This window comes from Ranitomeya imitator, chromosome 2 (assembly GCF_032444005.1).
Source record: "Ranitomeya imitator isolate aRanImi1 chromosome 2, aRanImi1.pri, whole genome shotgun sequence".
NCBI lineage: Eukaryota > Metazoa > Chordata > Amphibia > Anura > Dendrobatidae > Ranitomeya > Ranitomeya imitator.
This window is the reverse complement of record NC_091283.1, coordinates 849,773,091-850,061,448: the sequence shown is the minus strand read 5'-3', so window position 1 is coordinate 850,061,448 and position 288,358 is coordinate 849,773,091. Positions and strand designations below refer to the sequence as shown.

The following is a 288,358-nucleotide window of genomic DNA, read 5'->3' as shown; positions in this document are numbered from 1 at the left end:
CTGCCTGTGGCGGTGCCGCCTGTCTCCTCTGCGGTGTAATCCTGTGCTCCGGGAATCACTCGCTGCTTCGGTCCCTTCCTCGTCTTTCCGGGTGTGACTCTGCCCCAGGATTGATTCCCATTTTTGCTCCCTTTCCCCCTTTGTATGTTGCTGCCTGTGGCGGTGCCGCCTGTCTCCTCTGCGGTGTAATCCTGTGCTCCGGGAATCGCTCGCTGCTTCGGTCCCTTCCTCTTCTTTCCGGGTGTGACTCTGCCCCAGGATTGATTCCCATTTTTGCTGTTTCCCCCTTTGTATGTTGCTGCCTGTGGCGGTGCCGCCTGTCCCCTCTGCGGTGTAATCCTGTGCTCCGGGAATCGCTCGCTGCTTCGGTCCCTTCCTCTTCTTTCCGGGTGTGACTCTGCCCCAGGATTGATTCCCATTTTTGCTCCCTTTCCCCCTTTGTATGTTGCTGCCTGTGGCGGTGCCGCCTGTCTCCTCTGCAGTGTAATCCTGTGCTCCGGGAATCGCTCGCTGCTTCGGTCCCTTCCTCTTCTTTCCGGGTGTGACTCTGCCCCAGGATTGATTCCCATTTTTGCTGTTTCCCCCTTTGTATGTTGCTGCCTGTGGCGGTGCCGCCTGTCTCCTCTGCAGTGTAATCCTGTGCTCCGGGAATCACTCGCTGCTTCGGTCCCTTCCTCGTCTTTCCAGGTGTGACTCTGCCCCAGGATTGATTCCCATTTTTGCTCCCTTTCCCCCTTTGTATGTTGCTGCCTGTGGCGGTGCCGCCTGTCTCCTCTGCAGTGTAATCCTGTGCTCCGGGAATCGCTCGCTGCTTCGGTCCCTTCCTCTTCTTTCCGGGTGTGACTCTGCCCCAGGATTGATTCCCATTTTTGCTGTTTCCCCCTTTGTATGTTGCTGCCTGTGGCGGTGCCGCCTGTCTCCTCTGCAGTGTAATCCTGTGCTCCGGGAATCGCTCGCTGCTTCGGTCCCTTCCTCGTCTTTCCGGGTGTGACTCTGCCCCAGGATTGATTCCCATTTTTGCTCCCTTTCCCCCTTTGTATGTTGCTGCCTGTGGCGGTGCCGCCTGTCTCCTCTGTGGTGTAATCCTGTGCTCCGGGAATCGCTCGCTGCTTCGGTCCCTTCCTCTTCTTTCCGGGTGTGACTCTGCCCCAGGATTGATTCCCATTTTTGCTCTCTTTGTATGTCTGTGGCGGTGCCGCCTGTCTCCTCTGCGGTGTAATCCTGTGCTCCGGGAATCGCTCGCTGCTTCGGTCCCTTCCTCTTCTTTCCGTGTGAGACTCTGCCCCAGGATTGATTCCCAATTTTGCTCTCTTTGTATGTCTGTGGCGGTGCCGCCTGTCTCCTCTGCGGTGTAATCCTGTGCTCCGGGAATCGCTCGCTGCTTCGGTCCCTTCCTCTTCTTTCCTGGTGTGACTCTGCCCCAGGATTGATTCCCATTTTTGCTCTGTTTCCCCCTTTGTATGTTGCTGCCTGTGGCGGTGCCGCCTGTCTCCTCTGCGGTATAATCCTGTGCTCCGGGAATCGCTCGCTGCTTCGGTCCCTTCCTCTTCTTTCCGGGTGTGACTCTGCCCCAGGATTGATTCCCATTTTTGCTGTTTCCCCCTTTGTATGTTGCTGCCTGTGGCGGTGCCGCCTGTCCCCTCTGCGGTGTAATCCTGTGCTCCGGGAATCGCTCGCTGCTTCGGTCCCTTCCTCGTCTTTCATACGTATTCCCTTTTCCTTCGTTCGCAGTCTGATCAGATCTCCCGCACGCTCCTTGTCTTTTTTCTCCTTTGCTTCCCCGGCACAGTTTGCTTTTTATCTTTCCCTATTTTTAATGTTTCTTTGTCATTTTTTTTGCACTTTATTTTTATCACTTTCTGCAGTTTGTATATTTTTTATGTTGTTGGTTTCCCATTTATTTTACCTTTAGATTCGTTATTTTTCATGCCGTATTATTCCTGAGCTCTATCGCAGCACATTTTGCATTCACATTTGTTTCGATGTGAATTGATTTTTTGCACAATTTGACCTTTTCGATTTATTTCACTCCCTGTCTCGCCGTTGTCGCGGTGCCATCGCCTCTTCCTCTCTCCACATGGGCGTCCTGCCTCCAGGATTTTGTCCCATTTTGGGGGCTTCTCTGGGGGCCGCTATATGAGCAGCTGATTGCGGGCTGTTGCAGCGGCGTTAGTGGCGGCTTTGGTGGCAGGGTGCTGCCGGCCGCTGGCACCGCACACAACATATTGTTCACAGGTTTCTCGGCGGTTCTTCAGCTCGCACATAAAGGAGCCTTGTCTTGTGGAGGGCGCTCAGTTCTGCGAGGAGGGGGACAGTGCGCCATTCATGGAGGGGCCACACACACATCGCTCGGCTCTTCACGTCTATTCACACTTAGAAAGAAAAGGAAAAATGTTTTAACTAATGATGTTAAATGCTTTGCCAAAGGTCCCGGCAGGTCAGTTACACAAGGGCCGTTCCTGCCTAATTAGGGCTCTTGTGTCACTTGTGACAAGTGGGGAAGTGACAGGGTGAATGGGCCGCACAGACGGGGTTGGGCCGGTCATGTTTTGTCAGCCGTCCAGGTGTTGTCTCAATGGGAATTCTCCGGTTCGGAGCTCTCTGGGATCTCACCGGCCTCCATCTCCGGCCCGTCCTGCCCGGGTCACGGGGAATTAGCCCACATTTTTCTGATGTTTTGGAGGGGGCTGGCTCACTCCCCGGATGTATAAGCGGAGCGAGTGGTCACGGATGTGCTGAGCGCGCCATCTAAGGGTGAGGAGAGGCGGCCACGACAGCACTCCGACTATACTGTGTATCCTGGGGACCCCGGTATAGAAAACACAGGGAGATGGAGGCTGCAGTCATGGCTGAAACTCTTCAAATGGTTCCAGAAAATGAAGTATTTCTCCCAGAAAATGATTGCAATGTCACACGTCTTCTTATACACAGGTTAATTTCCTTTCTGTGTACTGGAACAACACAAAAAAAACAGATAATAAAGGCAAATTGGAGATAATTTCACACAAAACCCACCAAAAATGGGCCGGATAAAATTATTGGCACTTTTCAAAAATTGTGGGTAAATAACTTTGTTTCCAGCATGTGATGCTTGTTCACATTCACCTGTGGCAAGTGACAGGTGTGGGCAATATGAAAATCAAAACTGAAAAAAATCATAGTAGATCATCTCGCCAATTAGCTTGTCGTAGTAGAAGTGCAGTACTCAGGCGCGACGCACAGATCCAGTTTGATCAGCTGCACATTGTACAAAGTGAACGAAGAAGTGATCCTGCCGGAGCTCAGGCTTTCTTTTAACAGCTAAACTTAACATTTATTGAAGTGTAAAAAAACTCCAAAGATGCAGGCGATGTAGTGTGAAATGCTGCAGGACCTTCACATTGCGACCCGTAGTCAAGGCTGCCGGATATCAGAGAACATAGAGGTCAGACATGTAATGACTGGGGCGAGGTCAGGTACGATGCGGTGTCCCCGCAGACCGGTGTCAGCAGTGCGCGTACGGAACTGGATCTTACACCACACTTGAATAAATGTGACGTTTTACTTCTTCGTTGATTTTTGTAAATATGAAAATCACCCCAGGAACCAGATATAAAGGGGAGACGTTGGCTTGATCTTTACACTGTGTGTCCGTGTGTACGACACTGAGCATGGAGAACAGAACGAGGAGAAGAGGACCGTCCGAGGACTCGAGAACCAAAATTATCAAACAACATCATCACCAGTCTCAAGGGCACAAGTCCATCTCCAGGGATCTTGAGGTTCCTCTGTCTGCGATGCACAACATAGAAGAAGTTTACAACCCCGACACTGCAGCCAATCTCCGGCAGAGAGAAAGTGATGGAAGGTCACAATGCAGGATAGTCCGGATGGTGGGTAAGCCTCGATCAAGGTCCAAAGAAATTCAAGACTTCCCGCAGACTCGGAGGCCACAGTGTCAGCACCAACTATCTGCCCACATGTGAATGAAATTAAACGCTATGGCAGGAGACCCCGGAGGACCCCACTGCTGACACAGAAACATGAAGAAGCGAGACTGCAGATTGACGCAATGTAAGTAACTCAAAATCCTTCTGGGAAAGCGTATTGTGGACAGATGAGACCAAGATGGAGCTTTTTGGTAAAGCACATCATTCTACTGTTCACCAAGAACAGAATGAGGCTACAAAGACAAGAGCACAGTACCTACAGTCAGACATGGTGGAGGGTCGCAGATGTTTTGGGGTTGTTGTGCTGCCTCTGGCACTGGGCGCCTTGATTTTGTGCAAGGAATCATGAAATCTGATGACGACCAAAGGATTCTAGTGCCCAGTGTCAGAAAGCTGGGTTTGCCCCCTGGGTCATGGGTCTTAGAGCAGAGCAATGACCCCAATCATACTTTAAGAAGCTTCCAGAAAAGGAAGGAAAAAAAGCGCTGGCGAGTTCTCAAGTGTCAGCGATGCGTCCGGATCTGAATCCCATTGATCACCTGTGGAGAGATATTGAGGGCGCCAATAATTTTATCCTGACAATTTTGGGGGATTTGTGTGAAATTATGTCCAATTTGCCTTTTTCTCTCTGCTGTTATTGTGCTGTTCCAGAAAGGAAATAAACGTGTGGAACATTAAGGGTGTGAACACGACCAACCATGGCAATAGAGGGGGGACCGACTGCAGAAACATCTACTCTCATCCTCCAGTCACCTCCAGAGCTGCACTCACTATTCTGCAGAAACATCTACTCATATCCTCCAGTCCCCTCCAGAGCTGCGGTCACTATTCTGCTGTTATATCGTGTCTTATCCTCCAGTCACCTCCAGAGCTGCACTCACTATTCTGCAGAAACATCTACTCATATCCTCCAGTCCCCTCCAGAGCTGCGGTCACTATTCTGCTGTTACATCGTGTCTTATCCTCCAGTCACCTCCAGAGCTGCACTCACTATTCTGCTGTTACATCGTGTCTTATCCTCCAGTCACCTCCAGAGCTGCACTCACTATTCTGCTGTTACATCGTGTCTTATCCTCCAGTCACCTCCAGAGCTGCACTCACTATTCTGCAGAAACATCTACTCATATCATCCAGTCCCCTCCAGAGCTGCGGTCACTATTCTGCTGTTATATCGTGTCTTATCCTCCAGTCACCTCAAGAGCTGCGGTCACTATTCTGCAGAAACATCTACTCATATCCTCCAGTCCCCTCCAGAGCTGCACTCACTATTCTGCTGTTACATCGTGTCTTATCCTCCAGTCACCTCCAGAGCTGCACTCACTATTCTGCAGAAACATCTACTCATATCCTCCAGTCCCCTCCAGAGCTGCGGTCACTATTCTGCTGTTATATCGTGTCTTATCCTCCAGTCACCTCCAGAGCTGCGGTCACTATTCTGCAGAAACATCTACTCATATCCTCCAGTCACCTCCAGAGCTGCACTCACTATTCTGCTGTTACATCGTGTCTTATCCTCCAGTCACCTCCAGAGCTGCACTCACTATTCTGCTGTTACATCGTGTCTTATCCTCCAGTCACCTCCAGAGCTGCACTCACTATTTTGCAGAAACATCTACTCATATCATCCAGTCCCCTCCAGAGCTGCGGTCACTATTCTGCTGTTACATCGTGTCTCATCCTCCAGTCACCTCCAGAGCTGCACTCACTATTCTGCAGAAACATCTACTCATATCCTCCAGTCCCCTCCAGAGCTGCGGTCACTATTCTGCTGTTATATCGTGTCTTATCCTCCAGTCACCTCCAGAGCTGCACTCACTAGTCTGCTGTTACATCGTGTCTTATCCTCCAGTCACCTCCAGAGCTGCGGTCACTATTCTGCAGAAACATCTACTCATATCATCCAGTCCCCTCCAGAGCTGCGGTCACTATTCTGCTGTTACATCGTGTCTTATCCTCCAGTCCCCTCCAGAGCTGCGGTCACTATTCTGCTGTTACATCGTGTCTCATCCTCCAGTCCCCTCCAGAGCTGCACTCACTATTCTGCTGTTACATTGTGCTACATAATCTATAGATGAACACTAATTAGCGCCCAGGTTGGCCAATATAACAGCCGGCGTCCTCCATTGTCGGGTCCCTGCCCTGATCTGCCCCCTCTCTGGCAGGAATGGACCGTGCACCGGTGGCTGATGGGAGTCGTAGTGCTCCATACAATGGATAGCCACATTCCCCAGCATTCCCCATCGTCTACGGCAGTCATGCAGATTCACTGAGGATGTGCTGCCACCTGCTGGACACAGGCAGTACAGCGGCAGCTCTCACCCAGGAACTTTCTACAGGAAAAGCTTCTTCTTTGTGGAATTTTTTGTTTCTTGATTTTTTTTCGAGGTTTTGCAGAGAAATACTGAACATGTGACAAAGTGGATAATGTAGAAATGAAGTTCAGGTTCTGGAGGAGGATTTCAGAGTGGACCCCTGAGAACTCGGTCCAAGACCTCATCCACAAAGCTGCGAGGACCAACGCGGCGCACTACAACTCCCAGCAGGACGTCTCCAGCATCATAATGAACCTTTCATGAAGATGGAGAAAGCTGGGCGGCTGCAGTAGTCACTCAGCACCATATGTCTGTAGCTGCACAGCAGTATAGGGGCCCGGTGACCCCTGATCTCAGGCAGACAGGTCCCCTCTGCGATTTCTCCGCCGCGGTCTGAACAGCGCTCACAGCTGAAGGTTTGTTACATTCAATGTTCCCTCCAGACTGTGGAAAGGAAACAGTTAATGGGGAATAAGTGGCTGCGAGTTAACCCTATCACATCCAGGGCGCACAGAGGCTACAATGTACAACCCTCCCTGACCTCTAGACTGATACATTGTAACAAAGCCTCAGCTGAGAGAAGTCAGGAATACTTCACAAGAAACAATCGACTGGAAGTAGGGCTGTGTTCACACGTGGCTGCGAGTGCCGATTACATGACGGTATGGAGCCGGACCCTGTATAGAGTAGGGTTGTGTTCACACGTGGCTGCGAGTGCCGATTACACGACGGTATGGAGCCGGACCCTGTATAGAGTAGGGCTGTGTTCACACGTGGCTGCGAGTGCCGATTACACGACGGTATGGAGCCGGACCCTGTATAGAGTAGGGCTGTGTTCACACGTGGCTGCGAGTGCCGATTACACGATGGTATGGAGCCGGACCCAGTATAGAGTAGAGCTGTGTTCACACGTGGCTGCGAGTGCCGATTACATAACGGTATGGAGCCGGACCCAGTATAGAGTAGGGCTGTGTTCACACGTGGCTGCGAGTGCCGATTACACGACGGTATGGAGCCAGACCCAGTATAGAGTAGGGCTGTGTTCACACGTGGCTGATAGCACAGATTACACGACGGTATGGAGCCGGATCCTGTATAGAGTAGGGCTGTGTTCACACGTGGCTGATACCACAGATTACACGACGGTATGGAGCCGGACCCTGTATAGAGTAGGGCTGTGTTCACACGTGGCTGCGAGTGCCGATTACACGACGGTATGGAGCCGGACCCTGTATAGAGTAGGGCTGTGTTCACACGTGGCTGATAGCACCGATTACACGACGGTATGGAGCCGGACCCTGTATAGAGTAGGGCTGTGTTCACACGTGGCTGCGAGCGCCGATTACACGACGGTATGGAGCCGGACCCAGTATAGAGTAGGGCTGTGTTCACACGTGGCTGATAGCACCGATTACACGACGGTATGGAGCCGGATCCTGTATAGAGTAGGGCTGTGTTCACACGTGGCTGAGAGTGCCGATTACACGACGGTATGGAGCCAGACCCAGTATAGAGTAGGGCTGTGTTCACACGTGGCTGATAGCACAGATTACACGACGGTATGGAGCCGGATCCTGTATAGAGTAGGGCTGTGTTCACACGTGGCTGATACCACAGATTACACGACGGTATGGAGCCGGACCCTGTATAGAGTAGGGCTGTGTTCACACGTGGCTGCGAGTGCCGATTACACGACGGTATGGAGCCGGACCCTGTATAGAGTAGGGCTGTGTTCACACGTGGCTGATAGCACCGATTACACGACGGTATGGAGCCGGACCCTGTATAGAGTAGGGCTGTGTTCACACGTGGCTGCGAGCGCCGATTACACGACGGTATGGAGCCGGACCCAGTATAGAGTAGGGCTGTGTTCACACGTGGCTGATAGCACCGATTACACGACGGTATGGAGCCGGACCCTGTATAGAGTAGGGCTGTGTTCACACGTGGCTGCGAGTGCCGATTACATGACGGTATGGAGCCGGACCCAGTATAGAGTAGGGCTGTGTTCACACGTGGCTGATACCACAGATTACATGACGGTATGGAGCCGGACCCTGTATAGAGTAGGGCTGTGTTCACACGTGGCTGATAGCACCGATTACACGACGGTATGGAGCCGGACCCTGTATAGAGTAGGGCTGTGTTCACACGTGGCTGATAGCACCGATTACACGACGGTATGGAGCCGGACCCTGTATAGAGTAGGGCTGTGTTCACACGTGGCTGCGAGCGCCGATTACACGACGGTATGGAGCCGGACACAGTATAGAGTAGGGCTGTGTTCACACGTGGCTGCGAGCGCCGATTACACGACGGTATGGAGCCGGACCCTGTATAGAGTAGGGCTGCATTCACACGTGGCTGATAGCACAGATTACACGACAGTATGGAGCCGGACCCTGTATAGAGTAGGGCTGTGTTCACACGTGGCTGATAGCACCGATTACATGACGGTATGGAGCCGGACCCTGTATAGAGTAGGGCTGTGTTCACACGTGGCTGCGAGCGCCGATTACACGACGGTATGGAGCCGGACCCTGTATAGAGTAGGGCTGCATTCACACGTGGCTGATAGCACAGATTACACGACAGTATGGAGCCGGACCCTGTATAGAGTAGGGCTGTGTTCACACGTGGCTGATAGCACCGATTACATGACGGTATGGAGCCGGACCCTGTATAGAGTAGGGCTGCGTTCACTGTTGTGAGTTCTGTTTTTGGGCTCCCTCTGGTGGTTACTGATGGTACTGGGTGACTTGTGTTCTCTGCGGTCTCTGGTGTCCACCTGTTCCATCAGGTTATGGGAGTTTCCTATTTAACCTGGGTTTTTTGTCATTTCCTCGCCGGCTATCAATGTAATCAGTGTGTCTTGTTACCTCTGCTACCTGCGTCTGTTATCTTCAGGACAAGCTAAGTTTTGATTTTCCTGTTCCACGTTTTGCTTAATTTTTGTCTTAGTCCAGCTTGCAGATATGTGATTCCTTGCTGCTGGTTGCTCTAGTGGGCTGAAATTACTCCTCATGTTCCATGAGTTGGCACATGAGTTCAAGTAATTTCAGGATGGTTTTTTGAAGGGTTTTTCGCTGACCGCGCAGTTCACTTTTGTATCCTCTGCTATCTAGCTTTAGCGGGCCTCATTTTTGCTGATTCTATTTTCATAACTACGTATGTGCTTTCCTCTCATTTCACCGTTATTACATGTGGGGGGCTGCTATTTCTGTGGGGTGTTTCTCTGGAGGCAAGTGAGGTCTGTGTTTCTTCTAATAGGGGAAGTTAATCCTTCGGCTGGCACGAGACGTCTAGGAATCATCGTAGGCACGTTCCCCGGCTACTACTAGTTGTGTGTTTAGGTTCAGGATCGCGGTCAGCTCAGGTTCCATCACCCTAGAGCTTGTTTTGTTTTTGTGCTTGTCCTTTTGTGATCCCCTGCCATTGGGATCATGACAGTATAGCCAGCCAGAAAAAATTGGTCATCGTTTTGGCTGAAGTAGGAGGAAAAGTAGTCTGAGGAAGTTTTTTTTTTTTTTTTCCCCTCCTCAGTGTTTGCTGCCTAGCCTTAATTGCAGCTTGGCTGCTTCTTTCCTCCTCTTAATCCTTGAATGGCTCTGACCTCAGCTGTTTATCATGGACGTCCAGAGTTTGGCTTCCAGCCTGAATAATCTTGCTGCTAAGGTTCAAAATATACAAGATTTTGTTGTACATACTCCTATGTCTGAACCTAGAATTCCTATCCCAGAGTTTTTTTCTGGAGATAGATCTAGTTTTCTGAATTTTAGGAACAATTGCAAGTTGTTTCTTTCCTTGAAATCTCGCTCCTCTGGAGACCCTGCTCAGCAGGTCAAGATTGTTATATCTTTCCTGCGGGGTGACCCTCAGAATTGGGCATTTGCATTGGCACCAGGGGATCCTGCGTTGCTCAATGTGGATGCGTTTTTTCTGGCATTGGGTTTGCTCTATGAGGAACCTAACCTAGAGATTCAGGCTGAAAAAGCTTTATTGGCTCTCTCTCAGGGGCAAGATGAAGCAGAAATATATTGTCAGAAATTTCGGAAATGGTCGGTCCTTACTCAGTGGAATGAGTGCGCCCTGGCTGCAAAGTTCAGAGATGGCCTTTCTGAGGCCATTAAAGATGTTATGGTGGGGTTCCCGGCGCCTACAGGTCTGAATGAGTCCATGACTATGGCTATTCAGATTGATCGGCGTTTACGGGAGCGCAAACCTGTGCACCATTTGGCGGTGTCTTCTGAACAGGCACCTGAGATAATGCAATGTGATAGAATTCAGTCCAGAAGTGAACGGCAAAATTATAGGCGGAAAAATGGATTGTGTTTTTATTGTGGTGATTCAGCTCATGTTATATCAGCATGCTCTAAACGCACAAAAAAGGTTGATAAGTCTGTTGCCATTGGTACTTTACAGTCTAAGTTCATTCTGTCTGTGACTCTGATTTGTTCATTACCAGCCATTTCCGTCAATGCCTATGTGGATTCAGGCGCTGCCCTGAGTCTTATGGATTGGTCATTTGCCAATCGCTGTGGGTTTAGTCTGGAGCCTCTGGAAGTCCCTATTCCTTTGAAGGGAATTGACTCTACACCTTTGGCTATGAATAAACCTCAGTACTGGACACAAGTGACCATGCGTATGACTCCCGTTCATCAGGAGGTGATTCGCTTCCTGGTACTGTATAATTTACATGATGTCTTAGTGCTTGGTCTGCCATGGTTACAAACTCATAACCCAGTCCTGGACTGGAAAACAATGTCTGTGTTAAGCTGGGGATGTCAGGGGGTTCATGATGATGCATCTCCGATTTCTATCGCTTCATCTACTCCTTCTGAGGTTCCTGTATTTTTGTCTGATTATCGGGAGGTTTTTGAGGAGCCTAAGCTCAGTTCGCTTCCTCCTCACAGGGATTGTGATTGTGCTATAAATTTAATTCCGGGCAGTAAATTTCCTAAAGGTCGTTTGTTCAATCTGTCAGTGCCAGAGCATACTGCTATGCGGGATTATGTTAAGGAGTCCTTGGAAAAGGGACATATCCGTCCATCTTCGTCCCCTTTGGGAGCAGGTTTTTTTTTCGTGGCCAAAAAAGATGGTTCCTTGAGGCCTTGCATAGATTATCGTCTTTTGAATAAGATTACAGTCAAATATCAGTATCCTTTGCCATTGTTGACTGATTTGTTCGCTCGCATTAAGGGGGCTAAATGGTTCACTAAGATTGATCTTCGGGGTGCGTATAATCTTATACGAATAAAGCAGGGTGATGAGTGGAAAACCGCATTTAATACGCCTGAGGGCCATTTCGAGTATTTGGTAATGCCTTTTGGACTTTCTAATGCTCCTTCAGTCTTCCAGTCTTTTATGCACGATATTTTCCGTGACTATCTGGATAAATTTATGATTGTGTATTTGGATGATATTTTGGTTTTTTCTGATGACTGGGAGTCTCATGTTCAGCAGGTCAGGAAGGTGTTTCAGGTCCTGCGGGCTAATTCCTTGTTTGTAAAGGGTTCTAAATGTCTCTTTGGAGTCCAGAAGATTTCTTTTTTGGGGTATATTTTTTCCCCTTCTACTATTGAGATGGATCCCGTCAAGGTTCAAGCTATTTGTGACTGGACGCAGCCTACATCTCTTAAGAGTCTACAGAAGTTCTTGGGCTTTGCTAATTTTTATCGTCGCTTCATAACTAATTTTTCTAGTGTTGTTAAGCCTTTGACGGATTTGACTAAGAAGGGTGCTGATGTTGCTGATTGGTCTCCTGCGGCTGTGGAGGCCTTTCAGGAACTTAAGCGCCGGTTTTCTTCTGCTCCTGTGTTGCGTCAGCCTGATACGTCGCTTCCTTTTCAGGTTGAGGTTGATGCTTCCGAGATCGGAGCGGGGGCGGTTTTGTCACAGAGAAGCTCCGATGGCTCAGTGATGAAGCCATGTGCGTTCTTTTCTAGAAAATTTTCGCCCGCTGAACGGAATTATGATGTTGGTAGGGTTGAGCGAAACGGGTCGAACATTTTCAAAAGTCGCCGACTTTTGGCGAAGTCGAGTTTCATGAAACCCGATCCGACCCCTGTGCGTGGTCGGCCATGCGGTACGCGACTTTCGCGCCAAAGTCGCGTTTCAATGACGCGAAAAGCGCCATTTCTCAGCCAATGAAGGTAAACGCAGAGTGTGGGCAGCGTGATGACATAGGTCCTGGTCCCCACCATCTTAGAGAAGGGCATTGCAGTGATTGGCTTGCTGTCTGCGGCGTCACAGGGGCTAAAAAGGGGAGTTCCCGCCGACCGCCATGTTACTGCTGCTGATCTGAGCTTAGGGAGAGGTTGCTGCCGCTTCGTCAGAAGCAGGGATAGCGTTAGGCAGGGTCCATTAACCACCAAACCGCTTGTGCTGTAGCGATTTCCACTGCCCAACACCACCTTCGGTGTGCAGGGACAGTGGAAGCTACATTTTTTTTTTTTTTTTCCTCAGCGCTGTAGCTCATTGGGCTGCCCTAGAAGGCTCCCTGATAGCTGCATTGCTGTGTGTACGCCGCTGTGCAAACCAACTGCTTTTTTCAAAGCACAAATCCTCTTGTTCCTTCCTTTCTGCACAGCTATCTTTTTGGTTTGTCCACACTTTTTATTTAATTTGTGCATCAGTCCACTCCTTATTGCTGCCTGCCATACCTGGCTGAGATTACTGCAGGGAGATAGGAATTGAAGGACACTCCCTGTTTTTTTTTTTGTTTTTTTTTTGGGAGATTAAGATTGACATTTCTGCTAGAGTGCCATCTCTGTCTGTGTCATCTCTCACTCAGTGGGCCATAGAAAGCCTATTTATTTTTTTGCTTGATTTGGGTTCCAAAATCTACCAGAAAAAATCACAACATCAATCAGTGGGAGAAAAATATTGGCCTCAGGGCTTGTGTGCCACTCCTTACTCCTGTGTGTGCCATCTCTCACTCAGTGGGCCATAGAAAGCCTATTAATTTTTTTGCTTGATTTGGGTTCTAAATTCTACCTGAAAAAATCAATAAATCAATCAGTGGGAGATTAATATTGGCCTTTGGGCTTGTGTGCCAGTCCTAAGCGTGCCATCTCTCTCTCTCTCAGATAGTGGGCCATAGAAAGCCTATTTTTTTATTATTTTATTGGGTTTATACATTTTCCCTGGAAAAAAAAAAAAGTGGGAGATTAATATTGGCCTCTGGGCTTGTGTGCCAGTCCTGAGCGTGCCATCTCTCTCACAAATAGTGGGCCATAGAAAGCCTATTTATTTTTTGGGTTGATTTGGGTTCCTAATTCTACCTGAAAAAATCAATCAATCAGTGGGAGATTAATATTGGCCTCTGGGCTTGTGTGCCACTCCTTACTCCTGTGTGCGTCATCTGTCACTCAGTGGGCCATAGAAAGCCTATTAATTTTTTGGCTTGATTTGGGTTCCAAAATCTACCTGAAAAAAATCACTAAATCAATCAGTGGGAGATTAATATTGGCCTCTGGGCTTGTGTGCCACTCCTGACTCCTGTGTGCGTCATCTGTCACTCAGTGGGCCCTAGAAAGCCTATTTTTTGTTTTATTTGTTTTCTAAATTCTCCCTGAAACAATCATTTTATTTTCTTTGGTTTCTAAATTATTCCTGAAAAAAATCATTTTTTTTGTATTTTATTTTCTCTCAAGTCTCCCTCAAAAAAAAAAAAAAAAAAAATCTGTGGGAGATTCATATTGCCCCTTCTGCTTGTGTGCCAGTCTTGACTCCTGGGTGTGCCATCTCTCTCTCTCTCTCCCCAATTGTGGGCCATAGAAAGCCTATTAATTTTTTTGCTTGATTTGGGTTCCAAAATCTACCTGAAAAAAATCACTAAATCAATCAGTGGGAGATTAATATTGGCCTCTGGGCTTGTGTGCCACTCCTGACTCCTGTGTGCGTCATCTGTCACTCAGTGGGCCCTAGAAAGCCTATTTTTTGTTTTATTTGTTTTCTAAATTCTCCCTGAAACAATCATTTTATTTTCTTTGGTTTCTAAATTATTCCTGAAAAAAATCATTTTTTTTGTATTTTTTTCTCTCTCAAGTCTCCCTGAAAAAAAAAAAAAAAAAAAAATCTGTGGGAGATTCATATTGCCCCTTCTGCTTGTGTGCCAGTCTTGACTCCTGGGTGTGCCATCTCTCTCTCTCCCCAATTGTGGGCCATAGAAAGCCTATTAATTTTTTTGCTTGATTTGGGTTCCAAAATCTACCAAAAAAAATCACTAAATCAATCAGTGGGAGATTAATATTGGCCTCTGGGCTTGTGTGCCACTCCTGACTCCTGTGTGCGTCATCTGTCACTCAGTGGGCCCTAGAAAGCCTATTTTTTGTTTTATTTGTTTTCTAAATTCTCCCTGAAACAATCATTTCATTTTATTTGGTTTATAAATTCTTCCTGAAAAAAATCATTTTTTTGGTATTTTTTTTTCTCTCAAGTCTCCCTGAAAAAAAAAAAAAAAAAAAAATCTGTGGGAGATTAATATTGGCCTCTGGGCTTGTGTGCCACTCCTGACTCCTGTGTGCGTCCTCTCTCACTCAGTGGGCCCTACAAAGCCTTTTTTTTTTTTTTTTTCCTAAATTCTCTCTGAAACAATCATTTCATTTTATTTGTTTTATAAATTCTTCTGTAAAAAATAATTTTTTGTTAATTTTTTTTTTTTCTGAAGTCTCCCTTTTAAAAAAAAACAAACACAAATCAGTGGGAGATAAATATTTACATTTGCGCTTCAGTGACAGTCCTGCGTGTGTGCCATCTCATTTGTTGCCAACAACAACAGAGTGTGTAACATTGTGGCTGATTTTCGTTGTGGTCTCACCCACCTGTAAAGGGGTAGCTAAATCATACTGAAGTTATAGCTCACCGTGTAAGTTGTGTGACAGCAACAAATACCGTTCGTTTGTTAACGTTTTTAAAACAATGAGGAAGTCTGGTGGAAGAGGTCGTGGCCGGGGGCGTTCATTGTCAGCTGGTAATGAGGGTAGTGGTAGTGGTGGAGCATCAGGTGGTCGTGGGAAAAAAAATATTGCACCTAAGTCTGGAGCTGTGGAGCCAGGTTCGTCGTCTGGCTACACAAGGCCTCGAACGCTCCCTTTTCTGGGAGTAGGAAAACCGCTTTTAAAGCCGGAGCAGCAAGAGCAAGTTTTGGCTTATCTTGCTGACTCAGCCTCTAGCTCTTTTGCCTCCTCTCGTGAAACTGGTAAATGTCAAAGCAGCGCGTCGTTAGTGGATGTTCACGGTCAGGGACAAGTCGCTTCCTTGTCCTCTTCAGCAAAAACAACAACAGAGAAGAATGCAGCAGGCGACACAACGGGTTACTCCATGGAGCTCTTTACACATACCGTCCCTGGCTTAGAAAGTGAAGCAGTTAACAGTCCATGCCCATTACAAGTTGAATCTGACATGGAGTGCACTGATGCACAGCCACAGCCAGACTACTATGCTGGTCCTTTGACTCAGACCACAACATTGCCCTCGCAGGGTGCTGATCAAGAATCAGACCCTGAGGAGACTATGTTGCCCCATCACGAACGCTATACCACCGACCGACACGGTGACACAGACGAAGTTGCACACAAGCTACAAGAAGAGGTAATAGATGACCCAGTTCTTGACCCCGATTGGCAGCCATTGGGGGAACAGGGTGCAGGCGGCAGCAGTTCTGAAGCGGAGGAGGAGGGGCCGCAGCAGGCATCAACATCGCAACAGGTTCCATCTGCCGGGCCCGTATCTTGCCCAAAACGCGTGGCAAAGCCAAAACCTGTTGGAGGACAGCGTGGCCATCCGGTTAAAGCTCAGTCTGCAATGCCTGAAAAGGTATCCGATGCTAGAAAGAGTGCAGTCTGGCATTTTTTTAAACAACATCCAATTGATCAGCACAAAGTCATCTGTCAAAAATGTTCAACTACCTTAAGCAGAGGACAGAATCTGAAAAGTCTCAATACAAGTTGCATGCATAGACATTTAACCACCATGCATTTGCAAGCCTGGACTAACTACCAAACGTCCCTTAAGGTTGTAGCACCCTCGGCCAATGAAGCTAGTCAGCAACGCAACATCCCTTCCGGCAGTGTAGGGCCACCATTTTCCGCACCACCTGCAGTATCTGTGCAGGTTTCTTTGCCAGGCCAAAGCCGTCAGGGTCAGGGAATCACCAGTTTCGTAGTAGGAAACACTGCATCTAGGGCACCGGTGGCAACAATACCATCTCCCACCGTCTCTCAGTCTGCCATGTCCACCGGCACCCCCGCTAGTTCCACGATCTCCAGCTCTCCAGTCCAGCTCACCCTACATGAGACTATGGTTAGAAAAAGGAAGTACTTAGCCTCGCATCCGCGTACACAGGGTTTGAACGCACACATAGCTAGACTAATCTCGTTAGAGATGATGCCCTACCGGTTAGTTGAAAGCGAAGCTTTCAAAGCCCTGATGGACTACGCTGTACCACGCTACGAGCTACCCAGTCGACACTTTTTTTCCAGAAAAGCCATCCCAGCCCTCCACCAGCATGTTAAAGAGCGCATCGTCCATGCACTCAGGCAATCTGTGAGCACAAAGGTGCACCTGACAACAGATGCATGGACCAGTAGGCATGGCCAGGGACGTTACGTGTCCATCACGGCACACTGGTTAAATGTGGTGGATGCAGGGTCCACAGGGGACAGCAAGTTTGGGACAGTTCTGCCTAGCCCACGGTCTAGGAAACAGTTGGCTGTAGCCGTTCGCACCCCCTCCTCCTTCTCTTCGTCCTCCTGCAGAAGCGAGAGCTCGTCCACAGACCGCAGTCGCACAACCACTCCATCCGCAGCTGCCTCTGTTGCACACCAGGTCTCCCATTATGGGGCAGCTACTGGCAAACGTCAGCAGGCTGTATTGGCTATGGAGTGTTTGGGCGACAACAGACACACCGCGGAAGTTCTGTCCGAGTTCTTGCAGAAAGAAACGCAGTCGTGGCTGGGCACTGTAGATCTTGAGGCAGGCAAGGTAGTGAGTGATAACGGAAGGAATTTCATGGCTGCCATCTCCCTTTCCCAACTGAAACACATTCCTTGCCTGGCTCACACCTTAAACCTGGTGGTGCAGTGCTTCCTGAAAAGTTATCCGGGGTTATCCGACCTGCTCCTCAAAGTGCGTGGACTTTGCTCACATATCCGCCGTTCGCCCGTACACTCCAGCCGTATGCAGACCTATCAGCGTTCTTTGAACCTTCCCCAGCATCGCCTAATCATAGACGTTGCAACAAGGTGGAACTCAACACTGCACATGCTTCAGAGACTGTGCCAACAGAGGCGGGCTGTTATGTTTTTGTGGGAGGATACACATACACGGGCAGGCAGTAGGATGGCAGACATGGAGTTGTCAGGTGTGCAGTGGTCGAAGATTCAAGACATGTGTCAAGTCCTTCAGTGTTTTGAGGAATGCACACGGCTGGTTAGTGCAGACAACGCCATAATAAGCATGAGCATCCCCCTAATGCGTCTGCTGATGCAAAGTTTGACGCACATAAAGGATCAGGCGTCTGCAGCTGAGGAAGAGGAAAGCCTTGATGACAGTCAGCCATTGTCTGGCCAGGGCAGTGTACAGGACGAGGTAGCGGGCGAAGAGGAGGTGGAGGACGAGGAGGATGATGGGGATGATTATATTTTTAATGAGGAAGCTTTTCCGGGGCCACTGGAAATTGGTGGCGCGGCAAGGCCGGGTTCTGGTTTTTTGAGGGACACAAGTGACGTAGATTTGCCTGAAACTGCCCCTCAACCAAGCACAACCGGAGATTTGAGAACTGGAACTTTGGCCCACATGGCGGATTATGCCTTACGTATCCTCAAAAGGGACACACGCATAACTAAAATGATGAATGATGACGATTACTGGTTGGCCTGCCTCCTTGATCCTCGCTATAAAGGCAAATTGCAAAATTTAATGCCAGATGAGAACTTGGAACTAATATTAGCAACCAAACAATCAACTCTTGTTGACCGTTTGCTTCTGGCATTCCCTGCACACAGCGCCCGTGATCGTTCTCACACGAGCTGCAGGGGCCAGCAGACCAGAGGAGTTAGAGGGGCAGAAATCAGAAGTGGCGTTGGCCAGAGGGGTTTTCTGACCAGGTTGTGGAGTGATTTTGCTATGACCGCAGACAGGACAGGTACTGCAGCATCAATTCAAAGTGACAGGAGACAACATTTGTCCAGTATGGTTACAAACTATTTTTCATCCCTTATCGATGTTCTCCCTCAACCGTCATTCCCATTTGATTACTGGGCATCAAAATTAGACACCTGGCCAGAATTGGCAGAATATGCATTGCAGGAGCTTGCTTGCCCGGCAGCTAGTGTCCTATCAGAAAGAGTATTCAGTGCTGCAGGTTCAATACTAACAGAAAAAAGGACTCGTCTGGCTACCCAAAATGTAGATGATCTAACCTTCATTAAAATGAACCACAACTGGATTTCGAAATCTTTTGCCCCACCTTGCCCGGCTGACACCTAGCTTTCCTATGAAAAGGTCTTGCCTGTGGACTATTCTGAATGCCTTTTCCAATCTCGTAATTTTCAGCACCTGATTGTCCAGCATACGACATGTTTACACCTCACTAAATGGCCAAACTCCCCACACGGGGCCGTGGTATCGACACTTGGCGACAGCACCCGTGAGAGTGCAGTTTGTCTGAAGAGGTGGGTGAGCCCGCTTTTGGTCGACGGCACTGCCACTGGGTCCCTCCTAGTACAATAAAGTGTCTCTGGCGGTGGTGGTGCGCACCCAACGTCAGACACACCGTTGTAATATGAGGGGCCCTGGGCCTGTACCGCCGGCCACAAGACAGTTTCCCCCCACCCCAGCTCAAACAGTGCTCTACCACTTGCAAAATTATCTCACAGCTCCACCAATGTTTAGTCTATGCGCTGACATCCTTCAATGCCTGCCACTGACAATACCATTGTATTGACATTTTTGTTATGTTAGGCCTTCGATGCCTGTCTGTGGTCACTCCTTCCACTAGGCCTCCACTGACCACACCACTGCTGCCCGTGTACCCCTGGAACCAATTTAAAATTGCCTACAGCCATGTGTTATTATTTTAGGCCTTCGATGCCTGTCTGCGGTCACTCCTTCCACTAGGCCTCCACTGACCACACCACTGCTGCCCATGTACCCCTGGAACCAATTTAAAATTGCCTACAGCCATGTGTTATTATTTTAGGCCTTCGATGCCTGTCTGCGGTCACTCCTTCCACTAGGCCTCCACTGACCACACCACTGCTGTCCGTGTACCCCTGGAACCAATTTAAAATTGCCTACAGCCAGCCCAATTTTTTTATTTTAGGCCTTCGATGCCTGTCTGCGGTCCATTCTTTCAACTACTACTACACTGACCAGGTCACTGCTGCCCGTGTACCCCTGGAACCAATTTAAAATTGCCTACAGCCATGTGTTATTATTTTAGGCCTTCGATGCCTGTCTGCGGTCACTCCTTCCACTAGGCCTCCACTGACCACACCACTGCTGCCCGTGTACCCCTGGAACCAATTTAAAATTGCCTACAGCCATGTGTTATTATTTTAGGCCTTCGATGCCTGTCTGCGGTCACTCCTTCCACTAGGCCTCCACTGACCACACCACTGCTGCCCGTGTACCCCTGGAACCAATTTAAAATTGCCTACAGCCATGTGTTATTATGTTAGGCCTTCGATGCCTGTCTGCGGTCCATTCTTTCAACTACTACTACACTGACCAGGGCACTGCTGCCCGTGTACCCCTGGAACCAATTTAAAATTGCCTACAGCCATGTGTTATTATATTAGGCCTTCGATGCCTGTCTGCGGTCACTCCTTCCACTAGGCCTCCACTGACCACACCACTGCTGTCCGTGTACCCCTGGAACCAATTTAAAATTGCCTACAGCCAGCCCAATTTTTTTATTTTAGGCCTTCGATGCCTGTCTGCGGTCCATTCTTTCAACTACTACTACACTGACCAGGTCACTGCTGCCCGTGTACCCCTGGAACCAATTTAAAATTGCCTACAGCCATGTGTTATTATTTTAGGCCTTCGATGCCTGTCTGCGGTCACTCCTTCCACTAGGCCTCCACTGACCACACCACTGCTGCCCGTGTACCCCTGGAACCAATTTAAAATTGCCTACAGCCATGTGTTATTATTTTAGGCCTTCGATGCCTGTCTGCGGTCACTCCTTCCACTAGGCCTCCACTGACCACACCACTGCTGCCCGTGTACCCCTGGAACCAATTTAAAATTGCCTACAGCCATGTGTTATTATTTTAGGCCTTCGATGCCTGTCTGCGGTCTATTCTTTCAACTACTACTACACTGACCAGGGCACTGCTGCCCGTGTACCCCTGGAACCAATTTAAAATTGCCTACAGCCATGTGTTATTATTTTAGGCCTTCGATGCCTGTCTGCGGTCACTCCTTCCACTAGGCCTCCACTGACCACACCACTGCTGCCCGTGTACCCCTGGAACCAATTTAAAATTGCCTACAGCCATGTGTTATTATTTTAGGCCTTCGATGCCTGTCTGCGGTCCATTCTTTCAACTACTACTACACTGACCTGGGCACTGCTGCCCGTGTACCCCTGGAACCAATTTAAAATTGCCTACAGCCATGTGTTATTATTTTAGGCCTTCGATGCCTGTCTGCGGTCACTCCTTCCACTAGGCCTCCACTGACCACACCACTGCTGTCCGTGTACCCCTGGAACCAATTTAAAATTGCCTACAGCCATGTGTTATTATTTTAGGCCTTTGATGCCTGTCTGCGGTCACTCCTTCCACTAGGCCTCCACTGACCACACCACTGCTGCCCGTGTACCCCTGGAACCAATTTAAAATTGCCTACAGCCATGTGTTATTATTTTAGGCCTTCGATGCCTGTCTGCGGTCACTCCTTCCACTAGGCCTCCACTGACCACACCACTGCTGTCCGTGTACCCCTGGAACCAATTTAAAATTGCCTACAGCCAGCCCAATTTTTTTATTTTAGGCCTTCGATGCCTGTCTGCGGTCCATTCTTTCAACTACTACTACACTGACCAGGTCACTGCTGCCCGTGTACCCCTGGAACCAATTTAAAATTGCCTACAGCCATGTGTTATTATTTTAGGCCTTCGATGCCTGTCTGCGGTCACTCCTTCCACTAGGCCTCCACTGACCACACCACTGCTGCCCGTGTACCCCTGGAACCAATTTAAAATTGCCTACAGCCAGCCCAATTTTTTTATTTTAGGCCTTCGATGCCTGTCTGCGGTCCATTCTTTCAACTACTACTACACTGACCAGGTCACTGCTGCCCGTGTACCCCTGGAACCAATTTAAAATTGCCTACAGCCATGTGTTATTATTTTAGGCCTTCGATGCCTGTCTGCGGTCACTCCTTCCACTAGGCCTCCACTGACCACACCACTGCTGCCCGTGTACCCCTGGAACCAATTTAAAATTGCCTACAGCCAGCCCAATTTTTTGATTTTAGGCCTTCGATGCCTGTCTGCGGTCCATTCTTTCAACTACTACTACACTGACCAGGGCACTGCTGCCCGTGTACCCCTGGAACCAACATCAGAAAATATAAAAATAAGTATTTTGCTTACAAAAAAGAAAATACTGGAGAGATATCAAATGCAGACATTTTAACATTAAAAACAAACACACAACTAAAATCTGGTACAGTACTAAAAATGGCCACCAGCTACAATTACTTTCTCCTGCAAGTAGTTAACTGAAAGGTTTTTTCAATTTTAAACACAGATATGGCATCCACCGAGTGTTGTCCTGTCGCGTCTTCTTTATATTATTGCCAAAAAGATGCAAAACAATGAAAATAATAAAATCATTAATTACCAAAATAATAGAGAAAGTCAACACCACATTGCAAATAAACATTCATTCCAAATAAAGAAGCAGGGCGCGTCCGAGGGTGAGTATATACCTAATAAGAATATAATCACCCTCGGACGCGCAATGCTTATTTCCAACAGCCTTCCTTCCTAAGAATCAGCCCTTCCGTGGTGTAGAGAGACGTTGTGTTACACTCCAAGGTGTTCCCCAGGTTGCCTTTCCTGAGCTTCGATCTTCCGGCTCTCGTTTAGTAGTTACATAGTTACATAGTTACATAGTTATTAAGGTTGAAGGAAGACTATATGTCCATCTAGTTCAACCCATAGCCTAACCTAACATGCCCTAACATGTTGATCCAGAGGAAGGCAAAAAAACCCCATGTGCAAAGAGTAAGCTCCACATTGGGGAAAAAAATTCCTTCCCGACTCCACATACGGCAATCAGACTAGTTCCCTGGATCAACGCCCTATCAAGGAATCTAGTGTATATACCCTGTAACATTATACTTTTCCAGAAAGGTATCCAGTCCCCTCTTAAATTTAAGTAATGAATCACTCATTACAACATCACACGGCAGAGAGTTCCATAGTCTCACTGCTCTTACAGTAAAGAATCCGTGTCTGTTATTATGCTTAAACCTTTTTTCCTCCAACCGCAGAGGATGCCCCCTTGTCCCTGTTTCAGGTCTATGATTAAAAAGATCATCAGAAAGGTCTTTGTACTGTCCCCTCATATATTTATACATTAAAATGAGATCACCCCTTAGTCTTCGTTTTTCCAAACTAAATAGCCCCAAGTGTAATAACCTATCTTGGTATTGCAGACCCCCCAGTCCTCTAATAACCTTGGTCGCTCTTCTCTGCACCCGCTCCAGTTCAGCTATGTCTTTCTTATACACCGGAGACCAGAACTGTGCACAGTATTCTAAGTGTGGTCGAACTAGTGACTTGTATAGAGGTAAAATTATATTCTCCTCATGAGCATCTATGCCTCTTTTAATGCATCCCATTATTTTATTTGCCTTTGTAGCAGCTGCCTGACACTGGCCACTGAATTTAAGTTTGTCATCCACCCATACACCCAGGTCTTTTTCATTGACGGTTTTGCCCAGAGTTTTAGAATTAAGCACATAATTATACATCTTATTACTTCTACCCAAGTGCATGACCTTACATTTATCCCCATTAAAGCTCATTTGCCATTTATCAGCCCAAGCTTCTAGTTTACATAAATCATCCTGTAATATAAAATTGTCCTCCTCTGTATTGATTACCCTGCAGAGTTTAGTGTCATCTGCAAATATTGAAATTCTACTCTGAATGCCCCCTACAAGGTCATTAATAAATATGTTAAAAAGAAGAGGGCCCAATACTGACCCCTGTGGTACCCCACTGCTAACCGCTACCCAGTCCGAGTGTGCTCCATTAATAACCACCCTTTGTTTCCTATCCCTGAGCCAGCTCTCAACCCACTTGCACATATTTTCCCCTATCCCCATTATTCTCATTTTATGTATCAACCTTTTGTGTGGCACCGTATCAAAAGCTTTTGAAAAGTCCATATACACTACGTCCACTGGGTTCCCTTGGTCCAATCCGGAACTTACCTCTTCATAGAAACTGATCAAATTAGTCTGACATGAACGGTCCCTAGTAAACCCGTGCTGATACTGGGTCATGAGGTTATTCCTCTTCAGATACTCCAGTATAGCGTCCCTTAGAATGCCCTCCAGGATTTTACCCACAGTAGAGGTTAAGCTTACTGGCCTATAGTTTCCGAGTTCAGTTTTTGTTCCCTTTTTGAATATTGGCACCACATTTGCTATACGCCAGTCCTGTGGCACAGACCCTGTTATTATGGAGTCTTTAAAGATTAAAAATAATGGTCTATCAATGACTGTACTTAATTCCTGCAGTACTCGAGGGTGTATCCCATCCGGGCCCGGAGATTTGTCAATTTTAGTGATTTTTAGACGCCGCCGCACTTCCTGCTGGGTTAAGCAGGTGACATTTAATTGGGAATTTTTATCACTAGACATTTTGTCTGCCATGGGATTTTCTTGTGTAAATACTGATGAAAAAAAGTCATTTAGCATATTGGCTTTTTCCTCATCCTCATCCACCATCTCACCCAGACTATTTTTAAGGGGGCCAACACTATCATTTTTTAGTTTCTTACTATTTATGTAGTTAAAGAATATTTTAGGATTATTTTTACTCTCTCTGGCAATGAGTCTCTCTGTCTCAATCTTTGCTGCCTTGATTTGCTTTTTACAGAATTTATTTAATTTTCTGTATTTATTTAATGCCTCCTCACTACCTACTTCCTTTAATTCTCTAAATGCTTTCTTTTTGTCCCTTATTGCGCCCCTTACAGCTCTATTTAGCCATATTGGTTTCCTCCTATTTCTAATATGTTTATTCCCATACGGTATATACTGTGCACAGGTCCTATCCAGGATGCTAATAAACGTATCCCATTTTCTCTGTGTATTTTTGTGTCTCAGGATATCGTCCCAGTTAATTGCACCAAGATCCTCTCTCATCCGTTGGAAATTTGCCCTCCTGAAGTTTAGTGTCCTTGTAACCCCTCTACTACACATCTTTTTAAAGGATACATGAAAACTTATTATTTTGTGATCGCTATTTCCCAAGTAACCCCCAACCTTTATATTTGATATGCGGTCTGGCCTGTTGGTTAATATTAGGTCTAGCAGTGCCCCCCTTCTTGTTGGGTCCTGAACCAGTTGTGAAAGGTAATTGTCTCTCATAATTGTCAAAAACCGATTACCTTTGCTGGAACTGCAGGTTTCTGTTCCCCAATCTATTTCAGGGTAGTTGAAGTCCCCCATAATAATGACTTCTCCTTGAGTCGCAGCTTCATCTATTTGCTTTACGAGGATATTCTCCATTGCTTCCATTATTTTTGGAGATTTATAACAAACCCCTATCAGTAATTTATTATTTTTTCCCCCTCCCCTTATCTCCACCCACAGGGATTCTACATTTTCATTAAATTCACCTATATTATCGCGCAGGATGGGTTTTAAGGACGATTTTACATATAGACACACCCCTCCCCCTCGCTTATCTGTACGGTCATTTCTGAACAGGCTATAGCCCTGCAAGTTAACAGCCCAGTCATGGCTCTCATCCAGCCACGTTTCAGATATCCCCACCATGTCATAATTATGCTCCAACAACATTAGTTCTAATTCGTCCATTTTGTTGGCGAGGCTTCTGGCATTAGTATACATGCACTTTATGTTCCTCTCTGTACTTCTATTTCTTAAATTATTAACTGTTCTGACCCCACCCCCCATGCCACCGCCACCCCCAACTTCCTTATTTGTGCCCAGGACTCTGTCTGCACTATCTTCCCCTCCTATAAAATGAATACCCTCCCCCCCAATTCCTAGTTTAAACACTCCTCCAACCTTCTAGCCATTCTCTCCCCCAGCACAGCTGCACCCTCCCCATTGAGGTGCAGCCCGTCCCTAGCGTAGAGCCTGTAGCCAACTGAGAAGTCGGCCCAGTTCTGCAGGAACCCAAACCCCTCTTTCCTACACCAATTCTTGAGCCACTTATTAACCTCCCTAATCTCCCGTTGCCTCTCTGGCGTGGCACGTGGTACCGGCAGTATTTCGGAAAATACCACGTTGGAGGTCCTTGCTTTCAGCTTGCAGCCTAATTCCCTGAAATCATCTTTAAGGACCTTCCACCTACCTCTAACTTTGTCATTAGTGCCAATGTGCACCATGACCGCTGGGTCCTCACCAGCCCCTCCCAATAATCTGTCCACCCGATCAGCGATGTGTCGGACTCGAGCGCCAGGTAGGCAGCACACCGTTCGACGATCCCTGTCTTTGTGACAGATTGCCCTATCTGTTCCCCTAATAATTGAGTCGCCCACTACCAGCACCTGTCTGGCCTGCCCTGCTCTCCTATTTCCCTCCTTACTGGAGCAGTCACTCCTCCGGCTTTCAGAGGACATGCCTGGCTGCAGCAGTGCTACCCCTGTACTGGCACCCCCCTCATCTGCCAACTTAGCAAACTTATTGGGGTGTTCCAGATCAGGACTAGCCTCCCTGGCACTCTTCCCTCTACCCCGCTTCCTAACTGTCACCCAGCTTGCTACTTCATTGTCCTGCAGCTCCATCCCACCATCCCCCCCCTCATCTGTCCCATTGAGCGTCTGCTCCGTGAGCAGAAGACTCCTCTCCATGTTGTCTATGGATCTCAGTGTTGCCAGCTGCACATTTAGAGTCAGAATCTGGGTTTCCAAATGCACAACGTGCTCACATCTCGCACAGCAGTATGCACCCTCGACCAGCTGATCAAGGACTGCATACATGTGGCAAGATGTGCACTGGATGGCATTAACAAGAGTGGAGCACATTTCCTAATGGGGATTGCACCAGACAGAACAGTTCAATAAAAAAAAATATAAATAAATACAAAGTATTAATAAAAATCAGACAGCAATTCAGTAATTCCTCCCCTGAAAACTCCCTGACTCCAAAGTCACTGAATCACAAGTCACACTTACCGCCGTCCACACTTACACTCAGGCCACACTCAGCTCGCTCACACTCGCTCTGCTGAAGATTTATAGAGATTTTTTTTTTTTTTCCTAGTTCCCCTCAACAGCAATCAACCTTGCTGTTCAAATGCACTTCCAAAAAAAAAAAAAAAAAAGTTGTTGGAAACTACGCTGCATTAGGCCTTCAAATTGGGTATGGGGTGTAGAGAGATGGTGTGTTCCACTCCAAGGTGTTCCCCAGGTTGCCTTTCCTGAGCTTCGATCTTCCGGCTCTCGTTTAGTAGTTCTTGGAAACTACACTGCATTAGGCCTTCAAATTGGGTATGGGGTGTAGAGAAAGGGTGTGTTACACTCCAAGGTGTTCCCCAGGTTGCCTTTCCTGAGCTTCGATCTTCATGCTCTCGTTTAGTAGTTGTCGGAAACTACGCTGCATTAGGCCTACAAATTGGGTATGGGGTGTAGAGAGAGGGTTTGTTACACTCCAAGGTGTTCCCCAGGTTGCCTTTCCTGAGCTTCGATCTTCCGGCTCTCGTTTAGTAGTTGTTGGAAACTACGCTGCATTAGGCCTTCAAATTGGGTATGGGGTGTAGCGAGAGGGTGTGTTACACTCCAAGGTGTTCCCCAGGTTGCCTTTCCTGAGCTTCGATCTTCCGGCTCTCGTTTAGTAGTTCTTGGAAACTACACTGCATTAGGCCTTCAAATTGGGTATGGGGTGTAGAGAGAGGGTGTGTTACACTCCAAGGTGTTCCCCAGGTTGCCTTTCCTGAGCTTCGATCTTCCGGCTTTCGTTTAGTAGTTCTTGGAAACTACACTGCATTAGGCCTACAAATTGGGTATGGGGTGGAGAGAGATGGTGTGTTACACTCCAAGGTGTTCCCCAGGTTTCCTTGCCATTGCTTCGGTCTTCCGACTCTCGTTTAGTAGTTGTAGAAAAGTACACTGCATTAGGCCTACAAAATGGGTATGGGGTGGAGAGAGAGGGTGTGTTACACTCCAAGGTGTTCCCCAGGTTGCCTTTCCTGAGCTTCGATCTTCCGGCTCTCGTTTAGTAGTTGTTGGAAACTACGCTGCATTAGGCCTTCAAATTGGGTATGGGGTGTAGCGAGAGGGTGTGTTACACTCCAAGGTGTTCCCCAGGTTGCCTTTCCTGAGCTTCGATCTTCCGGCTCTCGTTTAGTAGTTCTTGGAAACTACACTGCATTAGGCCTTCAAATTGGGTATGGGGTGTAGAGAGAGGGTGTGTTACACTCCAAGGTGTTCCCCAGGTTGCCTTTCCTGAGCTTCGATCTTCCGGCTCTCGTTTAGTAGTTCTTGGAAACTACACTGCATTAGGCCTACAAATTGGGTATGGGGTGGAGAGAGATGGTGTGTTACACTCCAAGGTGTTCCCCAGGTTTCCTTGCCATTGCTTCGGTCTTCCGACTCTCGTTTAGTAGTTGTAGAAAAGTACACTGCATTAGGCCTACAAATTGGGTATGGGGTGTAGAGAGATGGTGTGTTCCACTCCAAGGTGTTCCCCAGGTTGCCTTTCCTGAGCTTCGATCTTCCGGCTCTCGTTTAGTAGTTCTTGGAAACTACACTGCATTAGGCCTCCAAATTGGGTATGGGGTGTAGAGAGAGGGTGTGTTACACTCCAAGGTGTTCCCCAGGTTGCCTTTCCTGAGCTTCGATCTTCATGCTCTCGTTTAGTAGTTGTCGGAAACTACGCTGCATTAGGCCTACAAATTGGGTATGGGGTGTAGAGAGAGGGTTTGTTACACTCCAAGGTGTTCCCCAGGTTGCCTTTCCTGAGCTTCGATCTTCCGGCTCTCGTTTAGTAGTTGTTGGAAACTACGCTGCATTAGGCCTTCAAATTGGGTATGGGGTGTAGCGAGAGGGTGTGTTACACTCCAAGGTGTTCCCCAGGTTGCCTTTCCTGAGCTTCGATCTTCCGGCTCTCGTTTAGTAGTTCTTGGAAACTACACTGCATTAGGCCTTCAAATTGGGTATGGGGTGTAGAGAGAGGGTGTGTTACACTCCAAGGTGTTCCCCAGGTTGCCTTTCCTGAGCTTCGATCTTCCGGCTCTCGTTTAGTAGTTCTTGGAAACTACACTGCATTAGGCCTACAAATTGGGTATGGGGTGGAGAGAGATGGTGTGTTACACTCCAAGGTGTTCCCCAGGTTTCCTTGCCATTGCTTCGGTCTTCCGACTCTCGTTTAGTAGTTGTAGAAAAGTACACTGCATTAGGCCTACAAAATGGGTATGGGGTGGAGAGAGAGGGTGTGTTACACTCCAAGGTGTTCCCCAGGTTGCCTTTCCTGAGCTTCGATCTTCCGGCTCTCGTTTAGTAGTTGTTGGAAACTACGCTGCATTAGGCCTTCAAATTGGGTATGGGGTGTAGCGAGAGGGTGTGTTACACTCCAAGGTGTTCCCCAGGTTGCCTTTCCTGAGCTTCGATCTTCCGGCTCTCGTTTAGTAGTTCTTGGAAACTACACTGCATTAGGCCTTCAAATTGGGTATGGGGTGTAGAGAGAGGGTGTGTTACACTCCAAGGTGTTCCCCAGGTTGCCTTTCCTGAGCTTCGATCTTCCGGCTCTCGTTTAGTAGTTCTTGGAAACTACACTGCATTAGGCCTACAAATTGGGTATGGGGTGGAGAGAGATGGTGTGTTACACTCCAAGGTGTTCCCCAGGTTTCCTTGCCATTGCTTCGGTCTTCCGACTCTCGTTTAGTAGTTGTAGAAAAGTACACTGCATTAGGCCTACAAAATGGGTATGGGGTGGAGAGAGATGGTGTGTTACACTCCAAGGTGTTCCCCAGGTTGCCTTTCCTGAGCTTCGATCTTCCGGCTCTCGTTTAGTAGTTGTTGGAAACTACGCTGCATTAGGCCTTCAAATTGGGTATGGGGTGTAGAGAGATGGTGTGTTCCACTCCAAGGTGTTCCCCAGGTTGCCTTTCCTGAGCTTCGATCTTCCGGCTCTCGTTTAGTAGTTCTTGGAAACTACACTGCATTAGGCCTTCAAATTGGGTATGGGGTGTAGAGAGAGGGTGTGTTACACTCCAAGGTGTTCCCCAGGTTGCCTTTCCTGAGCTTCGATCTTCATGCTCTCGTTTAGTAGTTGTCGGAAACTACGCTGCATTAGGCCTGCAAATTGGGTATGGGGTGTAGAGAGAGGGTTTGTTACACTCCAAGGTGTTCCCCAGGTTGCCTTTCCTGAGCTTCGATCTTCCGGCTCTCGTTTAGTAGTTGTTGGAAACTACGCTGCATTAGGCCTTCAAATTGGGTATGGGGTGTAGCGAGAGGGTGTGTTACACTCCAAGGTGTTCCCCAGGTTGCCTTTCCTGAGCTTCGATCTTCCGGCTCTCGTTTAGTAGTTCTTGGAAACTACACTGCATTAGGCCTTCAAATTGGGTATGGGGTGTAGAGAGAGGGTGTGTTACACTCCAAGGTGTTCCCCAGGTTGCCTTTCCTGAGCTTCGATCTTCCGGCTCTCGTTTAGTAGTTCTTGGAAACTACACTGCATTAGGCCTACAAATTGGGTATGGGGTGGAGAGAGATGGTGTGTTACACTCCAAGGTGTTCCCCAGGTTTCCTTGCCATTGCTTCGGTCTTCTGACTCTCGTTTAGTAGTTGTAGAAAAGTACACTGCATTAGGCCTACAAAATGGGTATGGGGTGGAGAGAGATGGTGTGTTACACTCCAAGGTGTTCCCCAGGTTGCCTTTCCTGAGCTTCGATCTTCCGGCTCTCGTTTAGTAGTTGTTGGAAACTACGCTGCATTAGGCCTTCAAATTGGGTATGGGGTGTAGAGAGATGGTGTGTTCCACTCCAAGGTGTTCCCCAGGTTGCCTTTCCTGAGCTTCGATCTTCCGGCTCTCGTTTAGTAGTTCTTGGAAACTACACTGCATTAGGCCTTCAAATTGGGTATGGGGTGTAGAGAGAGGGTGTGTTACACTCCAAGGTGTTCCCCAGGTTGCCTTTCCTGAGCTTCGATCTTCATGCTCTCGTTTAGTAGTTGTCGGAAACTACGCTGCATTAGGCCTACAAATTGGGTATGGGGTGTAGAGAGAGGGTTTGTTACACTCCAAGGTGTTCCCCAGGTTGCCTTTCCTGAGCTTCGATCTTCCGGCTCTCGTTTAGTAGTTGTTGGAAACTACGCTGCATTAGGCCTTCAAATTGGGTATGGGGTGTAGCGAGAGGGTGTGTTACACTCCAAGGTGTTCCCCAGGTTGCCTTTCCTGAGCTTCGATCTTCCGGCTCTCGTTTAGTAGTTCTTGGAAACTACACTGCATTAGGCCTACAAATTGGGTATGGGGTGGAGAGAGATGGTGTGTTACACTCCAAGGTGTTCCCCAGGTTTCCTTGCCATTGCTTCGGTCTTCCGACTCTTGTTTAGTAGTTGTAGAAAAGTACACTGCATTAGGCCTACAAAATGGGTATGGGGTGGAGAGAGATGGTGTGTTACACTCCAAGGTGTTCCCCAGGTTGCCTTTCCTGAGCTTCTATCTTCAGGCTCTCATTAAATTGTGGTTAAATGGAACAACTGCATTTGGCGTACTAGTTGGTTTGGGGCCTACTATCGGTGTCTGCCACTCCTTGCTGTTCTCCTGGTTTCCTGTCCTGAAATTCCATTTTCAGGCTCTCGTTAAGTAGTTGTTAATGTTAGACTGCATTTGGCCTACTAGTTGGGTTGGGGCCTACTATCGGTGTCTGCCACTCCTTGCTGTTCTCCTCCACTGAACAAAGCTGTGCCGCCTGTTTACTACGGTTGCCAATTTTGAACTGCATTTCGACTACTTACTGATTTGGCCCTACTCTCTGTGTCAGCCTCTCATTCCAGTTGTCCTCCACTGCAATGCCCCCTGGTTATTCCTGTGTTACCAATTTTGAACTGCATTTAGCCCACTTTATTCTTTGGGCCTATATCTGTGTTTCCACTTCATCGTGCCCATTGCCCAGCCAGTGATAGATGAGTCTGCAGGTACATTGACCCATAACGCAACATTCCCCGTGCATGCTACACAACAACATTGTGACCCTGCTGAAAGTCAGGTTGCTCTTCCCACATACCATACCACCTTACACGGGGACAAAGAGGAAGGTGCAGATGAAAGTGCAGGTTCCTTCATCAGGTGGGGGGAGGAATACTAGTTGGCGACGTCACTGGCACAGGGCCTCTCATAGTACGCAAAAGTGTTGCTGCCGGTGGGAGGCGCCCCCGCCGTGCAAACACACCGCTGTACTTTGAGGGGCCCTGTGCCAGTGCCAATGCCAACAAGTGGGCCCCCCCTGCTTGCTCAGGATCACAGCACTTGCAAAGTTGAAATACTTACCTCTCCCTGCTCCACTGCCGTGACGTGGTCCAGATTTCCTGGGCCCACTAATTACTTGAACCAGCCCTACCCCACACAACTTTAGCCAAATGACCCCCAATTTCAAATGCCTTCCAATTATTATAAGGTAAATTACGCTTGACAAGCTTCATTAAGAAGAATGGATGGTTTTGACATTAAAATGGGCACTCTAGGTGTTTTCCTGGCCCCCACTCACTGCCGACTATGCTGCCCCATTGACTTGCATTGGGTTTCGTGTTTCGGTCGATCCCGACTTTACGTCATAATCGGCCGATTTCACTCGACCCGACTTTTGAGATAGTCGGGTTTCGCGAAACCCGGCTCGACTCTAAAAAGGTCAAGGTCGCTCAACTCTAGATGTTGGTAATCGGGAGCTTTTGGCCATGAAGTGGGCATTTGAGGAGTGGCGTCATTGGCTTGAGGGTGCTAGACATCGTGTGGTGGTCTTGACTGATCACAAAAATCTGATGTACCTTGAGTCTGCCAAGCGTCTGAATCCTAGACAGGCTCGTTGGTCACTGTTTTTCTCCCGTTTCAATTTTGTGGTTTCGTACCTGCCAGGTTCAAAGAATGTGAAGGCGGATGCTCTTTCTAGGAGTTTTGTGCCTGACTCCCCTGGAAATTCTGAGCCCACTGGTATCCTTAGGGATGGGGTGATTTTGTCGGCTGTCTCCCCAGACTTGCGACGTGCTTTGCAGGAGTTTCAGGCGGATAAACCTGATCGTTGTCCGCCGGAAAGACTGTTTGTTCCGGATAATTGGACCAGTAGAGTCATCTCCGAGGTCCATTCTTCTGTGTTGGCAGGTCATCCTGGAATATTTGGTACTAGAGACTTGGTGGCCAGGTCTTTTTGGTGGCCTTCCTTGTCGAGGGATGTGCGTTCTTTCGTGCAGTCTTGTGGAGTTTGCGCTCGGGCTAAGCCTTGCTGTTCTCGGGCCAGTGGATTGTTGTCACCTTTGCCTATCCCGAAGAGGCCTTGGACGCACATTTCCATGGACTTTATTTCGGATCTCCCTGTCTCTCAAAAAATGTCCGTCATATGGGTTGTGTGTGACCGCTTTTCTAAGATGGTTCATCTGGTACCCTTGCCTAAGTTACCTTCCTCCTCTGAGTTGGTCCCTCTGTTTTTTTTAAAACGTGGTCCGTTTGCATGGCATTCCGGAGAACATCGTTTCTGACAGGGGATCCCAGTTTGTGTCTAGATTTTGGCGGACGTTCTGTGCTAAGATGGGCATTGATTTGTCCTTTTCGTCTGCATTCCATCCCCAGACGAATGGCCAGACGGAACGAACTAATCAGACTTTAGAAACTTATTTAAGGTGTTTTGTTTCTGCTGATCAAGATGACTGGGTTTCCTTTTTTTGCCGAGTTTGCCCTTAATAATCGGGCTAGTTCTGCTACCTTGGTTTCTCCTTTCTTTTGTAATTCGGGGTTTCATCCTCGTTTTTCCTCTGGTCAGGTGGAGCCTTCTGATTGTCCTGGAGTGGACATGGTGGTGGATAGGTTGCATCAGATTTGGAGTCATGTGGTGGACAATTTGAAGTTGTCCCAGGAGAGGGCTCAGCAGTTTGCTAATCGCCGTCGCCGCGTGGGTCCTCGACTTCTTGTTGGGGACTTGGTGTGGTTGTCTTCTCGTTTTGTTCCTATGAAGGTCTCTTCTCCTAAGTTCAAGCCTCGGTTCATCGGTCCCTATAGGATCTTGGAAATTCTTAACCCTGTGTCGTTTCGTTTGGATCTCCCGGCATCGTTTGCTATTCATAATGTGTTCCATCGGTCGTTGTTGCGGAAGTATGAGGTACCTGTTGTTCCTTCGCTTGAGCCTCCTGCTCCGGTGCTGGTGGAGGGTGAATTGGAGTATGTTGTGGAGAAGATCTTGGATTCTCGTGTTTCCAGACGGAAACTCCAGTATTTGGTCAAGTGGAAGGGTTATGGTCAGGAGGATAATTCTTGGGTGATTGCCTCTGATGTTCATGCTGCCGATTTGGTCCGTGCTTTTCATAGGGCTCAACCTGGTCGCCCTGGTGGTTCTCGTGAGGGTTCGGTGACCCCTCCTCAAGGGGGGGGTACTGTTGTGAGTTCTGTTTTTGGGCTCCCTCTGGTGGTTACTGATGGTACTGGGTGACTTGTGTTCTCTGCGGTCTCTGGTGTCCACCTGTTCCATCAGGTTATGGGAGTTTCCTATTTAACCTGGCTTTTTTGTCATTTCCTCGCCGGCTATCAATGTAATCAGCGTGTCTTTTTACCTCTGCTACCTGCGTCTGTTATCTTCAGGACAAGCTAAGTTTTGATTTTCCTGTTCCACGTTTTGCTTAATTTTTGTCTTAGTCCAGCTTGCAGATATGTGATTCCTTGCTGCTGGTTGCTCTAGTGGGCTGAAATTACTCCTCATGTTCCATGAGTTGGCACATGAGTTCAAGTAATTTCAGGATGGTTTTTTGAAGGGTTTTTCGCTGACCGCGCAGTTCACTTTTGTATCCTCTGCTATCTAGCTTTAGCGGGCCTCATTTTTGCTGATTCTATTTTCATAACTACGTATGTGCTTTCCTCTCATTTCACCGTTATTACATGTGGGGGGCTGCTATTTCTGTGGGGTGTTTCTCTGGAGGCAAGTGAGGTCTGTGTTTCTTCTAATAGGGGAAGTTAATCCTTCGGCTGGCGCGAGACGTCTAGGAATCATCGTAGGCACGTTCCCCGGCTACTGCTAGTTGTGTGTTTAGGTTCAGGATCGCGGTCAGCTCAGGTTCCATCACCCTAGAGCTTGTTTTGTTTTTGTGCTTGTCCTTTTGTGATCCCCTGCCATTGGGATCATGACAGTTCACACGTGGCTGATAGCACAGATTACATGACGGTATGGAGCCGGACCCTGTATAGAGTAGGGCTGTGTTCACACGTGGCTGATAGCACAGATTACATGACGGTATGGAGCCGGACCCAGTATAGAGTAGGGCTGTGTTCACACGTGGCTGATAGCACAGATTACACGACGGTATGGAGCCGGACCCAGTATAGAGTAGGGCTGTGTTCACACGTGGCTGATAACACAGATTACACGACGGTATGGAGCCGGACCCAGTATAGAGTAGGGCTGTGTTCACACGTGGCTGATAGCACAGATTACATGACGGTATGGAGCCGGACCCTGTATAGAGTAGGGCTGCGTTCACACGTGGCTGATAGGTCAGATTACACGACGGTATGGAGCCGGACCCTGTATAGAGTAGGGCTGTGTTCACACGTGGCTGCGAGCACAGATTACACGATGGTATGGAGCTGGACCCTTTATAGAGTAGGGCTGTGTTCACACGTGGCTGCGAGCACTGATTACACGAGGGTATGGAGCCGGACCCAGTATAGAGTAGGGCTGTGTTCACACGTGGCTGATAGCACAGATTACACGACGGTATGGAGCCGGACTCTGTATAGAGTAGGGCTGTGTTCACACGTGGCTGATAGCACAGATTACACGACGGTATGGAGCCGGACCCAGTATAGAGTAGGGCTGTGTTCACACGTGGCTGATAGCACAGATTACACGACGGTATGGAGCCGGACCCTGTATAGAGTAGGGCTGTGCTCACACGTGGCTACGAGCGCTGATTACACGACGGTATGGAGCCGGACCCAGTATAGAGTAGGGCTGTGTTCACACGTGGCTGATAGCACAGATTACACGACGGTATGGAGCCGGACCCAGTATAGAGTAGGGCTGTGTTCACACGTGGCTAATAGTACGGATTACACGATGGTATGGAGCCGGACCCAGTATAGAGTAGGGCTGTGTTCATACGTGGCTGATAGCACAGATTACACGACGGTATGGAGCCGGACCCAGTATAGAGTAGGGCTGTGTTCACACGTGGCTGATAGCACAGATTACACGAGGGTATGGAGCCGGACCCAGTATAGAGTAGGGCTGTGTTCACACGTGGCTGATAGCACAGATTACACGACGGTATGGAGCCGGACCCAGTATAGAGTAGGGCTGTGTTCACACGTGGCTAATAGTACGGATTACACGATGGTATGGAGCCGGACCCAGTATAGAGTAGGGCTGTGTTCATACGTGGCTGATAGCACAGATTACACGACGGTATGGAGCCGGACCCAGTATAGAGTAGGGCTGTGTTCACACGTGGCTGCGAGCACTGATTACACGAGGGTATGGAGCCGGACCCAGTATAGAGTAGGGCTGTGTTCACACGTGGCTGATAGCACAGATTACACGACGGTATGGAGCCGCACCCAGTATAGAGTAGGGCTGTGTTCACACGTGGCTGATAGCACAGATTACACGACGGTATGGAGCCGGACTCTGTATAGAGTAGGGCTGTGTTCACACGTGGCTGATAGCACAGATTACACGACGGTATGGAGCCGGACCCAGTATAGAGTAGGGCTGTGTTCACACGTGGCTGATAGCACAGATTACACGACGGTATGGAGCCGGACCCTGTATAGAGTAGGGCTGTGCTCACACGTGGCTACGAGCGCTGATTACACGACGGTATGGAGCCGGACCCAGTATAGAGTAGGGCTGTGTTCACACGTGGCTGATAGCACAGATTACACGACGGTATGGAGCCGGACCCAGAATAGAGTAGGGCTGTGTTCACACGTGGCTAATAGTACGGATTACACGATGGTATGGAGCCGGACCCAGCATAGAGTAGGGCTGTGTTCATACGTGGCTGATAGCACAGATTACACGACGGTATGGAGCCGGACCCAGTATAGAGTAGGGCTGTGTTCACACGTGGCTGATAGCACAGATTACATGACGGTATGGAGCCGGACCCTGTATAGAGTAGGGCTGCGTTCACACGTGGCTGATAGCACAGATTACACGACGGTATGGAGCCGGACCCTGTATAGAGTAGGGCTGTGTTCACACGTGGCTGCGAGCACAGATTACACGATGGTATGGAGCTGGACCCTTTATAGAGTAGGGCTGTGTTCACACGTGGCTGCGAGCACAGATTACACGATGGTATGGAGCTGGACCCTGTATAGAGTAGAGCTGTGTTCACACGTGGCTGCGAGCACAGATTACACAACGGTATGGAGCCGGACCCTGTATAGAGTAGGGCTGTGTTCACACGTGGCTACGAGCACTGATTACACGACGGTATGGAGCCGGACCCTGTATAGAGTAGGGCTGTGTTCACACGTGGCTACGAGCACTGATTACACGACGGTATGGAGCCGGACCCTGTATAGAGTAGGGCTGTGTTCACACGTGGCTACGAGTACTGATTACACAACGGTATGGAGCCGGACCCTGTATAGAGTAGGGTTGTATTCACACGTGGCTGCGAGTACCGAATACACGACGGTATGGAGCCGGACCCAGTATAGAGTAGGGCTGTGTTCACACGTGGCTACGAGCGCTGATTACACGACGGTATGGAGCCGGACCCTGTATAGAGTAGGGCTGTATTCACACGTGGCTGATAGCACAGATTACACGACGGTATGGAGCCGGACCCTGTATAGAGTAGGGCTGTGTTCACACGTGGCTACGAGCGCTGATTACACGACGGTATGGAGCCGGACCCAGTATAGAGTAGGGCTGTGTTCACACGTGGCTGATAGCACAGATTACACGACGGTATGGAGCCGGACCCAGTATAGAGTAGGGCTGTGTTCACACGTGGCTGATAGCACGGATTACACGACGGTATGGAGCCGGACCCAGTATAGATTAGGGCTGTGTTCACACGTGGCTGATAGCACAGATTACATGACGGTATGGAGCCGGACCCTGTATAGAGTAGGGCTGCGTTCACACGTGGCTGATAGCACAGATTACACGACGGTATGGAGCCTGACCCTGTATAGAGTAGGGCTGTGTTCACACGTGGCAGCGAGCACAGATTACACGATGGTATGGAGCTGGACCCTTTATAGAGTAGGGCTGTGTTCACACGTGGCTGCGAGCACAGATTACACGATGGTATGGAGCTGGACCCTGTATAGAGTAGGGCTGTGTTCACACGTGGCTGCGAGCACAGATTACACGATGGTATGGAGCCGGACCCTGTATAGAGTAGGGCTGTGTTCACACGTGGCTACGAGCACTGATTACACGACGGTATGGAGACGGACCCTGTATAGAGTAGGGCTGTGTTCACACGTGGCTACGAGCACTGATTACACAACGGTATGGAGCCGGACCCTGTATAGAGTAGGGCTGTGTTCACACGTGGCTACGAGCACTGATTACACGACGGTATGGAGCTGGACCCTGTATAGAGTAGGGCTGTGTTCACACGTGGCTGCGAGCACAGATTACACGACGGTATGGAGCCGGACACAGTATAGAGTAGGGCTGTGTTCACACGTGGCTGCGAGCACAGATTACACGAGGGTATGGAGCCGGACCCTGTATAGAGTAGGTCTGTATTCACACGTGGCTGATAGCACAGATTACACGACGGTATGGAGCCGGACCCTGTATAGAGTAGGGCTGTGTTCACACGTGGCTGCGAGCACAGATTACACGAGGGTATGGAGCCGGACCCTGTATAGAGTAGGGCTGTGTTCACACGTGGCTGCGAGAACAGATTACACAAGGGTATGGAGCCGGACCCTGTATAGAGTAGAGCTGTGTTCACACGTGGCTGCAAGCACAGATTACACAACAGTATGGAGCCGGACCCTGTATAGAGTAGGGCTGTGTTCACACGTGGTTGCGAGCTCAGATTACACGACGATATGGAGCCGGACCCTGTAAAGAGCAGGGCTGTGTTCACACGTGGCTGAGAGCACAGATTACACAACAGTATGGAGCCGGACCCTGTTAAGAGTAGAACTGTGTTCACACGTGGCTGAGAGCACAGATTACACGACGGTGTGGAGCCGGACCCTGTACAGAGTAGGGCTGTGTTCACACATGGCTGCGAGCACAGATTACACGACGGTATGGAGCCGGACCCTGTATAGAGTAGGGCTGCGTTCACACGTGGCTGCGAACACAGATTACACGAGGGTATGGAGCCGGACCCTGTATAGAGTAGGGCTGCGTTCAAACGTGGCTGAGAGCACAGATTACACGACGGTATGGAGCCGGACCCTGTATAGAGTAGGGCTGCGTTCACACGTGGCTGCGAGTGCCGATTACACGACGGTATGGAGCCGGACCCTGTATAGAGTAGGGCTGTGTTCACACGTGGCTGCGAGCACAGATTACACAACAGTATGGAGCCGGACCCAGTATAGAGTAGGGCTGCGTTCACACGTGGCTGCGAGCTCAGATTACACGACAGTATGGAGCCGGACCCAGTATAGAGTAGGGCTGCGTTCACGAGCGCTGAATACATGACAGTATGGAGCCGGACCCAGTATAGAGTAGGGCTGTGTTCACACGTGGCTGCGAGCTCAGATTACACGACGATATGGAGCCGGACCCTGTAAAGAGTAGGGCTGTGTTCACACGTGGCTGAGAGCACAGATTACACGAGGGTATGGAGCCGGACCCTGTAAAGAGTAGGGCTGTGTTCACACGTGGCTGAGAGCACAGATTACACGACAGTATGGAGCCGGACCCTGTAAAGAGTAGGGCTGTGTTCACACGTGGCTGCGAGCACAGATTACACGACGGTATGGAGCCGGACCCTGTATAGAGTAGGGCTGCGTTCACACGTGGCTGCGAGCACAGATTACACGAGGGTATGGAGCCGGACCCTGTATAGAGTAGGGCTGTGTTCACACGTGGCTGAGAGCACAGATTACACGAGGGTATGGAGCCGGACCCTGTATAGAGTAGAGCTGTGTTCACACGTGGCTGCGAGAACAGATTACACAACAGTATGGAGCCGGACCCTGTATAGAGTAGGGCTGCGTTCACACGTGGTAGAGAGCACCGATTACAAGACGGTATGGAGCGGGACCCAGTATAGAGTAGGGCTGCGTTCACACGTGGCTGAGAGCACCGATTACGTGACAGTATGGAGCCGGACCCTGTATAGAGTAGGGCTGCGTTCAAACGTGGCTGAGAGCACAGATTACACGACAGTATGGAGCCGGACCCTGTATAGAGTAGGGCTGCGTTCACACGTGGCTGCGAGTGCCGATTACACGACGGTATAGAGCCGGACCCTGTATAGAGTAGGGCTGTGTTCACACGTGGCTGCGAGCACAGATTACACAACAGTATGGAGCCGGACCCAGTATAGAGTAGGGCTGCGTTCACATGTGGCTGCGAGCTCAGATTACACGACGGTATGGAGCCGGACCCAGTATAGAGTAGGGCTGCGTTCACGAGCGCTGATTACATGACAGTATGGAGCCGGACCCAGTATAGAGTAGGGCTGTGTTCACACGTGGCTGCAAGCACAGATTACACGACGGTATGGAGCCGGACCCAGTACAGAGAAGGGCTGAGTTCACACGTGGCTGTGAGCTCAGATTACACGACGGTATGGAGCCGGACCCAGTATAGAGTAGGGCTGCGTTCACACGTAGCTACGAGCGCTGATTACATGACAGTATGGAGCCGGACCCAGTATAGAGTAGGGCTGTGTTCACACGTGGCTGCGAGCACAGATTACACGACGGTATGGAGCCGGACCCAGTATAAAGTAGAGCTGTGTTCACATGTGGCTGCGAGCACAGATTACACAACAGTATGGAGACGGACCCTGTATAGAGTGGGGCTGTGTTCACACGTGGCTGAGAGCTCAGATTACACGACGGTATGGAGCCGGACCTAGTATAAAGTAGAGCTGTGTTCACACGTGGCTGCAAGCACAGATTACACAACAGTATGGAGCCGGACCCTGTATAGAGTGGGGCTGTGTTCACACGTGGCTGAGAGCTCAGATTACACGACGGTATGGAGCCTGACCCTGTATAGAGTAGGGCTGTGTTCACACGTGGCTGCGAGCACAGATTACATGACGGTATGGAGTCGGACCCAGTATAGAGTAGGGCTGTGTTCACACGTGGCTGAGAGCTCAGATTACACGACGGTATGGAGCCTGACCCTGTATAGAGTAGGGCTGTGTTCACACGTGGCTGCGAGCACAGATTACATGACGGTATGGAGCCGCATCCAGTATAGAGTAGGGCTGTGTTCACACGTGGCTGCAAGCACAGATTACACAACAGTATGGAGCCGGACCCTGTATAGAGTGGGGCTGTGTTCACACGTGGCTGCGAGTGCCGATTACACAACGGTATGGAGCCGGACCCTGTATAAAGTAGGGCTGTGTTCACACGTGGCTGCGAGCACAGATTACACAACAGTATGGAGCCGGACCCAGTATAGAGTAGGGCTGCGTTCACACGTGGCTGCGAGCTCAGATTACACGACGGTATGGAGCCGGACCCAGTATAGAGTAGGGCTGCGTTCACGAGCGCTGATTACATGACAGTATGGAGCCGGACCCAGTACAGAGTAGGGCTGAGTTCACACGTGGCTGTGAGCTCAGATTACACGACGGTATGGAGCCGGACCCAGTATAGAGTAGGGCTGCGTTCACACGTGGCTACGAGCGCTGATTACATGACAGTATGGAGCCGGACCCAGTATAGAGTAGGGCTGTGTTCACACGTGGCTGCGAGCACAGATTACACGACGGTATGGAGCCGGACCCAGTATAAAGTAGAGCTGTGTTCACATGTGGCTGCGAGCACAGATTACACAACAGTATGGAGACGGACCCTGTATAGAGTGGGGCTGTGTTCACACGTGGCTGAGAGCTCAGATTACACGACGGTATGGAGCCGGACCTAGTATAAAGTAGAGCTGTGTTCACACGTGGCAGCGAGCACAGATTACACAACAGTATGGAGCCGGACCCTGTATAGAGTGGGGCTGTGTACACACGTGGCTGAGAGCTCAGATTACACGACGGTATGGAGCCTGACCCTGTATAGAGTAGGGCTGTGTTCACACGTGGCTGCGAGCACAGATTACATGACGGTATGGAGCCGCACCCAGTATAGAGTAGGGCTGAGTTCACACGTGGCTGCAAGCACAGATTACACAACAGTATGGAGCCGGACCCTGTATAGAGTGGGGCTGTGTTCACACGTGGCTGCGAGCTCAGATTACACGACGGTATGGAGCCGGACCCAGTATAGATTAGGGCTGCGTTCACGAGCGCTGATTACATGACAGTATGGAGGCGGACCCAGTATAGAGTCGGGCTGTGTTCACACGTGGCTGCAAGCACAGATTACACGACGGTATGGAGCCGGACCCAGTACAGAGTAGGGCTGAGTTCACACGTGGCTGTGAGCTCAGATTACACGACGGTATGGAGCCGGACCCAGTATAGAGTAGGGCTGCGTTCACACGTGGCTACGAGCGCTGATTACATGACAGTATGGAGCCGGACCCAGTATAGAGTAGGGCTGTGTTCACACGTGGCTGCGAGCACAGATTACACGACGGTATGGAGCCGGACCCAGTATAAAGTAGAGCTGTGTTCACATGTGGCTGCGAGCACAGATTACACAACAGTATGGAGACGGACCCTGTATAGAGTGGGGCTGTGTTCACACGTGGCTGAGAGCTCAGATTACACGACGGTATGGAGCCGGACCTAGTATAAAGTAGAGCTGTGTTCACACGTGGCTGCGAGCACAGATTACACAACAGTATGGAGCCGGACCCTGTATAGAGTGGGGCTGTGTTCACACGTGGCTGAGAGCTCAGATTACACGACGGTATGGAGCCTGACCCTGTATAGAGTAGGGCTGTGTTCACACGTGGCTGCGAGCACAGATTACATGACGGTATGGAGCCGCACCCAGTATAGAGTAGGGCTGTGTTCACACGTGGCTGCAAGCACAGATTACACAACAGTATGGAGCCGGACCCTGTATAGAGTGGGGCTCTGTTCACACGTGGCTGCGAGTGCCGGTTACACAACGGTATGGAGCTGGACCCTGTATAGAGTAGGGCTGTGTTCACACGTGGCTGCGAGCACAGATTACACAACAGTATGGAGCCGGACCCAATATAGAGTAGGGCTGCGTTCACACGTGGCTGCGAGCTTAGATTACACGACGGTATGGAGCCGGACCCAGTATAGAGTAGGGCTGCGTTCACGAGCGCTGAGTACATGACAGTATGGAGCCGGACCCAGTATAGAGTAGGGCTGTGTTCACACGTGGCTGCAAGCACAGATTACACGACGGTATGGAGCCGGACCCAGTACAGAGTAGGGCTGAGTTCACACGTGGCTGTGATCTCAGATTACACAACGGTATGGAGCCGGACCCAGTATAGAGCAGGGCTGCGTTCACACGTGGCTACGAGCGCTGATTACATGACAGTATGGCGCCGGACCCAGTATAGAGTAGGGCTGTGTTCACACGTGGCTGCGAGCACAGATTACACGACGGTATGGAGCTGGACCCAGTATAAAGTAGAGCTGTGTTCACATGTGGCTGCGAGCACAGATTACACAACAGTATGGAGACGGACCCTGTATAGAGTGGGGCTGTGTTCACACGTGGCTGAGAGCTCAGATTACACGACGGTATGGAGCCGGACCTAGTATAAAGTAGAGCTGTGTTCACACGTGGCTGCGAGCACAGATTACACAACAGTATGGAGCCGGACCCTGTATAGAGTGGGGCTGTGTTCACACGTGGCTGAGAGCTCAGATTACACGACGGTATGGAGCCTGACCCTGTATAGAGTAGGGCTGTGTTCACACGTGGCTGCGAGCACAGATTACATGACGGTATGGAGCCGCACCCAGTATAGAGTAGGGCTGTGTTCACACGTGGCTGCAAGCACAGATTACACAACAGTATGGAGCCGGACCCTGTATAGAGTGGGGCTGTGTTCACACGTGGCTGCGAGTGCCGGTTACACAACGGTATGGAGCTGGACCCTGTATAGAGTAGGGCTGTGTTCACACGTGGCTGCGAGCACAGATTACACAACAGTATGGAGCCGGACCCAATATAGAGTAGGGCTGCGTTCACACGTGGCTGCGAGCTTAGATTACACGACGGTATGGAGCCGGACCCAGTATAGAGTAGGGCTGCGTTCACGAGCGCTGATTACATGACAGTATGGAGTCGGACCCAGTATAGAGTAGGGCTGTGTTCACACGTGGCTGAGAGCTCAGATTACACGACGGTATGGAGCCTGACCCTGTATAGAGTAGGGCTGTGTTCACACGTGGCTGCGAGCACAGATTACATGACGGTATGGAGCCGCATCCAGTATAGAGTAGGACTGTGTTCACACGTGGCTGCAAGCACAGATTACACAACAGTATGGAGCCGGACCCTGTATAGAGTGGGGCTGTGTTCACACGTGGCTGCGAGTGCCGATTACACAACGGTATGGAGCCGGACCCTGTATAAAGTAGGGCTGTGTTCACACGTGGCTGCGAGCACAGATTACACAACAGTAAGGAGCCGGACCCAGTATAGAGTAGGGCTGCGTTCACACGTGGCTGCGAGCTCAGATTACACGACGGTATGGAGCCGGACCCAGTATAGAGTAGGGCTGCGTTCACGAGCGCTGATTACATGACAGTATGGAGCCGGACCCAGTACAGAGTAGGGCTGAGTTCACACGTGGCTGTGAGCTCAGATTACACGACGGTATGGAGCCGGACCCAGTATAGAGTAGGGCTGCGTTCACACGTGGCTACGAGCGCTGATTACATGACAGTATGGAGCCGGACCCAGTATAGAGTAGGGCTGTGTTCACACGTGGCTGCGAGCACAGATTACACGACGGTATGGAGCCGGACCCAGTATAAAGTAGAGCTGTGTTCACATGTGGCTGCGAGCACAGATTACACAACAGTATGGAGACGGACCCTGTATAGAGTGGGGCTGTGTTCACACGTGGCTGAGAGCTCAGATTACACGACGGTATGGAGCCGGACCTAGTATAAAGTAGAGCTGTGTTCACACGTGGCTGCGAGCACAGATTACACAACAGTATGGAGCCGGACCCTGTATAGAGTGAGGCTGTGTACACACGTGGCTGAGAGCTCAGATTACACGACGGTATGGAGCCTGACCCTGTATAGAGTAGGGCTGTGTTCACACGTGGCTGCGAGCACAGATTACATGACGGTATGGAGCCGCACCCAGTATAGAGTAGGGCTGAGTTCACACGTGGCTGCAAGCACAGATTACACAACAGTATGGAGCCGGACCCTGTATAGAGTGGGGCTGTGTTCACACGTGGCTGCGAGCTCAGATTACACGATGGTATGGAGCCGGACCCAGTATAGATTACGGCTGCGTTCACGAGCGCTGATTACATGACAGTATGGAGCCGGACCCAGTATAGAGTCGGGCTGTGTTCACACGTGGCTGCAAGCACAGATTACACGACGGTATGGAGCCGGACCCAGTACAGAGTAGGGCTGAGTTCACACGTGGCTGTGAGCTCAGATTACACGACGGTATGGAGCCGGACCCAGTATAGAGTAGGGCTGCGTTCACACGTGGCTACGAGCGCTGATTACATGACAGTATGGAGCCGGACCCAGTATAGAGTAGGGCTGTGTTCACACGTGGCTGCGAGCACAGATTACACGACGGTATGGAGCCGGACCCAGTATAAAGTAGAGCTGTGTTCACATGTGGCTGCGAGCACAGATTACACAACAGTATGGAGACGGACCCTGTATAGAGTGGGGCTGTGTTCACACGTGGCTGAGAGCTCAGATTACACGACGGTATGGAGCCGGACCTAGTATAAAGTAGAGCTGTGTTCACACGTGGCTGCGAGCACAGATTACACAACAGTATGGAGCCGGACCCTGTATAGAGTGGGGCTGTGTTCACACGTGGCTGAGAGCTCAGATTACACGACGGTATGGAGCCTGACCCTGTATAGAGTAGGGCTGTGTTCACACGTGGCTGCGAGCACAGATTACATGACGGTATGGATCCGCACCCAGTATAGAGTAGGGCTGTGTTCACACGTGGCTGCAAGCACAGATTACACAACAGTATGGAGCCGGACCCTGTATAGAGTGGGGCTGTGTTCACACGTGGCTGCGAGTGCCGGTTACACAACGGTATGGAGCTGGACCCTGTATAGAGTAGGGCTGTGTTCACACGTGGCTGCGAGCACAGATTACACAACAGTATGGAGCCGGACCCAATATAGAGTAGGGCTGCGTTCACACGTGGCTGCGAGCTTAGATTACACGACGGTATGGAGCCGGACCCAGTATAGAGTAGGGCTGCGTTCACGAGCGCTGATTACATGACAGTATGGAGCCGGACCCAGTATAGAGTAGGGCTGTGTTCACACGTGGCTGCAAGCACAGATTACACGACGGTATGGAGCCGGACCCAGTACAGAGTAGGGCTGAGTTCACACGTGGCTGTGATCTCAGATTACACAACGGTATGGAGCCGGACCCAGTATAGAGCAGGGCTGCGTTCACACGTGGCTACGAGCGCTGATTACATGACAGTATGGCGCCGGACCCAGTATAGAGTAGGGCTGTGTTCACACGTGGCTGCGAGCACAGATTACACGACGGTATGGAGCCGGACCCAGTATAAAGTAGAGCTGTGTTCACATGTGGCTGCGAGCACAGATTACACAACAGTATGGAGACGGACCCTGTATAGAGTGGGGCTGTGTTCACACGTGGCTGAGAGCTCAGATTACAAGACGGTATGGAGCCGGACCTAGTATAAAGCAGAGCCGTGTTCACACGTGACTGCGAGCACAGATTACACAACAGTATGGAGCCGGACCCTGTATAGAGTGGGGCTGTGTTCACACGTGGCTGAGAGCTCAGATTACACGACGGTATGGAGCCTGACCCTGTATAGAGTAGGGCTGTGTTCACACGTGGCTGCGAGCAGAGATTACATGACGGTATGGAGCCGCACCCAGTATAGAGTAGAGCTGTGTTCACACGTGGCTGCAAGCACAGACTACACAACAGTATGGAGCCGGACCCTGTATAGAGTGGGGCTGTGTTCACACGTGGCTGCGAGCTCAGATTACACGACGGTATGGAGCCGGACCCAGTATAGAGTAGGGCTGCGTTCACGAGCGCTGATTACATGACAGTATGGAGCCGGACCCAGTATAGAGTAGGGCTGTGTTCACACGTGGCTGCAAGCACAGATTACACGACGGTATGGAGCCGGACCCAGTACAGAGTAGGGCTGAGTTCACACGTGGCTGTGAGCTCAGATTACACGACGGTATGGAGCCGGACCCAGTATAGAGTAGGGCTGCGTTCACACGTGGCTACGAGCGCTGATTACATGACAGTATGGAGCCGGACCCAGTATAGAGTAGGGCTGTGTTCACACGTGGCTGCGAGCATAGATTACACAACGGTATGGAGCCGGACCCAGTATAAAGTAGAGCTGTGTTCACATGTGGCTGCGAGCACAGATTACACAACAGTATGGAGACGGACCCTGTATAGAGTGGGGCTGTGTTCACACATGGCTGAGAGCTCAGATTACACGACGGTATGGAGCCTGACCCTGTATAGAGTAGGGCTGTGTTCACATGTGGCTGCGAGCACAGATTACATGACGGTATGGAGCCGCACCCAGTATAGAGTAGGGCTGTGTTCACACGTGGCTGCAAGCACAGATTACACAACAGTATGGAGCCGGACCCTGTATAGAGTGGGGCTGTGTTCACACGTGGCTGCGAGCTCAGATTACACGACGGTATGGAGCCGGACCCAGTATAGAGTAGGGCTGCGTTCACGAGCGCTGATTACATGACAGTATGGAGCCGGACCCAGTATAGAGTAGGGCTGTGTTCACACGTGGCTGCAAGCACAGATTACACGACGGTATGGAGCCGGACCCAGTACAGAGTAGGGCTGAGTTCACACATGGCTGTGAGCTCAGATTACACGAAGGTATGGAGCCGGACCCAGTATAGAGTAGGGCTGCGTTCACACGTGGCTATGAGCGCTGATTACATGACAGTATGGAGCCGGACCCAGTATAGAGTAGGGCTGTGTTCACACGTGGCTGCGAGCACAGATTACACGACGGTATGGAGCCGGACCCAGTATAAAGTAGAGCTGTGTTCACATGTGGCTGCGAGCACAGATTACACAACAGTATGGAGACGGATCCTGTATAGAGTGGGGCTGTGTTCACACGTGGCTGAGAGCTCAGATTACACGACGGTATGGAGCCGGACCTAGTATAAAGTAGAGCTGTGTTCACACGTGGCTGCGAGCACAGATTACACAACAGTATGGAGCCGGACCCTGTATAGAGTGGGGCTGTGTTCACACGTGGCTGAGAGCTCAGATTACACGACGGTATGGAGCCTGACCCTGTATAGAGTAGGGATGTGTTCACACGTGGCTGCGAGCACAGATTACATGACGGTATGGATCCGCACCCAGTATAGAGTAGGGCTGTGTTCACACGTGGCTGCAAGCACAGATTACACAACAGTATGGAGCCGGACCCTGTATAGAGTGGGGCTGTGTTCACACGTGGCTGCGAGTGCCGATTACACAACGGTATGGAGCCGGACCCTGTATAGAGTAGGGCTGTGTTCACACGTGGCTGCGAGCACAGATTACACAACAGTATGGAGCCGGACCCAGTATAGAGTAGGGCTGCGTTCACACGTGGCTGCGAGCTCAGATTACACAACAGTATGGAGCCGGACCCAGTATAGAGTAGGGCTGCGTTCACACGTGGCTGATAGCACAGATTACACGACGGTATGGAGCCGGACCCAGTATAGAGTAGGGCTGTGTTCACACGTGGCTGATAGCACGGATTACACGACGGTATGGAGCCGGACCCAGTATAGATTAGGGCTGTGTTCACACGTGGCTGATAGCACAGATTACATGACGGTATGGAGCCGGACCCTGTATAGAGTAGGGCTGCGTTCACACGTGGCTGATAGCACAGATTACACGACGGTATGGAGCCTGACCCTGTATAGAGTAGGGCTGTGTTCACACGTGGCAGCGAGCACAGATTACACGATGGTATGGAGCTGGACCCTTTATAGAGTAGGGCTGTGTTCACACGTGGCTGCGAGCACAGATTACACGATGGTATGGAGCTGGACCCTGTATAGAGTAGGGCTGTGTTCACACGTGGCTGCGAGCACAGATTACACGATGGTATGGAGCCGGACCCTGTATAGAGTAGGGCTGTGTTCACACGTGGCTACGAGCACTGATTACACGACGGTATGGAGACGGACCCTGTATAGAGTAGGGCTGTGTTCACACGTGGCTACGAGCACTGATTACACGACGGTATGGAGCCGGACCCTGTATAGAGTAGGGCTGTGTTCACACGTGGCTACGAGCACTGATTACACGACGGTATGGAGCTGGACCCTGTATAGAGTAGGGCTGTGTTCACACGTGGCTGCGAGCACAGATTACACGACGGTATGGAGCCGGACACAGTATAGAGTAGGGCTGTGTTCACACGTGGCTGCGAGCACAGATTACACGAGGGTATGGAGCCGGACCCTGTATAGAGTAGGGCTGTATTCACACGTGGCTGATAGCACAGATTACACGACGGTATGGAGCCGGACCCTGTATAGAGTAGGGCTGTGTTCACACGTGGCTGCGAGCACAGATTACACGAGGGTATGGAGCCGGACCCTGTATAGAGTAGGGCTGTGTTCACACGTGGCTGCGAGAACAGATTACACAAGGGTATGGAGCCGGACCCTGTATAGAGTAGAGCTGTGTTCACACGTGGCTGCAAGCACAGATTACACAACAGTATGGAGCCGGACCCTGTATAGAGTAGGGCTGTGTTCACACGTGGTTGCGAGCTCAGATTACACGACGATATGGAGCCGGACCCTGTAAAGAGCAGGGCTGTGTTCACACGTGGCTGAGAGCACAGATTACACAACAGTATGGAGCCGGACCCTGTTAAGAGTAGAACTGTGTTCACACGTGGCTGAGAGCACAGATTACACGACGGTGTGGAGCCGGACCCTGTACAGAGTAGGGCTGTGTTCACACATGGCTGCGAGCACAGATTACACGACGGTATGGAGCCGGACCCTGTATAGAGTAGGGCTGCGTTCACACGTGGCTGCGAACACAGATTACACGAGGGTATGGAGCCGGACCCTGTATAGAGTAGGGCTGCGTTCAAACGTGGCTGAGAGCACAGATTACACGACGGTATGGAGCCGGACCCTGTATAGAGTAGGGCTGCGTTCACACGTGGCTGCGAGTGCCGATTACACGACGGTATGGAGCCGGACCCTGTATAGAGTAGGGCTGTGTTCACACGTGGCTGCGAGCACAGATTACACAACAGTATGGAGCCGGACCCAGTATAGAGTAGGGCTGCGTTCACACGTGGCTGCGAGCTCAGATTACACGACAGTATGGAGCCGGACCCAGTATAGAGTAGGGCTGCGTTCACGAGCGCTGAATACATGACAGTATGGAGCCGGACCCAGTATAGAGTAGGGCTGTGTTCACACGTGGCTGCGAGCTCAGATTACACGACGATATGGAGCCGGACCCTGTAAAGAGTAGGGCTGTGTTCACACGTGGCTGAGAGCACAGATTACACGAGGGTATGGAGCCGGACCCTGTAAAGAGTAGGGCTGTGTTCACACGTGGCTGAGAGCACAGATTACACGACAGTATGGAGCCGGACCCTGTAAAGAGTAGGGCTGTGTTCACACGTGGCTGCGAGCACAGATTACACGACGGTATGGAGCCGGACCCTGTATAGAGTAGGGCTGCGTTCACACGTGGCTGCGAGCACAGATTACACGAGGGTATGGAGCCGGACCCTGTATAGAGTAGGGCTGTGTTCACACGTGGCTGAGAGCACAGATTACACGAGGGTATGGAGCCGGACCCTGTATAGAGTAGAGCTGTGTTCACACGTGGCTGCGAGAACAGATTACACAACAGTATGGAGCCGGACCCTGTATAGAGTAGGGCTGCGTTCACACGTGGTAGAGAGCACCGATTACAAGACGGTATGGAGCGGGACCCAGTATAGAGTAGGGCTGCGTTCACACGTGGCTGAGAGCACCGATTACGTGACAGTATGGAGCCGGACCCTGTATAGAGTAGGGCTGCGTTCAAACGTGGCTGAGAGCACAGATTACACGACAGTATGGAGCCGGACCCTGTATAGAGTAGGGCTGCGTTCACACGTGGCTGCGAGTGCCGATTACACGACGGTATAGAGCCGGACCCTGTATAGAGTAGGGCTGTGTTCACACGTGGCTGCGAGCACAGATTACACAACAGTATGGAGCCGGACCCAGTATAGAGTAGGGCTGCGTTCACATGTGGCTGCGAGCTCAGATTACACGACGGTATGGAGCCGGACCCAGTATAGAGTAGGGCTGCGTTCACGAGCGCTGATTACATGACAGTATGGAGCCGGACCCAGTATAGAGTAGGGCTGTGTTCACACGTGGCTGCAAGCACAGATTACACGACGGTATGGAGCCGGACCCAGTACAGAGAAAGGCTGAGTTCACACGTGGCTGTGAGCTCAGATTACACGACGGTATGGAGCCGGACCCAGTATAGAGTAGGGCTGCGTTCACACGTAGCTACGAGCGCTGATTACATGACAGTATGGAGCCGGACCCAGTATAGAGTAGGGCTGTGTTCACACGTGGCTGCGAGCACAGATTACACGACGGTATGGAGCCGGACCCAGTATAAAGTAGAGCTGTGTTCACATGTGGCTGCGAGCACAGATTACACAACAGTATGGAGACGGACCCTGTATAGAGTGGGGCTGTGTTCACACGTGGCTGAGAGCTCAGATTACACGACGGTATGGAGCCGGACCTAGTATAAAGTAGAGCTGTGTTCACACGTGGCTGCAAGCACAGATTACACAACAGTATGGAGCCGGACCCTGTATAGAGTGGGGCTGTGTTCACACGTGGCTGAGAGCTCAGATTACACGACGGTATGGAGCCTGACCCTGTATAGAGTAGGGCTGTGTTCACACGTGGCTGCGAGCACAGATTACATGACGGTATGGAGTCGGACCCAGTATAGAGTAGGGCTGTGTTCACACGTGGCTGAGAGCTCAGATTACACGACGGTATGGAGCCTGACCCTGTATAGAGTAGGGCTGTGTTCACACGTGGCTGCGAGCACAGATTACATGACGGTATGGAGCCGCATCCAGTATAGAGTAGGGCTGTGTTCACACGTGGCTGCAAGCACAGATTACACAACAGTATGGAGCCGGACCCTGTATAGAGTGGGGCTGTGTTCACACGTGGCTGCGAGTGCCGATTACACAACGGTATGGAGCCGGACCCTGTATAAAGTAGGGCTGTGTTCACACGTGGCTGCGAGCACAGATTACACAACAGTATGGAGCCGGACCCAGTATAGAGTAGGGCTGCGTTCACACGTGGCTGCGAGCTCAGATTACACGACGGTATGGAGCCGGACCCAGTATAGAGTAGGGCTGCGTTCACGAGCGCTGATTACATGACAGTATGGAGCCGGACCCAGTACAGAGTAGGGCTGAGTTCACACGTGGCTGTGAGCTCAGATTACACGACGGTATGGAGCCGGACCCAGTATAGAGTAGGGCTGCGTTCACACGTGGCTACGAGCGCTGATTACATGACAGTATGGAGCCGGACCCAGTATAGAGTAGGGCTGTGTTCACACGTGGCTGCGAGCACAGATTACACGACGGTATGGAGCCGGACCCAGTATAAAGTAGAGCTGTGTTCACATGTGGCTGCGAGCACAGATTACACAACAGTATGGAGACGGACCCTGTATAGAGTGGGGCTGTGTTCACACGTGGCTGAGAGCTCAGATTACACGATGGTATGGAGCCGGACCTAGTATAAAGTAGAGCTGTGTTCACACGTGGCAGCGAGCACAGATTACACAACAGTATGGAGCCGGACCCTGTATAGAGTGGGGCTGTGTACACACGTGGCTGAGAGCTCAGATTACACGACGGTATGGAGCCTGACCCTGTATAGAGTAGGGCTGTGTTCACACGTGGCTGCGAGCACAGATTACATGACGGTATGGAGCCGCACCCAGTATAGAGTAGGGCTGAGTTCACACGTGGCTGCAAGCACAGATTACACAACAGTATGGAGCCGGACCCTGTATAGAGTGGGGCTGTGTTCACACGTGGCTGCGAGCTCAGATTACACGACGGTATGGAGCCGGACCCAGTATAGATTAGGGCTGCGTTCACGAGCGCTGATTACATGACAGTATGGAGGCGGACCCAGTATAGAGTCGGGCTGTGTTCACACGTGGCTGCAAGCACAGATTACACGACGGTATGGAGCCGGACCCAGTACAGAGTAGGGCTGAGTTCACACGTGGCTGTGAGCTCAGATTACACGACGGTATGGAGCCGGACCCAGTATAGAGTAGGGCTGCGTTCACACGTGGCTACGAGCGCTGATTACATGACAGTATGGAGCCGGACCCAGTATAGAGTAGGGCTGTGTTCACACGTGGCTGCGAGCACAGATTACACGACGGTATGGAGCCGGACCCAGTATAAAGTAGAGCTGTGTTCACATGTGGCTGCGAGCACAGATTACACAACAGTATGGAGACGGACCCTGTATAGAGTGGGGCTGTGTTCACACGTGGCTGAGAGCTCAGATTACACGACGGTATGGAGCCGGACCTAGTATAAAGTAGAGCTGTGTTCACACGTGGCTGCGAGCACAGATTACACAACAGTATGGAGCCGGACCCTGTATAGAGTGGGGCTGTGTTCACACGTGGCTGAGAGCTCAGATTACACGACGGTATGGAGCCTGACCCTGTATAGAGTAGGGCTGTGTTCACACGTGGCTGCGAGCACAGATTACATGACGGTATGGAGCCGCACCCAGTATAGAGTAGGGCTGTGTTCACACGTGGCTGCAAGCACAGATTACACAACAGTATGGAGCCGGACCCTGTATAGAGTGGGGCTCTGTTCACACGTGGCTGCGAGTGCCGGTTACACAACGGTATGGAGCTGGACCCTGTATAGAGTAGGGCTGTGTTCACACGTGGCTGCGAGCACAGATTACACAACAGTATGGAGCCGGACCCAATATAGAGTAGGGCTGCGTTCACACGTGGCTGCGAGCTTAGATTACACGACGGTATGGAGCCGGACCCAGTATAGAGTAGGGCTGCGTTCACGAGCGCTGAGTACATGACAGTATGGAGCCGGACCCAGTATAGAGTAGGGCTGTGTTCACACGTGGCTGCAAGCACAGATTACACGACGGTATGGAGCCGGACCCAGTACAGAGTAGGGCTGAGTTCACACGTGGCTGTGATCTCAGATTACACAACGGTATGGAGCCGGACCCAGTATAGAGCAGGGCTGCGTTCACACGTGGCTACGAGCGCTGATTACATGACAGTATGGCGCCGGACCCAGTATAGAGTAGGGCTGTGTTCACACGTGGCTGCGAGCACAGATTACACGACGGTATGGAGCTGGACCCAGTATAAAGTAGAGCTGTGTTCACATGTGGCTGCGAGCACAGATTACACAACAGTATGGAGACGGACCCTGTATAGAGTGGGGCTGTGTTCACACGTGGCTGAGAGCTCAGATTACACGACGGTATGGAGCCGGACCTAGTATAAAGTAGAGCTGTGTTCACACGTGGCTGCGAGCACAGATTACACAACAGTATGGAGCCGGACCCTGTATAGAGTGGGGCTGTGTTCACACGTGGCTGAGAGCTCAGATTACACGACGGTATGGAGCCTGACCCTGTATAGAGTAGGGCTGTGTTCACACGTGGCTGCGAGCACAGATTACATGACGGTATGGAGCCGCACCCAGTATAGAGTAGGGCTGTGTTCACACGTGGCTGCAAGCACAGATTACACAACAGTATGGAGCCGGACCCTGTATAGAGTGGGGCTGTGTTCACACGTGGCTGCGAGTGCCGGTTACACAACGGTATGGAGCTGGACCCTGTATAGAGTAGGGCTGTGTTCACACGTGGCTGCGAGCACAGATTACACAACAGTATGGAGCCGGACCCAATATAGAGTAGGGCTGCGTTCACACGTGGCTGCGAGCTTAGATTACACGACGGTATGGAGCCGGACCCAGTATAGAGTAGGGCTGCGTTCACGAGCGCTGATTACATGACAGTATGGAGTCGGACCCAGTATAGAGTAGGGCTGTGTTCACACGTGGCTGAGAGCTCAGATTACACGACGGTATGGAGCCTGACCCTGTATAGAGTAGGGCTGTGTTCACACGTGGCTGCGAGCACAGATTACATGACGGTATGGAGCCGCATCCAGTATAGAGTAGGGCTGTGTTCACACGTGGCTGCAAGCACAGATTACACAACAGTATGGAGCCGGACCCTGTATAGAGTGGGGCTGTGTTCACACGTGGCTGCGAGTGCCGATTACACAACGGTATGGAGCCGGACCCTGTATAAAGTAGGGCTGTGTTCACACGTGGCTGCGAGCACAGATTACACAACAGTAAGGAGCCGGACCCAGTATAGAGTAGGGCTGCGTTCACACGTGGCTGCGAGCTCAGATTACACGACGGTATGGAGCCGGACCCAGTATAGAGTAGGGCTGCGTTCACGAGCGCTGATTACATGACAGTATGGAGCCGGACCCAGTACAGAGTAGGGCTGAGTTCACACGTGGCTGTGAGCTCAGATTACACGACGGTATGGAGCCGGACCCAGTATAGAGTAGGGCTGCGTTCACACGTGGCTACGAGCGCTGATTACATGACAGTATGGAGCCGGACCCAGTATAGAGTAGGGCTGTGTTCACACGTGGCTGCGAGCACAGATTACACGACGGTATGGAGCCGGACCCAGTATAAAGTAGAGCTGTGTTCACATGTGGCTGCGAGCACAGATTACACAACAGTATGGAGACGGACCCTGTATAGAGTGGGGCTGTGTTCACACGTGGCTGAGAGCTCAGATTACACGACGGTATGGAGCCGGACCTAGTATAAAGTAGAGCTGTGTTCACACGTGGCTGCGAGCACAGATTACACAACAGTATGGAGCCGGACCCTGTATAGAGTGGGGATGTGTACACACGTGGCTGAGAGCTCAGATTACACGACGGTATGGAGCCTGACCCTGTATAGAGTAGGGCTGTGTTCACACGTGGCTGCGAGCACAGATTACATGACGGTATGGAGCCGCACCCAGTATAGAGTAGGGCTGAGTTCACACGTGGCTGCAAGCACAGATTACACAACAGTATGGAGCCGGACCCTGTATAGAGTGGGGCTGTGTTCACACGTGGCTGCGAGCTCAGATTACACGATGGTATGGAGCCGGACCCAGTATAGATTACGGCTGCGTTCACGAGCGCTGATTACATGACAGTATGGAGCCGGACCCTGTATAGAGTAGGGCTGTGTTCACACGTGGCTGCGAGCACAGATTACATGACGGTATGGATCCGCACCCAGTATAGAGTAGGGCTGTGTTCACACGTGGCTACAAGCACAGATTACACAACAGTATGGAGCCGGACCCTGTATAGAGTGGGGCTGTGTTCACACGTGGCTGCGAGTGCCGGTTACACAACGGTATGGAGCTGGACCCTGTATAGAGTAGGGCTGTGTTCACACGTGGCTGCGAGCACAGATTACACAACAGTATGGAGCCGGACCCAATATAGAGTAGGGCTGCGTTCACACGTGGCTGCGAGCTTAGATTACACGACGGTATGGAGCCGGACCCAGTATAGAGTAGGGCTGCGTTCACGAGCGCTGATTACATGACAGTATGGAGCCGGACCCAGTATAGAGTAGGGCTGTGTTCACACGTGGCTGCAAGCACAGATTACACGACGGTATGGAGCCGGACCCAGTACAGAGTAGGGCTGAGTTCACACGTGGCTGTGATCTCAGATTACACAACGGTATGGAGCCGGACCCAGTATAGAGCAGGGCTGCGTTCACACGTGGCTACGAGCGCTGATTACATGACAGTATGGCGCCGGACCCAGTATAGAGTAGGGCTGTGTTCACACGTGGCTGCGAGCACAGATTACACGACGTTATGGAGCCGGACCCAGTATAAAGTAGAGCTGTGTTCACATGTGGCTGCGAGCACAGATTACACAACAGTATGGAGACGGACCCTGTATAGAGTGGGGCTGTGTTCACACGTGGCTGAGAGCTCAGATTACACGACGGTATGGAGCCGGACCTAGTATAAAGCAGAACCGTGTTCACACGTGGCTGCGAGCACAGATTACACAACATTATGGAGCCGGACCCTGTATAGAGTGGGGCTGTGTTCACACGTGGCTGAGAGCTCAGATTACACGACGGTATGGAGCCTGACCCTGTATAGAGTAGGGCTGTGTTCACACGTGGCTGCGAGCAGAGATTACATGACGGTATGGAGCCGCACCCAGTATAGAGTAGAGCTGTGTTCACACGTGGCTGCAAGCACAGACTACACAACAGTATGGAGCCGGACCCTGTATAGAGTGGGGCTGTGTTCACACGTGGCTGCGAGCTCAGATTACACGACGGTATGGAGCCGGACCCAGTATAGAGTAGGGCTGCGTTCACGAGCGCTGATTACATGACAGTATGGAGCCGGACCCAGTATAGAGTAGGGCTGTGTTCACACGTGGCTGCAAGCACAGATTACACGACGGTATGGAGCCGGACCCAGTACAGAGTAGGGCTGAGTTCACACGTGGCTGTGAGCTCAGATTACACGACGGTATGGAGCCGGACCCAGTATAGAGTAGGGCTGCGTTCACACGTGGCTACGAGCGCTGATTACATGACAGTATGGAGCCGGACCCAGTATAGAGTAGGGCTGTGTTCACACGTGGCTGCGAGCATAGATTACACGACGGTATGGAGCCGGACCCAGTATAAAGTAGAGCTGTGTTCACATGTGGCTGCGAGCACAGATTACACAACAGTATGGAGACGGACCCTGTATAGAGTGGGGCTGTGTTCACACATGGCTGAGAGCTCAGATTACACGACGGTATGGAGCCTGACCCTGTATAGAGTAGGGCTGTGTTCACATGTGGCTGCGAGCACAGATTACATGACGGTATGGAGCCGCACCCAGTATAGAGTAGGGCTGTGTTCACACGTGGCTGCAAGCACAGATTACACAACAGTATGGAGCCGGACCCTGTATAGAGTGGGGCTGTGTTCACACGTGGCTGCGAGCTCAGATTACACGACGGTATGGAGCCGGACCCAGTATAGAGTAGGGCTGCGTTCACGAGCGCTGATTACATGACAGTATGGAGCCGGACCCAGTATAGAGTAGGGCTGTGTTCACACGTGGCTGCAAGCACAGATTACACGACGGTATGGAGCCGGACCCAGTACAGAGTAGGGCTGAGTTCACACGTGGCTATGAGCGCTGATTACATGACAGTATGGAGCCGGACCCAGTATAGAGTAGGGCTGTGTTCACACGTGGCTGCGAGCACAGATTACACGACGGTATGGAGCCGGACCCAGTATAAAGTAGAGCTGTGTTCACATGTGGCTGCGAGCACAGATTACACAACAGTATGGAGACGGATCCTGTATAGAGTGGGGCTGTGTTCACACGTGGCTGAGAGCTCAGATTACACGACGGTATGGAGCCGGACCTAGTATAAAGTAGAGCTGTGTTCACACGTGGCTGCGAGCACAGATTACACAACAGTATGGAGCCGGACCCTGTATAGAGTGGGGCTGTGTTCACACGTGGCTGAGAGCTCAGATTACACGACGGTATGGAGCCTGACCCTGTATAGAGTAGGGATGTGTTCACACGTGGCTGCGAGCACAGATTACATGACGGTATGGATCCGCACCCAGTATAGAGTAGGGCTGTGTTCACACGTGGCTGCAAGCACAGATTACACAACAGTATGGAGCCGGACCCTGTATAGAGTGGGGCTGTGTTCACACGTGGCTGCGAGTGCCGATTACACAACGGTATGGAGCCGGACCCTGTATAGAGTAGGGCTGTGTTCACACGTGGCTGCGAGCACAGATTACACAACAGTATGGAGCCGGACCCAGTATAGAGTAGGGCTGCGTTCACACGTGGCTGCGAGCTCAGATTACACGACGGTATGGAGCCGGACCCAGTATAGAGTAGGGCTGCGTTCACGAGCGCTGATTACATGACAGTATGGAGCCGGACCCAGTATAGAGTAGGGCTGTGTTCACACGTGGCTGCAAGCACAGATTACACGACGGTATGGAGCCGGACCCAGTACAGAGTAGGGCTGAGTTCACACGTGGCTGTGAGCTCAGATTACACGACGGTATGGAGCCGGACCCAGTATAGAGTAGGGCTGCGTTCACACGTGGCTACGAGCGCTGATTACATGACAGTATGGCGCCGGACCCAGTATAGAGTAGGGCTGTGTTCACACGTGGCTGCGAGCACAGATTACACGACGGTATGGAGCCGGACCCAGTATAAAGTAGAGCTGTGTTCACATGTGGCTGCGAGCACAGATTACACAACAGTATGGAGACGGACCCTGTATAGAGTGGGGCTGTGTTCACACGTGGCTGAGAGCTCAGATTACACGACGGTATGGAGCCGGACCTAGTATAAAGTAGAGCTGTGTTCACACGTGGCTGCGAGCACAGATTACACAACAGTATGGAGCCGGACCCTGTATAGAGTGGGGCTGTGTTCACACGTGGCTGAGAGCTCAGATTACACGACGGTATGGAGCCTGACCCTGTATAGAGTAAGGCTGTGTTCACACGTGGCTGCGAGCAGAGATTACATGACGGTATGGAGCCGCACCCAGTATAGAGTAGGGCTGTGTTCACACGTGGCTGCAAGCACAGACTACACAACAGTATGGAGCCGGACCCTGTATAGAGTGGGGCTGTGTTCACACGTGGCTGCGAGCTCAGATTACACGACGGTATGGAGCCGGACCCAGTATAGAGTAGGGCTGCGTTCACGAGCGCTGATTACATGACAGTATGGAGCCGGACCCAGTATAGAGTAGGGCTGTGTTCACACGTGGCTGCAAGCACAGATTACACGACGGTATGGAGCCGGACCCAGTACAGAGTAGGGCTGAGTTCACACGTGGCTGTGAGCTCAGATTACACGACGGTATGGAGCCGGACCCAGTATAGAGTAGGGCTGCGTTCACACGTGGCTACGAGCGCTGATTACATGACAGTATGCAGCCGGACCCAGTATAGAGTAGGGCTGTGTTCACACGTGGCTGCGAGCACAGATTACACGACGGTATGGAGCCGGACCCAGTATAAAGTAGAGCTGTGTTCACATGTGGCCGCGAGCACAGATTACACAACAGTATGGAGACGGACCCTGTATAGAGTGGGGCTGTGTTCACACGTGGCTGAGAGCTCAGATTACACGACGGTATGGAGCCTGACCCTGTATAGAGTAGGGCTGTGTTCACACGTGGCTGCGAGCACAGATTACATGACGGTATGGAGCCGCACCCAGTATAGAGTAGGGCTGTGTTCACACGTGGCTGCAAGCACAGATTACACAACAGTATGGAGCCGGACCCTGTATAGAGTGGGGCTGTGTTCACACGTGGCTGCGAGCTCAGATTACACGACGGTATGGAGCCGGACGCAGTATAGAGTAGGGCTGCGTTCACGAGCGCTGATTACATGACAGTATGGAGCCGGACCCAGTATAGAGTAGGGCTGTGTTCACACGTGGCTGCAAGCACAGATTACACGACGGTATGGAGCCGGACCCAGTACAGAGTAGGGCTGAGTTCACACGTGGCTGTGAGCTCAGATTACACGACGGTATGGAGCCGGACCCAGTATAGAGTAGGGCTGCGTTCACACGTGGCTACGAGCGCTGATTACATGACAGTATGGAGCCGGACCCAGTATAGAGTAGGGCTGTGTTCACACGTGGCTGCGAGCACAGATTACACGACGGTATGGAGCCGGACCCAGTATAAAGTAGAGCTGTGTTCACATGTGGCTGCGAGCACAGATTACACAACAGTATGGAGACGGACCCTGTATAGAGTGGGGCTGTGTTCACACGTGGCTGAGAGCTCAGATTACACGACGGTATGGAGCCGGACCTAGTATAAAGTAGAGCTGTGTTCACACGTGGCTGCGAGCACAGATTACACAACAGTATGGAGCCGGACCCTGTATAGAGTGGGGCTGTGTTCACACGTGGCTGAGAGCTCAGATTACACGACGGTATGGAGCCTGACCCTGTATAGAGTGGGGCTGTGTTCACACGTGGCTGCGAGCACAGATTACATGACGGTATGGAGCCGCACCCAGTATAGAGTAGGGCTGTGTTCACACGTGGCTGCAAGCACAGATTACACAACAGTATGGAGCCGGACCCTGTATAGAGTGGGGCTGTGTTCACACGTGGCTGAGAGCTCAGATTACACGACGGTATGGAGCCGGACCCTGTATAGAGTGGGGCTGTGTTCACACGTGGCTGATAGCTCAGATTACACAACGGTACGGAGCCGGACCCTGTATAGAGTAGGGCTGTGTTCACACGTGGCTGCGAGCTCAGATTACATGACGGTATGGAGCCGGACTCAGTATAGAGTAGGGCTGTGTTCACACGTGGCTGCGAGCACAGATTACACAACGGTATGGAGCCGGACTCAGTATAGAGTAGGGCTGTGTTCACACGTGGCTGCGAGCACAGATTACACAACGGTATGGAGCCGGACCCAGTATAGAGTAGGGCTGTGTTCACACGTGGCTGCTAGCTCAGATTACATGACGGTATGGAGCCGGACTCAGTATAGAGTAGGGCTGTGTTCACACGTGGCTGCGAGCACAGATTACACAACGGTAAGGAACCGGACCCAGTATAGAGTAGGGCTGTGTTCACACGTGGCTGCCAGCTCAGATTACACGACGGTATGGAGCCGGACCTAGTATAAAGTAGAGCTGTGTTCACACATGGCCGCGAGCACAGATTACACAACAGTATGGAGCCGGACCCTGTATAGAGTGGGGCTGTGTTCACACGTGGCTGAGAGCTCAGATTACACGACGGTATGGAGCCTGACCCTGTATAGAGTAGGGCTGTGTTCACACATGGCTGCGAGCACAGATTACATGACGGTATGGAGCCAGACCCAGTATAGAGTAGGGCTGTGTTCACACGTGGCTGCAAGCACAGATTACACAACAGTATGGAGCCGGACCATGTATAGAGTAGGGCTGCGTTCACACGTGGCTGAGAGCACCGATTACGTGACGGTATGGAGCCGGACCCTGTATAGAGTAGGGCTGCGTTCAAACGTGGCTGAGAGCACAGATTACACGACGGTATGGAGCCGGACCCTGTATAGAGTAGGGCTGCGTTCCCACGTGGCTGCGAGTGCCGATTACACAACGGTATGGAGCCGGACCCTGTATAGAGTAGGGCTGTGTTCACACGTGGCTGCGAGCACAGATTACACAACAGTATGGAGCCGGACCCAGTATAGAGTAGGGCTGCGTTTACACGTGGCTGCGAGGTCAGATTACACGACGGTATGGAGCCGGACCCAGTATAGAGTAGGGCTGCGTTCACGAGCGCTGATTACATGACAGTATGGAGCCGGACCCAGTATAGAGTAGGGCTGTGTTCACACGTGGCTGCAAGCACAGATTACACGACGGTATGGAGCCGGACCCAGTACAGAGTAGGGCTGAGTTCACACGTGGCTGTGAGCTCAGATTACACGACGGTATGGAGCCGGACCCAGTATAGAGTAGGGCTGCGTTCACACGTGGCTACGAGCGCTGATTACATGACAGTATGGAGCCGGACCCAGTATAGAGTAGGGCTGTGTTCACACGTGGCTGCGAGCACAGATTACACGACGGTATGGAGCCGGACCCAGTATAAAGTAGAGCTGTGTTCACATGTGGCTGCGAGCACAGATTACACAACAGTATGGAGACGGACCCTGTATAGAGTGGGGCTGTGTTCACACGTGGCTGAAAGCTCAGATTACACGACGGTATGGAGCCGGACCTAGTATAAAGTAGAGCTGTGTTCACACGTGGCTGCGAGCACAGATTACACAACAGTATGGCGCCGGACCCTGTATAGAGTGGGGCTGTGTTCACACGTGGCTGAGAGCTCAGATTACACGACGGTATGGAGCCTGACCCTGTATAGAGTAGGGCTGTGTTCACACGTGGCTGCGAGCACAGATTACATGACGGTATGGAGCCGCACCCAGTATAGAGTAGGGCTGTGTTCACACGTGGCTGCAAGCACAGATTACACAACAGTATGGAGCCGGACCCTGTATAGATTGGGGCTGTGTTCACACGTGGCTGAGAGCTCAGATTACACGACGGTATGGAGCCGGACCCTGTATAGAGTGGGGCTGTGTTCACACGTGGCTGAGAGCTCAGATTACACAACGGTACGGAGCCGGACCCTGTATAGAGTAGGGCTGTGTTCACACGTGGCTGCGAGCTCAGGTTACATGACGGTATGGAGCCGGACTCAGTATAGAGTAGGGCTGTGTTCACACGTGGCTGCGAGCACAGATTACACAACGGTATGGAGCCGGACTCAGTATAGAGTAGGGCTGTGTTCACACGTGGCTGCGAGCACAGATTACACAACGGTATGGAGCCGGACCCAGTATAGAGTAGGGCTGTGTTCACACGTGGCTGCTAGCTCAGATTACATGACGGTATGGAGCCGGACTCAGTATAGAGTAGGGCTGTGTTCACACGTGGCTGCGAGCACAGATTACACAACGGTAAGGAACCGGACCCAGTATAGAGTAGGGCTGTGTTCACACGTGGCTGCCAGCTCAGATTACACGACGGTATGGAGCCGGACCTAGTATAAAGTAGAGCTGTGTTCACACATGGCTGCGAGCACAGATTACACAACAGTATGGAGCCGGACCCTGTATAGAGTGGGGCTGTGTTCACACGTGGCTGAGAGCTCAGATTACACGACGGTATGGAGCCTGACCCTGTATAGAGTAGGGCTGTGTTCACACATGGCCGCGAGCACAGATTACATGACGGTATGGAGCCGGACCCAGTATAGAGTAGGGCTGTGTTCACACGTGGCTGCAAGCACAGATTACACAACAGTATGGAGCCGGACCATGTATAGAGTAGGGCTGCGTTCACACGTGGCTGAGAGCACCGATTACGTGACGGTATGGAGCCGGACCCTGTATAGAGTAGGGCTGCGTTCAAACGTGGCTGAGAGCACAGATTACACGACGGTATGGAGCCGGACCCTGTATAGAGTAGGGCTGCGTTCACACGTGGCTGCGAGTGCCGATTACACAACGGTATGGAGCCGGACCCTGTATAGAGTAGAGCTGTGTTCACACGTGGCTGCGAGCACAGATTACACAACAGTATGGAGCCGGACCCAGTATAGAGTAGGGCTGCGTTTACACGTGGCTGCGAGGTCAGATTACACGACGGTATGGAGCCGGACCCAGTATAGAGTAGGGCTGCGTTCACGAGCGCTGATTACATGACAGTATGGAGCCGGACCCAGTATAGAGTAGGGCTGTGTTCACACGTGGCTGCGAGCACAGATTACATGACGGTATGGAGCCGAACCCAGTATAGAGTAAGGCTGTGTTCACACGTGGCTGCAAGCACAGATTACACAACAGTATGGAGCCGGACCCTGTATAGAGTGGGGCTGTGTTCACTCGTGGCTGCGAGCTCAGATTACACGACGGTATGGAGCCGGACCCAGTATAGAGTAGGGCTGCGTTCACGAGCGCTGATTACATGACAGTATGGAGCCGGACCCAGTATCGAGTAGGGCTGTGTTCACACGTGGCTGCAAGCACAGATTACACGACGGTATGGAGCCGGACCCAGTACAGAGTAGGGCTGAGTTCACACGTGGCTGTGAGCTCAGATTACACGACGGTATGGAGCCGGACCCAGTATAGAGTAGGGCTGCATTCACACGTGGCTACGAGCGCTGATTACATGACAGTATGGAGCCGGACCCAGTATAGAGTAGGGCTGTGTTCACACGTGGCTGCGAGCACAGATTACACAACGGTATGGAGCCGGACCCAGTATAAAGTAGAGCTGTGTTCACATGTGGCTGCGAGCACAGATTACACAACAGTATGGAGACGGACCCTGTATAGAGTGGGGCTGTGTTCACACGTGGCTGAGAGCTCAGATTACACGACGGTATGGAGCCTGACCCTGTATAGAGTAGGGCTGTGTTCACACGTGGCTGCGAGCACAGATTACACAACGGTATGGAGCCGGACCCAGTATAGAGTAGGGCTGTGTTCACACGTGGCCGCGAGCTCAGATTACATGACGGTATGGAGCCGCAACCAGTATAGAGTAGGGCTGTGTTCACACGTGGCTGCGAGCACAGATTACACAACGGTATGGAGCCGGACCCAGTATAGAGTAGGGCTGTGTTCACACGTGGCCGCGAGCTCAGATTACATGACGGTATGGAGCCGGACTCAGTATAGAGTAGGGCTGTGTTCACACGTGGCTGAGAGCGCTGATTACACGACGGTATGGAGCCCGACCCAGTATAGAGTAGGGCTGTGTTCACACATGGCTGATAGCGCCGATTACATGACGGTATGGAGCCGGACCTGTATAGAGTAGGGCTGCGTTCACATGTGGCTCTTAGCGCTGATTACACAACGGTATGGAGCCGGACCCTGTATAGAGTAGAGCTGTGTTCACACGTGGCTGCGAGTGCCGATTACATGACGGTATTTAGCCGGACCCTGTATAGAGTAGAGCTGTGTTCACACGTGGCTGAGAGTGCCGATTACACGACGGTATGGAGCCCGACCCAGTATAGAGTAGCGCTGTGTTCACACGTGGCTGATAGCGCCGATTACATGACGGTATGGAGCCGGACCTGTATAGAGTAGGGCTGCGTTCACACGTGGCTCTTAGCGCTGATTACACAACGGTATGGAGCCGGACCCTGTATAGAGTAGAGCTGTGTTCACACGTGGCTGCGAGTGCCGATTACATGACGGTATTTAGCCGGACCCTGTATAGAATAGAGCTGTGTTCACTCGTGGCTGAGAGTGCCGATTACACGACGGTATGGAGCCCGACCCAGTATAGAGTAGGGCTGTGTTCACACGTGGCTGCGAGCACAGATTACACAACGGTATGGAGCCGGACCCAGTATAGAGTAGGGCTGTGTTCACACGTGGCCGCGAGCTCAGATTACATGACGGTATGGAGCCGGACTCAGTATAGAGTAGGGCTGTGTTCACACGTGGCTGAGAGCGCTGATTACACGACGGTATGGAGCCCGACCCAGTATAGAGTAGGGCTGTGTTCACACATGGCTGATAGCGCCGATTACATGACGGTATGGAGCCGGACCTGTATAGAGTAGGGCTGCGTTCACATGTGGCTCTTAGCGCTGATTACACAACGGTATGGAGCCGGACCCTGTATAGAGTAGAGCTGTGTTCACACGTGGCTGCGAGTGCCGATTACATGACGGTATTTAGCCGGACCCTGTATAGAGTAGAGCTGTGTTCACACGTGGCTGAGAGTGCCGATTACACGACGGTATGGAGCCCGACCCAGTATAGAGTAGCGCTGTGTTCACACGTGGCTGATAGCGCCGATTACATGACGGTATGGAGCCGGACCTGTATAGAGTAGGGCTGCGTTCACACGTGGCTCTTAGCGCTGATTACACAACGGTATGGAGCCGGACCCTGTATAGAGTAGAGCTGTGTTCACACGTGGCTGCGAGTGCCGATTACATGACGGTATTTAGCCGGACCCTGTATAGAATAGAGCTGTGTTCACTCGTGGCTGAGAGTGCCGATTACACGACGGTATGGAGCCCGACCCAGTATAGAGTAGGGCTGTGTTCACACGTGGCTGATAGCGCCGATTACATGACGGTATGGAGCCGGACCTGTATAGAGTAGGGCTGCGTTCACACGTGGCTGATAGCGCTGATTACACAACGGTATGGAGCCGGACCCTGTATAGAGTAGAGCTGTGTTCACACGTGGCTGATAGCGCCGATTACACGACGGTATGGAGCCGGACCTGTATAGAGTAGGGCTGTGTTCACACGTGGCTGAGAGTGCCGATTACACGACGGTATGGAGCCCGACCCAGTATAGAGTAGGGCTGTGTTCACACGTGGCTGCGAGCACAGATTACACGACGGTATGGAGCCGGACCCTGTATAGAGTAGGGTTGTGTTCACACGTGGCTGATAGCACAGATTACATGACGGTATAGAGCCGGACGCAGTATAGAGTAGGGCTGTGTTCACACATGGCTGCGAGCACAGATTACACGACGGTATGGAGCCGGACCCTGTATAGAGTAGGGCTGTGTTCACACGTGGCTGCGAGCACAGATTACACGACGGTATGGAGCCGGACCCTGTATAGAGTAGGGCTGTGTTCACACGTGGCTGCGAGCACAGTTTCCACGACGGTATGGAGCCGGACCCTGTATAGAGTAGGGTTGTGTTCACACGTGGCTGATAGCACAGATTACACAACAGTATGGAGCCGGACCCAGTATATAGTAGGGCTGTGTTCACACATGGCTGTGAGCACAGATTACACGACGGTATGGAGCCGGACCCTGTATAGAGTAGGGCTGTGTTCACACGTGGCTGCGAGCACAGATTACATGACGGTATGGAGCTGGACCCAGTATAGAGTAGGGCTGTGTTCACACGTGGCTGCGAGCACAGATTACACGACGGTATAGAGTAGGGCTGCGTTCACACGTGGCTGCGAGCACAGATTACATGACGGTATGGAGCCGGACACAGTATAGAGTAGGGTTGTGTTCACACGTGGCTGATAGCACAGATTACACGACGCTATGTAGCCGGACCCTGTATAAGATCATTTGGTAAGGAGCCATTATGTGGCTACACCAAAAAATTTTTTTGGTAGCAGCAAACAAAAATGGGGGTGTTTCCCCTGTGGTAACTGTTTGGCTTGTAATCAGAACATTCAAAGGGCCGTTTCGTTTAGATCAGCCGATGGTGTCCGTGAGTATTCCATCACTCATTACGTGTATTACATCCTTTGTGAATTATTATGCTCAGTGTCCGTGTGGGAAAATCTATGTGGGCCTCACTTTGAGGAAGTTGCGCATCAGGGAGCATGACCGGGATATTAGTGCATGATACTTCACAGCTGAAATCCATCCCGAAACACTTCAGATTATACCATAATTCTGATCCCCGTGGTTTTCACGTTAGGGGTATCGATAGTGTACATGGTGGTATTAGGGGAGGTAATCTCAAGCAAATTCTTGTTGTAGTCAGGTGGATTGTGGATTTGGGCACCATGTCCCCCAAGGGACTCAATAATAAACTGAGCTTTGCTTGCTTTCTATAGTTTTCCATAGCTTTTTAACCTTATTTTGTTTGTGTGTTTGTAGTTATTTTAACTTCTATTTCCTATTTATTTTAGTAGTTATTCCATATCTAAAAACTCACAGAGAAAAAAGCAGAGATGTTTACCTGCAGAAGCCTCCAACCAAATGCACCAGCAGGGCGCATCGGACCCGATAAATGATGGCAAACACACAGGTGCAAAAAATACCAATGAAACAACCACTTTCAATCCAGTGTTGGCTGTTTGGCATTAGTGCACAAAAAGATAAAAGATAATGGATCGCCCCCAGACACAGGGCCACAAGTCACTCGGTACCGGTCCCTTCTCCTTCGGTTCGGCGGTTGTCACGGTGGCTGGACCCGGTCGTGACCCTGCTAAGGGGCGTCCAATGAAAATGGTAGTACAATCTGTCAGTAGTTCGTGACGCCACCTGTGGTGTTCGGTCAAGGCGACCGACGCTGCTGTGGGGTCCGCTGGGGTGATGGAATGGCAGCTAGATGGTTTACCTTCCCACAGGTGAAGTATGTCCCCAGGGCTTCCCAGTAAGGTAGATGGTGATGGTGTGAGGTGCAGGCAATAACGAGGACACAGGGTTGTAGTCTCTTTACCTTTTACTGAAGGCTTCAGTACACTCAGTCCAGAGCACGTTCAACAGGGCTATCAGAGACCGGCCGGTCCGATGGGCACATCCAGAGTTTCCTTTGCAGATGGAAATCGTTGCCTACCACTAGCGCCTGTGTGTTGTAGTCCTATCCTGCTGAGCATTCGGAATAGTCCTCACAACTGCTGTTCTCCTTCGTTCGTTCTCTACAGCTTTCTCTCTCTCTCTCTCGTTCTTTGGTTCCAGATGTTGCTAGTTTCTAACGTCCCCCAGGTATGTTATGGCTAGGACACCACCCGTATGACGGGAAGGCTTGGAGGTCTTCCGGGACCCTAGAGACGCCCCTCTCCCAATGTTTCCCCCTATGTCTTCGTAGGTGTAGAAGGTAGACAGCCAACCTATAATCAACTATCCAGCGGTATTTGAAGTAAGGCCTGAAGTCAGTTACTCCTACGGTGATCCGGCCACCGACTACGCGCCTCAGTAAGATGTTGCCTTCCTCTCTCGGCACGACTCTTACTGGCTCTCCTTTGTGCTGATCTCGTTTACACTGTTCCACAATATTCTTCCCCTCTTGTCTCTTCCTTAGGATACCGCCGCAAAGTGTGCAGGCGCGGTTCCGTAAGGTTCTGTTCTGTCGCTAGGCACCTGCCAGGTTCCCACGCCTGACAGGGACCCCCCTGTGTCTTCTCCCTGCAACACCCCCTGCCACGGGATGTTGCCTGAATCCAACCCAGTCAGCTTCTGACTAACTTCCTCCCCAGCCCCTAGTTTTACCAGTGTGAGGAGTGGCCCAATAAATAAAGCCTTTTTCTCCCCCTAGTGGCCGGAGTGTGAAGTGTAATGTGTTCTGGTGATACCTGGTCAGGATAACTCTTTAGTGCCATCGGACGTACCGTTACTCGCCTTGGGGCCATACTGCAACGACCAGGTCTCTGGGGCGCTGCAATAATAGTCTGTATATGGCATAATTCACACAAGCAATGCAGAGCATCTGTTTTACAGCCTATTAGTAACGCACTTACAGGCGGGCTGCCCAGTGCTACAAAATGCATGCTGTGCGAACAGAGGCCAATGGTTTACAGAGCCATCTTTGTCCGACTGCGCCCTGCAAGATAAAGTGCAAAAAGAAAACCACATATCAATGTATGTAAGGTATTAGTTTATATTGGGGCCTCAATACGTAAGCTGGCAACCCACGTCAAGGGTCTTTACAATTTGCCAGTCCTAACGCTAAACATTGAGTAAAAGCTCACCGACACAAAAAGAGGATTTAAAAATCCTCCCAAAAAATTTCAAAAAAGTCACAGAGAAAAAAGCAGAGATGTTTACCTGCAGAAGCCTCCAACCAAATGCACCAGCAGGGCGCATCGGACCCGATAAATGATGGCAAACACACAGGTGCAAAAAATACCGATGAAACAACCACTTTCAATCCAGTGTTGGCTGTTTGGCATTAGTGCACAAAAAGATAAAAGATAATAGTCTGTATATGGCATAATTCACACATGCAATGCAGAGCATCTGGTTTACAGCCTATTAGTAATGCACTTACAGGCGGGCTGCCCAGTGCTACAAAATGCATGCTGTGCGAACAGAGGCCAATGGTTTACAGAGCCATCTTGGTCCGACTGCGCCCTGCAAGGGGAGTGATGGTACGTCTGATGGCACTAAAGGAGTTCATCTGACCAGGTATCACCAGCACACATTACACTTCATACTCTGGCCACTAGGGGGAGCAAAAGGTTTTATTTGTTAGGCCCCTCCTCACACTGGTAAAACTAGGGGTTGGATAGGAAGTTAGTCAGAAGCTGACTAGGTTGGATTCAGGCAACATCCCGTGGCAGGGGGTGTTGCAGGGAGAAGATTCAGGGGGGTCCCTGCCAGGCGTGGGAACCTGGCAGGTACCTAGCGACAAGAACAGAACGTTACGGAACCGCGCCTGCACTACCTGCGGCGGTATCCTAAGAAAGAGACACGAAGCGAAGGATATTGTGGACAGTGAGAAACGAGATCAAGCACAAAGGAGAGCCAGTAGGAGTCGTGCCCGGAGAACGGCAACATCCTACTGGGGCGAGTAGCCGGTGGCCGGAACACCGCGGAAGTAACTGACTCTAGGCCTTACTTCAAACTCCGCAGGACAGTTAATTATAGGTTGGCTGTCTACCTTACATCACCTAAGCAGACGTAGGGGGCAACGCGTGGAGAGGGGCGTCTCTAGGGTCCCGGAAGAACTCCGAGCCTACCCGTCAAACGGGTGCATCCTAGCCATAACATACCTGGGGGACGGAGAACTAGAAAGAACTGGAACGAATTAGAACGAACGAGAATAGAAGTTGTGAGGACTATCCCGAATGCTCAGCAGGGAAGCACTACAACACACAGGCGCTAGTGGTAGGCAACGATTTCCACCTGTAAAGGGAACTCTGGATGTGCCTTCGGACCGGCCGGTCTCAGATAGCCCTGTTAACTGTGCTCTGGATTGAGGATCCTGAAGTCTTCAGTAAAGAGGTAAAGAGACTGCAACCTTGTGTCCTCGTTATTGTCTGCACCCCACACCATCACCATCCATCATACTGGGAAGCCCTGAGGACATACTTCACCTGTGGGAAGGTGTCACGATTCCCCTGACCGCTGTCACCACTGGGTCAGGATTCACACCGTGACCGTCACCCCTACGTCACGGATCAGGGTGACTTTAGGCCAACAGACGGCTATCACATGTGCAGGGGGGCTTATCTTAGTTATCCCTCCACTGCTAACAATGTGATGAAAAACCACACACAAGGCTATTGACCTCTTAGTTTACAGCAGGGGCTTATTCTAGGTATCCCACTGCTTTTCTATATACCACGAACTGCAGGGATTTATGTATATCCCGCTTACAGTTCCACTTAACACTTGCAGCTCTCTGGCGCCCCCTTACTCTCAGGTCAGATTAGGTACTGCACCCTGGGTAATTAGTCGCCAGAAAGGCTGCCTGCTATGTACTGGCTATTGGGCACGCTGCAGCGACGCGATAACTACTCCCACACAGGCAGGAACAATAATTATCAAACCCGCAGTTGCTTCAGCATAATCCAATCGTCAGCACACTTTCGCTGCCACCAGCTTCGATTAAACGGGTCCGAAGCTAACCCAACACAACAGTAACAGTAGCGTATTTTCCCTTCAAGAGACTTAGGGTACAGTTTAGAGCAGGAGAACGAACTAATATATAATAGTATATCCCATTCAAAATAACTAGGCAGTGCGTTATTAAAAATAGTTTATAAAGATGTTATACATGAGACAATTGCAAATATGTACAAGGGTAATTATAACATAAAGGGAATAAATGAGAAAAGATAACACTCACATATTAAAAGCATTGCAGGCATCCAGGCTAGTGCAGTTTCCATACATCCCAGTCCATGGGATGTACCAGCTCTTCCAGGACAATAGGACAAAGCAGTCCAGAGGGAGAAATCAGCAAAAAGTGACTCCTCAGAGCCTGCCAGACACTTAAAACATTAAGGCTGTGACATCACAGAAAGGCTGGCTTATCCAGACCCTCCTCTCTCTACATTCTGCCTAAACTTTAAACTATTCTCTCTGATTTCTATAACTTCACTACAAAACATGTCAGCGTCCTAAAAAGCCCATCATTCATCTCAGATTAACGTGAGCATTCTAATGAGATCAAATATGTCCTATCTGGGATACATATTTACAGAGAAATCCCTACTTCTTTACCAGATGGAGTTAGAAACCCGAGTGTCATGAGATGTGTAGCTACACCGAGTGGGACTACGAATATATATTTTCGTATTTCTAGCTTAAATCGTTTGCCTAATATCTAACAAAAACTAAACAAAGAATCTTTCATGGATTTTTGGAGCCATTTTTCCTGTTCTAGCAGGACAAGAGCTTACACAGGAAATGCCAGTCGTAAATTCCGTTCGGCCATAAAACTTCTAACCCCCACACTCTCTGAGAAGGAAAGCCAGGAATTTGCAGCTACAACTGTTACTCCAAGAAGGGGGGCTTAGCCCACACAGGCTAGAGAACTACTTATGATATTTCATACCATATCGTGACACCTCCCCCTTTTGGTGTGCGCTAGGGAGGCAGGACCTGATGGTTCTCCTCCATGCGCACCTCAGCAGGTTCACCCTGGTGGGCCAACCCATCACCATTGCCATGCTCTGGCTCCATGGTGCCTTCGCCTACCCGGTGCCCCAGGTAGGGAACCTCCCTCATGCCCATCTGACACTTTCCCGGCTTGATAGTCAGTCCTGCTTGGTGAATTCGCCTGAGCACCTCCTCAAGATGCTGCAGGTGTTCCTTCCAGGAGGGACTGAAGATGGCAATGTCATCCAAGTACGCCACGGCGTACGTCTCCAGTCCCTGAAGCAGGCGGTTGACCATCCGCTGGAAAGTGGCAGGGGCATTCTTCATGCCGAAGGGCATGACCGTGGACTCGTACAGTCCAAAGGGTGTGATAAAGGCGGACTTCTCCTGCGCCTCGGGGATTCAGGGGAATCTGCCAGTATCCTCTACTCAAATCCATTATTGTCAGGTATTTTGCGCCAGCTAACTTCTCAAGCAGCTCCTCGATGCGCGGCATTGGGTGCGCGTCCGAGGCTGTGATGGCGTTGAGCCCCCTGTAGTCCACGCAGAACCGTGTGGTCCGGTCCTTCTTTGGCACGAGAACTACAGGCGATGCCCACGCGCTCTTTGACCGTCGAATCACCCCCAGCTGTAACATCTCATCGATCTCTTGGCGCATAGTCTGCTGCACCTGGTCAGAGATTCGATAGGGTGTTCGCCGTAGTGGGGCGTGATTCCCGGTGTCCACCTCGTGGACTGCTAACTCAGTCCTCCCAGGTCGGTTGGAGAACACGACCCGGAAAGGTTCCAGGGTGGTTTGCAACTGCACCCGCTGGGGTTCAGTTAACGAGGCGCTTACCTCCACATCCTCGATGGACCCATTGGCCTTGGCTTGGGCCAGCAAGTCCAGGAGGGTGTCTTCCTCACCGTCTTCGGGCAAGCTGCAGACCGGTAGGACGAAAGGTTCACGTTCGTGATGAGCCTTCATCATGTTGACGTGAAAGGCCTTTCGCCTACCCCGAGCGTGGTCAAGCGTGACCACGTACGTGACCGGGTTGAGCTGTTGGTGGACGACGTACGGGCCCTCCCAGGCTGCCTGAAGCTTATCCGTTGGTACGGGGACCAGCACCCACACCTTTTGACCCACGTGGTAGGTCCGCTCCCGGGCGTTCTGGTCATACCAGTGCTTCTGATCAGCCTGAGCCTGCGTCATGTTGTCATGCACCAACTGCGTCAAGGTCTGCATCTTGTCACGGAAGCGCATGACATACTCCACTATGGACACTTCAGAAGGGTTTGGCTCCTCTTCCCAGGATTCTCTTACCAACCCAAGGGGTCCCCGGACTCGCCTGCCGTACAGGAGCTCGAAGGGGGAGAACCCCGTCGAGGCCTGTGGAACCTCTCGGTAAGCGAACAGCAGGTGTGGGAGGTACCGCTCCCAGTCGCGCCCTTGAGTCTCAACCAGCATGCGTAGCATCTGTTTGAGGGTACCATTGAAGCGTTCACACAAGCCATTGGTCTGTGGGTGGTACGCACTCGATACCAGGTGCTTCACCTGCATTTTCTTACAGAGAGCCTCCATTAGGCGAGACATAAATTGGGTCCCTTGATCAGTAAGCATTTCCCTGGGAAATCCTACACGTGAAAAGATGGCCAACAGGGCATCCGCCACCTTATCTGCCCTAGTTGACGACAGAGCTACTGCCTCTGGGTACCGGGTAGCATAGTCTACCACAGTAAGGATGTATTGCTTTCCAGAGCTGCTGGGGACGGCCAGCGGGCCCACAATGTCCACCGCAATCCTCTGGAAAGGCTCTTCTATCACTGGCAAAGGGATCAGGGGAGCCTTAAGAGCAGGCCCCGCCTTCCCCACTCTTTGACAGGTGACACAGGAGCGGCAGTAGTTTGACACATCTGTCCCCATCTTAGGCCAATAGAAGTGTTGAGACAGCCGGGCCTTAGTTTTGCTGATCCCCAAGTGTCCAGCTAGCGGGATCTCATGGGCAATCCGCAACAACTCACCCCGGAATTGCTGCGGGACGACCAGCTGTCTTTCCCTCAACCACTCCTTTTGTGATTCTCCGGGTACTGTCTCCCGGTATAACCTTCCTTGTTCCCAGAACACCCTCTCCTTATCAGTCTCGGAGAAGCGCGTCCCGGCGAGTTGTCTCAAACTCTCTAGGCTCGCATCTGTGTGCAGAGCGGCCTGAAACTCCTGGCTAGGGGAAGCCAGAAGCGACGTCAGGGTCCCTTCCCCACGGGAACCCTCTTGGACCTGCTCTGGGTCCACCTCTGGTTCAGTCACAGTGATGACTGAGGAGGGTCCGGAAGGCAGACAGTTATCTGCGTTCCGGGCACTCTGACGGCGGGTGACAGCAGCTACATAGGCTGTCTCCCCGGGGGTTTCTACAGGCCCATCAGCCGGCGCTGCTATGGGCTCTACCTCCCCATCCACCCCCAACACTCCAGGGGCAGTGCTACTTATGGGCCAGTTACCTTCCTCGGTGGCACTGGTCACTTTCATGGCGTCACCTTTCTCACGGTTCCCATGCATCTCCCCATTTCCTGTAGCACCGACACTTGCCCCTGTTAGGGGTTCCTCAGCCGTCTCACTCCGCAGAGCGACGTGGCTGGGCACGCCTGTACCTATGGACACATTAACCTTCACAGAAAAATCATTATCAGGTTCCGCTGGCACAGGTACAACATTTTCACCATCAATCCTAGGGAAAAAATGGTTATTAGATGCATCATTACAAGATAAAGCATGGTCAGGTAACACATGCGATTTCCCATCATCATCATCATCATCAGGGTTAACATCACCCTTATTAGTAGATTGGGGAGGGGTGTCAGGGACGTAGTATGCAAACATCCTCCCCAAATCAGTTCCCAACAAAACATCAGTGGGCTAATTATCCGACAGCCCCATTTCCTTCACCCCGCTCCCAGCACCCCAATCAATAAAAACCCGGGCCATCGGTAAGGGACAGCTGATGCCCCCAATCCCAGTGACAGTTAGGGTTTTCCCCGGAATGATTTCTTCAGGGGCCGCCAGTTCGGGTCGGATGAGGGTTCGTTCAGCCCCGGTGTCCTTGAGGCCTGTAGCAACATGGCCTCCCACAGTGACGGGCTGCACGTTGTCACACACCCTCCCAACCACACCACCCACCAAAAGAACTGCTGCATTAGGCCCTGGGGCCTTGGCTGGGGTGTTCTTCGGCCTGTCTGGACAGAAGGTACTGATATGCCCAGGCCGCTTGCAGGTGTCACACGTGCGAGGTTCGGTGGTAGGTCTGGTGCTGTTGGCCACAGGGCCAGGACCTCGGGTGTGCTGGCTGGCAGGGGTACTGGCGTTGGTTGCAGGCTTACCCCCTCTCCAGCTGGTGGTGACTGGCTTCCGCACTTCCGTTCTACGGTTGGCCTCATAGGCATCGGCAATCTGCGCTGCTTTCGTCACGTCTTTGGGTTCTCTGTCCATCACGAACTGTCGCACCTCAGCTGGGCAAAGATGAAAGAACTGGTCTTTGATCATCAGGTCTCGCAGCTGCGCAAAGGTGGTCACTGACAGTCCTTGGGTCCACTGGTCAAAGTGGGTCCCCAGTCCATGCACCACATCACTGTAACTGTCGTGTGGGCCACGTTGGAGGGTCCGGAACTTTCTACGGTACACCTCGGGTGTAAGCTGGTACTTGGCTATCAGAGCCTTTTTGATGGCCTCATAGTCACCATCTTGTTCTTGAGGGAGGGCAGCAAACGCCTCCAGAGCTTTGCCTCTCAGCCCTGGTGTCAGGTATCGTGCCCATTCATCTGTAGGCAGCTGGTACTGCCTGCAGGCTTTCTCAAAGGCCCGCAGAAAAGTGTCCAAATCTCCGTCCTTCTCCATAACAGGAAAGTGATCAGGCCGGGGCTTCGGTGTCTGAGCGCTGCTAGGCTCACGGTTGGTCTGAGACAACCCCTGCATTTGCAGTCGGGCTAACTGCAGCTGGTACTCCCGCTCAGCTTGCCGCTCGGCTCGCTGGGCCTGTGCCTCTCTCTCAGCTCGGGCCTCTCTCTCAGCTCGGGCCTCTCTCTCGGCTTGCTGGGCCTGGGCCTCCTGCCGGTATTGCTGAATCAGCTGCCGACGTCCCTCATGGTCGTCAATGGGGAATTCTTTCAAGGCCGCCTGCAGGTGGGGGTCCAATTCGCCCGGATTGCTAACAGGGCCAGCATTCAGTGGTTGGACCTCTGCTGCAGCACCATGTTCGCTTGTGCTGGCTTCTGCGGCCTCTGAGCTCTGAGATTGGTCTCGAGCGGCTTCCCATTGCACCAGATCTGCGACCAGTTGGGCTTTGTTTTTGCTTGCAGAGTCAATGTGCTGTGACTTGCATAAGGCGACAAGGGTGTCTCTGGTCTGCTGCTCATAGAAGGTTTCTCCCAGCACAACCATGGTTGCCAAATAAAAGATAGGATAGAAAAACGAAGAGAAAGGGAAGGGATAATTACCAGTACGCAATTGTCTCACAACTAAAAAGCACTGAGTTCGTTCTCCAAACTTATTTGCGCAGAGTCCTCGCAAGAACTTTCTGCAAGTTTTTAGTGAGAGGAATGATTACTCAAACCAAATCACTAATGCTCTAAGATATCCCACCGCCTTGCCACCAATTGTCACGATTCCCCTGACCGCTGTCACCACTGGGTCAGGATTCACACCGTGACCGTCACCCCTACGTCACGGATCAGGGTGACTTTAGGCCAACAGACGGCTATCACATGTGCAGGGGGGCTTATCTTAGTTATCCCTCCACTGCTAACAATGTGATGAAAAACCACACACAAGGCTATTGACCTCTTAGTTTACAGCAGGGGCTTATTCTAGGTATCCCACTGCTTTTCTATATACCACGAACTGCAGGGATTTATGTATATCCCGCTTACAGTTCCACTTAACACTTGCAGCTCTCTGGCGCCCCCTTACTCTCAGGTCAGATTAGGTACTGCACCCTGGGTAATTAGTCGCCAGAAAGGCTGCCTGCTATGTACTGGCTATTGGGCACGCTGCAGCGACGCGATAACTACTCCCACACAGGCAGGAACAATAATTATCAAACCCGCAGTTGCTTCAGCATAATCCAATCGTCAGCACACTTTCGCTGCCACCAGCTTCGATTAAACGGGTCCGAAGCTAACCCAACACAACAGTAACAGTAGCGTATTTTCCCTTCAAGAGACTTAGGGTACAGTTTAGAGCAGGAGAACGAACTAATATATAATAGTATATCCCATTCAAAATAACTAGGCAGTGCGTTATTAAAAATAGTTTATAAAGATGTTATACATGAGACAATTGCAAATATGTACAAGGGTAATTATAACATAAAGGGAATAAATGAGAAAAGATAACACTCACATATTAAAAGCATTGCAGGCATCCAGGCTAGTGCAGTTTCCATACATCCCAGTCCATGGGATGTACCAGCTCTTCCAGGACAATAGGACAAAGCAGTCCAGAGGGAGAAATCAGCAAAAAGTGACTCCTCAGAGCCTGCCAGACACTTAAAACATTAAGGCTGTGACATCACAGAAAGGCTGGCTTATCCAGACCCTCCTCTCTCTACATTCTGCCTAAACTTTAAACTATTCTCTCTGATTTCTATAACTTCACTACAAAACATGTCAGCGTCCTAAAAAGCTCATCATTCATCTCAGATTAACGTGAGCATTCTAATGAGATCAAATATGTCCTATCTGGGATACATATTTACAGAGAAAACCCTACTTCTTTACCAGATGGAGTTAGAAACCCGAGTGTCATGAGATGTGTAGCTACACCGAGTGGGACTACGAATATATATTTTCGTATTTCTAGCTTAAATCGTTTGCCTAATATCTAACAAAAACTAAACAAAGAATCTTTCATGGATTTTTGGAGCCATTTTTCCTGTTCTAGCTGGACAAGAGCTTACACAGGAAATGCCAGTCGTAAATTCCGTTCGGCCATAAAACTTCTAACCCCCACACTCTCTGAGAAGGAAAGCCAGGAATTTGCAGCTACAACTGTTACTCCAAGAAGGGGGGCTTAGCCCACACAGGCTAGAGAACTACTTATGATATTTCATACCATATCGTGACAGAAGGTAAACCATCTAGCTGCCATCACATCACCCCAGTGGACCCCAAGCAGCGTCGGTCACCCTGACCGAATACCACATGTGGCGTCACTAAATCTTGACAGACTCGTATCACCTTTCATTGGACGCCCCTTAGCAGGGTCACGGTCCGGGTCCAGCCACCGTGACAGCCTCAGAACTGAGCCAGCAGAGGACGGTACGGAGTCACCCGCGGCCCTGTGTCTGGGGGCGCTCCACTCTGCACTCAGATGCAAGCCTGGAGAATTTGAGACACATCATCGAGATGCCCACCTCCGTGACTGATAAGGAGAGGGTGTTCTGGGAACGAGGGAGATTGTAACGGGAGACAGTACCCGGAAAATCCCAAAAGGAGTGGTTGAGGGAAAGACAGCTGGTCGTACCTCACCAATTCAGGGGTGAGTTGTTGCGGATTGCCCATGAGATCCCACTTGCTGGACACTTGGGGATCAGCAAAACTAAGGCCCGGCTGTCTCAACACTTCTATTGGCCCAAGATGGGGACAGATGTGACAAACTACTGCCGCACCTACAGTATATCACCTGTCAAAGAGTGGGTAAGGCTGGTTTCACATTTGCGTTTAAATCCGCAGCGTTTAAAACGCATCCACAAGTTGTGGAAAAAATGCATATAAACGCGTAAAAACGCAGCGTTTTTTAGACGCATGCGTTGTCGCATGCGGTTAAAAAAACGCCGCGTTTGTACGCGTTTACATGCGTTTTTTCCTGCGTTTACATTTTTGGTGCGCATGATGAGAAATTTCACAAGAGAAAAATCAAGATAACCAGACACCGCCAATGGGACTACAGAGGGCGTGTATGATGTGATCTCTATATATAGACCCTAGGGCTACTGAAATTTTAACAGTTTGCTACTGTATCCTGTGTCATGATGGATCTTCGCATGGAGAGCTTTTATTTCAACCTGGATTTCAGCTTCAAGCTGTTTCTTGCCTGTGCTTTTGCTTGGGAGCAAGACAGAAATCGCGAAAGATGGAGAAGGAGACAACGTAGGCGTTTTTGGAGGCACCCCATTATTGAACTACGTGAGAGCTGTGGAGCCTATCACACGCTCTATGCCAAGCTTAATGCCAACCCAGAGAAATTCCAGGAATACACACGAATGTCGCAAGACTCGTTCCGGGATTTGCCTTCTCGTGTCCAAGGAGCCATACGGCGACAGGACACCCAGCACCGTAGAGCGATTCCACCCGAGGAACGTCTGCTGGTTACATTAAGGTACGTTCAAAATCTAAACCAATGACAGTCCAAATGTAGTGTTTTCTGACATGTAGTTGGAGCGCCCCCAGACACAGGGCCACGAGTTCTCGGTACCGGGCCTCTCTGGTTCGGTTCTGAGACTGTCACGGTGGCTAGACCCGGTCCGCGACCCTGCTAAGGGGCGTCCAATAAAGGTGGTACTGTCTGTCAGGGATTCGTGACGCCACCTGTGGTGTTCGGTCAGGGTGACCTACGCTGCTGTGGGGTCCGCTGGGGTGATGGAATGGCAGCTAGATGGTATACCTTCCCACAGGTGAAGTATGTCCCCAGGTCTTCCCAGTAAGGTGGATGGTCATGGTGTGAGGTGCAGTCAATAACGAGGACACAGGGTTGCAGTCTCTTTACCTCTTTACTGAAGACTTCAGGATCCTCAATCCAGAGCACAGTTAACAGGGCTATCTGAGACCGGCTGGTCCGATGGGCAGATCCAGAATTCCCTTTGCAGGTGGAAATCAGTGCCTACCAATAGCGCCTGTGTGTTGTAGTGCTACCCTGCTGAGCATTCGGAATAGTCCTCACAACTTCTGTTCTCGTTCGTTCGTTCTTTCTAATTCGTTCCAGATCTTTCTAGTTCAACGTCCCCCAGGTATGTTATGGCAAGGACGCACCCGTATGGCGGGAAGGCCTGGAGTTCTTCTGGGACCCTAGATACGCCCCTCTCCCACAGTTGCCCCCTATGTCTTCATAGGTGTTTAGGTGAGACAGCCAACCTATAATTAACTGTCCTGCGGAGTTTGAAGTAAAGCGTAGAGTCAGTTACTCCCTCTGTGTTCCGGCCACCGGCTACACGCCTCAGTAGGATGTTGTCTCGGTCTCACGGCACGACTCCTACTGGTTCTCCTTTGTGCTTGATCTCGTTTCTCACTGTTCCACAATATCCTTCGCTTCGTGTCTCTTTCTTAGGATACCGCCGCAGGGTGTGCAGGCGCAGTTCCGTAATGTTCTATTCTGGTTGCTAGGTGTCTGCCAGGTTCCCACGCCTGACAGGGACCCCCCTGTGTCTTCTCCCTGCAACACCCAATGCCACGGGATGTTGCCTGAATCCAACCCAGTCAGCTTCTGACTAACTTCCTATACAACCCCTAGTTTTACCAGTGTGAGGAGTGGCCCAATAAATAAAGACTTTTGCTCCCCCTAGTGGCCGGAGTGTGAAGTGTAATGTGTGCTGGTGATACCTGGTCAGTAGAATTCCTTCAGTGCCATCAGACGTACCATCACTCCCCTTAGTGGCAGAGTGTCATACTGCAACGACCAGATCTCTGGGGTGCTGCATATTTTTGGGGTATTTTCCTTTCTTTCTTTCTTTATCATAACCACACCATAAAAAGAATAGATTGTAATTTTTTTTGTGTGTTTTTGATTTTCTTCCAGATTTCTGTTTACCGGAGAGAGTTTATCATCCCTCCACTTCCAATACCGGCTTGGAATATCCACCCTGTCCGGAATAGTTGTGGACACCTGCCGGGCTTTGTGGAATGTACTCCGGGATGAGTTTATACCCCTACCCACCGCGGACATGTGGCTTGAAATTGCGGAAAAATTCTGGAATGTGTGTGATTTCCCCAACTGCTTAGGAGCGGTGGATGGAAAGCACATTCGCATTATCAAACCTGCCAGAACAGGATCGGAGTACTTCAATTACAAAAAATATTTTTCTGTAGTGCTTATGGCAGTAGCCGATGTGAACTGTCGCTTCATCGCCGTGGACATTGGAGCTTTTGGCCGTGGCAACGATTCCCAGACTTTCAAGAACTCAAATATGGGCCGCCATGTGTATGGCAACAATTTCAATTTTCCACCGCCACAACCTCTCCCCAACACTGAAGGCCCACCGATCCCATTTGTTATGGTTGGGGATGAGGCCTTCCAGATGTGTGGAAACCTACTGAAGCCATATTCCAGTCGGGACTTGGACCACACTAGAAGGATCTTTAACTACAGACTGACCAGGACCCGAAGAACAGTAGAGTGCACCTTTGGCAATCTGGTCGCTAAATGGCGCATTCTTGCATCAGCCATAAATCTAAAAGTGGAAACAGTCGACGAGGTGGTCAAAGCCTGTGTGGTCCTGCACAATTACATAATGACTAAGGAGTGACCCAACATTGAACTGGATGAACCAGTTGCAAACCCATTGCCAGATTACCAGCATCACCCGCTGCGGTCAACTGCAGCCGTTGGTCACATGCGGGACCAATTTGCTGCCTTTTTTTATTCAGATATTGGACGTGTGTCATGGCAGGACAATGTTGTGTAAATGTCCTGTTGTAATTACATCTGTACCAGTAATTTTCTACAATGATAATAATATTTCTCATTAACAAACTTTAGTTTTGGTTGTGTTGACCATCTCTCCTATCTTTTTCCTTTCCAAACCAAGGCTGTCCTAAAACTGGCAGTATTTGGTCTGTATTTAATATCAGTTTTTGTAATCCAAAACCAGGAGTGGGTGATAAGGCAGAGATGCTAGTTATTATGCTAATATCATAATTTACCTCTAATTGTTCCACTCCTTGTTTTGGTTTACAAATACTGATATAAATCACTGGCCACATACTGCTGGTAATGGCAGCCATGTTGCTTTATTGGTAAGGTTGTTGACGTCATCTCAATGAGAATAACTGTTTAACTCCATATCAGCATGGGTTTATGAGAAATCGCTCCTGTCAAACCAATCTAATCAGTTTTTATGAAGAGGTAAGCTATAGACTGGACCACGGTGAGTCATTGGACGTGGTATATCTCGATTTTTCCAAAGCGTTTGATACCGTGCCGCACAAGAGGTTGGTACACAAAATGAGAATGCTTGGTCTGGGGGAAAATGTGTGTAAATGGGTTAGTAACTGGCTTAGTGATAGAAAGCAGAGGGTGGTTATAAATGGTATAGTCTCTAACTGGGTCGCTGTGACCAGTGGGGTACCGCAGGGGTCAGTATTGGGACCTGTTCTCTTCAACATATTCATTAATGATCTGGTAGAAGGTTTACACAGTAAAATATCGATATTTGCAGATGATACAAAACTATGTAAAGCAGTTAATACAAGAGAAGATAGTATTCTGCTACAGATGGATCTGGATAAGTTGGAAACTTGGGCTGAAAGGTGGCAGATGAGGTTTAACAATGATAAATGTAAGGTTATACACATGGGAAGAAGGAATCAATGTCACCATTACACACTGAACGGGAAACCACTGGGTAAATCTGACAGGGAGAAGGACTTGGGGATCCTAGTTAATGCTAAACTTACCTGGAGCAGCCAGTGCCAGGCAGCAGCTGCCAAGGCAAACAGGATCATGGGGTGCATTAAAAGAGGTCTGGATACACATGATGAGAGCATTATACTGCCTCTGTACAAATCCCTAGTTAGACCGCACATGGAGTACTGTGTCCAGTTTTGGGCACCGGTGCTCAGGAAGGATATAATGGAACTAGAGAGAGTACAAAGGAGGGCAACAAAATTAATAAAGGGGATGGGAGAACTACAATACCCAGATAGATTAGCGAAATTAGGATTATTTAGTCTAGAAAAAAGACGACTGAGGGGCGATCTAATAACCATGTATAAGTATATAAGGGGACAATACAAATATCTTGCTGAGGATCTGTTTATACCAAGGAAGGTGACGGGCACAAGGGGGCATTCTTTGCGTCTGGAGAAGAGAAGGTTTTTCCACCAACATAGAAGAGGATTCTTTACTGTTAGGGCAGTGAGAATCTGGAATTGCTTGCCTGAGGAGGTGGTGATGGCGAACTCAGTCGAGGGGTTCAAGAGAGGCCTGGATGTCTTCCTGGAGCAGAACAATATTGCATCATACAATTAGGTTCTGTAGAAGGACGTAGATCTGGGGATTTATTATGATGGAATATAGGCTGAACTGGATGGACAAATGTCTTTTTTCCGCCTTACTAACTATGTTACTATGTCATTGCGTCATGATTCTCTTCTCCTGTATCCATTGGACACAGACTGAAGAGACAATCACTGTCACACTATCTATACTCATCAAGTCAGGTGTCCTAAATAATGAATTCATGATAAACATATACAGGCTCATGAATTCACTATTTCTGACACCTGGGCAGGTGAGCATAGATATGTAGCGTGTGACCACCATCGTCCCCTCAATTTGTGTGTAATCGATTATGTATAAAGAAGAGAAAATGGTGGTTATACAAGGCAGTTCTCTACTCAACAAGTCAGGTGTCATAACTAATGAGTTTTTGGACACCTGACCTGTTCAGTAGAGGTCTGCACTGTATTTCCACCATTTTCTCTTCAGACTGCTACACTAGGCATAGACAAAAAGAGATTATGGAGATACATGTAATATTTTTTGGCCCACCTCATATCTGTATACTAAAGACACACAAAGCTGCAGTTTTTTTTATTTTTAACTACTGGAGATATGATGTGGCCCAAAAAGTAAGTGTGTGGCGACGTTACTTGGCGCATGGTGTGTGTTGCCGGCGGCGATAGACACAATAAACCAAACATAATTGTGGCAAATATTTTGTTAACAACTAAAAAAATTATTTTTTACTGCGCCGGCTTGGGGTAGAGTGATGTAAACGGGGGGTGTGAAGAACTGAGGCCTGGCTAACCGTGGACGACGCAGAGGTGGCAGGAGAAGGGGCAATGAAACTAGAAGGGTCTGGAAGTTCGGGGATGGGGCTTGACACATGAAAGGCTTGAGATGCACTGGAAGGGTGAGATAAACCTGACATTACAGACACATTGGTAGGTGAAGGGAGAGGAATGCTAAGAGTCCTCTGGTTTTTTTTTTCTGGGTTTTTTTTTTTTGGTTTGCCTGGTTGGGGGAGGTCTTGGTGAGCTCATATGCCATGGCGTGGTGGCGGGTGACCTGTCAGGGTCCGGCTGCACTGTGTCAGAGTCCATAGTGCTCGTAGCGCGTGCAGCCATGCCAGAGTCCATAGTGCTCGTAGAGCATGCAGCCATGCCAGAGTCCATAGTGCTCGTAGAGCGTGCAGCCATGCCAGAGTCCATAGTGCTCGTAGAGCGTGCAGCCATGCCAGAGTCCATAGTGCTCGTAGAGCGTGCAGCCATGCCAGAGTCCATAGTGCTCGTAGAGCGTGCAGCCATGCCAGAGTCCATAGTGCTCGTAGAGCATGCAGCCATGCCAGAGTCCATAGTGCTCGTAGAGCATGCAGCCATGCCAGAGTCCATAGTGCTCGTAGAGTGTGCAGCCATGCCAGAGTCCATAGTGCTTGTAGAGCGTGCAGCCATGCCAGAGTCCATAGTGCTCGTAGAGCATGCAGCCATGCCAGAGTCCATAGTGCTTCTAGAGTGTGCAGCCATGCCAGAGTCCATAGTGCTCGTAGAGCGTGCAGCCATGCCAGAGTCCATAGTGCTCGCAGAGCGTGCAGCCATGCCAGAGTCCATAGTGCTCGTAGAGCGTGCAGCCATGCCAGAGTCCATAGTGCTCATAGAGCGTGCAGCCATGCCAGAGTCCATAGTGCTTGTAGAGCGTGCAGCCATGCCAGAGTCCATAGTGCTCGTAGAGCATGCAGCCATGCCAGAGTCCATAGTGCTCGTAGAGCATGCAGCCATGCCAGAGTCCATAGTGCTCGTAGAGCATGCAGCCATGCCAGAGTCCATAGTGCTCGTAGAGCGTGCAGCCATGCCAGAGTCCATAGTGCTCGTAGAGCGTGCAGCCATGCCAGAGTCCATAGTGCTTGTAGAGCGTGCAGCCATGCCAGAGTCCATAGTGCTCGTAGAGCGTGCAGACATGCCAGAGTCCATAGTGCTCGTAGAGCATGCAGCCATGCCAGAGTCCATAGTGCTCGTAGAGCGTGCAGCCATGCCAGAGTCCATAGTGCTCGTAGAGCATGCAGCCATGCCAGAGTCCATAGTGCTCGTAGAGCATGCAGCCATGCCAGAGTCCATAGTGCTCGTAGAGCATGCAGCCATGCCAGAGTCCATAGTGCTCGTAGAGCATGCAGCCATGCCAGAGTCCATAGTGCTCGTAGAGCATGCAGCCATGCCAGAGTCCATAGTGCTCGTAGAGCATGCAGCCATGCCAGAGTCCATAGTGCTCGTAGAGCATGCAGCCATGCCAGAGTCCATAGTGCTCGTAGAGCGTGCAGACATGCCAGAGTCCATAGTGCTCGTAGAGCATGCAGCCATGCCAGAGTCCATAGTGCTGGTAGAGCGCGCAGCCATGCCAGAGTCCATAGTGCTCGTAGAGCGTGCAGACATGCCAGAGTCCATAGTGCTCGTAGAGCATGCAGCCAGGCCAGAGTCCATAGCGCTTGTAGAGCGGAAGGCCATGCCAGGGTCCTGCTGCATCGTGGTGGTGGCGGTACGGAAGGCCATGCCAGGGTCCTGCTGCATCATGGAGGTGGCGGTACGGAAGGCCATGCCAGGGTCCTGCTGCATCATGGAGGTGGTGGTACGGAAGGCCATGCCAGGGTCCTGCTGCATCGTGGTGGTGGTACGGAAGGCCATGCCAGGGTCCTGCTGCATCGTGGAGGTGGCGGTACGGAAGGCCATGCCAGGGTCCCGCTGCATCGTGGTGTCAGTGGAGGAGGTCCAAGCAGGAGCAGCGGATGTCATGGTGGTGGCGGTGAGATGTCCAACTGCACTCGGCATGGTGGTGCTGTAGTGGTGTCCGGCTGTGGAAGGAATTGAGGTGGCCGTGCAGTGGGATGCAGCAGAGGTCGGCATTGAGGACAATCGTGACAGTGAAGGCACAGGTGGATATGCCCCCACTGTCTGCTGGAAATACCGACTCTGCTGCATAGCCTGCACGTAAGCAGCATTGCAGGCCTGCATGACACTCAGCTGGAGATCAGGAGTAAGGTGTTCCGACATGCCCTGCTCAATTTGGTTAAAAAAATGATGAGCTGGCCTCTGGAGGTCGGCTTTCACTTGATCAAGGTTTTTGCTGACCTCCTGGATACGTGCATTTAAGAGGCTATGTGAAACATCCATTCGGTCACCCAAAGCCTTGATTGCTTCGTGTAAAACCGAGCTCAAGTGCAAAAACTCGGGCATGAGGGACCTGTCCGAAGCCCTCTGCCGCTGCCGGGATGAGCCCAAAAAAAGGGGGCAGTGGAAGAGGACTGCAAAAGGGGAAGACCTGATGGACCAGCTCCCTGGTCTCCAGTTAGTGTGGAAGGCCCACTTGCTGCTGCCCTGCTGGATGGCTGGGATGGGTCCGTGGCTGTCGGATGAAGGACTGCTCCAGAACCTGGGCCGACAGTCGTGCTGTATGTGCTGTGAAAAAAGGAAAAATAAAATTTTTATCAAAAATTTACCAGACGCAAAATCCTGTGGAATAGAGAAATACAGATTATGGCAATACAATACAACCAAAAGCATGTGATAAATACTTACGTTCTCTGGGCAAGGACCGGTCTTAAAAATGCCAGAACACGATGGTATTTGTAGCGTCTAATCCTTGCTCCTGGACCACTGGGAACATGGCTCTCTTGACGCAAGTCCTTGTTGAAGCGGTCCTTCATCGAACGCCAACGTGTTTTGACTTAGTCCACTGTTAAAAAAAAAACATGGTCAGAAAATGGACTTTTTGCCGTGCTCAGACAACTGTGTGTGATGAGAGAAACTCCAAAGAGTTTCTTTCATCACACACAGTCGAATGAGCACGGCCAAGGTCTCTGCTGCTTCACACTGCAGTGCAATACTTACCAAATGCACTTCGGACCCATGTCGGGGCGTTGTCCCAGCCATCCCACATCGCTTGGGCCACCTTATTCCATAACCGCCGGATCGTGGTGTTGTTCGAGTGCAGTGGATCCCAGCTGTCCCACTTCGGGACTCGTTCCTGGACCAGGGTGATAAGGAGGTCATTGTCCATCATCCCGTTGTGAAAACCTAAAAATTAAAGAAAGTCATTAAAGTTTGCTCAATTACATAAGGAAAAGAAAGAAAAAAGATGCTGAGAAATTGCATGAATAGGAAAGTCAAGATACAAAAGGATTCCAGAAGAAAAAAGTTAAGAAATACGAGTGGAAAGAAAGGAAGATTCAAGAATATTACACTGAGGACAGTCAGCCTTGTATACGTACCCGCTGCCGTCTTTCCACCGGACCTTGACTCCGCTGCTCCTGCCCTGTCTGTGCTGCAGTAGAAGAGCTCTAAAAAAAAGGAAAAATCAAATTGTCACATGTGTCGATGTGACAGTGAATACTTACCAATCTGACGACGCAAGTACTCACCTCACTCACATGCTCGACTTCTGACGGCCCAGGTAGAAACTCCTCATGAGATGATGTGGAGGTAAGCGCCTTGTTAACCGAACCCCAGTGGTCGCAGGTGTGGACCACGCTGGAACCCTTCGGGGTCATGTTCTCCAACCGACCTAGAAGGACTGAGTTAGCGGTCCACGAGGTGGACACCGGGAATTATGCCCCACTACGGCGAACACCCTATCGGATCTCCAACAAGGTGCAGCAAGTTATTCGCCAGGAGATCGATGAGATGTTACAGCTGGGGGTGATTCGATGGTCAAAGAGCGCGTGGGCCTCACCTGTAGTTCTCGTGCCAAAGAAGGATCAGACCACTCGGTTCTGCGTGGACTACAGGGGGCTCAACGCCATCACAGCCTCTGATGCGCACCCAATGGCGTGCATCGAGGAGCTGCTTGAGCGGTTATCTGGGGCAGAATATCTGACCATAATGGATCTGGGATACTGGTAGATTCCCCTGGCCCCGGGGCGCAGGAGAAGTCCACCTTTATCACACCCTTCGGACTGTACGAGTCCACGGTCATATCCTTCGGCATGAAGAATGCCCCTGCCACTTTCCAGTGGATGGTCAACCAGCTGCTTCAGGGACTGAAGAAGTACACGGTGGCGTACTTGGATGACATTGCCATCTTCAGATCCTCTTGGGATGTACACCTGCAGCATCTTCAGGAGGTGTTCAGGTGAATTCACTAAGCCAATCTGACCATCAAGCCGGGGAAGTGTCAGATGGGCATGAGAGAGGTCCACTATCTGGGGCACCAGGTAGGCTGGGACTCCATGAGGCCAGGGCATGGCAATGCAGATGGGTTGTCCCGCCAGGGCGAACCTGCCGAGGAGCGCATGGAGAAGTACCGAGAGCTTCTGCCTCCGTAGCGCAGTCCAAAAAGGGGAGGTATCAGAAAATAGATGTTCTGATTACTCAATTACACATTCAGAGATCTCAGCTGCAGTTTCCTCTGCCTGCCAGCACAAGGCTGGAATTCTAAGCCACTCTTTCTCCCTCCCCCTGGCTATACAGCCGTAATGTGAGAGGAGCTTGCTAGCTTCACTGAAGAATTTTTATGGCTCTGAGCTGCAAAAGCCATCTCTCCCTAAATCCCTCATTCCCCCATCCCACCTAATACCAGCCAAAACTGGTGCAGCCTGTTCCAGAAGGCATGGGACTCTATTGTTCTTTGAAAGTTATGTATATTGGCACCGACCAGGGCTAGAGAGATAAGGATTATATATTCCGGATATCCATCGAGAGATCTATAACCCCCTGAAATTGCTAGGAGCTAAACCCAACTAGTGCAAGGAGCGGGTTTCTCCGCAAGTGGATCATGTAACTGCGCCGTGTTTACACTTAAAAGAATCCCCTCAACGTGGTGCACATCCGGATCATTGTCTTTCGTATATGAGGTTCATACATCGAGATATGTATAAAAATGGTTGCCATAACTCTAAGAAAAGGGGAGGATTCAGCCTCTAAGTGAGGTCACCACAGGGGGAGTGCCTTGGTTTTCGGCTGGGAAATAACTGAGTGAAGCAGCAGTCTTCACGGGTCTTTTGTCCAGGGTTTAGCTGCTAGACAGGGGTGATGCATCTGGATATATGCTCGCCCATCCCCCACAGCACATGGCCAGCCTTGAGATGACATGATCTGAATGCAATGTAAGTGTTCTCTTCAACTTTAATCCCATTTTATTTTTAATTGTACTGTACAAATGATATGTGTCTTCTTTATAATATCTTTTTAATATATTTTTATACTTCTGGAAACACTGCCTACCTTTTTTGGAGTAAAACATAAAATTACTAGCTTTGTCTCTCCTTGCTCTATAGCGAACTGTCCCGTCCTCTGAATTGAATTACGCTACTAATCTGGCTTGGCTCCGGACCCGTTAATAATTAAGAAATCAGAGCTGGTGGAAGCGGATTTGTCCTGTGCCTTTGGGAGTCTTTGTGGCGACTGGCGGAGTTGATAATTATTGTTGCCGCCTGAGTGGGAGTAGTTAAATCACTCTTGCTGCTGTGTGCCCATTAGCCAGTACATAGCAGGCAGCCTTTCTGGCAACTAATTATCCTAGGTGCAGTACCTAATCTGACCTGAGGGTAAGGGGGACGCTAGATAGCTGCAAGTTCCAAACTAGAACTGGGAAGTGGGATATAGATAAATCCCCTTCAGAAAGAACCAGGGGTAACCAAATAACCCCAGTTCATGACAAATTGGTGGAGTGGTGGGGATGATAAAGGTATCCTCCCCGTGAACCGTGACATGTATGTTATGTGACTTTGTACTTTTGATGATTTGTGGTATTTGTATGTTATGTGACTCTGTACTTTTGATGATTTGCAGCATTTATGTTATGACTTTGTACTTTTGATGATTTGTGGCATTTGTGTGTTATGTGACTTTGCACCTTCTTTAGATGCTCTATGCACTATGACTATATGTGGGTTGTTTCGTTCTGTATTACATACATTTTTCTCCGTTTTATTTATGAGTATTATCCAGGGTTATGGAGATTTTTTTCTTAAATCGACATACTATGTGGTATTTGTATATATATGCACTGAATATTGTTATCAATATATATTCAATCTATTGACTATAATGGAGATATTGCTGCTCTAATTATTCTTATACTAGATTGATATGACACATATGTATTTTTCATACAGCGTTCTGAGCAGTTTTTATGTGACACTACTAGTGATGGGCGAGCACTAAAATGCTCGGGTGCTCGTTGCTCGGGTTGAGCAGATTGGAATACTCGGGTACTCGGCCAGAACAACGAGCCCAATGTAAGTCTATGGGAGACCTGAGTATTTTTACCGCGATCCCCCCGGGGGTCCTTTTAAGGTCTAAAAATTTCTGAAAATGATGGAATCACTGCTCAAATGACACAAGGACATCATGGGGATCACTCCTGGAAGCATTCCTGACTCCTAGGCCACAGCTGTAAGCAATGTTGTCAGAGGTTCACGCCATTTTTACAGGTGCACCGAAAAACAGACAAAAACGAAACCAAAATGGATTTTGCTGGGAATTATGTTAAGGCACATCCTTTCCAGGGTAATGACTTGTATATAAGGCAAAATAATTAACCTCAGACCAAAATTTTCCTCCACCATTTGGGCTACGTTCACACCCAGCGCTTTTGATTCTTCTTTTTCAACTTTAACATTACTTTCAATCACTACAAATGCATTCACTGGGAAATGTCATTGTAACATGTAACACCCCTGTTTCATGTATGAAGGAGGGACTCTTAGGCTATGTGCACACGATGCAGATTTAGTGTGGGTCCGCAGCGGTTTTTTTTTCCGCGCAGAAACGCTGCAGATCCGCAAAATGATTTACAGTACAATGTAAACAATAGGAAAAAAAAACTGCTGTGCTAATGGTGCCGAAAATTCCGCATGGAAAACCCTGCGGATCAAAAGAAGTAGCATGTCATTTCTTTTGTGCGGATCTGCAGCGTTTCTGCACCCTTCCATTATAGAAATCTGCAGTGGTAAAAAATGCATGAACCGCACAAAATCCGCAACAAAAAACGCACAAAATCCGCATTAAAAACGCGTCACATCTGCACCTGCGCTTTCTGCCAGGAGATGCGGATTTTGTGCAGAAAATACTGCACCCCAATCCGCAACATGTGCACATAGCCTTAAAGTCACAAAGCCTATTTTTAGAGGGGCATCAGGCGGCATTAATATTCTTAAAGGGCCAATATTAAACAGTGGGTCTCCTATGCTATTATTGCCTATGCAGTGAGCGGCTGGGCTGCCAAGAATTACGATGCACCCCAATACCCCTTTCACGAGAGGTACAGGAGGGCTTACTGAAAAAATGTTGCATTGTATGCAAGGCCTGCCCTGCTATCAAGTCATATGCACCCCAAGAAGCCTTTGGACCCAGATACTGGATGGCCACAGGATATCCCACTTCACATTCTTCATTTGATCCTGCCACACTGTTTCCTTATACATTGAATGCAAGGGCCCTCTGACCCAAATTTTCACGCACCCAGCGTTGGACTGGAGCACCTTGGGCCCACCAGAGAAAATCATTCTTGGGGCCCACTATGTAGCTACATAGAAATAGATACAAGACCACCAATTGTGTGGTAAAAAGCGCTAATATCAGGGTATAATATAAGGTAGTTCACGTATTAATAATGTAGCAAGGGTTGGGGTAGCCCCTTCACAGAATATAATGTAGCCCCCTCATAAAATATAATGCAGTCCCCTCTAATAGAATATAATGCAGCACCCCACAAAATATAATGCAACCCCATCAGGTATAACGCAGTCCCCACCATAGAATATAATGTAGCACCCTCATAGGGTATAATGCAGCCCCCTCATATAGTCATTATATATAATGTAGTCAACTGAGATAATGCAGCCCCACCACAGAATATAATGCAGCCCCTCCATAGAGTATACTGTAGCCCCCTCACATAGTATGATTTAGCCCCCCATAATATAATGTAGTCCCCTGAGAATAATGCAGTCCACCCACAGAATATAATGTAGCCCCCTCATAAAGTATAATGCAGCCCCTCTCCACCCCCATCATTGTCCTCATCACCACCTTCATCATTGCCTCCCCCACCACCATCATTGCCCATTTCATCACCTCCATCACTGCCTCCCACCACCACCATTGCCCATCACCTCCATCATTGCCTCTCCCCCACCACCATCATTGCCCATCACCTCCATCATTGCCTCCACCACCACCATTGCCCATTTCATCACCTCCATCATTGCCTCCCACCACCACCATTGCCCATCATCTCCATAATTGCCTTCCCCCACCACCATCATTGCCCATCACCTCCATCATTGCCTCACTCACCACCATCATTGCCTCCCCCACCACCATCCTTGTCCATCACCTCCATCATTGCCCATTTCATCACCTCCATCACTGCCTCCCACCACCACCATTGCCCATCACCTCCATCATTGCCTCTCCCCCACCACCATCATTGCCCCCGGCCTCAATCATTGCCTCCCACCACCACTGCCCATTTCATCACCTCCATCATCGCCTCCCCCCACCACCATCATTGCCCATCACCTCGATCATTGCCTCCCCACCATCATTGCCTCCCATACCATCATTACCTATCACCTCCATCATAGCCTCCCCCACCATCATTGCCTCCCCTCACCCTCATTGCCTATCACCTCCATCATTCCCTCCCTCACCATGATTGCCCATCACCTCCATCATTGTCTCCCCCACCATCACTGCCCATCACTTCCATCATTGCCTCCCCACCACCATCATTGCCCATCACCTCCATCATTGCCTCCCCCACCATCTTTGCCTCACCTCACCCTCATTGACCATGACCTCCATCATTCCCTCCCTCACCATGATTGCCCATCACCTCCATCATTGTCTCCCCCACCATCACTGCCGAACACTTCCATAATTGCCTCCCCTCACCTCCATCATTGCCTCCCCACCACCACCATCATTGCCCATCAACTCCATCATTGTCTTCCCCACACAATCATTGCCCATCACCTCCATCATTGTCTCCCCCCACCAATATCATTGTCCTTCACAACACACACAGCTCACCGCAGCTCATGACACACACACACTCACACACACACACACACACACACAATCTCTCTCTCACTCACACACACACACACACACACTCTCTCTCTCACTCACGCACTCACACACACACACACACACACACTCTCTCTCTCTGACTCACACACACACACACACACACACACACTATCTCACACACACACACACACGCAGGCACGCAGCACAGCTCACCTCCCCGCAGCAGCAGCTCATTCCAGCAGCCTCTTCCTCGCTGGATTCCTGGAAGCTTTCTGACTGAGACAGCAGCACGCTGGATGATGATGTCATCCAGCTGGGCTGTCTCAGACAGGAAGCAGGACGCCTGGCGGCCTCGACCAATCAGACGCGGGATGTCTATGTCCTTTATGACATCATCGTCGCTGTGCCCGTCGCTGATTGGTCGAGGCCTGGCGGCCTCGACCAATCAGAGACGTGGGATTTCCAGGACAGACAGACAGACAGAAAGACAGACAGACAGACGGAAAAACCCTTAGACAATTATATATATAGACTAGAGTCGTTCTCCTGTTCTAAAACGTACCCTGTCTTCTGAAGGGAATTACGCTACTGTTTTGGGTTAGCTTTGGACCCGTTTAATCGAAGCTGGTGGCAGCTTACCGTGTGCAGGCTTTTAGGTGTTGTTGTAGCGACTGCGGCATTGATAATTATTGTTCCGGCCTGAGTTGGAGTAGTTTATTGCGTCGCTGCAGCGTGCCCAATAGCCAGTGCATAGCAGGCAGCCTTTCAGGCGACTAATTACCCCAGGTGCAGTACCTCATCTGACCTGAGAGTAAGGGGGGCGCCAGAGAGCTGCAAGTCTTAAGTGGAACTGTGTTATGTTTGCTAATGACAGGTGTTATGAAGGCAATCCAGAAACACAGTGTGCTTAGCGATCAGAGCGCACACAGTGATCTGACAAATACCCAAAAATACAAGAACGAGCTCTGAGACGTGGAAACTCTGTAGACTGCACACCTGATCCTATCCTAAACACAACTAAAAGCGGCTGTGGATTGCGCCTAACAACTAACTAGGCAACTCGGCACAGCCTAAGAAACTAGCTAGCCTGAAGATAGAAAAATAGGCCTGACTTGCCCCAGAGAAATTCCCCAAAGGAAAAGGCAGCCCCCCACATATAATGACTGTGAGTAAGATGAAAAGACAAAACGTAGGGATGAAATAGATTCAGCAAAGTGGGGCCCGATATTCTAGGACAGAGCGAGGACAGTAAAGCGAACTTTGCAGTCTACAAAAAACCCTAAAGCAAAACCACGCAAAGGGGGCAAAAAAAAAACCACCGTGCCGAACTAACGGCACGGCGGTACACCCTTTGCGTCTCAGAGCTTCCAGCAAAACAAAAGACAAGCTGGACAGAAAAAAAGCAACAAAAAAGCAAAAAGCACTTAGCTATACAGAGCAGCAGGTCACAGGAACAATCAGGAGAAGCTCAGATCCAACACTGAAACATTGACAAGGAGCAAGGATAGCAGCATCAGGCGGAGTTAAGTAATGAAGCAGTTAACGAGCTCACCAGAACACCTGAGGGAGGAAGCTCAGAAGCTGCAGTACCACTTGTGACCACAGGAGTGAATTCAGCCACAGAATTCACAACAGTACCCCCCCTTGAGGAGGGGTCACCGAACCCTCACCAGAGCCCCCAGGCCGACCAGGATGAGCCGCATGAAAGGCACGAACAAGATCGGAAGCATGAACATCAGAGGCAAAAACCCAGGAATTATCTTCCTGAGCATAACCCTTCCATTTAACCAGATACTGGAGTTTCCGTCTAGAAACACGAGAATCCAAAATCTTCTCCACAATATACTCCAATTCCCCCTCCACCAAAACCGGGGCAGGAGGCTCAACAGATGGAACCATAGGTGCCACGTATCTCCGCAACAACGACCTATGGAATACATTATGTATGGAAAAGGAGTCTGGGAGGGTCAAACGAAAAGACACAGGATTGAGAACCTCAGAAATCCTATACGGACCAATAAAACGAGGTTTAAATTTAGGAGAGGAAACCTTCATAGGAATATGACGAGAAGATAACCAAACCAGATCCCCAACACGAAGTCGGGGACCCACACGGCGTCTGCGATTAGCGAAAAGTTGAGCTTTCTCCTGGGACAAGATCAAATTGTCCACTACCTGAGTCCAGATCTGCTGCAACCTATCCACCACAGAATCCACACCAGGACAGTCCGAAGACTCAACCTGTCCTGAAGAGAAACGAGGATGGAACCCAGAATTGCAAAAAAATGGAGAAACCAAGGTAGCCGAGCTGGCCCGATTATTAAGGGCGAACTCAGCCAACGGCAAAAAGGACACCCAATCATCCTGGTCTGCAGAAACAAAACATCTCAGATATGTTTCCAAGGTCTGATTGGTTCGTTCGGTCTGGCCATTAGTCTGAGGATGGAAAGCCGAGGAAAAGGATAGGTCAATGCCCATCCTACCACAAAAGGCTCGCCAAAACCTTGAAACAAACTGGGAACCTCTGTCAGAAACAATATTCTCAGGAATGCCATGCAACCGAACCACATGCTGAAAGAACAAAGGTACCAAATCAGAGGAGGAAGGCAATTTAGCCAAGGGCACCAGATGGACCATTTTAGAAAAGCGATCACAGACCACCCAAATGACTGACATCTTTTGAGAAACGGGAAGGTCAGAAATGAAATCCATCGAAATATGTGTCCAAGGCCTCTTTGGGACCGGCAAGGGCAAAAGCAACCCACTGGCACGAGAACAGCAGGGCTTAGCCCTAGCACAAATCCCACAGGACTGCACAAAAGTACGTACATCCCGTGACAGAGATGGCCACCAGAAGGATCTAGCCACTAACTCTCTGGTACCAAAGATTCCAGGATGACCAGCCAACACCGAACAATGAAGTTCAGAGATAAGTTTATTAGTCCACCTATCAGGGACGAACAGTTTCTCTGCTGGACAACGATCAGGTTTATTCGCCTGAAATTTTTGCAGCACCCGCCGCAAATCAGGGGAGATGGCAGACACAATGACTCCTTCCTTGAGGATACCCGCTGGCTCAGATAAACCCGGAGAGTCGGGCACAAAACTCCTAGACAGAGCATCCGCCTTCACATTTTTAGAGCCCAGAAGGTACGAAATCACAAAGTCGAAGCGGGCAAAAAATAACGACCAACGGGCCTGTCTAGGATTCAAGCGCTTGGCAGACTCGAGATAAGTCAAGTTCTTATGATCAGTCAATACCACCACGCGATGCTTAGCTCCTTCAAGCCAATGACGCCACTCCTCGAATGCCCACTTCATGGCCAGCAACTCTCGATTGCCCACATCATAATTACGCTCAGCGGGCGAAAACTTCCTGGAAAAGAAAGCACATGGTTTCATCACTGAGCAATCAGAACCTCTCTGTGACAAAACCGCCCCTGCTCCAATCTCAGAAGCATCAACCTCGACCTGGAACGGAAGAGAAACATCTGGCTGACACAACACAGGGGCAGAACAAAAACGACGCTTCAACTCCTGAAAAGCTTCCACAGCAGCAGAAGACCAATTAACCAAATCAGCACCCTTCTTGGTCAAATCGGTCAATGGTTTGGCAATGCTAGAAAAATTACAGATGAAGCGACGATAAAAATTAGCAAAGCCCAGGAACTTTTGCAGACTTTTCAGAGATGTCGGCTGAATCCAATCCTGGATGGCTTGGACCTTAACTGGATCCATCTCGATAGTAGAAGGGGTAAAGATGAACCCCAAAAATGAAACTTTCTGCACACCGAAGAGACACTTTGATCCCTTCACAAACAAAGAGTTAGCACGCAGGACCTGGAAAACCATTCTGACCTGCTTCACATGAGACTCCCAATCATCTGAGAAGATCAAAATGTCATCCAAGTAAACAATCAGGAATTTATCCAGATACTCACGGAAGATGTCATGCATAAAAGACTGAAACACAGATGGAGCATTTGCAAGTCCGAACGGCATCACTAGATACTCAAAATGACCCTCGGGCGTATTAAATGCAGTTTTCCATTCATCGCCTCGCCTGATTCTCACCAGATTATACGCACCACGAAGATCTATCTTAGTGAACCAACTAGCCCCCTTAATCCGAGCAAACAAGTCAGATAACAATGGCAAGGGATACTGAAATTTAACAGTGATCTTATTAAGAAGGCGGTAATCAATACACGGTCTCAGCGAACCATCCTTCTTGGCTACAAAGAAGAACCCTGCTCCCAGTGGTGATGACGATGGGCGAATATGTCCCTTCTCCAGGGATTCCTTCACATAACTGCGCATAGCGGCGTGTTCGGGCACGGATAAATTAAATAATCGACCTTTAGGGAATTTACTACCAGGAATCAAATTGATAGCACAATCACAATCCCTATTCGGAGGTAGAGCATCGGACTTGGGCTCTTCAAATACATCCTGATAATCAGACAAGAACTCTGGGACCTCAGAAGGGGTGGATGACGAAATTGACAAAAATGGAACATCACCATGTACTCCCTGACAACCCCAGCTGGATACCGACATGGAATTCCAATCCAATACTGGATTATGGGTTTGTAGCCATGGCAACCCCAACACGACCACATCATGCAGATTATGCAACACCAGAAAGCGAATAACTTCCTGATGTGCAGGAGCCATGCACATGGTCAGCTGGGCCCAGTATTGAGGCTTATTCTTGGCCAAAGGTGTAGCATCAATTCCTCTCAATGGAATAGGACACCGCAAAGGCTCCAAGAAAAACCCACAACGTTTAGCATAATCCAAATCCATCAGATTCAGGGCAGCGCCCGAATCCACAAACGCCATGACAGAAAACGACGACAAAGAGCATATCAAGGTAATGGACAGAAGGAATTTGGACTGTACAGTACCAATGACGGCAGACCTAGCGGACCGCCTAGTGCGCTTAGGACAATCAGAAATAGCATGAGTGGAATCACCACAGTAGAAACACAGACCATTCAGACGTCTGTATTCCTGCCGTTCAACTCTAGTCATAGTCCTATCGCACTGCATAGGCTCAGGTTTAACCTCAGGCAGTACCGCCAAATGGTGCACAAATTTACGCTCGCGCAAGCGTCGACCGATCTGAATGGCCAAAGACAAAGACTCATTCAAACCAGCAGGCATAGGAAATCCCACCATGACATCCTTAAGAGCCTCAGAGAGACCCTTTCTGAACAAAGCTGCCAGCGCAGATTCATTCCACTGAGTGAGTACTGACCATTTCCTAAATTTCTGACAATATACTTCTATATCATCCTGACCCTGGCACAAAGCCAGCAAATTTTTCTCAGCCTGATCCACTGAATTAGGCTCATCGTACAGCAATCCGAGCGCCAGGAAAAACGCATCGACACTACTCAATGCAGGGTCTCCTGGCACAAGAGAAAATGCCCAGTCTTGAGGGTCGCCGCGCAAAAAAGAAATAATAATCAAAACCTGTTGAATAGGATTACCAGAAGAATGAGGTTTCAAGGCCAGAAATAGCTTACAATTATTTTTGAAACTTAGAAACTTAGTTCTATCTCCAAAAAACAAATCAGGAATAGGAATTCTTGGTTCTAACATAGATTTCTGATCAATAGTATCTTGAATTTTTTGTACATTTATAACGAGATTATCCATTGAAGAGCACAGACCCTGAATATCCATGTCCACACCTGTGTCCAGAATCACCCAAATGTCTAGGGGGAAAAAAAAAAAGTGAACACAGAGCAGAAAAAAAAAAAAAAAAAATGATGTCAGAACTTTTTCTTTCCCTCTATTGAGAATCATTAGTTAGGCTCCTTGTACTGTTATGTTTACTAATGACAGGTGTTATGAAGGCAATCCAGAAACACAGTGTGCTTAGCGATCAGAGCGCACACAGTGATCTGACAAATACCCAAAAATACAAGAACGAGCTCTGAGACGTGGAAACTCTGTAGACTGCACACCTGATCCTATCCTAAACACAACTAAAAGCGGCTGTGGATCGCGCCTAACAACTACCTAGGCAACTCGGCACAGCCTAAGAAACTAGCTAGCCTGAAGATAGAAAAATAGGCCTGACTTGCCCCAGAGAAATTCCCCAAAGGAAAAGGCAGCCCCCCACATATAATGACTGTGAGTAAGATGAAAAGACAAAACGTAGGGATGAAATAGATTCAGCAAAGTGGGGCCCGATATTCTAGGACAGAGCGAGGACAGTAAAGCGAACTTTGCAGTCTACAAAAAACCCTAAAGCAAAACCACGCAAAGGGGGCAAAAAAAAAACCACCGTGCCGAACTAACGGCATGGCGGTACACCCTTTGCGTCTCAGAGCTTCCAGCAAAACAAAAGACAAGCTGGACAGAAAAAAAGCAACAAAAAAGCAAAAAGCACTTAGCTATACAGAGCAGCAGGTCACAGGAACAATCAGGAGAAGCTCAGATCCAACACTGAAACATTGACAAGGAGCAAGGATAGCAGCATCAGGCGGAGTTAAGTAATGAAGCAGTTAACGAGCTCACCAGAACACCTGAGGGAGGAAGCTCAGAAGCTGCAGTACCACTTGTGACCACAGGAGTGAATTCAGCCACAGAATTCACAACAGAACTGTAAGCGGGATATACATAAATCCCTGCAGTTCGTGGTATATTGAAGAGCAGTGGGATACCTAGAATAAGCCCCTGCTCTAAACTAAGAGGTCAGTAGCCTTGTGTGTGTTATTCATCACATTGTGGAGTGGAGGGATAACTAAGATAAGCCCCCCTGCACTTGTGATAGCTGTCTGTTGGCCTAAAGTCACCCGACCCGTGACATAGGGGTGACGGTCACGGTGTGAATCGTGACAAATTGGTGGCAAGGCGGTGGGATATTAGAGCATTAGTGATTTGGTTTGAGCAATCATTCCCCTCACTAAAAACTTGCAGAAAGTTCTTGCGAGGACTCTGCGCAAATAAGTTTGGAGAACGAACTCAGTGTTTATTAGTCTTGAGACAATTGTGTGTACTGGTAATTATCCCCTCCCTTTCTCTTCGTTTTTCTATCCTATCTTTTATTTGGCAACCATGGCTGCGAAAGGAGAGGCCTGGTACGCCCAGCAGAAGAAGGACGCTCTTGCTGGGATATGCACGTACCATGGCCTGAACTCCCAGGGCAAGACCAAGACTCAAATGGTCGCTGAACTGGTGCAATTTAAAGCAGACCAAGCCAGGCCACAGAGCCCAGAGGCCGCAGAAGCCAGCACAAGCGAACATGGTGCTGCAGCAGAGGTCCAACCACTGAATACGGGCCCTACTGGCAACCAGGGGGGCGCAGACCTCCTCTTGCAGCTGGCTCTGCAACAATGCTCCGCAGATGACCTAGAGAAACGTCTGCAACTGATTCAGCAATACCAGGAGCGAGCCGAGAGAGAGGCCCGAGCCGAGCGGGAGGCTGAGAGCCGAGCGGGAGGCTGAGAGAGCTGAGCGCCAAGCCCAGTGAGAACACGAACTGGAGATGCTCTGGCAAGGGGGGATGTCCTCCACCGCCCAGAGCCGTGAGCCCAGCAGCGCTCAGATACCTAAGCCCCGGCTCGATCACTTTCCTGTTATGGAGAAGGACGGGGACTTGGACACGTTTCTGCAGGCCTTTGAGAAAGCCTGCAGACAGTACCGGCTGCCTACAGATGAATGGGCACGATACCTGACACCAGGGCTGAGAGGCAAAGCTCTGGAGGCGTTTGCTGCCCTCCCTCAAGAACAAGATGGAGACTATGAGGCCATCGAGCAGGCCCTGATAGCAAAGTACCAGCTTACACCCGAGGTGTACCGTAGAAAGTTCCGACCCTCCAACGTGGCCCACACGACAGTTACAGTGATGTGGTGCATGGACTGGGGACCCACTTTGACCAGTGGACCCAAGGACTGTCAGTGACCACCTTTGCACAGCTGCGAGACCTGATGATCAAAGACCAGTTCTTTCATCTTTGCCCAGCTGAGGTGCGACAGTTCGTGATGGACAGAGAACCCAAAGACGTGACGAAAGCAGCACAGATTGCCGATGCCTATGAGGTCAACCGTAGATCGGAAGCGCGGAAGCCAGTCACCACCAGCTGGAGAGGGGGTAAGCCTGCAACCAACCCAGGACCCCTACCAGCCAACACACCAGAGGTACTGGCCCTGTGGCCAACAACACCAGACCTACCACCGAACCTCGCCAGTGTTACTACAGGGTATATACACTGGATTCCTTGATAGGGCGTTGATCCAGGGAACTAGTCTGATTGCCGTATGTGGAGTCGGGAAGGAATTTTTTTCCCCAATGTGGAGCTTACTCTTTGCCACATGGGTTTTTTTGCCTTCATCTGGATCAACATGTTAGGGGATGTTAGGTTAGGCTATGGGTTGAACTAGATGGACTTATAGTCTTCCTTCGACCTTAATAACTATGTAACTATGTAACTACTGCAAGCGGCCTGGTCATATCAGTACCCACTGTCCAGAGGGCCTAATGCGGCAGTTCTTTTGGTGGGTGGTGTGGTTGGGCGGGTGTGTGACAATGTACAGCACGTCACGGTGGGAGGCTATGTTGCTACAGGCCTCAAGGACACCGGGGCTGAACGAACCCTCATCCGACCCGAACTGGCGGCCCCTGAAGAAATCATTCCAGGGAAAACCCTAACTGTCACGGGGATTGGGGGCATCAGCTGTCCCTTACCGATGGCCCGGGTTTATATTGATTGGGGTGCTGGGAGCGGGGTGAAAGAAGTGGGGCTGTCTGATAATTTGCCCACTGATGTTTTGTTGGGGACTGATTTGGGGAGGATGGTTGCATACTACGTCCCTGACACCCCTCCCCAATCTACTAATGAGGGTAAAGTTAACCCTGATGATGATGATGATGATGGGAAATCACATGTGTTACCTGACCATGATTTATCTTGTAATGATGCATCTAATAACCATTTTTTCACTAGGATTGATGGTGAAAATGTTGTACCTGTGCCAACTGAACCTGATAATGATTTTTCTGTGAAGGTTAATGTGTCCATAGGTACAGGCGTGTCCAGCCACGTCATTCTGTGGAGTGAGACGGCTGAGGAACCCCTAACAGGGGCAAGTGTCGGTGCTACAGGAAATGGGGAGAGGCATGGGAACCGTGAGGAAGGTGATGCCATGAAAGTGACCAGTGCCACCGAGGAAGGTAACTGGCCCATAAGTAGCACTGCCCCTGGAGTGTTGGGGGTGGATGGGGAGGTAGAGCCCATAGCAGCGCCGGCTGATGGGTCTGTAGAAACCCCCGGGGAGACAGCCTACGTAGCTGCTGTCACTCACAGTCAGAGTGCCCTAAACACAGATAACTGTCTGCCTTCCGGACCCTCCTCAGTCATCAGTATGACTGAACCAGAGGTGGACCCAGAGAAGGTCCAAGAGGGTTCCCGTGGGGAAGGGACCCTGACATCGCTTTCTGGCTTCCCCTAGCCAGGAGTTTCAGGCCGCTCTGCGCACAGATGCGAGCCTAAAGAGTTTGAGACAACTCGCCGAGACATCCACCTCCGTGACTGAGAAGGAGAGGGTGTTCTGGGAACGAGGAAGGTTATACCGGGAGACAGTACCCGGAGAATCACAAAAGGAGTGGTTGAGGGAAAGACAGCTGGTCGTCCCGCAGCAATTCCGGGGTGAGTTGTTACGGATTGCCCATGAGATCCCGCTAGCTGGACACTTGGGGATCAGCAAAACTAAGGCCCGGCTGTCTCAACACTTCTATTGGCCTAAGATGGGGACAGATGTGTCAAACTACTGCCGCTCCTGTGTCACCTGTCAAAGAGTGGGGAAGCCGGGGCCTGCTATTAAGGCTCCCCTGATCCCTTTGCCAGTGATAGAGGAGCCTTTCCAGAGGATCGCGGTGGACATTGTAGGCCCGCTGGCCGTCCCCAGAAACTCTGGAAAGCAATACATCCTTACTGTGGTAGACTACGCTACCCGGTACCCAGAGGCAGTAGCTCTGTCGTCAACTAGGGCAGATAAGGTGGTGGATGCCCTGTTGGCCATCTTTTCATGTGTAGGGTTTCCCAGGGAAATGCTTACTGATCAAGGGACCCAATTTATGTCTCGCCTAATGGAGGCTCTCTGTAAGAGAATGCAGGTGAAGCACCTGGTATCTAGTGCGTATCACCCACAGACCAATGGCTTGTGTGAACGCTTCAATGGTACCCTCAAACAGATGCTATGCATGCTGGTTGAGACCCAAGGGCGTGACTGGGAGCAGTACCTCCCAAACCTGCTATTCACTTACCGAGAGGTTCCGCAGGCCTTGACGGGGTTCTCCCCCTTCGAGCTCCTGTACGGTAGGCGAGTCCGGGGACTCCTTGGGTTGGTAAGAGAATCCTGGGAAGAGGAGCCGAACCCTTCTGAAGTGTCCATAGTGGAGTATGTCATACGCTTCCGTGACAAGATGCAGACCTTGACGCAGTTGGTGCATGACAACATGACGCAGGCTCAGGCTGACCAGAAGCACTGGTACGACCAGAACGCCCGGGAGCGAACCTACCACGTGGGTCAAAAGGTGTGGGTGCTGGTCCCCGTACCAAAGAATAAGCTTCAGGCAGCCTGGGAGTGCCCGTACGTCGTCCACCAACAGCTCAACCCGGTCACCTACGTGGTCACGCTTGACCACGCTCGGGGTAGGCGAAAGACCTTTCACGTCAACATGATGAAGGCTCATCACGAACGTGAACCTTTCATCCTACCGGTCTGCAGCTTGCCCGAAGACGGGGAGGAAGACACCCTCCTGGACATGCTGGCCCAAGCCAAGGCCGGTGGATCCATCGAGGACGTGGAGGTAAGCGCCTCGTTAACTGAACCCCAGCGGTTGCAGTTGCAAACCACACTGGAACCCTTCCGGGTCGTGTTCTCCAAGCGACCTGGGAGGACTGAGTTAGCAGTCCACGAGGTGGACACCGGGAATCACGCCCCACTACGGCGAACACCCTATCGAATCTCTGATCATGTGCAGCAGGTTATGCGCGAGGAGATCGATGAGATGTTACAGCTGGGGGTGATTCGACGGTCAAAGAGTGCGTGGGCCTCACCTGTAGTTCTCGTGCCAAAGAAAGACCGGACCACCCGGTTCTGCATGGACTACAGGGGGCTCAACGCCATCACAGCCTCTGACGCGCACCCAATGCCGCGCATCGAGGAGCTGCTTGAGAGGTTAGCTGGCGGAAAATACCTGACAATAATGGATCTGAGTAGAGGATACTGGCAGATTCCCCTGAGCCCCGAGACGCAGGAGAAGTCTGCCTTTATCATACCCTTTAGACTGTACGAGTCCACGGTCATGCCTTTCGGCATGAAGAATGCCCCTGCCACTTTCCAGCGGATGGTCAACCTCCTGCTTCAGGGACTGGAGAAGTACACAGTGGCGTACCTGGATGACATTGCCATCTTCAGTCCCTCCTGGGAGGAACACCTGCAGCATCTCGAGGAGGTGCTCAGGCGAATTCACGAATACCTCCAACGTGGTATTTTCCGAAATACTGCCTGTACCACGTGCCATGCCAGAGAGGCAATTTGAGATTAGGGAGGTTAATAAGTGGCTCAAGAATTGGTGTAGGAAAGAGGGGTTTGGGTTCCTGCACAACTGGGCCGACTTCTCAGTTGGCTACAGGCTCTACGCTAGGGACGGGCTGCACCTCAATGGGGAAGGTGCAGCTGTGTTGGGGGAGAAAATGGCTAGAAGGTTGGAGGAGTGTTTAAACTAGGAATTGGGGGGAGGGTATTCATTTTATAGGAGGGGAAGATAGTGCAGATAGAGACCTGGGCACAAATAAGGAAGTTGGGGGTGGCGGTGGCATGGGGGGTGGGGTTAGAACAGTTAATAAGAAAGAATAGAGGTGCAGAGAGATACATAAAATGTATGTATACTAATGCCAGAAGCCTCGCCAACAAAATGGACGAATTAGAACTAATGTTGTTGGAGCATAATTATGACATGGTGGGGATATCTGACACATGGCTGGATGAGAGCCATGACTGGGCTGTTAACTTGCAGGGCTTTAGCCTGTTCAGAAATGACCGTACAGATAAGCGAGGGGGTGGGGTGTGTCTATATGTAAAATCGTCCTTAAAACCCATCCTGCGTGATAATATAGGTGAATTTAATGAAAATGTAGAATCCCAGTGGGTGGAGATAAGGGGAGGGGGAAAAAATAATAAATTACTGATAGGGGTTTGTTATAAATCTCCAAAAATAATGGAAGCAATGGAGAATATCCTCGTAAAGCAAATAGATGAAGCTGCGACTCAAGGAGAAGTCATTATTATGGGGGACTTCAACTACCCTGAAATAGATTGGGGAACAGAAACCTGCAGTTCCAGCAAAGGTAATCAGGGTCTGACAACTATGAGAGACAATTACCTTTCACAACTGGTTCAGGACCCAACAAGAAGGGGGGCACTGCTAGATCTAATATTAACCAACAGGCCAGACCGCATAGCAAATATAAGGGTTGGGGGTCACTTGGGTAATAGCGATCACAAAATAATAAGTGTTCATGTATCCTTTAAAAAGATGTGTAATAGAGGGGTTACAAGGACACTAAACTTCAGGAGGGCAAATTTCCAACGGATGAGAGAGGATCTTGGTGCAATTACGGTAACTGGGATGATATCCTGAGACACAAAAATACACAAAGAAAATGGGAGACGTTTATTAGCATCCTGGATAGGACCTGTGCACAGTATATACCGTATGGGAATAAACATACTAGGAATAGAAGGAAACCAATATGGCTAAATAGAGCTGTAAGGAGCGCGATAAGTGACAAAAAGAAAGCATTTAGAGCAGTGGTTCTCAACCTTTCTAATGCCGTGACCCAGCAATACAGTTCCTCATGTTGCGGTGACCCCCAACCCAAAAAATAATTTTGGTGGCTACTTTAAAACTGTAATTTTATTAGTTATGATTCGGAATGTAAATATCTGATATGCATTATGTATTGTATTCTCATTGCTACAAATCAAACATAATAAATAATCACAAAAACAATTACCGTATATACTCGAGGAGGCTGCGGCACCACTATACCAAGACCAATAATATCACACAGGAAGAAACACCACCACACCATGACCAGACCACATAGGGACCAAATAATACTATATACAAGGGACAAATACCGCCTCACCATGACCAGATCACATATTACCACCACTTGGTGACCAAATAGCACATACAAGAGACAAATACCACAACACCATTTCCAGACCACATATTATCACCACATAGTGACTGAATACTACAATACTGATCAGTAATAAAAAAAAACACAATACTATCACCATAAGTGCCATTATACACAGGAGATCTGTACTTAGTATGCAGTGTCTGTGTAGAGAGGTAATACAGAGATCACTGGTGACATTATACACAGGACCTCTATATAGTATACAGTGTATAGTGTCAGTGTATAGGTAACACTGACTCACCAGTGACGTCTCTAGGTGAAGTCCTTCATCTTTCATCCAGCACAGACCGCCATCATTTCTTCTAGCCAGGACTCGTTTCTGCAGGAAATAACACAGTTATCTCGAGCTCCGCTTGTAGAACACATTACTTAATTTTTAACAACTTCTACATTACACCACGAAGAAAAAAAGGCGATATAGTGTCACTCTGCACAGTAACAGGACCGCCCCCCATTTAAAACAGTATACTCAAAAAATAAAATAAATACATCACTGCAGTAATAATATCCCTTAATTAGCCCCTATGGTAATAATAATCCCCACCCTGGCCCCGTTTATCTCATTCCTGGCTCCATCCATATGTTCTCGCATCCTGCCCTCATGAGTATCCATTCTACCCCATATGATCTCCCCATCCTGCCCCATCAGTCTCCATCGTATCCATCCTGCTCCATGTCTTTCATTCTGCCCCGTGTCTCCAATCATGCCCCGTATCTACATTCTGCCCATGCCTCAAGTCCTGCCCCCAGTGTGTCCAGCAATCTGCCCCAGTGTGTCCAGCAATCTGCCCCAGTGTGTCCAGCAATCTGCCCCAGTGTGTCCAGCAATCTGCCCCAGTGTGTCCAGCATATTACCCCCAGGTTGTCCAGCAATCTGCCCCAGTGTGTCCAGCATATTACCCCCAGTGTGTCCAGCAATCTGCCCCAGTGTGTCCAGCAATCTGCCCCAGTGTGTCCAGCAATCTGCCCCAGTGTGTCCAGCAATCTGCCCCAGTGTGTCCAGCATATTACCCCCAGGTTGTCCAGCAATCTGCCCAAGTGTGTCCAGCATATTACCCCCAGTGTGTCCAGCAATCTGCCCCAGTGTGTCCAGCAATCTGCCCCAGTGTGTCCAGCAATCTGCCCCAGTGTGTCCAGCATATTACCCCCAGGTTGTCCAGCACTCTGCCCCCAGTGTGCCGAGCAATCTGCCCCAGGGTCTCCAGCATTGCCGCCAGTGTGTCCAGCAATCTGCCCCTGTGTCCAGCATTGCCCCAGCGTGTCCAGCAATCTGCCCCAGTGTCCAGCATTGCCCCAGTGTCCAGAAATCTGCCCCAGTGTCCAGCATTGCCCAGTGTGTCCAGAAATCTGCCCGTCTGTCCAGAAATCTGCCCCAGTCTGTCCAGAAATCTGCCCCAGTGTCCAGCATTGCCCAGTGTGTCCAGAAATCTGCCCCAGTCTGTCCAGAAATCTGCCCCAGTGTCCAGCATTGCCCAGTGTGTCCAGAAATCTGCCCGTCTGTCCAGAAATATGCCCCAGTCTGTCCAGAAATCTGCCCCAGTGTCCAGCATTGCCCAGTGTGTCCAGAAATCTGCCCCAGTCTGTCCAGAAATCTGCCCCAGTGTGTCCAGCATATTACCCCCAGGTTGTCCAGCAATCTGCCCCAGTGTGTCCAGCATATTACCCCCAGTGTGTCCAGCAATCTGCCCCAGTGTGTCCAGCAATCTGCCCCAGTGTGTCCAGCAATCTGCCCCAGTGTGTCCAGCATATTACCCCCAGGTTGTCCAGCACTCTGCCCCCAGTGTGCCGAGCAATCTGCCCCAGGGTCTCCAGCATTGCCGCCAGTGTGTCCAGCAATCTGCCCCTGTGTCCAGCATTGCCCCAGCGTGTCCAGCAATCTGCCCCAGTGTCCAGCATTGCCCCAGTGTCCAGAAATCTGCCCCAGTGTCCAGCATTGCCCAGTGTGTCCAGAAATCTGCCCGTCTGTCCAGAAATCTGCCCCAGTCTGTCCAGAAATCTGCCCCAGTGTCCAGCATTGCCCAGTGTGTCCAGAAATCTGCCCCAGTCTGTCCAGAAATCTGCCCCAGTGTCCAGCATTGCCCAGTGTGTCCAGAAATCTGCCCCAGTCTGTCCAGAAATCTGCCCCAGTCTGTCCAGAAATCTGCCCCAGTCTGTCCAGAAATCTGCCCCAGGGTCTCCAGCATTGCCCCCAGACAGACATAAAGAAAAAAAAAAAAAAAAGTAAAATCCTCACCTCTCCCGTTCCCAGTGCAGGTCCGGTGCAGTCAGCGTCTCTCCGGCTCTGCAACGCTCAGGACAGAGAGGCAGAGCGGCGCAGTGATGACGTCTTCGCACCCTCTGCCCTGAGACATCGCAGAGTCAGAGGGCGCTGAAGACGCTGGCTGCAGCTACCGCGCAGCCGCAGGAACTAGGAGAGGTGAGTATTAGCGCTGGCACCGGGGGAAGGGGGCGGGCGCCCGAAGACTTAAAGGGCCCACGGTTTTTTTTTTTCTCCTCCTTCTGCAGCGCCGGCCGACCCGCCCCCCGCAGTGTGCCGCCCGGGGCGGCCCGCCCCCCCCGCACCCTCCTTCCTACGCCACTGGGAAGGTGGATGGGGAGGTGAGAGAGGTGGCGACCCCTGTGGTTTGGTCGTTCGACCCCCCTCGGGGTCGCGACCCCCAGGTTGAGAACCGCTGATTTAGAGAATTAAAGGAAGTAGGTAGTGATGAGGCATTAAATAAATACAAAAAATTAAATAAATTCTGTAAAAAGCAAATCAAGGCAGCAAAGATTGAGACAGAAACTCATTGCCAGAGAGAGTAAAAATAATCCTAAAATATTCTTTAACTACATAAATAGTAAGAAACTAAAAAATGATAGTGTTGGCCCCTTAAAAATAGTCTGGGTGAAATGGTGGATGAGGATGAGGAAAAAGCCAATATGCTAAATGACTTTTTTTCATCAGTATTTACACAAGAAAATCCCATGGCGACAAAATGATCAGTGATAAAAATTCCCAATTAAATGTAACCTGCTTAACCCAGCAGGAAGTGCGGCGGCGTCTAAAAATCACTAAAATTGACAAATCTCCGGGCCCGGATGGGATACACCCTCGAGTACTGCAGGAATTTAGTACAGTCATTGATAGACTATTATTTTTAATCTTTAAAGACTCCATAATAACAGGGTCTGTGCCACAGGACTGGCGTATAGCAAATGTGGTGCCAATATTCAAAAAGGGGACAAAAACTGAACTCGGAAATTATAGGCCAGTAAGCTTAACCTCTACTGTGGGTAAAATCCTGGAGGGCATTCTAAGGGATGCTATACTGGAGTATCTGAAGAGGAAGAACCTCATGACCCAGTATCAGCACGGGTTTACTAGGGACCGTTCATGTCAGACTAATTTGATCAGTTTCTATGAAGAGGTAAGTTCCGGACTAGACCAAGGGAACCCAGTGGATGTAGTGTATATGGACTTTTCAAAAGCTTTTGATACGGTGCCACACAAAAGGTTGATACATAAAATGAGAATAATGGGGATAGGGGAAAATATGTGCAAGTGGGTTGAGAGCTGGCTCAGGGATAGGAAACAAAGGGTGGTTATTAATGGAGCACACTCGGACTGGGTAGCGGTTAGCAGTGGGGTACCACAGGGGTCAGTATTGGGCCCTCTTCTTTTTAACATATTTATTAATGACCTTGTAGGGGGCATTCAGAGTAGAATTTCAATATTTGCAGATGACACAATTTTATATTACAGGATGATTTATGTAAACTAGAAGCTTGGGCTGATAAATGGCAAATGAGCTTTAATGGGGATAAATGTAAGGTCATGCACTTGGGTAGAAGTAATAAGATGTATAACTATGTGCTTAATTCTAAAACTCTGGGCAAAACCGTCAATGAAAAAGACCTGGGTGTATGGGTGGATGACAAACTCATGTTCAGTGGCCAGTGTCAGGCAGCTGCTACAAAGGCAAATAAAATAATGGGATGCAGTAAAAGAGGCATAGATGCTCATGAGGAGAACATAATTTTACCTCTATACAAGTCACTAGTTCGACCACACTTAGAATACTGTGCACAGTTCTGGTCTCCGGTGTATAAGAAAGACATATCTGAACTAGAGCGGGTGCAGAGAAGAGCGACCAAGGTTATTAGAGGACTGGGGGGTCTGCAATACCAAGATAGGTTATTACGCTTGGGGCTATTTAGTTTGGAAAAACGAAGACTAAGGGGTGATCTTATGTTAATGTATAAATATATGAGGGGACAGTACAAAGACCTTTCTGATGATCTTTTTAATCATAGACCTGAAACCGGGACAAGGGGGCATCCTCTGCGTTTGGAGGAAAAAAGGTTTAAGCATAATAACAGACGCGGATTCTTTACTGTAAGAGCAGTGAGACTATGGAACTCTCTGCCGTATGATGTTGTAATGAGTGATTCATTACTTACATTTAAGAGGGGACTGGATACCTTTCTGGAAAAGTATAATGTTACAGGGTACATACACTAGATTCCTTGATAGGGCGTTGATCCAGGGAACTAGTCTGATTGCCGTATGTGGAGTCGGGAAGGAATTTTTTTCCCCAATGTGGAGCTTACTCTTGCCACATGGTTTTTTTTTTTGCCTTCCTCTGGATCAACATGTTAGGGCATGTTAGGTTAGGCTATGGGTTGAACTAGATGGATTTATAGTCTTCCTTCAACCTTAATACCTATGTAACTATGCAACTATGTAAGCAGGACTGACTATCAAGCCGGGAAAGTGCCAGATGGGTATGAGGGAGGTCCACTCCCTGGAACACCGGGTAGGCAGAGGCACCATGAAGCGAGAGCATGGCAATGTTGATGGGTTGGCCCACCAGGGTGTACCTGCTGAAGTGCGCATGGAGGAGCACCATGAGGTTCTGCCTCCGTAGCGCACACCAAAAGGGGGAGGTGTCACGATATTGTATGAAATATCATATAAGTTTAGTTTCTCTTGTTAGCCAGGCTGTGGGCTAAAAATAGCCCCCCTTCCCTTTCACTCAGCCAAGAGCTTTCCTTTCCAAGGTATGGGGGAAGAGGATTTTATTGCCTCTACCTCTGAGAGCAAAGGAATTTACGACCGCTAGTGAAGGCTCAAACTCTGTCCAGCTAGAACTGGATTACAAGTCCCCAGAATCCCTGAGGTCTTTGTTCTGTTTTTGTAAGATATTAGGCAAACCATTTAAGATAGGAACAGGAAAATACATATTCTTAATCTCCCTTGGTAGATCTATCCATCACGGTAAACCTGCGCTTCTAACTCCATCAGGTTATAAAGTAGGGATTTCTCTGTAATGACTCATCACACATATGACATATTTGATCTCATTAGAATGCCAATGTAATACGAGATGAATGCTGGGTTTGTTATGACCATGACATGTTCTGGAGCGGAGTTATAGAAATTAGACAAATTTAAGGTTGAATTACTAAGACTGAAGAAAGAGGAGGGCGATCTTAACTCAGCCCTTTCTGTGATGTCACCAAGCTGAGCTATAAGTTTGTTGGCCAGATCCCAGCAGTCGGTCTGCTGTTGGAAGAACATGTGAGTCTGATCTGAAGAGCTGTTCTAATGCACTGGGACAGATGGAAACCCCCCACCAGCATGGTTTTTGCCTGAACTGATATGAACTGAGAACATGTGAGTTGTACCTTTTCTTATGTAATCCCTGTTTATTTTATAATTATCTTGTACATATTTCAATTGTCTCATATTGTAACATCTTTATATGACTTTTAATAAACACTGCCTGAAATGTTTGACGGAGGATAATATTTAATACTAGAGTCGTTCTCCTGTTCTAAAACATACCCTGTCTTCTGAATGGAATTACGCTACTGTTTTGGGTTAGCTTCGGACCCGTTTAATCGAAGCTGGTGGCAGCTTACCGTGTGCAGGCTTTTGGGTGTTGTTGTAGCGACTGCGGCGTTGATAATTATTGTTCCTGCCTGAGTGGGAGTAGTTTATCGCGTCGCTGCAGCGTGCCCAATAGCCAGTACATAGCAGGCAGCCTTTCTGGCGACTAATTACCCCAGGTGCAGTACCTCATCTGACCTGAGAGTAAGGGGGCGCCAGAGAGCTGCAAGTCTTAAGTGGAACTGTAAGCGGGATATACATAAATCCCTGCAGTTCGTGGTATATTGAAGAGCAGTGGGATACCTAGAATAAGCCCCTGCTGTAAACTAAGAGGTCAATAGCCTTGTGTGTGTTTTTTCATCACATTGTGGAGTGGAGGGATAAGTAAGATAAGCCCCCCTGCACATGTGATAGCCATCTGTTGGCCTAAAGTCACCCCGACCCGTGATGTAGGGGTGACGGTCACGGTGTGAATCGTGACAATATATACACACACAAATTTTTATATAATTTTTCATAAATCATAATCACGTAAATAATTGCAACATATGGTCAAAATTTATATATCCTGTAATATCTATATATATAATCATATAAGGGTCACTTCCGTCTGTTTGTCTGCCTGTCTGGCACGGAAATCCCACGTTGCTGATTGGCGGTGGGCACAGTCCGGCCGAGAATTCGCCCTTCCTACTCTTTCAGTGCCCGCTCCATACTCCCCACCATTCAGCGCTCACACAAGATTAATGGCTGCGTTACACCGCGTTATGCCGTGGTGTAACGCGGTGCATTAACGCTGCTATTAACTCTGTGTGACCAACTTTTTACTATTGATGCTGCCTATGCAGCATCAATAGTAAAAAGATCTAATGTTAAAAATAATAAAAAAATAAAATAAAATCATTATATACTCACCTTCTGGCACCTTTCCCGCTCCTCACAACGCTCCGGGCCATGCTTTGCAGTCTTGCGAGATGATGATGTGGTGGTCTCGCGAGACCACTACGTCATCATCTTGCGAGACCGCAATGCATTCTTGGGACCGGAGCATCGTGAGGAGTATCGGTAAATGCCTCGCCTGGATCCGCGGGCCGCCAGAGGGTGAGTATATAACTATTTTTTATTTTAATTATTTTTTTTAACAGGGATATAGTGCCCACATTACTATATACTATGTGGGCTGTGTTATATACTATGTGGGCTGTGCTATATACTACGTGGGCTGTGTTATATACTGCATGAGCTGTACTATATACTGCATCTCTGTGCTATATACTACGAGGGCTGTGCAATATACTACGTAGCTGGGCATTATACTACGTGGCTGTGTTATATACTGCGTGAGCTGTGCTATATACTACATGAGCTGTGTTATATACTATGTAGTTGTGCAATATATTACGTGGCTGGGCAATAGACTACGTGGCTGTGTTATATACTGCGTGAGCTGTGCTATACACTACGTGGCTGTGTTATATACTACATGGGCTATGCTATATACTACGTAGCTGTGCAATATACGTGGCTGGGCAATATAATACGTGGCTGTGCTATATACTATGTGGCTGTGCAATATATTACGTGGCTGGGCAATATACTTCGTGGCTGTGTTATATACTGCGTGATCTATGCTATATACTACATGGGCTGTGCTATATACTATGTGGCTGTGTTATATACTACGTGGCTGTGTTATATACTACGTGGCTGTGTTATATACTACGAGGCTGTGTTATATACTGTGTGAGCTGTGCTATATTCTACGTTGCTGTGTTATATACTATGTGGGCTGTGCTATATACTATGTAGCTGTGCAATATACATGGCTGGGCAATATACTATGTGGCTGTGCTATATACTACGTGGGCTGTGTTATACACTGCGTGGGCTGTGCTATATACTACATGGGCTGTGTTATACGCTGCGTAGGCTGTGCTATATACCAGAGGTGTCAAACTGCATTCCTCAAGGGCCGCAAACAGGTCATGTTTTCAGGATTTCCTTGTATTGCACAGGTGATAATTTAATCACCTGCACAGAATGATTCCAGCACCTTGTGCAATACAAGGAAATCCTGAAAACATGACCTGTTTGCGGCCCTCGAGGAATGCAGTTTGACACCTCTGCTATATACTACGTGGGCTGTGCTATATACTATGTGGGCTGTGCCATATACTACGTGGTTGTGCTATATTTTACGTGGCTGTGTTATATGCTACGTGACTGTGCTATATACTACGTGGCTGTGCTATATGCTACGTGGGCTGTGCTATATGCTACCTGGGCTGTGTTATATACTACGTGGCCTGTGATATATGCTACATGGCTGTGCTATATACTACGTGGGCTGTGCTACATACTACGTGGGCTGTGCTATATACTACGTGGCTGTGCTATATTTTGCACGGCTGTGTTATATGCTACGTGACTGTGCTATATACTACGTGGCTGTGCTATATGCTATGTGGGCTGTGCTATATGCTACCTGGGCTGTGTTATATAATACGTGGCATGTGCTATATGCTACGTGGCTGTGCTATATGCTACGTGGGCTGTGTTATACACTATGTGGCCTATGCTATATGCTATGTGGCTGTGTTATACGCTACTTGGCTGTGGTATATTTCTCTGCTGTATCTTTGCATCATGAATCGTGGTATGTGTTAAAGAAGGGGGCCCACTGAGACTCTTTCGCCCGGGGCCCTCAAAAACCTGGAGCCGGCCCTGGCTTCACTGATTGGTTACGCTCGGCCGGCCGCGAACAATCAGTGACAGGCGCAGTCCGGCCGCGAATTGGCGCAGAATTTGAACCACGCTTCGCTAATTGGTCGCGCCCGGCCGGCCAAATCCTGTGTATAAATTGCATTATTCGGGAAACTTCATAAATAAACTACATACATATTCTAGAATACCCGATGCGTTAGAATCGGGCCACCAGCTAGTCTACTATATAATTGTCTAAGGGTCACTTCCGTCTTTCTGTCTGTCACGGAAATCTCAAGTCGCTGATTGGTCGCGGCCAGCGACCGCGACCAATCAGCAACAGGCACAGTCCGGCCACGAAATGGCCACTCCCTACTCCCCTGCAGTCAGTGCCCGCTCCATACTCCCCCCCCCAAGTCAGCGCCCACCACCCACATAGCATTGTAGAAGTCCGCTAAACCGACTTCATTACACTGTGGCATAATGCGGTGTAACGCAGTCTGGTAACGCTGCTATTAACCCTGTGTGACAAACTTTTACTATTGATACTTCCTATGCAGCATCAATAGTAAAAAGATCTAATGTTAAAAATAATGAAAAAAATAAATAAATCCTGATATACTCACCTTCCGGGGCCTTTTCCGCTCCTCGCGACGCTCCCGTCCACGCATTGCGGTCTCGTGAGATGATGACGCAGGAACTGTTGTGAATTCCGCTCTTGGGCTCCCTCCAGTGGTTGTAAGTGGCACTTTTGTGAGTTCTGCTCTTGGGCTCCCTCTTGTGGTTTCTAGTGGTATGGCTGCTCCTTGGAGTTAGCTGTCATCAGCTGCCTCCACTTATCGTCTCTTCTGCTCGGCTATTTAGGCCTGGCTCTTTCTTCAGCCAGTGCCACTTGTAAATGGTTCCTGGTTGGATTCACATCTCTTTGGAGTGCCCTGTTATCCTGACCAGTTCAACAAAGCTAAGTTTTTGCTTGCTCTTTTCTGTCCATAGATTGTGGACTTATCCATTCTGTGCTTTCTATGTTTGTCCAGCTTATCAGTGTGAATTTATTTTGTCTTGCTGGAAGCTCTGGGAGGCAGATTTGCCCTCCACACCTTTAGTCAGGTGTGGAGATTTTTTGTAAACTCTGCGTGGATTTTTGTAGTGTTTTATACTGATCGCACAGTATTCCATCCTGTCCTATCTATTTAGCTAGACTGGCCTCCTGTGCTCATCCTGGTTTCACTCTGTGTATGTCTTTTCCATCTCCACTCACAGTCATTATTTGTGGGGGGCTAATCTATCCTTTGGGGATTTTCTCTGAGGCAAGATAGCTTTCCTGCTTCTTTCTTTAGGGGTAGTTAGCTCTTAGGCTGTGACGAGATGCCTAGGGAGAGTTAGGAGCATTCCACGGATACTTCTAGTGTTGTGTTGAGCTTAGGGACTGCGGTCAGTACAGTTACCACTTCCTTCAGAGCTCGTTCCATGTTGCTCCTAGACCACCGTATCATAACAAGGAACCCATGTCTATTCAGGCTTAGTACCGCCATATAGTGCCGCCATTTACTAGCAGCAGGTTCCACTCATGCACGGTGGACCCCAGGCTGCGAACACACCTATACTATCTCTACATTTACTTGGTGCGTTCCACCAGCCCTAACACAGAACAATGGAACTTATGCCTGTGAAGCGAAGATTTTGACACCACAGATACACCAGGCATCTGACGGAGATATATTATTGGAGGTGGTGAGTCCACTTTTTCTTGGATATTGGTTATGTATCTGACGGAGATAACAGACTGTATAAATGTTTTTGTTTTTTTTTAAACACTAAATACTGAGTAGACCAAGGCTAGCATACAGATCAATGCAATATATGCCTGCGAAGTGAAGATGTTGACACCACAGATACACCAGGTGTCTGACGGAGATAAGACTGTATACATTTATTTTTTATTTTTGAAAACCCTAAATACTGAGTAGACCAAGATTAGCAGACAGAACAATGCCACGTATGCCTGCGAAGCGAAGATTTTTACACCACAGATACACCAGGCATCTGACGGAGATAACAGTCTGTATAAATGATATATATATTTTTTTTAAAAACACTAAATACTGAGTAGACCAAGGCTAGCATACAGAACGATGCAACATATGCCTGCAAAGCAAGGATTTTGAAACCACAGATACACCAGGCCTCAGGCAGATATAACAGACTGATCAAAATGTGGCATTGATTTTCTGGGGCACATCAAAATTGTGTCAATAAGTTGGCTATGACACGAAAAAAAATTGAAGTACTAAAATTGTACAATATTTAGCGCAATTATATGCAATGCATGTGGTATACAAATCACAGTGCTAAATATAACAACTGTAGCTAAATATTTTTGGGACAGCTACAGATTTTTGTGGCAGCAAAATGGTGTCCAAAATGTTGAAAAACACCACAAAATATTGGATAGTACCAAAAAAAAGGACAGATTTTTTGGTGCACTCATATCTGATGCCTGGGACAACATTTTTTTTTAATTTTTTTTTAATTCTTAGATTTGCACGCTCTTGTATTGCAACGACCTGGCTGTAGTCTGCAGCGTGACCAAGAAAATAAATGTAGAAAAAAGGGGGCTATGGTTTGCTGGATAATAAAATGAGCAAGTATAAGCTGCAAAAAAAAAAATTACCACAGATAACTGCAGCTAGGTATATATAAAATCCGCAGCAGCAGACGGCAGTGGAGCTTTTTGAGGCATGCAGGGAGATCTATAGACTCACATACAGTGCTAATGTGGATATGTGCACATAGACTCCCCTGCCTACCTAGCACAATGATCTAAATACCCCCGAAATAGCCGTATAAAGGACTGTCGGTTTCTCAGGAGCTGTTCACTGAACAGTTGCAGACCTACACTAACTATTAACAGGATGATTCTGACCCCATCTCAGCAGCAGATCTCCCTACACTCGCTGAGTCCGGAGCAGAATGCGGCCAGCAGGGCGGCGCCAGGTCTCTTATACTCGGGATGATGCTGAGCGGCCAGCCAATCACTGCACGACCACAACAAAGATGGCTGCGGCATTACAGTGCATGGCAGACAATCCCTGCATTGTCATTGTGCTCTAAAGAGCGCCAGAATTGCAGGGCGGAGACCCGAGCTCCCGCCGAATAATCCCGGAAACCCTCAGTGCTCGCTGAGTACACTGAGCATAGTTATCCATGGGCGAGTAACGAGTAGTTAGCACGAGTAGCACGTTCGCTCATCACTAACCACCACCAAAATGGCCGCTTGTACTGAACCTTATGGCGACCTTATTATGCATGTGGACTGCGCCTTTAGCCGTGTTATAGTGTGGTGGGTGCATGTAACTCTGGGAAGTAAATCATCAATGATTATGTTATCCCTATATTGTAAGATTACGACATATCCACGCTTATGAGATGGTATTGTGGGCAGTTTGTATGTGACTTCTTGAAAATGGCCACGTGCATGGAACTTCTAAAAAATGGTGACTCCACTGCACATGTGCACTGGCTTTTCCCGTCGGTACATAGTACGATGGCTTCTCACACTTTTTGGGTGGTATCTTGGGTAGTTTCTGTGTGACTTCGCCAAAATGGCTCCATACATGGAACTTCTAAAAAATGGTGACTTCACTGCGCACGCACACTGGCACTTCCTGTCGGCGCATAGTATTACGGCCTCTCACAAGTTCCGGCAGGTGCTTATGATGTAATGGATGGTTTTCCTCCACACACTGGCCGGAGTGGAGCGCCCTAACACAATGCAGCTGTGGTGGAGAGGCGGTGGTGACAGGCGCTGCCATCTGATTCGCCGGTCACGAACTCTGAGTGGTATATGAGGGTGCCATCAGGGATGGGCAGACACACTCCCCCTGAGAAAGCACATGCGCGAAACAGCAACACAGGTAAGATCAATTTAGGAATGACTGCCCCATTAGGGGTTTCTTACCTGGTGGAGCTGTACTATGATCATGTAACTGTGCTGCAGCCTGGATCTTGGCCTGTTCCTCTACAATTAAGGACTTGATTCCCGATTTTCTCTATACCTCATACATGTCTTGTGGTGCACATGGTCCATGCTATCTTTATATTTGTACGTTGATATCTGTAATAACGATTGATTTTTTTTAATTATTTCTTTAAGTGTTGTTTTTTGGGATAATTTTTTTTTTCTTTATCCTTTTTTGATATCACTGTATAGAGTAGGGCTGCGTTCACACGTGGCTGAGCACCGATTACATGACGGTATGGAGCCGGACCCAGTATAGAGTAGGGCTGTGTTCACACGTGGCTGAGCACCGATTACATGACGGTATAGAGCCGGACCCAGTATAGAGTAGGGCTGTGTTCACACGTGGCTGAGAGCACCGATTACCCGACGGTATGGAGCCGGACACAGTATAGAGTAGGGCTGCGTTCACACGTGGCTGAGAGCACCGATTACACGACGGTATGGAGCCGGACACAGTATAGAGTAGGGCTGTGTTCACATGTGGCTGAGCGCGCTGATTACACAACGGTATGGAGCCGGACCCTGTATAGAGTAGGGCTGCGTTCACACGTGGCTGAGAGCACCGATTACACGACGGTATGGAGCCGGACACAGTATAGAGTAGGGCTGTGTTCACACGTGGCTGAGAGCACCGATTACACGACGGTATGGAGCCGGACACAGTATAGAGTAGGGCTGCGTTCACACGTGGCTGAGAGCACCGATTACACGACGGTATGGAGCCAGACACAGTATAGAGTAGGGCTGTGTTCACACGTGGCTGAGAGCACCGATTACACGACGGTATGGAGCCGGACCCAGTATAGAGTAGGGCTGTGTTCACACGTGGCTGAGAGCACCGATTACACAACGGTATGGAGCCGGACCCAGTATAGAGTAGGGCTGTGTTCACACGTGGCTGAGAGCACCGATTACACGACGGTATGGAGCCGGACACAGTATAGAGTAGGGCTGCGTTCACACGTGGCTGAGAGCACCGATTACACAACGGTATGGAGCCGGATCCAGTATAGAGTAGGGCTGTGTTCACATGTGGCTGAGCGCGCTGATTACACAACGGTATGGAGCCGGACACAGTATAGAGTAGGGCTGCGTTCACACGTGGCTGAGAGCACCGATTACACGACGGTATGGAGCCGGACACAGTATAGAGTAGGGCTGCGTTCACACGTGGCTGAGAGCACCGATTACACGACGGTATGGAGCCGGACACAGTATAGAGTAGGGCTGCGTTCACACGTGGCTGAGAGCACCGATTACACGACGGTATGGAGCCGGACACAGTATAGAGTAGGGCTGTGTTCACACGTGGCTGAGAGCACCGATTACACGACGGTATGGAGCCGGACCCTGTATAGAGTAGGGTTGTGTTCACACGTGGCTGAGAGCACTGATTACACGACAGTATGGAGCCGGACCCTGTATAGAGTAGGGCTGTGTTCACATGTGGCTGAGCGCGCTGATTACACAACGGTATGGAGCCGGACACAGTATAGCGTAGGGCTGCGTTCACACGTGGCTGAGAGCACAGATTACACGACGGTATGGAGCCGGACCCTGTATAGAGTAGGGCTGTGTTCACATGTGGCTGCGAGCTCAGATTACACAACGGTATGGAGCCGGACACAGTATAGAGTAGGGCTGTGTTCACATGTGGCTGCGAGCTCAGATTACACAACGGTATGGAGCCGGACCCAGTATAGAGTAGGGCTGTGTTCACACGTGGCTGAGAGCACCGATTACACAACGGTATATAGCCGGACCCTGTATAGAGTAGGGCTGTATTCACATGTGGCTGAGAGCACAGATTACACAACAGTATGGAGCCGGACCCTGTATAGAGTAGGGCTGTGTTCACACGTGGCTGCGAGTGCTGATTACACAACGGTATGGAGCCGGACCCTGTATAGAGTAGGGCTGTGTTCACACGTGGCTGCGAGTGCTGATTACACAACGGTATGGAGCCGGACCCTGTATAGAGTAGGGCTGTGTTCACACGTGGCTGCGAGCTCAGATTACACAACGGTATGTAGCCGGACCCTGTATAGAGTAGGGCTGCGTTCACACGTGGCTGCGAGCACAGATTACATGATGGTATGGAGCCGGACCCTGTATAGAGTAGGGCTGTGTTCACACGTGGCTGCGAGCTCAGATTACACAACGGTATGTAGCCGGACCCTGTATAGAGTAGGGCTGTGTTCACACGTGGCTGCGAGCACAGGTTACATGACGGTATGGAGCCGGACCCTGTATAGAGTAGGGCTGTGTTCACACGTGGCTGCTAGCGCTGATTACACGATGGTATGGAGCTGGACACAGTATAGAGTAGGGCTGTGTTCACACGTGGCTGCGAGCACAGATTACACGATGGTATGGAGCTGGACACAGTATAGAGTAGGGCTGTGTTCACACGTGGCTGCGAGCTCAGATTACACAACGGTATGTAGCCGGACCCTGTATAGAGTAGGGCTGTGTTCACACGTGGCTACGAGCACAGATTACACAACGGTATGTAGCCGGACCCTGTATAGAGTAGGGCTGTGTTCACACGTTGCTGAGAGTGCTGATTACACGACGGTATGTAGCCGGACCCTGTATAGAGTAGGGCTGCGTTCACACGTGGCTGAGAGCACAGATTACATGACGGTATGGAGCCGGACCCTGTATAGAGTAGGGCTGTGTTCACACGTGGCTGAGAGCACCGATTACACAACGGTATGGAGCCGGACCCTGTATAGAGTAGGGCTGTGTTCACACGTGGCTGCTAGCGCTGATTACACGATGGTATGGAGCTGGACACAGTATAGAGTAGGGCTGTGTTCACACGTGGCTGCGAGCACAGATTACACAACGGTATGGAGCCGGACCCTGTATAGAGTAGGGCTGTGTTCACATGTTGCTGAGAGTGCTGATTACACGACGGTATGGAGCCGGACCCAGTATAGAGTAGGGCTGTGTTCACACGTGGCTGCGAGTGCCGATTACACGACGGTATGGAGCCGGACCCTGTATAGAGTAGAGCTGTGTTCACATGTGGCTGCAAGCACCGATTACATGATGGTATGGAGCCGGACACAGTATAGAGTAGGGCTGTGTTCACACGTTGCTGAGAGAACCGATTACACGACGGTATGGAGCCGGACCCTGTATAGAGTAGGGCTGTGTTCACACGTGGCAGCGAGTGCTGATTACACAACGGTATGGAGCCGGACCCTGTATAGAGTAGGGCTGTGTTCACACGTGGCTGAGAGCGCTGATTACACGACGGTATGTAGCCGGATCCTGTATAGAGTAGGGCTGTGTTCACACGTGGCTGCGAGTGCCGATTACATGATGGTATGGAGCCGGACCCTGTATAGGGTAGGGCTGTATTCACACGTGGCTGAGAGCGCTGATTACACGAGGGTATGGAGCCGGACCCTGTATTGAGTAGGGCTGTATTCACACGTGGCTGAGAGCGCTGATTACACGAGGGTATGGAGCCGGACACAGTATAGAGTAGGGCTGTGTTCACACGTTGCTGAGAGCACCGATTACACGACGGTATGGAGCCGGACCCTGTATAGAGTAGGGCTGTGTTCACACGTGGCAGCGAGTGCTGATTACACAACGGTATGGAGCCGGACCCTGTATAGAGTAGGGCTGTGTTCACACGTGGCTGAGAGCGCTGATTACACGACGGTATGTAGCCGGACCCTGTATAGAGTAGGGCTGTGTTCACACGTGGCTGCGAGTGCCGATTACATGATGGTATGGAGCCGGACCCTGTATAGGGTAGGGCTGTATTCACACGTGGCTGAGAGCGCTGATTACACGAGGGTATGGAGCCGGACCCTGTATAGAGTAGGGCTGTATTCACACGTGGCTGAGAGCGCTGATTACACGAGGGTATGGAGCCGGACCCTGTATAGAGTAGGGCTGTGTTCACACGTGGCTGAGAGCGCTGATTACACGAGGGTATGGAGCTGGACACAGTATAGAGTAGGGCTGTGTTCACACGTGGCTGCGAGCACAGATTACACGATGGTATGGAGCCGGACCCTGTATAGAGTAGGGCTGTGTTCACACGTGGCTGCGAGCACAGATTACATGACGGTATGGAGCTGGACACAGTATAGAGTAGGGCTGTGTTCACACGTGGCTGCGAGCACAGATTACACAACGGTATGGAGCCGGACCCAGTATAGAGTAGGGCTGTGTTCACACGTGGCTGCGAGCACAGATTACACAACGGTATGGAGCCGGACCCAGTATAGAGTAGGGCTGTGTTCACACGTGGCTGCGAGCACAGATTACACAACGGTATGGAGCCGGACCCTGTATAGAGTAGAGCTGTGTTCACACGTGGCTGCGAGTGCCGATTACACGATGGTATGGAGCCGGACACAGTATAGAGTAGGGCTGTGTTCACACGTGGCTGCGAGCTCAGATTACACGACGGTATGGAGCCGGACCCTGTATAGAGTAGGGCTGTGTTCACACGTTGCTGAGAGCACCGATTACATGACGGTATGGAGCCGGACCCTGTATAGAGTAGGGCTGTGTTCACACGTGGCTGCGAGTGCCGATTACATGATGGTATGGAGCCGGACCCTGTATAGGGTAGGGCTGTATTCACACGTGGCTACGAGTGCCGATTACATAACGGTATGGAGCCGGACCCTGTATAGAGTAGGGCTGTATTCACACGTGGCTACGAGTGCCGATTACATAACGGTATGGAGCCGGACCCTGTATAGAGTAGGGCTGTGTTCACACGTGGCTGCGAGTGCTGATTGCACAACGTTATGGAGCCGGACCCTGTATAGAGTAGGGCTGTATTCACACGTGGCTGAGAGCGCTGATTACACGAGGGTATGGAGCCGGACCCTGTGTAGAGTAGGGCTGTGCTCACACGTGGCTGAGAGCGCCGATTACACAATGGTGTCATAAAACACTTCCACTTTTAGTCATGAACTTTCAACTCTCTGGCGCCCCCCTTACCCTGCTGACCAATAAGGGTATTGATAGAGGATAAGAAAGTGAGCGCAGCTGCTCTAATTTATGTTTAATATTGCAGCACGTGATGTGCCAGGATGTATATACAGTATACCACCAGTTCCTGATAGAAACTTATATATCCCGATTCAGTCACTATCAAGTCCCCAACACCACATAAATATGAAAACTATGCTGCCGCCACTGACCTCTTATAGGTGGATCGGACACCCGTTGGTTACGTGAATTTGCGTGGAGTACGTGGCGGATCACTTATAGAGCAAGAAGAAGAAAGCTAGTAAATTTGTAAGTTTACTCCAGAAAAAATCAGCAGAGTTTACAAAAGATATAAATGATATTACAAAAGAGACAAAATACAAATATGTATAAATAGTTATGAAATAAAAGGGATGAAAATACAAAACGTACTAAATCTCAGTCACAGATATGTCGATAAAGGGGAGGAGAGATCCCAAAGAAATTATCCAGTACCACAGCATGGTGTCTAGCTGTCTCTCCGGGTCTGAATGAATGCCAAAGATGGATATTAATGATTAGCAAATATACTCGTTACTCGAGATTTCCCAGCATGCTCGGGGGTCCTCCTAGTATTTTTTAGTGCTCAGAGATTTAGTATTTCTTGCCACAGCTGAATGATTTACATCTGTTAGCCAGCATAAGTACATGTAAGGATTCCCTAGCAACCAGGCAACCCCCACATGTACTTATGCTGGCTATCAGATGTAAATCATTCAGCTGCAGCGAAGAAAACTACATTTCCGAGCACTAAAAAATACTAGGAGGACCCCCGAGCATGCTCGAGAAATCTCGAGTAACGGGTATATTCGCTCTTCACTAATGTACATTCTTACTTTATGCTTCGGCCATAAAACTGAGAAATCCCACTTTGCCGACCTCACATATGGGCTGTTTTCTGTGAGCTGCACACATCTTTGAAAGTTATTGACAACTTCACATCTTTGGCTTCGAAGCTCACAGGCCAACGGTGTTGGCATTATTTTTCCCCGTGCGATTTTACCATTCTTTAGAGTCCAAACACGGTATGTCTGTCATTTGTTGGTGGGCAGAAATTCATTTCCCAGGTTTCTAATAGCCCTAAATGGCGCAAAACGCTGCCATGCTTAGCCCCAAGTTCTCCGATCCTGGAAATCTCATTTTCATGCTTCTGAGCTTAATGTGTCTTATTGAATTGGACTTTGAGTGTTTTGCTTAGAAGACAAAGAGCTTTTTTTTTTTTTTTTTTAGGGAAAGAACGAAGGCATTTAGCTCTGCTATTCCTGGCAGACAATAAAACTCTGCAATACAGCTGACCATTTGCTTGAAGGGGGGAGGGGTGAAAATTCACAGAGAGAGAGGCGCCCTGTGTAGGATTTGGTCCAACAGAAACCAATGGTAGGAGGAGTAGTAGGTCAGCTCTGGTTGTGTCCCCCAGAACAATGGAAAATTCATGTTTTCCTGACAATACTGCTATGGGGCTGCATTATACCGCTATATAGAACTATGGGATGCATTATACTATTATGGATGACTATGGGGCAATATGGAGAGACAAGAGGCAGAAGGGGAGAACACGTGGGGTCCAGAATGTGGGATATTATTACTGTAGGGGCTAATTAAAGGATATTATTTTTGAGGATACTGTTTTCAGTGTTGGGGAGAAAAGATCCTGTTACTGTGCAGGGCGACACGGTCACTTTTTTCATCATCTGGCGTAGTATAGAAGTTTGGGAAAAATTGGGGAATGTGCTCTAGATAACTGTGTTTTCTGCTGAGATGAGTCCTGGTGGGAAGAAGTGATGGCGGCCTGAACTGGATGAAGACGAAGAGATGTCACCAGTGAGTCAGTGTGTTACTTGTACACTTACACTATTTACTGTATCCTATATACAGAGCTCATGTGTATAATGTCACCGGTGATCACTGTATTACCTGTACACTATATACAGAGCTCCTGGGTATAATGTCACCGGTGATCACTGTATTACCTGTACACTATATGCAGAGCAGCTGTGTATAATGTCACTGGTGATCACTGTATTACCTGTTTACTGACACTATATACAGAGCTCCTGTGTATAATGTCACCGGTGATCGCTGTATTACCTGTACACTGACACTATATACAGAGCTCCTGTGTATAATGTCACTGGTGATCACTGTATTACCTGTACACTATATACAGAGCACCTGTGCATAATGTCACTGGTGATCACTGTATTACCTGTTTACTGACACTATATACAGAGCTCCTGTGTATAATGTCACCGGTGATCGCTGTATTACCTGTACACTGACACTATATACAGAGCTCCTGTGTATAATGTCACTGGTGATCACTGTATTACCTGTACACTGACACTATATACAGAGCTCCAGTGTACAATGTCACCGGTGATTGCTGTATTACCTGTACACTATTATTATTATTTATTTATATAGCACCATTAATTCCGGTACACGGACACTATATACTAAGCATACATCTCCTGTGTATAATGGCATTAGTGTTTTTTTTTTTTTTGTTTTGTTTATTAATGATCAGTATTGTACAGTAGTATTCGGTCACTATATGGTGGTAATATGTGGTCTGGTCATGGTGCGGTGGTATTTGTCCCTTGTATGTGAAATTATTGGGAATTTTAAAAATTGAAAAATAAATCAAAATATACCTAAACTAGATGGTGGCCCGATTCTAACGCATCGGGTATTCTAGAATATGAATGTAGTTTATTTATGAAGATTTAAGAATAAAGCAATAAATACACAGGATTCGGCAGACCAATCAGCGAAACGTGGTTCAAATCCCGCGCCAATTCGCGGCCTGGCTGCGCCTGTCGCACCTGCTGGGCGCGACTAATCAGTGAAGCCAGGGTCGGCTCCAGGTTTTTGAGGGCCCTGGGCGAAAGAGTCTCAGTGGGCCCCCCCTTTTAACACATACAACGATTCATAATGCACAGATACAGCAGAGAAATATAACACAGCCCACGTAGTATATATAACACAGCCCACGTAGTATATATAACACAGCCCACATAGTATATAGCAGTGTGGGCACCATATCCCTGTTAAAAAAAAAAAAAAGAATTAAAATAAAAAATAGTTATATACTCACCTTCCGGCGGCCCCCTGATCCAGCCCAGGCCTTTAGCGATGCTCCCGCCAGGTCCGCTCCCAGTGATGCTTTGCGGCAATAACCCGTGATGATGTAGCGGTCTCGGGAGACCGCTACGTCATCTGGGGTCATTACCGCAAAGCATCACTGGGACCGGAGCATCGCGAGGAGCGGGTGTAACGGGGTCTACCAAGCTGGGGTACCTCTTTCAGTACCACCCCGTGTTTCAGGAGGTCCAATCTGCTTTTGCTGGATTCTGAATGAAGGACGCTGGCTGGACTTCCTTGATTACGTGAGAGCATATAAAAGCTGACTGCTACCCCACATATTTCCAGTCTAAGAACAACCTTTATTTACAGCACACAGAATATATAACACAGATACACAGGGCAAGCCAATAGGAAAACAGCTGGCCAGACATACATTACAATAGCCGCAGGGGGCCGGAGCCTGCCGATATTTACTGTGGGAATTACAAAGGTGGGGGGAGGTCAGAAAGAGAATATCTTGTTCAGGGGCGCAGCCTGTGGACTGATGCATTTCACATGGGAACTATTATACATACATATACTGCATAACATTCTTGGTGCTGGGGGGTTCTGTAACACGGCTCCCCTTTTGAGCGATGCGATCGGCATACACAGTCTGATCCTTAACGGATCGGTTTGGGGATGACCGAAGTTTATGGGGTTGGTACGAGTTCCGTTTGTCGACAGCGTTACCGTTTTGTTTGCCGAGTCTGTAGTGGATGGTGAAGTCCATAGGTTGTAGGGCTAAACTCCACCGCAGTAATCTGGCGTTGTCTCTGGAGACCCGATTAAGCCAGACTAGGGGATTATGGTCCGTTAGGAGGGAAAACTGTCGTCCATACAAATATGGTTGTAACTTTTTGAGTGCCCATACTATTGCCAGGCACTCCTTCTCGATGGCCGCATAGCTCACTTCACGGAGCAGTAGTTTCCGACTCAGGTAAGCTACAGGGTGTTCTTGGCCATCCGGCCCGACTTGGCTCAGTACTGCCCCCAATCCAAACATAGAAGCATCTGTGTGAACCAGGAAACGTTTAGTTGGATCGGGTGCGGCCAATACAGGGGTATTGGTGAGGGCGTCCTTTAGCTGGCGGAAGGCTTCCTCACACTCTGGGGTCCAGGTTACCTGGCGGGGTTGGTTCTTACGGGTCAGATCAGTGAGGGGCTTGGCTACGCTGCTGGCTGTAATTGGGAACGAATTTCCTGTAACACCCCGCTGTCCCTAGAAACGCCATGACCTGGGTTTTAGTGCGTGGGGTGGGCCATTTGGCTATGGCCTCAATCTTGGCTGGTTCTGGTCTCTGTTTCCCACTTCCCACCCAATGCCCTAAATACTGAACCTCTGCTTTGCCCACGTGACACTTGTTTGGGTTCAGGGTGATTCCGGCCTTGTGGATCCTGTCTAATACTGTCTCTAGGTGATTTAGATGCTCTTCCCATGTTGCGCTGTAGATGGCTATGTCATCCAGGTAGGCACATGCATAGTCCTGGAGACCATCCAGAAGCCGGTCAGCCAGCCTCTGGAAGGTCGCATCCCGAATGGCATAACTCGAAACTGGAATAAGCCGAGCAGGGTGACAAATGCCGACTTGGGAATAGCGTCAGGACTAAGGGGAATCTGCCAGTAGCCTTTGCATAGATCGATGGTGGTCAAATACTTTGCCCCTGCCAGCCGGTCTAACAAGTCATCCACACGCGGGATGGGATACGCATCCGTCACTGTTTTCTCATTGAGCTTACAATAGTCTACAAAAAATCATGTAGTCCCATCCTTCTTGGGCACTAACACTACGGGGGATGCCCAGGGACTATCAGACTCTTCAATGACCCCTAAATGCAACATCTCTTGTATCTCTTGTCGCATCCCTTCTCGTACAGACTCAGGGACGCGGAAGGGGGGTTGTTGCAGGGGGGTCTGATCCTGGGTCTCAACCTTGTGTTGTGCCAGGTGAGTGTACCCGGGTTTCCCCGAAAACATCCTCTGTCTCTGCCTCAAAAACTCCTCCGCCTGCTGACTCTCCCGGGGGCCTAGGTCTTCACCCAAGTGTACCTGGTCTCATGTTTTAGACTGAGTCCTCTCCCCTAAGACATCAGGCAAGGGAAGTCCGGCTAAATCCTCTGCTTCAGGTGTACAGATGGCCACTACCTCTTCAGGGCGCTCCCGATAGGGCTTCAGCATATTCACGTGGAACATGCGGATAACCCTGGGGTCGTCACAATCGGCGACATTATAGGTGGTGTCGGCTATTTTCCCCACTACCTGGTAGGGCCCCTGCCATGCAGCTTGGAACTTGTTCTGCCTAGTGGGCTCTAACACCAGGACCTTCTGCCCTATTTCCAAGGTGCGCTCTCTGGCCCTCCGATCGTACCATGCACGCTGGCGCCGCTGGGCCACCTGCATGTTCCCACGTACAGCCTGGGTCAGGTCCTGTAGGCGGTCCTGGAATTCCAGCACATAGGGTACAATAGGTACCCCTTCTATGGTGCCCTCCCCTTCCCAGTGTTCTAGCACTAAGTCTAGGGGTCCCCTTACCCGTCTCCCGTATACCAGTTCGAATGGGGAGAACCCCGTGGATTCTTGGGGCACCTCTTGATAGGCAAACAGGAGGTGAGGCAAGAATTTCTCCCATCCCTGTAGGTCCTGGTAAAAGTCCCAATGAGTTGTTTTAACGTCCCGTTAAAGCGTTCACACAACCCATTGGTTTGCGGGTGGTACGGGGCGCTTCTAATGGACTTTACGCCGCACAGCTTCCACAGTTGGTTGGTCACCTCTGCTGTAAACTGGGTATCCTGGTCTGAGATAATCTCCCGGGGAAATCCAACCCATGAGAAAACCTGGAGCAGGGCAGCCGCCACCGTCTCTGCCAGTATGTTAGGTAACGCAACCGCCTCTGGATACCGTGTGGCATAATCTACCACTGTCAATATATACCTTTTCCCTGACGGACTGGGTTTGGCTAACGGCCCTATCAGATCGACCGCTACTCGGCTAAATGGTTCCTCCACAACGGGGAGGGGGCGTAATTTGGCCTTGCATCGATCTCCCCTCTTGCCAATGCGCTGGCAACTGTCACAGGTCTGGCAGTATTGACGAACATCATAGCTTACCCCCGGCCAAAAGAAGTTTTGTGTCAGACGATGCCTGGTGCGACTGACGCCGAAGTGCCTGGCCAAGGGTATGTCATGAGAGATTCGCAGTAACTCCTGCCTATACTTCTTGGGAACTACCAGCTGTCGTTTTATAGTGGGGCTCGTCCCTGTGTGGTGCTGCTCTGTGATCCGGTAGAGGAGTCCCTGCTTCCATATAAACTGTTCCCCTTCCAGTACCCCTCTCCCCTCCTGTGCCTTCCCACGATATCCCTCCAATGAAGGATCCTCAAGTAACTCCCTGTTAAATTCATCTGGGGTGGCCCAAGAAATGTGTCTGGCTATGGGAATACGTGTAGGGCTGGGATGTCTCGAGCTCGAGCTTGTCTTCGGGTGGTCACAGGATATGTCTCAGCCAGAGGGGCAACCGAGAAGGCAGACAACATGGGCCCCAAGTCATTTCCCAGCAAAACGTCTGCAGGCAAATCCTCCATCAAGCCGACTTCAACAAGGCCATCCCCAACTCCCCAGTTCAGGTGAATCCTGGCAGTGGGCAGTCGATGTATAGCTCCCCCTGCTACACGGACTGCCACTGTCCGGTCCGTCTTCTCTTGGTCCCGGACGACATGAGGCTTTACAAGGGTCAAAGTTGCCCCGGAATCTCTTAGTCCCTGCATACGTTTCCCATTAACCCACACGACCTGTCGATGCTGTTGTCGATTATCTGCCCGGGCTGCCTGCATGGGGTCTACTTCATGCAGCACTTCCTCCATCTCTTCCACCCCTTGGTTAGTTGTAGCCCCCAATGCCGGGTCAGCTTCGCCTTGGTAGCAGTGTACAGCGGCCCAGCGGAAGGTAGCTGTTCCTGCCTTTGGCCACTGGGTATGCTGAGTCTGGTTGGGACATTGTCTTTGCAGGTGGCCCAGCTGATGGCAGGTGTGGCATCGCGCCCCAGGGGAACTGTGGTAGGCCGGGTTTCTAGCTGGTCCCCCTACAATCTTCTGTGGTTTGGGGGCCTTCAGGTCCATGGGCGGACCCCTAGTGACCATCTTTGATCCGGACAACTGAGGCCTCCTGGCGTCATGATGTTCATCGGCCAGACGAGCGGCTTCCTCAAGAGTCATTGGCCGCCTGTCCCGAAGCCATTCCTGTGTCTCGGGGTTTAGTCCATTAAAGAATCGTTCTAACAAGAAGAGCTGGAGGACGTCCTCCTTAGTGGTTGCTTGGCTCCCTTGTACCCACTGTGGCAGTGACCGTCGTAATTTACAGGCCCATTCAGCGTGGGTATCGGTTACTCGTTTTATAAGTCCGCGGAACTTTTGGCGGTATGCCTCTGGTGTCAGCGCATACTGGGCCAAGATCACTTCTTTGATCCGCTCATAGTCCATACAGTCCTCATCCGGTACCGTGAGATAGGCGTCCGCTGCCCGGCCTGTCAGCTTGCTGGCCAGAATCTGAACCCGTTCCTCCGGCTTCACTTGATGAAGGGCACACTGCCGCTCAAAGTCCTGCAGAGAGCCATCAATGTCTTCCTCTGCCTCCCCCAACTGTCGGAAGGCATTATACTGGATCTTTTTGTGGCTTACTGTTGAAGGTACCTGGTCGGAGGCCAGAGCTCCCCCTGCTCGCTGACTCTCCTCTCTCCGCTCTGCCATCTCCATCTTGGCCAGCTCCACTTTGGTCCGCTCTGCCATCTCCATCTTGGCTAGCTCTATCCTGGTCCGTTCGGCCATCTCTTCCTTCAGATCAGTACGCACATCAGCCATCACCTCTCGTATGATCTCTACTGCAGGGTTTGGGCCATAGAACGCCAGTCTGTTCTTTACCTCCCTCTGGAATTCAGTGTCCTCCACATTCACATTGGGGGGCGCTGCACTGTTGTGTTCCATGATGCCTGCTATCAAATCCGCTTTTGTTTTGTTGCTGGCGATCAACCCTCGGGCTTCCACCAGATCTTTTAATGTAGTCCTCTTTAACTTCTGGTAGTTGTCTTCCATTCATTCCTTTCCTCCTGTAGAAGGGGTATCAGATCCCGCTGTCTGCCACCAGTGTAACAGGGTCTGCCATGCTGGAGTACCTCTTTCAGTACCACCCTGTGTTTCAGGAGGTCCACTCTGCTTTTGCTGGATTCTGAATGAAGGACGCTGGCTGGACTTCCTTGGTTACGTGAGAGCATATAAAAGCTGACTGCTTCTCCACGTATTTCCAGTCTAAAAGAACACACTTTATTCACAGCACACAGAATATATAACACAGATACACAGGGCAGACCAATAGAAAACAGCTGGCCAGACATACATTACAATAGCCACAGGGGGCCGGAGCCTGCCGATATTTACTGTGGGATTTACAAAGGTGGGGGGAGGTCAGAAAGAGAATATCTTGTGCAGGGGCGCAGCCTGTGGACTGATGCATTTCACATGGAACCTATTAGGCCGGCGTCACACACAGCGTATGAAAATACGGTCCATATATTAGGGCCGTAATACGCTGAAAAGTCCCGAAAATAGTGGTCCGTAGCTCCTCCGTAGGCAGGGTGTTTCAGCGTTTTTTGCGCATGGCATCCTCCGTATGTAATCCGTATGGCATCCGTACTGCGTGTTTTTATCGCAGGCTTGCAAAACCGACATACGGCAATACAAGGGATCCATGTGTTAAAAAAAAAAAAAAATATATATATATATATATATATATATATCAGTAGACACATATATGTATATATATATATATTATTACTTCATACAGCGCTAGATAGCTTTAAAGCCGGTAATTCAATTACCGGCTTTTGCTTTCTCCTTCCTAAACCCGACATGATATGAGACATGATTACATACAGTAAACCATCTCATATCCCCATTTTTTGCATATTCCACACTACTAATGTCAGTAGTGTGCATGTGCAAAATTTGGCCGTTCGATCTACTAAATCAAAGGGTTAAATGGCGGAAAAACATGGCGTGGGCTCCCGCACAATTTTCTCCGCCAGAGTAGTAAAGCCAGTGACTGAGGGCAGATATTAATAGCCTGGAGAGGGTCCATGGTTATTGCCCCCTCCCCCCCCCGGCTAAAAACATCTGCCCCCAGCCACCCCAGAAAAGGCACATCTGGAAGATGCGCCTATTCCGGCACTTGGCCACTCTCTTCCCATTCCCGTGTAGCGGTGGGACATGGGGTAATGAAGGGTTAATGCCACCTTGCTATTGTAAGGTGACATTAAGCCAAATTAATAATGGAGAGGCGTCAATTATGACACCTATCCATTATTAATCCAATATTAGGAAAGGGTTAAAAAAAAACACACACACACATTATTAAACATTATTTTAATCAAATAAAAACAAAGCTTGTTGTAATATTTTATTGAACGCCCAATCCAATCACTGAAGACCCTCATTCTGTAACAAAAAAAAACAAAAAAACAACAATATCCTTACCTTCCGCAGATCTGTAACGTTCAACGATGTAAATCCATCTGAAGGGGTTAAAATATTTTGCAGCCACGAGCTTTGCTAATGCATTGATGCTCGTGGCTGCAAAACCCCAGGGAATGAAGGTAAAGTAGGTCATTGACCTATATTTATCTGCATTTGCGGTGAGGCACCCTCTGCTGGTTGTCCCTAGATCGTGGGAACTTTCCTAGAAAGCTCCCAGGCTCGAGATCATAAGAGGCGCCCTTTGCTGGTTGTCCTCATATGAGCTCAAGCCAGGGAGCTTTCTAGGAAAGTTCCCACGATCTAGGGACAACCAGCAAAGGGCGCCTCACCGCAAATGCAGGTAAATATAGGTCAATGACCTACTTTACCTACATTCTCCGGGGTTTTGCAGCCACGAGCATCAATGCTTTAGCAAAGCTCATGGCTGCAAAATATTTTAACCCCTTCAGATGGATTTACATCGTTGGACTTTACAGATCTGCGGAAGGTATGTATATTGTTGTTTTTTTTTTGTTTTTTTTTGTTACAGATCGAGGGTCTTCAGTGATTGGATTGGGCGTTCAATAAAATATTACAACAACCTTTGTTTTTATTTCATTAAAATAATGTTTAATAATGTGTGTGGTTTTTTTTTTTAACCCTTTACTAGTATTGGATTAATAATGGATAGGTGTCATAATTGACGCCTCTCCATTATTAATTTGGCTTAATGTCACCTTACAATAACAAGGTGGCATTAACCCTTCATTACACCATATCCCACCGCTACACGGGAATGGGAAGAGAGTGGCCAAGTGCCAGAATAGGCGCATCTTCCAGATGTGCCTGTTCTGGGGTGGCTGTGGGCAGGTGTTTTTAGCCAGGGGGGGGGGGCAATAACCGTGGACCTTCTCCAGGCTATTAATATCTGCCCTCAGTCACTGGCTTTACCACTCTGGCGGAGAAAATTGCACGGGAGCCCACGCCAATTTTTCCGCCATTTAACCCCTTAATTTACTAGCTAGAACGGCCAAATTTTGCATATACACACTACTGACATCAGTAGTGTGGAATATGCAAAAAAAAAATGGGGATATGAGATGGTTTACTGTATGTAATCATGTATCATATCATGTCGGGTTTAGGAAGGAGAAAGCAAAAGCCGGTAATTGAATTACCGTCTTTAAAGCTGTCTAGCGCTGTATGAAGTAATAATATATATACATATATGTGTCTACTGATATATATATATAGTTAGGTCCATATATATATTTGGACAGACAACATTTTTCTAATTTTGGTTATAGACATTACCTCAATGAATTTTGAACAAAACAATTCCAATGCAGTTGAAGTTCAGATTTTCAGCTATCATTTGAGGGTATCCACATTAAAATTGGATGAAGGGTTTAAGAGTTTCAGCTCCTTAACATGTGCCACCCTGTTTTTAAAGGGACCAAAATTAATTGGACAGATTCAATAATTTTAAATAAAATGTTCATTTCTAGTACTTGGTTATAAACCCTTTGTTGGCAATGACTGCCTGAAGTCTTGAACTCATGGACATCACCAGACGCTGTGTTTCCTCCTTTTTGATGCTCGGCCTTCACTGCGGTGGTTTTCAGTTGCTGTTTGTTTGTGGCCTTTCTGTCAGAAGTTTAGTCTTTAACAAGTGAAATGCTGCTCAATTGGGTTGAGTTTAGGGGACTGACTTGGCCATTCCAGAATATTCCACTTCTTTGCTTTAATAATCTCCTGGGTTGCTTTGGCTTTATGTTTTGGGTCATTGTCCATCTATAGTATGAAACGACGACCAATCAGTTTGGCTGCATTTGGCTGGATCTGAGCACTCAGTATGGCGGCTCTGAAGACCTCAGAATTCATCCGGCTGCTTCTGTCCTGTGTCACATCATCAATAAACACTAGTGACCCAGTGCCACTGGCAGCCATGCATGCCCGCGCCATCACACTGCCTCCGCCGTGTTTATGCATGCCCGCGCCATCACACTGCCTCCGCCGGGTTTATGCATGCCCGCGCCATCACACTGCCTCCGCCGGGTTTATGCATGCCCGCGCCATCACACTGCCTCCGCCGGGGTTATGCATGCCCGCGCCATCACACTGCCTCCGCCGTGTTTATGCATGCCCGCGCCATCACACTGCCTCCGCCGGGTTTATGCATGCCCGCGCCATCACACTGCCTCCGCCGGGTTTTACAGATGATGTGTGATGCTTTGGATCATGAGCTGTACCGCGCCTTCACCATACTTTTCTCTTTCCATCATTCTGGTAGAGGTTGATCTTGGTTTCATCTGCCCATAGAATGTTCTTCCAGAACTGTGCGGCTTTTTTAGATGTTTTTAGCCTTTTTATTCTTGATGCTTATGAGTGGCTGCACCGTGCAGTGAACCCTCTGTAGTTACTTTCATGCAGTCTTCTCTTTATGGTAGATTTGGATATTGATCCGCCGACCTCCTGGAGAGTGTTGGTCACTTGGTCGGCTGTTGTGAAGGGGTTTCTCTTCACCATGGAGATTATTCTGTGATCATCCACCACTGTTGTCTTCCGTGGACGCCCAGGTCTTTTTGCATTGATGAGTTCACCAGTGCTTTCTTTCTTTCTCAGGATGTACCAAACTGTAGATTTTGCCACTCCTAATATTGCAGCAAATTCTCGGATGGGTTTTTTCTGTTTTCGCAGCTTAGGGACGGCTTGTTTCACCTGCATGGAGAGCTTCTTTACCGCATGTTTACTTCACAGCAAAACCTTCCAAATGCAGCACCACACCTCAAATCAACTCCAGGCCTTTTATCTGCTTCATTGAGAATGACATAACGAAGGGATTGCCCACACCTGTCCATGGAATAGCCTTGGAGATAATTGTCCAATTACTTTTGGTCCCTTTAAAAACAGGGTGGCACATGTTAAGGAGCTGAAACTCCTAAACCCTTAATCCAATTTTAATATGGATACCCTCAAATGAAAGCTGAAAGTCTGAACTTCAACTGCATCTGAATTGTTTTGTTTAAAATTCATTGTGGTAATGTCTATAACCAAAATTAGAAAAATGTTGTCTCTGTCCAAATATATATGGACCTAACTGTATTACACAGTGGGGCAAAAAAGTATTTAGTCAGTCAGCAATAGTGCAAGTTCCACCACTTAAAAAGATGAGAGGCGTCTGTAATTTACATCATAGGTAGACCTCAACTATGGGAGACAAACTGAGAAAAAAAAATCCAGAAAATCACATTGTCTGTTTTTTTATCATTTTATTTGCATATTATGGTGGAAAATAAGTATTTGGTCAGAAACAAAATTTCATCTCAATACTTTGTAATATATCCTTTGTTGGCAATGACAGAGGTCAAACGTTTTCTGTAAGTCTTCACAAGGCTGCCACACACTGTTGTTGGTATGTTGGCCCATTCCTCCATGCAGATCTCCTCTAGAGCAGTGATGTTTTTGGCTTTTCGCTTGGCAACACGGACTTTCAACTCCCTCCAAAGGTTTTCTATAGGGTTGAGATCTGGAGACTGGCTAGGCCACTCCAGGACCTTGAAATGCTTCTTACGAAGCCACTCCTTCATTGCCCTGGCGGTGTGCTTTGGATCACTGTCATGTTGAAAGACCCAGCCACGTTTCATCTTCAATGCCCTTGCTGATGGAAGGAGGTTTGCACTCAAAATCTCACCATACATGGCCCCATTCATTCTTTCATGTACCCGGATCAGTCGTCCTGGCCCCTTTGCAGAGAAACAGCCCCAAAGCATGATGTTTCCACCACCATGCTTTACAGTAGGTATGGTGTTTGATGGATGCAACTCAGTATTCTTTTTCCTCCAAACACGACAAGTTGTGTTTCTACCAAACAGTTCCAGTTTGGTTTCATCAGACCATAGGACATTCTCCGAAAACTCCTCTGGATCATCCAAATGCTCTCTAGCAAACTTCAGACGGGCCCGGACATGTACTGGCTTAAGCAGTGGGACACGTCTGGCACTTCTGATCTGAGTCCATTGTGGCGTAGTGTGTTACTTATGGTAGGCCTTGTTACATTGGTCCCAGCTCTCTGCAGTTCATTCACTAGGTCCCCCCGCGTGGTTCTGGGATTTTTGCTCACCGTTCTTGTGATCATTCTGACCCCACGGGGTGGGATTTTGCGTGGAGCCCCAGATCGAGGGAGATTATCAGTGGTCTTGTATGTCTTCCATTTTCTAATTATTGCTCCCACTGTTGATTTCTTCACTCCAAGCTGGTTGGCTATTGCAGATTCAGTCTTCCCAGCCTGGTGCAGGGCTACAATTTTGTTTCTGGTGTCCTTTGACAGCTCTTTGGTCTTCACCATAGTGGAGTTTGGAGTCAGACTGTTTGAGGGTGTGCACAGGTGTCTTTTTATACTGATAACAAGTTTAAACAGGTGCCATTACTACAGGTAATGAGTGGAGGAAAGAGGAGACTCTTAAAGAAGAAGTTACAGGTCTGTGAGAGCCAGAAATCTTGATTGTTTGTTTCTGACCAAATACTTATTTTCCACCATAATATGCAAATAAAATGTTAAAAAAACAGACAATGTGATTTTCCGGATTTTTTTTTCTCAGTTTGTCTCCCATAGTTGAGGTCTACCTATGATGTAAATTACAGACGCCTCTCATCTTTTTAAGTGGTGGAACTTGCACTATTGCTGACTGACTAAATACTTTTTGCCCCACTGTATATATATATATACCTATTCTATGTGTACACATTTATTCTACCTATTGGACTGTAAGCTGTCAGTGTGATTTTACTGTACACCGCACTGAATTACCGGCTTTTCTCTGTAACACCGCTGCGTATTTCTCGCAAGTCACACTGCTGGTCCGTGTGTGATCCGTATTTTTCACGCTTCCATAGACTTTCATTGACGTTTTATTTGCGCAATACGGTGACAAACGCAGCATGCTGTAGAAAGCCGTATAATACTGATCAGTTTAATACGGCAGATAGGAGCAGGGGCATAGAGAATAATTGTGCCGTTTGTTTTGCGAGTTTTACGGACGTATTTTCTGCGCTCTTACGTCAGCAAAACTCGCAAGTGTGACGCCGGCCTAATACATAATATATACTGCATAACATTCCTGGTGCTGGGGGGTTCTGTAACAGCAGGAAAAGCTGCTGGGGACGCCGGAGGTGAGGATATCACGATTTTTTTTATTATTATACATTATATCTTTTTACTATTGATGCTGCATGGGCCGCATCAATAGTAAAAAGTGAAGCGTTGTTTAAATCCCGCCCCAATATCGCTGATTGGTCGCGGCCGGCCGGACGCGCCCAATCAGCATCACGGGATTTTTGTTACAGACAGATGGAAATGGACCTTAGACGATTATATAGATATATTGTATATAGATTGTATTGCATATTTTAAGAAATGTTTTTATAAATTACAGTAGAGCTCGGCCAGAAGAGTCTACTGTGGCGGATTAAAAAAATCTTTTGGCAAAAACAAAAGTTGCTGTTTGTGTGTGATCTGGTGATGGGAACTGTTATGTGTGATTGGTGCGACTGTGGAAGGTTCGGGGGAGGAGCATTGGGGCAACTTCAAGGGGGCCCCAAGAATGTTGCCGTATGGAGCCCCAAAATTCTTAGTTGCAGCAATGATGACAGCTCTCCAGATATCAGTTATATTATACAGCGGTGACATCACCGCTCCCCAGATATCAGTTATATTATACAGCAGTGACATCACCGCTCCCCAGATATCAGTTATATTATACAGCAGTGACATCACCGCTCTCCAGATATCAGTTATATTATACAGCAGTGACATCACCGCTCTCCAGATATCAGTTATATTATACAGCAGTGACATCACCGCTCCCCAGATATCAGTTATATTATACAGCAGTGACATCACCGCTCTCCAGATATCAGTTATATTATACAGCAGTGACATCACCGCTCTCCAGATATCAGTTATATTATACAGCAGTGACATCACCGCTCCCCAGATATCAGTTATATTATACAGCAGTGACATCACCGCTCCCCAGATATCAGTTATATTATACAGCAGTGACATCACCGCTCTCCAGATATCAGTTATATTATACAGCAGTGACATCACCGCTCCCCAGATATCAGTTATATTATACAGCAGTGACATCACCGCTCCCCAGATATCAGTTATATTATACAGCAGTGACATCACCGCTCTCCAGATATCAGTTATATTATACAGCAGTGACATCACCGCTCCCCAGATATCAGTTATATTATACAGCAGTGACATCACCGCTCCCCAGATATCAGTTATATTATACAGCAGTGACATCACCGCTCTCCAGATATCAGTTATATTATACAGCAGTGACATCACCGCTCTCCAGATATCAGTTATATTATACAGCAGTGACATCACCGCTCTCCAGATATCAGTTATATTATACAGCAGTGACATCACCGCTCCCCAGATCTCAGTTATATCATACAGCAGTGACATCACCGCTCCCGAGATATCAGTTATATTATACAGCAGTGACATCACCGCTCTCCAGATATCAGTTATATTATACAGCGGTGACATCACCGCTCCCCAGATATCAGTTATATTATACAGCAGTGACATCACCGCTCTCCAGATATCAGTTATATTATACAGCAGTGACATCACCGCTCCCCAGATATCAGTTATATTATACAGCAGTGACATCACCGCTCTCCAGATATCAGTTATATTATACAGCAGTGACATCACCGCTCTCCAGATATCAGTTATATTATACAGCAGTGACATCACCGCTCCCCAGATATCAGTTATATTATACAGCAGTGACATCACCGCTCTCCAGATATCAGTTATATTATACAGCAGTGACATCACCGCTCTCCAGATATCAGTTATATTATACAGCAGTGACATCACCGCTCCCCAGATATCAGTTATATTATACAGCAGTGACATCACCGCTCTCCAGATATCAGTTATATTATACAGCAGTGACATCACCGCTCCCCAGATATCAGTTATATTATACAGCAGTGACATCACCGCTCTCCAGATATCAGTTATATTATACAGCAGTGACATCACCGCTCTCCAGATATCAGTTATATTATACAGCAGTGACATCACCGCTCCCCAGATATCAGTTATATTATACAGCAGTGACATCACCGCTCCCCAGATATCAGTTATATTATACAGCAGTGACATCACCGCTCTCCAGATATCAGTTATATTATACAGCAGTGACATCACCGCTCTCCAGATATCAGTTATATTATACAGCAGTGACATCACCGCTCCTCAGATATCAGTTATATTATACAGCAGTGACATCACCGCTCCCCAGATCTCAGTTATATCATACAGCAGTGACATCACCGCTCCCGAGATATCAGTTATATTATACAGCAGTGACATCACCGCTCTCCAGATATCAGTTATATTATACAGCGGTGACATCACCGCTCCCCAGATATCAGTTATATTATACAGCAGTGACATCACCGCTCTCCAGATATCAGTTATATTATACAGCAGTGACATCACCGCTCCCCAGATATCAGTTATATTATACAGCAGTGACATCACCGCTCTCCAGATATCAGTTATATTATACAGCAGTGACATCACCGCTCTCCAGATATCAGTTATATTATACAGCAGTGACATCACCGCTCCCCAGATATCAGTTATATTATACAGCAGTGACATCACCGCTCTCCAGATATCAGTTATATTATACAGCGGTGACATCACCGCTCCCCAGATATCAGTTATATTATACAGCAGTGACATCACCGCTCTCCAGATATCAGTTATATTATACAGCGGTGACATCACCGCTCCCCAGATATCAGTTATATTATACAGCAGTGACATCACCGCTCCTCAGATATCAGTTATATTATACAGCAGTGACATCACCGCTCCTCAGATATCAGTTATATTATACAGCAGTGACATCACCGCTCCCCAGATATCAGTTATATTATACAGCGGTGACATCACCGCTCTCCAGATATCAGTTATATTATACAGCAGTGACATCACCGCTCCCCAGATATCAGTTATATTATACAGCAGTGACATCACCGCTCTCCAGATATCAGTTATATTATACAGCGGTGACATCACCGCTCCCCAGATATCAGTTATATTATACAGCAGTGACATCACCGCTCCCCAGATATCAGTTATATTATACAGCAGTGACATCACCGCTCCCCAGATATCAGTTATATTATACAGCAGTGACATCACCGCTCCCCAGATATCAGTTATATTATACAGCAGTGACATCACCGCTCCCCAGATATCAGTTATATTATACAGCAGTGACATCACCGCTCCCCAGATATCAGTTATATTATACAGCAGTGACATCACCGCTCCCCAGATATCAGTTATATTATACAGCGGTGACATCACCGCTCCCCAGATATCAGTTATATTATACAGCAGTGACATCACCGCTCCCCAGATATCAGTTATATTATACAGCAGTGACATCACCACTCTCCAGATATCAGTTATATTATACAGCAGTGACATCACCGCTCTCCAGATATCAGTTATATTATACAGCAGTGACATCACCGCTCCTCAGATATCAGTTATATTATACAGCAGTGACATCACCGCTCCCCAGATATCAGTTATATTATACAGCAGTGACATCACCGCTCCCCAGATATCAGTTATATTATACAGCAGTGACATCACCGCTCCCCAGATATCAGTTATATTATACAGCAGTGACATCACCGCTCCCCAGATATCAGTTATATTATACAGCGGTGACATCACCGCTCCCCAGATATCAGTTATATTATACAGCAGTGACATCACCGCTCCCCAGATATCAGTTATATTATACAGCAGTGACATCACCACTCTCCAGATATCAGTTATATTATACAGCAGTGACATCACCGCTCTCCAGATATCAGTTATATTATACAGCAGTGACATCACCGCTCCCCAGATATCAGTTATATTATACAGCAGTGACATCACCGCTCCCCAGATATCAGTTATATTATACAGTGACATCACCGCTCCCCAGATATCAGTTATATTATACAGCAGTGACATCACCGCTCCCCAGATATCAGTTATATTATACAGCAGTGACATCACCGCTCCCCAGATATCAGTTATATTATACAGTGACATCACCGCTCCCCAGATATCAGTTATATTATACAGCGGTGACATCACCGCTCTCCACATATCAGTTATATTATACAGCAGTGACATCACCGCTCCCCAGATATCAGTTATATTATACAGCAGTGACATCACCGCTCCCCAGATATCAGTTATATTATACAGTGACATCACCGCTCTCCAGATATCAGTTATATTATACAGCAGTGACATCACCGCTCTCCAGATATCAGTTATATTATACAGCAGTGACATCACCGCTCTCCAGATATCAGTTATATTATACACCGGTGACATCACCGCTCCCCAGATATCAGTTATATTATACAGCGGTGACATCACCGCTCCCCAGATATCAGTTATATTATACAGCGGTGACATCACCGCTCCCCAGATATCAGTTATATTATACAGCAGTGACATCACCGCTCCCCAGATATCAGTTATATTATACAGCAGTGACATCACCGCTCCCCAGATATCAGTTATATTATACAGCGGTGACATCACCGCTCCCCAGATATCAGTTATATTATACAGCGGTGACATCACCGCTCCCCAGATATCAGTTATATTATACAGCAGTGACATCACCGCTCCCCAGATATCAGTTATATTATACAGCAGTGACATCACCGCTCCCCAGATATCAGTTATATTATACAGCAGTGACATCACCGCTCTCCAGATATCAGTTATATTATACAGCAGTGACATCACCGCTCTCCAGATATCAGTTATATTATACAGCGGTGACATCACCGCTCCCCAGATATCAGTTATATTATACAGCGGTGACATCACCGCTCCCCAGATATCAGTTATATTATACAGCGGTGACATCACCGCTCCCCAGATATCAGTTATATTATACAGCGGTGACATCACCGCTCCCCAGATATCAGTTATATTATACAGCGGTGACATCACCGCTCCCCAGATATCAGTTATATTATACAGCGGTGACATCACCGCTCCCCAGATATCAGTTATATTATACAGCAGTGACATCACCGCTCCCCAGATATCAGTTATATTATACAGCGGTGACATCACCGCTCCCCAGATATCAGTTATATTATATAGCAGTGACATCACCGCTCTCCAGATATCAGTTATATTATACAGCAGTGACATCACCGCTCCCCAGATATCAGTTATATTATACAGCAGTGACATCACCGCTCCCCAGATATCAGTTATATTATACAGCGGTGACATCACCGCTCTCCAGATATCAGTTATATTATACAGCAGTGACATCACCGCTCCCCAGATATCAGTTATATTATACAGCAGTGACATCACCGCTCCCCAGATATCAGTTATATTATACAGCAGTGACATCACCGCTCCCCAGATATCAGTTATATTATACAGCAGTGACATCACCGCTCTCCAGATATCAGTTATATTATACAGCAGTGACATCATCGCTCCTCAGATATCAGTTATATTATACAGCGGTGACATCACCGCTCCCCAGATATCAGTTATATTATACAGCAGTGACATCACCGCTCTCCAGATATCAGTTATATTATACAGCAGTGACATCACCGCTCCCCAGATATCAGTTATATTATACAGCAGTGACATCACCGCTCTCCAGATATCAGTTATATTATACAGCAGTGACATCACCGCTCTCCAGATATCAGTTATATTATACAGCAGTGACATCACCGCTCCCCAGATATCAGTTATATTATACAGTGACGTCACCGCTCTCCAGAACTCCGCTATATCACTCAGCAGTGACGTCACTACACGTATATCCCGGCGCTGTCCCGGTGCAGTCTCCTGGCTCCTCCCCCTGCCCCGCCCCTCTCCTGGCTCCTCCCCCGCCCCGCCTCCTCTTCTCTCTCTCCGCCGCAGTCACTGCAGGGTCTCCGTTCATCATGTCGGTGCGGGAGGTCCGGGCTGCAGGTAGGACGGTGGCGCCGGGGATGTCGGGGCCGGTGCTCGGTCTGTCCGCTTCTCTCCCCAGGTGTGCAGCGCTGCGGGTCCGGTCCTGTTGCTACCGCGGAGACATTGGCCGGACGGGCAGTGATAACGGTGCAGTGTGCGGGGATGCGGCTGCCGTGTTCCGCTGTATCCGCCCCGAGGGCTCAGATCCCGGGACCGAGCAGCGGCCGCCGTCCGTCATCTGCGCTGTCAGTGGCCGCACGTGTCTCCTGCGGGTGCGGCTGAGTGCGGAGGAGGAGAGCAGCCTGCACCGAGGAGGGGACCTGACAGCTACAGGACATTACACCCCCCTCTGTACAGGACATTATACCCCCCATACAGGACATTATACCCCCACCATACAGGACATTATACCCCTCTGTACAGGACATTATACCCCCACCATACAGGACATTATACCCCCCACCATACAGGACATTATACCCCCCATACAGGACATTATACCCCCACCATACAGGACATTATACCCCTCTGTACAGGACATTACACCCCCACCATACAGGACATTATACCCCCCATACAGGACATTATACCCCCACCATACAGGACATTATACCCCTCTGTACAGGACATTATACCCCCACCATACAGGACATTATACCCCCCACCATACAGGACATTATACCCCCCATACAGGACATTATACCCACACCATACAGGACATTATACCCCTCTGTACAGGACATTACACCCCCACCATACAGGACATTATACCCCCCATACAGGACATTATACCCCCACCATACAGGACATTATACCCCCACCATACAGGACATTATACCCCCACCATACAGGACATTATACCCCCACCATACAGGACATTATACCCCCCACCATACAGGACATTATACCCCCCATACAGGACATTATACCCCCCCATACAGGACATTATACCCCCCATACAGGACATTATACCCCCACCATACAGGACATTATACCCCTCTGTACAGGACATTACACCCCCACCATACAGGACATTATACCCCCCATACAGGACATTATACCCCCACCATACAGGACATTATACCCCTCTGTACAGGACATTACACCCCCCTCTGTACAGGAGATTATACCCCCCCATACAGGAGATTATACCCCTCTGTACAGGACATTATACCCCCCCATACAGGACATTATACCCCCCCCATACAGGACATTATACCCCCCCCATACAGGACATTATACCCCCACCATACAGGACATTATACCCCCCTCTGTACAGGACATTACACCCCCCTCTGTACAGGAGATTATACCCCCCCATACAGGACATTATACCCCTCTGTACAGGACATTATACCCCCCCATACAGGACATTATACCCCCACCATACAGGACATTATACCCCCCCATACAGGACATTACACCCCCCTCTGTACAGGACATTATACCCCCCTCTGTACAGGACATTATACCCCCACCATACAGGACATTATACCCCCACCATACAGGACATTATACCCCCCTCTGTACAGGACATTATACCCCCCTCTGTACAGGACATTATACCCCCCTCTGTACAGGACATTATACCCCCCTCTGTACAGGACATTATACCCCCCCTCTGTACAGGACATTATACTCCCCTCTGTACAGGACATTATACCCCCCATACAGGAGATTATACCCCCCCCATACAGGACATTATACCCCCCCATACAGGACATTATACCCCTCTGTACAGCACATTATACCCCCCATACAGGAGATTATACCCCCCATACAGGAGATTATACCCCCCATACAGGACATTATACTCCCCCCCCATACAGTACATTACACCCCCCTCTGTACAGGACATTATACCCCCCCCCCATACAGTACATTACACCCCCCTCTGTACAGGACATTATAACCCCCCATACAGGACATTACACCCCCCTCTGTACAGGACATTATACCCCCCATACAGGACATTATACCCCCCATACAGGACATTATACCCCCCATACAGGTCATTATACCCCCATACAGGACATTATACCCCCCCATTGAGTACATTACACCCCCCTCTGTACAGGACATTATACCCCCCCATACAGTACATTACACTCCCCTCTGTACAGGACATTATAACCCCCCATACAGGACATTACACCCCCCTCTGTACAGGACATTATACCCCCCATACAGGACATTATACCCCCCATACAGGACATTATACCCCCCATACAGGTCATTATACCCCCATACAGGACATTATACCCCCCCATACAGTACATTACACCCCCCTCTGTACAGGACATTATACCCCTCTGTACAGGACATTATACCCCCCATACAGGTCATTATACCCCCATACAGGACATTATACCCCCCCATACAGTACATTAAACCCCCCTCTGTACAGGACATTATACCCCCCCATACAGGACATTATACCCCCCCATACAGGACATTATACCCCCCCATACAGGACATTATACCCCCCCATACAGGACATTATACCCCCCCATACAGGACATTATACCCCCCCATACAGGACATTATACCCCCCTCTGTACAGGTCATTATACCCCCCATACAGGACATTATACCCCCATACATGACACTATACCCCACCATACAGGGCATTATATCCCCCCCACCACCATAAGGACATTATATCTCCCCCACCACCATACAGGACATTATATCCCCCCCACCATACAGGGCATTATATCCCCCCACCACCATACAGGACATTATATCCCCCTCACCATACAGGGCATTATATCCCCCCCATACAGGACATTATACCCCCCCATACAGGACATTATACCCCCCTCTGTACAGGTCATTATACCCCCCATACAGGACATTATACCCCCATACATGACATTATACCCCCCATACATGACACTATACCCCCCCATACAGGACATTATATCCCCCCCCACCATACAGGGCATTATATCCCCCCCACCACCATAAGGACATTATATCTCTCCCACCACCATACAGGACATTATATCCCCCCCACCATACAGGGCATTATATCCCCCCACCACCATACAGGACATTATATCCCCCTCCCCATACAGGGCATTATATCCCCCCCACCACCATAAGGACATTATATCCCCCCCACCACCATAAGGACATTATATCCCCCCCTCCACCATACAGGACATTATATCCCCCCCCCCACCATACAGGACATTATATCCCCCCCCCCCCTCCACCACCATACAGGACATTATATCCCCCCTCCTCCATCATGCAGTATACAGAAGTGGGTCGGTGAGTAAGAACATTTCCTGGGTCCTTACAGCCCTATAATGTGCCTGTGATACAAGCTGGTTGCTGCAGGATGTGACACACTGAGCTGCATCTAAGCCGGATGAGATGCTTTTCTCCTCTGTCCTTGTTACCAACCAGGTTATGATACTTTTGTCATCCGTCCTCTCTATCCTATGTATCTAGGCAGGAAATGATACTCGTGTAACTGAGCAGGACACGCTTCCATCCTCAGTCTGACGTATACAGGCAGTATGTGATCCTCTTTGCCCTAGGTATCCCGGCAGGATGTGGTACGCTTCCTCCTCCTTTGTCCTAGGTATCCCAGCAGGATGTGGTACTCTTCTTCCTCTTTGCCCTAGGTATCCCGGCAGGATGTGGTACTCTTCCTCCTCCTTTGTCCTAGGTATCCCAGCAGGATGTGGTACTCTTCCTCCTCTTTGCCCTAGGTATCCCGGCAGGATGTGGTACTCTTCCTCCTCTTTGCTCTAGGTATCCCGGCAGGATGTGGTACGCTTCCTCCTCCTTTGTCCTAGGTATCCCGGCAGGATGTGGTACGCTTCCTCCTCCTTTGTCCTAGGTATCCCGGCAGGATGTGGTACGCTTCCTCCTCCTTTGTCCTAGGTATCCCGGCAGGATGTGGTACTCTTCCTCCGTCTTTGTCCTAGGTATCCAGGCAGGATGTGGTACTCTTCCTCCTCCTTTATCCTAGGTATCCCGGCAGGATGTGGTACTCTTCCTCCGTCTTTGTCCTAGGTATCCCGGCAGGATGTGGTACGCTTCCTCCTCCTTTGTCCTAGGTATCCCGGCAGGATGTGGTACGCTTCCTCCTCCTTTGTCCTAGGTATCCCGGCAGGATGTGGTACTCTTCCTCCGTCTTTGTCCTAGGTATCCCGGCAGGATGTGGTACGCTTCCTCCTCCTTTATCCTAGGTATCCCGGCAGGATGTGGTACGCTTCCTCCTCCTTTATCCTAGGTATCCCGGCAGGATGTGGTACTCTTCCTCCGTCTTTGTCCTAGGTATCCCGGCAGGATGTGGTACTCTTCCTCCTCCTTTGTCCTAGGTATCCCTGCAGGATGTGGTACTCTTCCTCCGTCTTTATCCTAGGTATCCCGGCAGGATGTGGTACTCTTCCTCCGTCTTTGTCCTAGGTATCCCGGCAGGATGTGGTACTCTTCCTCCACCTTTGTCCTAGGTATCCCGGCAGGATGTGGTACTCTTCCTCCTCCTTTGTCCTAGGTATCCCGGCAGGATGTGGTACTCTTCCTCCTCCTTTGTCCTAGGTATCCCGGCAGGATGTGGTACTCTTCCTCCTCCTTTGTCCTAGGTATCCCGGCAGGATGTGGTACTCTTCCTCCTCCTTTGTCCTAGGTATCCCGGCAGGATGTGATAGCCTTTTTTTGCCACATGTATCTGGGTAGGATGTAATACCCCTAGTTTCATATCTATGGTGCATATATAAGTCTTCACGCCCTAGTAAAAGCAAGGTTTTTGTTAGAAGAATCATTTCACGACTTTCCCCCCTTTAATGTCGCCATAATCTGTACAAATCCACTGAGAAACAAAGCAAAATCATTTTGAGATAGAATTAAAAATAACAAAACTACAATATTGTGGTTGCATAAGTGTGGGCACCCTCTCATAATTGGGTTGTGTTGGTCACATTTCCCCATGTTACACCGTATCAGCGCTCGGCCGCTGTTATTTACAGCGATTCTCATTAACCTCAGAGAAAGTGTCACTGCTCTAGGAGGATTTTCCTGACATTTTCTGGTCCATAAACAGCTGACAACACAGCAGAGGATCTCAGTGTGGAAAGTTGTCAATCAGGAAAAGGGACAAAAACATTTCCCAGGCATCAAATCTACCATTGACACTGTGAAAGCGTCATGGAGGAGGGGCTGAAATCTGTGACTTTAGCGATACCTGGACATTCCTGAAAATCTGATGAAAAGACAAGAAGGAAATCTGCCCTGGAGGCTGTAAGAGGGTGTCAGCAACATTAAAGGAGCTGCAGGAGCTTCTGGCCAGTCCTGGTTGTGTCCTACATGTGACCACAATCACCTGTATTCTTCTTCATATGTCCGGTCTGGGAGAAGACAGAGAATTATCCAAGCCCAGATATGTGCCTGGCTGATGAAACCGATGGGGAACTCTGCAGCTATAATCCCAGTGGCATGACACAGTTGTCGAGTGACCAGGACCAGGGGCTTGTCCCCTGTCCCTAACACTAGAGGGCGACCTAGCTCGCCCTGCTCCTCAGGATATTTCAAAAAGCAAAGATGTCGGGACCGCCACCCTTGCCTTATCTCCTGAGTTAGCCCTTCATCTATTCTCTTCCCCCACCCTACTGTGCACCGTAGTACACCAACCCGACAAACAAGGGTTAACAGAAAACTCCAGACACACAATATATTCACTCTCATATAGCAGAGGAATGCAGCGGATAGTGGAGGATGGGGAATAAACAAAAATAGAGAAGGGAATTACCACACTTCAAACCAAGCAACCGTCACTAATAACTCCTCCAACTTTCCTTCTCATATGTGCTCCTCTCCCACCTTAGCCATGCAGCAAATGCTAGCTCTGACAAGGATTTGTAACAGAGCCCAGATTATGAAGGAGAAAGGAGTCGCTAACCGAGCTCAGCTGTGAGCACAGGGATTTCCAACATGGCTGATTAACCTCTGTTCTGCCAGAAGAAATAAATTTAAAATGAAAGAGAAGTGCCTCTTCTCAGCACCGGGGTAGGATCAATCAGACGCTGCTGTGTTCTGGCTCCACACTGTCGTGGTGAACCCATGACACAGAAGGCTGCAGGCAACAGTCATCACCAGATCACCATCCCCAAAGTGAGGCATGGTGGGGGCAGCATTGTGCTCTGGGGCTGGTTTTCGGTGGCTGGATCTGGGGCTTTAGCCAAGGGGGAGGGGATTATGGACAGATCAAATATTAGACAATTTTACATCAGAACCTTAAAGGTATCTTCACACATAACGATTTCGTTGCTTTTTGTGACGTAGCAACGATATCGTTAACTAAATCGTTATGCGTGACCGCGACCAACGATCAGGCCCCTGCTGGGAGATCGTTGGTCGCTGGGAATGATCAGGACCTTTTTTTGGTCGCTGATCACCCGCTGTCATCGCTGAATCAGCGTGTGTGACGCCGATCCAGCGATGTGTTCACTGGTAACCAGGGTAAACATCGGGTTACTAAGCGCAGGGCCGCGCTTACTAACCCGATATTTACCCTGGTTACTATTGTAAAAGTAAAAAAAAAAAAAAACAGTACATACTCACATTCCGATGTCTGTCACGTCCCCCGGCGTCAGCTTCCCTGCACTGACTGTGTCAGCGCCAGCCGGCCGTAAAGCAGAGCACAGCGGTCACGTCACCGCTCTGCTTTACGGCCGGCGCTTACACAGTGCAGGGAAGCTGACGCCGGGGGACGTGACAGACATCGGAATGTGAGTATGTACTGTTTTTTTTTTTTTTTACCTTTACAATAGTAACCAGGGTAAATATCGGGTTACTAAGCGCGGCCCCGCACTTAGTAACCTGATGTTTACCCTGGTTACCCGGGGACTTCGGCATCATTGAAGACAGTTTCAACGATGCCGAAGTTGTTCCCCGGATCGTTGGTCGCTGGAGAGAGATGTCTGTGTGACAGCTCCCCAGCGACCACACAACGACTTACCAACGATCACGGCCAGGTCGTATCGCTGGTCGTGATAGTTGGTAAATCGTTTAGTGTAACGGTACCTTAAGGCCTCTGTAAAAAGCTAAAGATGGGGGAGAAATTTCTCCTTTCAAATCACCAAGAGAACAGCTTCATCAGAACAATACGGAAGTTCTGGAGGGTCCGAGCCCAGACCTGCACCAAGGTGCAATCTGTGGTGACCTGAAGAGGGCGCTGTACACAGGAGATGTCCCCGCAATCTGTGGTGACCTGAAGAGGGGGCTGTACACAGGAGATGCCCCCGCAATCTGTGGTGACCTGTAGAGGACGCTGTACACAGGAGATGTCCCCGCAATCTGTGGTGACCTGAAGAGAGCGCTGTACACAGGAGATGCCCCCGCAATCTGTGGTGACCTGAAGAGGGCGCTGTACACAGGAGATGTTCCCGCAATCTGTGGTGACCTGAAGAGGACGCTGTACACAGATGTCCCCGCAATTTGTGGTGACCTGAAGAGGGCGCTGTACACAGGAGATGTCCCCGCAATCTGTGGTGACCTGAAGAGGGCGCTGTACACAGGAGATGTCCCCGCAATCTGTGGTGACCTGTAGAGGACGCTGTACACAGGAGATGTCCCCGCAATCTGTGGTGACCTGAAGAGGACGCTGTACACAGGAGATGCCCCCGCAATCTGTGGTGACCTGAAGAGGACGCTGTACACAGGAGATGTTCCCGCAATCTGTGGTGACCTGAAGAGGGCGCTGTACACAGGAGATGTCCCCGCAATCTGTGGTGAGCTGAAGAGGACGCTGTACACAGGAGATGTCCCCGCAATCTGTGGTGACCTGAAGAGGGCGCTGTACACAGGAGATGTCCCCGCAATCTGTGGTGACCTGAAGAGGACGCTGTACACAGGAGATTTCCCCGCAATCTGTGGTGACCTGCAGAGGACGCTGTACACAGGAGATGTCCCCGCAATCTGTGGTGACCTGAAGAGGGCGCTGTATACAGGAGATGTCCCCGCAATCTGTGGTGACCTGAAGAGGGCGCTGTACACAGGAGATGTCCCGCAATCTGTGGTGACCTGAAGAGGACGTTGTACACAGGAGATGCCCTGCAATCTGTGGTGACCTGAAGAGGGCGCCGTACACAGGAGATGTCCCCGCAATCTGTGGTGACCTGAAGAGGACGCCGTACACAGGAGATGTCCCCGCAATCTGTGGTGACCTGAAGAGGGCGCTGTACACAGGAGATGCTCCCGCAATCTGTGGTGACCTGAAGAGGACGCTGTACACAGGAGATGTCCCCGCAATCTGTGGTGACCTGAAGAGGACGCTGTACACAGGAGATGTCCCCGCAATCTGTGGTGACCTGAAGAGGACGCCGTACACAGGAGATGTCCCCGCAATCTGTGGTGACCTGAAGAGGGCGCTGTACACAGGAGATGTCCCCGCAATCTGTGGTGACCTGAAGAGGACGCTGTACACAGGAGATGCCCCGCAATCTGTGGTGATCTGAAGAGGACGCTGTACACAGGAGATGTCCCCGCAATCTGTGGTGACCTGAAGAGGGCGCTGTACACAGGAGATGTTCCCGCAATCTGTGGTGACCTGAAGAGGACGCTGTACACAGATGTCCCCGCAATTTGTGGTGACCTGAAGAGGACGCTGTACACAGGAGATGTCCCCGCAATCTGTGGTGTCCTGAAGAGGACGCTGTACACAGGAGATGCCCCCGCAATCTGTGGTGTCCTGAAGAGGGCGCTGTACACAGGAGATGCCCCGCAATCTGTGGTGACCTGAAGAGGGCGCTGTACACAGGAGATGCCCCCGCAATCTGTGGTGACCTAAAGAGGGCGCTGTACACAGGAGATGCCCCGCAATCTGTGGTGACCTGAAGAGGGCGCTGTACACAGGAGATGCCCCCGCAATCTGTGGTGACCTGAAGAGGGCGCTGTACACAGGAGATGCCCCCGCAATCTGTGGTGACCTGAAGAGAGCGCTGTACACAGGAGATGTCCCCGCAATCTGTGGTGACCTGAAGAGGGCGCTGTACACAGGAGATGTTCCCGCAATCTGTGGTGACCTGAAGAGGACGCTGTACACAGATGTCCCCGCAATTTGTGGTGACCTGAAGAGGACGCTGTACACAGGAGATGTCCCCGCAATCTGTGGTGTCCTGAAGAGGACGCTGTACACAGGAGATGCCCCGCAATCTGTGGTGACCTGAAGAGGACGCTGTACACAGGAGATGTCCCCGCAATCTGTGGTGATGTGAAGAGGACGCTGTATACAGGAGATGCCCCCGCAATCTGTGGTGACCTGAAGAGGGCGCTGTACACAGGAGATGCCCCGCAATCTGTGGTGTCCTGAAGAGGGCGCTGTACACAGGAGATGCCCCGCAATCTGTGGTGACCTGAAGAGAGCGCTGTACACAGGAGATGTCCCCGCAATCTGTGGTGTCCTGAAGAGGGCGCTGTACACAGGAGATGCCCCGCAATCTGTGGTGACCTGAAGAGAGCGCTGTACACAGGAGATGCTCCCGCAATCTGTGGTGACCTGAAGAGGGCGCTGTACACAGGAGATGTCCCCGCAATCTGTGGTGACCTGAAGAGGACGCTGTACACAGGAGATGTCCCCGCAATCTGTGGTGTCCTGAAGAGGGCGCTGTACACAGGAGATGTCCCCGCAATCTGTGGTGACCTGAAGAGGACGCTGTACACAGGAGATGTCCCCGCAATCTGTGGTGACCTGAAGAGGACGCTGTACACAGGAGATGTCCCCGCAATCTGTGGTGACCTGAAGAGGACGCTGTACACAGGAGATGTCCCCGCAATCTGTGGTGACCTGAAGAGGACGCTGTACACAGGAGATGTCCCCGCAATCTGTGGTGACCTGAAGAGGGCGCTGTACACAGGAGATGTCCCGCAATCTGTGGTGTCCTGAAGAGGACGCTGTACACAGGAGATGCCCCCGCAATCTGTGGTGACCTGAAGAGGACGCTGTACACAGGAGATGTCCCCGCAATCTGTGGTGTCCTGAAGAGGACGCTGTACACAGGAGATGTCCCGCAATCTGTGGTGTCCTGAAGAGGACGCTGTACACAGGAGATGCCCCCGCAATCTGTGGTGACCTGAAGAGGACGCTGTACACAGGAGATGTCCCGCAATCTGTGGTGACCTGAAGAGGACGCTGTACACAGGAGATGCCCCCGCAATCTGTGGTGACCTGAAGAGGACGCTGTACACAGGAGATGTCCCGCAATCTGTGGTGACCTGAAGAGGACGCTGTACACAGGAGATGCCCCCGCAATCTGTGGTGACCTGAAGAGGACGCTGTACACAGGAGATGTCCCCGCAATCTGTGGTGACCTGAAGAGGACGCTGTACACAGGAGATGCCCCCGCAATCTGTGGTGACCTGAAGAGGACGCTGTACACAGGAGATGTCCCCGCAATCTGTGGTGACCTGAAGAGGACGCTGTACACAGGAGATGTCCCCGCAATCTGTGGTGACCTGTAGAGGGCGCTGTACACAGGAGATGTCCCCGCAATCTGTGGTGACCTGAAGAGGGCGCTGTACACAGGAGATGACCCCGCAATCTGTGGTGACCTGAAGAGGACGCTGTACACAGGAGATGCCCCCGCAATCTGTGGTGACCTGAAGAGGGCGCTGTACACAGGAGATGTCCCCGCAATCTGTGGTGACCTGAAGAGGGCGCTGTACACAGGAGATGTCCCCGCAATCTGTGGTGACCTGAAGAGGGCGCTGTACACAGGAGATGACCCCGCAATCTGTGGTGACCTGAAGAGGACGCTGTACACAGGAGATGCCCCCGCAATCTGTGGTGACCTGAAGAGGGCGCTGTACACAGGAGATGTCCCCGCAATCTGTGGTGACCTGAAGAGGGCGCTGTACACAGGAGATGTCCCTGCAATCTGTGGTGACCTGAAGAGGACGCTGTACACAGGAGATGTCCCCGCAATCTGTGGTGACCTGAAGAGGACGCTGTACACAGGAGATGTCCCCGCAATCTGTGGTGACCTGAAGAGGACGCTGTACACAGGAGATGTCCCGCAATCTGTGGTGACCTGAAGAGGACGCTGTACACAGGAGATGTCCCGCAATCTGTGGTGACCTGAAGAGGACGCTGTACACAGGAGATGTCCCCGCAATCTGTGGTGTCCTGAAGAGGACGCTGTACACAGGAGATGTCCCCGCAATCTGTGGTGACCTGAAGAGGACGCTGTACACAGGAGATGTCCCCGCAATCTGTGGTGACCTGAAGAGGGCGCTGTACACAGGAGATGTCCCCGCAATCTGTGGTGACCTGAAGAGGACGCTGTACACAGGAGATGTCCCTGCAATCTGTGGTGACCTGAAGAGGGCGCTGTACACAGGAGATGTCCCGCAATCTGTGGTGATCTGAAGAGGGCGCTGTACACAGGAGATGTCCCCGCAATCTGTGGTGACCTGAAGAGGACGCTGTACACAGGAGATGTCCCCGCAATCTGTGGTGACCTGAAGAGGGCGCTGTACACAGGAGATGTCCCCGCAATCTGTGGTGACCTGAAGAGGGCGCTGTACACAGGAGATGTCCCCGCAATCTGTGGTGACCTGAAGAGGGCGCTGTACACAGGAGATGTCCCCGCAATCTGTGGTGACCTGAAGAGGGCGCTGTACACAGGAGATGTCCCCGCAATCTGTGGTGACCTGAAGAGGGCGCTGTACACAGGAGATGACCCCGCAATCTGTGGTGACCTGAAGAGGGCGCTGTACACAGGAGATGTTCCTGCAATCTGTGGTGACCTGAAGAGGGCGCTGTACACAGGAGATGTCCCTGCAATCTGTGGTGACCTGTAGAGGGCGCTGTACACAGGAGATGTCCCCGCAATCTGTGGTGACCTGAAGAGGACGCTGTACACAGGAGATGTCCCGCAATCTGTGGTGACCTGAAGAGGACGCTGTACACAGGAGATGCCCCCGCAATCTGTGGTGTCCTGAAGAGGGCGCTGTACACAGGAGATGTCCCCGCAATCTGTGGTGATCTGAAGAGGGCACTGTACACAGGAGATGTCCCCGCAATCTGTGGTGATCTGAAGAGGACGCTGTACACAGGAGATGCCCCCGCAATCTGTGGTGTCCTGAAGAGGGCGCTATACACAGGAGATGTCCCCGCAATCTGTGGTGATCTGAAGAGGGCGCTGTACACAGGAGATGTCCCGCAATCTGTGGTGACCTGAAGAGGACGCTGTACACAGGAGATGCCCCCGCAATCTGTGGTGACCTGAAGAGGACGCTGTACACAGGAGATGTCCCGCAATCTGTGGTGACCTGAAGAGGACGCTGTACACAGGAGATGCCCCCGCAATCTGTGGTGACCTGAAGAGGACGCTGTACACAGGAGATGTCCCCGCAATCTGTGGTGACTTGAAGAGGGCGCTGTACACAGGAGATGTCCCCGCAATCTGTGGTGACCTGAAGAGGACGCTGTACACAGGAGATGTCCCGCAATCTGTGGTGACCTGAAGAGGACGCTGTACACAGGAGATGCCCCCGCAATCTGTGGTGTCCTGAAGAGGGCGCTGTACACAGGAGATGTCCCCGCAATCTGTGGTGATCTGAAGAGGGCGCTGTACACAGGAGATGTCCCGCAATCTGTGGTGACCTGAAGAGGACGCTGTACACAGGAGATGCCCCCGCAATCTGTGGTGTCCTGAAGAGGGCGCTATACACAGGAGATGTCCCCGCAATCTGTGGTGACCTGAAGAGGGCGCTGTACACAGGAGATGTCCCCGCAATCTGTGGTGATCTGAAGAGGACGCTGTACACAGGAGATGCCCCCGCAATCTGTGGTGATCTGAAGAGGACGCTGTACACAGGAGATGCCCCCGCAATCTGTGGTGTCTGAAGAGGGCGCTGTACACAGGAGATGTCCCGCAATCTGTGGTGACCTGAAGAGGACGCTGTACACATGAGATGCCCCCGCAATCTGTGGTGATCTGAAGAGGACGCTGTACACAGGAGATGTCCCCGCAATCTGTGGTGTCCTGAAGAGGGCGCTGTACACAGGAGATGCCCCCGCAATCTGTGGTGACCTGAAGAGGGCGCTGTACACAGGAGATGTCCCCGCAATCTGTGGTGACCTGAAGAGGACGCTGTACACAGGAGATGCTCCCGCAATCTGTGGTGACCTGAAGAGGGCGCTGTACACAGGAGATGCTCCCGCAATCTGTGGTGACCTGAAGAGGACGCTGTACACAGGAGATGTCCCCGCAATCTGACAGATGTGGAGCTGCTGCAGGGAGGAGCCGGCAAAGATGGACAATTCTGGATGTGGCGAGTAATTAAACCCCCCTCCCCACCCAAAACACTGAACGTTGCCAGAAATTCACAGGTACTGCGACACAATATTAGAGTACGGGTGTGCAGATTTATGCAACCACATTATTTTACTACTTTATATTTTTTGGAAAAGTTGTCAGTTTATTTCTCGATGGATTTGTTGTGTTATATGATTATAACGACATTAAAGGAAGAATAATTTCAGGACTTTTGATTTCCATGTTAAACACCTGGGATTTTCCAGGGCGTGTAGACTTTATCTACTGATATACAGATATTTTTGCCCATGTATCCGGGTAGGATGCGATACTCTCCTCGTTCTCCGGGGACTCACGACCTCTCCCTGGACATGAAGGTCGATGCCTCGCCGCCGCCATCCGCACGTCTCGTCCATTACGACCTGGAGACGCTGAGCTTTTACATTAACTGGAACCTTCTCTCCGGGGACGTAGCTGGACTACGACCCTCATCAGTCGCCTTCTGGTGCGGGGCAGAATGTCCTGGATGTAGCTGTGACCAGCCTGCACAGTGGACTGACGTGTGTGCTGGGATTTGTAGTTCTACATTGAAGCCTTCTCCAGGCGAGCAGGACGGCACTGTGGCTCTTCTGCCATAGTTTATTGGCCTCTCCCAAGTCATAAATGCCACGATCCAGCACCGTGTCCCGGTGGCCATCTCCCCCCTCGGCCCATGAGGATGCTTCGCCCGAGACCCTGCGAGGTGGTGATGTCCCTCCAGCTGTGGCTGATCACAGATCTAATGCCTGAAATGGTGTAACTGGATGTCGGAGGATAAGGGCACCAGACCAGGATAATAACCAGGAAACGAACGAGCCGGCACTACGGGACCCAATATGCAGGAGACAAGCCTGCGGCATCCGGGCCTGTCCGAAAATCAGCTCACCCTGACTGAGTGTCCTGGGGAGGAACGTAAGCCGCCCAGTGTTATCTGCCGATATGTCTGAGTGTGCAGTGATGAGTCCTGCTCATAAAAGGCCAATGGCCCAGAAGGCAAAGGTAGTGCAGGGACTGGCACCGTAGGTAGCTGGTGCAGGGACTGGCACCGTAGGTAGCTGGTGCAGGGACTGGCATAGGACGGTCATAGGCAGTGCGGACACTGGCAGAGGATTGAACTGGTCCAGAGGCTGGCAGAGGATTGGTGCAGGATGGAGCTTGTGCAGGGTCTGGCAGGGGCGGTTCAGGGTCTGGCAGGGGCGGTGCAGGGTCTGGCAGGGGCGGTGCAGGGTGTGGCAGAGGTGGTGCAGGGTTTATGTCCGTATCTCCCACCCTAGCGGAACAGAAGGTGCCACGATAACACCAACTCACTCTGCTGATCCAATCTTTTCTTCTCCCCCTCTTCTTTTCTGCCCCCGCTCTTCCCTTGCTCGCTCCTGCTTCCCCTCTTCCCTTCCTTGCTCCTGCCCCTGCTCTTCCCTTCCTCGCTCCCTCTTCGTCATTCCTGCCCCTTCCTCGCTCCTGCTCCCCCTTTTCCCTTCTTTCTTCCTGCCCCCGCTCTTCCCTTCCTTGCTCCTGCTCCCCCTCTTCCCTTCCTCTTCCCTGCTTCCTTTGTCGTTCCTGCCCCCCTTCCTCTTCTTGCCTCCTCCGCTTCCGTTCATTTTCCTGCTCTCCTCTTATGTTCCTTGCTCCTGCTCCCGCTCTTCCTCTTTCCTTCTCCCTCTTTGTCGTTCCTGCCCCCTTTTCTTTGTTCCTCCGCTTCCCTTCATTTTCCTGCTCCCCTCTTATGTTCCTCGCTCCTGCTTCCACTCTTCCCTTCCTCATTCCTGCTCCCACTCTTCCTCTTCCCTGCTCCCTCTTTGTTGTTCCTGCCCCCTTTTCTCTGCTCCTCCGCTTCCCTTCATCTTCCCTGCTCCCCTCTTATTTTCCTCCTTTCTTCCCCACTTTTTCGTTGATGTATTGAGACTCTGAAGTCTGTTTCTCCCACGTTCCCTTCTGCCGCTGCTGTGGGGGTGGAGGGCTGTTCCTTCTCAATGCTGTGGTGGGCTCAGAACCTTGATCAATTCTGGGAAATGTTAATTGCAAATTCAGGAAGTTGCATCCAAAGTCTATAAGAAGCTGCACAGTGTAAAGAACTCCGACATGTCACATAGTGATAAAGGAGGAAAACGGAGGGGTCTACAGCAAACCTGCAGGCTGTATCCGGGCCACAGCTCGGGGGGTCACCATGAACCCACGCCCCTGTTATATATATCCGGGCCACAGCTCGGGGGGTGGGGGGGTCACCATGAACCCACGCCCCTGTTATATATATCCGGGCCACAGCTCGGGGGGTGGGGGGGGTCACCATGAACCCACGCCGCTGTTATATATATCCGGGCCGCGTATCCTCCATCCCATAGTCCCGTGCCCATGTACCCATCATGCCTATCCTCCATCCCATAGTTCCGTGCCCATGTCCCCGTCATGCGTATTCTCCATCCCATAGTCCCGTGCCCATGTACCCATCATGCGTATCCTCCATCCCATAGTCCCGTGCCCATGTACCCATCATGCGTATCCTCCATCCCATAGTCCCGTGCCCATGTACCCATCATACGTATCCTCCATCCCATAGTCCCGTGCACATGTACCCATCATGCGTATCCTCCATCCCATAGTCCCGTGCCCATGTACCCATCATGCGTATCCTCCATCCCATAGTCCCGTGCACATGTACCCATCATGCGTATCCTCCATCCCATAGTCCCGTGCACATGTACCCATCATACGTATCCTCCATCCCATAGTCCCGTGCCCATGTACCCATCATGCGTATCCTCCATCCCATAGTCCCGTGCCCATGTACCCATCATGCGTATCCTCCATCCCATAGTCCCGTGCCCATGTACCCATCATGCGTATCCTCCATCCCATAGTCCCGTGCCCATGTACCCATCATGCGTATCCTCCATCCCATAGTCCCGTGCCCATGTACCCATCATACGTATCCTCCATCCCATAGTCCCGTGCACATGTACCCATCATACGTATCCTCCATCCCATAGTCCCGTGCACATGTACCCATCATACGTATCCTCCATCCCATAGTCCCGTGCACATGTACCCATCATGCGTATCCTCCATCCCATAGTCCTGTGCCCATGTACCCATCATGCGTATCCTCCATCCCATAGTCCCGTGCACATGTACCCATCATGCGTATCCTCCATCCCATAGTCCCGTGCACATGTACCCATCATGCGTATCCTCCATCCCATAGTCCCGTGCCCATGTACCCATCATGCGTATCCTCCATCCCATAGTCCCGTGCCCATGTACCCATCATGCGTATCCTCCATCCCATAGTCCCGTGCCCATGTACCCATCATGCGTATCCTCCATCCCATAGTCCCGTGCCCATGTACCCATCATGCGTATCCTCCATCCCATAGTCCCGTGCCCATGTACCCATCATGCGTATCCTCCATCCCATAGTCCCGTGCCCCTGTACCCATCATGCGTATCCTCCATCCCATAGTCCCGTGCCCCTGTACCCATCATGCGTATCCTCCATCCCATAGTCCCGTGCCATGTACCCATCATGCGTATCCTCCATCCCATAGTCCCGTGCCCATGTACCCATCATGCGTATCCTCCATCCCATAGTCCCGTGCCCATGTACCCATCATGCGTATCCTCCATCCCATAGTCCCGTGCCCCTGTACCCATCATGCGTATCCTCCATCCCATAGTCCCGTGCCCCTGTACCCATCATGCGTATCCTCCATCCCATAGTCCCGTGCCATGTACCCATTATGACATCATCATCGATATATTCTCTCATGTCACGGCTTTACGGTGCCAGTTGGGGGCCAGAAGACGGCAGTGTCTGATTTGCACATACTCTTAGGCTATGTGCACACGTTGCAGATTGTGGAATTTTCTGTGCAGATTCTGCATTTCTTGGCAGAAAACACAGGTCAGAATCTGCGCCTTCTTTTGGTATGCGCACACGTTACAGATTTTTGTGCAGATTTCTTCCTTTTTTTCCCCCTGCGGATTTCTATTATGGAATAGGTGCAGAAACGCAGCAGATCTGCCCAAAGAATTGACATGCTCCTTCTTTTAATGTGCTGTGTTTTCCGTGCAGATTTTCCGCACCATTAGCACAGCATTTTTGCATTTTTTTTTTTTGCCATTGATTTACATTGTATTGTAAATCACTTGCGGATCTACAGCGTTTCTGCGCGGGAAAAAAAAAAGCTGCAGATCAGCAGGAAATCCGCAACGTGTGCACATACCCTGAAATATCCTGGATGGGGAGAGGTCAGTTAAGGGTTGATTCAGGAGCGCAGCAAGGCACGAGTCCCCGGCATCTTCACCATTAGATGTAATCCAGGGAGCAGGGATAGCTAGGGCGGCCATGAGGGATAGAGAAGGAGCCCCGGGATATCAAACTACTCATGGGACACGGTTTACAGAACCAAAGTAAAAGAGCTGTTAAATGTTAGAACGATAGGCAGTGTTTACAAAAAAATATACAAAAGATTTTACAAAGGGGACAAAACAATCCAGCATATACAATTACATAACACAGGGATCATGCGTACACTGATATGTATCTCTGCAAGGAACACGAGTCATAATTCGTCTCGTCCTTTATCGGGCCTACGTTACACCCACACACCTCCCCTTAACTCACAACAGGGCTGGTCATGGGATGCGGCTTCAGTTTCTAAAAATTATATCCCCAACATTAACAATATCTTCACTCCTGACAATCACATGACTTCGATATCGCCGTTGTATTTTTTTATTCAGGATTTTTTCATATATGTGAAACATGGCATGGTTGAGGTCAACCTTCTGGCCACTGTTGATTTGGGGCTTATAGGCAGGTGTCACAGTTATGAAACAATACGCATATTCCTCCCCGATCAGTCCTGAAGGTGAAAATGTATGTCCCATCAATATCTATACCAACCCCAATATTCATAACTTCCCATTGCGGACACAAAATCCTGGAGAAGAACCTACTGCTCCTCCTCTAATGAAGCAAACCCCAGACTTCATGTCCATTCCCACAGTAGGTCCCCTGCCTTACTTATCAGGCAGTCCTGGCCTCAGAGGGGACTTTAATTAGTGTTGTCACTACTTTCCCATGTAATGCCCTCACTTCCCTAAGTTAACTTATGGTTCTGCTTCAACCATGACCATGGACGGATCATTACGTCTTAGCAATCGGCCGTGATCACGGGGGGGTGAGCGGGCGATCACCGCCAGGTGTCAGCTGATTCTGACAGCTGACACCCAGCGCTGGATGACAGGAGTGGTCACAGACCGCTCCCGGCACTTTAACCCCCGAAATGCTGCGATGGCATCATTCTGGAAGGCGACACAGGGCTGACAGCCCCTCTGCCTTTGGATCGGAGACCCCTCGGCGTGACGCGGGGTCCCGATCGTTGCCATGGTGAGCGGATGTTGTCATGATGACTTCCAGGTCACCAGAGTGAAGAAAGTTGGTGATCATGGGCACTGATGATCATGAAGTCTCCCTGTCAGTGCCGCGCTGGCAGCTTCTATGGCGATGCTGCCTCATCTGCAAAAATCATTGTCCCATAGTGGAACAAGGGAAAAAAATATATATATATATAATATTTGGATGAAAAAAAAGATCTAAGCAATAAAAGTGCACGTTTGGTGTCGCAAGCGTGACCCGGCCTAATATTGTATATGGGACGGTGTGAATGACGCTGGGCCGGGGGTCTTACATGATTTTATACTATTTATTATTTTACGGGGGTATTCATGTAGTTATGGGGGTTTTGTTTTTTTTACCTTTTTAGTTTTATTTTCTTTATTTTATTAGAATGTTTCTTTCCTGTCCCTGATTTGTAGCTTATTATTATTATTATTATTATTATTATTATTATTTATATAGCACCATTAATTCCATGGTCTGTACATGGGTCATGAACTTTCTCCATTTTGTTTCTGGTTTCTTTCTTTGTGATTTGTGTTGTTTTTTGTCGTCTGGAGCTTTTGTTTTATGTTTTATTCTGTAATGTATCACAGTTGTGTGACGTGAAGTGTTTTCCTATAATAACAGTCCCACAGTCTATTGCTCTCTGTTATCGGCCAGCTGTTCCTGCACTTCCTGCAGTTGGATCTGACTCTTTCGCGGCTCATTATCTTTTTTGCCTTTTCCGCCATCGGCTACAGTTGTTTTTGTGCGTTTTCTTGTGCGGCCGATGGTCCTATGTGCGGGGAGCACGGGGTCTCCGGCTGACGCTCGCTCTTCTTTCTTGCAGAGAGGGTCTCCACTTCCGCCTACTCGTCACCAGCACGAAGTTTGGGGGATCCGGGGATAACGCCGCTGTCGCCATCACACATCATTGCAGTAAGTGAGGATTTCTTCCATATTGTGGAGGTGGATGGATCCGCTGCATTCGTGCTCCTCCGCTGTCATTCCTCCATCGGTGGGAACCGCACTGCACTCGGGTGACATCTGAGTGCAGTGCCATGTTTCACACGTCTCATAGACTTACATGGGTGCCTGCGATCCGAATTCAGCATGCTGCCATTCTATTTATTTGTGGATCGCTGTCCAATAGAAGCAGGAAAAACGCAATTGAGAACAGAAGCAAAGGATTAAATAGGTGCGAATGTAATCCGATTCCTAATTCATGTGATTTATAGCCGGACCCCGTCATGGAGATCTGACCACTCACACATTATGTAGTGCGAGCTGTGACCCTCATAGAGCTGCTGCAGGAGACCCCAGTAATGGCACAAGTGTGTTCCATCATGTCCTGCTCCACTCACTACCAGAGCTGCCTTCAAAAGCCTGATTACCAGTACATTATAGGAGCTTAGAAAACAGTTGATGTAACAGCAGAATAGTGAGTGCAGCTCTGGAGGTGACTGGAGGATAAGACACAATGTAACAGCAGAATAATGAGTGCAGCTCTGGAGGTGACAGGAGGATAAGACACAATGTAACAGCAGAATAGTGAGTGCAGCTCTGGAGGTGACTGGAGGATAAGACATGAGGTGTCTGCAGCTTGACCTTTCGCACTGACCTTTCCCCCCTGACCTTTGCCCTGCGGTGCCTCTACTGACAGAGCCATTCTCCCCTTGTATAGGACCATTGCCTGCAGCCTCCGGTCACACAGGGGTTAACCTTTCCTTGTCCCCTCTTATTCCAGAAGGACTCTGGTGGGGTGGCGGAGGAGGAGCCGGCCTTCTCGGTAGTCGTTGCCATTGATTTTGGCACCACATCCAGCGGTTACGCGTTTGCCTTCTCCAAAGAGCCGGAATGCATCCACATCATGAGGTAACAATATCCCCGGGGGGCAGATAATTTATTGCCCCTGCACCACTGACACCAGCGGGGAGCGGCCGTCTGCTACCTAGCACTGCCCGGACAGATGGCCGCTGTCCACCATGAGAACAGACATAATAATGAATACGTCGCTATTACTGGCGAGGTCTGCGCAGTGCTCATATTATCTGTGAGACTGATGGCCTGCAGGGTTCGTGTATGGGGCGATGGCCTGCAGGGGTCATGTATGGGGCGATGGTCTGCAGGGGTCGTGTATGGGGCGATGGCCTGCAGGGTTCGTGTGTATGGGGCGATGGCCTGCAGGGGTCACGTGTATGGGGCGATGGCCTGCAGGGGTCATGTATGGGGCGATGGCCTGCAGGGGTCGTGTATGGGACGATGGCCTGCAGGGGTTATGTGTATGGGGCGATGGCCTGCAGGGGTCACATGTATGGGGCGATGGCCTGCAGGGGTCATGTATGGGGCGATGGCCTGCAGGGGTCGTGTATGGGGCGATGGCCTGCAGGGTTCGTGTGTATGGGGCGATGGCCTGCAGGGGTTGTGTACATGGCGATGGCCTGCAGGGGTCGTGTATGGGGCGATGGCCTGCAGGGGTCACATGTATGGGGCGATGGCCTGCAGGGGTCACATGTATGGGGCGATGGCCTGCAGGGGTCACATGTATGGGGCGATGGCCTGCAGGGGTTGTGTACATGGCGATGGCCTGCAGGGGTCGTGTATGGGGCGATGGCCTGCAGGGTTCGTGTGTATGGGGCGATGGCCTGCAGGGGTTGTGTACATGGCGATGGCCTGCAGGGTTCGTGTATGGGGCGATGGCCTGCAGGGGTCATGTACGGTGGCGCAGTGGTTAGCACAGCAGCCTTGCAGCGCTGGAGTCCTGGGTTCAAGCCCCACTAAGGACGACATCTGCAAAGAGTTTGTATGTTCTCTCCGTGTTTGCGTGGGTTTCCTCCGGGTTCTCCGGTTTCCTCCCACATTCCAAAGACATACTGACAGGGAATTTAGATTGTGAGCCCCAACGGGGACAGCGACGATAATGTGTGCAACCTGTAAAGCGCTGCGGAATATGTTAGACCTATATAAAAATAAAGATTATTATTATTATTATTACATGGCGATGACCTGCAGGGGTCGTGTATGGAGCGATGGCCTGCAGGGGTCGTGTATATGGCGATGGCCTGCAGGGGTCACGTGTATATGGCGATGGCCTGCAGGGGTCGTGTATATGGCGATGGCCTGCAGGGGTCACGTGTACGGGGCAGTAGCTGATTCTCCCGCCCCTCCATTGATCACCTTTGGGGCAGCACTGGTCTCTAATGCCGAGGAGCCGGAGGTGACCGCAGAGTCTGGGTCCTTGTGTCATGGCAGCAGCAGACGGGTCAGACCTCCGGCAGTGACACCGCGGTATAATCTCCTGGGAGGCGCCATCACTAAATGTGGTATGAAGGGCCCCGCAGCTTCTCATGGACCTGGTCTCGTTTCCTTTTTTAAGATCTCTGCTTCTTGTCAATATGTTGAATCGTGGTGAAAACCTTTTAGGCTGGAGTCACACTAGCGAGTTTTACGGACGTAAGAGCGCAGAAACTACGTCCGTAAAACTCGCCAAACAAACGGCACAATTATTCTCTATGCCCCTGCTCCGATCTGCCGTATTTTACTGATCAGTATTATACGGCTTTCTCGGCCGTACAAAATCGCAGCATGCTGCGTTTGTCACCGTACTGCGCAAGAAATACGCCAATGAAAGTCTATGGAAGCGTGAAAAATACGGATTACACACGGACCAGCAGTGTGACTTGTGAGAAATACGCAGCGGTGTTACAGAGAAAAGCCGGTAATTCAGTGCGGTGTACAGTAAAATCACACTGACAGCTGACAGTAGAATAGGTAGAATAAATGTGTACACATAGAATAGGTATATATATATATATATACTAGCTATTGAACCCGTTCTACGCCCGGGTGGCGAGCATTTATATTGGTATATGGTCTCCATCATGTGCTGCTGCCATCCTGCGCCCGTTCTGTCATGTGCTGCTCCCATCCTGCGCCCCCGTTCTGTCATGTGGTGCTCCCATCCTGCGCCCGTTCTGTCATGCGCTGCTGCCATCCTGCCCCCGTTCTGTCATGCGCTGCTGCCATCCTGCCCCCGTTCTGTCATGCGCTGCTGCCATCCTGCCCCCGTTCTGTCATGTGGTGCTCCCATCCTGCTCCCATCCTGCGCCCGTTATGTCATGTGCTGCTGCCATCCTACGCCTGTTCTGTCATGTGCTGCTGCCATCCTGCGCCCGTTCTGTCATGCGCTGCTGCCATCCTGCGCCCGTTCTGTCATGCGCTGCTGCCATCCTGCCCCCGTTCTGTCATGTGGTGCTCCCATCCTGCTGCCATCCTGCGCCCGTTATGTCATGTGCTGCTGCCATCCTGCTCCCGTTCTGTCATGCGCTGCTGCCATCCTGCGCCCGTTCTGTCATGCGCTGCTGCCATCCTGCGCCCGTTCTGTCATGCGCTGCTGCCATCCTGCCCCCGTTCTGTCATGTGCTGCTCCCATCCTGCGCCCCCGTTCTGTCATGTGCTGCTCCCATCCTGCGCCCGTTATGTCATGTGCTGCTGCCATCCTACGCCCGTTCTGTCATGTGCTGCTGCCATCCTGCGCCCGTTCTGTCATGCGCTGCTGCCATCCTGCGCCCGTTCTGTCATGCGCTGCTGCCATCCTGCCCCCGTTCTGTCATGTGGTGCTCCCATCCTGCTGCCATCCTGCGCCCGTTATGTCATGTGCTGCTGCCATCCTGCGCCCGTTCTGTCATGCGCTGCTGCCATCCTGCGCCCGTTCTGTCATGCGCTGCTGCCATCCTGCCCCCGTTCTGTCATGTGGTGCTCCCATCCTGCTGCCATCCTGCGCCCGTTCTGTCATGCGCTGCTGCCATCCTGCGCCCGTTCTGTCATGTGCTGCTGCCATCCTGCGCCCGTTCTGCGCAGTCCGCGCTTTCTGGTGCCATTTTCTTGAACACACACTCTGGCTCCTCTGCCTGTGACTGGACTCTGTCACAGCAGAGGAGCCGGGAGACGGAGCCGCACGCAGCGCTGGAACGGAGGACAGGTGAGTATACTTACCCTCCCTCCTGGCGCGTCCACGGTCCCTGACTCTCCGGTGGAGATCGCGGTATGCGTTCAGTGCTTACGCATACCGCGATCTCCTGGGAGCGTCACTCTGTGGGGGCCAGACTGCGCCGGCGCTTGCGCAGTCTATAAAGGCTTCGGACAGAGTGACGCTCCCAGCGTTATATTATAGATATGTCAGTGAGACACATATATGTATATATATTATTCCTTCATACAGCGCTAGATAGCTTTAAAGCCGGTAATTCAATGGTCGGCTTTTGCTTTCTCCTTCATAAACCCGACATGATATGAGACATGATTACATAAAGTAAACCATGTCTTCTCTCCATTTTTTTTGCAGATTCCACTCTACTAATGTCAGTAGTGTGTATCTGCAAAATTTGGCCGTTCTAGCTCTTAAATTAAAGGATTAAATGGTGGAAAAAATTGTCGTGGGCTCCCGCGCAATTTTCTCCGCCAGAGTAGTAAAGCCAGTGACTGAGGGCAGATATTAATAGCCTGGAGAGGGTCCACGGTTATTGGCCCCCCCTGGCTAAAAACATCTGCCCCCAGCCACCCCAGAAAAGGCACATCTGGAAGATGCGCCTATTCTGGCACTTGGCCACTCTCTTCCCATTCCCGTGTAGCGGTGGGATATGGGGTAATGAAGGGTTAATGCCACCTTGCTATTGTAAGGTTAAACCTTTGAAATAGCGCAGTGTGTGAACAAGCCCTAAAGAAAAACTTTTTTTTTTATTTCATCAAAAATAAATCAGTGGTGCTCAAATAAATAAAAAACTGTGTAATAAATCTTATCTGAGAAATTTGCTGTCATTCTCTAAATTCTCAATTTACTGGTAAAATCTATATTCAGTGAACAAAGATACTGAGAAAGGAGATGACAGCCGCTGCTGATGAGATTCTATGGAGGAGGGTGGAGCTTGGCCTCTAGCTCCTCCCCATCCTGCTCCTTATATGGGAGATGACAGCCGCTGCTGATGAGATTCTATGGAGGAGGGTGGAGCTTGGCCTCTAGCTCCTCCCCATCCTGCTCCTTATATGGGAGATGACAGCCGGTACTGATGAGATTCTATGGAGGAGGGTGGAGCTTGGCCTCTAGCTCCTCCCCATCCTGCTCTTTATATGGGAGATGACAGCCGCTGCTGATGAGATTCTATGGAGGAGGGTGGAGCTTGGCCTCTAGCTCCTCCCCATCCTGCTCTTTATATGGGAGATGACAGCCGGTACTGATGAGATTCTATGGAGGAGGATGGAGCTTGGCCTCTAGCTCCTCCCCATCCTGCTCTTTATATGGGAGATGACAGCTAATGCTGATGAGATTCTATGGAGGAGGGTGGAGCTTGGCCTCTAGCTCCTCCCCATCCTGCTCCTTATATGGGAGATGACAGCTAATGCTGATGAGATTCTATGGAGGAGGGTGGAGCTTGGCCTCTAGCTCCTCCCCATCCTGCTCTTTATATGGGAGATGACAGCCGGTACTGATGAGATTCTATGGAGGAGGGTGGAGCTTGGCCTCTAGCTCCTCCCCATCCTGCTCTTTATATGGGAGATGACAGCCGCTGCTGATGAGATTCTATGGAGGAGGGTGGAGCTTGGCCTCTAGCTCCTCCCCATCCTGCTCTTTATATGGGAGATGACAGCCGGTACTGATGAGATTCTATGGAGGAGGGTGGAGCTTGGCCTCTAGCTCCTCCCCATCCTGCTCCTTATATGGGAGATGACAGCTAATGCTGATGAGATTCTATGGAGGAGGGTGGAGCTTGGCCTCTAGCTCCTCCCCATCCTGCTCCTTATATGGGAGATGACAGCCGCTGCTGATGAGATTCTATGGAGGAGGATGGAGCTTGGCCTCTAGCTCCTCCCCATCCTGCTCTTTATATGGGAGATGACAGCCGGTACTGATGAGATTCTATGGAGGAGGGTGGAGCTTGGCCTCTAGCTCCTCCCCATCCTGCTCTTTATATGGGAGATGACAGCCGCTGCTGATGAGATTCTATGGAGGAGGGTGGAGCTTGGCCTCTAGCTCCTCCCCATCCTGCTCTTTATATGGGAGATGACAGCCGGTACTGATGAAATTCTATGGAGGAGGGTGGAGCTTGGCCTCTAGCTCCTCCCCATCCTGCTCCTTATATGGGAGATGACAGCTAATGCTGATGAGATTCTATGGAGGAGGGTGGAGCTTGGCCTCTAGCTCCTCCCCATCCTGCTCTTTATATGGGAGATGACAGCTAATGCTGATGAGATTCTATGGAGGAGGGTGGAGCTTGGCCTCTAGCTCCTCCCCATCCTGCTCTTTATATGGGAGATGACAGCTAATGCTGATGAGATTCTATGGAGGAGGGTGGAGCTTGGCCTCTAGCTCCTCCCCATCCTGCTCTTTATATGGGAGATGACAGCTAATGCTGATGAGATTCTATGGAGGAGGGTGGAGCTTGGCCTCTAGCTCCTCCCCATCCTGCTCTTTATATGGGAGATGACAGCTAATGCTGATGAGATTCTATGGAGGAGGGTGGAGCTTGGCCTCTAGCTCCTCCCCATCCTGCTCCTTATATGGGAGATGACAGCTGATGCTGATGAGATTCTATGGAGGAGGGTGGAGCTTGGCCTCTAGCTCCTCCCCATCCTGCTCCTTATATGGGAGATGACAGCCGCTGCTGATGAGATTCTATGGAGGAGGGTGGAGCTTGGCCTCTAGCTCCTCCCCATCCTGCTCTTTATATGGGAGATGACAGCCGGTACTGATGAGATTCTATGGAGGAGGGTGGAGCTTGGCCTCTAGCTCCTCCCCATCCTGCTCTTTATATGGGAGATGACAGCCGGTACTGATGAGATTCTATGGAGGAGGGTGGAGCTTGGCCTCTAGCTCCTCCCCATCCTGCTCCTTATATGGGAGATGACAGCTAATGCTGATGAGATTCTATGGAGGAGGGTGGAGCTTGGCCTCTAGCTCCTCCCCATCCTGCTCTTTATATGGGAGATGACAGCTAATGCTGATGAGATTCTATGGAGGAGGGTGGAGCTTGGCCTCTAGCTCCTCCCCATCCTGCTCCTTATATGGGAGATGACAGCTAATGCTGATGAGATTCTATGGAGGAGGGTGGAGCTTGGCCTCTAGCTCCTCCCCATCCTGCTCTTTATATGGGAGATGACAGCTAATGCTGATGAGATTCTATGGAGGAGGGTGGAGCTTGGCCTCTAGCTCCTCCCCATCCTGCTCCTTATATGGGAGATGACAGCTGGTACTGATGAGATTCTATGGAGGAGGGTGGAGCTTGGTGTCTAGCTCCTCCCCATCCTGCTCTTTATATGGGAGATGACAGCTGGTACTGATGAGATTCTATGGAGGAGGGTGGAGCTTGGCGTCTAGCTCCTCCCCATCCTGCTCCTTATATGGGAGATGACTGCTGGTGCTGATGAGATTCTATGGAGGAGGGTGGAGCTTGGCCTCTAGCTCCTCCCCATCCTGCTCTTTATATGGGAGATGACAGCCGGTACTGATGAGATTCTATGGAGGAGGGTGGAGCTTGGCCTCTAGCTCCTCCCCATCCTGCTCTTTATATGGGAGATGACAGCCGGTACTGATGAGATTCTATGGAGGAGGGTGGAGCTTGGCCTCTAGCTCCTCCCCATCCTGCTCCTTATATGGGAGATGACAGCTAATGCTGATGAGATTCTATGGAGGAGAGTGGAGCTTGGCCTCTAGCTCCTCCCCATCCTGCTCTTTATATGGGAGATGACAGCTAATGCTGATGAGATTCTATGGAGGAGGGTGGAGCTTGGCCTCTAGCTCCTCCCCATCCTGCTCCTTATATGGGAGATGACAGCCGCTGCTGATGAGATTCTATGGAGGAGGGTGGAGCTTTGCCTCTAGCTCCTCCCCATCCTGTTCCTTATATGGGAGATGACAGCCGGTACTGATGAGATTCTATGGAGGAGGGTGGGGCTTGACATCTAGCTCCTCCCCATCCTGCGCCTTGCATGGGAAATGACAGCCGGTACTGATGAGATTCTATGGAGGAGGGTGGAGCTTGGCCTCTAGCTCCTCCCCATCCTGCTCCTTATATGGGAGATGACAGCTGGTGCTGATGAGATTCTGTGGAGGAGGGTGGAGCTTGGCCTCTAGCTCTTCCCCATCCTGCTCCTTATATGGGAGATGACAGCCGCTGCTGATGAGATTCTATGGAGGAGGGTGGAGCTTGGCCTCTAGCTCCTCCCCATCCTGCTTATTATATGGGATATCACATTCGATACTGATGAGATTCTATGGAGGAGGGTGGAGCTTTGCCTCTAGCTCCTCCCCATCCTGTTCCTTATATGGGAGATGACAGCCGGTACTGATGAGATTCTATGGAGGAGGGTGGAGCTTGGCCTCTAGCTCCTCCCCATCCTGCTCCTTATATGGGAGATGACAGCTGGTGCTGATGAGATTCTGTGGAGGGGGGTGGAGCTTGGCCTCTAGCTCCTCCCCATCCTGCTCCTTATATGGGAGATGACAGCCGCTGCTGATGAGATTCTATGGAGGAGGGTGGAGCTTTGCCTCTAGCTCCTCCCCATCCTGTTCCTTATATGGGAGATGACAGCCGGTACTGATGAGATTCTATGGAGGAGGGTGGGGCTTGACATCTAGCTCCTCCCCACCCATCTGCTGTTTTTTACATGGATCTTACAGTTGTACTGAAAAGTTTACATACCAGAATTTTTGCTTTCTTGGTCTTTTTTCAGAGAATATGAATGATGACACCACAACTCTTCCTCCACTCATGGTTAGTGGTTGGGTGAAGCCATTTATAGTCAGACTACTGTGTTTTCTCTTTTTAAATCATAATGACAACCCAAAACATCCAAATGACCCTGATCTAAAGTTCACATCCCCCATTTCTTAATGCCGTGTATTGCTCCCTCTAACATCAATGACAGCTTGAAGTCTTTTGTGGTAGTTGTGGATGAGGTTCTTTATTTTCTCCGATGGTAAAGCTGCCCACTCTTCTTGGCATAAAGCCTCCAGTTCCTGTAAATTCCTGGGCTGTCTAGCATGAACTGCGCGCTTGAGATCTCCCCAGAGTGGGTCAATGATACTGAGGTCAGGAGACTGAGATGGCCACTCCAGAACCTTCACTTTGTTCTGCTGTAGCCAATGACAGGACAACTTGGCTTTGTGTTTTGGATGATTGTCATGTTGGAACGTCCAAGTACGTCCCGTGCGCAGCTTTCGGGCTGATGATTGTAAATTTGCCTCCAGTATTTGCTGATAACGTTCTGCATTCATCTTTCCTTCAAGTTTAACCCAGTTTCCTGTGCCTTTGCAGCTCACATCCCAAAACATCAGCGATCCATGTTATGATAAGGTAATTCAGTACCACAATGGACATAGAAGTCAGAGCACATACAGTGACCTGACAATAACCCAAAAACATAGAACGAGCTCTGAGACGTGGGAACTCTGCTGACCGCAATCCCTAATCCTCTCCAACCACACTAGAGGCAGCCGTGGATTGCGCCTAACGCTCCCTATGCAACTCGGCACAGCCTGAGAAACTAGCTAGCCTGAAGATAGAAAATAAGCCTACCTTGCCTCAGAGAAATACCCCAAAGGAAAAGGCAGCCCCCACATATAATGACTGTGAGTTAAGATGAAAAGACAAACGTAGAGATGAAATAGATTTAGCAAAGTGAGGCCCGACTTTCTGAACAGAGCGAGGATAGGAAAGGTAACTTTGCGGTCAACACAAAACCCTACAAAAACCACGCAAAGGGGGCAAAAAGACCCTCCGTACCGAACTAACGGCACGGAGGTACACCCTCTGCGTCCCAGAGCTTCCAGCAAGCAGGAAAAAACAAATATACAAGCTGGACAGAAAAAACAGCAAACAAATAGCAAAAGCAGAACTTAGCTATGCAGAGCAGCAGGCCACAGGAACGATCCAGGAGGAAACAGGTCCAGAACATAGACTGGAGGCCAGGATCAAAGCACTAGGTGGAGTTAAATAGAGCAGCACCTAACGACTTCACATCACCTGAGGAAGGAAACTCAGAAGCCGCAGTACCACTCTCCTCCACCAACGGAAGCTCACAGAGAAAATCAGCCGAAGTACCACTTGTGACCACAGGAGGGAGCTCTGCCACAGAATTCACAACAGTTCCACCTCCATCCTGTACTGTAGGAATGGTGTTCCTTTCATCATAGGTCTTGATGACCTCTCTCCACATGTAACGTTTATGGCCAAAAAGTTCAATTTTGGTCTCATCACTCCAAATTACGGTGTTCCAGAAGTGTTGAGGCTTGTCTCTGTGCTGTTCTGCGTATTGTAGGTGAGATACTTTGTGGCATTTGCGCAGTAATGGCTTTCTTCTGGCGACTCGACCATGCAGCCCATTTTTCTTCACGTGCCTCTTTATTGTGCATCTTGAAACAGCCACTCCGCTAGTTTTCAGAGAGTCCTGTGTTTCAGCTGATGTTTTTTGTGGCTTTTTCTTTGCATCCTGAACAATTTTCCTGGCAGTTTATGGACGACATTTTTGTTTTTCTACCTGATCGTGGTTTTGTTGTTACAGAGCCCCTGATTTTCCATTTGTTAATCACAGTGTGACTGCTGCTGACTGACATTATCAATTCCTTGGATATCTTTTTGTATCCCTTTCCTGTTTTATACAGTTCAACTACCTTTTCCTGTAGATCCATTGACCATTTTGTTTTCCCCATGACTCACAATCCAGAAACGTCAGTGGCTGGATGAAAGATGCAAGAGTCTGTCTGGATCCCAGAACCTCACTCAGCTTTTATATACACACACTGATTACAAGCAAACAGGTCACAGGTGAGGATGTTCCCTTTAGTAGCCATTCACACCCATTTGTGTCACCTTCTGTGCATGTTATCAGGCCAAAATCACCAGGGGATGTGAACTTCTGATCAGGGTCATTTGGATGTTTTGGGTTGTCATCATGATTTATAAAGAGAAAACACAGTAGTGACAATAAATGGCTTCACCCAACTACTAACTATGAGTGGAGGAAACGTTTTGGTGTTATCATTCATATTCTCTGAAAAAAAAAGCCAAGAAAGCAAAAATTCTGCCGGGGTATGTAAACTTTTGAGCACACCCGTATCTCAGTAACCTATAATCCGTCCTCACGGATCTGCCACCAGGAGAAAGAAGCGGATTTCTCTAATATAATCTATTATTATTTTCCTGTGAAAAATGATGAAATAAACATTTAACCCAATGGTGACTCTTCATGGACTCGGCCTCTGGGTTTAAGCAGCGATTGTTCTCAGTCACGGACAGCAAGCAGAGGTCTTGGGGAGAGATTGGACATCAGGTGGGCGTCCCACAGTCACCGTGTGATGACCAGATATTGTCCTGCAGGAGATGGGAAGGGGGAGACCCCGGAGTGTCCAACCAGAAGACCCCGACCACCATGCTGCTTACACCAGACAGGAAGTTCCACAGTTTTGGATTTGCCGCCCGAGACTTTTACCACGACCTGGACCCCAGCGAGTCCAAGCAATGGCTGTACTTCGAGAAATTCAAGATGAAGCTGCACAGCAGCACGGTGAGCGGGGACCATTGTGTGCGGGCGGAATCTACAAGACACGGCAGATTTCATACAAGACGGCAGTGTGTGCACGTCAGACATCGCATATCGCATGCATCATATGTCAGACATCACATATCGCATACATCACATGTCAGACATCACATATCGCATGCATCACATGTCAGACATCACATATCATATACATCACATATCGCATGCATCATGTCACAGACATCACATATCGCATGCATCATATGTCAGACATCGCATATCGCATGCATCATATGTCAGACATCGCATATCGCATGCATCATATGTCAGACATCACATATCATATACATCACATATCGCATGCATCATGTCACAGACATCACATATCGCATGCATCATATGTCAGACATCACATATCGCATGCATCACATGTCAGACATCGCATATCGCATGCATCACATGTCAGACATCACATATCGCATGCATCACATGTCAGACATCACATATCATATACATCACATATCGCATGCATCATGTCACAGACATCACATATCGCATGCATCATATGTCAGACATCGCATATCGCATGCATCATATGTCAGACATCGCATATCGCATGCATCATATGTCAGACATCACATATCATATACATCACATATCGCATGCATCATGTCACAGACATCACATATCGCATGCATCATATGTCAGACATCACATATCGCATGCATCACATGTCAGACATCGCATATCGCATGCATCACATGTCAGACATCACATATCGCATGCATCACATGTCAGACATCACATATCATATACATCACATATCGCATGCATCATGTCACAGACATCACATATCGCATGCATCATATGTCAGACATCACATATCACATACATCACATGTCAGACATCACATATCATATACATCATATGTCAGACATCGCATATCGCATGCATCATGTCACAGACATCACATATCACATGCATCACATGTCAGACATCGCATATCGCATGCATCATATGTCAGACATCACATATCGCATGCATCACATGTCAGACATCACATATCGCATGCATCATATGTCAGACATCACATATTGCATGCATCACAGGTCAGACATCACATATTGCATGCATCACATGTCAGACATCACATATCGCATGCATCACATGTCAGACATCACATATTGCATGCATCACATGTCACAGACATCACATATTGCATGCATCATATGTCAGACATCACATATTGCATGCATCACAGGTCAGACATCACATATTGCATGCATCACATGTCAGACATCGCATATCGCATGCATCATATGTCAGACATCACATATCGCATGCATCACATGTCAGACATCACATATCGCATGCATCACATGTCAGACATCACATATCGCATGCATCATATGTCAGACATCACTTATATACATCACCGGTCACAGACATATTCCGCACATCACACATACATTGCATACGTCACACACATTACATACAGACAGGTAGGGAGCACTACTATGGGGCATATCGAAATAAAGATAAATATAAGTGAGGCTGCCGCCTCGTGCCCGGAGAGGCTAAACATGTAAAGAAGAGGACGAGATCCGTGCATACAAGGTGCACATTGAGAATAACAGAAATATTGAAATGATGTGCGATATTTATTAGTAGACGTGATAAAACCATTAAGGCTGTGTGCGCATGTTGCAGATTTTTTGCGTTTTTTTTGGTATAAAAACACATAAAGGCATACATTATGCATCCTATCATTTAGAATGCATTCCGCAATTTTCGTGCACATGATGCGGTTTTTTTCTGCAAAAAAAACGCATCACGGTAAAAAAAAACGCAGCATTTTCATTAATTTTGTGGATTTTTCGTGTTTTTCCCGTTATTTAATGCATTGGGAACCTCCGGGAAAAAACACGAAAAAAAAACGCATGCGGATTTCTTGCAGAAAATGTCCGTTTTTGCTCAGGAAATTTCTGCATGAAATCCTGACGTGTGCACATAGCGTAAAAGACAAAACCCATCAGCAAAAGTCCCGTATGACTGTGACCTCTAACGATATCATGGCAGAGTGCAGCATAAAGATGTGATCAGCCCCGGAAACCATGTCCGTGCCCATTACAATAAACACATCCTGATACAGTAATATGGACCTGAGCCGTTCCCGGATTGTCCCCTGACGAAGCTGCTGCGTGCTGCGATACGTGGGGCTCCCGCTTCGCCTCGGTCCCTCGGCTATTCACCCCCGGACTCCACGCCCTGACGCCCACGTCACTGATCCATCTGGTAATCGGTTCTTCCATCCTGGACGCCTCGTTTTCATTGTTTTTTCCTCTTCTTGCTATTGCCCTTAGCGTCCTCCATTCCTTACACGATCAGGGAACGGCTCAGGCTCCGACCTGCTGACAGGGGTCTATATGTCTGTATCAGGATTTATTTATTGTAAATTGCCCTGACATTGTTTCCAGGGCGGATCACCTCTGTGTGCATCTATATCCAAGAGAAATGATGTGCACAGTGCAGGATCCAGGAGGACAGGTGCAGGCCGGACATCCAGGGCGGATCACCTCTGTGCACATCTATATCCAAGAGAAGTGATGTGCACAGTGCAGGATCCAGGAGGACAGGTGCAGGCCGGACATCCAGGGCTGATCACCTCTGTGCACATCTATATCCAAGAGAAGTGATGTGCACAGTGCAGGATCCAGGAGGACAGGTGCAGGCCGGACATCCAGGGCGGATCACCTCTGTGCACATCTATATCCAAGAGAAGTGATGTGCACAGTGCAGGATCCAGGAGGACAGGTGCAGGCCGGACATCCAGGGCTGATCACCTCTGTGCACATCTATATCCAAGAGAAGTGATGTGCACAGTGCAGGATCCAGGAGGACAGGTGCAGGCCGGACATCCAGGGCGGATCACCTCTGTGTGCATCTATATCCAAGAGAAGTGATGTGCACAGTGCAGGATCCAGGAGGACAGGTGCAGGCCGGACATCCAGGGCTGATCACCTCTGTGCACATCTATATCCAAGAGAAGTGATGTGCACAGTGCAGGATCCAGGAGGACAGGTGCAGGCCGGACATCCAGGGCGGATCACCTCTGTGCACATCTATATCCAAGAGAAGTGATGTGCACAGTGCAGGATCCAGGAGGACAGGTGCAGGCCGGACATCCAGGGCTGATCACCTCTGTGCACATCTATATCCAAGAGAAGTGATGTGCACAGTGCAGGATCCAGGAGGACAGGTGCAGGCCGGACACCCAGGGCTGATCACCTCTGTGCGCATCTATATCCAAGAGAAATGATGTGCACAGTGCAGGATCCAGGAGGACAGGTGCAGGCCAGACATCCAGGGCGGATCACCTCTGTGCGCATCTATATCCAAGAGAAGTGATGTGCACAGTGCAGGATCCAGGAGGACAGGTGCAGGCCGGACATCCAGGACTGATCACCTCTGTGCGCATCTATATCCAAGAGAAGTGATGTGCACAGTGCAGGATCCAGGAGGACAGGTGCAGGCCGGACATCCAGGGCGGATCACCTCTGTGCACATCTATATCCAAGAGAAGTGATGTGCACAGTGCAGGATCCAGGAGGACAGGTGCAGGCCGGACATCCAGGGCGGATCACCTCTGTGCACATCTATATCCAAGAGAAGTGATGTGCACAGTGCAGGATCCAGGAGGACAGGTGCAGGCCGGACATCCAGGGCTGATCACCTCTGTGCACATCTATATCCAAGAGAAATGATGTGCACAGTGCAGGATCCAGGAGGACAGGTGCAGGCCAGACATCCAGGGCTGATCACCTCTGTGCACATCTATATCCAAGAGAAGTTATGTGCACAGTGCAGGATCCAGGAGGACAGGTGCAGGCCGGACATCCAGGGCGGATCACCTCTGTGCACATCTATATCCAAGAGAAGTGATGTGCACAGTGCAGGATCCAGGAGGACAGGTGCAGGCCGGACATCCAGGACGGATCACCTCTGTGCACATCTATATCCAAGAGAAGTGATGTGCACAGTGCAGGATCCAGGAGGACAGGTGCAGGCCGGACATCCAGGGCTGATCACCTCTGTGCACATCTATATCCAAGAGAAGTGATGTGCACAGTGCAGGATCCAGGAGGACAGGTGCAGGCCGGACATCCAGGACTGATCACCTCTGTGCACATCTATATCCAAGAGAAGTGATGTGCACAGTGCAGGATCCAGGAGGACAGGTGCAGGCCGGACATCCAGGGCTGATCACCTCTGTGCGCATCTATATCCAAGAGAAATGATGTGCACAGTGCAGGATCCAGGAGGACAGGTGCAGGCCGGACATCCAGGACTGATCACCTCTGTGTGCATCTATATCCAAGAGAAGTGATGTGCACAGTGCAGGATCCAGGAGGACAGGTGCAGGCCGGACATCCAGGGCGGATCACCTCTGTGCACATCTATATCCAAGAGAAGTGATGTGCACAGTGCAGGATCCAGGAGGACAGGTGCAGGCCGGACATCCAGGGCTGATCACCTCTGTGCACATCTATATCCAAGAGAAGTTATGTGCACAGTGCAGGATCCAGGAGGACAGGTGCAGGCCGGACATCCAGGGCGGATCACCTCTGTGCACATCTATATCCAAGAGAAATGATGTGCACAGTGCAGGATCCAGGAGGACAGGTGCAGGCCGGACATCCAGGGCTGATCACCTCTGTGCACATCTATATCCAAGAGAAGTTATGTGCACAGTGCAGGATCCAGGAGGACAGGTGCAGGCCGGACATCCAGGGCGGATCACCTCTGTGCACATCTATATCCAAGAGAAGTGATGTGCACAGTGCAGGATCCAGGAGGACAGGTGCAGGCCGGACATCCAGGACGGATCACCTCTGTGCACATCTATATCCAAGAGAAGTGATGTGCACAGTGCAGGATCCAGGAGGACAGGTGCAGGCCGGACATCCAGGGCTGATCACCTCTGTGCACATCTATATCCAAGAGAAGTGATGTGCACAGTGCAGGATCCAGGAGGACAGGTGCAGGCCGGACATCCAGGACTGATCACCTCTGTGCACATCTATATCCAAGAGAAGTGATGTGCACAGTGCAGGATCCAGGAGGACAGGTGCAGGCCGGACATCCAGGGCTGATCACCTCTGTGCGCATCTATATCCAAGAGAAATGATGTGCACAGTGCAGGATCCAGGAGGACAGGTGCAGGCCGGACATCCAGGACTGATCACCTCTGTGTGCATCTATATCCAAGAGAAGTGATGTGCACAGTGCAGGATCCAGGAGGACAGGTGCAGGCCGGACATCCAGGGCGGATCACCTCTGTGCACATCTATATCCAAGAGAAGTGATGTGCACAGTGCAGGATCCAGGAGGACAGGTGCAGGCCGGACATCCAGGGCTGATCACCTCTGTGCACATATATATATATATACACTCTGCCGGAACATTATACTGTTACATGTCATATGGGACGTCTGGGGATGTGTTTTGTCTGTCAATGGATTTATCGCGTCTACTAATAAATATCGCACATCAGTATTTCTCTGTAATTTTCAGTGAGCACGAATGTTTTTCTCCTCTTCTTTACACACATTACATACGTCACACATATATTGCATGCATCACACACATCACACATTCATCACACATTATATACATCACACACATCACACATTCATCACACAGATATTACATACATTGCATACATCACACATTATATATGTCACACACATCACACACATCATACATTATATACATCACACACATCACACATCTCACATATACATCACACACATCATACATTATATACATCACACATTATATACATCACACATTATATACATCACACACATCACACATTATATACATCACACATTATATACATCACACATTATATACATCACACATTATATACATCACACACATCACACATTATATACATCACACATTATATACATCACACATCACACATTATATACATCACACATTATATACATCACACATTATATATGTCACACACATCACACATCTCACATATACATCACACACATCATACATTATATACATCACACATTATATACATCACACACATCACACATTATATACATCACACATTATATACATCACACATTATATATGTCACACACATCACACATCTCACATATACATCACACACATCATACATTATATACATCACACATTATATACATCACACACATCACACATTATATACATCACACATTATATACATCACACATTATATACATCACACATTATATACATCATACACATCACACATTATATACATCACACATTATATACATCACACACATCACACATTATATACGTCACACATTATATACGTCACATTCATCACACATTATATATGTCACACACATCATACATTATATACGTCACACACATCATACATTATATACGTCACATACATCACACACATCACACATTATATACGTCACACACATCACACATTATATACATCACACACATCACACATTATATACATCACACATCACACATTATATGCGTCACATACATCACACACATCACACATTATATACGTCACACACATCACACATTATATACATCACACATTATATGCGTCACACACATCATACATTATATACGTCACATACATCACACACATCACACATTATATACGTCACACACATCACACATTATATACATCACACACATCACACATTATATACATCACACACATCACACATTATATGCGTCACACACATCACACACATCACACATTATATACGTCACATACATCACACACATCACACATTATATACGTCACACACATCATACATTATATACGTCACACACATCACACATTATATACGTCACACACATCACACATTATATACATCACACACATCACACATTATATACATCACACACATCACACATTATATGCGTCACACACATCATACATTATATACGTCACATACATCACACACATCACACATTATATACGTCACACACATCATACATTATATACGTCACACACATCACACATTATATACATCACACACATCACACATTATATACGTCACACACATCATACATTATATACGTCACACACATCACACATTATATACATCACACACATCACACATTATATACGTCACACACATCACACATTATATACATCACACACATCACACATTATATACATCACACACATCACACATTATATGCGTCACACACATCATACATTATATACGTCACATACATCACACACATCACACATTATATACGTCACACACATCATACATTATATACGTCACACACATCACACATTATATACATCACACACATCACACATTATATACGTCACACACATCATACATTATATACGTCACACACATCACACATTATATACGTCACACACATCACACATTATATACATCACACACATCACACATTATATGCGTCACACACATCATACATTATATACGTCACATACATCACACACATCACACATTATATACGTCACACACATCACACATTATATACATCACACACATCACACATTATATGCGTCACACACATCATACATTATATGCGTCACATACATCACACACATCACACATTATATACGTCACACACATCACACATTATATACATCACACACATCACACATTATATACGTCACACACATCACACATTATATACATCACACACATCACACATTATATACATCACACACATCACACATTATATGCGTCACACACATCATACATTATATGCGTCACATACATCACACACATCACACATTATATACGTCACACACATCACACATTATATACATCACACACATCACACATTATATACATCACACACATCACACATTATATACATCACACACATCACACATTATATGCGTCACACACATCATACATTATATACGTCACATACATCACACACATCACACATTATATACGTCACACACATCACACATTATATACATCACACACATCACACATTATATACGTCACACACATCACACATTATATACATCACACACATCACACATTATATACATCACACACATCACACATTATATGCGTCACACACATCATACATTATATGCGTCACATACATCACACACATCACACATTATATACGTCACACACATCACACATTATATACATCACACACATCACACATTATATACATCACACACATCACACATTATATGCGTCACACACATCATACATTATATACGTCACATACATCACACACATCACACATTATATACGTCACACACATCACACATTATATACATCACACACATCACACATTATATGCGTCACACACATCATACATTATATGCGTCACATACATCACACACATCACACATTATATACGTCACACACATCACACATTATATACATCACACACATCACACATTATATACATCACACACATCACACATTATATACGTCACACACATCACACATTATATACATCACACACATCACACATTATATGCGTCACACACATCATACATTATATGCGTCACATACATCACACACATCACACATTATATACGTCACACACATCACACATTATATACATCACACACATCACACATTATATACATCACACACATCACACATTATATACGTCACACACATCATACATTATATACATCACACATTATATACATCACACATGATCATTTCTGTTCCGTCTTTTCAGGACCTGACAATGGAAACTGATCTTGTAGCAGCTAATGGAAAAAAAGTGAAGGCGCTGGAGATCTTCGCCTTCGCTCTGCAATACTTCAAGGAGCAAGCTCTGAAAGTGAGGAGGTGACCTCTACATATCGGGGAGCGGTCCGACCTCTGGGGTCAGTCCATCCATCTTCCATATTCTTTGCCTTTCAGGAGCTGAGTGACCAGGCCGGAGAAGAGATGGAGAACGGTGAGGTCAGATGGGTCATCACTGTCCCTGCCATCTGGAAGCAGCCGGCAAAGCAGTTCATGAGGCAGGCGGCCTACAAGGTGAGCGTCCCCAAATGTGTGTCCAGGAGAGTGACCCAACAGGTCACCTCTGCCCTCTAATGCCACGGGGTCACCTCTGCCCTCTAATGCCACGGGGTCACCTCTGCCCTCTAATGCCACGGGGTCACCTCTGCCCTCTAATGCCACGGGGTCACCTCTGCCCTCTAATGCCACAGGGTCACCTCTGCCCTCTAATGCCACGGGGTCACCTCTGCCCTCTAATGCCACGGGGTCACCTCTGCCCTCTAATGCCACGGGGTCACCTCTGCCCTCTAATGCACGGGGTCACCTCTGCCCTCTAATGCCACGGGGTCACCTCTGCCGTCTAATGCGACGGGGTCACCTCTGCCGTCTAATGCCCCGGGGTCACCTCTGCCGTCTAATGCACGGGGTCACCTCTGCCATCTAATGCCACGGGGTCACCTCTGCCGTCTAATGCCTCGGGGTCACCTCTGCCATCTAATGCGACGGGGTCACCTCTGCCGTCTAATGCCTCGGGGTCACCTCTGCCATCTAATGCGACGGGGTCACCTCTGCCGTCTAATGCCACGGGGTCACCTCTGCCGTCTAATGCACGGGGTCACCTCTGCCCTCTAATGCCACGGGGTCACCTCTGCCGTCTAATGCACGGGGTCACCTCTGCCGTCTAATGCCCCGGGGTCACCTCTGCCGTCTAATGCACGGGGTCACCTCTGCCGTCTAATGCCCCGGGGTCACCTCTGCCGTCTAATGCACGGGGTCACCTCTGCCCTCTAATGCCACGGGGTCACCTCTGCCGTCTAATGCACGGGGTCACCTCTGCCGTCTAATGCCCCGGGGTCACCTCTGCCGTCTAATGCACGGGGTCACCTCTGCCGTCTAATGCCCCGGGGTCACCTCTGCCGTCTAATGCCACGGGGTCACCTCTGCCATCTAATGCCTCGGGGTCACCTCTGCCATCTAATGCGACGGGGTCACCTCTGCCGTCTAATGCACGGGGTCACCTCTGCCGTCTAATGCCACGGGGTCACCTCTGCCGTCTAATGCCACGGGGTCACCTCTGCCGTCTAATGCACGGGGTCACCTCTGCCATCTAATGCCACGGGGTCACATAGCACACCGGTGTCCCCACCTGCTCAGGCCCCCGTCACCTCTCCCCACCCCCGACCCCACCCCCAGTGATGAGAGGTCAGTATGCCGTGTTTTTTTTTTTTAATCGCAGCAGCATATGGGGCATATTATGAGGCCATAAAGAACTGTATGGAGCATTATATGGGGCTCCTGATTCAATATGGATATTCAAAAACACTTAACCTACTGATGTCTCCATTATTTTCACTTTTATTGGTATCTATTTTTTTTTTTTATTTTACCGGTAGCTGCTGCATTTCCCACCCTAGGCTTATACTCGGATCAATAAGTTTTTTGTGGCAAAATTAGGGGTCTCGGCTTATACTTGGGTCGGCTTATACTCGAGTATATACGGTATCTATCTGGTATTGCTGCGGGGCCTGTTTGGGCCGGAGGCCGGGGCATGAATCCTCCGTTGGAAATGACGCATGTGTATAGTGCACTTCAGGCGCCATTTTCTAAGGTACATATCCGGGGATGATGATTGTGGCTCAGGAGGGTTGTGCCGCCGGAATCGGAGCCTGCGCAGTCCGCACTTTCCAGTGCCATTTTTATATACTGAATCTATATATATAATACGTCAGCGCAGCAATTCAGTGACTTTTTATTGCACATGACAGAATGGGGGTGCAGGATGGGAGCAGCACATGATAGGATGGGGGTGCAGGATGGGAGCAGCACATGATAGGATGGGGGTGCAGGATGGGAGCAGCACATGATAGGATGGGGGTGCAGGATGGGAGCAGCACATGATAGGATGGGGGTGCAGGATGGGAGCAGCACATGATAGGATGGGGGTGCAGGATGGGAGCAGCACATGATAGGATGGGGGTGCAGGATGGGAGCAGCACATGATAGGATGGGGGCGCAGAATGGGAGCAGCACATGACAGGTTGGGGGTGCAGGATAGGAGCAGCACATGACAGGTTGGGGGCGCAGGATGGGAGCACCATATGAGAGGATGGAGACCATATACCAATATAAATGCTCACCACCCGGGCGTAGAACAGCTTCAATGGCTAGTATTGGTAGTACCAGCAGGAAGTAACTAGTGATGAATATCAGAACCACAGTCCCCGTAGCCACAGACAGTCCAATATCTACAATCCCCGTTGTCAGTCTCCTTAGCCACAATCCCATTCCCTGTAGTCGGAGTCTCCATCCCTGTAGTCACGAGCCCTGTTCCCGTAGCCATAGTCCCAGTAGCCCCAATCTCCGTTGCCTCAATCCCCGTAGCCAAAATACTCGTAGCCACAGTCCCTACAGCCACAACCCCTGTTCTCGTAGTCACAATCCCCAGTCGTCATAGCTACAATCCCAAACCCATAGCCATAATCCCAAGCACCATAGCCAGAATGTCCGTCCCCGTAGCCACAGTCCTTGTACCTGTAGCCAGAATGTCCGTCCCCGTAGCCACAGTCCCCGTACCTGTAGCCAGAATGTCCGTCCCCGTAGCCACAGTCCTTGTACCTATAGCCAGAATGTCCATCCCCGTAGCCACAGTCCTTGTACCTATAGACAGAATGTCCGTCCTCGTAGCCACAGTCCCCGTACCTGTAGCCAGAATGTCCATCCCCGTAGCCACAGTCCTTGTACCTATAGCCAGAATGTCCGTCCCCGTAGTCACAGTCCTTGTACCTGTAGCCAGAATGTCCGTCCCCGTAGCCACAGTGCTTGTACCTATAGCCAGAATGTCCATCCCCGTAGCCACAGTCCCCGTACCTGTAGCCAGAATGTCCGTCCCCGTAGCCACAGTCCTTGTACCTGTAGCCAGAATGTCCATCCCCGTAGCCACAGTCCCCGTACCTATAGCCAGAATGTCCGTCCCCGTAGCCACAGTCCTTGTACCTGTAGCCAGAATGTCCGTCCCCGTAGCCACAGTCCTTGTACTTATAGCCAGAATGTCCGTCCCCGTAGCCACAGTCCTTGTACTTATAGCCAGAATGTCCGTCCCCGTAGCCACAGTCCTTGTACTTATAGCCAGAATGTCCGTCCCCGTAGCCACAGTCCTTGTACCTATAGCCAGAATGTCCGTCCCCGTAGCCACAGTCCTTGTACCTGTAGCCAGAATGTCCGTCCCCGTAGCCACAGTCCCCGTACCTGTAGCCAGAATGTCCGTCCCCGTAGCCACAGTCCTTGTACCTATAGCCAGAATGTCCGTCCCCGTAGCCACAGTCCTTGTACCTGTAGCCAGAATGTCCGTCCCCGTAGCCACAGTCCTTGTACCTGTAGCCAGAATGTCCGTCCCCGTAGCCACAGTCCTTGTACCTATAGCCGGGCTCCGGGCCACGCTCTCTGGCTTTGCCTCATGTCGGTTGCGTCTCGTGTGACTTTTCTATTGATCTGTGCGGTGACTCCCTGTTATATGGGGGCGAGCATCATCAGCCATAATGTGTAGTGTACGTCCGCCATCGTATCCAGCGGCCCCCATCCCCCTCCATTAGCTTCTAAGGGTTTTCTGTCACTTCTCCACATCCACGGTCACTCCTTATTGCAGAAGTGGGAAGGTCGCTCCTGTGTGGCCATCACTGTCACATCTGCCATACTGGACTCGCTCACCACGACCGCCCTGCAGAGGCTCCGGCCTCATGGAGAAATCCCGGCACTTCTGGCCTCGTGGAGACATCCCGGCACCTCCGTCCTCGTGCACAAATCCTGGCACCTCCATCCTCGTGGAGACATCCCGGCACTTCTTGCCTTGTGGAGACATCCCGGCATTTCCGGCCTCGTGGAGATATCCCGGCACCTCCGTCCTCGTTCACAAATCCTGGCACCTCCATCCTCGTGGAGACATCCCGGCATTTCTGGCCTCGTGGAGACATCCCGGCATTTCTGGCCTCGTGGAGACATCCCGGCATTTCCGGCCTCGTGGAGACATCCCGGCATTTCTGGCCCAGTGGAGACATCACGGCATTTCCGGCCTCGTGGAGACATCCCCGCATTTCTGGCCTCGTGGAGACATCCCGGCATTTCCGGCCTCGTGGAGACATCCCGGCATTTCCGGCCTCGTGGAGACATCCCGGCACTTCCGGCCTCGTGGAGACATCCCGGCACTTCCGGCCTCGTGGAGACATCCCGGCATCTCCGGTCTCATGCACAAATCCTGGCACCTCCAACCTGTAACTGAGGTAATTAACGGTCATCTGAGGAAGGTTCTGCCGGACACACTGCCGACTGCTCCTCTGTAATCACTGACCAATGACGTACCCGATGAGCTCGATGGAGACAAGTCCGGAGACGCTGCAGCCATGGGAGTAGATTTAGGCCGTGCATGCGCTCACAGTAGGATGAGGAACATGGGGCCTCATGTTGTCCTGCTGGAAAATGGATTCGGAACACTAGAGAAATGGCCGCACAACGGGGTCCACAACAAATTAATGTGACGCCATGCTTTTAGTGACCGGGAATTAAGACTAGAGGGGTCCGGCTACCGGATATTATACCCCAACACCACAATCCAGGGTTTAGGACTTGTGCGACGTTCCCTCATGGAAGTCTATTCATGGCGCTGCCGCTGTGATTTGGAGAATGACGCTGTTACATCTGTGTTGTTAGAATACACAAACCAGACTAACAAGAGAAGAGATACAGGAATAAATAAAAATGCCAGTCATACAAATACTGCACTTGCAAACAACAAAGTGGAACATCGGGAGGTAAAGGAAGGAAAAATAACATGGGAAAGGATGAGGATATGCACACAAACAAATCACCAAGCAACAGTCTTCTGAACAACACCTCCAACTCCAGAACCAGGCAGTATGAAACTAACACTGCCAATTCTGATTACCATAGACAAGTATATGTAGCTGAAGGGAGTGATTGTTATGATCACACCGCGAACGCCACTCCCACGTCACGGATCGGGGTGACTTTAGGCCAAAAGACGGCTATCACATGTGCAGGGGGCTTATCTTAGTTATCCCTCCACTGCTACAATGTGATGAAAAAACACACACACAAGGTTATTGACCTCTTAGTTTACAGCAGGGGCTCATTTTAGGTATCCCACTGCTCTTCAATACACCACGAACTGCAGGGATTTATGTATATCCCGCTTTACAGTTCCGCTTGAACTTGCAGCCTTCTGGCGCCCCCCTTACCCTCAGGTCAGATTAGGTACTGCACCCTGGGTAATTAGTCGCCAGAAAGGCTGCCTGCTATGTACTGGCTATTGGGCACGCTGCAGCGAGGCGATTTAAATACTCCCACTCAGGCAGGAACAATAATTATCAACGCCGCAGTCACTACAACGACTCCCAAAGACACAGCACACAGTATGCTGCCACCAGCTTCGTTTAAACGGGTCCGAAGCTAACGCAAAACAGTAGCGTAATTCCCTTCAGAAGACTTAGGGTACGTTTTAGAGCAGGAAGAACGAAACTAGTATTTTATGTATTTTACTCCGTTAAAATTAAGGCAGTGTTTATAAAAAGATGTTACAATATGAGACAATTGAAAATATGTACAAGGTAATTATAAAAATAACATGAATTAAAGAAGAGAGGTAAAACTCACATGTTTTCAGATCATGTCAGGCAAAACCAGGAGGTCTGGGTAGAAACAGCTCCTCAGGTAAGATTCAGACTAAGACTACTGAAGGCTGGGTTAAGGGTAGAGACTTTTAAACCCCAGCCTCGTGACATCACAAAAAGGGTTGGTTTCCTCAGTCCCTCGCATCTCCTCAGACTCACCAAAGTTAACACAAATTTGTATAATGCTCGTATCTCCACTCCAGAATATGTCAGAATAATAACACACCCAGCATTCAGCTTATTTTAAAATTGGCTTTCTAATGAAACAAATTTGGGCTATTTGGGACATGCAGTTCCAGAGAAATCCATACTTTTTTCCCTGTTGGAATTAGAAGCTTCTGCTTACAGTGGCTGATAGATCCGCCGATGGAGGTTAGCAATATATCCTTATTATTTTTCTAGCCCAAATCGGTGGCCTAATATCTTACTATAACCGAACAAAGAACCGCATGTCTTTGAGAAGGATAATCAGACCAGTTTCAGCTGGAGGGAGCTTTGGGCTGCTACAAGCGCAATAAACCTTCCTGGGCTTGGGGGCAGGGCAGTCCTGGGCTTGGGGGCAGGGCTTCACACACATTCCAGCAAGCAAAGAAAGAAGGGGGGTCAACGCCCACCCTATATGTGCTGGCAAGGGAAACTAAAACTCATTATACACATTTTCCTCACAGTGACCAACACTGAACAGCTGAGACGATCAAAGCCGGAAAGCTCCATTAGGTCTCAACTGAACAGATTAACCCCCACACTGCTAACAGAACCCCTACCCCCAGAGCTCCAGTTTAGAATATCATTTGGCTCCCACAATCTGATTAGAGGTTCGGAATGAGAGGGAGCAGATACGGATCCTGGACCGTGACCCAATTACAAAGAAAAACTCCACTGCAACGAAAGATAAGGAAGACCTGATATGGCACCTTGCCAAACTTTCAGCAATGTAGACCTTCATGGCCTGCCTCTCTGGACCAGAAATATTACATTACCTGCTCTTTGGCAGCTTGACCCCAGGTATAAAATTAACTGGGGAATCATAAAGACGAAGGAAGGAAGTTCGTGATTCCCCTGTTCTGAAAACATCCCCAAAGTCAGACAGGTATTGAGGCAGAGATTAGGTACCCACCCTAGCTAGACGAGTGGCCAAGCAGTGTCTTTGCAAATACTCCCCTTAACCACCTCTCTGGTCTGCCCGTCTACCACCAGATTATGCATTGTAGGCCAGGGTAGTCGAAGAACCACAGGAGCGGGCCGACCCTCTGGCACATAACGGGCAATACTTTCTGAGCATTCTAACTGCATGGCCCCTACCTGTAGATGTAAACCACAAACTACCTGAGGAAGGAAAGGAAAAACAAAATAGGAGAGGATGAGTACACAGACAAATCATCAAGCAACAGTCTTTAGAACAACACTCCAAATGCCTCCTAACAACCAACACCTCCAGAACCAGGCAGTATGAAACTAACACGGACAATCCCTGATTGCTATAGGCAAGTATATATAGCAGAGTGGAGTGGCCAACACTGAACAGCTGAGACAACCATAGCAGAAAAGCTACAACTGAACAGATTAACCCCTGTACTGCTAGCATAAACCTGCACTGCTTAATATGATGGTGAATTGCTTCTAATCAGTGCAGGAGTATGTGAAATCAGACCCCGCAGTCTTCTGGACACTCTGTCACGGTAAATCCGTGACGGGCACATAGTGATCCGTCCTGTGCTACAAGTGACCTCACAGACCGAGTAAAGTCAGCAGCATCCACACAACCCATCCGGAGGCATCAGCCCAACATTGGGCTATGAGCCAGACGTCTGTCTACAAAAGTCCACTGTCCTCACATCACCTTGTGACATAATGGCCGGTGGTGCAGAACTCACTGATACCAGCACGGTCCTATAATAGGAGCCACCAGGGGAACAAGTCCATCCATGACATTTCTTCCTCCTGGATCTCCCCCTTCACCTGTGAGTGTTATTACTGAGAAGTGAAAGGGACTGCAGCCACTCTGCCATGAAGTGGAGACCCCATAATGTTAAAGAGCATGGGGGTGAGTCCTGAGGAGCAGAGGACAGTGAAGTGACCACCGCTCTGCTAACCCAATGGCTGCTGAATCCAGACCTCCTCTGGTATCACCACAAACACTGCGCCACCGCTGGGAGCTTCATGGCCGAGCAGCTGTATGCTGACGTACATCACCCAGCACAATGCCAAGCGTCTGATGGAGTGGTGTAAAGCCGCCACCACTGGACTCTGTGGATTGACGGATCGCAATTCTCTATCTGTGTATGAAGGAGTCTAGATTTGGTGATTCCAGGAGGACGTTTCCCCCTGATGCTGGAGGGGGTAATGCTATGTGCTATTATCAGGGGGCGACCTCGAACCCCCAGCTCAAGTGATGGGGAATCTTCATCTTCACCACAAGAGATTGTGGATAATTGTAACTTCAGCTTTGTGTTGGAAACAGTTTGGGGAAGACCCTTGTCTGCCCCCCATGACTGCACCCAATGCACTAGGGCCATACAGACATGGAGGGGAGAACATGAGCGGCCACACAGAGCCGTGACCCCCCAACCAAATCCAAAACCCCGGAGATTGTGAGCTCGGCCCCTCTCCAACATCAGGGTCTGACCCCACAAATGGTCTTCTGGGATGAAAAGACAAACATTCCCAAACATGTCTCCAAAATATCATGGAAATGCCAGAAGAGCAATATCTGCAGAGGAGAGACTCCATATTAATGTCTGTGGACGTAGAGGAGGACAGTGAAGCCCCCGGAGGTGGATGTGGGGGGCACATACTTTCTCCATATTAATGTCTATGGATGTAGATGAGGACAGTGAAGCCCCCGGAGGTGGATGTGGGGGGCACATACTTTCTCCATATTAATGTCTGTGGACGTAGAGGAGGACAGTGAAGCCCCCGGAGGTGGATGTGGGGGGCACATACTTTCTCCATATTAATGTCTGTGGACGTAGAGGAGGACAGTGAAGCCCCCGGAGGAGGATGTGGGGGGCACACACTTTCTCCATATTAATGTCTGTGGACGTAGAGGAGGACAGTGAAGCCCCCGGAGGTGGATGTGGGGGGCACATACTTTCTCCATATTAATGTCTATGGATGTAGATGAGGACAGTGAAGCCCCCGGAGGTGGATGTGGGGGGCACATACTTTCTCCATATTAATGTCTGTGGACGTAGAGGAGGACAGTGAAGCCCCCGGAGGTGGATGTGGGGGGCACATACTTTCTCCATATTAATGTCTGTGGACGTAGAGGAGGACAGTGAAGCCCCCGGAGGAGGATGTGGGGGGCACACACTTTCTCCATATTAATGTCTGTGGACGTAGAGGAGGACAGTGAAGCCCCCGGAGGTGGATGTGGGGGGCACATACTTTCTCCATATTAATGTCTGTGGACGTAGAGGAGGACAGTGAAGCCCCCGGAGGTGGATGTGGGGGGCACATACTTTCTCCATATTAATGTCTGTGGACGTAGAGGAGGACAGTGAAGCCCCCGGAGGAGGATGTGGGGGGCACATACTGTCTCCATATTAATGTCTATGGATGTAGATGAGGACAGAGAAGCCCCCGGAAGTGGATGTGGGGGGCACATACTTTCTCCATATTAATGTCTATGGATGTAGATGAGGACAGAGAAGCCCCCGGAGGAGGATGTGGGGGGCACATACTTTCTCCATATTAATGTCTATAGATGTAGATGAGGACAGTGAAGCCCCCGGAGGAGGATGTGGGGGGCACATACTGTCTCCATATTAATGTCTATGGATGTAGATGAGGACAGAGAAGCCCCCGGAGGAGGATGTGGGGGGCACATACTTTCTCCATATTAATGTCTATGGATGTAGATGAGGACAGAGAAGCCCCCGGAGGTGGATGTGGGGGGCACATACTGTCTCCATATTAATGTCTATGGATGTAGATGAGGACAGTGAAGCCCCCGGAGGTGGATGTGGGGGGCACATACTTTCTCCATATTAATGTCTATGGATGTAGATGAGGACAGTGAAGCCCCCGGAGGTGGATGTGGGGGGCACATACTTTCTCCATATTAATGTCTATGGATGTAGATGAGGACAGTGAAGCCCCCGGAGGTGGATGTGGGGGGCACATACTGTCTCCATATTAATGTCTGTGGACGTAGAGGAGGACAGTGAAGCCCCCGGAGGTGGATGTGGGGGGCACATACTTTCTCCATATTAATGTCTGTGGACGTAGAGGAGGACAGTGAAGCCCCCGGAGGAGGATGTGGAGGGCACACACTTTCTCCATATTAATGTCTGTGGACGTAGAGGAGGACAGTGAAGCCCCCGGAGGTGGATGTGGGGGGCACATACTTTCTCCATATTAATGTCTGTGGACGTAGAGGAGGACAGTGAAGCCCCCGGAGGTGGATGTGGGGGGCACATACTGTCTCCATATTAATGTCTATGGATGTAGATGAGGACAGTGAAGCCCCCGGAGGAGGATGTGGGGGGCACATACTTTCTCCATATTAATGTCTGTGGACGTAGAGGAGGACAGTGAAGCCCCCGGAGGTGGATGTGGGGGGCACATACTGTCTCCATATTAATGTCTATGGATGTAGATGAGGACAGTGAAGCCCCCGGAGGAGGATGTGGGGGGCACATACTTTCTCCATATTAATGTCTGTGGACGTAGAGGAGGACAGAGAAGCCCCCGGAGGAGGATGTGGGGGGCACATACTTTCTCCATATTAATGTCTATGGATGTAGATGAGGACAGAGAAGCCCCCGGAAGTGGATGTGGGGGGCACATACTTTCTCCATATTAATGTCTATGGATGTAGATGAGGACAGAGAAGCCCCCGGAGGAGGATGTGGGGGGCACATACTTTCTCCATATTAATGTCTATGGATGTAGATGAGGACAGAGAAGCCCCCGGAGGTGGATGTGGGGGGCACATACTTTCTCCATATTAATGTCTATGGATGTAGATGAGGACAGAGAAGCCCCCGGAGGTGGATGTGGGGGGCACATACTTTCTCCATATTAATGTCTATGGATGTAGATGAGGACAGAGAAGCCCCCGGAGGAGGATGTGGGGGGCACATACTTTCTCCATATTAATGTCTATGGATGTAGATGAGGACAGAGAAGCCCCCGGAGGTGGATGTGGGGGGCACATACTTTCTCCATATTAATGTCTATGGATGTAGATGAGGACAGTGAAGCCCCCGGAGGTGGATGTGGGGGGCACATACTGTCTCCATATTAATGTCTGTGGACTTAGAGGAGGACAGTGAAGCCCCCGGAGGTGGATGTGGGGGGCACATACTTTCTCCATATTAATGTCTGTGGACGTAGAGGAGGACAGTGAAGCCCCCGGAGGTGGATGTGGGGGGCACATACTTTCTCCATATTAATGTCTGTGGACGTAGAGGAGGACAGTGAAGCCCCCGGAGGAGGATGTGGGGGGCACATACTGTCTCCATATTAATGTCTATGGATGTAGATGAGGACAGAGAAGCCCCCGGAAGTGGATGTGGGGGGCACATACTTTCTCCATATTAATGTCTATGGATGTAGATGAGGACAGAGAAGCCCCCGGAGGAGGATGTGGGGGGCACATACTTTCTCCATATTAATGTCTATGGATGTAGATGAGGACAGAGAAGCCCCCGGAGGAGGATGTGGGGGGCACATACTGTCTCCATATTAATGTCTATGGATGTAGATGAGGACAGAGAAGCCCCCGGAGGTGGATGTGGGGGGCACATACTTTCTCCATATTAATGTCTATGGATGTAGATGAGGACAGAGAAGCCCCCGGAGGTGGATGTGGGGGGCACATACTTTCTCCATATTAATGTCTATGGATGTAGATGAGGACAGAGAAGCCCCCGGAGGAGGATGTGGGGGGCACATACTTTCTCCATATTAATGTCTATGGATGTAGATGAGGACAGAGAAGCCCCCGGAGGAGGATGTGGGGGGCACATACTGTCTCCATATTAATGTCTATGGATGTAGATGAGGACAGTGAAGCCCCCGGAGGAGGATGTGGGGGGCACATACTTTCTCCATATTAATGTCTATGGATGTAGATGAGGACAGAGAAGCCCCCGGAGGTGGATGTGGGGGGCACATACTTTCTCCATATTAATGTCTATGGATGTAGATGAGGACAGAGAAGCCCCCGGAGGTGGATGTGGGGGGCACATACTTTCTCCATATTAATGTCTATGGATGTAGATGAGGACAGTGAAGCCCCCGGAGGAGGATGTGGGGGGCACATACTTTCTCCATATTAATGTCTATGGATGTAGATGAGGACAGTGAAGCCCCCGGAGGTGGATGTGGGGGGCACATACTGTCTCCATATTAATGTCTATGGATGTAGATGAGGACAGTGAAGCCCCCGGAGGAGGATGTGGGGGGCACATACTGTCTCCATATTAATGTCTATGGATGTAGATGAGGACAGTGAAGCCCCCGGAGGAGGATGTGGGGGGCACATACTGTCTCCATATTAATGTCTATGGATGTAGATGAGGACAGTGAAGCCCCCGGAGGAGGATGTGGGGGGCACATACTTTCTCCATATTAATGTCTATGGATGTAGATGAGGACAGTGAAGCCCCCGGAGGAGGATGTGGGGGGCACATACTTTCTCCATATTAATGTCTATGGATGTAGAGGAGGACAGTGAAGCCCCCGGAGGAGAATGTGGGGGGCACATACTTTCTCCATATTAATGTCTATGGATGTAGAGGAGGACAGTGAAGCCCCCGGAGGTGGATGTGGGGGGCACATACTTTCTCCATATTAATGTCTATGGATGTAGATGAGGACAGAGAAGCCCCCGGAGGTGGATGTGGGGGGCACATACTTTCTCCATATTAATGTCTATGGATGTAGAGGAGGACAGTGAAGCCCCCGGAGGAGAATGTGGGGGGCACATACTTTCTCCATATTAATGTCTATGGATGTAGAGGAGGACAGTGAAGCCCCCGGAGGTGGATGTGGGGGGCACATACTGTCTCCATATTAATGTCTATGGATGTAGATGAGGACAGAGAAGCCCCCGGAGGAGGATGTGGGGGGCACATACTTTCTCCATATTAATGTCTGTGGATGTAGATGAGGACAGTGAAGCCCCCGGAGGAGGATGTGGGGGGCACATACTTTCTCCATATTAATGTCTATGGATGTAGATGAGGACAGTGAAGCCCCCGGAGGAGAATGTGGGGGGCACATACTTTCTCCATATTAATGTCTATGGATGTAGAGGAGGACAGTGAAGCCCCCGGAGGAGAATGTGGGGGGCACATACTTTCTCCATATTAATGTCTATGGATGTAGAGGAGGACAGTGAAGCCCCCGGAGGTGGATGTGGGGGGCACATACTGTCTCCATATTAATGTCTATGGATGTAGATGAGGACAGAGAAGCCCCCGGAGGAGGATGTGGGGGGCACATACTGTCTCCATATTAATGTCTATGGATGTAGATGAGGACAGTGAAGCCCCCGGAGGTGGATGTGGGGGGCACATACTGTCTCCATATTAATGTCTATGGATGTAGAGGAGGACAGTGAAGCCCCCGGAGGTGGATGTGGGGGGCACATACTTTCTCCATATTAATGTCTATGGATGTAGATGAGGACAGAGAAGCCCCCGGAGGAGGATGTGGGGGGCACATACTGTCTCCATATTAATGTCTATGGATGTAGAGGAGGACAGTGAAGCCCCCGGAGGTGGATGTGGGGGGCACATACTGTCTCCATATTAATGTCTATGGATGTAGATGAGGACAGTGAAGCCCCCGGAGGAGGATGTGGGGGGCACATACTTTCTCCATATTAATGTCTATAGATGTAGATGAGGACAGTGAAGCCCCCGGAGGTGGATGTGGGGGGCACATACGGTCTCCATATTAATGTCTATGGATGTAAATGAGGACAGAGAAGCCCCCGGAGGAGGATGTGGGGGGCACATACTTTCTCCATATTAATGTCTATGGATGTAGATGAGGACAGAGAAGCCCCCGGAGGAGGATGTGGGGGGCACATACTTTCTCCATATTAATGTCTGTGGATGTAGATGAGGACAGAGAAGCCCCCGGAGGAGGATGTGGGGGGCACATACTTTCTCCATATTAATGTCTATGGATGTAGATGAGAACAGAGAAGCCCCCGGAGGAGGATGTGGGGGGCACATACTGTCTCCATATTAATGTCTATGGATGTAGATGAGGACAGTGAAGCCCCCGGAGGAGGATGTGGGGGGCACATACTGTCTCTATATTAATGTCTATGGATGTAGATGAGGACAGTGAAGCCCCCGGAGGTGGATGTGGGGGGCACATACTTTCTCCATATTAATGTCTATGGATGTAGATGAGGACAGAGAAGCCCCCGGAGGAGGATGTGGGGGGCACACACTTTCTCCATATTAATGTCTATGGATGTAGATGAGGACAGTGAAGCCCCCGGAGGAGGATGTGGGGGGCACACACTTTCTCCATATTAATGTCTATGGATGTAGATGAGGACAGAGAAGCCCCCGGAGGAGGATGTGGGGGGCACATACTTTCTCCATATTAATGTCTATGGATGTAGATGAGGACAGAGAAGCCCCCGGAGGTGGATGTGAGGGGCACATACTTTCTCCATATTAATGTCTATGGATGTAGATGAGGACAGAGAAGCCCCCGGAGGTGGATGTGGGGGGCACATACTTTCTCCATATTAATGTCTATGGATGTAGATGAAGACAGTGAAGCCCCCGGAGGAGGATGTGGGGGGCACATACTTTCTCCATATTAATGTCTGTGGATGTAGATGAGGACAGTGAAGCCCCCGGAGGAGGATGTGGGGGGCACATACTTTCTCCATATTAATGTCTATGGATGTAGATGAGGACAGAGAAGCCCCCGGAGGAGGATGTGGGGGGCACATACTTTCTCCATATTAATGTCTATGGATGTAGATGAGGACAGAGAAGCCCCCGGAGGAGGATGTGGGGGGCACATACTTTCTCCATATTAATGTCTGTGGATGTAGATGAGGACAGTGAAGCCCCCGGAGGAGGATGTGAGGGGCACATACTTTCTCCATATTAATATCTATGGATGTAGATGAGGACAGAGAAGCCCCCGGAGGTGGATGTGGGGGGCACATACTGTCTCCATATTAATGTCTATGGATGTAGATGAGGACAGAGAAGCCCCCGGAAGTGGATGTGGGGGGCACATACTTTCTCCATATTAATGTCTATGGATGTAGATGAGGACAGAGAAGCCCCCGGAGGAGGATGTGGGGGGCACATACTTTCTCCATATTAATGTCTATGGATGTAGATGAGGACAGAGAAGCCCCCGGAGGAGGATGTGGGGGGCACATACTATCTCCATATTAATGTCTGTGGATGTAGATGAGGACAGTGAAGCCCCCGGAGGAGGATGTGAGGGGCACATACTTTCTCCATATTAATGTCTATGGATGTAGATGAGGACAGTGAAGCCCCCGGAGGAGGATGTGGGGGGCACATACTTTCTCCATATTAATGTCTGTGGATGTAGATGAGGACAGTGAAGCCCCCGGAGGAGGATGTGGGGGGCACATACTTTCTCCATATTAATGTCTGTGGATGTAGATGAGGACAGTGAAGCCCCCGGAGGAGGATGTGGGGGGCACATACTTTCTCCATATTAATGTCTGTGGATGTAGATGAGGACAGTGAAGCCCCCGGAGGAGGATGTGGGGGGCACATACTTTCTCCATATTAATGTCTGTGGATGTAGATGAGGACAGTGAAGCCCCCGGAGGAGGATGTGGGGGGCACATACTTTCTCCATATTAATGTCTATGGATGCAGATGAGGACAGTGAAGCCCCCGGAGGAGGATGTGGGGGGCACATACTTTCTCCATATTAATGTCTGTGGATGTAGATGAGGACAGTGAAGCCCCCGGAGGAGGATATGGGGGGCACATACTTTCTCCATATTAATGTCTATGGATGTAGATGAGGACAGTGAAGCCCCCGGAGGAGGATGTGGGGGGCACATACTTTCTCCATATTAATGTCTGTGGATGTAGATGAGGACAGTGAAGCCCCCGGAGGAGGATGTGGGGGGCACATACTTTCTCCATATTAATGTCTGTGGATGTAGATGAGGACAGTGAAGCCCCCGGAGGAGGATGTGGGGGGCACATACTTTCTCCATATTAATGTCTATGGATGTAGATGAGGACAGAGAAGCCCCCGGAGGAGGATGTGGGGGGCACATACTTTCTCCATATTAATGTCTATGGATGTAGATGAGGACAGAGAAGCCCCCGGAGGAGGATGTGGGGGGCACATACTTTCTCCATATTAATGTCTATAGATGTAGATGAGGACAGTGAAGCCCCCGGAGGAGGATGTGAGGGGCACATACTTTCTCCATATTAATATCTATGGATGTAGATGAGGACAGAGAAGCCCCCGGAGGTGGATGTGGGGGGCACATACTGTCTCCATATTAATGTCTATAGATGTAGATGAGGACAGTGAAGCCCCCGGAGGAGGATGTGGGGGGCACATACTTTCTCCATATTAATGTCTATGGATGTAGATGAGGACAGTGAAGCCCCCGGAGGAGGATGTGGGGGGCACATACTTTCTCCATATTAATGTCTGTGGATGTAGATGAGGACAGTGAAGCCCCCGGAGGAGGATGTGAGGGGCACATACTTTCTCCATATTAATATCTATGGATGTAGATGAGGACAGAGAAGCCCCCGGAGGTGGATGTGGGGGGCACATACTGTCTCCATATTAATGTCTATAGATGTAGATGAGGACAGTGAAGCCCCCGGAGGAGGATGTGGGGGGCACATACTTTCTCCATATTAATGTCTATGGATGTAGATGAGGACAGTGAAGCCCCCGGAGGAGGATGTGGGGGGCACATACTTTCTCCATATTAATGTCTATGGATGTAGATGAGGACAGAGAAGCCCCCGGAAGTGGATGTGGGGGGCACATACTTTCTCCATATTAATGTCTATGGATGTAGATGAGGACAGAGAAGCCCCCGGAGGAGGATGTGGGGGGCACATACTTTCTCCATATTAATGTCTATGGATGTAGATGAGGACAGAGAAGCCCCCGGAGGAGGATGTGGGGGGCACATACTATCTCCATATTAATGTCTGTGGATGTAGATGAGGACAGTGAAGCCCCCGGAGGAGGATGTGAGGGGCACATACTTTCTCCATATTAATGTCTATGGATGTAGATGAGGACAGTGAAGCCCCCGGAGGAGGATGTGGGGGGCACATACTTTCTCCATATTAATGTCTGTGGATGTAGATGAGGACAGTGAAGCCCCCGGAGGAGGATGTGGGGGGCACATACTTTCTCCATATTAATGTCTGTGGATGTAGATGAGGACAGTGAAGCCCCCGGAGGAGGATGTGGGGGGCACATACTTTCTCCATATTAATGTCTGTGGATGTAGATGAGGACAGTGAAGCCCCCGGAGGAGGATGTGGGGGGCACATACTGTCTCCATATTAATGTCTATGGATGTAGATGAGGACAGTGAAGCCCCCGGAGGTGGATGTGGGGGGCACATACTGTCTCCATATTAATGTCTATGGATGTAGATGAGGACAGTGAAGCCCCCGGAGGAGGATGTGGGGGGCACATACTGTCTCCATATTAATGTCTATGGATGTAGATGAGGACAGAGAAGCCCCCGGAGGAGGATGTGGGGGGCACATACTTTCTCCATATTAATATCTATGGATGTAGATGAGGACAGTGAAGCCCCCGGAGGAGGATGTGGGGGGCACATACTATCTCTATATTAATGTCTATGGATGTAGATGAGGACAGTGAAGCCCCCGGAGGAGGATGTGGGGGGCACATACTTTCTCCATATTAATGTCTGTGGATGTAGATGAGGACAGTGAAGCCCCCGGAGGAGGATGTGGGGGGCACATACTTTCTCCATATTAATATCTATGGATGTAGATGAGGATAGTGAAGCCCCCGGAGGAGGATGTGGGGGGCACATACTATCTCTATATTAATGTCTATGGATGTAGATGAGGACAGTGAAGCCCCCGGAGGAGGATGTGGGGGGCACATACTTTCTCCATATTAATGTCTGTGGATGTAGATGAGGACAGTGAAGCCCCCGGAGGAGGATGTGGGGGGCACATACTTTCTCCATATTAATGTCTATGGATGCAGATGAGGACAGTGAAGCCCCCGGAGGAGGATGTGGGGGGCACATACTTTCTCCATATTAATGTCTGTGGATGTAGATGAGGACAGTGAAGCCCCCGGAGGAGGATATGGGGGGCACATACTTTCTCCATATTAATGTCTATGGATGTAGATGAGGACCGAGAAGCCCCCGGAGGAGGATGTGGGGGGCACACACTTTCTCCATATTAATGTCTATGGATGTAGATGAGGACAGTGAAGCCCCCGGAGGAGGATGTGGGGGGCACATACTTTCTCCATATTAATGTCTGTGGATGTAGATGAGGACAGTGAAGCCCCCGGAGGAGGATGTGGGGGGCACACACTTTCTCCATATTAATGTCTATGGATGTAGATGAGGACAGTGAAGCCCCCGGAGGCGGATGTGGGGGGCACATACTTTCTCCATATTAATGTCTATGGATGTAGATGAGGACAGTGAAGCCCCCGGAGGAGGATGTGGGGGGCACATACTTTCTCCATATTAATGTCTGTGGATGTAGATGAGGACAGTGAAGCCCCCGGAGGAGGATGTGGGGGGCACATACTTTCTCCATATTAATGTCTGTGGATGTAGATGAGGACAGTGAAGCCCCCGGAGGAGGATGTGGGGGGCACACACTTTCTCCATATTAATGTCTATGGATGTAGATGAGGACAGTGAAGCCCCCGGAGGAGGATGTGGGGGGCACATACTTTCTCCATATTAATGTCTATGGATGTAGATGAGGACAGTGAAGCCCCCGGAGGAGGATGTGGGGGGCACATACTGTCTCCATATTAATGTCTATGGATGTAGATAAGGACAGTGAAGCCCCCGGAGGAGGATGTGGGGGGCACATACTTTCTCCATATTAATGTCTATGGATGTAGATGAGGACAGTGAAGCCCCCGGAGGAGGATGTGGGGGGCACATACTTTCTCCATATTAATGTCTGTGGATGTAGATGAGGACAGTGAAGCCCCCGGAGGTGGATGTGGGGGGCACATACTTTCTCCATATTAATGTCTATGGATGTAGATGAGGACAGTGAAGCCCCCGGAGGAGGATGTGGGGGGCACATACTGTCTCCATATTAATGTCTATGGATGTAGATAAGGACAGTGAAGCCCCCGGAGGAGGATGTGGGGGGCACATACTTTCTCCATATTAATGTCTATGGATGTAGATGAGGACAGTGAAGCCCCCGGAGGAGGATGTGGGGGGCACATACTTTCTCCATATTAATGTCTATGGATGTAGATGAGGACAGTGAAGCCCCCGGAGGAGGATGTGGGGGGCACATACTTTCTCCATATTAATGTCTGTGGATGTAGATGAGGACAGTGAAGCCCCCGGAGGAGGATGTGGGGGGCACATACTTTCTCCATATTAATGTCTGTGGATGTAGATGAGGACAGTGAAGCCCCCGGAGGAGGATGTGGGGGGCACATACTGTCTCCATATTAATGTCTATGGATGTAGATGAGGACAGAGAAGCCCCCGGAGGAGGATGTGGGGGGCACATACTTTCTCCATATTAATGTCTGTGGATGTAGATGAGGACAGTGAAGCCCCCGGAGGTGGATGTGGGGGGCACATACTTTCTCCATATTAATGTCTGTGGATGTAGATGAGGACAGTAAAGCCCCCGGAGGAGGATGTGAGGGGCACATACTTTCTCCATATTAATGTCTATGGATGTAGATGAGGACAGAGAAGCCCCCGGAGGAGGATGTGGGGGGCACATACTTTCTCCATATTAATGTCTATGGATGTAGATGAGAACAGTGAAGCCCCCGGAGGTGGATGTGGGGGGCACATACTTTCTCCATATTAATGTCTATGGATGTAGATGAGGTCAGTGAAGCCCCCGGAGGTGGATGTGGGGGGCACATACTTTCTCCATATTAATGTCTATGGATGTAGATGAGAACAGTGAAGCCCCCGGAGGTGGATGTGGGGGGCACATACTTTCTCCATATTAATGTCTATGGATGTAGATGAGGTCAGTGAAGCCCCCGGAGGTGGATGTGGGGGGCACATACTTTCTCCATATTAATGTCTATGGATGTAGATGAGGACAGAGAAGCCCCCGGAGGAGGATGTGGGGGGCACATACTTTCTCCATATTAATGTCTATGGATGTAGATGAGGACAGAGAAGCCCCCGGAGGAGGATGTGGGGGGCACATACTTTCTCCATATTAATGTCTATGGATGTAGATGAGAACAGAGAAGCCCCCGGAGGAGGATGTGGGGGGCACATACTTTCTCCATATTAATGTCTATGGATGTAGATGAGGACAGAGAAGCCCCCGGAGGAGGATGTGGGGGGCACATACTTTCTCCATATTAATGTCTATGGATGTAGATGAGGACCGAGAAGCCCCCGGAGGAGGATGTGGGGGGCACATACTTTCTCCATATTAATGTCTATGGATGTAGATGAGAACAGAGAAGCCCCCGGAGGAGGATGTGGGGGGCACATACTTTCTCCATATTAATGTCTATGGATGTAGATGAGGACAGAGAAGCCCCCGGAGGAGGATGTGGGGGGCACATACTTTCTCCATATTAATGTCTATGGATGTAGATGAGGACCGAGAAGCCCCCGGAGGAGGATGTGGGGGGCACATACTTTCTCCATATTAATGTCTATGGATGTAGATGAGGACAGTGAAGCCCCCGGAGGTGGATGTGGGGGGCACATACTTTCTCCATATTAATGTCTATGGATGTAGATGAGGACAGTGAAGCCCCCGGAGGTGGATGTGGGGGGCACATACTGTCTCCATATTAATGTCTATGGATGTAGATGAGGACAGAGAAGCCCCCGGAGGAGGATGTGGGGGGCACATACTGTCTCCATATTAATGTCTATGGATGTAGATGAGGACAGAGAAGCCCCCGGAGGAGGATGTGGGGGGGCACATACTTTCTCCATATTAATGTCTATGGATGTAGATGAGGACAGTGAAGCCCCCGGAGGTGGATGTGGGGGGCACATACTTTCTCCATATTAATGTCTATGGATGTAGATGAGGACAGTGAAGCCCCCGGAGGAGGATGTGGGGGGGCACATACTTTCTCCATATTAATGTCTATGGATGTAGATGAGGACCGAGAAGCCCCCGGAGGAGGATGTGGGGGGCACACACTTTCTCCATATTAATGTCTATGGATGTAGATGAGGACAGAGAAGCCCCCGGAGGTGGATGTGGGGGGGCACATACTTTCTCCATATTAATGTCTATGGATGTAGATGAGGACAGTGAAGCCCCCGGAGGAGGATGTGGGGGGCACATACTTTCTCCATATTAATGTCTGTGGATGTAGATGAGGACAGTGAAGGCCCCTGAGGAGGATGTGGGGGGCACATACTTTCTCCATATTAATGTCTATGGATGTAGATGAGGACAGTGAAGCCCCCGGAGGAGGATGTGGGGGGCACATACTTTCTCCATATTAATGTCTATGGATGTAGATGAGGACAGAGAAGCCCCCGGAGGAGGATGTGGGGGGGCACATACTTTCTCCATATTAATGTCTATGGATGTAGATGAGGACAGAGAAGCCCCCGGAGGTGGATGTGGGGGGCACATACTTTCTCCATATTAATGTCTGTGGATGTAGATGAGGACAGTGAAGCCCCCGGAGGAGGATGTGGGGGGCACATACTGTCTCCATATTAATGTCTATGGATGTAGATGAGGACAGTGAAGCCCCCGGAGGAGGATGTGGGGGGCACATACTGTCTCCATATTAATGTCTATGGATGTAGATGAGGACAGTGAAGCCCCCGGAGGAGGATGTGGGGGGCACATACTGTCTCCATATTAATATCTATGGATGTAGATGAGGACAGTGAAGCCCCCGGAGGAGGATGTGGGGGGCACATACTTTCTCCATATTAATGTCTATGGATGTAGATGAGGACAGTGAAGCCCCCGGAGGAGGATGTGGGGGGCACATACTGTCTCCATATTAATATCTATGGATGTAGATGAGGACAGTGAAGCCCCCGGAGGAGGATGTGGGGGGCACATACTTTCTCCATATTAATGTCTATGGATGTAGATGAGGACAGAGAAGCCCCCGGAGGAGGATGTGGGGGGCACATACTGTCTCCATATTAATGTCTATGGATGTAGATGAGGACAGTGAAGCCCCCGGAGGTGGATGTGGGGGGCACATACTTTCTCCATATTAATGTCTATGGATGTAGATGAGGACAGTGAAGCCCCCGGAGGTGGATGTGGGGGGCACATACTTTCTCCATATTAATGTCTATGGATGTAGATGAGGACAGTGAAGCCCCCGGAGGTGGATGTGGGGGGCACATACTTTCTCCATATTAATGTCTATGGATGTAGATGAGGACAGAGAAGCCCCCGGAGGAGGATGTGGGGGGGCACATACTTTCTCCATATTAATGTCTATGGATGTAGATGAGGACAGAGAAGCCCCCGGAGGAGGATGTGGGGGGCACATACTGTCTCCATATTAATGTCTATGGATGTAGATGAGGACAGTGAAGCCCCCGGAGGAGGATGTGGGGGGCACATACTGTCTCCATATTAATGTCTATGGATGTAGATGAGGACAGAGAAGCCCCCGGAGGAGGATGTGGGGGGCACATACTGTCTCCATATTAATGTCTATGGATGTAGAGGAGGACAGTGAAGCCCCCGGAGGAGGATGTGGGGGGCACATACTGTCTCCATATTAATGTCTATGGATGTAGATGAGGACAGAGAAGCCCCCGGAGGAGGATGTGGGGGGCACATACTGTCTCCATATTAATGTCTATGGATGTAGAGGAGGACAGTGAAGCCCCCGGAGGTTGATGTGGGGGGCACATACTGTCTCCATATTAATGTCTATGGATGTAGATGAGGACAGTGAAGCCCCCGGAGGAGGATGTGGGGGGCACATACTGTCTCCATATTAATGTCTATGGATGTAGATGAGGACAGAGAAGCCCCCGGAGGAGGATGTGGGGGGCACATACTGTCTCCATATTAATGTCTATGGATGTAGATGAGGACAGAGAAGCCCCCGGAGGAGGATGTGGGGGGCACATACTGTCTCCATATTAATGTCTATGGATGTAGATGAGGACAGTGAAGCCCCCGGAGGAGGATGTGGGGGGCACATACTGTCTCCATATTAATGTCTATGGATGTAGATGAGGACAGAGAAGCCCCCGGAGGTGGATGTGGGGGGCACATACTGTCTCCATATTAATGTCTATGGATGTAGATGAGGACAGAGAAGCCCCCGGAGGAGGATGTGGGGGGCACATACTGTCTCCATATTAATGTCTATGGATGTAGATGAGGACAGAGAAGCCCCCGGAGGAGGATGTGGGGGGCACATACTGTCTCCATATTAATGTCTATGGATGTAGATGAGGACAGTGAAGCCCCCGGAGGAGGATGTGGGGGGCACATACTTTCTCCATATTAATGTCTATGGATGTAGATGAGGACAGAGAAGCCCCCGGAGGAGGATGTGGGGGGCACATACTGTCTCCATATTAATGTCTATGGATGTAGATGAGGACAGAGAAGCCCCCGGAGGAGGATGTGGGGGGCACATACTGTCTCCATATTAATGTCTATGGATGTAGATGAGGACAGAGAAGCCCCCGGAGGAGGATGTGGGGGGCACATACTGTCTCCATATTAATGTCTATGGATGTAGATGAGGACAGAGAAGCCCCCGGAGGAGGATGTGGGGGGCACATACTGTCTCCATATTAATGTCTATGGATGTAGATGAGGACAGTGAAGCCCCCGGAGGAGGATGTGGGGGGCACATACTGTCTCCATATTAATGTCTATGGATGTAGATGAGGACAGTGAAGCCCCCGGAGGAGGATGTGGGGGGCACATACTTTCTCCATATTAATGTCTATGGATGTAGATGAGGACAGAGAAGCCCCCGGAGGAGGATGTGGGGGGCACATACTGTCTCCATATTAATGTCTATGGATGTAGATGAGGACAGAGAAGCCCCCGGAGGAGGATGTGGGGGGCACATACTGTCTCCATATTAATGTCTATGGATGTAGATGAGGACAGAGAAGCCCCCGGAGGAGGATGTGGGGGGCACATACTGTCTCCATATTAATGTCTATGGATGTAGATGAGGACAGAGAAGCCCCCGGAGGAGGATGTGGGGGGCACATACTGTCTCCATATTAATGTCTATGGATGTAGAGGAGGACAGTGAAGCCCCCGGAGGAGGATGTGGGGGGCACATACTGTCTCCATATTAATGTCTATGGATGTAGATGAGGACAGAGAAGCCCCCGGAGGAGGATGTGGAGGGCACATACTGTCTCCATATTAATGTCTATGGATGTAGATGAGGACAGAGAAGCCCCCGGAGGAGGATGTGGGGGGCACATACTTTCTCCATATTAATGTCTATGGATGTAGATGAGGACAGAGAAGCCCCCGGAGGTGGATGTGGGGGGCACATACTTTCTCCATATTAATGTCTATGGATGTAGATGAGGACAGAGAAGCCTCCGTAGGAGGATGTGGGGGGCACATACTGTCTCCATATTAATGTCTATGGATGTAGATGAGGACAGAGAAGCCCCCGGAGGAGGATGTGGGGGGCACATACTGTCTCCATATTAATGTCTATGGATGTAGATGAGGACAGAGAAGCCTCCGGAGGAGGATGTGGGGGGCACATACTGTCTCCATATTAATGTCTATGGATGTAGATGAGGACAGTGAAGCCCCCGGAGGTGGATGTGGGGGGCACATACTTTCTCCATATTAATGTCTATGGATGTAGATGAGGACAGTGAAGCCCCCGGAGGAGGATGTGGGGGGCACATACTTTCTCCATATTAATGTCTATGGATGTAGATGAGGACAGTGAAGCCCCCGGAGGAGGATGTGGGGGGCACATACTGTCTCCATATTAATGTCTATGGATGTAGATGAGGACAGTGAAGCCCCCGGAGGTGGATGTGGGGGGCACATACTTTCTCCATATTAATGTCTATGGATGTAGATGAGGACAGTGAAGCCCCCGGAGGAGGATGTGGGGGGCACATACTTTCTCCATATTAATGTCTATGGATGTAGATGAGGACAGTGAAGCCCCCGGAGGAGGATGTGGGGGGCACATACTTTCTCCATATTAATTTCTATGGATGTAGATGAGGACAGTGAAGCCCCCGGAGGTGGATGTGGGGGGCACATACTTTCTCCATATTAATGTCTATGGATGTAGATGAGGACAGAGAAGCCCCCGGAGGAGGATGTGGGGGGGCACATACTTTCTCCATATTAATGTCTATGGATGTAGATGAGGACAGTGAAGCCCCCGGAGGAGGATGTGGGGGGCACATACTTTCTCCATATTAATGTCTATGGATGTAGATGAGGACAGTGAAGCCCCCGGAGGAGGATGTGGGGGGCACATACTGTCTCCATATTAATGTCTATGGATGTAGATGAGGACAGAGAAGCCCCCGGAGGAGGATGTGGGGGGGCACATACTTTCTCCATATTAATGTCTATGGGTGTAGATGAGGACAGTGAAGCCCCCGGAGGAGGATGTGGGGGGCACATACTTTCTCCATATTAATGTCTATGGATGTACATGAGGACAGAGAAGCCCCCGGAGGAGGATGTGGGGGGCACATACTGTCTCCATATTAATGTCTATGGATGTAGATGAGGACAGTGAAGCCCCCGGAGGAGGATGTGGGGGGCACATACTGTCTCCATATTAATGTCTATGGATGTAGATGAGGACAGAGAAGCCCCCGGAGGAGGATGTGGGGGGCACATACTGTCTCCATATTAATGTCTATGGATGTAGAGGAGGACAGTGAAGCCCCCGGAGGAGGATGTGGGGGGCACATACTGTCTCCATATTAATGTCTATGGATGTAGATGAGGACAGAGAAGCCCCCGGAGGTGGATGTGGGGGGCACATACTTTCTCCATATTAATGTCTATGGATGTAGATGAGGACAGAGAAGCCCCCGGAGGAGGATGTGGGGGGCACATACTTTCTCCATATTAATGTCTATGGATGTAGATGAGGACAGTGAAGCCCCCGGAGGTGGATGTGGGGGGCACATACTTTCTCCATATTAATGTCTATGGATGTAGATGAGGACAGTGAAGCCCCCGGAGGAGGATGTGGGGGGCACATACTGTCTCCATATTAATGTCTATGGATGTAGATGAGGACAGTGAAGCCCCCGGAGGTGGATGTGGGGGGCACATACTTTCTCCATATTAATGTCTATGGATGTAGATGAGGACAGAGAAGCCCCCGGAGGAGGATGTGGGGGGCACATACTTTCTCCATATTAATGTCTATGGATGTAGATGAGGACAGTGAAGCCCCCGGAGGAGGATGTGGGGGGCACATACTGTCTCCATATTAATGTCTATGGATGTAGATGAGGACAGAGAAGCCCCCGGAGGAGGATGTGGGGGGCACATACTTTCTCCATATTAATGTCTATGGATGTAGATGAGGACAGTGAAGCCCCCGGAGGAGGATGTGGGGGGCACATACTTTCTCCATATTAATGTCTATGGATGTAGATGAGGACAGTGAAGCCCCCGGAGGAGGATGTGGGGGGCACATACTTTCTCCATATTAATGTCTATGGATGTAGATGAGGACAGTGAAGCCCCCGGAGGAGGATGTGGGGGGCACATACTTTCTCCATATTAATGTCTATGGATGTAGATGAGGGCAGAGAAGCCCCCGGAGGTGGATGTGGGGGGCACATACTGTCTCCATATTAATGTCTATGGATGTAGATGAGGGCAGAGAAGCCCCCGGAGGAGGATGTGGGGGGCACATACTTTCTACATATTAATGTCTATGGATGTAGATGAGAACAGAGAAGCCCCCGGAGGTGGATGTGGGGGGCACATACTTTCTCCATATTAATGTCTATGGATGTAGATGAGGACAGTGAAGCCCCCGGAGGAGGATGGGGGGGCACATACTTTCTACATATTAATGTCTATGGATGTAGATGAGGACAGTGAAGCCCCCGGAGGAGGATGTGGGGGGCACATACTGTCTCCATATTAATGTCTATGGATGTAGATGAGGACAGTGAAGCCCTCGGAGGAGGATGTGGGGGGCACATACTGTCTCCATATTAATGTCTATGGATGTAGATGAGGACAGTGAAGCCCCCGGAGGAGGATGTGGGGGGCACATACTTTCTCCATATTAATGTCTATGGATGTAGATGAGGACAGTGAAGCCCCCGGAGGAGGATGTGGGGGGCACATACTTTCTCCATATTAATGTCTATGGATGTAGATGAGGACAGTGAAGCCCCCGGAGGTGGATGTGGGGGGCACATACTGTCTCCATATTAATGTCTATGGATGTAGATGAGGACAGTGAAGCCCCCGGAGGAGGATGTGGGGGGCACATACTGTCTCCATATTAATGTCTATGGATGTAGATGAGGACAGTGAAGCCCCCGGAGGAGGATGTGGGGGGCACATACTTTCTCCATATTAATGTCTATGGATGTAGATGAGAACAGAGAAGCCCCCGGAGGAGGATGTGGGGGGCACATACTTTCTCCATATTAATGTCTATGGATGTAGATGAGGACAGTGAAGCCCCCGGAGGAGGATGTGGGGGGCACATACTGTCTCCATATTAATGTCTATGGATGTAGATGAGGACAGTGAAGCCCCCGGAGGAGGATGTGGGGGGCACATACTTTCTCCATATTAATGTCTATGGATGTAGATGAGAACAGAGAAGCCCCCGGAGGTGGATGTGGGGGGCACATACTTTCTACATATTAATGTCTATGGATGTAGATGAGGACAGTGAAGCCCCCGGAGGAGGATGTGGGGGGCACATACTTTCTACATATTAATGTCTATGGATGTAGATGAGGACAGTGAAGCCCCCGGAGGTGGATGTGGGGGGCACATACTTTCTCCATATTAATGTCTATGGATGTAGATGAGGACAGTGAAGCCCCCGGAGGTGGATGTGGGGGGCACATACTGTCTCCATATTAATGTCTATGGATGTAGATGAGGACAGTGAAGCCCCCGGAGGATGATGTGGGGGGCACATACTGTCTCCATATTAATGTCTATGGATGTAGATGAGGACAGTGAAGCCCCCGGAGGAGGATGTGGGGGGCACATACTGTCTCCATATTAATGTCTATGGATGTAGATGAGGACAGTGAAGCCCCCGGAGGAGGATGTGGGGGGCACATACTTTCTCCATATTAATGTCTATGGATGTAGATGAGGACAGTGAAGCCCCCGGAGGAGGATGTGGGGGGCACATACTTTCTCCATATTAATGTCTATGGATGTAGATGAGGACAGTGAAGCGCCCGGAGGAGGATGTGGGGGGCACATACTGTCTCCATATTAATGTCTATGGATGTAGATGAGGACAGTGAAGCCCCCGGAGGAGGATGTGGGGGGCACATACTATCTCCATATTAATGTCTATGGATGTAGATGAGGACAGTGAAGCCCCCGGAGGAGGATGTGGGGGGCACATACTTTCTCCATATTAATGTCTATGGATGTAGATGAGGACAGTGAAGCCCCCGGAGGAGGATGTGGGGGGCACATACTTTCTCCATATTAATATCTATGGATGTAGATGAGGACAGTGAAGCCCCCGGAGGAGGATGTGGGGGGCACATACTGTCTCCATATTAATGTCTATGGATGTAGATGAGGACAGTGAAGCCCCCGGAGGAGGATGTGGGGGGCACATACTGTCTCCATATTAATGTCTATGGATGTAGATGAGGACAGTGAAGCCCCCGGAGGAGGATGTGGGGGGCACATACTTTCTCCATATTAATATCTATGGATGTAGATGATGACAGTGAAGCCCCCGGAGGAGGATGTGGGGGGCACATACTTTCTCCATATTAATGTCTATGGATGTAGATGAGGACAGTGAAGCCCCCGGAGGAGGATGTGGGGGGCACATACTGTCTCCATATTAATGTCTATGGATGTAGATGAGGACAGAGAAGCCCCCGGAGGTGGATGTGGGGGGCACATACTTTCTCCATATTAATGTCTATGGATGTAGATGAGGACAGTGAAGCCCCCGGAGGAGGATGTGGGGGGCACATACTTTCTACATATTAATGTCTATGGATGTAGATGAGGACAGTGAAGCCCCCGGAGGAGGATGTGGGGGGCACATACTGTCTCCATATTAATGTCTATGGATGTAGATGAGGACAGTGAAGCCCCCGGAGGAGGATGTGGGGGGCACATACTGTCTCCATATTAATGTCTATGGATGTAGATGAGGACAGAGAAGCCCCCGGAGGTGGATGTGGGGGGCACATACTGTCTCCATATTAATGTCTATAGATGTAGATGAGGACAGAGAAGCCCCCGGAGGAGGATGTGGGGGGCACATACTGTCTCCATATTAATGTCTATAGATGTAGATGAGGACAGAGAAGCCCCCGGAGGAGGATGTGGGGGGCACATACTTTCTCCATATTAATGTCTATGGATGTAGATGAGGACAGAGAAGCCCCCGGAGGTGGATGTGGGGGGCACATACTGTCTCCATATTAATGTCTATGGATGTAGATGAGGACAGTGAAGCCCCCGGAGGAGGATGTGGGGGGCACATACTGTCTCCATATTAATGTCTATGGATGTAGATGAGGACAGAGAAGCCCCCGGAGGTGGATGTGGGGGGCACATACTGTCTCCATATTAATGTCTATGGATGTAGATGAGGACAGAGAAGCCCCCGGAGGAGGATGTGGGGGGCACATACTGTCTCCATATTAATGTCTATGGATGTAGATGAGGACAGAGAAGCCCCCGGAGGTGGATGTGGGGGGCACATACTGTCTCCATATTAATGTCTATGGATGTAGATGAGGACAGTGAAGCCCCCGGAGGAGGATGTGGGGGGCACATACTGTCTCCATATTAATGTCTATGGATGTAGATGAGGACAGTGAAGCCCCCGGAGGAGGATGTGGGGGGCACATACTGTCTCCATATTAATGTCTATGGATGTAGATGAGGACAGAGAAGCCCCCGGAGGTGGATGTGGGGGGCACATACTGTCTCCATATTAATGTCTATGGATGTAGATGAGGACAGAGAAGCCCCCGGAGGAGGATGTGGGGGGCACATACTGTCTCCATATTAATGTCTATGGATGTAGATGAGGACAGTGAAGCCCCCGGAGGAGGATGTGGGGGGCACATACTGTCTCCATATTAATGTCTATAGATGTAGATGAGGACAGAGAAGCCCCCGGAGGAGGATGTGGGGGGCACATACTTTCTCCATATTAATGTCTATGGATGTAGATGAGGACAGTGAAGCCCCCGGAGGTGGATGTGGGGGGCACATACTTTCTCCATATTAATGTCTATGGATGTAGATGAGGACAGTGAAGCCCCCGGAGGAGGATGTGGGGGGCACATACTTTCTCCATATTAATGTCTATGGATGTAGATGAGGACAGTGAAGCCCCCGGAGGTGGATGTGGGGGGCACATACTTTCTCCATATTAATGTCTATGGATGTAGATGAGGACAGTGAAGCCCCCGGAGGAGGATGTGGGGGGCACATACTTTCTCCATATTAATGTCTATGGATGTAGATGAGGACAGTGAAGCCCCCGGAGGAGGATGTGGGGGGCACATACTTTCTCCATATTAATGTCTATGGATGTAGATGAGGACAGTGAAGCCCCCGGAGGAGGATGTGGGGGGCACATACTTTCTCCATATTAATGTCTATGGATCTAGATGAGGTCAGAGAAGCCCCCGGAGGAGGATGTGGGGGGCACATACTGTCTCCATATTAATGTCTATGGATGTAGATGAGGACAGTGAAGCCCCCGGAGGTGGATGTGGGGGGCATATACTTTCTCCATATTAATGTCTATGGATGTAGATGAGGACAGTGAAGCCCCCGGAGGTGGATGTGGGGGGCACATACTTTCTCCATATTAATGTCTATGGATGTAGATGAGGACAGAGAAGCCCCCGGAGGTGGATGTGGGGGGCACATACTGTCTCCATATTAATGTATATGGATGTAGATGAGGACAGTGAAGCCCCCGGAGGAGGATGTGGGGGGCACATACTGTCTCCATATTAATGTATATGGATGTAGATGAGGACAGTGAAGCCCCCGGAGGAGGATGTGGGGGGCACATACTTTCTCCATATTAATGTCTATGGATGTAGAGGAGGACAGTGAAGCCCCCGGAGGAGGATGTGGGGGGCACATACTTTCTCCATATTAATGTCTATAGATGTAGATGAGGACAGAGAAGCCCCCGGAGGAGGATGTGGGGGCACATACTGTCTCCATATTAATGTCTATGGATGTAGATGAGGACAGTGAAGCCCCCGGAGGTGGATGTGGGGGGCACATACTTTCTCCATATTAATGTCTATGGATGTAGATGAGGACAGAGAAGCCCCCGGAGGAGGATGTGGGGGGCATATACTCTCTACATATTAATGTCTATGGATGTAGATGAGGACAGTGAAGCCCCCGGAGGTGGATGTGGGGGGCACATACTTTCTCCATATTAATGTCTATGGATGTAGATGAGGACAGTGAAGCCCCCGGAGGAGGATGTGGGGGGCACATACTTTCTCCATATTAATGTCTATGGATGTAGATGAGGACAGTGAAGCCCCCGGAGGAGGATGTGGGGGGCACATACTTTCTCCATATTAATGTCTATGGATGTAGATGAGGACAGTGAAGCCCCCGGAGGAGGATGTGGGGGGCACATACTTTCTCCATATTAATGTCTATGGATGTAGATGAGGACAGTGAAGCCCCCGGAGGAGGATGTGGGGGGCACATACTGTCTCCATATTAATGTCTATGGATGTAGATGAGGACAGTGAAGCCCCCGGAGGTGGATGTGGGGGGCACATACTTTCTCCATATTAATGTCTATGGATGTAGATGAGGACAGTGAAGCCCCCGGAGGAGGATGTGGGGGGCACATACTGTCTCCATATTAATGTCTATGGATGTAGATGAGGACAGTGAAGCCCCCGGAGGTGGATGTGGGGGGCACATACTTTCTCCATATTAATGTCTATGGATGTAGATGAGGGCAGAGAAGCCCCCGGAGGTGGATGTGGGGGGCACATACTGTCTCCATATTAATGTCTATGGATGTAGATGAGGACAGAGAAGCCCCCGGAGGAGGATGTGGGGGGCACATACTTTCTCCATATTAATGTCTATGGATGTAGATGAGGACAGTGAAGCCCCCGGAGGAGGATGTGGGGGGCACATACTTTCTCCATATTAATGTCTATGGATGTAGATGAGGACAGTGAAGCCCCCGGAGGTGGATGTGGGGGGCACATACTGTCTCCATATTAATGTCTATGGATGTAGATGAGGGCAGAGAAGCCCCCGGAGGAGGATGTGGGGGGCACATACTTTCTACATATTAATGTCTATGGATGTAGATGAGAACAGAGAAGCCCCCGGAGGTGGATGTGGGGGGCACATACTTTCTCCATATTAATGTCTATGGATGTAGATGAGGACAGTGAAGCCCCCGGAGGAGGATGTGGGGGGCACATACTTTCTACATATTAATGTCTATGGATGTAGATGAGGACAGTGAAGCCCCCGGAGGAGGATGTGGGGGGCACATACTGTCTCCATATTAATGTCTATGGATGTAGATGAGGACAGTGAAGCCCCCGGAGGAGGATGTGGGGGGCACATACTGTCTCCATATTAATGTCTATGGATGTAGATGAGGACAGTGAAGCCCCCGGAGGAGGATGTGGGGGGCACATACTTTCTCCATATTAATGTCTATGGATGTAGATGAGGACAGTGAAGCCCCCGGAGGAGGATGTGGGGGGCACATACTTTCTCCATATTAATGTCTATGGATGTAGATGAGGACAGTGAAGCCCCCGGAGGTGGATGTGGGGGGCACATACTGTCTCCATATTAATGTCTATGGATGTAGATGAGGGCAGAGAAGCCCCCGGAGGAGGATGTGGGGGGCACATACTTTCTCCATATTAATGTCTATGGATGTAGATGAGAACAGAGAAGCCCCCGGAGGTGGATGTGGGGGGCACATACTTTCTACATATTAATGTCTATGGATGTAGATGAGGACAGTGAAGCCCCCGGAGGAGGATGTGGGGGGCACATACTTTCTACATATTAATGTCTATGGATGTAGATGAGGACAGTGAAGCCCCCGGAGGAGGATGTGGGGGGCACATACTGTCTCCATATTAATGTCTATGGATGTAGATGAGGACAGTGAAGCCCCCGGAGGAGGATGTGGGGGGCACATACTTTCTCCATATTAATGTCTATGGATGTAGATGAGGACAGTGAAGCCCCCGGAGGTGGATGTGGGGGGCACATACTGTCTCCATATTAATGTCTATGGATGTAGATGAGGACAGTGAAGCCCCCGGAGGTGGATGTGGGGGGCACATACTTTCTCCATATTAATGTCTATGGATGTAGATGAGGACAGAGAAGCCCCCGGAGGAGGATGTGGGGGGCACATACTTTCTCCATATTAATGTCTATGGATGTAGATGAGGACAGAGAAGCCCCCGGAGGAGGATGTGGGGGGCACATACTTTCTCCATATTAATGTCTATAGATGTAGATGAGGACAGAGAAGCCCCCGGAGGTGGATGTGGGGGGCACATACTTTCTCCATATTAATGTCTATGGATGTAGATGAGGACAGTGAAGCCCCCGGAGGTGGATGTGGGGGGCACATACTTTCTCCATATTAATGTCTATGGATGTAGATGAGGACAGAGAAGCCCCCGGAGGAGGATGTGGGGGGCACATACTTTCTCCATATTAATGTCTATGGATGTAGATGAGGACAGAGAAGCCCCCGGAGGAGGATGTGGGGGGCACATACTTTCTCCATATTAATGTCTATGGATGTAGATGAGGACAGTGAAGCCCCCGGAGGTGGATGTGGGGGGCACATACTGTCTCCATATTAATGTCTATGGATGTAGATGAGGACAGTGAAGCCCCCGGAGGAGGATGTGGGGGGCACATACTTTCTCCATATTAATGTCTATGGATGTAGATGAGGACAGTGAAGCCCCCGGAGGAGGATGTGGGGGGCACATACTTTCTCCATATTAATGTCTATGGATGTAGATGAGGACAGTGAAGCGCCCGGAGGTGGATGTGGGGGGCACATACTTTCTCCATATTAATATCTATGGATGTAGATGAGGACAGTGAAGCCCCCGGAGGAGGATGTGGGGGGCACATACTGTCTCCATATTAATGTCTATGGATGTAGATGAGGACAGTGAAGCCCCCGGAGGAGGATGTGGGGGGCACATACTGTCTCCATATTAATGTCTATGGATGTAGATGAGGACAGTGAAGCCCCCGGAGGAGGATGTGGGGGGCACATACTTTCTCCATATTAATATCTATGGATGTAGATGATGACAGTGAAGCCCCCGGAGGAGGATGTGGGGGGCACATACTGTCTCCATATTAATGTCTATGGATGTAGATGAGGACAGAGAAGCCCCCGGAGGTGGATGTGGGGGGCACATACTGTCTCCATATTAATGTCTATGGATGTAGATGAGGACAGAGAAGCCCCCGGGGGAGGATGTGGGGGGCACATACTGTCTCCATATTAATGTCTATGGATGTAGATGAGGACAGTGAAGCCCCCGGAGGAGGATGTGGGGGGCACATACTGTCTCCATATTAATGTCTATGGATGTAGATGAGGACAGAGAAGCCCCCGGAGGTGGATGTGGGGGGCACATACTTTCTCCATATTAATGTCTATGGATGTAGATGAGGACAGTGAAGCCCCCGGAGGAGGATGTGGGGGGCACATACTTTCTACATATTAATGTCTATGGATGTAGATGAGGACAGTGAAGCCCCCGGAGGAGGATGTGGGGGGCACATACTGTCTCCATATTAATGTCTATGGATGTAGATGAGGACAGTGAAGCCCCCGGAGGAGGATGTGGGGGGCACATACTGTCTCCATATTAATGTCTATGGATGTAGATGAGGACAGTGAAGCCCCCGGAGGAGGATGTGGGGGGCACATACTTTCTCCATATTAATGTCTATGGATGTAGATGAGGACAGTGAAGCCCCCGGAGGAGGATGTGGGGGGCACATACTGTCTCCATATTAATGTCTATGGATGTAGATGAGGACAGTGAAGCCCCCGGAGGAGGATGTGGGGGGCACATACTTTCTCCATATTAATGTCTATGGATGTAGATGAGGACAGAGAAGCCCCCGGAGGAGGATGTGGGGGGCACATACTGTCTCCATATTAATGTCTATGGATGTAGATGAGGACAGTGAAGCCCCCGGAGGAGGATGTGGGGGGCACATACTTTCTCCATATTAATGTCTATGGATGTAGATGAGGACAGAGAAGCCCCCGGAGGTGGATGTGGGGGGCACATACTTTCTCCATATTAATGTCTATAGATGTAGATGAGGACAGAGAAGCCCCCGGAGGAGGATGTGGGGGCACATACTGTCTCCATATTAATGTCTATGGATGTAGATGAGGACAGTGAAGCCCCCGGAGGTGGATGTGGGGGGCACATACTTTCTCCATATTAATGTCTATGGATGTAGATGAGGACAGAGAAGCCCCCGGAGGAGGATGTGGGGGGCATATACTCTCTACATATTAATGTCTATGGATGTAGATGAGGACAGTGAAGCCCCCGGAGGTGGATGTGGGGGGCACATACTTTCTCCATATTAATGTCTATGGATGTAGATGAGGACAGTGAAGCCCCCGGAGGTGGATGTGGGGGGCACATACTTTCTCCATATTAATGTCTATGGATGTAGATGAGGACAGTGAAGCCCCCGGAGGAGGATGTGGGGGGCACATACTTTCTCCATATTAATGTCTATGGATGTAGATGAGGACAGTGAAGCCCCCGGAGGAGGATGTGGGGGGCACATACTTTCTCCATATTAATGTCTATGGATGTAGATGAGGACAGTGAAGCCCCCGGAGGTGGATGTGGGGGGCACATACTGTCTCCATATTAATGTCTATGGATGTAGATGAGGACAGAGAAGCCCCCGGAGGAGGATGTGGGGGGCACATACTTTCTCCATATTAATGTCTATGGATGTAGATGAGGACAGTGAAGCCCCCGGAGGTGGATGTGGGGGGCATATACTTTCTCCATATTAATGTCTATGGATGTAGATGAGGACAGTGAAGCCCCCGGAGGAGGATGTGGGGGGCACATACTTTCTCCATATTAATGTCTATGGATGTAGATGAGGACAGTGAAGCCCCCGGAGGAGGATGTGGGGGGCACATACTTTCTCCATATTAATGTCTATGGATGTAGATGAGGACAGTGAAGCCCCCGGAGGTGGATGTGGGGGGCATATACTTTCTCCATATTAATGTCTATGGATGTAGATGAGGACAGTGAAGCCCCCGGAGGAGGATGTGGGGGGCACATACTTTCTCCATATTAATGTCTATGGATGTAGATGAGGACAGTGAAGCCCCCGGAGGAGGATGTGGGGGGCACATACTGTCTCCATATTAATGTCTATGGATGTAGATGAGGACAGAGAAGCCCCCGGAGGTGGATGTGGGGGGCACATACTTTCTCCATATTAATGTCTATAGATGTAGATGAGGACAGAGAAGCCCCCGGAGGAGGATGTGGGGGGCACATACTGTCTCCATATTAATGTCTATAGATGTAGATGAGGACAGTGAAGCCCCCGGAGGTGGATGTGGGGGGCATATACTTTCTCCATATTAATGTCTATGGATGTAGATGAGGACAGTTAAGCCCCCGGAGGTGGATGTGGGGGGCACATACTGTCTCCATATTAATGTCTATGGATGTAGATGAGGACAGAGAAGCCCCCAGAGGTGGATGTGGGGGGCATATACTTTCTCCATATTAATGTCTATGGATGTAGATGAGGACAGTGAAGCCCCCGGAGGTGGATGTGGGGGGCACATACTTTCTCCATATTAATGTCTATGGATGTAGATGAGGACAGTGAAGCCCCCGGAGGAGGATGTGGGGGGCACATACTTTCTCCATATTAATGTCTATGGATGTAGATGAGGACAGTGAAGCCCCCGGAGGTGGATGTGGGGGGCACATACTTTCTCCATATTAATGTCTATGGATGTAGATGAGGACAGTGAAGCCCCCGGAGGTGGATGTGGGGGGCACATACTTTCTCCATATTAATGTCTATGGATGTAGATGAGGACAGTGAAGCCCCCGGAGGAGGATGTGGGGGCACATACTGTCTCCATATTAATGTCTATGGATGTAGATGAGGACAGTGAAGCCCCCGGAGGAGGATGTGGGGGGCACATACTTTCTCCATATTAATGTCTATGGATGTAGATGAGGACAGAGAAGCCCCCGGAGGAGGATGTGGGGGGCACATACTTTCTCCATATTAATGTCTATGGATGTAGATGAGGACAGAGAAGCCCCCGGAGGTGGATGTGGGGGGCACATACTTTCTCCATATTAATGTCTATAGATGTAGATGAGGACAGTGAAGCCCCCGGAGGAGGATGTGGGGGGCACATACTTTCTCCATATTAATGTCTATGGATGTAGATGAGGACAGAGAAGCCCCCGGAGGAGGATGTGGGGGGCACATACTTTCTCCATATTAATGTCTATGGATGTAGATGAGGACAGAGAAGCCCCCGGAGGAGGATGTGGGGGGCACATACTTTCTCCATATTAATGTCTATGGATGTAGATGAGGACAGAGAAGCCCCCGGAGGTGGATGTGGGGGGCACATACTTTCTCCATATTAATGTCTATGGATGTAGATGAGGACAGTGAAGCCCCCGGAGGTGGATGTGGGGGGCACATACTTTCTCCATATTAATGTCTATGGATGTAGATGAGGACAGAGAAGCCCCCGGAGGAGGATGTGGGGGGCACATACTTTCTCCATATTAATGTCTATGGATGTAGATGAGGACAGAGAAGCCCCCGGAGGAGGATGTGGGGGGCACATACTTTCTCCATATTAATGTCTATGGATGTAGATGAGGACAGAGAAGCCCCCGGAGGTGGATGTGGGGGGCACATACTTTCTCCATATTAATGTCTATGGATGTAGATGAGGACAGTGAAGCCCCCGGAGGAGGATGTGGGGGGCACATACTGTCTCCATATTAATGTCTATGGATGTAGATGAGGACAGTGAAGCCCCCGGAGGAGGATGTGGGGGGCACATACTTTCTCCATATTAATGTCTATGGATGTAGATGAGGACAGTGAAGCCCCCGGAGGAGGATGTGGGGGGCACATACTTTCTCCATATTAATGTCTATGGATGTAGATGAGGACAGAGAAGCCCCTGGAGGAGGATGTGGGGGGCACATACTGTCTCCATATTAATGTCTATAGATGTAGATGAGGACAGAGAAGCCCCCGGAGGTGGATGTGGGGGGCACATACTTTCTCCATATTAATGTCTATGGATGTAGATGAGGACAGTGAAGCCCCCGGAGGAGGATGTGGGGGGCACATACTGTCTCCATATTAATGTCTATAGATGTAGATGAGGACAGAGAAGCCCCCGGAGGTGGATGTGGGGGGCACATACTTTCTCCATATTAATGTCTATGGATGTAGATGAGGACAGTGAAGCCCCCGGAGGTGGATGTGGGGGGCACATACTGTCTCCATATTAATGTCTATAGATGTAGATGAGGACAGAGAAGCCCCCGGAGGAGGATGTGGGGGGCACATACTTTCTCCATATTAATGTCTATGGATGTAGATGAGGACAGTGAAGCCCCCGGAGGAGGATGTGGGGGGCACATACTTTCTCCATATTAATGTCTATGGATGTAGATGAGGACAGAGAAGCCCCCGGAGGAGGATGTGGGGGGCACATACTTTCTCCATATTAATGTCTATGGATGTAGATGAGGACAGAGAAGCCCCCGGAGGTGGATGTGGGGGGCACATACTTTCTCCATATTAATGTCTATGGATGTAGATGAGGACAGAGAAGCCCCTGGAGGAGGATGTGGGGGGCACATACTTTCTCCATATTAATGTCTATGGATGTAGATGAGGACAGTGAAGCCCCCGGAGGTGGATGTGGGGGGCACATACTTTCTCCATATTAATGTCTATGGATGTAGATGAGGACAGAGAAGCCCCCGGAGGTGGATGTGGGGGGCACATACTTTCTCCATATTAATGTCTATGGATGTAGATGAGGACAGTGAAGCCCCCGGAGGAGGATGTGGGGGGCACATACTTTCTCCATATTAATGTCTATGGATGTAGAGAGGACAGAGAAGCCCCCGGAGGAGGATGTGGGGGGCACATACTTTCTCCATATTAATGTCTATGGATGTAGATGAGGACAGAGAAGCCCCCGGAGGTGGATGTGGGGGGCACATACTTTCTCCATATTAATGTCTATGGATGTAGATGAGGACAGAGAAGCCCCCAGAGGAGGATGTGGGGGGCACATACTTTCTCCATATTAATGTCTATGGATGTAGATGAGGACAGAGAAGCCCCCGGAGGAGGATGTGGGGGGCACATACTTTTTCCATATTAATGTCTATGGATGTAGATGAGGACAGAGAAGCCCCCGGAGGTGGATGTGGGGGGCACATACTTTCTCCATATTAATGTCTATGGATGTAGATGAGGACAGAGAAGCCCCCGGAGGAGGATGTGGGGGGCACATACTTTCTCCATATTAATGTCTATGGATGTAGATGAGGACAGAGAAGCCCCCGGAGGAGGATATGGGGGGCACATACTTTCTCCATATTAATGTCTATAGATGTAGATGAGGACAGAGAAGCCCCCAGAGGAGGATGTGGGGGGCACATACTTTCTCCATATTAATGTCTATTGATGTAGATGAGGACAGAGAAGCCCCCGGAGGAGGATGTGGGGGGCACATACTTTCTCCATATTAATGTCTATGGATGTAGATGAGGACAGAGAAGCCCCCGGAGGAGGATGTGGGGGGCACATACTTTCTCCATATTAATGTCTATGGATGTAGATGAGGACAGTGAAGCCCCCGGAGGAGGATGTGGGGGGCACATACTTTCTCCATATTAATGTCTATGGATGTAGAGAGGACAGAGAAGCCCCCGGAGGAGGATGTGGGGGGCACATACTTTCTCCATATTAATGTCTATGGATGTAGATGAGGACAGAGAAGCCCCCGGAGGTGGTTGTAGGGGGCACATACTGTCTCCATATTAATGTCTATGGATGTAGATGAGGACAGTGAAGCCCCCGGAGGAGGATGTGGGGGGCACATACTTTCTCCATATTAATGTCTATAGATGTAGATGAGGACAGAGAAGCCCCCGGAGGAGGATGTGGGGGGCACATACTTTCTCCATATTAATGTCTATGGATGTAGATGAGGGCAGTGAAGCCCCCGGAGGAGGATGTGGGGGGCACATACTTTCTCCATATTAATGTCTATGGATGTAGATGAGGACAGAGAAGCCCCCGGAGGAGGATGTGGGGGGCACATACTTTCTCCATATTAATGTCTATGGATGTAGATGAGGACAGTGAAGCCCCCGGAGGTGGATGTGGGGGGCTCATACTTTCTCCATATTAATGTCTATAGATGTAGATGAGGACAGAGAAGCCCCCGGAGGAGGATGTGGGGGGCACATACTTTCTCCATATTAATGTCTATGGATGTAGATGAGGACAGTGAAGCCCCCGGAGGAGGATGTGGGGGGCACACACTGTCTCCATATTAATGTCTATGGATGTAGATGAGGACAGTGAAGCCCCCGGAGGAGGATGTGGGGGGCACATACTTTCTCCATATTAATGTCTATGGATGTAGATGAGGACAGAGAAGCCCCCGGAGGAGGATGTGGGGGGCACATACAGTCTCCATATTAATGTCTATGGATGTAGATGAGGACAGTGAAGCCCCCGGAGGAGGATGTGGGGGGCACATACTTTCTCCATATTAATGTCTGTGGATATAGATGAGGACAGAGAAGCCCCCGGAGGAGGATGTGGGGGGCACATACTTTCTCCATATTAATGTCTATGGATATAGATGAGGACAGAGAAGCCCCCGGAGGAGGATGTGGGGGGCACATACTTTCTCCATATTAATGTCTATGGATGTAGATGAGGACAGTGAAGCCCCCGGAGGAGGATGTGGGGGGCACATACTTTCTCCATATTAATGTCTATGGATGTAGATGAGGACAGTGAAGCCCCCGGAGGAGGATGTGGGGGGCACATACTTTCTCCATATTAATGTCTATGGATGTAGATGAGGACAGAGAAGCCCCCGGAGGTGGATGTGGGGGGCACACACTTTCTCCATATTAATGTCTATGGATGTAGATGAGGACAGAGAAGCCCCCGGAGGAGGATGTGGGGGGCACATACTTTCTCCATATTAATGTCTATGGATGTAGATGAGGGCAGTGAAGCCCCCGGAGGAGGATGTGGGGGGCACATACTTTCTCCATATTAATGTCTATGGATGTAGATGAGGACAGAGAAGCCCCCGGAGGAGGATGTGGGGGGCACATACTTTCTCCATATTAATGTCTATGGATGTAGATGAGGACAGTGAAGCCCCCGGAGGTGGATGTGGGGGGCTCATACTTTCTCCATATTAATGTCTATAGATGTAGATGAGGACAGAGAAGCCCCCGGAGGAGGATGTGGGGGGCACATACTTTCTCCATATTAATGTCTATGGATGTAGATGAGGACAGTGAAGCCCCCGGAGGAGGATGTGGGGGGCACACACTGTCTCCATATTAATGTCTATGGATGTAGATGAGGACAGTGAAGCCCCCGGAGGAGGATGTGGGGGGCACATACTTTCTCCATATTAATGTCTATGGATGTAGATGAGGACAGAGAAGCCCCCGGAGGAGGATGTGGGGGGCACATACAGTCTCCATATTAATGTCTATGGATGTAGATGAGGACAGTGAAGCCCCCGGAGGAGGATGTGGGGGGCACATACTTTCTCCATATTAATGTCTGTGGATATAGATGAGGACAGAGAAGCCCCCGGAGGAGGATGTGGGGGGCACATACTTTCTCCATATTAATGTCTATGGATATAGATGAGGACAGAGAAGCCCCCGGAGGAGGATGTGGGGGGCACATACTTTCTCCATATTAATGTCTATGGATGTAGATGAGGACAGTGAAGCCCCCGGAGGAGGATGTGGGGGGCACATACTTTCTCCATATTAATGTCTATGGATGTAGATGAGGACAGTGAAGCCCCCGGAGGAGGATGTGGGGGGCACATACTTTCTCCATATTAATGTCTATGGATGTAGATGAGGACAGAGAAGCCCCCGGAGGTGGATGTGGGGGGCACATACTTTCTCCATATTAATGTCTATGGATGTAGATGAGGACAGAGAAGCCCCCGGAGGTGGATGTGGGGGGCACACACTTTCTCCATATTAATGTCTATGGATGTAGATGAGGACAGTGAAGCCCCCGGAGGTGGATGTGGGGGGCACACACTTTCTCCATATTAATGTCTATGGATGTAGATGAGGACAGAGAAGCCCCCGGAGGTGGATGTGGGGGGCACATACTTTCTCCATATTAATGTCTATAGATGTAGATGAGGACAGAGAAGCCCCCGGAGGAGGATGTGGGGGGCACATACTTTCTCCATATTAATGTCTATGGATGTAGATGAGGACAGTGAAGCCCCCGGAGGTGGATGTGGGGGGCACATACTGTCTCCATATTAATGTCTATAGATGTAGATGAGGACAGAGAAGCCCCCGGAGGTGGATGTGGGGGGCACATACTTTCTCCATATTAATGTCTATGGATGTAGATGAGGACAGAGAAGCCCCCGGAGGAGGATGTGGGGGGCACATACTTTCTCCATATTAATGTCTATGGATGTAGATGAGGACAGAGAAGCCCCCGGAGGAGGATGTGGGGGGCACATACTGTCTCCATATTAATGTCTATGGGTGTAGATGAGGACAGAGAAGCCCCCGGAGGTGGATGTGGGGGGGCACATACTTTCTCCATATTAATGTCTATGGGTGTAGATGAGGACAGAGAAGCCCCCGGAGGAGGAGGTGGGGGGCACATACTTTCTCCATATTAATGTCTATAGATGTAGACGAGGACAGAGAAGCCCCCGGAGGTGGATGTGGGGGGCACATACTTTCTCCATATTAATGTCTATGGATGTAGATGAGGACAGAGAAGCCCCCGGAGGTGGATGTGGGGGGGCACATACTGTCTCCATATTAATGTCTATGGATGTAGATGAGGACAGAGAAGCCCCCGGAGGTGGATGTGGGGGGCACATACTTTCTCCATATTAATATCTATGGATGTAGACGAGGACAGAGAAGCCCCCGGAGGTGGATGTGGGGGGGCACATACTGTCTCCATATTAATGTCTATAGATGTAGATGAGGACAGTGAAGCCCCCGGAGGAGGATGTGGGGGGCACATACTGTCTCCATATTAATGTCTATGGATGTAGATGAGGACAGAGAAGCCCCCGGAGGTGGATGTGGGGGGCACATACTTTCTCCATATTAATGTCTATGGATGTAGATGAGGACAGAGAAGCCCCCGGAGGTGGATGTGGGGGGCACATACTGTCTCCATATTAATGTCTATGGATGTAGATGAGGACAGTGAAGCCCCCGGAGGAGGATGTGGGGGGCACATACTTTCTCCATATTAATGTCTATGGATGTAGATGAGGACAGAGAAGCCCCCGGAGGTGGATGTGGGGGGCACATACTGTCTCCATATTAATGTCTATGGATGTAGATGAGGACAGTGAAGCCCCCGGAGGTGGATGTGGGGGGCACATACTTTCTCCATATTAATGTCTATGGATGTAGATGAGGACAGTGAAGCCCCCGGAGGAGGATGTGGGGGGCACATAATTTCTCCATATTAATGTCTATGGATGTAGATGAGGACAGTGAAGCCCCCGGAGGAGGATGTGGGGGGCACATACTTTCTCCATATTAATGTCTATGGATGTAGTTGAGGACAGTGAAGCCCCCGGAGGAGGATGTGGGGGGCACATACTTTCTCCATATTAATGTCTATGGATGTAGATGAGGACAGTGAAGCCCCCGGAGGTGGATGTGGGGGGCACATACTTTCTCCATATTAATGTCTATGGATGTAGTTGAGGACAGTGAAGCCCCCGGAGGAGGATGTGGGGGGCACATACTTTCTCCATATTAATGTCTATAGATGTAGATGAGGACAGAGAAGCCCCCGGAGGAGGATGTGGGGGGCACATACTTTCTCCATATTAATGTCTATAGATGTAGATGAGGACAGAGAAGCCCCCGGAGGAGGATGTGGGGGGCACATACTTTCTCCATATTAATGTCTATGGATGTAGATGAGGGCAGTGAAGCCCCCGGAGGAGGATGTGGGGGGCACATACTTTCTCCATATTAATGTCTATGGATGTAGATGAGGACAGAGAAGCCCCCGGAGGAGGATGTGGGGGGCACATACTTTCTCCATATTAATGTCTATGGATGTAGATGAGGACAGTGAAGCCCCCGGAGGTGGATGTGGGGGGCTCATACTTTCTCCATATTAATGTCTATAGATGTAGATGAGGACAGAGAAGCCCCCGGAGGAGGATGTGGGGGGCACATACTTTCTCCATATTAATGTCTATGGATGTAGATGAGGACAGTGAAGCCCCCGGAGGAGGATGTGGGGGGCACATACTTTCTCCATATTAATATCTATGGATGTAGATGAGGACAGAGAAGCCCCCGGAGGTGGATGTGGGGGGCACATACTGTCTCCATATTAATGTCTATGGATGTAGATGAGGACCGAGAAGCCCCCGGAGGAGGATGTGGGGGGCACATACTGTCTCCATATTAATGTCTATGGGTGTAGATGAGGACAGAGAAGCCCCCGGAGGAGGATGTGGGGGGCACATACTGTCTCCATATTAATGTCTATGGGTGTAGATGAGGACAGTGAAGCCCCCGGAGGAGGATGTGGGGGGCACATACTTTCTCCATATTAATGTCTATGGATGTAGATGAGGACAGTGAAGCCCCCGGAGGAGGATGTGGGGGGCACATACTTTCTCCATATTAATGTCTATGGATGTAGATGAGGACAGTGAAGCCCCCGGAGGAGGATGTGGGGGGCACATACTTTCTCCATATTAATGTCTATGGATGTAGATGAGGACAGAGAAGCCCCCGGAGGAGGATGTGGGGGGCACATACAGTCTCCATATTAATGTCTATGGATGTAGATGAGGACAGTGAAGCCCCCGGAGGAGGATGTGGGGGGCACATACTTTCTCCATATTAATGTCTATGGATGTAGATGAGGACAGTGAAGCCCCCGGAGGAGGATGTGGGGGGCACATACTTTCTCCATATTAATGTCTATGGATGTAGATGAGGACAGTGAAGCCCCCGGAGGAGGATGTGGGGGGCACATACTTTCTCCATATTAATGTCTATGGATGTAGATGAGGACAGAGAAGCCCCCGGAGGTGGATGTGGGGGGCACACACTTTCTCCATATTAATGTCTATGGATGTAGATGAGGACAGTGAAGCCCCCGGAGGTGGATGTGGGGGGCACACACTTTCTCCATATTAATGTCTATGGATGTAGATGAGGACAGAGAAGCCCCCGGAGGTGGATGTGGGGGGCACATACTTTCTCCATATTAATGTCTATAGATGTAGATGAGGACAGAGAAGCCCCCGGAGGAGGATGTGGGGGGCACATACTTTCTCCATATTAATGTCTATGGATGTAGATGAGGACAGTGAAGCCCCCGGAGGTGGATGTGGGGGGCACATACTGTCTCCATATTAATGTCTATAGATGTAGATGAGGACAGAGAAGCCCCCGGAGGTGGATGTGGGGGGCACATACTTTCTCCATATTAATGTCTATGGATGTAGATGAGGACAGAGAAGCCCCCGGAGGAGGATGTGGGGGGCACATACTGTCTCCATATTAATGTCTATGGGTGTAGATGAGGACAGAGAAGCCCCCGGAGGTGGATGTGGGGGGGCACATACTTTCTCCATATTAATGTCTATGGGTGTAGATGAGGACAGAGAAGCCCCCGGAGGAGGAGGTGGGGGGCACATACTTTCTCCATATTAATGTCTATAGATGTAGACGAGGACAGAGAAGCCCCCGGAGGTGGATGTGGGGGGCACATACTTTCTCCATATTAATGTCTATGGATGTAGATGAGGACAGAGAAGCCCCCGGAGGTGGATGTGGGGGGGCACATACTGTCTCCATATTAATGTCTATGGATGTAGATGAGGACAGAGAAGCCCCCGGAGGTGGATGTGGGGGGCACATACTTTCTCCATATTAATATCTATGGATGTAGACGAGGACAGAGAAGCCCCCGGAGGTGGATGTGGGGGGGCACATACTGTCTCCATATTAATGTCTATAGATGTAGATGAGGACAGTGAAGCCCCCGGAGGAGGATGTGGGGGGCACATACTGTCTCCATATTAATGTCTATGGATGTAGATGAGGACAGAGAAGCCCCCGGAGGTGGATGTGGGGGGCACATACTTTCTCCATATTAATGTCTATGGATGTAGATGAGGACAGAGAAGCCCCCGGAGGTGGATGTGGGGGGCACATACTGTCTCCATATTAATGTCTATGGATGTAGATGAGGACAGTGAAGCCCCCGGAGGAGGATGTGGGGGGCACATACTTTCTCCATATTAATGTCTATGGATGTAGATGAGGACAGAGAAGCCCCCGGAGGTGGATGTGGGGGGCACATACTGTCTCCATATTAATGTCTATGGATGTAGATGAGGACAGTGAAGCCCCCGGAGGTGGATGTGGGGGGCACATACTTTCTCCATATTAATGTCTATGGATGTAGATGAGGACAGTGAAGCCCCCGGAGGAGGATGTGGGGGGCACATAATTTCTCCATATTAATGTCTATGGATGTAGATGAGGACAGAGAAGCCCCCGGAGGAGGATGTGGGGGGCACATACTTTCTCCATATTAATGTCTATGGATGTAGTTGAGGACAGTGAAGCCCCCGGAGGAGGATGTGGGGGGCACATACTTTCTCCATATTAATGTCTATGGATGTAGATGAGGACAGTGAAGCCCCCGGAGGTGGATGTGGGGGGCACATACTTTCTCCATATTAATGTCTATGGATGTAGTTGAGGACAGTGAAGCCCCCGGAGGAGGATGTGGGGGGCACATACTTTCTCCATATTAATGTCTATGGATGTAGTTGAGGACAGTGAAGCCCCCGGAGGTGGATGTGGGGGGCACATACTTTCTCCATATTAATGTCTATGGATGTAGATGAGGACAGAGAAGCCCCCGGAGGAGGATGTGGGGGGCACATACTTTCTCCATATTAATGTCTATGGATGTAGATGAGGACAGTGAAGCCCCCGGAGGTGGATGTGGGGGGCACATACTGTCTCCATATTAATGTCTATAGATGTAGATGAGGACAGTGAAGCCCCCGGAGGAGGATGTGGGGGGCACATACTTTCTCCATATTAATGTCTATGGATGTAGATGAGGACAGTGAAGCCCCCGGAGGAGGATGTGGGGGGCACATACTGTCTCCATATTAATGTCTATAGATGTAGATGAGGACAGTGAAGCCCCCGGAGGAGGATGTGGGGGGCACATACTTTCTCCATATTAATGTCTATGGATGTAGATGAGGACAGTGAAGCCCCCGGAGGAGGATGTGGGGGGCACATACTGTCTCCATATTAATGTCTATGGATGTAGATGAGGACAGAGAAGCCCCCGGAGGTGGATGTGGGGGGCACATACAGTCTCCATATTAATATCTATGGATGTAGATGAGGACAGTGAAGCCCCCGGAGGAGGATGTGGGGGGCACATACTTTCTCCATATTAATGTCTATGGATCTAGATGAGGTCAGAGAAGCCCCCGGAGGAGGATGTGGGGGGCACATACTGTCTCCATATTAATGTCTATGGATGTAGATGAGGACAGTGAAGCCCCCGGAGGAGGATGTGGGGGGCACATACTGTCTCCATATTAATATCTATGGATGTAGATGAGGACAGTGAAGCCCCCGGAGGAGGATGTGGGGGGCACATACTTTCTCCATATTAATGTCTATGGATGTAGATGATGACAGAGAAGCCCCCGGAGGAGGATGTGGGGGGCACATACTTTCTCCATATTAATGTCTATAGATGTAGATGAGGACAGAGAAGCCCCCAGAGGTGGATGTGGGGGGCACATACTGTCTCCATATTAATGTCTATAGATGTAGATGAGGACAGTGAAGCCCCCGGAGGAGGATGTGGGGGGCACATACTTTCTCCATATTAATGTCTATAGATGTAGATGAGGACAGAGAAGCCCCCAGAGGTGGATGTGGGGGGCACATACTGTCTCCATATTAATGTCTATAGATGTAGATGAGGACAGTGAAGCCCCCGGAGGAGGATGTGGGGGGCACATACTTTCTCCATATTAATGTCTATGGATGTAGATGAGGACAGTGAAGCCCCCGGAGGAGGATGTGGGGGGCACATACTTTCTCCATATTAATGTCTATGGATGTAGATGAGGACAGTGAAGCCCCCGGAGGAGGATGTGGGGGGCACATACTTTCTCCATATTAATGTCTATGGATGTAGATGAGGACAGTGAAGCCCCCGGAGGAGGATGTGGGGGGCACATACTGTCTCCATATTAATGTCTATAGATGTAGATGAGGACAGTGAAGCCCCCGGAGGAGGATGTGGGGGGCACATACTTTCTCCATATTAATGTCTATGGATGTAGATGAGGACAGTGAAGCCCCCGGAGGAGGATGTGGGGGGCACATACTTTCTCCATATTAATGTCTATGCATGTAGATGAGGACCGAGAAGCCCCCGGAGGAGGATGTGGGGGGCACATACTTTCTCCATATTAATGTCTATGGATGTAGATGAGGACAGAGAAGCCCCCGGAGGTGGATGTGGGGGGCACATACTTTCTCCATATTAATGTTTATGGATGTAGATGAGGACAGAGAAGCCCCCGGAGGAGGATGTGGGGGGCACATACTGTCTCCATATTAATGTCTATGGATGTAGATGAGGACAGTGAAGCCCCCGGAGGAGGATGTGGGGGGCACATACTTTCTCCATATTAATATCTATGGATGTAGATGAGGACAGTGAAGCCCCCAGAGGAGGATGTGGGGGGCACATACTTTCTCCATATTAATGTCTATGGATGTAGATGAGGACAGAGAAGCCCCCAGAGGAGGATGTGGGGGGCACATACTTTCTCCATATTAATGTCTATGGATGTAGATGAGGACAGAGAAGCCCCCAGAGGAGGATGTGGGGGGCACATACTGTCTACATATTAATGTCTATGGATGTAGATGAGGACAGTGAAGCCCCCGGAGGTGGATGTGGGGGGCACATACTTTCTCCATATTAATGTCTATGGATGTAGATGAGGACAGAGAAGCCCCCGGAGGTGGATGTGGGGGGCACATACTTTCTCCATATTAATGTCTATGGATGTAGATGAGGACAGAGAAGCCCCCGGAGGAGGATGTGGGGGGCACATACTTTCTCCATATTAATGTCTATGGATGTAGATGAGGACAGAGAAGCCCCCGGAGGTGGATGTTGGGGGCACATACTTTCTCCATATTAATGTCTATGGATGTAGATGAGGACAGAGAAGCCCCCGGAGGAGGATGTGGGGGGCACATACTTTCTCCATATTAATGTCTATGGATGTAGATGAGGACAGAGAAGCCCCCGGAGGTGGATGTGGGGGGCACATACTTTCTCCATATTAATGTCTATGGATGTAGATGAGGACAGAGAAGCCCCCGGAGGTGGATGTGGGGGGCACATACTTTCTCCATATTAATGTCTATGGATGTAGATGAGGACAGTGAAGCCCCCGGAGGTGGATGTGGGGGGCACATACTTTCTCCATATTAATGTCTATGGATGTAGATGAGGACAGAGAAGCCCCCGGAGGTGGATGTGGGGGGCACATACTTTCTCCATATTAATGTCTATGGATGTAGATGAGGACAGAGAAGCCCCCGGAGGAGGATGTGGGGGGCACATACTTTCTCCATATTAATGTCTATGGATGTAGATGAGGACAGAGAAGCCCCCGGAGGTGGATGTGGGGGGCACATACTTTCTCCATATTAATGTTTATGGATGTAGATGAGGACAGTGAAGCCCCCGGAGGAGGATGTGGGGGGCACATACTTTCTCCATATTAATGTCTATGGATGTAGATGAGGACAGAGAAGCCCCCGGAGGTGGATGTGGGGGGCACATACTTTCTCCATATTAATGTCTATGGATGTAGATGAGGACAGAGAAGCCCCCGGAGGAGGATGTGGGGGGCACATACTTTCTCCATATTAATGTCTATGGATGTAGATGAGGACAGTGAAGCCCCCAGAGGAGGATGTGGGGGGCACATACTGTCTCCATATTAATGTCTATGGATGTAGATGAGGACAGAGAAGCCCCCAGAGGTGGATGTGGGGGGCACATACTTTCTCCATATTAATGTCTATGGATGTAGATGAGGACAGTGAAGCCCCCGGAGGTGGATGTGGGGGGCACATACTTTCTCCATATTAATGTCTATGGATGTAGATGAGGACAGTGAAGCCCCCGGAGGAGGATGTGGGGGGCACATACTTTCTCCATATTAATGTCTATGGATGTAGATGAGGACAGTGAAGCCCCCGGAGGTGGATGTGGGGGGCACATACTTTCTCCATATTAATGTCTATGGATGTAGATGAGGACAGTGAAGCCCCCGGAGGAGGATGTGGGGGGCACATACTTTCTCCATATTAATGTCTATGGATGTAGATGAGGACAGAGAAGCCCCCGGAGGAGGATGTGGGGGGCACATACTTTCTCCATATTAATGTCTATGGATGTAGATGAGGACAGAGAAGCCCCCGGAGGAGGATGTGGGGGGCACATACTTTCTCCATATTAATATCTATGGATGTAGATGAGGACAGTGAAGCCCCCGGAGGTGGATGTGGGGGGCACATACTTTCTCCATATTAATGTCTATGGATGTAGATGAGGACAGAGAAGCCCCCGGAGGTGGATGTGGGGGGCACATACTTTCTCCATATTAATGTCTATGGATGTAGATGAGGACAGTGAAGCCCCCGGAGGAGGATGTGGGGGGCACATACTTTCTCCATATTAATGTCTATGGATGTAGATGAGGACAGAGAAGCCCCCGGAGGAGGATGTGGGGGGCACATACTTTCTCCATATTAATGTCTATGGATGTAGATGAGGACAGTGAAGCCCCCGGAGGTGGATGTGGGGGGCACATACTTTCTCCATATTAATGTCTATGGATGTAGATGAGGACAGTGAAGCCCCCGGAGGTGGATGTGGGGGGCACATACTTTCTCCATATTAATGTCTATGGATGTAGATGAGGACAGTGAAGCCCCCGGAGGAGGATGTGGGGGGCACATACTTTCTCCATATTAATGTCTATGGATGTAGATGAGGACAGAGAAGCCCCCGGAGGAGGATGTGGGGGGCACATACTGTCTCCATATTAATGTCTATGGATGTAGATGAGGACAGAGAAGCCCCCGGAGGAGGATGTGGGGGGCACATACTGTCTCCATATTAATGTCTATGGATGTAGATGAGGACAGAGAAGCCCCCGGAGGAGGATGTGGGGGGCACATACTTTCTCCATATTAATGTCTATGGATGTAGATGAGGACAGAGAAGCCCCCGGAGGTGGATGTGGGGGGCACATACTTTCTCCATATTAATGTCTATGGATGTAGATGAGGACAGAGAAGCCCCCGGAGGTGGATGTGGGGGGCACATACTTTCTCCATATTAATGTCTATGGATGTAGATGAGGACAGTGAAGCCCCCGGAGGAGGATGTGGGGGGCACATACTTTCTCCATATTAATGTCTATGGATGTAGATGAGGACAGAGAAGCCCCCGGAGGAGGATGTGGGGGGCACATACTTTCTCCATATTAATGTCTATGGATGTAGATGAGGACAGTGAAGCCCCCGGAGGTGGATGTGGGGGGCACATACTTTCTCCATATTAATGTCTATGGATGTAGATGAGGACAGTGAAGCCCCCGGAGGTGGATGTGGGGGGCACATACTTTCTCCATATTAATGTCTATGGATGTAGATGAGGACAGAGAAGCCCCCGGAGGAGGATGTGGGGGGCACATACTGTCTCCATATTAATGTCTATGGATGTAGATGAGGACAGAGAAGCCCCCGGAGGAGGATGTGGGGGGCACATACTGTCTCCATATTAATGTCTATGGATGTAGAGGAGGACAGAGAAGCCCCCGGAGGAGGATGTGGGGGGCACATACTTTCTCCATATTAATGTCTATGGATGTAGATGAGGACAGTGAAGCCCCCGGAGGAGGATGTGGGGGGCACATACTGTCTCCATATTAATGTCTATGGATGTAGATGAGGACAGAGAAGCCCCCGGAGGAGGATGTGGGGGGCACATACTTTCTCCATATTAATGTCTATGGATGTAGATGAGGACAGTGAAGCCCCCGGAGGTGAATGTGGGGGGCACATACTTTCTCCATATTAATGTCTATGGATGTAGATGAGGACAGTGAAGCCCCCGGAGGTGGATGTGGGGGGCACATACTTTCTCCATATTAATGTCTATAGATGTAGATGAGGACAGTGAAGCCCCCGGAGGAGGATGTGGGGGGCACATACTGTCTCCATATTAATGTCTATAGATGTAGATGAGGACAGTGAAGCCCCCGGAGGAGGATGTGGGGGGCACATACTGTCTCCATATTAATGTCTATAGATGTAGATGAGGACAGTGAAGCCCCCGGAGGAGGATGTGGGGGGCACATACTGTCTCCATATTAATGTCTATGGATGTAGATAAGGTCAGAGAAGCCCCCGGAGGTGGATGTGGGGGGCACATACTGTCTCCATATTAATATCTATGGATGTAGATGAGGACAGTGAAGCCCCCGGAGGAGGATGTGGGGGGCACATACTGTCTCCATATTAATGTCTATGGATGTAGATGAGGACAGTGAAGCCCCCGGAGGAGGATGTGGGGGGCACATACTTTCTCCATATTAATGTCTATGGATGTAGATGAGGACAGTGAAGCCCCCGGAGGAGGATGTGGGGGGCACATACTTTCTCCATATTAATGTCTATGGATGTAGATGAGGACAGTGAAGCCCCCGGAGGAGGATGTGGGGGGCACATACTTTCTCCATATTAATGTCTATGGATGTAGATGAGGACAGTGAAGCCCCCGGAGGAGGATGTGGGGGGCACATACTGTCTCCATATTAATGTCTATGGATGTAGATGAGGACAGAGAAGCCCCCAGAGGAGGATGTGGGGGGCACATACTTTCTCCATATTAATGTCTATGGATGTAGATGAGGACAGAGAAGCCCCCGGAGGAGGATGTGGGGGGCACATACTTTCTCCATATTAATATCTATGGATGTAGATGAGGACAGAGAAGCCCCCGGAGGAGGATGTGGGGGGCACATACTGTCTCCATATTAATATCTATGGATGTAGATGAGGACAGAGAAGCCCCCGGAGGTGGATGTGGGGGGCACATACTTTCTCCATATTAATATCTATGGATGTAGATGAGGACAGAGAAGCCCCCGGAGGAGGATGTGGGGGGCACATACTGTCTCCATATTAATATCTATGGATGTAGATGAGGACAGTGAAGCCCCCGGAGGAGGATGTGGGGGGCACATACTTTCTCCATATTAATATCTATGGATGTAGATGAGGACAGTGAAGCCCCCGGAGGTGGATGTGGGGGGCACATACTGTCTCCATATTAATATCTATAGATGTAGATGAGGACAGAGAAGCCCCCGGAGGTGGATGTGGGGGGCACATACTTTCTCCATATTAATGTCTATGGATGTAGATGAGGACAGAGAAGCCCCCGGAGGTGGATGTGGGGGGCACATACTTTCTCCATATTAATGTCTATGGATGTAGATGAGGACAGAGAAGCCCCCGGAGGAGGATGTGGGGGGCACATACTTTCTCCATATTAATGTCTATGGATGTAGATGAGGACAGAGAAGCCCCCGGAGGAGGATGTGGGGGGCACATACTTTCTCCATATTAATGTCTATGCATGTAGAGGAGGACAGTGAAGCCTCCGGAGGTGGATGTGGGGGGCACATACTTTCTCCATATTAATGTCTATGCATGTAGATGAGGACAGAGAAGCCCCCGGAGGAGGATGTGGGGGGCACATACTTTCTCCATATTAATGTCTATGGATGTAGATGAGGACCGAGAAGCCCCCGGAGGAGGATGTGGGGGGCACATACTGTCTCCATATTAATGTCTATGGATGTAGATGAGGACAGTGAAGCCCCCGGAGGAGGATGTGGGGGGCACATACTTTCTCCATATTAATGTCTATGGATGTAGATGAGGACCGAGAAGCCCCCGGAGGAGGATGTGGGGGGCACATACTGTCTCCATATTAATGTCTATGGATGTAGATGAGGACAGTGAAGCCCCCGGAGGCGGATGTGGGGGGCACATACTTTCTCCATATTAATGTCTATGGATGTAGATGAGGACAGAGAAGCCCCCGGAGGAGGATGTGGGGGGCACATACTTTCTCCATATTAATGTCTATGGATGTAGATGAGGACAGTGAAGCCCCCGGAGGAGGATGTGGGGGGCACATACTTCCTCCATATTAATGTCTATGGATGTAGATGAGGACAGTGAAGCCCCCGGAGGAGGATGTGGGGGGCACATACTCTCTCCATATTAATGTCTATGGATGTAGATGAGGACAGAGAAGCCCCCGGAGGAGGATGTGGGGGGCACATACTATCTCCATATTAATGTCTATGGATGTAGATGAGGACAGTGAAGCCCCCGGAGGAGGATGTGGGGGGCACATACTTTCTCCATATTAATGTCTATGGATGTAGATGAGGACAGAGAAGCCCCCGGAGGAGGATGTGGGGGGCACATACTGTCTCCATATTAATGTCTATGGATGTAGATGAGGACAGTGAAGCCCCCGGAGGTGGATGTGGGGGGCACATACTTTCTCCATATTAATGTCTATGGATGTAGATGAGGACAGTGAAGCCCCCGGAGGTGGATGTGGGGGGCACATACTGTCTCCATATTAATGTCTATGGATGTAGATGAGGACAGAGAAGCCCCCAGAGGAGGATGTGGGGGGCACATACTGTCTCCATATTAATGTCTATGGATGTAGATGAGGACAGTGAAGCCCCCGGAGGTGGATGTGGGGGGCACATACTGTCTCCATATTAATGTCTATGGATGTAGATGAGGACAGTGAAGCCCCCGGAGGTGGATGTGGGGGGCACATACTTTCTCCATATTAATGTCTATGGATGTAGATGAGGACAGTGAAGCCCCCGGAGGTGGATGTGGGGGGCACATACTTTCTCCATATTAATGTCTATGGATGTAGATGAGGACAGTGAAGCCCCCGGAGGTGGATGTGGGGGGCACATACTGTCTCCATATTAATGTCTATGGATGTAGATGAGGACAGAGAAGCCCCCGGAGGAGGATGTGGGGGGCACATACTTTCTCCATATTAATGTCTATAGATGTAGATGAGGACAGTGAAGCCCCCGGAGGAGGATGTGGGGGGCACATACTTTCTCCATATTAATGTCTATGGATGTAGATGAGGACAGAGAAGCCCCCGGAGGAGGATGTGGGGGGCACATACTTTCTCCATATTAATGTCTATGGATGTAGATGAGGACAGAGAAGCCCCCGGAGGTGAATGTGGGGGGCACATACTTTCTCCATATTAATGTCTATGGATGTAGATGAGGACAGTGAAGCCCCCGGAGGTGGATGTGGGGGGCACATACTGTCTCCATATTAATGTCTATGGATGTAGATGAGGACAGAGAAGCCCCCGGAGGAGGATGTGGGGGGCACATACTTTCTCCATATTAATGTCTATAGATGTAGATGAGGACAGTGAAGCCCCCGGAGGAGGATGTGGGGGGCACATACTTTCTCCATATTAATGTCTATGGATGTAGATGAGGACAGAGAAGCCCCCGGAGGAGGATGTGGGGGGCACATACTTTCTCCATATTAATGTCTATGGATGTAGATGAGGACAGAGAAGCCCCCGGAGGTGAATGTGGGGGGCACATACTTTCTCCATATTAATGTCTATGGATGTAGATGAGGACAGTGAAGCCCCCGGAGGAGGATGTGGGGGGCACATACTTTCTCCATATTAATGTCTATGGATGTAGATGAGGACAGTGAAGCCCCCGGAGGAGGATGTGGGGGGCACATACTGTCTCCATATTAATATCTATGGATGTAGATGAGGACAGTGAAGCCCCCGGAGGAGGATGTGGGGGGCACATACTTTCTCCATATTAATGTCTATGGATGTAGATGAGGACAGTGAAGCCCCCGGAGGAGGATGTGGGGGGCACATACTTTCTCCATATTAATGTCTATGGATGTAGATGAGGACAGTGAAGCCCCCGGAGGAGGATGTGGGGGGCACATACTGTCTCCATATTAATATCTATGGATGTAGATGAGGACAGTGAAGCCCCCGGAGGAGGATGTGGGGGCACATACTGTCTCCATATTAATATCTATGGATGTAGATGAGGACAGTGAAGCCCCCGGAGGTGGATGTGGGGGGCACATACTGTCTCCATATTAATATCTATGGATGTAGATGAGGACAGTGAAGCCCCCGGAGGTGGATGTGGGGGGCACATACTGTCTCCATATTAATATCTATGGATGTAGATGAGGACAGTGAAGCCCCCGGAGGTGGATGTGGGGGGCACATACTGTCTCCATATTAATATCTATGGATGTAGATGAGGACAGTGAAGCCCCCGGAGGTGGATGTGGGGGGCACATACTGTCTCCATATTAATGTCTATGGATGTAGATGAGGACAGTGAAGCCCCCGGAGGAGGATGTGGGGGGCACATACTGTCTCCATATTAATATCTATGGATGTAGATGAGGACAGTGAAGCCCCCGGAGGAGGATGTGGGGGGCACATACTTTCTCCATATTAATGTCTATGGATGTAGATGAGGACAGTGAAGCCCCCGGAGGAGGATGTGGGGGGCACATACTTTCTCCATATTAATGTCTATGGATGTAGATGAGGACAGTGAAGCCCCCGGAGGAGGATGTGGGGGGCACATACTTTCTCCATATTAATGTCTATGGATGTAGATGAGGACAGAGAAGCCCCCGGAGGAGGATGTGGGGGGCACATACTTTCTCCATATTAATGTCTATGGATGTAGATGAGGACAGTGAAGCCCCCGGAGGTGGATGTGGGGGGCACATACTTTCTCCATATTAATGTCTATGGATGTAGATGAGGACAGTGAAGCCCCCGGAGGAGGATGTGGGGGGCACATACTGTCTCCATATTAATGTCTATGGATGTAGATGAGGACAGTGAAGCCCCCGGAGGAGGATGTGGGGGGCACATACTGTCTCCATATTAATGTCTATGGATGTAGATGAGGACAGTGAAGCCCCCGGAGGAGGATGTGGGGGGCACATACTGTCTCCATATTAATGTCTATGGATGTAGATGAGGACAGAGAAGCCCCCGGAGGAGGATGTGGGGGGCACATACTGTCTCCATATTAATGTCTATGGATGTAGATGAGGACAGAGAAGCCCCCGCAGGTGGATGTGGGGGGCACATACTTTCTCCATATTAATGTCTATGGATGTAGATGAGGACAGAGAAGCCCCCGGAGGTGGATGTGGGGGGCACATACTTTCTCCATATTAATGTCTATGGATGTAGATGAGGACAGAGAAGCCCCCGGAGGAGGATGTGGGGGGCACATACTGTCTCCATATTAATGTCTATGGATGTAGATGAGGTCAGAGAAGCCCCCGGAGGAGGATGTGGGGGGCACATACTGTCTCCATATTAATGTCTATGGATGTAGATGAGGACAGTGAAGCCCCCGGAGGAGGATGTGGGGGGCACATACTGTCTCCATATTAATATCTATGGATGTAGATGAGGACAGTGAAGCCCCCGGAGGTGGATGTGGGGGGCACATACTTTCTCCATATTAATGTCTATGGATGTAGATGAGGTCAGAGAAGCCCCCGGAGGAGGATGTGGGGGGCACATACTTTCTCCATATTAATGTCTATGGATGTAGATGAGGACAGAGAAGCCCCCGGAGGTGGATGTGGGGGGCACATACTTTCTCCATATTAATGTCTATGGATGTAGATGAGGACAGTGAAGCCCCCGGAGGTGGATGTGGGGGGCACATACTTTCTCCATATTAATGTCTATGGATGTAGATGAGGACAGAGAAGCCCCCGGAGGAGGATGTGGGGGGCACATACTGTCTCCATATTAATGTCTATGGATGTAGATGAGGACAGTGAAGCCCCCGGAGGTGGATGTGGGGGGCACATACTTTCTCCATATTAATGTCTATGGATGTAGATGAGGACAGAGAAGCCCCCGGAGGAGGATGTGGGGGGCACATACTTTCTCCATATTAATGTCTATAGATGTAGATGAGGACAGAGAAGCCCCCGGAGGTGGATGTGGGGGGCACATACTTTCTCCATATTAATGTCTATTGATGTAGATGAGGACAGTGAAGCCCCCGGAGGAGGATGTGGGGGGCACATACTGTCTCCATATTAATGACTATGGATGTAGATGAGGACAGTGAAGCCCCCGGAGGAGGATGTGGGGGGCACATACTTTCTCCATATTAATATCTATGGATGTAGATGAGGACAGTGAAGCCCCCGGAGGAGGATGTGGGGGGCACATACTGTCTCCATATTAATGACTATGGATGTAGATGAGGACAGTGAAGCCCCCGGAGGAGGATGTGGGGGGCACATACTTTCTCCATATTAATGTCTATGGATGTAGATGAGGACAGTGAAGCCCCCGGAGGAGGATGTGGGGGGCACATACTTTCTCCATATTAATGTCTATAGATGTAGATGAGGACAGAGAAGCCCCCGGAGGTGGATGTGGGGGGCACATACTTTCTCCATATTAATGTCTATTGATGTAGATGAGGACAGTGAAGCCCCCGGAGGAGGATGTGGGGGGCACATACTTTCTCCATATTAATGTCTATGGATGTAGATGAGGACAGAGAAGCCCCCGGAGGAGGATGTGGGGGGCACATACTTTCTCCATATTAATATCTATGGATGTAGATGAGGACAGTGAAGCCCCCGGAGGTGGATGTGGGGGGCACATACTGTCTCCATATTAATGTCTATGGATGTAGATGAGGACAGAGAAGCCCCCGGAGGAGGATGTGGGGGGCACATACTTTCTCCATATTAATATCTATGGATGTAGATGAGGACAGTGAAGCCCCCGGAGGTGGATGTGGGGGGCACATACTGTCTCCATATTAATGTCTATGGATGTAGATGAGGACAGTGAAGCCCCCGGAGGAGGATGTGGGGGGCACATACTTTCTCCATATTAATATCTATGGATGTAGATGAGGACAGTGAAGCCCCCGGAGGAGGATGTGGGGGGCACATACTTTCTCCATATTAATATCTATGGATGTAGATGAGGACAGAGAAGCCCCCGGAGGAGGATGTGGGGGGCACATACTTTCTCCATATTAATGTCTATGGATGTAGATGAGGACAGAGAAGCCCCCGGAGGTGGATGTGGGGGGCACATACTGTCTCCATATTAATGTCTATGGATGTAGATGAGGACAGAGAAGCCCCCGGAGGAGGATGTGGGGGGCACATACTTTCTCCATATTAATGTCTATGGATGTAGATGAGGACAGAGAAGCCCCCGGAGGAGGATGTGGGGGGCACATACTTTCTCCATATTAATATCTATGGATGTAGATGAGGACAGTGAAGCCCCCGGAGGAGGATGTGGGGGGCACATACTGTCTCCATATTAATGTCTATGGATGTAGATGAGGACAGTGAAGCCCCCGGAGGTGGATGTGGGGGGCACATACTTTCTCCATATTAATATCTATGGATGTAGATGAGGACAGTGAAGCCCCCGGAGGAGGATGTGGGGGGCACATACTTTCTCCATATTAATGTCTATGGGTGTAGATGAGGGCAGAGAAGCCCCCGGAGGAGGATGTGGGGGGCACATACTTTCTCCATATTAATGTCTATGGATGTAGATGAGGACAGTGAAGCCCCCGGAGGAGGATGTGGGGGGCACATACTTTCTCCATATTAATGTCTATGGATGTAGATGAGGACAGTGAAGCCCCCGGAGGAGGATGTGGGGGGCACATACTTTCTCCATATTAATGTCTATGGATGTAGATGAGGACAGTGAAGCCCCCGGAGGAGGATGTGGGGGGCACATACTTTCTCCATATTAATGTCTATGGATGTAGATGAGGACAGAGAAGCCCCCGGAGGAGGATGTGGGGGGCACATACTTTCTCCATATTAATGTCTATGGATGTAGATGAGGACAGTGAAGCCCCCGGAAACTGTCTCCATATTAATGTCTATGGATGTAGATGAGGACAGTGAAGCCCCCGGAGGAGGATGTGGGGGGCACATACTTTCTCCATATTAATGTCTATGGATGTAGATGAGGACAGTGAAGCCCCCGGAGGAGGATGTGGGGGGCACATACTTTCTCCATATTAATGTCTATGGATGTAGATGAGGACAGAGAAGCCCCCGGAGGAGGATGTGGGGGGCACATACTTTCTCCATATTAATGTCTATGGATGTAGATGAGGACAGAGAAGCCCCCGCAGGTGGATGTGGGGGGCACATACTTTCTCCATATTAATGTCTATGGATGTAGATGAGGACAGTGAAGCCCCCGGAGGAGGATGTGGGGGGCACATACTGTCTCCATATTAATGTCTATGGATGTAGATGAGGACAGAGAAGCCCCCGGAGGAGGATGTGGGGGGCACATACTGTCTCCATATTAATGTCTATGGATGTAGATGAGGACAGTGAAGCCCCCGGAGGTGGATGTGGGGGGCACATACTTTCTCCATATTAATGTCTATGGATGTAGATGAGGACAGAGAAGCCCCCGGAGGAGGATGTGGGGGGCACATACTGTCTCCATATTAATGTCTATGGATGTAGATGAGGACAGAGAAGCCCCCGGAGGAGGATGTGGGGGGCACATACTTTCTCCATATTAATGTCTATGGATGTAGATGAGGACAGAGAAGCCCCCGGAGGTGGATGTGGGGGGCACATACTTTCTCCATATTAATGTCTATGGATGTAGATGAGGACAGAGAAGCCCCCGCAGGTGGATGTGGGGGGCACATACTTTCTCCATATTAATGTCTATGGATGTAGATGAGGACAGTGAAGCCCCCGGAGGAGGATGTGGGGGGCACATACTGTCTCCATATTAATGTCTATGGATGTAGATGAGGACAGAGAAGCCCCCGGAGGAGGATGTGGGGGGCACATACTGTCTCCATATTAATGTCTATGGATGTAGATGAGGACAGAGAAGCCCCCGGAGGAGGATGTGGGGGGCACATACTGTCTCCATATTAATGTCTATGGATGTAGATGAGGACAGAGAAGCCCCCGGAGGAGGATGTGGGGGGCACATACTTTCTCCATATTAATGTCTATGGATGTAGATGAGGACAGTGAAGCCCCCGGAGGAGGATGTGGGGGGCACATACTTTCTCCATATTAATATCTATGGATGTAGATGAGGACAGTGAAGCCCCCGGAGGTGGATGTGGGGGGCACATACTTTCTCCATATTAATGTCTATGGATGTAGATGAGGACAGTGAAGCCCCCGGAGGAGGATGTGGGGGGCACATACTTTCTCCATATTAATGTCTATGGATGTAGATGAGGACAGAGAAGCCCCCGGAGGAGGATGTGGGGGGCACATACTTTCTCCATATTAATGTCTATGGATGTAGATGAGGACAGAGAAGCCCCCGGAGGAGGATGTGGGGGGCACATACTGTCTCCATATTAATGTCTATGGATGTAGATGAGGACAGAGAAGCCCCCGGAGGAGGATGTGGGGGGCACATACTTTCTCCATATTAATGTCTATGGATGTAGATGAGGACAGTGAAGCCCCCGGAGGAGGATGTGGGGGGCACATACTGTCTCCATATTAATGTCTATGGATGTAGATGAGGACAGAGAAGCCCCCGGAGGAGGATGTGGGGGGAACATACTGTCTCCATATTAATGTCTATGGATGTAGATGAGGACAGAGAAGCCCCCGGAGGAGGATGTGGGGGGCACATACTTTCTCCATATTAATGTCTATGGATGTAGATGAGGACAGTGAAGCCCCCGGAGGAGGATGTGGGGGGCACATACTTTCTCCATATTAATGTCTATGGATGTAGATGAGGATAGAGAAGCCCCCGGAGGTGGATGTGGGGGGCACATACTTTCTCCATATTAATGTCTATGGATGTAGATGAGGACAGTGAAGCCCCCGGAGGAGGATGTGGGGGGCACATACTGTCTCCATATTAATGTCTATGGATGTAGATGAGGACAGAGAAGCCCCCGGAGGAGGATGTGGGGGGAACATACTGTCTCCATATTAATGACTATGGATGTAGATGAGGACAGAGAAGCCCCCGGAGGAGGATGTGGGGGGCACATACTTTCTCCATATTAATGTCTATGGATGTAGATGAGGACAGTGAAGCCCCCGGAGGAGGATGTGGGGGGCACATACTGTCTCCATATTAATGTCTATGGATGTAAATGAGGACAGAGAAGCCCCCGGAGGAGGATGTGGGGGGAACATACTTTCTCCATATTAATGTCTATGGATGTAGATGAGGACAGTGAAGCCCCCGGAGGAGGATGTGGGGGGCACATACTTTCTCCATATTAATGTCTATGGATGTAGATGAGGACAGAGAAGCCCCCGGAGGAGGATGTGGGGGGCACATACTTTCTCCATATTAATGTCTATGGATGTAGATGAGGACAGAGAAGCCCCCGGAGGAGGATGTGGGGGGCACATACTGTCTCCATATTAATGTCTATGGATGTAGATGAGGACAGAGAAGCCCCCGGAGGAGGATGTGGGGGGCACATACTGTCTCCATATTAATGTCTATGGATGTAGATGAGGACAGAGAAGCCCCCGGAGGAGGATGTGGGGGGCACATACTTTCTCCATATTAATGTCTATAGATGTAGATGAGGACAGAGAAGCCCCCGGAGGAGGATGTGGGGGGCACATACTTTCTCCATATTAATGTCTATGGATGTAGATGAGGACAGAGAAGCCCCCGGAGGAGGATGTGGGGGGCACATACTGTCTCCATATTAATGTCTATGGATGTAGATGAGGACAGAGAAGCCCCCGGAGGAGGATGTGGGGGGCACATACTGTCTCCATATTAATGTCTATGGATGTAGATGAGGACAGAGAAGCCCCCGGAGGAGGATGTGGGGGGCACATACTGTCTCCATATTAATGACTATGGATGTAGATGAGGACAGAGAAGCCCCCGGAGGAGGATGTGGGGGGCACATACTGTCTCCATATTAATGTCTATGGATGTAGATGAGGACAGAGAAGCCCCCGGAGGAGGATGTGGGGGGCACATACTTTCTCCATATTAATGTCTATGGATGTAGATGAGGACAGAGAAGCCCCCGGAGGAGGATGTGGGGGGCACATACTTTCTCCATATTAATGTCTATGGATGTAGATGAGGACAGAGAAGCCCCCGGAGGAGGATGTGGGGGGCACATACTGTCTCCATATTAATGTCTATGGATGTAGATGAGGACAGAGAAGCCCCCGGAGGAGGATGTGGGGGGCACATACTGTCTCCATATTAATGACTATGGATGTAGATGAGGACAGAGAAGCCCCCGGAGGTGGATGTGGGGGGCACATACTTTCTCCATATTAATGTCTATGGATGTAGATGAGGACAGAGAAGCCCCCGGAGGAGGATGTGGGGGGCACATACTGTCTCCATATTAATGTCTATGGATGTAGATGAGGACAGAGAAGCCCCCGGAGGAGGATGTGGGGGGCACATACTTTCTCCATATTAATGTCTATGGATGTAGATGAGGACAGAGAAGCCCCCGGAGGTGGATGTGGGGGGCACATACTTTCTCCATATTAATGTCTATGGATGTAGATGAGGACAGAGAAGCCCCCGGAGGAGGATGTGGGGGGCACATACTTTCTCCATATTAATGTCTATGGATGTAGATGAGGACAGAGAAGCCCCCGGAGGAGGATGTGGGGGGCACATACTGTCTCCATATTAATGTCTATGGATGTAGATGAGGACAGAGAAGCCCCCGGAGGAGGATGTGGGGGGCACATACTTTCTCCTTATTAATGTCTATGGATGTAGATGAGGACAGAGAAGCCCCCGGAGGAGGATGTGGGGGACACATACTGTCTCCATATTAATGTCTATGGATGTAGATGAGGACAGAGAAGCCCCCGGAGGAGGATGTGGGGGACACATACTGTCTCCATATTAATGACTATGGATGTAGATGAGGACAGAGAAGCCCCCGGAGGTGGATGTGGGGGGCACATACTGTCTCCATATTAATGTCTATGGATGTAGATGAGGACAGAGAAGCCCCCGGAGGAGGATGTGGGGGGCACATACTTTCTCCATATTAATGTCTATGGATGTAGATGAGGACAGAGAAGCCCCCGGAGGAGGATGTGGGGGGCACATACTGTCTCCATATTAATGTCTATGGATGTAGATGAGGACAGAGAAGCCCCCGGAGGAGGATGTGGGGGGCACATACTTTCTCCATATTAATGTCTATGGATGTAGATGAGGACAGAGAAGCCCCCGGAGGAGGATGTGGGGGGAACATACTGTCTCCATATTAATGACTATGGATGTAGATGAGGACAGAGAAGCCCCCGGAGGAGGATGTGGGGGGCACATACTGTCTCCATATTAATGTCTATGGATGTAGATGAGGACAGTGAAGCCCCCGGAGGAGGATGTGGGGGGCACATACTTTCTCCATATTAATGTCTGTGGATGTAGATGAGGACAGAGAAGCCCCCGGAGGAGGATGTGGGGGGCACATACTTTCTCCATATTAATGTCTATGGATGTAGATGAGGACAGAGAAGCCCCCGGAGGAGGATGTGGGGGGCACATACTTTCTCCATATTAATGTCTATGGATGTAGATGAGGACAGAGAAGCCCCCGGAGGAGGATGTGGGGGGCACATACTTTCTCCATATTAATGTCTATGGATGTAGATGAGGACAGTGAAGCCCCCGGAGGAGGATGTGGGGGGCACATACTTTCTCCATATTAATGTCTATGGATGTAGATGAGGACAGAGAAGCCCCCGGAGGAGGATGTGGGGGGCACATACTTTCTCCATATTAATGTCTATGGATGTAGAGGAGGACAGAGTAGCCCCCGGAGGAGGATGTGGGGGGCACATACTTTCTCCATATTAATGTCTATGGATGTAGATGAGGACAGAGAAGCCCCCGGAGGAGGATGTGGGGGGCACATACTTTCTCCATATTAATGTCTATGGATGTAGATGAGGACAGTGAAGCCCCCGGAGGAGGATGTGGGGGGCACATACTTTCTCCATATTAATATCTATGGATGTAGATGAGGACAGAGAAGCCCCCGGAGGAGGATGTGGGGGGCACATACTTTCTCCATATTAATGTCTGTGGATGTAGATGAGGACAGTGGAGCCCCCGGAGGAGGATGTGGGGGGCACATACTTTCTCCATATTAATGTCTATGGATGTAGAGGAGGACAGAGTAGCCCCCGGAGGAGGATGTGGGGGGCACATACTTTCTCCATATTAATGTCTATGGATGTAGATGAGGACAGAGAAGCCCCCGGAGGAGGATGTGGGGGGCACATACTTTCTCCATATTAATGTCTATGGATGTAGAGGAGGACAGAGTAGCCCCCGGAGGAGGATGTGGGGGGCACATACTTTCTCCATATTAATGTCTATGGATGTAGAGGAGGACAGTGAAGCCCCCGGAGGAGGATGTGGGGGGCACATACTTTCTCCATATTAATGTCTATGGATGTAGGAGGACAGTGAAGCCCCCGGAGGTGGATGTGGGGGGCACATACTTTCTCCATATTAATGTCTATGGATGTAGATGAGGACAGTGAAGCCCCCAGAGGAGGATGTGGGGGGCACATACTTTCTCCATATTAATGTCTATGGATGTAGATGAGGACAGAGAAGCCCCCGGAGGAGGATGTGGGGGGCACATACTTTCTCCATATTAATGTCTGTGGATGTAGATGAGGACAGTGAAGCCCCCGGAGAAGGATGTGGGGGGCACATACTGTCTCCATATTAATGTCTATGGATGTAGATGAGGACAGAGAAGCCCCCGGAGGAGGATGTGGGGGGCACATACTTTCTCCATATTAATGTCTATGGATGTAGATGAGGACAGTGAAACCCCCGGAGGAGGATGTGGGGGGCACATACTTTCTTCATATTAATGTCTATGGATGTAGATGAGGACAGTGAAGCCCCCGGAGGTGGATGTGGGCGGCACATACTTTCTCCATATTAATGTCTATGGATGTAGATGAGGACAGTGAAGCCCCCGGAGGATGATGTGGGGGGCACATACTTTCTCCATATTAATGTCTATGGATGTAGATGAGGACAGTGAAGCCCCCGGAGGATGATGTGGGGGGCACATACTTTCTCCATATTAATGTCTATGGATGTAGATGAGGACAGTGAAGCCCCCGGAGGAGGATGTGGGGGGCACATACTTTCTTCATATTAATGTCTATGGATGTAGATGAGGACAGAGAAGCCCCCGGAGGAGGATGTGGGGGGCACATACTTTCTCCATATTAATGTCTATGGATGTAGATGAGGGCAGAGAAGCCCCCGGAGGTGGATGTGGGGGGCACATACTTTCTCCATATTAATGTCTATGGATGTAGATGAGGACAGTGAAGCCCCCGGAGGTGGATGTGGGGGGCACATACTTTCTCCATATTAATGTCTATGGATGTAGATGAGGACAGTGAAGCCCCCGGAGGTGGATGTGGGGGGCACATACTTTCTCCATATTAATGTCTATGGATGTAGATGAGGACAGAGAAGCCCCCGGAGGCGGATGTGGGGGGCACATACTTTCTCCATATTAATGTCTATGGATGTAGATGAGGACAGTGAAGCCCCCGGAGGTGGATGTGGGGGGCACATACTTTCTCCATATTAATGTCTATGGATGTAGATGAGGACAGTGAAGCCCCCGGAGGATGATGTGGGGGGCACATACTTTCTCCATATTAATGTCTATGGATGTAGATGAGGACAGTGAAGCCCCCGGAGGTGGATGTGGGGGGCACATACTTTCTCCATATTAATGTCTATGGATGTAGATGAGGACAGTGAAGCCCCCGGAGGTGGATGTGGGGGGCACATACTTTCTCCATATTAATGTCTATGGATGTAGATGAGGACAGAGAAGCCCCCGGAGGAGGATGTGGGGGGCACATAATTTCTCCATATTAATGTCTATGGATGTAGATGAGGACAGTGAAGCCCCCGGAGGAGGATGTGGGGGGCACATACTTTCTCCATATTAATGTCTATGGATGTAGATGAGGACAGTGAAGCCCCCGGAGGTGGATGTGGGGGGCACATACTGTCTCCATATTAATGTCTATGGATGTAGATGAGGACAGAGAAGCCCCCGGAGGAGGATGTGGGGGGCACATACTTTCTCCATATTAATGTCTATGGATGTAGATGAGGACAGTGAAGCCCCCGGAGGTGGATGTGGGGGGCACATACTGTCTCCATATTAATGTCTATGGATGTAGATGAGGACAGTGAAGCCCCCGGAGGTGAATGTGGGGGGCACATACTTTCTCCATATTAATGTCTATGGATGTAGATGAGGACAGAGAAGCCCCCGGAGGAGGATGTGGGGGGCACATACTTTCTCCATATTAATGTCTATGGATGTAGATGAGGACAGTGAAGCCCCCGGAGGAGGATGTGGGGGGCACATACTTTCTCCATATTAATGTCTATGGATGTAGAGGAGGACAGAGTAGCCCCCGGAGGAGGATGTGGGGGGCACATACTTTCTCCATATTAATGTCTATGGATGTAGATGAGGACAGTGAAGCCCCTGGAGGTGGATGTGGGGGGTACATACTGTCTCCATATTAATGTCTATGGATGTAAATGAGGACAGAGAAGCCCCCGGAGGAGGATGTGGGGGGCACATACTTTCTCCATATTAATGTCTATGGATGTAGATGAGGACAGTGAAGCCCCCGGAGGAGGATGTGGGGGGCACATACTGTCTCCATATTAATGTCTATGGATGTAGATGAGGACAGAGAAGCCCCCGGAGGAGGATGTGGGGGGCACATACTTTCTCCATATTAATGTCTATGGATGTAGATGAGGACAGTGAAGCCCCCGGAGGTGAATGTGGGGGGCACATACTTTCTCCATATTAATGTCTATGGATGTAGATGAGGACAGAGAAGCCCCCGGAGGAGGATGTGGGGGGCACATACTTTCTCCATATTAATGTCTATGGATGTAGATGAGGACAGTGAAGCCCCCGGAGGTGAATGTGGGGGGGCACATACTGTCTCCATATTAATGTCTATGGGTGTAGATGAGGACAGTGAAGCCCCCGGAGGAGGATGTGGGGGGCACATACTGTCTCCATATTAATGTCTATGGATGTAGATGAGGACAGTGAAGCCCCCGGAGGAGGATGTGGGGGGCACATACTTTCTCCATATTAATGTCTATGGATGTAGATGAGGACAGTGAAGCCCCCGGAGGAGGATGTGGGGGGCACATACTGTCTCCATATTAATGTCTATGGATGTAGATGAGGACAGTGAAGCCCCCGGAGGAGGATGTGGGGGGCACATACTTTCTCCATATTAATGTCTATAGATGTAGATGAGGACAGTGAAGCCCCTGGAGGAGGATGTGGGGGGCACATACTTTCTCCATATTAATGTCTATGGATGTAGATGAGGACAGAGAAGCCCCCGGAGGTGGATGTGGGGGGCACATACTTTCTCCATATTAATATCTATGGATGTAGATGAGGACAGTGAAGCCCCCGGAGGTGGATGTGGGGGGCACATACTTTCTCCATATTAATGTCTATGGATGTAGATGAGGACAGAGAAGCCCCCGGAGGAGGATGTGGGGGGCACATACTTTCTCCATATTAATGTCTATGGACGTAGATGAGGACAGTGAAGCCCCCGGAGGAGGATGTGGGGGGCACATACTGTCTCCATATTAATGTCTATGGATGTAGATGAGGACAGTGAAGCCCCCGGAGGAGGATGTGGGGGGCACATACTCTCTCCATATTAATGTCTATGGATGTAGATGAGGATAGAGAAGCCCCCGGAGGAGGATGTGGGGGGCACATACTGTCTCCATATTAATGTCTATGGATGTAGATGAGGACAGAGAAGCCCCCGGAGGAGGATGTGGGGGGCACATACTGTCTCCATATTAATGTCTATGGATGTAGATGAGGACAGAGAAACCCCCGGAGGAGGATGTGGGGGGCACATACTGTCTCCATATTAATGTCTATGGATGTAGATGAGGACAGAGAAGCCCCCGGAGGAGGATGTGGGGGGCACATACTGTCTCCATATTAATGTCTATGGATGTAGATGAGGACAGAGAAACCCCCGGAGGAGGATGTGGGGGGCACATACTGTCTCCATATTAATGTCTATGGATGTAGATGAGGACAGTGAAGCCCCCGGAGGTGGATGTGGGGGGCACATACTTTCTCCATATTAATGTCTATGGATGTATATGAGGACAGTGAAGCCCCCGGAGGAGGATGTGGGGGGCACATACTTTCTCCATATTAATATCTATGGATGTAGATGAGGACAGTGAAGCCCCCGGAGGTGGATGTGGGGGGCACATACTTTCTCCATATTAATGTCTATGGATGTAGTTGAGGACAGTGAAGCCCCCGGAGGTGGATGTGGGGGGCACATACTTTCTCCATATTAATGTCTATGGGTGTAGATGAGGACAGAGAAGCCCCCGGAGGAGGATGTGGGGGGCACATACTGTCTCCATATTAATGTCTATGGATGTAGATGAGGACAGAAGCCCCCGGAGGAGGATGTGGGGGGCACATACTGTCTCCATATTAATGTCTATGGATGTAGATGAGGACAGAGAAGCCCCCGGAGGTGGATGTGGGGGGCACATACTTTCTCCATATTAATGTCTATGGGTGTAGATGAGGACAGAGAAGCCCCCGGAGGAGGATGTGGGGGGCACATACTGTCTCCATATTAATGTCTATGGATGTAGATGAGGACAGAGAAGCCCCCGGAGGTGGATGTGGGGGGCACATACTTTTTCCATATTAATGTCTATGGATGTAGATGAGGCCAGAGAAGCCCCCGGAGGTGGATGTGGGGGGCACATACTTTTTCCATATTAATGTCTATGGATGTAGATGAGGCCAGAGAAGCCCCCGGAGGAGGATGTGGGGGGCACATACTTTTTCCATATTAATGTCTATGGATGTAGATGAGGCCAGAGAAGCCCCCGGAGGAGGATGTGGGGGGCACATACTTTTTCCATATTAATGTCTATGGATGTAGATGAGGCCAGAGAAGCCCCCGGAGGAGGATGTGGGGGGCACATACTGTCTCCATATTAATGTCTATGGATGTAGATGAGGACAGAGAAGCCCCCAGAGGAGGATGTGGGGGGCACATACTTTCAACATATTAATGTCTATGGATGTAGATGAGGACAGAGAAGCCCCCGGAGGAGGATGTGGGGGGCACATACTGTCTCCATATTAATGTCTATGGATGTAGATGAGGACAGTGAAGCCCCCGGAGGAGGATGTGGGGGGCACATACTTTCTCCATATTAATGTCTATGGATGTAGATGAGGACAGAGAAGCCCCCGGAGGAGGATGTGGGGGGCACATACTTTCTCCATATTAATGTCTATGGATGTAGATGAGGACAGAGAAGCCCCCGGAGGAGGATGTGGGGGGCACATACTTTCTCCATATTAATGTCTATGGATGTAGATGAGGACAGAGAAGCCCCCGGAGGAGGATGTGGGGGGCACATACTTTCTCCATATTAATGTCTATGGATGTAGATGAGGACAGTGAAGCCCCCGGAGGAGGATGTGGGGGGCACATACTTTCTCCATTTAGTGTGTGTCTATACAGACTACAGCCGTTTCTCACCAAATTAGAATATCATCAAAAAGTGAATTTATTTCAGTTCTTCAATACAAAAATCTGCTATATTACACAAAATCATTACACACAGTGATCTATTTCACGTGTTTATTTCTGTTAATGTTGATGATTATGGCTTACAGCCAATACCCAAAAGTCATGATCTCAGTAAATTAACAATAATCACCTGTAAAAGGCTCCTAAGTGTTTATAATGGTCCTTAGTCTGTTTCAGTAGCTCCACAATCATGGGGAAGACTGCTGACCTGACAGATGTCCAGAAGGCGTCACTGACACACTCCACAAGGAGGGGAAGCCACAAAAGGTCATTGCTAAAGAAGCCGGCTGTTCACACAGTGCTGGATCCAAGCAGATTAATAGAAAGTGGAAGGAAAAAGTGTGGTAGAAAAAGGTGCAGAAGCAACCGAGATAACCGCAGCCTGGAAAGGATTGTTAAGAAAAGGCCATTCAGTAATGTGGGGGAGATTCACCAGGAGTGGACTGATGCTGGAGTCATTGCTCCACCACACACAGACGTGTCCAGGACATGGACTACAAGTGTCACATTCCTTGTGTCCGGCCGCTCATGACCAATAGACAACGCCAGAAGCGTCTTACCTGGGCCAAGGAGAACAAGAACCGGACTGTTGTCAGTGGTCCAAGGTCCCAGAGTCTGGAGGAAGAGTGGAGGCCACAATCCAAGCTGCTGGAGGTCTGGTGTGAAGTCTCCACAATCAGTGATGGTTTGGGGGCCATGTCATCTGCTGGTGTAGGTCCACTGTGTTTTATCAAGACCAAAGTCAGCGCAGCCGTCTACCAGGACATTTCAGAGCTCTTCATGATTCCCTCTGCCGACAAGATTTTTGGAGATGGAAATGTCATTCTCCGGCAGGACTTGGCCCCTGTCCACACTGGCAGAAGTACCAATACCTGGTGTAAAAACAACAGTATCACTGGGCTTGATTGGCACCAAACTCGCCTGACCTTAACCCTATAGAGAATATATGGAGTATTGTCAAGAGGAAGATGAGAGACAACAGCCCCAACAATGCATATGAGCTGAAGGCTGCTATCAAAGCAACCTGGGCTTCCATAACCCCTCAGCAGCGCCACAGACTGATCACCTCCATGTCACGCCGCATTGATGCAGCAATTGATGCAAAAGGACCCGACCAAGTATTGTGTGCATTTACTGAACATACATTTCAGTAGGACAACATTTCAGATTTTAACATCATTCTTCAAGCTGGTGTTATAAAGTATTCTAACTTACTGAGATAATGACTTTTGGGTTTTCATTGGCTGTAAGCCATAATCATCAACATTAACAGAAATAAACCCGTGAAATAGATCACTGTGTGTGTAATGACTACATAGAATATAGGAGATTCACTTTTTCTATTGAAGAACTGAAATAAATTCACTTTTTGGTGATATTCTAATTTTGTGAGACGCTCCTATATATACACAGAGAGCATGTTGTGGTTGGGGTCTTGCACCCACAGTCGGGGTCCTCCCACCCATGCTGACCTCTATCACCACTACCTGACCATCCGAACTGGGCTTTGGGGAAGATGATGGCAGGAGCATCGTTGTGCGGTGGCCTGAGCCGACATGTGGTGGCCTGAGCCGACATGTGGTGGCCTGAGCCGACATGTGGTGTCGTGGGCATCATGTGAAGTAGATCTGCAGCACCCACCTAAGGTTGTCCAGCGCCCCTTTTAGCGGCAGCGGATTTCATAATGGCAGCTCTTTCAGCAGGTGATGGTTTCAGGATCGAGGTGATCACTTACCTCCAGAGCCCCAGGCCTTGGCCGACCGATGATCTGAGATCCATGGATGCTGCCCTGATGATGGCACAGGTGTCCGGACAATGGCGGTGGTGCTCTGCGACGCTCTGGGGCAGGGTTATCTCAGGATCCTTTCATTGTAGAGTCCCGATATCGATGGAGACGCTTCATTCCTTGCTGATAAATGGCTCGCACTCCCGACAATGTTGGTTGTAGCGCATTCTCAGAGAGGCGGCCATCATAGTCCCACCAGAGCCGCGCGGGTGAGCGATGCCACTAAATGTCCCGGATGCAGATCGTATGTCTCCACTGCGCCGGAGCTCGTAATCCACGCGGTTTCTGACAGCGATGACTCCGTTCAGATGCAGCGTTAATATTCAGCTGGCAGAATAACCTTGTCAAGGTTAGAAAACATGGCGGCTTTCCTGCAGAATCAGTGCCGCTCCAGTCCAGGCGTCCAGCTGCTTGTGAGTCTGCACTGTAACACCAGACCCAACCTGGGACTAAAGGGCACTGATTGTGGAGGAAAGCCGCCATCTTTCCAATTCTGCATCACCCCTTTAAGTTATTTTGGTTGCCGGCCCTGTACTGTGCACGGTGTAATGGTTGCGGTGTCTCGCAGGCCGGGATGGTGTCTCCAGAAAACCCCGAGCAGCTGATCATCGCTCTGGAACCCGAGGGGGCGTCCATCTACTGCCGCAAACTGCGACTCCACCAGATGATCGACCTCAGCAGCAAGGCCGCCATCAACGGGATCAGCCCCACCGACCCAGGTGCAGTGCGCTATCTACACCGGAAGGGGATGTAGCAGAGCAGTGTATCCTGCCCCGGGCTCTGGTAATGCTCGGTGGCTAAGTGCCCCGTTCTCTGTTGCTCAGTGGTTTAGTGTCCGGTTCTCCAGTGTGAGGTGGTTACATCCTCCAATCTCTGGTACTCAGTGGTTAAGTGTCCCAGTCTCTGTTGCTCTGTAGTTTAGTGTCCGGTTCTCCAGTGTGAGGTGGTTACATCCTCCAATCTCTGGTACTCAGTGGTTAAGTGCCCCGTTCTCTGTTGCTCAGTGGTTTAGTGTCCGGTTCTCCAGTGTGAGGTGGTTACATCCTCCAATCTCTGGTACTCAGTGGTTAAGTGTCCCAGTCTCTGTTGCTCAGTGGTTTAGTGTCCGGTTCTCCAGTGTGAGGTGGTTACATCCTCCAATCTCTGGTACTCAGTGGTTAAGTGTCTCAGTCTCTGTTGCTCAGTGGTTTAGTGTCCAGTTCTCCAGTGTGAGGTGGTTACATCCTCCAATCTCTGGTACTCAGTGGTTAAGTGTCCCAGTCTCTGTTGCTCAGTGGTTTAGTGTCCGGTTCTCCAGTGTGAGGTGGTTACATCCTCCAATCTCTGGTACTCAGTGGTTAAGTGTCCCAGTCTCTGTTGCTCAGTGGTTTAGTGTCCGGTTCTCCAGTGTGAGGTGGTTACATCCTCCAATCTCTGGTACTCAGTGGTTAAGTGTCCCAGTCTCTGTTGCTCTGTAGTTTAGTGTCCGGTTCTCCAGTGTGAGGTGGTTACATCCTCCAATCTCTGGTACTCAGTGGTTAAGTGTCCCAGTCTCTGTTGCTCAGTGGTTTAGTGTCCGGTTCTCCAGTGTGAGGTGGTTATATCCTCCAATCTCTGGTACTCAGTGGTTAAGTGTCCCAGTCTCTGTTGCTCAGTGGTTTAGTGTCCAGTTCTCCAGTGTGAGGTGGTTACATCCTCCAATCTCTGGTACTCAGTGGTTAAGTGTCCCAGTCTCTGTTGCTCAGTGGTTTAGTGTCCGGTTCTCCAGTGTGAGGTGGTTACATCCTCCAATCTCTGGTACTCAGTGGTTAAGTGTCCCAGTCTCTGTTGCTCAGTGGTTTAGTGTCCGGTTCTCCAGTGTGAGGTGGTTATATCCTCCAATCTCTGGTACTCAGTGGTTAAGTGTCCCAGTCTCTGTTGCTCAGTGGTTTAGTGTCCGGTTCTCCAGTGTGAGGTGGTTATATCCTCCAATCTCTGGTACTCAGTGGTTAAGTGTCCCAGTCTCTGTTGCTCAGTGGTTTAGTGTCCAGTTCTCCAGTGTGAGGTGGTTACATCCTCCAATCTCTGGTACTCAGTGGTTAAGTGTCCCAGTCTCTGTTGCTCAGTGGTTTAGTGTCCGGTTCTCCAGTGTGAGGTGGTTACATCCTCCAATCTCTGGTACTCAGTGGTTAAGTGTCCCAGTCTCTGTTGCTCAGTGGTTTAGTGTCCGGTTCTCCAGTGTGAGGTGGTTACATCCTCCAATCTCTGGTACTCAGTGGTTAAGTGTCCCAGTCTCTGTTGCTCAGTGGTTTAGTGTCCGGTTCTCCAGTGTGAGGTGGTTACATCCTCCAATCTCTGGTACTCAGTGGTTAAGTGTCCCAGTCTCTGTTGCTCAGTGGTTTAGTGTCCGGTTCTCCAGTGTGAGGTGGTTACATCCTCCAATCTCTGGTACTCAGTGGTTAAGTGTCCCAGTCTCTGTTGCTCAGTGGTTTAGTGTCCGGTTCTCCAGTGTGAGGTGGTTATATCCTCCAATCTCTGGTACTCAGTGGTTAAGTGTCCCAGTCTCTGTTGCTCAGTGGTTTAGTGTCCGGTTCTCCAGTGTGAGGTGGTTACATCCTCCAATCTCTGGTACTCAGTGGTTAAGTGTCCCAGTCTCTGTTGCTCAGTGATTTAGTGTTCAGTTCTCCAGTGTGAGGTGGTTACATCCTCCAATCTCTGGTACTCGGTGGTTACATCCTCCAATCTCTGGTACTCAGTGGTTAAGTGTCCCAGTCTCTGTTGCTCAGTGATTTAGTGTCCAGTTCTCCAGTGTGAGGTGGTTACAACCTCGAATCTCTGGTACTCGGTGGTTACATCCTCCAATCTCTGGTACTCAGTGGTTAAGTGTCTCACTGTTGCTCAGAGATTAGTGACTTGTGGACCAGCACTCCGTTGGAGGGTCTCTCCGCACTCGTTCTACCAGATGCCGGATTACCGGGATTTCTGTCTCTCAGATATTCTCATCTCCGCAGTCATTGATGATTCTCTTTACTTTCAGCCAAGGACCACGGACGCCGAAACAGGCAAAGCCGGATCTTCATGGTGGAAAACGTAATTGGAGAGTTGTGGGCGGAGCTGGAGGAAGGTAGGAGTGATTATTGGGGGTCTTCTCTATTACTGCACAGTCAAATACACAGGATCCCCCTGGAAACCACATAAACCCAATCTGGTGTCTATGGAACACAACAGAAGGACAAAAGTCCCTGAATGATCCCTGTCCCTCCGCACACGTGTCCTGTGTCTGTCAGTTACCCCCAGGGTCCGCTCCCTCCGCACACGTGTCCTGTGTCTGTCAGTCACCCCCGGGGTCCGCTCCCTCCACTCAAGTGTCCTGTGTCTGTCAGTCACCCCCGGGGTCCGCTCCCTCCACTCAAGTGTCCTGTGTCTGTCAGTCACCCCCGGGGTCCGCTCCCTCCACTCAAGTGTCCTGTGTCTGTCAGTCACCCCCGGGGTCCGCTCCCTCCGCACACGTGTTGTCTGTCAGTCACCCCCGGGGTCCGCTCCCTCCGCTCACGTGTCCTGTGTCTGTCAGTCACCCCCGGGGTCCGCTCCCTCCGCTCACGTGTCCTGTGTGTCAGTCACCCCCGGGGTCCACTCCCTCCGCTCACGTGTTGTCTGTCAGACACCCCCGGGGTCCGCTCCCTCCGCTCACGTGTTGTCTGTCAGACACCCCCGGGGTCCGCTCCCTCCGCACATGTGTTGTCTGTCAGTCACCCCCGGGGTCCGCTCCCTCCGCTCACGTGTCCTGTGTCTGTCAGTCATCCCCGGGGTCCGCTCCCTCCGCTCACGTGTCCTGTGTCTGTCAGTCACCCCCGGGGTCCACTCCCTCCGATCACGTGTTGTCTATCAGTCACCCCCGGGGTCCGCTCCCTCCGCACTTGTGTCCTGTGTGTCAGTCACCCCCGGGGTCTGCTCCCTCCACTCGCGTGTCCTGTGTCTGTCAGTCACCCCCGGGGTCCGCTCCCTCCACTCACGTGTCCTGTGTCTGTCAGTTACCCCCGGGGTCTGCTCCCTCCACTCGCGTGTCCTGTGTCTGTCAGTCACCCCCGGGGTCCGCTCCCTCCACTCACGTGTCCTGTGTCTGTCAGTTACCCCCGGGGTCCGCTCCCTCCACTCACGTGTCCTGTGTCTGTCAGTTACCCCTGGGGTCCGCTCCCTCCGCACTTGTGTCCTGTGTGTCAGTCACCCCCGGGGTCCGCTCCCTCCGCACTTGTGTCCTGTGTCTGTCAGTCACCCCCAGAGTCCGCTCCCTCCGCTCACGTGTCCTGTGTCTGTCAGGTAGCCCCGGGGTCCGCTCCCTCTGCTCACGTGTCCTGTGTCTGTCAGTCACCCCCGGGGTCCGCTCCCTCCGCACTTGTGTCCTGTGTGTCAGTCACCCCCGGGATCCGCTGCCTCCGCTCACGTGTCCTGTGTGTCAGTCACCCCCGGGATCCGCTCCCTCCGCTCACGTGTCCTGTGTCTGTCAGTTACCACCGGGGTCCGCTCCCTCCGCTCACGTGTCCTGTGTCTGTCAGTTACCCCCGGGGTCCGCTCCCTCCGCTCTCGTGTCCTGTCTGTCAGTTACCCCCGGGGTCCGCTCCCTCCGCTCTCGTGTCCTGTGTCTGTCAGTTACCCCCGGGGTCCGCTCCCTCCGCACACGTGTCCTGTGTCTGTCAGTTACACCCGGGGTCCGCTCCCTCCGCTCACGTGTCCTGTGTCTGTCAGTTACCCCCGGGGTCCGCTCCCTCCACTCGCATGTACTGTGTGTCAGTCACCCCCGGGGTCCGCTCCCTCCGATCACGTGTTGTCTATCAGTCACCCCCGGGGTCCGCTCCCTCCGATCACGTGTTGTCTATCAGTCACCCCCGGGGTCCGCTCCCTCCGCACTTGTGTCCTGTGTCTGTCAGTCACCCCCGGGGTCCGCTCCCTCCGCACACGTGTTGTCTGTCAGTCACCCCCGGGGTCCGCTCCCTCCGCTCACGTGTCCTGTGTCTGTCAGTCACCCCCGGGGTCCGCTCCCTCCGCTCACGTGTCCTGTGTGTCAGTTACCCCCAGGGTCCGCTCCCTCCGCTCACGTGTCCTGTGTTTGTCAGTTACCCCCGGGGTCCGCTCCCTCCGCTCTCGTGTCCTGTGTGTCAGTTACCCCCGGGGTCCACTCCCTCCGCTCTCGTGTCCTGTTTGTCAGTCACCCCCGGGGTCCGCTCCCTCCGCTCACGTGTCCTGTATGTCAGTTACCCCCGGGGTCCGCTCCCTCCGCTCACGTGTCCTGTGTCTGTCAGTCACCCCCGGGGTCCGCTCCCTCCGCTCACGTGTCCTGTGTGTCAGTTACCCCCGGGGTCCGCTCCCTCCGCTCACGTGTCCTGTGTTTGTCAGTTACCCCCGGGGTCCGCTCCCTCCGCTCTCGTGTCCTGTGTGTCAGTTACCCCCGGGGTCCACTCCCTCCGCTCTCGTGTCCTGTTTGTCAGTCACCCCCGGGGTCCGCTCCCTCCGCTCACATGTCCTGTATGTCAGTTACCCCCGGGGTCCGCTCCCTTCGCTCACGTGTCCTGTGTGTCAGTCACCCCCGGGGTCCGCTCCCTCCGCTCACGTGTCCTGTATCTGTCAGTCACACACCCCGGGGGTCCGCTCCCTCCGCTCACGTGTCCTGTGTCTGTCAGTTACCCCCGGGGTCCGCTCCCTCCGCTCTCGTGTCCTGTGTGTCAGTTACACCCGGGGTCCGCTCCCTCCGCTCACGTGTTGTCTATCAGTCACCCCCGGGGTCCGCTCCCTCCGCACTTGTGTCCTGTGTGTCAGTCACCCCCGGGGTCTGCTCCCTCCGCTCACGTGTCCTGTGTCTGTCAGTCACCCCCGGGGTCTGCTCCCTCCGCTCACGTGTCCTGTGTCTGTCAGTCACCCCCGGGGTCCGCTCCCTCCGCACACGTGTTGTCTGTCAGTCACCCCCGGGGTCCGCTCCCTCCGCACACGTGTTGTCTGTCAGTCACCCCCGGGGTCCGCTCCCTCCGCTCACGTGTCCTGTGTCTGTCAGTCACCCCCGGGGTCCGCTCCCTCCGCTCACGTGTCCTATGTTTGTCAGTTACCCCCGGGGTCCGCTCCCTCCGCTCTCGTGTCCTGTGTGTCAGTTACCCCCGGGGTCCACTCCCTCCGCTCTCGTGTCCTGTTTGTCAGTCACCCCCGGGGTCCGCTCCCTCCGCTCACGTGTCCTGTGTTTGTCAGTTACCCCCGGGGTCCGCTCCCTCCGCTCTCGTGTCCTGTGTGTCAGTTACCCCCGGGGTCCACTCCCTCCGCTCACGTGTCCTGTATGTCAGTTACCCCCGGGGTCCGCTCCCTCCGCTCACATGTCCTGTGTCTGTCAGTTACCCCCGGGGTCCGCTCCCTCCGCTCACGTGTCCTGTGTGTCAGTCACCCTCGGGGTCCGCTCCCTCCGCTCACGTGTCCTGTGTCTGTCAGGTAGCTCCGGGGTCCGCTCCCTCCGCTCTCGTGTCCTGTGTGTCAGTCACCCCCGGGGTCCGCTCCCTCCGCTCACGTGTCCTGTATCTGTCAGTCACCCCCGGGGTCCGCTCCCTCCGCTCACGTGTCCTGTATCTGTCAGTCACACACCCTGGGGGTCCGCTCCCTCCGCTCACGTGTCCTGTGTCTGTCAGTTACCCCCGGGGTCCGCTCCCTCCGCTCTCGTGTCCTGTGTGTCAGTTATCCCCGGGGTCCGCTCCCTCCGCTCTCGTGTCCTGTATCTGTCAGTCACACACCCCCGGGGTCCGCTCCCTCCGCTCTTGTGTCCTGTGTCTGTCAGTTACCCCCGGGGTCCACTCCCTCCGCTCTCGTGTCCTGTGTGTCAGTTACCCCCGGGGTCCGCTCCCTCCGCTCATGTGTCCTGTGTCTGTCAGTTACCCCCGGGGTCCGCTCCCTCCGCACACGTGTCCTGTGTCTGTCAGTTACCCCCGGGGTCCGCTCCCTCCGCTCACGTGTCCTGTGTCTGTCAGTTACCCCCGGGGTCCGCTCCCTCCGCTCACGTGTCCTGTGTCTGTCAGGTAGCCCCGGGGTCCGCTCCCTCCGCTCACGTGTCCTGTGTCTGTCAGTCACCCCCGGGGTCTGCTCCCTCCGCTCACATGTCCTGTGTGTCAGTTACCCCCGGGGTCCGCTCCCTCCGCTCTCGTGTCCTGTATCTGTCAGTCACACACCCCCGGGGTCCGCTCCCTCCGCTCTCGTGTCCTGTGTGTCAGTTACCCCCGGGGTCCGCTCCCTCCGCTCTCGTGTCCTGTGTGTCAGTTACCCCCGGGGTCCGCTCCCTCCGCTCACGTGTCCTGTGTCTGTCAGTTACCCCCGGGGTCCGCTCCCTCCGCACACGTGTCCTGTGTCTGTCAGTTACCCCCGGGGTCCGCTCCCTCCGCTCACGTGTCCTGTGTCTGTCAGTTACCCCCGGGGTCCGCTCCCTCCGCTCACGTGTCCTGTGTCTGTCAGGTAGCCCCGGGGTCCGCTCCCTCCGCTCACGTGTCCTGTGTCTGTCAGTCACCCCCGGGGTCCGCTCCCTCCGCTCACGTGTCCTGTGTCTGTCAGTCACCCCCGGGGTCTGCTCCCTCCGCTCACATGTCCTGTGTGTCAGTTACCCCCGGGGTCCGCTCCCTCCGCTCTCGTGTCCTGTATCTGTCAGTCACACACCCCGGGGGTCCGCTCCCTCCGCTCACGTGTCCTGTGTCTGTCAGTTACCCCCGGGGTCCGCTCCCTCCGCTCTCGTGTCCTGTGTCAGTTACACCCGGGGTCCGCTCCCTCCGCTCACGTGTCCTGTGTGTCAGTTACCCCCGGGGTCCGCTCCCTCCGCTCTCGTGTCCTGTGTCAGTTACACCCGGGGTCCGCTCCCTCCGCTCACGTGTCCTGTGTGTCAGTCACCCCCGGGGTCCGCTCCCTCCGCACACGTGTCCTGTGTCTCAGTTACCCCCGGGGTCCGCTCCCTCCGCTCATGTGTCCTGTGTCTGTCAGGTAGCCCCGGGGTCCGCTCCCTCCGCTCACGTGTCCTGTGTCTGTCAGTTACCCCCGGGGTCCGCTCCCTCCGCACACGTGTCCTGTGTCTGTCAGTTACCCCCGGGGTCCGCTCCCTCCGCTCTCGTGTCCTGTATCTGTCAGTCACACACCCCGGGGGTCCGCTCCCTCCGCTCACGTGTCCTGTGTCTGTCAGTTACCCCCGGGGTCCGCTCCCTCCGCTCTCGTGTCCTGTGTGTCAGTTACACCCGGGGTCCGCTCCCTCCGCTCACGTGTCCTGTGTCTGTCAGTTACCCCCGGGGTCCGCTCCCTCCGCTCACGTGTCCTGTGTCTGTCAGTCACCCCCGGGGTCCGCTCCCTCCGCTCTCGTGTCCTGTGTGTCAGTTACCCCCGGGGTCCGCTCCCTCCCCTCACGTGTCCTGTGTCTGTCAGGTAGCCCCGGGGTCCGCTCCCTCCGCTCACGTGTCCTGTGTCTGTCAGTTACCCCCGGGGTCCGCTCACGTGTCCTGTGTCTGTCAGGTAGCCCCGGGGTCCGCTCCCTCCGCTCTCGTGTCCTGTGTGTCAGTCACCCCCGGGGTCCGCTCCCTCCGCTCACGTGTCCTGTGTCTGTCAGTTACCCCCGGGGTCCGCTCCCTCCGCTCACGTGTCCTGTATCTGTCAGTCACACACCCCGGGGGTCCGCTCACGTGTCCTGTATTTGGCAGGGGATCGGTACGTGGTGGTGGACTGTGGAGGAGGCACCGTAGACCTGACCGTCCACCAGATCCGCTTACCGGAAGGTCACCTGAAGGAGCTGTACAAGGCGTCAGGTACGTAGTTTGGGGTCCTGAGAGAATCCAGAGCGGGGTAGGTTGGGTGGTCTTGTGCCGGTTTTCTCTTATAACGGAGCTCTGCACACTGATGTGGACGCAGACTTCTCTGGGCCGAGTCCCCTCACCTCTCTGCACCCCGAAGGATGACGTCAGCGCTCCCTCCATCTCCTCCTATAACCTGCATTGGAGGCGTTCATTGCCCAGAAACATCACCTGTCAGGTGGTCCGTGTCAGCCCTGTGCCCCTTTACTACTGGTCCGTCCATATAAAGGGCCGGGGTCCGGTCTTTCGGCCTTATTACTGTACAAGAAAAGGTTCTTCACACATCTCATACGCTCTGTTTCCAGACATCTGTTTGCTGTCAGTGGCTGAAAATGTTCTTGTATGTCGTCATTCACACGTGAAAAAATGCTACCGGTGTCATCATAGTGCGTCTGGGTGTGGTCACAGGGCCTCTGGGTGTGGTCACAGGGCCTCTGGGTGTGGTCACAGGGCCTCTGGGTGTGGTCACAGGGCCTCTGGGTGTGGTCACAGGGCCTCTGGGTGTGGTCACAGGGCCTCTGGGTGTGGTCACAGGGCCTCCGGGTGTGGTCACAGGGCCTCTGGGTGTGGTCACAGGGCCTCCGGGTGTGGTCACAGTGCCTCTGGGTGTGGTCACAGTGCCTCCGGGTGTAGTCACACTGGGTGTGGTCAGGGTGCGGTCACAGTGGGTCTTGGTGGGGTCACAGTGCATCTGCGTGGGGTCACAGTGCGTCCGGGTGCAATCACAGTGCGTCCGGGTGCGGTCACAGTGCGTCCGGGGGCGGTCACAGTGCGTCCGGGTGTCCGTTTTTACCATCAGTCACTGATATTTTTCACAGATGGATAAATAAATGACAAAGCTTCTCCTGTACTTTACACTGTTAAGCTTGGACGGCACACGGACATTACACGGACGGCACACAGACATTACACGGACGGCACATGGACAGCACACGGACGGCACACGGACATTACACGGATGGCACACAGACATTACACGGATATTACACGGACGGCACACGGACGGCACACAGACATTACACGGACGGCACACGGACATTACACGGACGGCACACGGACATTACACGGACGGCACACACCCTGTACTGATGCTATCCGTGCGCTGCACGTGTTTTCCCGGACCCCCATACACGTGTGTTGTCCCCTGTGCTGCGGGAACAGACCTGTGAGCAGCACCGTAGACTATAATGGGGATGTGCTGCCTCCGACCTCCCGTGTGACACATTGTAGCCGTGTCTGAGCCGCTCCATGTCTGATTCCACTCTCTAGATTGTTCCGGATTAGCGGACTGTCCTCTCTCCTCTGTCTGTTCACAGGCGGCCCCTACGGCTCTCTCGGGGTGGACTTTGAATTTGAGAAACTTCTGTGTAAAATCTTTGGAGATGATTTCATCGATCAATTTAAGGTGAAGCGTCCGGCCGCCTGGGTCGACCTCATGATTGCCTTCGAGTCGCGGAAAAGAGCAGCGGCGCCCGACAGGACCAACCCCCTGAACATCACCCTGCCCTTCTCCTTCATCGACTACTACAAGAAGTTCAGAGGTCACAGCGTGGAGCACGCCCTGCGCAAGAGCAAGTGAGTCCGCCAGCGTCTGCTAATCCGGCACCGGAGGAATGATGGGAATGGTGATACATTGTGTGATAAGAGATTAGATTGTGAGCTCTGGGGTCAGGAATGATGGGAGTAGTGATACACTGTGTGATAGAAGATTAGATTGTGAGCTCTGGGGTCGGGGATGATGGGAATGGTGATACATTGTGTGATAAGAGATTAGATTGTGAGCTCTGGGGTCAGGGATGATGGGAGTAGTGATACATTGTGTGATAGGAGATTAGATTGTGAGCTCCGGGGTCAGGGATGATGGGAGTAGTGATACATTGTGTGATAGGAGATTAGATTGTGAGCTCTGGGGTCAGGGATGATGGGAGTAGTGATACATTGTGTGATAGGAGATTAGATTGTGAGCTCTGGGGTCAGGGATGATGGGAGTAGTGATACATTGTGTCACATTTCACACCGTGACAGTCACCCCCACGTCACAGATCGGGGTGACTTTAGGCCAACAGACGGCTATCACATGTGCAGGGGGCTTATCTTAGTTATCCCTCCACTCCACAATGTGATGAAAAAAACACACGCAAGGCTATTGACCTCTTAGTTTACAGCAGGGGCTTATTCTGGGTATCCCATTGCTCTTCAATATACCACGAACTGCAAGGATTTATGTATATCCCGCTTACAGTTCCACTTAAGACTTGCAGCTCTCTGGCGCCCCCCTTACTCTCAGGTCAGTTTAGGTACTGCACCTGGGGTAATTAGTCGCCAGAAAGGCTGCCTGCTATGTACTGGTTATTGGGCACGCTGCAGCGACGCGATAAACTACTCCCACTTAGGCAGGAACAATAATTATCAACGCCGAAGTCGCTACAACGACACCCAAAAGCCTGCACAAATGTATGCTGCCACCAGCTTCGATTAAACGGGTCCGAAGCTAACCCAAAACTGTAGCGTAATTCCCTTCAGGAGACTTAGGGTACGTTTTAGAACAGGAAGAACAAACTAGTAATTTATATATATTACTCCATTAAAATTAGGCAGTGTTTATAAAAGATGTTACAATATGAGACAATTGAAAAAATATGTACAAGGTAATTATAAAAAAAACTGGGATTACATGAGAAATAACACTTACATGTGTTCAGATCAGTTCAGGCAACCAGGCTAGGTCCATATGTCCCAATGCATTAGGACTGGTTAGGAACAGCTCTTCACGTCAGGCTCACATAGGCTCCAGCAGCAGACTCACTGCTGGGGTCTGGCATAACACTTATAGCTCATCCTGGTGACATCACTAAAAGGGGTTGGATTACCCCGTCCCTCCTACCTCTTCAGTTTAACTAACTTTACCCTAAATTTGTCTAATGTCTGTAACTCCGTTACAGAACATGTCATAGACATAACAAACCCAGCATTCATCTCGTCTTAACATTGGCATTCTAATGAGATCAAATATGTCCTATGCGTCATTACAGAGAAATCCCTAATTTTTAACTGGATGGAGTTAGAAGCTGAGGTTTACCGTGATGGATAGAGGCTCCGATGGACTTTAGCAATATCTATTTAATATTCTCTTAGCCCCAGTAGTTGGCCCCATATCTTATCATATTAGAACAAAGACTCTCATGGATTCTGGAAGCTTATCTAATCCAGTTTCTGCTGGAGGAAGATTTGAGCCTGGTCGTAAAAATTCTTTTAGGAGGGGCAGGAGGGGTTTGGGAGCTGAAAGTCAGGAATTTGCAAGAAGCCATAAAAGCTCTCCTACACACACATTCAGAAGGTAAGCTAAACACAGAGTGAAGGGGGGTCGCCGCCCACCCTATATGTGCTGGCAGCGAACTAAACTTATATAATATTTCATACAATATTGTGACACCTCCCCCTTTTGGTGTGCGCTACGGCGGCAGAACCCCTCGGTATGCCTCCATGCGCACCTCAGTAGGTTCACCCTGGCGGGACAGTCCATCTGCATTTCCATGCTCCCTGCCCGTTTTGTGTTCAGTGTTGAAGTCAAACTGCTGAAGGGCAAGGCTCCAGCGTAGCAACCTGCCGTTGGTTCCACACATGGCGTTTAGCCAGCGCAGAGGGTGGTGGTCGGTCACCACGGTGAAGGTGCGACCGTACAAATAGGGCTGCAATCGTTGCAGGGCCCAGACTATGGCCAGGCACTCCTTCTCGATGGTGGAGTAGGCCACTTCCCTCGGCAAAAGTTTCCGGCTCAGGTATAACATGGGGTGCTCTTGGTCCCCCGAGTCAACCTGGCTGAGCACAGCACCAAGGCCAAACTCGCTGGCGTCGGTCTACACCAAGAACGGTCGACTACTGTCGACTGCTTTCAACACAGGGGCGTTGCACAGTGCTTTTTTCAACGCCTGGAAGGCCCCCTCACAGCCGTCAGTCCAGTTGACGATGTGGGGTAGCTTCTTCCTGGTGAGGTCCGTCAAGGGTTTTGCCAGGCTACTATAGTGCTGTACGAAGCGCCTATAGTACCCTTCAGTGCCCAGGAAGGACATCACCTGTTTCTTGGTCACGGGAGTGGGCCAGTTCACGATCACTTCCACTTTCTCAGGCTCTGGCTTTAGGGTGCCTCCGCCTACCCGGTGCCCCAGGTAGTGGACCTCCCTCATGCCCATCTCGCACTTTCCCGGCTTGATAGTCAGTCATGCTTGGTGAATTCACCTGAGCACCTCCTCGAGATGCTGCAGGTGTTCCTCCCAGGAGGGACTGAAGATGGCAATGTCATCCAAGTATGCCACTGCGTACTTCTCCAGTCCCTGAAGCAGGAAGTTGACCATCCGCTGGAAAGTGGCAGGGGCATTCTTCATGCCGAAGGGCATGACCGTGGACTTGTACAGTCCAAAGGGTGTGATAAAGGCGGACTTCTCCTGCGCCTCGGGGCTCAGGGAAATCTGCCAGTATCCTCTACTCAGATCCATTATTGTCAGGTATTTTACGCCAGCTAACCTCTCAACCAGCTCCTCGATGCGCGGCATTGGGTGCGCGTCAGAGGCTGTGATGGCGTTGAGCCCCCTGTAGTCCACGCAGAACCGGGTGGACCGGTCTTTCTTTGGCACGAGAACTACAGGTGAGGCCCACATGCTCTGTGTCCGTCGAATCACCCCCAGCTGTAACATCTCATCGATCTCCTCGCGCATAACCTGCTGCACCTGGTCAGATATTTGATAGGGTGTTCGCCGTAGTGGGGCGTGATTCCCGGTGTCCACCTCGTGGACTGCTAACTGAGTCCTCCCAGGTCGGTTGGAGAACACGACCCGGAAGGGTTCCAGTGGTTCCAGTGTGGTTTGCAACTTACCTCCACTTCCTCGATGGACCCACTGGCCTTGGCTTGGGCCAGCATGTCCAGGAGGATGTCTTCCTCCCCGTCTTCGGGCAAGCTGCAGACCGGTAGGAAGAAAGGTTCACGTTCGTGATGAGCCTTCATCATGTTGACGTGAAAGGCCTTTCGCCTACCCCGACCGTGGTCAAGCGTGACCAGGCTGCCTAGCTTATCCTTTGGTACGGGGACCAGCACTCACACCTTTTGACCCACGTGGTAGGCCCGCTCCCGGTCGTTATGGTCGTACCAGTGCTTCTGGTCAGCCTGCGTCATGTTGTCATGCACCAACTGCGTCAAGGTCTGCATCTTGTCACGGAAGCGCATGACATACTCCACTATGGACACTTCAGAAGGGTTCGGCTCCTCTTCCCAGGATTCTCTTACCAACCCAAGGGGTCCCCGGACTCGCCTGCCGTACAGGAGCTCGAAGGGGGAGATCCCCATCGAGGCCTACGGGAACCTCTCGGTAAGCGAATAGCAGGTGTGGGAGGTACCGCTTCCAGTCGCGCCCTTGCGTCTCAACCAGCATGCGTAGCATCTGTTTGAGGGTACCATTGAAGCGTTCACACAAGCCATTGGTCTGTGGGTGATACGCACTCGATACCAGGTGCTTCACCTGCATTTTCTTACAGAGAGCCTCCATTAGGCGAGACATAAATTGGGTCCCTTGATCAGTAAGCATTTCCCTGGGAAACCCTACACGTGAAAAGATGGCCAACTGGGCATCCGCCACCTTATCTGCCCTAGTTGACGACAGAGCTACTGCCTCTGGGTACCGGGTAGCGTAGTCTACCACAGTAAGGATGTATTGCTTTCCAGAGCTGCTGGAGACGGGCAGCGGGCCCACAATATCCACCGCGATCCTCTGGAAAGGCTCCTCTATCACTGGCAAAGGGATCAGGGGAGCCTTAAGAGCCGGCCCCGCTTTCCCCACCTTTTGACAGGTGACACAGGAGCGGCAGTAGTTTGACACATCTGTCCCCATCTTAGGCCAATAGAAGTGTTGAGACAGCCGGGCCTTAGTTTTGCTGATCCCCAAGTGTCCAGCTAGTGGGATCTCATGGGCAATCCGTAACAACTCACCCCAGAATTGCTGCGGGACGACCAGCTGTCTTTCCCTCAACCACTCCTTTTGTGATTCTCCGGGTACTGTCTCCCGGTATAACCTTCCTTGTTCCCAGAACACCTTCTCCTTATCAGTCTCGGAGAAGCGCGTCCCGGCGAGTTGTCTCAAACTCTCTAGGCTCGCATCTGTGTGCAGAGCGGCCTGAAACTCCTGGCTAGGGGAAGCCAGAAGCGATGTTAGGGTCCCTTCCCCACGGGAACCCTCTTGGACCTGCTCTGGGTCCACCTCTGGTTCAGTCACAGTGATGACTGAGGAGGGTCCGGAAGGCTGACAGTTATCTGCGTTCCGGGCACTCTGACTGCGGGTGACAGCAGCTACGTAGGCTGTCTCCCCGGGGGTTTCTACAGGCCCATCAGCCGGCGCTGCTATGGGCTCTACCTCCCCATCCACCCCCAACACTTCAGGGGCAGTGCTACTTATGGGCCAGTTACCTTCCTCGGTGGCACTGGTCACTTTCATGGCGTCACCTTCCTCACGGTTCCCATGCATCTCCCCATTTCCTGTAGCACCGACACTTGCCCCTGCTAGGGGTTCCTCAGCCGTCTCACTCCGCAGAGCGACGTGGCTGGGCATGCCTGTACCTATGGACACATTAACCTTCACAGAAAAATCATTATCAGGTTCAGCTGGCACAGGTACAACATTTTCACCATCAATCCTAGGAGAAAAATGGTTATTAGATGCATCATTACAAGATAAAGCATGGTTAGGTAACACATGCGATTTCCCATCATTATCATCATCATCATCATCAGGGTTAACGTTACCCTCATTAGTAGATTGGGGAGGGGTGTCAGGAACGTAGTATGCAGCCATCCTCCCCAAATCAGTCCCCAACAAAACATCAGTGGGCAAATTATCAGACAGCCCCACTTCCTTCACCCCGCTCCCGGCACCCCAATCAATATAAACCCGGGCCATCGGTAAGGGACAGCTGGTGCCCCCAATCCCAGTGACAGTTAGGGTTTTCCCCGGAATGATTTCTTCAGGGGCCGCCAGTTCGGGTCGGATGAGGGTTCGTTCAGCCCCGGTGTCCTTGAGGCCTGTAGCAACATGGCCTCCCACCCTGACGTGCTGTACGTTGTCACACACCCTCCCAACCACACCACCCACCAAAAGAACTGCTGCATTAGGCCCTGGGGCCTTGGCTGGGGGGTTCTTCGGCTTGTCTGGACAGTAGGGACTGATATGACCAGTCCGCTTGCAGTGGAAACACTGGCGAGGTTCGGTGGTAGGTCTGGTGTTGTTGGCCACGGGGACAGGACCTCTGGTGTGTTGGCTGGCAGGGGTACTGGCGTTGGATGCAGGCTTACCCCCTTTCCAGCTGGTGGTGACTGGCTTCCGCACTTCCGATCTACGGTTGGCCTCATAGGCATCGGCAATCTGCGCTGCTTTCGTCACGTCTTTGGGTTCTCTGTCCATCACGAACTGTCGCACCTCAGCTGGGCAAAGATGTAAGAACTGGTCTTTGATCATCAGGTCTCGCAGCTGTGCAAAGGTGGTCACTGACAGTCCTTGGGTCCACTGGTCAAAGTGGGTCCCCAGTCCATGCACCACATCACTGTAACTGTTGTGTGGGCCACGTTGGAGGTTCCGGAACTTTCTACGGTAAACCTCGGGTGTCAGCTGGTACTTTGCTCTCAGGGCCTGCTTGATGGCCCCATAGTCACCATCTTGTTCTTGAGGAAGGGCAGCAAACGCCTCCAGAGCTTTGCCTCTCAGCCCTGGTGTCAGGTATCGTGCCCATTCATCTGTAGGCAGCCGGTACTGTCTGCAGGCTTTCTCAAAGGCCCGCAGAAACGTGTCCAAGTCCCCGTCCTTTTCCATAACAGGAATGTGATCGGGCCGGGGCTTCGGTGTCTGAGCGCTGCTGGGCTCACGGCTGGACTGGCACGACCCCTGCATTTGCAGTCGGGCTAACTGCAGCTGGTACTCCCGCTCCTGGTATTGCTGGATCAGCTGCAGACGGCTCTCTAGGTCATCTGCGGAGCATTCTTGCAGAGCCATCTGCAGGAGGAGGTCTGCGCCCCCCTGGTTGCCAGTAGGGCCCGTATTCAGTGGTTGGACCTCTGCGGCAGCACCATGTTCGCTTGTGCTGGCTTCTGCGGCCTCTGGGCTCTGTTGCCTGGCTTGGTCTGCTTCAAATTGCACCAGTTCAGCGACCATTTGAGCCTCGGTCTTGCCCGCACAGTCAATCTGCTGTGACATGCACAAGGCCATAAGAGTGTCCTTGGACTGCTTCTTATAAAAGGTTTCTCCCAGCTCAACCATGGTTGCCAAATAAAAGATAGGACAGAAAAACAAAGAGAAAGGGAGGGGATAATTACCAGTACACACAATTGTCTCAAGACTAATAAACACGGAGTTCGTTCTCCAAACTTATTTGCTCAGAGTCCTCGCAAGAACTTTGCAAGTTTTTAGTGAGAGGAATGATCACTCAAACCAAATCACTAATGCTCTAAGATATCCCACCGCCTTGCCACCAATATGTCACATTTCACACGGTGACCGTCACCCCCACATCACAGATCGGGGTGAATTTAGGCCAACAGACTGCTATCACATGTGCAGGGGGCTTATCTTAGTTATCCCTCCACTCCACAGTGTGATGAAAAAAACACACACAAGGCTATTGACAGTTTACAGCAGGGGCTTATTCTAGGTAACCCACTGCTCTTCAATATACCACGAACAGCAGGGATTTATGTATATCCCGCTTACAGTTCCACTTAAGACTTGCAGCTCTCTGGCGCCCCCCTTTACTCTCAGGTCAGTTTAGGTACTGCACCTGGGGTAATTAGTCACCAGAAAGGCTGCCTGCTATGTACTGGTTATTGGGCACGCTGCAGTGACGCGATAAACTACTCCCACTCAGGCAGGAACAATAATTATCAACGCCGCAGTCGCTACGACGACACCCAAAAGCCTGCACAAATGTATGCTGCCACCAGCTTCGATTAAACGGGTCCGAAGCTAACCCAAAACAGTAGCGTAATTCCCTTCAGAAGACTTGAGGTACGTTTTAGAACAGGAAGAACGAACTAGTAATTTATATATATTACTCCGTTAATATTAGGCAGTGTTTATAAAAGATGTTACAATACGAGATAATTGAAAAAATATGTACAAGGTAATTATAAAAAAACAGGGATTACATGAGAAATAACACATGTGTTCAGATCAGTTCAGGCAACCAGGCTAGGTCCATATGTCCCAATGCATTAGGACTGGTTAGGAACAGCTCTTCACGTCAGGCTCACATAGGCTCCAGCAGCAGACTCACTGCTGGGGTCTGGCATAACACTTATAGCTCATCCTGGTGACATCACTAAAAGGGGTTGGATTACCCCGTCTTTCCTACCTCTTCAGTTTAACTAACTTTACCCTAAATTTGTCTAATGTCTGTTACTCCGCTACAGAACATGTCATAGACATAACAAACCCAGCATTCATCTCGTCTTAACATTGGCATTCTAATGAGATCAAATATGTCCTATGTGTGATGCGTCATTACAGAGAAATCCCTAATTTTTAACTGGATGTAGTTAGAAGCTGAGGTTTACCGTGATGGATAGAGGCTCCAATGGACTTTAGCAATATCTATTTAATATTCTCTTAGCCCCAGTAGTTGGCCCCATATCTTATCATATTAGAACAAAGACTCTCATGGATTCTGGAAGCTTCTCTAATCCAGTTTCTGCTGGAGGAAGATTTGAGCCTGGTCGTAAAAATTCTTTTAGGAGGGGCAGGAGGGGTTTGGGAGCTGAAAGTCAGGAATTTGCAAGAAGCCATAAAAGCTGTCCTACACACACATTCACAAGGCAAGCTAAACACAGAGTGAAGGGGGGTCACCGCCCACCCTATATGTGCTGGCAGCGAAACTAAACTTATATGATATTTCATACAATATCGTGACACATTATGTGATAGGAGATTAGATTGTGAGCTCCGGGGTCAGGGATGATGGGAGTAGTGATACATTGTGTGATAGGAGATTAGATTGTGAGCTCTGGGATCAGGGATGATGGGAGTAGTGATACATTGTGTGATAGGAGATTAGATTGTGAGCTCTGGGGTCGGGGATGATGGGAGTAGTGATACATTGTGTGATAGGAGATTAGATTGTGAGGTCTGGGATCAGGGATGATGGGAGTAGTGATACACTGTGTGATAGGAGATTAGATTGTGAGCTCCGGGGTCAGGGATGATGGGAGTAGTGATACGCTGTGTCTGCAGTCTCTCACCCTCGTCTCTTCCTCCGCAGTGTGGACTTTGTGAAGTGGTCTTCTCAGGGGATGCTCCGGATGAACCCTGACGCCATGAACGCTCTCTTCAAGCCCACCGTGGACCACATAATCCAGCACTTGTGTAAGTCCGAGGGGAACAGAGAACCAGCGATCTGTCACATCACTAATCCTGCGTCCGCTCCAGACCACGGCGGCCATCGCTGGAGCGTAATAAGAGCGCGGCTGATATCAGTCACGCAGCAGTATCTGCTTCACCCATTATATGACCACACAGGGAGGAGGACAGAGGAGTCTGGAGGGAGGAGGAGGAGGACAGGGGAGTCGGGAGGGAGGAGGAGGACAGAGGAGTCTGGGGGGAGGAGTAGGAGGACAGAGGAGTCTGGGGGAGGAGGAGGACAGAGGAGTCTGGGGGAGGTAGGAGGAGTACAGATCAGTCTGGGGGGAGGAGAAGGAGGACAGAGGAGTCTGGGAGGAGGAGAAGAGTCTAGAGAGAGTAGTCTGGAGGGAGGAGGAGGACAGGAGTCTGGAGGGAAGGGAGGCACACAGAGGAGTCTGGAGAGAGGGGGGTCAGGAGGGAGGAGGAGGAGGGGAGTCTGGAGAGAGGGGGGTCAGGAGGGAATGTCCATTTGTGACTTATTCCCCTTTGGCCACTGAGAAGAGCTGAGCGTTTGGCTGAGTCCTGTGTAGTGGGCAGTCGGGGGCACAGCTGGCCTTTGCCGCTGAGCCCCCCGCTCTGTAATCTGTGTATACCTCTGATTGTCCCTCTCCGTGTCTCGCCTGCAGCGGACCTCTTTCAGAAGCCGGAGTTGAGTGGAGTGAAGTTCCTCTTCTTGGTCGGGGGCTTCGCCGAGTCCCCCTTGTTGCAACAGGCCGTACAGAAAGCCTTTGGAGACAAGTGTCGTGTCATCATCCCCCATGATGTGGGTTTAACCATCCTAAAGGGGGCCGTCTTGTTCGGTCTGGATCCGGCGGTCATTAAAGTTCGCCGCTCTCCAATGACGTATGGTGTTGGGGTGTTGAACCGGTACGTGGAGGGTAAGCATCCGGCAGAGAAGCTCCTGGTGAAGGACGGCACGCGGTGGTGCACCGACATCTTCGATAAGTTCATCCTTGTCGACCAGTCTGTAGCTCTGGGGGAGACGGTGAAGCGGAGCTACACCCCGGCCAAGCCCACCCAGCTCCTGATCATCATCAACATCTACAGCTCCGAGATGGAAGGCGCCAGCTTCATCAGTGACCCCGGGGTGCGCAAGTGCGGCACGCTGAGGCTCGACCTGACAGGGGTGGAGGGGTCTCCCGTCCTGAACCGCAGGGAGATTCAGACCATCCTGCAGTTTGGGGACACTGAGATCAAGGCCACCGCCATTGACGTTGCCACCACTAAAAGTGTCAAAGTCAACATTGATTTCTTAAATTAGACTCCACCCCCTTGTCCTCCGCCTTCCTGCGCCTGTCCTCCAGTACGGAGTCCGGCTCTGTCCTTAGAGGAGCTCTTCACTACCAGCGCCTCTGCTTGAGGTGAGCGATGGGATCTTCTCCAGACGTGGTGGTCTGACCGTACCACCTGCCTTATCTACTGCGCCATCCAACGGAGACGCCATCTTTACCGGAATGTGGCCGAAAGCGCCAGCAGTGAAGACGTCAGCGCCAGGTCCACACCGACATCGCTCAGCCATCAGCTTGTATGGGGCCGAATCCGCCCTGTCAAGGACAAAACCACATTCCTAGAATTCCGGCTGCCGCCAGCGACCCACCGGCACCGCCATCACACCAGAATCCAAGCGGCCCATGTATACGCTGACACCTCGGCAGATAGAGTAGATCTGGTGTGTGCCGGCTCCGAGCATGTCCTGGCTCCAGCCGCGGTGATGTAGCATGATGCCTCCTCCCACGCTGCGGCCCAGCTCCTCATTGTGTATGGACTCCCGCTTCTCACTGCGCAGCTTCCCCAAAGCCGCAGCTCCTTCCCTGCGCCCCGGCCGCCAAGAGAGAACATGTTCTGGCCCCTGATTGGATCGGAAAAGTAAATTAAAGGGACCCGGTTACCCTAACAACCCGAGCCCAGTCTCATCCCTGCATCTGTTCCCATCCCGGTGCCTGGCACCATCCCTCACCTGATGCCATCCCAGTCCCATCACCATGACTTGTCCAATCCTTGGGCCCTGTCTCATCCCCTCCCCCTGTCCCATTCCCCGTGCCCATCCCCGCGCCCTATCCCATTTCCCGTTCCCATCCCCGCACACTGTCCCATTCCCCGTTCCCATCCCCGCGCCCTGTCCCATTCCCCGTTCCCACGCCCGCTCCCTGTCCCATTCCCTGTTCCCACGCCCGTTACCTGTCCCATTCCCCGTTCCCATCCCTGTCCCATTCCCCGTTCCCAACCCCGCACCCTGTCCCATCCCCGCCCCCTGTCCCATTCCCCGTTTCCAATCCCCGCGCCCTGTCCCATTCCTTGTTCCCACGCCCGCTCCCTGTCCGATTCCCTGTTCCCACGCCCGTTCCCTGTCCCATTCCCCGTTCCCATCACTGTCCCATTCCCCGTTCCCAACCCCGCACCCTGTCCCATCCCCGCCCCCTGTCCCATTTCCCGTTCCCACGCCCGCTCCCTGTCCCATTCCCTGTTCCCACGCCCGTTCCCTGTCCCATTCCCTGTTCCCACACCCATTCCCCGTTCCCATCCCTGTCCCATTCCCCGTTCCCAACCCCGCACCCTGTTCCATTCCCCGATCCCATCCCCGCGCCCTGTCCCATTCCCCGTTCCCATCCCTGCGCCCTGTTCCATTCCCCGTTCCCATCCCCGCCCCCTGTCCCATTCCCCGTTCCCATCTATTCCCCGTTCCCATCCATTCCCCGTTCCATCCCCTCGCCCTGTCCCATGCCCCGTTCCCATCCCCGCACCCTGTCCCATTCCCCGTTCCCATCTATTCCCCGTTCCCATCCATTCCCCGTTCCATCCCCTCGCCCTGTCCCATTCCCCGTTCCATCCCCTCGCCCTTTCCCATTTCCTGTTCTCATCCCCGCACCCTGTTCCCATCCCCGCACCCTGTTCCCATCCCCGCGCCCTGTCCCATTCCCCGTTCCCATCCATTCCCCGTTCCATCCCCTCGCCCTGTCCCATTCCCCGTTCCATCCCCTCGCCCTGTCCCATTTCCCGTTCCCATCCCCGCACCCTGTTCCCATCCCCGCGCCCTGTCCCATCACCATGCCTTGTCCAATCCCCGCTCCCGGTCTCATAACCAGGCCCCATCCCATCCCCGCACCCGACACCATCTCTCACCCGGTTCCACCCTTGGGCCCTGTCCCGTCCACCGGTCTCATCCTCTCGCCTGGTGTCATCCCCAGTCCAATCAGCCCGCCCACCGGTTCCATGCCCGGTCTCATCCCATCCCCGTGCCCGGTCTCATTGCCTCATCGTCCTGCCTTAATGTGACAGGTTTTGTTTTTATCTTTGTTTTTTTGTAAATCCTTTACTTCTCCTGTACTGATCATAAATCACATCCTCTTGTACTCCAGTCCCATCCAAAGCTGCAACAATTTTCCTGACAGCTCTGGTCTGCAGAACATCACGCGGAAAATGCCTGCTCTGCCATAGTGCATTGTGGGAGATGGAGTGTTTGTACCAGGCATGCTACTATAGGCCGAAATGCAGTGCAAGTCATTGTGGGAGCTCAGGTGACCTGTAATAGCGGTGTCTACTATAAGAAGCAATAATAATGGCAGCTCTGGAGGATAAGACACAATGAATCAGCAGAATAGTGAGTGCAGCTCTGGAGGATAAGACACGATGTAACCGCAGAATAGTAAGTGCAGCTCTGGAGGATAAGACACGATGTGACAGCAGAATAGTGAGTGCAGCTCTGGAGGATAAGACACGATGTAACCGCAGAATAGTGAGTGCAGCTCTGGAGGATAAGACACGATGTGACAGCAGAATAGTGAGTGCAGCTCTGGAGGATAAGACACGATGTAACCGCAGAATAGTGACTGTAGCTCTGGAGGATAAGACACGATGTGACATCAGAATAGTGAATGCAGCTCTGGAGGATAAGACACGATGTGACAGCAGAATAGTGAGTGCAGCTCTGGAGGATAAGACACGATGTGACAGCAGAATAGTGAGTGCAGCTCTGGAGGATAAGACACGATGTGACAGCAGAATAGTGAGTGCAGCTCTGGAGGATAAGACATGATGTGACAGCAGAATAGTGAGTGCAGCTCTGGAGGATAAGACATGATGTGACAGCAGAATAGTGACTGCAGCTCTGGGGGATAAGACATGATGTGACAGCAGAAGAGTGCAGCTCTGGAGAATAAGACACGATGTGACAGCAAAAGAGTGACTGCAGCTCTGGAGGATAAGACGTGATGTATCAGCAGAGTAGTGACTGCAGCTCTGGAAGTGACTGGAGGATAAGACACAATGAAATGGCAGAATAGTGACTGCAGCTCTGGAGGAAAAGATATGATGTAAAAGCAGAATAGTGAGTGCAGCTCTGGAGGATAAGACACGATCTGACAGCAGAATAGTGAGTGCAGCTCTGGAGGACGACACCATGTGACAGCAGAAGAGTGACTGCAGCTCTGGAGGATAAGACATGATGTAACAGCAGAATAGTGAGTGCAGCTCTGGAGGATAAGACACGATGTAACCGCAGAGTAGTGACTAGCTCTGGAGGATAAGACACGATGTAACATCAGAACAGTGAGTGCAGCTCTGGAGGATAAGACACAATGTGACAGCAGAATAGTGAGTGCAGCTCTGGAGGATAAGACACGATGTGACAGCAGAATAGTGAGTGCAGCTCTGGAGGATAAGACCCGATGTAACAGCAGAATAGTGAATGCAGCTCTGGGGGATAAGACACGATGTGACAGCAGAAGAGTGACTGCAGCTCTGGAGAATAAGACACGATGTGACAGCAAAAGAGTCACTGCAGCTCTGGAAGATAAGACATGATGTATCAGCAGAGTAGTGACTGCAGCTCTGGAAGTGACTGGAGGATAAGACAATGAAATGGCAGAATAGTGACTGCAGCTCTGGAGGAAAATACATGATGTAAAAGCAGAATAGTGAGTGCAGCTCTGGAGGTGACTGGAGGATAAGACACGATCTGACAGCAGAATAGTGAGTGCAGCTCTGGAGGAAAAGACACGATGTGACAGCAGAATAGTGAGTGCAGCTCTGGAGGATAAGACACGATGGGACAGCAGAATAGTGACTGCAGCTCTGGGGGATAAGACACGATGTGACAGCAGAAGAGTGACTGCAGCTCTGGAGAATAAGACACGATGTGACAGCAAAAGAGTGACTGCAGCTCTGGAGGATAAGACGTGATGTATCAGCAGAGTAGTGACTGCAGCTCTGGAAGTGACTGGAGGATAAGACACAATGAAATGGCAAAATAGTGACCAGCTCTGGAGGAAAAGACATGATGTAAAAGCAGAATAGTGAGTGCAGCTCTGGAGGATAAGACACGATCTGACAGCAGAATAGTGAGTGCAGCTCTGGAGGATAAGACACGATCTGACAGCAGAATAGTGAGTGCAGCTCTGGAGGACAAGACACCATGTGACAGCAGAAGAGTGACTGCAGCTCTGGAGGATAAGACATGATGTAACGGCAGAATAGTGAGTGCAGCTCTGGAGGATAAGACACGATGTAACCGCAGAGTAGTGACTGTAGCTCTGGAGGATAAGACACGATGTAACATCAGAACAGTGAGTGCAGCTCTGGAGGATAAGACACGATGTGACAGCAGAATAGTGAGTGCAGCTCTGGAGGATAAGACACGATGTGACAGCAGAATAGTGAGTGCAGCTCTGGAGGATAAGACACGATGTGACAGCAGAATAGTGAGTGCAGCTCTGGAGGATAAGACACGATGTGACAGCAGAATAGTGAGTGCAGCTCTGGAGGATAAGACCCGATGTAACAGCAGAATAGTGAATGCAGCTCTGGGGGATAAGACATGATGTGACAGCAGAAGAGTGACTGCAGCTCTGGAGAATAAGACACGATGTGACAGCAAAAGAGTCACTGCAGCTCTGGAAGATAAGACATGATGTATCAGCAGAGTAGTGACTGCAGCTCTGGAAGTGACTGGAGGATAAGACAATGAAATGGCAGAATAGTGACTGCAGCTCTGGAGGAAAATACATGATGTAAAAGCAGAATAGTGAGTGCAGCTCTGGAGGTGACTGGAGGATAAGACACGATCTGACAGCAGAATAGTGAGTGCAGCTCTGGAGGAAAAGACACGATGTGACAGCAGAAGAGTGACTGCAGCTCTGGAGGTGACTGGAGGATAAGACACGATGTAACAGCAGAGTAGTGACTGCAGCTCTGGAGGTGACTGGAGGATAAGACATGATGTAACAGCTGAATAGTGACTGCAGCTCTGGAGGTGACTGGAGGATAAGACACAGTGAAATGGCAGAATAGTGAGTGAAGCTCTGGAGGATAAGTCTTGATTAAAGTGTTTGAGCAGTACAGGACCAGTAGAGGATTTCCGCGCTTCTTTGCGTTACCTGGAGATTTACACATTCTCCCAGACGTCTCGGCTTCTGGCCGGTGATTTGCTCCCTGGGTCTTGTACCCTTCTCAATTCGGGTTGTGTCCTGGCGGGGGCGCTCTATGGTTTTGTATATTTATACATATTGTACAGATCGCGCTTTCTGTACTTTGCTCTGGATTTTGCTGTAATTTATATTTTGCTGATATTTTTTTAATCCTGATACAAAATTGTAGAATTATGCAAGAAAAATCCCTCCTGTGGTGTCTCCCGGACAGCCGATTGTGCGGCCGTCGCCCTAGTTGTGCTGCTGTCGCCCCTGACTCGCCCTCTCGGGTGTCAAGGCCACAATATTCTCTCTCTTGCTTAGAAACTTCCGCTGAATCCTTTTGTTTCTGGAGACGATTGAAGCGTCAGATAACGAAGCAGCGGAAAATCCTCATGCGCGAAACCCCAAAGGTTTATACTTCGCCAGCTGCAACAATAAACCCGCAGAACGAAACCTGGTGTCTGTGCTCTGTAATGGCGGCAACACGCACAGTGACAGTCAGCCCCGACACTGACCACCGGCCCACAGCGCGTGTCCATACTGCATTGTAGGCACCTCATAGTCCTCCATACATTATTATGGCCACCACATGGTCCTCCATACAGTATAATGGGCAACACCAGTAGTGTAGGGGGTGCATTATACTATATAGAGTCTGCCTATGGGGGGTGCATTATACTACACTGCTCAAAAAAATAAAGGGTACACTAAAATCCCACATCCTAGATATCACTGAATGAAATATTCCAGTTGTAAATCTTTATTCATTACTAAGTGGAATGTGTTGAGAACAATAAAACTTAAAAATTATCAACGTAAATCACAACTAATATCCCATGGAGGTCTGCAGTTGGAATGATGCTCAAAATCAAAGTAGAAAATGAAGTTACAGGCTGATCCAACTTCAGTGGAAATGCCTCAAGACAAGGAAATGATGCTCAGTAGTGTGTGTGGCCTCCACGTGCCTGTATGACCTCCCTACAACGCCTGGACATGCTCCTGATGAGGCGGCAGATGGTCTCCTGTGGGATCTCCTCCCAGACCTGGACTAAAGCATCCTCCAACTCCTGGACAGTCTGTGGTGCAACGTGACGTTGGTGGATGGAGCGAGACATGATGTCCCAGATGTGCTCAATCAGATTCAGGTCTGGGGAACGGACGGCCAGTCCATAGCTTCAATGCCTTCATCTTTCAGGAACTGCTGACACATGAGGTCTGGCATTGTCCTGCATTAGGAGGAACCCAGGGCCAACAGCACCAGCATATGGTCTCACAAGGGGTCTGAGGATCACATCTCGGTACCTAATGGCAGTCAGGCTTCCTCTGGCGAACACATGGAGGGCTGTGCGACCCTCCAAAGAAATGCCGCCCCACACCATTACTGACCCACTGCCAAATCGGTCATGATAAAGGATGTTTCAGGCAGATCGCTCTCCACGGCGTCTCCAGACTCTGTCACATCTGTCACATGTGCTCAGTGTGAACCTGCTTTCATCTGTGTCGAGCACAGGGCACCAGTGGTGAATTTGCCAATCCTGGTGTTCTGTGGCAAATGCCAAGCATCCTGCACGGTGTTGGGCTGTGAGCACAATCCTCATCTGTGGACATCGGCACTCAAACCATCCTCATGGAGTCGGTTTCTATTAGTTTGTGCAGACACATGCACATTTGTGGCCTGCTGGAGGTCATTTTGCAGGGCTCTGGCAGTGCTCCTCCTGTTCTTCCTTGCACAAAGGCTGAGGTAGTGGTCCTGCTGCTGGGTTGTTGCCCTCCTACGGCTCCTCCATGTCTCCTGGTGTACTGACCTGTCTCCTGGTAGCGCCTCCAGCCTCTGGACACTACACTGACAGACACAGCAAACCTTCTTGCCACAGCTCGCATTGATGTGCCATCCTGGATGAGCTGCACTACCTGAGCCGCTTGTGTGGGTTGTAGAGTCCGTCTCATGCTACCACAAGTGTGAAAGCACAACCAACATTCAAAAGTGACCAAAACATCAGCCAGAAAGCATTGGTACTGAGATGTAGTCTGTGGTCCCCACCTGCAGAACCACTCCTTTATTGAGGGTGTGCTGATAATTGCCAATAATTTCCATCTGTTGCCTATTCCATTTGCACAACAACATGTGACATTGATTGTCAATCAGTGTTGCTTCCTAAGTGGACAGTTTGATTTCACAGAAGTTTGATTTACTTGGAGTTATATTCTGTTGTTTAAGTGTTCCCTTTGTTTTTTTGAGCAGTGTATATAGAGTCTGCCTGTGGGGTGCATTATACTATATATAGTCTGCCTATGGGGGACATTATACTATATAGTATCTGCCTATGTGCGGTGCATTATACTATAGAGTCTGCTTATGGGGGGCCATTATACTATATAGAGTCTGCCTATGGGAAATGCTTTTATTATATAGAATCTGCTTATGGAGGGTGCATTATACTATTGCGTCTGCCAGTGGGGTGTGCATTTTAATACAACCCCTGACAAAAATTATGGAATCACCAGCCTTGGAGGATGTTCATTCAGTTTTTTTTTTGTTCTTGATTTCTTTTAGTGTTTCTTAAAGCCAGAAAGTTTCCATTTGAAATGACTTCAGTTTTGCCCCATGTCTGTGATCTGCTTTTTTTCTACAAAATTAAACAACTGAATGAACATCCTCCAAGGCCGGGGATTCCATAATTTCTACCAGGGGTTGTATATGGAGGGTGTATTATACTATAGTCTGCCTATGGGGCTGCATCATACTATATAAAGTTTGCCTATGGGGTGCATTGTACTATAGGAGGCCTATGGAGAGTGCATTAGAGTCTGCCTATGAGGGCCATTATATATATGGGGGGTGCATTATACTATACTGCCTATGGGGGGTGCATTATACTATATAGAGTCTGCTTATGGGGGAGTGCATTATACTATATGGAAGATGCATTATACTATATAGAGTCTGTCAATGGGGGGTGCATTATGCTATATAGAGTCTGCCTATGTGGGTGCATTAAACTATATAAAGTTTCCCTGTGGGGGTGCATTATACTATATGGAGGCCTATGGGGAGTGCATTATAATATATTGAGGACTATGCTGTATTATACTATGTGGAGGCTATCTAGGTGGACATCATACAGTGTGGAGATTACAGTGAGGGGGCCATCATACAGTGTTGGAGCCATCAAACAGTTTGGTGGCTACTAAGTGGTCAGTATACTGTGTTGGTGGTAGAATACAGTGAGGGGTCATTATATTGTGTATAGGGGAGCTGTACGGGGGGAGACTGGGGACATTATTCAATGTAAAGTGGGCAATTATTGTTATAGGGGAACTCTGGTTGCTGTGACTGTCAAAGGGGCACACAATATTACTTTGTGGGCACTGTTTTCTAGGGCACTTGCACCCTTCATTACTATATTTTAGAGGTTTGTTTTACCATGTAGAGGCACACAGAACCTCACAGCAGGAGCAGTAATAGG

The 288,358-nt window shown here is 50.2% G+C and overlaps 1 protein-coding gene across 1 annotated transcript; it reads left to right on the top strand.

Moving 5' to 3' along the window:
- The first annotated feature begins 145,709 nt into the window (after positions 1–145,709).
- On the top strand, positions 145,710–285,344 carry HSPA12A (heat shock protein family A (Hsp70) member 12A). The gene is made up of 12 exons (XM_069754389.1): positions 145,710–145,784; positions 165,313–165,401; positions 166,210–166,337; positions 176,834–177,020; positions 185,751–185,855; positions 185,939–186,055; positions 259,831–259,981; positions 262,258–262,344; positions 267,914–268,018; positions 269,380–269,638; positions 278,348–278,451; positions 279,114–285,344. The coding sequence occupies exons 1-12, from the start codon at positions 145,757–145,759 to the stop codon at positions 279,746–279,748; spliced, it is 1,995 nt and encodes a 664-aa protein (XP_069610490.1). The 5' UTR covers positions 145,710–145,756; the 3' UTR covers positions 279,749–285,344.
- Positions 285,345–288,358: the final 3,014 nt, after the last annotated feature.

What these genes read in the sequence shown, in the direction of transcription:
- HSPA12A (XM_069754389.1), top strand. Translation starts at nt 145,757, where the DNA reads ATGTCGGTGCGGGAGGTCCGGGCTGCAG. An exon ending in GGAGCTGTACAAGGCGTCAG is followed by an intron (nt 268,019 to 269,379) that starts GTACGTAGTTTG and finishes GTCTGTTCACAG; the next exon opens with GCGGCCCCTACGGCTCTCTC. An exon ending in CACGCCCTGCGCAAGAGCAA is followed by an intron (nt 269,639 to 278,347) that starts GTGAGTCCGCCA and finishes CTTCCTCCGCAG; the next exon opens with TGTGGACTTTGTGAAGTGGT.